General features: G+C 45.6%; 6 protein-coding genes across 7 annotated transcripts; 5 read left to right on the top strand and 1 right to left on the bottom strand.

Moving 5' to 3' along the window:
- Nucleotides 1-8,445: 8,445 nt before the first annotated feature.
- On the bottom strand, nucleotides 8,446-14,182 carry ADIG (adipogenin). The gene is made up of 4 exons (XM_063350112.1): nucleotides 13,059-14,182; nucleotides 10,985-11,286; nucleotides 10,252-10,347; nucleotides 8,446-9,734 (listed from the first exon to the last, which is right to left on the bottom strand). Exons 1-4 carry the CDS (start codon nucleotides 13,183-13,185, stop codon nucleotides 9,546-9,548), a joined length of 714 nt encoding a protein of 237 aa, XP_063206182.1. The 5' UTR covers nucleotides 13,186-14,182; the 3' UTR covers nucleotides 8,446-9,545.
- A 482-nt stretch (nucleotides 14,183-14,664) lies between these two features.
- Nucleotides 14,665-25,348, top strand: ACTR5 (actin related protein 5). Its single transcript, XM_063350111.1, has 9 exons — nucleotides 14,665-15,254; nucleotides 16,129-16,358; nucleotides 17,220-17,389; nucleotides 18,212-18,429; nucleotides 18,758-18,940; nucleotides 21,531-21,653; nucleotides 22,192-22,331; nucleotides 23,232-23,364; nucleotides 24,811-25,348. Exons 1-9 carry the CDS (start codon nucleotides 14,871-14,873, stop codon nucleotides 25,066-25,068), a joined length of 1,839 nt encoding a protein of 612 aa, XP_063206181.1. The 5' UTR covers nucleotides 14,665-14,870; the 3' UTR covers nucleotides 25,069-25,348.
- A 23,273-nt stretch (nucleotides 25,349-48,621) lies between these two features.
- PPP1R16B (protein phosphatase 1 regulatory subunit 16B) lies at nucleotides 48,622-115,504 on the top strand. The gene is made up of 11 exons (XM_063350052.1): nucleotides 48,622-48,731; nucleotides 67,704-68,106; nucleotides 98,702-98,772; nucleotides 100,843-100,988; nucleotides 103,083-103,186; nucleotides 103,512-103,636; nucleotides 105,885-106,010; nucleotides 106,367-106,442; nucleotides 107,742-107,871; nucleotides 108,610-108,778; nucleotides 109,338-115,504. Exons 2-11 carry the CDS (start codon nucleotides 67,860-67,862, stop codon nucleotides 109,857-109,859), a joined length of 1,716 nt encoding a protein of 571 aa, XP_063206122.1. The 5' UTR covers nucleotides 48,622-48,731; nucleotides 67,704-67,859; the 3' UTR covers nucleotides 109,860-115,504.
- Nucleotides 115,505-116,286: 782 nt separating this feature from the next.
- Nucleotides 116,287-122,793, top strand: LOC134522405 (protein FAM83D-B-like). Its single transcript, XM_063350063.1, has 4 exons — nucleotides 116,287-116,739; nucleotides 119,938-120,105; nucleotides 120,988-121,112; nucleotides 121,476-122,793. The coding sequence occupies exons 1-4, from the start codon at nucleotides 116,287-116,289 to the stop codon at nucleotides 122,425-122,427; spliced, it is 1,698 nt and encodes a 565-aa protein (XP_063206133.1). The 3' UTR covers nucleotides 122,428-122,793.
- Nucleotides 122,794-124,819: 2,026 nt separating this feature from the next.
- LOC134522597 (protein FAM83D-A-like) lies at nucleotides 124,820-131,093 on the top strand. The gene is made up of 4 exons (XM_063350368.1): nucleotides 124,820-125,333; nucleotides 127,601-127,768; nucleotides 128,375-128,499; nucleotides 128,750-131,093. The coding sequence occupies exons 1-4, from the start codon at nucleotides 124,881-124,883 to the stop codon at nucleotides 129,138-129,140; spliced, it is 1,137 nt and encodes a 378-aa protein (XP_063206438.1). The 5' UTR covers nucleotides 124,820-124,880; the 3' UTR covers nucleotides 129,141-131,093.
- Nucleotides 131,094-132,251: 1,158 nt separating this feature from the next.
- On the top strand, nucleotides 132,252-163,412 carry DHX35 (DEAH-box helicase 35). Of its 2 annotated transcripts, none has more exons than XM_063350325.1 (22): nucleotides 132,252-132,314; nucleotides 134,599-134,732; nucleotides 135,108-135,200; nucleotides 135,974-136,051; nucleotides 138,354-138,458; nucleotides 139,710-139,771; nucleotides 140,375-140,444; nucleotides 141,022-141,081; nucleotides 143,095-143,207; nucleotides 143,558-143,654; nucleotides 144,742-144,900; nucleotides 146,144-146,354; nucleotides 148,113-148,237; nucleotides 149,024-149,078; nucleotides 153,699-153,794; nucleotides 154,183-154,277; nucleotides 154,883-154,960; nucleotides 156,119-156,248; nucleotides 156,967-157,048; nucleotides 157,642-157,713; nucleotides 158,927-159,065; nucleotides 161,613-163,412. In XM_063350325.1, the coding sequence occupies exons 1-22, from the start codon at nucleotides 132,275-132,277 to the stop codon at nucleotides 161,655-161,657; spliced, it is 2,139 nt and encodes a 712-aa protein (XP_063206395.1). In that variant the 5' UTR covers nucleotides 132,252-132,274; the 3' UTR covers nucleotides 161,658-163,412. The 2 variants fall into 2 exon arrangements, with proteins under 2 accessions (XP_063206395.1, XP_063206396.1); XM_063350326.1 differs by having other exon boundaries at nucleotides 132,268-132,314; nucleotides 158,927-159,038.
- Nucleotides 163,413-270,383: the final 106,971 nt, after the last annotated feature.

The following is a 270,383-nucleotide window of genomic DNA, read 5'->3' as shown; positions in this document are numbered from 1 at the left end:
TATAGTTTTAAAAATCTCCCCAGAAGTTTTTACATTGGGTCAGATTAGCTGAAACTACTTCAGAGATTAAGCTAGAACCCACTCTGTGTTATTGAAGCTTGTCTTATTGAATGATTACAATAAAAACTAAATCCACTTACCTAAATGCTCCAAATTCAAGGTCCAGAGAAAAATACTTACCAAATAGATCCACGCACATTGTCCCTACACACATGGATACAGGGCATTTACTTGGGAACGAAATGCCACTGAGCTCATTTGTGGGTAGGACATCCATCAGCCTCTCAGCAAGGGAACAGAATGAACCACCCCCCCCTCAAAGGGAGCAGCATTTTTAGAGATCCTGATTGCTCAATCAATTATTTCCAAAATAAAGAGAAAATTTAATACAGCCTAGTAGCAGAAGTTCTTTTTTAGCTGTCAGGCAATAGTAAGTGCCATTTATTCCACTCCTAAGTAACAGTTGTGCTTGTACTCAAGAGTGCCATCATTCATCCTAACAGGCTTCTGTTCTACTTTGTCATCTCTTTAGCAGTAACAGGTCCATCAGGAGGAATCCAAACTCCTCTGTGTGTGCAGACATTACAAGTGGCCCATAATTTATATTTATGGGCATTTTCTTCATTTGTCCTGTGGACGAGAGCTGGGACAGAAACAGAACTGGGCTGCTGCTTTATAGGCTCAGAAGTTTAAAACAAACAAAAAAAAAGTCAGCTGTCACTATTTTTGCTATGCTGGCACCCTGCTCTGAAGTCACCACACAGAGCTTGTTTGTACTAGTTTCATCTATAAACGATGCAACAGCTGGAACAAAACTGGTTGAGATGCCGAACCTGATTGCACAACACAGCTCACAGCTCCTACAGAGCTATTAGTAAAGAGTTTGTTAACTCATTAGGAGAGGGCTTGTTTTTCCAAAATATTCATGACAAAGTTTAATTACCAGGAGTCTTTATGAAACCCAGAATCATCAGATTGCAGGCATGATCCAAGACTGAGGGGCCAACGCGGGGAATGGAAGAGCTTGCCACCAACATTTCCAAACTCCGTAGCACAGGATTTAAAGGAAGAGGAACACAGGGCAGGTGAGGTTAATGGTGCAAGATCATCTCAAAGGTCAGTCAGAGACTAGATCAGTGCCTATAAATCCCCACATGCTGTTTGCTTTTGTATAAAAATCCACTGCTCTAACTGCAGGGCCAAACAGGAGATCAGACATATGAAGTCTCGGGTATCAACATCAAGTGATGTTACAAAAGAGACTTTGGTTCTTCAGTTTGCAGCCAGTGTGCAAGTTCAGGGTAACACAGTGCTATTGCAAACGCAAAAAGAAGACATCACACAGATGATCCACAGAATAAGCACTGTCGAATCCAACAGGCTAAAGAAACAGAAATTCAATTCAGACTTGCAAGTGAGTTGAAAACTACAAAGATTTCATAAGAGACATACACATAAGCAGAGAAACTACAGCAACCATGCTTTACCTCACAGCTCTAGCAAGTCTGATGAACTCTTATAACCAAACTGACATTCAGGATGGTATATTTCAACCAGGCTGGTCTAAGCAACCAAGCATTTGTACAATGAACATTTTCTGACACAGGCATCACTGGACAGTGGCTGCTGACTTGACTCCTGCTCAGGTTTTGGCCAAACACACAGCTCACATAGATACAGCTCAGCCTGATCTATGCTGGGAGCAACACCACTGGGCTAGAGCAAGAGGGACACATATGCCAGATACAAAGGAGAGGAGGAGATAAGACCTGCTGTCCTTGCAGCTGTGCAAAAGCAACCGTTGGGCAGTTTCTGATAAGACTGAAACTCTTCAGAAGTAACTGGAACAACCCACAGGAATGGCAGAAACCACACGTCCATGATGGAAGGTGTAAGTACATCACCTTACCCAAAAAAGCTTTGAAGCTGACCCATCAGCATCCACACTGCTGAGGCTCCCAGGCTTCCCACTGTCATACTGGGACGCCTGCACATTACCCCAGCCCATTGAAAGGGCACTGAGACCTTGTTTGATTTTTACCCAATGAGCTCACGTAATAAAGTTAGATTCACAGGATACATCCTCCTGTGACTTTGAGAGGTCCAAATGAACCATGACACTTGACTCAGTACTATTGTCAGAAAAAGCACTTGTATAGGGTTAAATGATATTCATAGATCCCCAGCTAGCAACCAAGCAGCGGCTTCTTGACCTTTACAAAGACTAGTTTTTCTTTGCCATCTGCTTGGCTGTCAATGAGGTAATGCTAATCCATTACAGAACTCCACAGACCTCGCTATCAGAGTTCACAGGAACAACTTAAAGAAGCAATACCTTGGTCCTATTACAGATTTGCCCTCCAGTTCGGTTTTCTTCCAGATAACACATTGTTGCAGCTTCACAAAAAGCTATTCTCCAAAAAGCTTTTTCCACGATGCATGCTGGTATTTAATAAAACCTTGAATTCTCCCAACTGACCTGGCAGCTCTGTGCTTGCTCCAAACTCTTCCTGGCCTGGAAACATCCAGCAGCTTCACGCCTCCTTTACACTGGCCAAGAGAGCGTAGGAAGCACGAAGTGAATGAACTCTGAAACTTTTGGATTAGAGATATCGTTAGAAGGATTGCTCCCAGGAGGTATCCTTCCTCTCCCATTAGTCAAAGGAAATACCGCGTCTAAATACAGCTGTTACCTTTATCTACTTTTACCCTTCTTATGCACAAGCTGGAGTGAGTCCAGGATTCTGGAATACTTGACCAAAACAACCGTATCACAGATCAGCTGCAGGGATGTATATATTGCAGCCTCATGTCTACCTTCCGCTATGAGGCATGCAAGGATTTCCTTCCACTGTGTTATCCCTGCTGTTTTCAAACAGTAACATTGTCTGAGCTTTACCTTGACCGAGAAAAACAACTTTCATCAGCAAAGCTGTATTTATTTGTTGCCTAAAGAGGATATCCTTCCAGTTCCATTATATATTGGCCACCTGCTATGGACCTTGCAAGAGTCACAGGCTCCTGTTCACTCAAGAGCCTACATGCACCCTCAAGGCAAGAAACACTGCTTTCATTTCCAGCGTCGGTCACTTGGTTAGGGTTGGCAAGAGAAATGGGGGTTCAAGCACTGGCAGCATGCTCAATTATGCACATATGGAGATGCTGAGAAATCTGGGCTCCCAGGACTCCAGCATAACTGTTAATTTGGCAGCAGCAGTGAAAAAGTGTGAGTTCACAGCAGTTGAATGGCAACCACCATTAGCAAGACAGCCTCGCACAAACCAGCAGCACTACAAGAAAACCCTGCAAATGCCCCAGCACCCCACCAGGACGACTTCCCTTCCTCGTGCGTATGCTCTCCATGTCCACTACAGGCTAAGCCCAGTGAAGGTTCACCCAGAATTGAAGATTAAGGAAAAACACATCTGTCATGCCACCTCCTCCAGGAAACAGGCACTTAACTGACCTCAACTAATTAGCCTCAACTAATTCATAAATAAGACTCTTCAGAGAGGAGTGCAGAGTTACTTAGTTACAATGATGTCTCTCCCGTGCTTCATTAGGGGACCCAGGCAGGGATAACTGGGAAGTACAAAATGGTAACTTTTGCTCAGGAGCCTGCTGTCACTACTGCTGAACCATCAGCGTATAATGGTCCAGCAGGCTCTTGCCATTGCCCTCAGCACCTCCTTGGCAGTCCCTTCCCCTATACATGTAACAGTAACACGTGTCAGTACCAGCCTCCACTGCTGGCAAAGTCCATCATCCTAGAAGGGACCTTCCGAAAAGCGCAAAACAGGACAAAGGGTTAAGTACGTTTAGTGCCACAAAAACCAACAAACAGGACTTCACACACTAGAAGTGTGCTTGGGTCTCAGCCAAGCTGTTTACTGAAACACTAAGGTCTCAACTATACGTTGCATTCCGTATCCTTTCCTGTGTTCAGGCTCCACCATATGATGGCAGCATGGACATCTCCCAGACCATAAACCACAGTATTCAATTCAAGGAGCCAGGGACATTGCAAGTTATCACAGATGGACAAAGATTCATATTATATAAAAACTAAACAACTCCCAGACAACTAGTGAATTAACAATAGGCTTGCAAGAAAATCTGAGGGTCCCAAAACTTCTCCCTCTAAAAATTTGAAAGGACATGAAAGACAGACAAGAATATTGTTTATTTTAAAAGGTCCCCCAGTGGGTGTTGCCCTATTACTTTTTTCCTGTATGTTCCCTTCATACAGGCAAACACAGAGAATTTAGTGAGAAATACCCTGATTTTTACAAGACACCCGAATTTTGCAGACAGCTCAACAGTCCAGGCACTAGCAGCCTAGGGGCTGATGGAATAAGCTATGCAGATGGAAACAATTATTTAGGAGGGGAAGAACTCCTGCATGCATGGAGCAACATCTCACTAAAACTGAAGCCTCCCACCAACACATTCCAGACTCTTGGAGTAATCTACTTTGGGGAATATGCTTTAAGCTACATCAGCTTTTGTATTTCTTTCTCCAAACTTCTTTGCAATCACAAAGCATACTCCCCTGCAAACTGACCTAACGGTCTTACCAAACAGCAACAAATACCAGAAAGTATGATAAACATCTGAATCTAAAACCTAGTTAAAGATATAACTTTTCAAGCAACAGGTTCTGATTTCAGACAAGCTTTTCCACTACACAACACACCTGGAGGGACTTACCCACATGATTAACAATGCTGCAGCGAATGACTTCTACCTAAAGTCCGTGGCATAAAATAATGAATAAATCATACAGGCCACATTTGGTATGTAGAATATCAGATATAAGTGCCCTCAAAATCCCGTTCCTTAGAAAGGAACAGCATTACAGAAAGGAATATCACTAACTGATTAGAGATACCTAATTAAGGGTAGGCCTTTTAAGCCAGCTGCATAAAGACTATTTCATATAGTATGTTGCAGGAGAAAAATAACTCCAGCAGGTTTCAATTAAGACTCACTGCCATATGGATTTTACATCTGCAGCAGGAAGGCTCAAACACCATGTCACAACTAAGACATTTTTATGTCTCCAACTGAAAGCACTTCAACTGCTTGGAATAGAAGCATATGGGCCATAACATCCTCAATTAAGCAAACATTTTGCTGAACTGAGAGCCTAAAAGATATATGAACCTAGAATATACTGTATTCTTGGTCACACATTGTAGCCTCTAACTTTTAAAGGAAAAAAAAAACCCAAATTAAAACTAAGGGCATATAGCATGTAACCTTTAGTTCCCTCCCTACCCAGGCAAAGCAGAACCCAGTAAAAGTCACACAGGGATTTTTAACAAGGCACTAAAGGACAGGGGGTGCCGAAGGGCACTGTTTCCCAGAGCAGTTTACACACGCTATCACATGTACACTGGAAGGGCTCCTCAGGTCACCACCTCATCCACCCTCCTGCTTAAAGCAGTGTCAAAACAGAAGCCCGCCCAGGATGTTAATGGCTTTGGCCAGTTGGGTCTTGTGAAGGACTGAGATGCCACAACCTCTGTAGGCCCCCATTTCAACACTCTTCTGTACTCGCAGGGAGTGATATTTTTCCTTAAGGCAAGCTGGACACTGACCCGTTTCAACTCACAAAGCTTTGTTAAGTGACACACTTCTCCATCCAACTAATCAAAGATGCTATGAAGTGGAAAACATTTATGAGTTTTTACTCTCAGCATCAGAAACACCATCTCAAAACAACGTCTGGATTAAACCAAGAGCTACGCTGCTGCTGTTGCGCCCTCTTGGGGCACAAAGGACAATGAGCCAAATCTTGAGCGTTATTTTTCTACGTGCAGCTGGACCCAAGAACCCCAATTCCTCTTTACTAAAAACAGATGTCGGCCAAGTTAAATCATTCCACGACTCCTCCAGGAGAAGGATGTAAACAGCCACAGCTCACCCAGATGTTACCAAGAGAGGCCCCGCTTACAAGTTAGGAATCCCAACATGCTGCAAGACCTTATCCCAAAGTGCTTTGGACGTGTTTATCACTGAAATACATGTAAACACATTAGGTTACTTGAGTTTATACTAGATTAGAGTTTGGGTCTTTTATCAACTTCTTCCAGAGTTTTGAGCTCCGAGGAGAAAGAAACCAATATCTATGTTTTTTCAATGTACAATGCTTCCCAATGGAGTCTTAGTGTTTAACAAACCCCACCCCTGTAACATGCCTGCAAAGTAAATATTTTATAAATAAGAAGGAGGAAAAAAAGAGATTAAGTAATGTGCAAAAGGTCATAAAACATCTACAGTACAGTTTGGTATACAGAAATGCAGGCTTCCATCTCCCAGGAAGATTAACCTCAGTCAAAAGAAACTACCCATCTACGGCTGAGGGAAGAAACTTTCACTAATGCTGTGCTCCAAAGCGTTCAATCCAGATTTTTGTATCAAACTTTTTCAGCTAAGAAAACTACATACTTTCTGCAATATAGAAAGGCCCTGGAAAGAAGGCTGCTGATTGCATACAAGAAAAGATGCTTTGCCCCAGGTGAACAAGAGACTTTACAGGTGAATTAAATCCAAAAACTACAGAAAAGCCTTCATTTTTTAAAACGCATTTATTTGAAATCACTGTAAACAATCACATTGAAAGGAGCTCTACTACAATATATAAATCCGCTCAGCTACAACACATCAGCTCTAATGATCCTGCTGATGACCAGAAAATAGCTTTTGCACACAACAGCAAAGGGGAAATTAAAGCACAAATTCACTGATGCTAATCGAGTGCTTGCAGACTATGAAGCAGATGAGAGGTCACACTACATTCACACTGTGAACTCCAAATGATCAGCAAAGATAGGCATGCGGGCAGGCGTTGCAGCTAGATTCAGGGTAGGAAAGACTTTAACACAGGTGGACCGCGACACAAAGTCTACAGGGTTCAAACCAAGTCCCCACATCTGTAGGTCTGGGCCCCTTCTCCAGATGAGGTTCACACATCATCAGCCTCTTCCAAGAAGCACAGATCCACAGCAGAGCCAAAATGGCCTTTCCATACTACTTTTAGCCAAATCCCCACATAAAAGTTTTATTCTTACTACCCAAATATTTAGTTGTGCAGTATTTCTCATAGCTCAGGGACAGGAAAACCAGGTATAAGCCACTCCTGCCATCGGCATAGCTGTGGTACTGGGGAACTCCACAGGAACTAGTAATCCTCATAGTAGGTTTCTCAAGCAGGTTTTGCATGCTGGCACCAACCTCCCTCCTATTACAGTGGCGTTGCAAGCAACAGCCAGCCCAGCCAAGCTAACGCTATTCCGAGTGTATTTACACAGACTAAAAACTACCCAAAGCATATACTTTGGTATCACCAGGCTTTAAAACAACACCATGCAATACAAGAAACAGCAACATTCTACTAGAGCTTTAGAGAGTTTACCTAACTCACCTCAGTTCGTCTACATCTTGCAGTGATAATCACAGTAAAACTTTTTTTAACTTGAATTGTAGCAGTTTGGCAACTGCCTCAAGATAATAAGGTTTCTCAGAGAACTGAGGTTAACAAGAGTCCAATGTATTGAAGAAGCCTAAACAAGTGAAATCCCATAGAGACAGGAGGCATCCCCAGGGATTCAGCTGCAACATTAAGTCCTTCTTGCCAATATGGTTTTAAATGCGCATAGATTAGACGGAAAACAGAAAAACCTTGAGACTGCCAGAAAATATTCTTGCTAGCTCAGGGAAGATAGCTTTGAGGTGTCATTTGGGGCGGCTGTAGCTGAAACAATAACCCCATTCCCCAACAGAACAGGAGAAGCCAAATTCTGCAGGAAAACCAGCAATTTAGCACTGAATCACAGCATCTCAAGCAACAGAAACCCCACACCTCTGGGGCAGAGCCGGAGTCTCCCTACCAGTACCGAGCATCAGCCTACCTGGGCAGGTCAGCGCTGCAGACAATAGCGGCCGAGCCAGCGAAGAGAAAGAGCGGAGGAGAGCCGGGAGCTCTCCCGGCAGCCGGACCGCCCCGCACCGCCCCGGACACCGCACCCTTACACGGGCTCGCCGGCCCGAAGTCACCCCCGGGAGAGGCGCGGTGCCCCCGTCCCTCCGCAGCCCGCGGGGAGCCCCGCCGCCCGGCCAGGCACGGCACGGCCCCTGCGCCGGCTGCGGGAGAGGCGGGACCGGGGCGGACCCCACGCGGGAGCGCGGCCCCAGCTCGCCCCGCACCGCCCCCGCCGACAGCAGCGGCCGGAACCGGTCCCTCAGCATCCACCTTCACCACCGACACCGGGCATCCCTAAAGGAGACGTACCCCAGCACAGGTCACCTTCTGGGCAGAGGGGGACACAGAAAATTCCTCAGCAAACAGTCGTGTCTTTCCCCCCCCCCCCCCCCAAATAAAGGGCCTGCAAAAAAAGACACAGGCAAACAAGTTTTATTTACGAGCATACTGCTCTGGACAAATATTTGGACATGCGGGGTTCAGGGGACAGGGAGGGAAAGACAAGTAACCATCAACAAGGCATGCTTCATAATTAGCGCAGGTCAGTGTAAGTGTTACACTGTCTGCCCATGCAAGACTCTGGAGAGACACAGTTATTTCACACCAGGAGCAGAGACAAGCATTTTTCACAAGTGGCAATGTGCTCTTTGTGATGCAACTTCCTAATTCAGGGCTTCTCTAAAAAAAGAGAGTTTGTTGAACGTGTGCATCAACACACAGGAGCAAACAGCTGCTCTGTTCATAGCCTGACAACTGGATAAACCCTTCAGCCACAAAATTATGGCTCATCCCAGCCCCACCAACCTCCTTGTGGTCCCACCAACTGCTTAAATCAAGTTGTTGGCAAGTGCCTCTTTGGGCTGTAATCTAACTTTTTATCAGCCTGTCAGCTGTGCTGAAAAGCATATCCTGAACAGAAATGAAGGAAATGCATGCTCAGTATCTGCTAAGGGCTTAATTATTTCTTGTTAATTAGAGGTAGGGTTGTTTCATTTGTTAGTCCTGACTGTTGAAAATCTGTCTCTTTGAGAGCTCACAAGCTGGAGATCAGAGGAGTGCTAATTGCAGTCTGAGTAAAATAATCACTGGGCTGTACTGCATTTAAGCTCCAGTAAGAACTGCTACTGAGAGCTATTGGCCTTGATCTTATTTGAAATCAAAGATTAGTCGTGGTGAACAGAGTATCACTGGTGCCAGCACAGTGTTTGGTCCTTATAAAAAAAGGAAGTGATTCCTCTCTACAGTGGGAGGGGAGCAGGATACGCACCCAAGCACAGGACAAGAGTCTGGGTGCTGTCATCCATTTCATATTTAGCCAGTCAATACTGTTCAATCTGAAAGCAGCTTTTGTGACCCAGATGGAAACCTAGTCAAGACCAAGGTGACACTTTTCAGAGACTTAACCTCCCTATGCCATGCTACAGTAGCTCTCACTGGTGCTGACTGGGATTGCTGCTAATGGTGGTGGGACTACCTGCTTTATTTCCACCCTGAGGTGGTTCTCTGAGCTTCATCAATCTGTTCCAGTTCACTTATATCTCCTCCCCAAGACTGAAGCCTACAGCCTTCTGCTTTCCAGTCTCAGGGAGCCCAGGATTCTCACGACTTTTTCACCCAGCGAAACAAACAGCTGAGCCATGGAGATAATCAGAGAAGATGGCAGCAGTAGAATCCTCAGGACATTAGAGATCTGGAGCAACTGGCAGACAAAGTTCCAGGTGAGAGAAGAAAGCATGGTGCACAAGAGCTGGTGAAAAGGAAGAGGAGAGTTGTCAAGGCAATGACGTTTTCAGAAGAGGTTCAATTTTCAGTGGGATATAAATGTTGTAAGACCGTGAATCCTTGTTCCCTTCCTTCACCCACACAACACAACTAACAAGCCTTTCAGTATAAGTATTATGTCCTACAAGAGACAAGCTTAAACCCCAGTTCTTCAAACCACTCTGTTCACATCAATGCTTGTACATACAAAGAGCTCTAGGAGAAACAAATGGTACCCTAGATAAGGCCAAGCTCATTCTTAGCATTGTTTCTCTAGCCTTTGAACAACAACAATTAAAAAAAGTTACTATGCTGACTTAGTATTGCCTTGGTGGTGTTAACATTGTCAAAAATACTCTGACTGATTCCACACTAAAGCTCAGTTTCAGGGTGTGGTGGTCAAACAACTGCAACAATTTAAGATGATACCAGTCCTTAGCTATTCTAGCCTAACAAAGGTTACTGCTCCAGCAAAGCTGGTGGAAGCAAACGTGCACAAGTACCTCAGCTCCACAATTCAAAAATCCCAGCAGAGTGAGTAGAGAGGAGTGTGAATAGTAACAGTGGAGGCACAAACCAGCTTTCCCTCTGAGACCCTGCTGCAAAGGAACATACAGTCAAGGCACAGGGAAAGAGAAGACATACAAGACACTAATCTCTTCTGCTACCTCAAATATATCTTTCAGGATTTGAATAAAGCTTAAGAGGATTGGGATTGCTGTGTTTGCAAAGAGACTTCTGGCTTCAGCTCTTATCAAGCAAGGGAAATAAGTCTAGTTTTTAGTCACTTACTCCACTGTAAGAAATATGAAGCAGCTTTTAAAAATACGTATCAGCCATATATACCAGGAGTTTCTATATACAGTTGAGCTAAACTTCTTATCTCAGAGGAATAGGTAGTTTTCACTGTTTGAAATTCAATTCTCAAGGACTTTTTAAATACATATACATGTCTTTAAATATATATATACACACATACTTATACAGTACAGATATATGATAGTTATTCTGTACAATTTTGTGTTACTTTTACCTTATCTACAACAGGAGTCACTCCAAATAGGAAAGACAGAAAAAGATTCCTTGTTAGTCATTAACCAAGCAGAAACCCATCTTGCAGCTTTCTCTTACCCAAGAGGCAAGGAAATCAGGTAGAGGTGGGAAAAAAAAAAAAAGTCAGAGCTAAGACACAAAAGCAGTAGATAAGCAAAGAGGTGACCTGATCACGCTACTCACCATTACAATGTTGCAGAGATCAGTCTTCTCACCAGGAGAAGGTCTTATCTTCTGGCTCTGAGACCAGCTGTCTAAGATTGCAGCAAAAAGACTTTGCTTTTGGCTTTTTGGTTTTGAACTCAGATAAGCAGGTTTGGGCCTCAGTTTACCCAGAGATCCCCTGGATTGTGTCTCCTCTTGCATTTCTGTACTGGATCTACTAGTCTGGCTTTCTTCCTCTGTTAGTTCATCCTCAAATTTTGAGTCAGAATCAGGCTCATCAGAAGATTGTTTCTCTATTTCTTCTGCACTAGGCACCTGTGCTAGAAATAGGTTTAAAAAGAACACATAAAACACCTGTAATGTGAATTTTTCTTCCTAGCTACAAGCCTTACACATTCTATCTACGAGCTGAGCAAAGCTCTTCTGAATCTTTTTCAGCTGAACTAAAGGATTTCCAAGCCCAACTTATTGTAGAGGCAATTAAGAGGCCTGTACAAGTGTTTGATTTTAACCAATTAGCTCTTAATCAGCAACTATATTAAAGGAGGATCTGAAAGATACAATGCTTTTTACTTGTACAGCATAAAATAAGTGGGTATGACTGAATTAGGAAGATATTTAAAAGAATGCCTTTGTTTTACTCTCTTAAGAGTAGTTAAGAAGTACTTTAATGCTCCAGTCCTGCAAACACACAAATATGGAAAAAATTAGTAATGTGTGTAGTCATGTTTCTTAAAATGGAATTTAGACCAATTGTGTAAATCCTTGGAGGCCTGGTGCTAACAACAGTCACCTTAGGGCCAGAAATTGTGAAGGTGAATAGAGTACGTATAACCTGAGAATCTCATTCAAGGTGTTCTAGAGTTACTCTGTCCAGGCAAAAAGCTGATACTCAACCTAAGTGTAAATATATGGCACAGCTACTCTTTACCTATGCAAAATAGATGTTTTATTCTGTTCTTCAGGCAGCAGCAGTAAGTTATGCCTATGCTGCTCAGGGTAGCTTCTACTATTGTCACAGCCTCTTACAACCTGTGCTTTTAATTACTATGATCGATTACCCGCAAGAGTATACTTGAGCGTGTGGAGGGAAGATACTACTGCAGCAAGCAGAGCCTGTTATGAACATCAGCCTGTGCTAAGCCTGCAGAATGGGAGATGAAAGTAGAAAATACAGCGTGCACCCACATGCCGGACAGGAAAGGAGGGAGGAGTACAAGTCTCTGCTGTGGTGAGTATCTCCCGTTCCTCTGCTGTGTGTGGGTCCAAAGGAATCATCTCGTTGGTGTTACTCCTGTGGGATCTATTATAGGACTGGATACCACATTATTAAGGAACAGAGGGCACCAGATAAAAGCTTGCTGAAGTCAAATTTTGTTCTTATGTTCCTTCCTACAGCTGTTCTGCAAAGGCAGAATCACTGCTTTTGAATTTATGATTGATTCCTCAGCTGGGATTGCTTATGCAATCCGAACAAACTAGCAAGGCTTTATCCTCAGGAGCACATCAACAAGCCTATTACTAGCCTAAACCAAAGCCTGTTATTAGTTACTGACATGTTAGAAATAAGAATCAGTGATGGAAAGAGGAGAAAAATACACAAATAAATTAAAATGTATGTCCTGCTCACTTCAAAAATTTTCTATCAGCCTTAGCATTGATAAAAGACTCCCTTAACAGCTCCCCAGTAACACCCTCCCATCCCAAAAAAAGACATGTATGAGAACCATAATGCCAGAGTTTGAAAGTGTGCAAAATTAGAGTTAGGTTTGCTCTCTGAGGGATCTTTTATAGAAATTTACAAAAATTACTTGTCCTTTGCCTTCCTTAAATTAAATTACCTCTGAGAAAAAGGGGTAGGGTAAGGAAGAACAGCTGGCAGCAGCTCGTCTTATAAGCATTTTTTAACAGAATAGCATATTAATTTGAGTTTGATTTTCCGTATGCTACCAATAGTACTAAAAAAACCTTTAGTTTCCTTCTGTGACAGGTAGCATTAGCCTAAAAATAACTAGCCGAGTGCTTTAAAGATGAAGCTAATAGATAAAGCTTTTATGCAGGAGCATTTTATCTGATCAACTGTAGAACTTACCTTCATTAAGTAGAAGTTGTAGCCAGATAATGATTATGATCAACAGCATTACAAATGGCAAACAAAGCCAGAAGAAAAGAAGATGAAAGGTCAGATCATTTACCAAAGGAACGAGAGGGTACTTCATTGCTTGCTTCAGGTTACACTAAGTTTAGAACAGCTCGCCTGCTCTGCTTTACTAACTACCTTTTAATAACCCTCATTGCATCACTGTGTAAATCACAAGAAGACCGCTGATATACTCAGCATGGTTGGCAAAAAGGATAGCCCTGTGCTATGGAGGGAGGGAGTAATAAGGATTAAACATGGGATAAGAAGAAATGAGAAAACATCTGATTTGACTGTCCTTCCTTCAGTTGCTATTTAAAGGATAAATACAAGTTAGGAAGCTTTCAAGGCTTATGTTAAAGCAATAGTTAAAGGACGTTTTCAGATATAGGGGAGATAACCAAGAACTGGGTAGCCAAGTTTATGTTTGAGAAATCAATAAAACAGAATCAACCCTGCAGAAATGTGTAGAGGATGACTAGCTAAAAATTAGTTCTCCCAGGCTTTCTTATTTGACACAGAGCACAAATATCTCCCATATTAACATGGAATCTATTTTTAGCCTGCTGTCTATGTTTCTATTTATTAGTTAATCCATTAGGAAAATAAACCTTTGTATTTTCATTGCCTATCTGCCTTCCCTCCAAGAAAGGCAAGCTAGCATGTTTCATAGGATATGTGTCTATAAATGTATTACTTAATAGTAAAGGAGCTCAGTGGTGATCAAAGTAGGAACAGCTATGTGACTCTGGTAACTTGATATTCATCACACTGCGTTTCTCCTTCAATAAAATAAAACCATTATCTATCACTTACCACACAGGGGGTTGTTTAGCTACGGTAATTGTTTGTGTAGCTCTCAGCAAACCTTAGACAAGAGCAGCTATGTAAGTGCACATTATGAATGATTGCATGCATTTAACGTTCTCGCTTGTGTGCATGTGTTTGTTTTTATGTAGTAACAGCCCCTTGAAATGAGCCTTTTAATCCCAAGATCTAAATGAACTTTGCAAATTCTTATTAATTCACGTTAATAACAACCCTGCGTGATAAAAGAAAGCTATTATCCCTACTTTGTGCATTGGGTAAACAAGTGAGAAAAGTCATTAATGACCTGAGCTTCAAGGATGCTAAATATTTGCAGTCACCGTTTCCCACAGCGGGTTGGTGGCACTTCTGAAAACCAGGCTGTTGGTGGTTTGTCCACGAAGGTACCCACAGGAGTGATGGGAAGGAGCCGATCCCAGAAGTTGTGACCTCTTCAGTTTTCATGAAGTGTTTCCCTTAGTCATGTCACAGGGACCTCTCGGGGTCCATCCTGCCTCTCCCCAGAGCTGAGCTGGTGTCTGGGTTGGGCAGGCGGCCTGTCCTTCCCTCCACCGCCATGGTGGGATGGCTCCCACCTGCTGTGCCCGTCTCCCATCTGGCACATGCCCGTGGAAAAGGCCAGGACATCTCCACCGCGACTGGCACCTCTTTTCATCAGGGAGATGAGCATGCTGAGCGCTGCGGCAGCCTTGAGGAAGCAGCCGCTGTGTGGGGGACCCCCCAGGCTGGTCTGGCACAGGCCAGTGCCGCGGCGTTTCACTCCCACGTCGCTCACGGACACCGGGGGGGTCTCAAGGTTCGAGTTTAACTCACAGTGACAGAGGCCGCGGGTGTCCCTGCGTGAGAGGGGGGCTGGGGGAGGACAGGCCCCGCCGCGTCCCGGAACGTGTGTCGGTGCCCGCGTTGCCGACCGGAGGCGGCCGGGGCGGGCACAAAATGGCGGCAGCCTCACGGGTGTTCGCCTTCCGCGACGCGCGCTGGGCCCCCGACCCGGTGCTGGAGCCTGGCGCGGCCGTGCGGACGCCGCAGCCGGTGCCGCTGGTGATCGACAACGGCTCCTTCCAGACGCGGGCGGGCTGGGCGTCCCCCGACCCCGCCGTCCCCGCGGAGCCCCTGCTGCGGTTCCGCTCGCTGGCGGCGCGCAGCCGCGGGGCCCGCGGCGGGGCCGGCGCCGAAACCCAGGTGGGCAACGACCTGGGGAGCCCCGAGCCCCTGCGCTGGCTGCTCCGCTCGCCCTTCGACCGCAACGTGCCCGTCCAGCTGGAGCTGCAGGAGCTGCTCTTCGACCACGTCTTCCAGCGCCTCGGCGTTGCCTCGCAGGTACCGCCGGGCGGGGAGGTGGCGGGGGGACGCTGGGCCGGGGCCCTGAGGCCGCCGGTGAGACCAGGCCCGGCCCTGAGGGGGTCTTGGGTGGAGGGGGAGGTTATGCTGGGTGTGTGGTGGGAATGAGGGGTCCGGCATCGCCCCTGGTTGACCCCCGCCTCGCAGGAACTCATGGCCCAGGTGGACGGGCTCTGAGGAAGCTGCTGTAGTGACCCTGGCCTGGCCAGGTGCTCCCCATGGGTGTCTCTTGAACCCCGCTGTTCTCCTCATTTCTTCCTAGTTTTGTGGTGAAACGAAAGCGGGAGGACACAGCTGCAGGGCGAGAAGTTTGGACTGCAGCGTGTTGTCAGGCTGTGGCTGAGAACTAGTGCCCAGGATGGGTTTTTGAGAAAGTGCCATTTGAGACAGTGCCATTACTAGCAGTGCTCATTGTTCTGGATACCCAGTTGAGCGGAGGGTTCCTCCTCAGACCATGAAGCCTTTTACCTGAGTGACAGCACCGGTTTGAAAACTTTACCAAGCGCTGAACTAAACTTTCACCAGTTTTCACTTGCACTTCACCTCCTCATTGTATAGATTTTGGTTATTTAGATTTTTCATAGTTCGTATATGCTTTTAAAAATCCATTCTCCTTCACCCTTAGGAGTTTATTCTTTGTTTGAATTAACGTTGGGAGCCCAGTTGTAGACAAGACTTCTTTTTTACCCCCTTAAGCATTAGATATAATTTATCTTGCATGATGAATAGCTTGCACATAGAGTGCTTTCTCATTGCTGTTTTGGAGGAATTCTTGATGAAGGTCAAAAGAAGAAGTATCCCTGGATTTTCCCTTCATGCCTTTATTATTTTTCTTTTCTCTTATCTCTTACAGGGTTGTGTTGATCATCCAATTGTTTTGACAGAAGCGGTGTGCAATCCTCTTTATTCAAGACAAATGATGTCAGAGCTGCTTTTTGAGTGTTATCAAGTGCCAAAAGTGTCCTACGGCGTAGATAGCTTGTACAGTTTTTACCACAACAGAAGGCAGAACTGGCCCTGCAGTGGTTTGGTAATATCTTCGGGTTATCAGTGTACGCACATTTTGCCAGTCTTAGAAGGCAGGTGAGTTCTTGGCGTCTTAAGAACGGTGCAGCCTCTTTTTGTCAGGCATTGACATTTCAGTGATGCCAATACCAATTTCTCTAGCATTCAGTATTCCAGCTACTGCAGTATAAGCTCTTTCAGGTCTTAATTTATACTGATGAGTTAAAACTAGGTCTGTAGATTTTGCTAAGTTCTGTTGAATTTTGAATTGAAGAAGCAGTGCTGTCCTTATGCATATTTTTAGTTACTATTTATGTGTAGATCTGTACTTTCAAAAGTAGAAGGGGATATCTGCCCCAAGTAAGGTCAGGCATTAAAAGACGTATGTTAAGTTTTAAAGCAGGTGTAGGACAAAAGAACGTGCTCTGTGAGATTTCTCCAGTTCTTGAGGCTTTTGTCATACTGATTGTGCTGCATGTTGCTCTACTTTTTTATTTCTTTTCTTTTTTTAAAACCTTACTGCAGGAAATGGCTTTATTATATCTGGTAGATGCTTCAAATTTTGGAGGGTTACATCTGACCAACTGTGAAATGTTACAAAGGTTAAAGGAACTACTTTTAGCTCCACTAACCATCACTTCCCTTCTTAAAGTAGAACATTTCCTTGCTGTAGCCAAAATTATTATTTTATTTTTTTATATAGCAGAACAGAGCCTTTCAGAAAGTATCTGCAAAAAAACAAAGCAGTGATTATGCTTATTTATTGTCTGAGAAAAGCAGATGTGTTAGATTCTCTGATAACTGAATCTTGAAATGTGAGTATTCACCTGTCTACTTGACCATATCAGAAATTAAGTAATACTGGGGAAACTAGGCAGTCGGTTTTAGGCTGAACTTGTGGATCTCTCCAATCTCAGTTGTGTCTCTTTGCATTTTCAGGTTGGATGCTAAAAACTGCAAACGTATTAATCTTGGAGGGTGTCAAGCAGCTGTGTATCTCCAACGTCTCCTCCAGCTGAAATACCCCGGACATTTTGCTGCCATCACTCTCAGTCGCATGGAGGAAATACTACATGAGCATAGCTACATTGCAGAGGACTACATAGAAGGTAAAACCAGCTGCAATTTACTACTAGGTAGTATTCATCCAAACTTAGCTTTGTCCTCTCTATCCCTTGTCAAACTGGCTGGGATTCTGGCAGAAGTATTTTGCTTTCTTCATAGCTGTCTTTCTGGTAATCTACCTCATGGGAAATGCTTGACAACTGTTTTGAATTTAACATTGAGGTAGAAACAAAATTAAATCACACACACAAAAAAATTGTATCAGTTCAAATTTCTCTGTGAATAAAAAAATTGTATTATTTCAGAGGAAAAGAATTTAAAATGTGTTTATTAGTTACTTTATACTTCCCAGAAAATATTAAATTGGTTAGGATGATTTCTGTACCTGGCCATGTTTCTTACCTGCTTTAAGTTTTCTAAAATTGCAGAGGACACTTCTGATGACTTTTTGTGAATTAAAGAAGTTTTAAATTCCCATGATAAATGTCATCTTAAGTAGTGGCTGAAGAAAAGTGTTTTCTTAAATTTGTCACTCGTGAAAGAGCCTGCAGGAGTCCTTAGAAATATGTGAGAACTCTCCCTTACCTTGGGAAGAGAGAAGAGACATTAGTGTGCGCTTCCCACTTCTCAGTACTTTGTGCTTCCTGCGTGCTGAAGAGCAGAGCACTGAGACCCGTGTGCACGGAGTATGTGGCTGGAAGGTAGTGCTCTCAGTGGGTAGCTAAATATGGGGGCAGCTGCCAAGAGGTGGGCAGAAACTTGGTCTGTACTCTCTTCTAAGTCTGAACTTAGCGTGAAGTGCATACAACATACGAATCATTGTTTTCAGCCTGGCAAAACAGTTATTTTGCTTTCAAAACATGCAGAGCTACAGAAGTGGCGGTCCCCAGAGTACTACGAGAACAACATGCACAAGATGCAGTTGCCTTTTTCTAACAAGCTACTGGGAAGCACTCTGACATCAGAGGAAAAGCAGGAGAGGCGGCAGCAGCAGCTACGTCGACTTCAAGAACTCAATGCACGTCGTCGAGAAGAAAAGCTCCAGCTTGACCAAGAGAGGCTGGACAGGTTACTATACGTACAGGTAATCCAGGCAAAGTTTTCTGTGTGATCCTTTTGGAGCGAGGCTGGCTTTATCAGAAGGTCAGGTGTCACTGTGAAGAAGCTATGATCGTCCTGTGTGTTTTCTGATGGGAGCTTTTTAAGGTTACTTGCAAGATAAAAGGGAGAAATTAATGATACAGAAGACACGTCCAGGTTGTGGACAGTATTTTTGTGAAATATTTTGAATGCTGATGAAGCGTGTACATCAGGATATCTAGTAATGAAGGCAAAGTATCTGTACATGTACAGTTGACACATAGTTGATTACCCTGTACTGTTCATCACAGCTAACTCCAATCTGTCTGTAGGAACTTTTAGAAGACGGTCAAATGGATCAATTCCACAAAGCTTTGGTGGAGCTGAACATGGACTCTGCAGAAGAACTTCAGTCCTACATCAATAAATTGAGTCTGTCCGTTGAACAAACGAAGCAGAAAATCCTACAGGCAGAAGTCAATATTGAAGTAGATGTTGTGGACAGCAAGCCAGAGGTATAATGTTTTCACCAAGTTAATCCTCCTCTTATCTCTGAGAAAATTAAGTTTCTATGCTTGAAAATGTACCCCTTCAGACTTTTATTGATGAACTAAGCTTTTCCTTTAATACACTGCAACTCATTGGTAATTTGGTAACTGCTTCTCTCTTCCCAGCTTTCCTATGCAGCTGGGAGGTTTGATCTGAGGAGAAAGAGAGAGGTTTGATTTCATAGAGTATACCTGAAATCAGTAACCCTTATTGTGCTGCTCTGCACTGTGCTCTGGGACATATCTTACAGTTTGATTCCATATAGTTCTAAGCGTAATCTCTAGGCTTCCTGACAGTAGTTGAAGTATACAGTTATATGAAATCAGTAAGTTTCCTGAAAAGTTTCTTGCACATCTTTAAGAAGTTGGAGAACAAGAAAACAGCCCTAATGTGTCAGAGAAGTACCACTGAAGATGCTACTGCTTCCCTTTGTACTTACTCCTGCCAGAGTACGCCAGCCACTGTCCTTAAGGCTGACTTGCTTAGAGGGCTCTAATTGCAGCAGCTAACGTAATGATTTTGTTCATACTTTAAACCAACCTCTAACTTTGCTTTTGCATTAATTTTGGTGAAGTAACTGTTCCTGGTATGCTAAAGATAATATTTTTTTTCAGTGTTTGACAATTAAATGACATGGAGTTTTAAGTACTTAAATCTCAGGTGGTTTTAATCCTAAAACAACAGTCCTTAAATGCTTCCAGTATTGTATTAAAGGTATAGAAGATCCTATCAAGCTTTTTGTTAAAAACAGTATTTGTTTTCCTTTCTGTTCTTCCCTTTCAGGTGCAGAGAACTTTATGGTAAACAACTAACCCTTTGCCTTCATTTTGGCTATCTTTTTTTGGTGCAGTTAAGCAGTATGTTCTATTTTGTTTACTTAACAATGGAAGATTAATTGCTACACTTGGTTGTTAGAGTTTTCTTCAAGACAAGAAGCTTATTTGCCTGCTTTGCCAGACTAATACAGGCCCAGCACATAGCAGCTATTTTTAAGAGATGGTCTAAGTCCGTTTGTGCATTTATGTGTAGTTGCCTTTCAAGTCACATAAGATAGAGTTCTTTTAGTTATATCAGTCTTTGCTCAGGAAAAGGTAGAGAGAAAAACAGAAAATTGAAGCATAGAGGAGAGCGGGGGCAGATACAGGAGTTCTTGTGTCTTATGTGGAGCTTGAGATGTGGCCAAAACTAGCAGGTGAGCTGATATCTTCTAGGTGTTACATTTTGCCTGTTCTTACCAGCAAAGCTTGTGTAAGAATCAGAATGACTGCCTTAGAGTGAAATTGAGATAGATGATGGGCTTACCATTGTGGTAAAGAATCTTTCTGCCTTCTGGCAAAAGAAATTATTCTAGGAAAAGGTAATTGAAAGACTATCAGCTTCTTGTAACTTTGCTGAAGTTATGACTGTCCGTCATGGATCCCACACTTTGCCAGGTGGAGTCTCAGACCTTGGAATGAATCCACAAGCCTTTTTGTTTGGTCTGTGCTTTGTGAGAGTACCTACAATTATCACCGAATCCCATTTGTGAAGATAGGCCATCCCTCTGTGGCTGTGTAAGGGAGTTTAAAAGCTAATTATGTTGTCCCAGGGTCTGTGCCAAGTCTTCAGCTGCGTTCTGTGTTCCTTTCTGTTGCTGTTTGTTCTTTTTAGACATAAAAAGAAATGGATTTAACAAAGCATAAATGTTGGAGATAACTTAAGGTGACTATCATTTGTTTGCTGTAACAATGAACATTGCTTAAACTTCAGTATGAGTAATTGCTTGTGTTTTAAATGGATGTAAGCTAGATACTTAAGAATGTTTAAATGATTTAGCTTTATCTCATCCTGGTATTGCTTGCTAGACATTGCAACAAATCTTTCAAGTTTAAACTAACAAAACCAAACCTTTAGCAACAAAATCCCAAAGGTAACAATGGAAAGCAAAAATAAAGGAGAGAATTAAAAAGCTGCTCCTAGGATTTTGAGTGATGCTTTTTATTAGGAACGGGTTTTGGCAGCACCTTCACATCTGTATAAAATATAATGGCTTTTGGTATATCCCCTGTGCAAATGCTAGGCAGTTGAAACTGTGGCAGCTTTGTAGCCAGCAAATATTTGTTTTCCAGTCCCACACAAGCAAGGCAGGGAATTTATGGTAATTATAGAGCAGTTAGAAGTGCTGTGAGTGCACCAATTTTTAACTGATTTAAAAAGCTATTTTAAAAAGTTTTAGTATGTTGTTATATTTAGGACATGGGTGGCTAGGATCCTGGCAGTCAGACTGTTGACTAAGGCCTTTAATTTCTGAGCTGGCATTGCAATAAATTTATTGAAAGTGTTTGATTTTTATGCTTTGAGTGAATGTCTGTCTGAACTTCTGTTTTCTGAGTTGTTCACCATTTTGATTTTTGTCCTCAGTGCTGCAGAACAGCGTATTTTGTTTCAGGCGTGTTAAAGAGTTGAGATTTGAGGAAATCTGCATTGAATTTTCCAAATGTGTCACCAGAATTGAAGTCATGTATGTGCATAGCACATCTGAGCTAACCTACCATAATATACTTTCTCTGTTTCCAGACTCCTGATTTGGATCCGTTAGGCAGTGAACAGTCACTGGAGGATGTGGAAAGCATTAATGAGTTTGAACCTTTATTTGCTGAGGAACAGCCTGAAGCTGAGAAGCCTGTTGCTGCAGTGCAGGTTTGATTTCTATGTCTGCACCTTGTGTTAGAGGTTGCTGCCTCCCAATTGTCCAGCTAGTCTGCTAACATTTCTCCAAATGCAAACATTGTTTGCCTGCTCTTGGAAGAGATATTTAAACTATCTGAACACAACATCAAGCGAGAAGTCCTTGCAGTATTAGCTGATGATTTAGAACATGAATATACACGCTTGGCTCACTCTGCAGGCAGTGCCTGTTGTAGCAGTGCCACATTATTAGGGAAAAAAAGTCCTGCTCAATTTTTTTTGTGTGATCCATAGCCCAATATCACATCCCAGTGGACACACCTTTCAACTTGTGAGGTTGAGCCTTAGGATTGAGTGACACCAAACAGAGTAAAGTATAGGAAAAGTCCAGGTTCCTTGGCTTTTTGGAACTTATTACAGCAGGGCCCTTTCTTTGCGAGAGCATTACCATTGGGTTTTGTATAGAATTGTTTGGAAACTCTGCTTATTCTAGAATATTACTGTTCTTTAACACAATTTCCCACTGCTTCTCAATCTCATCTTTTTAAAGCCCGTGTTTAACCTGGCAGAGTACCACCAGCTTTTCCTTGGCACTGAAAGAATCAGGGCTCCAGAGATTGTCTTCCAGCCCTCCCTGATAGGAGAAGACCAGGCTGGTATAGCAGAAACCATGCAGTATGTCCTTGAGAGGTGAGTTTACAAAACTACTTGTCACTTTCTTAAATAAGCTAGTCTTGTTTTGATAGCAGCTTTTGCAATACTGGTTACTTAACAATAATATGAGAAAATATGTTTGAATAGTTCTTCTGGGTGGGGTTGAGCATTGCAGGTTAGACATGTCTTCCTATTATGAAAACCACATGTAACTGCTTAAGTCAGTGGTCTCCAAACTTTTTTGATCAATTAACCCATCAGTAAAAAATTTGTGGCCACACACCTCCAGTATATGTTTATTTATAAATTACATACAGATACTACTGAGCTAGTATATTATGTACATTTAAAACCATACACGAAAGTAGAAATTAAAAAATGTTGAGATAAAGGTGAAATAAATGCTATCATAACTTATTTATTAATGGTACAAAAAATACCTTCTTCCTGCACCCCGGTGGATTGTCCTGAACACGTTGCACTTCAGAGACTCCTGGTCCAACTTGTTATACAGGGAAACAACAAACCCTTGTAAATACTCATCCCTTGAAAGAATGAGCTGGCAGTCTCTGTTTTTGTAAGACCAACATCAGAGGTGACATTTTTAAGTTACGATGTAGGCATGCTTGCTGTGAACAACTATTTCCAGACAACTTAGCATTAACAAAATGTCACTCCTGAACTGTGTGAACATACGAGATTGCATTTTCTGAAATGTAAGAATTCCAACTCTATGGAGTTGTTGATTTGTGGGGTACAGTGCACAGAGTGCTTTAAGGATTTTCTTCTGCCACCCCCTGAATTTCCAGCAAACAAATGAGCACAGAGGGAAGTGAAGGAAGTTTCTCAGAGTGAATCCTGAAGACAAGGTATCACCTCAGTTCATAGGGAGAGATGTCCTTGAGAAAGACTGATGTTGGGTTTTGTTCCTTGTAGGTATCCAAAGGAGCAACAGGCTATTCTTGTGCAGAATGTTTTTCTCACTGGTGGAAATACAATGTACCCTGGACTGAAAGCCAGAGTTCAGAAGGAACTCCTTGAAATGAGGCCGTTCCAGTCGTCTTTTCAGGTACATGTATTGACATGATGGTTCCGTGAACAGTCTGTTCGTTGGTGTTCAAAAGGAATTCAGGTTGGGAGAGGTACAGAGTGGGTGTACTTAGAGCATGGGAATGGAGAGTGGTTTATGACAAGACACTGAAAACAGCTGTTTTGACCTGAGAGAAATGAAAGTTAAGCAAAGATACCATTGCTCCTTCTGAAGGCTTCAGGGAGAGTAGGGTATGCGCCTTGGAAAAGGAAAACTTGCTTCAGCTAAAGGACCATGCACACACAAGCACATTTGGCTGGAAATTTGCAGATTGATTTCTTAAGTTTGGGACAGTTACTATCTGGAACAAGTAACAGCTAGGAGTAGTTGCTGGGAAAATCTATGCTTACTTCAAAACTAAGTCACATGTTCAGATTGTTACATGTAATGACTGTCTGGGACAGCCGCAAAAGAGATTAATTTGAGTATCTTCCAAACCTGTGATCCCCTGCTACGTTTTTAGTAGCAGGCACAGTACAAGCTGGGCAAGTCCCAGAGTTTGCCATGCATTTTGTAAGGAGACTTGCAAGAGTCTCCCTGGCTGTTCTGAAACCACCTTGTCTTCTCAAATCTAATAACTTCTTGAATAGAAAATCGAGCTATAAACTGAGGAGAGGAAAAAAAAAAAAAAACCAAAACACAGTGCAAATATAATTTTGTGATTCCACAACCCTTGTTTTGTAAAGTTATTGTACATAGCTGTGAGCCAGGTGTGACTGACAGAAGCTTAGTTACAGCTGTATACTTGGTAGTTTTAGGAAGGATATTGCTTGCTAAGTTGTGTGTAACTTGTGTCTATAGGAAGAAAATGAGCATATTTTCCTCTCTTTCTAAGGTTGCTGCTTGTAACTGAATAAGAGCTTCTTTCTTTCCATTAAAATGCAGTCTGTAGTGTGGTCCTGTCAGGAATCTGTCACTTCATAGGTAGCACACGTGGGATTTACGTGGTGTCTAGTCTAGCAAGTCCATAGCTGAACCAGGAAAGTAATAGAAATAACTTAAAGGGAAGTATGAATCTACAGCAGTGGAAAGAGTACACGTGGTCCTTTCCCATATACAGCGATTTCTTAGCCTGCGGTATTGCTCCCTGCTACTTCAAGCAGGGAGGAAGTTTTGCTGGCGCACTTTATACTTGTTTTTCAGTACCACCAAACTCTTCTAGCTGTGAGGGCTGTTGGTTGTGAATGTGATACACCCGTGTGCTTTCTCAACCTGTAGAAACACAGCAGGCTTGTGGAAGAATTGATCTCAAGGTGAAAACACACTTCAAACCCATTCCTAGTATTACTTTTCCCCAGAGGCACTGAATAATCAGTTCAGACTCATGAAATTCAGTGGTTTGTGTCATATACTAGTGTAATCGGGGTAAAAAAGGCTTTTCTCTCCTGTGTTGAATCGACATCATTCTATTTTCCTTCCATCCAGGTTCACCTTGCTTCCAGTCCTGTTTTAGATGCCTGGTATGGGGCCAGGGATTGGGCAGTGGAATACATGACCCGCGAGGAAGGCTGGATAACCAGAAAAGACTATGAAGAAAAAGGAGGAGAATACCTCAAGGAACATTGTGCTTCAAATGTCTATGTTCCCATTCGCCTTCCAAAGCAGGCCCCACGGACAACGGAGGCATTAGCACCTAGCAGAGCACTGACATCCAGCACAGGCAATCCTTCTGAGCAGGCATAGCACCGCGCCTTTGTCATAGACCCTCGAATGGAGATAACGGTGCAGAGGAAAGAAGAGTTACTGGGTTGCAGTGTGAGCTGTGCATGGAGTGCAGGCCTCATCTAGCCTTGCTGGCAGCTCAGAGAGCGCTAAGCATCTCATCCAGTTACTTGAATGAGGAGGACGAGCCACGCTGGGGAGGCAGCTGGAATGGTCAGAGCACTTGCAGTGCTCGTGCATAGCCCAGGAGCGTGTGTGTCAGCAAGGAGGAACGCAACAGCAGCACATTCAGAGAAAAATACCATCTTATAAACTTTCATAGTAAGACTCAGGGGTTTTTGAAGAGTATATGATTTACATTTTTTTTATTTAATTAAAATGTACTGGTTATTGCATACTGCTGTTATTGCATGATCCAGAAGTTGGATCAAGGCTTGTATCAAGCGAGTCAGTCCAGCAGGCGTCCCCCTCGCTTGTCACAGCGAGCGTTTGTCGGGGCATGGATGCCTTGTGCTGCTGGAGGCAGGAGGCGCTCATCTGTGCCTTTCCTCCCGAGGCCTCCTGCACTCGCATCTTGTTTGATTTCCTTCCTGCTACACGCTTTCTGCTAAACCACCGCCGAATAAGCAGTGAGATTTCAGATGCTTTTTTATTTCATTTATGTCAGTAATATCGATGTCTTGGTTGAAACTGGAGACCTGGTCACATAAAGCACTGTCCAGCTCTAAAGACAGAACCCTCCATAAAGGGTAGTCTAGAAGGACTGCCAAATCTTGTGCAGTCCTTCAGTGGTTTAGCAAGAGCGGTGGCTGAGCAAGGCAGCTCTTGACTGATGTGACTTTTTTATCAAAAGTTGTTTTAGCAATAAAGCAAACTTTTTGCTTTACCACTAGCTTCTGTGTTTTGGTGATTTCACCTCTTTGATTGTACCTTGATGAAAAATGCAGGTTTGCAGCCAGGGCCCTGTCCTGCTGCGCAGCGTACTCTAGCTTGAATTTCACCGGGGATTCAGTTCTTGCACTGAGCAACTCGTTATTGCTTTCCCAAAAGAATAATCAATATTAAATGCTGAACTGAAACCGAAGCATACTCCATCAGTTTGGCAAGAGCTGTAAACCATTCGGCGAGACTATGAGGAAAATATTCAGACCATAACTGGTATAAAGCAGGTGAAGAGCTGGTGGCATGCTGTCCCCAGGGGCCACAAAGCCTCAAGATAAATTGTCATCTGGCAGATTCAAAAGGACATGAGGTGCCTGTTGGTTTTGAAGTGAGGAGTTTCTTGCCACAGGATGTGATACGCACATTTCTGGATTCAAAAAAGTATTACCCAGATCTATGATTTTAAAAAACCTGCTGTCAAACACGGAGGTCTCACCGGTGTGTAGGAGGTCCTGCAGTTGTGTGCTCCTTGGCGAGCGTATGAAGGAAGCGTTGTTACAGACCTCTCTTACACCGTTCCCGTGGCACCCAGCACTGGTCGCTCTCGGGTGGGATACAGCTCTTGGTGGACCTTTGGCACGGTCCTAACAGGCTGTTGGGCAGGGGGAGGAGGAGAAGGGAGCTTGCTGCCTTCAGGTAACCTCAGATTTGGACTATTGACCCTCTCCCTAGCTGCCTGGAGGTGTACTAATTTTCAGGACCATTAAGGCAATTCTATGGGTGGTAAAGAATGTGGAAAAACGTGCTGTGCTGAAACAGGCAAAGTTACACCCCAAAGAAGTGTCTTTTCTGATCTCAGTTTGTATCAGCGACCAGGAGTAGAGTATATGATGTGCCATTGCTATTTAACCCCTTTCTGATGTGTCTTTAGCTATAATGGCAGAGTGGGCACTCGAGATACAGAAATGCGTTCTGATACTTGGTGTTGGTTGCTAAATAGGTAAGTAGATAAGTTTTGCGCATAAAACTGTTCCAGAATGAACTCCTAAAAGGGTCTCTGTAGTGGTTGGTTATATTACTTTTAAATGTTTGGCCAAATTGTGCCAATCACTTCACTTGCATTAATTCGAAGCAGAGCTGCCTAATTCTGTACAGAGATGCCAGATCAGCTGCTTAAACAGTTTCAAGGAAGCATAATTTTATAATCTTCTAAATATTAGCTGTTAATTTGTTACTTTATCCCCACAATAGCTGTAGTAACTGATGAACTTGGACAACGTGATCACAGTCTCAGGCTGTTCTCAATGTGCTGGTGGGCATTCGGTTGCTTGGAGTAGCACCATGAAAAGTGTGAACATTGCAAAACAGGATTAATTTTACCCATTTAAATTCAGTTCCCCTGATACGATTTGCTGTGAGCATTAGTGCTGGCAGGAGTAAAATGGAAGGAGCGTGTGGTATTGAGGGCAGGAGGATGCAATGGTATTAATTCTGACAGTAGCGTTGGTTGGAGGCCTTGTGGAGCTCCACCATTGTGACACTTGTGGCAAGGTTTTCCTCATACCCATGTGCAGAATTAGTTGTTTTCCATATAATTGGCACAGGGCTCGTCAAACGCAGAAGGGGCTTGGACTGTGTCTTCTGTGTGTTGGCTTATGCCACCCGGGAGGGGAGCAGGCCGATAAGGCACCTGCTTGGCTCCTTTTTAATGGGACTTCTGGTTCTGTGAGGGGCAGTAGGAGGAATTGTTATGAGAAAACTGTTTATTGTGAGGGGAAAAAAAAAAAGTAAAAAAAAAAAAAAAAAAGATCATTCTGTGGACAGGAAACTTGAGCTGACACTGTGAGGGCCTTTGCCAAGTGATCGTAGGGCTGCTGTTGAGTGAGCTGCTGTGCAAGCAACCTCAAAACCTGGAGTGTGTTTATCCTGGCGGGTGTCCTGCGAGCTGACAGAGTGCAATTGCCAGTTCAGAGAGGGTCAAGTGGTTCCCATTTGCTCCTCAGTATATTAAGTTCAAAGCAACCTGTAACCTTATTATACAATTCAGTTATCACCTAATTCAGGTCAAAGAATACAAAAGTACGAGTTGCAATTTAACAGGCGTGGTGAGCTTGGTCTATTTAATCTAAAAGAGAGCTCAAACTGGGTTCCACCTTTCACAGGGTCCCTAAGACCTGCTCCGAGTGGAAACACCACGTCAGTGAGAAGCCCTGGAGACTAAACATAGACCACGTGTTTAATGTCCCAGATTTCCGTTAGAGCTGCATACGAGCCTTGCTTTCGGTCTTCAAGGCTTCTTATGTTTCCTGTGCCATAGCGACTTCAAACACTAGCCGTTCTTTGCTAAATCTCCGCTAGGACACCAAGATTAGAACTCTTTGCTCCAGTTATTAATCTCCGAAATACTTAATGTGCTGTGTAAGACAGCGTTTCAGAGGAAAGAGAAGATGCCCATGAACTGTCACTTGAAATTTAGGATTATCCCTCCAGAGACAGCCTGCAATGATCCTCCAGCAGCCAGTCATAAACCAGAAGTTTTGAAGCTTGTGTGGGATGAGCAGGGGAGGGGAGAATGCTGTAATGGATTTAACATTATCCCCACAGTCATATGGTGGGATTTCCACCCCGGTTTGATATGTCAGGCACAGAGCAGCTGCGCTGATTCCCCTTGCTCACTCCCACTGCTTTGTGCAGATAGCGAGCCGTTCCCTGAGCATCAGCTTCAACAAAACTTTGCAGTTTTAAACGGCTCAAACCCCTGGCATGGTTTGCCAAGAGTTCTTCAGGCTCCTTTCACTCCTTTTCAGATGCTCAGTTTCCTGTATTTAGTTGACAAACACCTTTTCCCCACCTTGTTCATCACACATCCCCAGCAAAGTGCCATAGTTTTGAGTTTGGGTGTTGAGGTTTTTTTAGTTGTATTCGTTTTTTTTTATATCCTTAGGGATCTTTTCTTCCTCTTTTTGAGCAGTGGGCTTGGTTTCCATTTCCTAATGCAGCAGAGACCGTGATGGGAGTCCTGCGCCGATAGTCAGGAGACCTGGAACCATTTTCGTGCCCGTTTACGCAGGACAAGCCATGGCTGTTTGCTCTGACCTCCGTTCTGTGCCTCAGCATCTGCAACGGTAAAGCCAACCCGAGAATGGTGCTGGCAGAGGGTGAGTAATGACTGTAGGAGACAGTAAGGGTGGTGGGAAGGCTGGAAAGGCGTTTGTGGGGAAGGAGCGGAGGTCAAGTAAAATCACAGAGCCCCAAAAGCCTCATAGCTGCTGTGGTGGCACATGGAGGTGCCACATGGGGCTGCTCTGTAGGCACTTTCCCGAGTTCCCTGATGCTGAGGAGGGGTGGGTGGCTGTTGGCTGCAGCTGAGGCTGATTTTCCTCCTCTTCTCTTTATCACCCTGTTTCTGCAGCTCTTCCTGGAGTGTCATCCATGCTCCTAAATGGCTCCGTATGCCCAGGAGGAAAACTGTCCCGTACGGGCATGGGAGGCTGGGGGCTCGCTACCTTGTCTGAGGCATGCTTGGTGGCGAGTTTGAGTCTGTGCAAACAGATTGTGGGTAGTCTTATCTTTCCGCTAAAGATTTTGATGTGGAGATTTTGTTCTGCAGGGTGTTACTGCTCTCTTCAAAGGAGAATACTAATAAAATAAGAAAAAAACGAGCCTGCCTTACTGACGCTTGTTTCTGCATTTGAACAGCCGCCCAACCGCGTCCCGGTAAGAAACAGTCCTGTTGGTCTGATCTTCCTCCTCTGCTTTGGGGGCTAGCAGGGACTTTAACAGGGCTCCTCTGCACAATTTTAGAAATAACTTCAGCTACTGCTAGAATAACCAGAAGTCCCCTGGGGGGGCACATGGGCCCTTGTTCCTTGGGGGTGACCTCCCCTGTCACCTCTCTCACCTTGAGCACCAGCTGTCTTGCAGCGTTTCGTCTGCTACACTTAGATAAATCCACCTGATCTAGAAGCCGTCAACTAATAAGCTGTCAGCACTCCAGAGGCAAAATGCCTTAAGAAGGTCCCAAACTGTTTTCTTAGACGTATCCACCATGACATGCCCCTGGGATTGCATCACGCGCATGAGGAGGGCTGTCACAAGGTAGATGCCATCTGCCAGCACTGAGTTTGAGATATTAGTAAGCTTCTTGCATAACATCTTGCATAGCTTGTTTAGTATTAGGAAAAGCACCTCTGGTTTTTGAATGTGGCAGGCTTGGGGGTTTTTTGTCATCTTTAAACTTATTTTTGTGTCCCTTGGGACCCATGCTCCCCTAGCATGATGCTCCTGGCTGGCTTTGCTTCTCAGCGCTGGGAAATGTATTTCAAATCCTGATCCTTAGATCAAAATTTTTTTTCTTCCACACAACAGCTTGGTTAAAATATACCCCACTCCTCCTCTCACCCCAGATTCCTGCCACATACCTGGCATTCCTTCATTCTTAATGAGATGAAGGAGTGGGGGATTTCGCCCTCCTGGAATTTTAGAGGAATACTAAGTGGATTTCTCATGAAAAGCCCCATTTAGGGTACAAATCTCCCCGAAAGATATTCCCTGCATGGCAAACCTTGCTTTTGCTGGTAATGGTGAACAGAGGTTTTAGTTCCTTGTTCAATAGCTACTTTCTGCCTGAGCCTTATTGTAAGTATTGCCGTTGATGGAGACCACGTTGGAGCAAGCTCCTGATGCTGTAGATGAAGTTTTACCAGTCGCTGCAGTGTGGACAAACTCTCTATATAGACAAGGCAACATAGAGGTTGTTAAGTCAAAATAGTTTTATTCCAGGCTCAGTCATTAATTTACCCTAGTAAACGTAAAGCTGAATTGGATCAAAGGTTCCTCCAGCCTGGTCCTGGCAGTGACCTCCAGGAGATGTCGAGAGAGGAGTATAAGAACCAGAGCAGCAGCATTGTGTGTGTAAAACAGGAAGAAGATTGTAAATAGTTAGAGCTGGCTCGTACTACGCGGCCAGGGAGACATGTGAACCCAGTGCTCCTGGAGTCTATCTTTACGTGGGATCCATCGCAGGACGCTGCCCTCTTGCATGCGTTGAAAGGACAGGTTAAGGTACCCAAACTGCAGAGCTCCGCAAGGACGTGGGTTTTGGAGTAGCGACACCAGGCTGGACTGTGAACACCCGCTTCGGAGGCGCTGTGCTGTGGATGTCCTGAGCCTGCAGCGAAGCTGCTGTGACAGCCCCAAGCCGTGCTCCAGCGGTGAAGGGCCGGGACAGGGCACTGTGTCTGGCCAGTGAGCCTGGCTCTACCTCCTGCTTTGGGAGAGGGCTTTACTGCAGCTCCACGGGCAGATACAAAGGCAGCGAGAGCCCTGGGTCCTGTCGTGCAGGGGCCTGGCTTGCTTTCATCCAGCTCCACGGTGGCAGAGGGCCATGGGCTGTTCTTGCTGCTACTGAGGAAACAATGGAGAGGAAAGCTTTGATTTCACCAGTGATGGACACCCTCCTGCTCAAGGGTGGTGCAGATGGAAGGAACTGGGGGCTGGAGGCTCATTTTTTTTGCTTTTATCCTTTGTTAACGGCTGGTGATTTCTTGTTGTAGGAACTGCTGTGACTTCTCTTTAGGTTTTGTTTATGCGCTGTGGCCGACATTGTTTGCAGCAGACCTTTGATATTCAGCCCTGAGAGCATCCTCTGGCCTGGGAATGGGAAGAGTTGAGCCTGGCTGCCCGCAGGCACCCTCCAGCCCGAGAAGAAGGTGGTGGCTCTGTGCAGCGATGGACCTCTCCATCACCTGGGGAAGACAACTGTGTTAGGTGGTGTTATGGACCGTCCCCAAGTTGATGACTCACGCCCAGCACCCCCCCTCCTTTGCCACGGCAGTGTCCCATGTCAGCATCAGACACGGCCGATAGCTCTTGCTGGGGCAGGAGCAGTTGATGGTGCTGCACTGCCAGCAGGTGGAGAAAATGCAAAGAAGAATCTGGCGTTTGTGGGAATTTGTTGTGTTTTTCTAAGAAGAGAAGAACTAGGAGGTTGCGGAGCTTTTGTACTGGGTTGAGGCTGGAGATCCAGGCCTGGAAGGGCCAGGAGATGCCCAACATGTGTGGTCTGGAGGAGCTTTGCTCAGACCTCCAGTCCACGGTGTCCTGGGGGTGTGATGGCCACTCCACCCACTCCTCTCATCAGGGTGAATTGCACCTGGAAGGGACAATTCCCTAGCTCCTGGGGGCTTGACTTCCCAGTGTTCTGTAAAACTTACACTTCCATACCTTTCACGGTAATTCCTCTTCACAGGAGGCTTTGCTTCTGTCCCTTGCATCCCAGATCCGTTTGTCTGGGTGTGGAACGAAAACATCTTTTCTAATGATGCAAAAATGGAGGAGATAATTAATATTTATGCTACCCCGAGCCCATCCTCTTGAACACATTTTAAAAATCCCAATAAATGCTGTTTTTTCACAACACAACACGTTCCCCAGGCACCAAAGACAATTCCCAGGAGCGGTAAAACCTTTGGGTGTGTTTACGCAACTCAAAATGCACTTTGTAATATTATGTCACCTTCAACCTACTCCGCTATTCTACATGCTGGGATCTGAAATACGTATAAGCGCTGGTTGTGCTGTGTGCCCTACGGAGAGATTGGGAACGAGTCGTTAGTGTCAAATTTAGCGAGCTATGGGTGGCAGTTTTTACAAGCAGTCGTCGTTTCAATCACAGGAGCCAGCAGTCACAAGCCATTGATTTTATCAGGTATCAAAGTACACCCTTACAATCTGGGAAGCCGGGATCAGCAAGAGGGGTTTTTATCTCGAGCTCCGGGCTTTATGGCGAAGGGTTAAGTAGACGGTCACTGTTTCAAGGAGAACTTTAACTTCCAAGTACCCCCCTGGCCCGGCAGCAGCAGGATTGGGCTGCACAGAGCCACACAGGAGGTGGAGCTGGTTCACGTGTGAATTTACCTCTTCTGCAAGAAGTGGATATTAAGAAAATGAATCAAAAAATACCCCCCCAAAACCCCACTGTTCTTATTTTGAACCCAAAATAGCAATTTGGTCTTTCCCACAGAAGGAAACCCCCCGTCCTGACTTGTTCTGAGCAGCTACACTGACAATTGTCCTATTTTTCTTCCTTCTAGAAGGGCGACGGAGCAGCTCCAGCTCCTGAATTGAAGGAAGTCTTTCCCTGAACTGCGGACAGAAATGCTCCAGGGTTTTCTGGCTCAGGAAATCAGTCCTCAAACCTGAGGCCAATCTCTTTGGAGCCACAGTCACCAGAAGTCCCCACCAGGCTGGTAGAAACCCAGCCAGTCAGTTCCTGCCAGAAGTGACAATTTCCTCTGCTCCAGCTTTGCAGAATTCAAAGGAATTGAAGTCCAAGGAATATTTTTCCTTCACAGGCTTTATCAGAAGATGCTCAACCAGGCTCCTCCTTCCCTTTTAAAGAAGTCACCATGGTTTAAATCTAGGCAAAAAAAAATATTAAAAAAATCTAGTTTTGTTTCATAGGCGTCCGAAGGACTTTCTTGAAATTAAAGCAAAAGTGTGTATATTTTGAAAGGGTTTTGCTGCTTCATGTTTCTACTTGAAAATAAAAAGGTTGTAGGTCTCTGTATGTGGCATCGGTTTCTTCCAAGACGTATAATTTAAACATTTTGAACTTTTCAGTGCAAGCCTTTAATGTCATAATTTCTTAATACCGATGCCACAACTGTTTAGACATATAAGTCATTTGATTATAGTTTTATGTTAAACAAGGAACCATAATTAATACGATCATGTTCAATTTCTTCCTTACCAAACATAAAGATAGAATAATTTCTCCAGAGAAAAAAAAAAAGTTTCCTCAAATGACTAAATGGAAAGATTTTTTAAATAATTTAGCTTGAAGTTTAAGATAGATAGGATCGAAGCAAGATATAAAATGCAAAATGCCTTGTTTGATGTGGAGGGAGAATCCTGGGGAGCCTCGTGTCGTGTCTGCAGCATCCCCCTTCCCCGGGTGCAGGGGGAGCAGCAGGATTTTCCCAAATCATCCCCTTTCCTCCTCCCAGCTCTGTTTCATGGAAAACACAGAATAAAACACCTTTGGTTGTCAGAGACATGCCAGAAGACATGCTCCGTTTTTCGCTACTCTCTCCCATTTTTGCCTAGGCTACATTTACTAGCCATTTGGGGAAGCAAAAACTTCGTAGAGATGTAGAAATGGCCCTGCTGTCATGCCCGGCCCCTCGGCGGATTCTTTTCAGAGCGTCTCAGAGCTGCTCCTCATGCACCACCTCGGCGAAGGCTTGTGAAAGGTGGGAGCTGGAGCGCAGGGAGACGTTCTCGCCCGCCCCCGGGTACCTGCACATCAGCGCCAAGCACGCCGGTGTGGCCATCTGAATCAGGGACGCTCTGGGAAGGTGCCTTGGTGCATCTTTACAGTTTGCTCTTGCAAAAGCCAGGGAGATCCTCAATGCCAGCCCCCCTGCCGCGGGTGAAGCAACTGCTGCAGCCCCCGCCACCGCCCGGCCCTGCGAAGCCCCCACGGGGTTCACAGTCCCAGCAATGGTACCCCGTCCCTTTATCTTCCCTTTATCTTCTGCACAGCACGTCCTCTGCCATCAAGTCCTCGAGCCGGGGAGCGTTTATCTTCTCCCAGTGGAAATTCATCACTAATGACTTCAGCAGGAGCAGAGTTATGCAGCTGGAACGTGCTTCATCTGCACCTTGATATGATGTGCCGTAGCTTTGCCTATTGCCGGTTCCCTTCCGAGCCCCGTAAATACATTTGTGCCTTTTCCCTCTGCGTAGCTGCGCGCTGACACCCACTTGTCCACCTCCCCGGAGGAAACGGCCACTATTACACTCGTGTTCGGCCCTCTGGAGGATACAGCCGGGCAGGGCGTCATCGAGAGGGTGTTGAAACAACTTGTGCTTTAGAATACGACCTTCAGATTATTTGCTTAAGGCTTCTGAATGCAGGGGGAGGAGAGCGTACTTCAAGCTATCTCTTTCTGCAGGGCTGAAAGAAGAAATCAGTGCTTCTTTCTGCCTGCAGTTGCTCCCCGAGCTGATTCTCCAGGAGGACTCTGGTTTTAAGTATCCCTCCCAGGTCTCTGCTGACATTATTAGCAGCAGTGCTCAATGAGGTGTACCGGGGAGGGAGGGAGAGGGACAAAGAGAGATGTTGACTGTTAGCGCTAGCAGGACAAAAGAAAATGAATGTTTGCTGAGCAGAAAGGATTTAAGACCCTAGCAGGGAAGGAAGGAGAAGGAAAAACTATAAGCCTCTAAAGAATGAACTATAGAAAATTTAACGATGCTTTTTTAGGGCTTGCCAAACAAGCAAAACGCATTATAACACTTTCACCTGCCAGCTCACAGGGATTTGGCTTTTCATTCTCGATTATACACTGGGCTTTGCAGCCCAGGTTTTAAGCGGGGCCTGAAGGTAAGTGGATCCAGGGGCCATTGTATTGTCGGGGAGAGGAATGTGGGTTTGTGCTCTCCATGGAGGTGGGAATTTGCAGCAGGTCAGGCCCGGGCTGCTGAGGGATTAGGTCAGTACGAGCTCTCAGCGCTGCCTTAAGGCAAATTGAATTTTTCACAGACAAGGGAAAGATGAAGATAAAAAAAAAACCAAACACCTCTGCAACTTAACTAATCACCTGCCACTAAATAAGGCAGTATGAGCTGTTCACCACCTCCACCTTGCTTTATAACATTACTGCGGTAATTACCTGGCACGATTGGAGCAGTTCTAATCCTCGCAGAATAAAAGTGATTCTGCCCAGCTGTGGCTTGGCAGATCTGGTGGCTCTGAGGGTTTGGTGATGGGGTCAGTTACTGGGTGAGGTGAGCTCAGCTCAGGGGGGGGTGGGTTTTAGCACAGGGAAAATGAGTCTGGGGGGTGTCCAGCTGAGCATCACAGCTTTATCTCACAGGGGGTTTATCCTTAATTGTGTGATTTCAGAAGTTCTGGCTCTGTTGGTGTGTTTTTGCTGATGGCTTCTGTTGGAGGGGTAGGAAGCAGGCTGTCTCATCTGAAATGGGTTCTGGCCCCCTCTGTCACTTACTGCTTTTCCTTCTGTGCTGGGGTAACCCCAGGGACGTCCTACCCCAGGTGCTCACCAAGGAGGGCTCTAACTCCTGTTGAACCCCTGGCTCAAATCCCTGATTGGCTTCAGCTTTGTGGGATGGTGGCTCTGGGTAGGTGGCTCTGGTCCCTGTCTTCTAGTGAGCAGAGCTGCTTGCAGAAACCCTGCAATGGCCACAGGCTCCTTCTGCTTTACTCGCTGGAGGCTCACTCTAGGTGGAAGACACGTGCTTTCAGACAGTAAACAACAGGAAAGAAAGCTGCAGACAGGTTGAAGCCAATGTTCTTGTAACTCTTGAATTAAGTGAGGGCTTAATGATGACTCTCAGACAGCGTTTCCTACTGTAGCTCCTCAGAAGAGCTCCCAAGAGATAGGGAGGGGAAGCACCTCACCAGGGATCACAGCATCAGAGCAACTGTTGCCCTGGCTCTCAGCTGGCTGAAAATAACATGTAGCATGGAGTCTCCTGTGAGGTGCTTTGCTGCTCCGAATGCTGTTGATCTTTGCCCCCAGATCTTCACCCCCAGAAACACTCTTGCCGCAGCTGCGTGGGGCCAGGCTGAGTGCTGGAGGTGGTTACGGTTAATAAAATGGAAGGAAAAAAAAGCCGGAGAGCTGCTGTAGCTTTGCTTTCTCCTCTTGCTTTGACAGATGTGTCACAGTGTGGCTAACAGCGTGGTGGCCCCATAGAGAATTAATGTCTCTATCACAAGAGTGTTGGGAGCGCTGCTGAATGCACTGGTGAAACCAGTGCCAAGGGCTCGGTGCCAGGCGGGGCTCGGAGGTCAGGGACCTGTCTGCTCGTGGTGGTGTGGGTATGTTAAAGCTCAGGCTTTAAAAGCAGAGTGTTCAGGTCGAACAAGTTGAGTCAGGTGTGCCAGCGACCTGGGCGCTTTCCTTTATGGTCCTGCCGGCTTTGCTGAGGACGCGCTGAGCCGCAGGCTGGCACTGGCCCTGCTGGCCACCGCTGCTGCAGGGAAGGGGCCGTCGTCTTGCATGGGTGCGCGTGAAGGGGGCACACAGTAGAGGACACAAATGAACTATTCAAGTCATTTTTCTGCTAGCGATGCCCTGTGTGCTGGATGCTGGGCTGATCTATGCTGGTGTGTCTGGTCATGGGAATTTTTGATGGCCCTCACAAATCTGATTTGATGGTTGTATCGACGCGTCGTGGAAGGCACCAGATGGTTGGATTTTAAGGAGGGGAAGTGGATGATTCCCTCAGTGGATAAGAAGTGGAAGGGTGTTGGCTGAGTTCTTGAGAGGTTTAGGCTGCTGAGGCTTGATTATGTTACGTGCAATGCACTCAGAGCCTTGAATAGGAGTTTTTTTGGTTATTTTTAAATTCACAGCACACAGAGGTTTCCTGTTGCACCCGGATGAGGTGGTCAGAGGGCAAATAAGTCTGTGAGCCTGGGGCCAACCAGGTACACCCCTCCAGTGTGTCTTCATCGGGGGTTTCTGCTGGTTCACTCTGTGTTCTTGCAGCCCCGCAGGCAGGGCAGGTCTCCTGAAATTACAGGAGACCTGTGCTTTCAAGAGCTCTTGGTTATCTCTAGATTGGGTCTCCCCCAGGCTGTAGTGCCACTTGCCGTAGATGTGTAAGAGCCAAAGGAAACCACACTAACTTCTCTCTCGCAATACTATTCCATGCCTCTGTCGAGCAGAGACAGAGAAAGCATCAGCTTTCCAGTAATAAGGAATTTATAGCAACCCATTAACTCCAGTTCCCGTCTTCAGAAATGAAACAAGAGCTGCCTGCGTGGATTAGTAAAACGAAGCAGGAGAGGATTTTTCTAGAGCCCTCCCTATGCCTTTTACTTGACAATCGCCCACCCCAACGCTGCAGTCCCTGTGCTCCCAGGGGAGCTCTGCGGCATCTCCCCAGCTTCGGGCTGGGCTCTGCCCGGCGCCTTCCAGGCCTTTGGCCACCTACTGAGGCATGACGCCACCACACCACCATGCCAGGAGGTGTGACCAAGCCAGTCTCAATATCTGTGCATTCATGACAGCTGCAAACTGTGACTTTCTGCTGGTTTGTTGTTTTTTTGGTTTTGTTTTTTTGTTTGTTTTTTTTTTTTAAGAAAGTCAAACCTGAAAGTTCTGTTACAGTCCGTGGGTATATGCATGTTTATATACATACACACACCTGACTGAGGAGTTAAAACCTACCACATACAGCAAAAAGCAAGACTTTTGCCCCTTGCCTCAGCAGAGTTGATATTTCAGGACTGGGCATTACTAGGGGATTTGTAAGTGCTCAGTCTGATAACGAGACAAGGCTTCTGTCGATATCCGTGGGACGAGACTTAAACCAATATTCATTGCTTTTTGGAAGCCTTTCTTCCCACTTTATTTCAGATTTAGGTATTTTTTTTTCCACTGCTTCATGGTCAGGGATAGAAATATCTCCCTGACACAAGGCACCAATATTTTAACATCAGACCGCTGTGGTCCAGGTGTCACAATTATTTCTTGGAGTGTGATATAAGGCACAGCCAAGAAAACGATTTTACTGCAAATACTCACCACAGCTGTGAGACTTACTGGGATATAAATCTGTATTTCTGGTGGCTTCTCTGATGCCTCCCTCTCTGTATGCCTCTAAAACACCGTCACCAAGAAAATTTAAGACCTTACCAAAGAAGCTTAGCTATGGTGTTTTGTGTTATATGTTATTTAGTGTCCTGAAATGCTGAGTAGGGGCTTCTGAGGAGGAGCTGGGTGGTTTAATCCACCACACCTGAAGGCTTCAGGGCTGTTTTTTGAGAGGCTTCATGCCAAGCTGGCAAACCTGGCTGTAGGGGTCCGTTGGCACAAGGCAGACCACCAGTCTCCCACTGCAAGTGCCCCTTGGGAATAGCTTGACACGGATGCCAAAGCATCTTATCAGACCGCGGAACACCTTGCCCACGGTGAGACAGCAGTCCCAAATCCTACTGAAGCTCTCACTAGAGGATCTGCAGAGTCGTGTTTCTCTGAGGTATGAAAATATTGTAAATCCTTAAGAAATTAAGACGGCTCAGATTAAGCATCACAAGTTCCCCCTTCTTTCCTTCTCCTCCAGAGTAATCCTTCTCAAAATCCCTGAGAAAACGAGTGGGTTTGGGGTAGGTAGCCAGGCTGGCAGAGCACTGGGGCAACCAGCTGCTGGTGTGAGCTGACCCCTTCCCTTCAGGAGGTGTTCAGTGCCGCAAGTCCCCAGTTCGAGTCCTGCCGGTAACCAGCACTGAGTCATCACACCATTAACTCCGCTGGGATTCTGCACTGAGAGTTCAAGACAAGGCTTATTTAAAAATTCAGGGCTTTATTCCTTTGCCCGTGGGTGGAATTAGAAAAAAAGAAATTAAATGCTAAGCAGTTATCAAAATTTAGAAGTGTCTCATGCGCTTTGTGATAACTTTATCCAATGTCCCTTTATATTTCTATAGTGCCCTCTTCCCTTCTACCTGTCTGTTTTCCTGGGCTCTCGAGCGGTGTGGTAGCTCTCTGTTTGTGTCCTTGCTAATGAGCCAACACCCCTAACGCTTTCAGACCGAAAGAGGTGTTTATGCTGCAGATGTTTATGTGATGTAAATGGTGTGAGTGTTCATGCATACAGTCACCTTCACAGCAGCTGGATAACTGCACGGTTCAACTCTGCTGTTATTAAACCAGCAGCAGGGAAGAGGAGACACGGGGCGTCTATTAAAAACTCAAAGCGAAGCCCTCTGGTCTGCCTGATCACACAGCAAATCTTCTAATCGGAACTAGGAAGTCACGGTTTTATTTCTTAGGAAACAGAGGAGTATGTGAACAAAACTCATCCGTGAAACAGCCATCATCTTGCTCTTTGCTCCTTTTTTTTTCTCAGTATTTATTTTTCCCGTATGTTCATCCTTGTGTCAAAACGTATTAGAAAGACGAACTCTGGAGAGTAATGTCCGTTATCAGCCCAGCTGGTACCACTGGGAACCAGATACTTAATAAGCCCTCAAGCGCTCAGAGTAGGAAACTTCCAATTAATATTGATTAGAAATAATTTTTCTCATTGTAAGTACTGTAGCACAGTCTACATTGTCATCAGCACTTTTCTTGTTAGAGCTGCCGTCTTGATTTTTGTTTACTCATTAGGATCTCAATGGAAAGATGGTCTTTCATTTATTCTATAACATTAACAAAGCCTCTTTACTGGAACACATATGAAAGCAATTAGAAAAATCTTGACCTGCGACAGATGCAGAGCCAGGCCTGGACTGACTGCCGCATGCACTGAGACAGGAGAAAACATTCATCCGCCTCACTCAAAGCTCAGTAAAAATGGGAAAAGTCTGGGATGCTGCAAAATAAAACCCAGGTTTGCGGCAGGAGTGACTTGTGAGTTCCCATAAGCGTTTATGCACAAGGTTTGTTCTGCGTATGTTCTCCTGCTCTGTTAAGTTGTCTTGATACATCATTAAACCAGGTCTCAGTAGCCTCAGGGGGGAAAACAGAAATCCCGGTGTTGCTTTTAGTGCTGTGCGAGTTGTGTAATACCGAATATACAATTAAGGCTAGATACCTTAACCTTGAGGCTGTGTTTCTAGTGTCGAGTAACTTTGGTAAAGGGCTGAGCTTCTGGTGCCTCCTGATGTGTCTGTTGGCGTTGCTTAGTTCTCGCTGTTCTTAATTGCTGATTATTTAAATGTTCATTTATGGGTTTAAAGAGCAAAGGCATTGTATCCTCGTTTGGAAACACTGTGTGTGTGCGCGACGGGCCGGACTCTGCTGCTGCTGAGAACATAACCCTGGTTATCCGAGTGCTGCTGCGACAAGTCTCTTGTGTCTGTAACATCACTATCAGGGCACCTGACCGGTAAAGCCACCCTTCTTATGGAGCAGAAAGTCCTAAACATGGAATATGCGCGTTTAACTCCCTATAACCCGGTTGCTGATTCTCACAGCTCTATGTCCCAGATGGAGCTTTCTTTGCCTGTAGCTGCTCGGACCCGGAGTCCAGTCCTGCTAAAGCTAATGGGAAGACTTTCATTAACTGTAGAAACTAGATCTGACCCTGAAAGATGGACAAAGGCTTCTAACACTCTTGCTGCTGCTGAGGCTTTTATGCCTTCAGCTATCAAATGTGTGCTCGGCTGAGCAGCATCATTAAAGATGCACGAGCTCTCAGGATCTCAGTTTCCCGGCGGGGCAGGCGCGTGTTGCCCAGGGCTCTGAGTGGCGGCTCTGGCATTAAAAGTCTCTTTGTGATCTTTTACTTCAAAGATAGTCGAGACCTGGTGAACTTGGAGCACCTCTGAAGTCAGGCCAGCCGGGTACAGCTCTCTGGTATGCTGATGGAAGGACTTACTCAGAGTCAAGGGAGGGTGATGCTGGCCATTGAGGGGCTGCTCTTTGGGCTGCTGGTCCAGGAAACCATCACCGTAATCACTCTCAGGACCCGAGTGAAAGCCCCAGAGCTGTGGGAACAGATGGAGAGAAACTCCCCGGGAATTCACTCCTCTGGAAAGCAGAAGGTGAATCTCCTCAGGCAGCAGAACCAGGGGACTGAGTTGGCTTCAAGACGTAACATGGCTCAAGGGTTACGTGCTGCAAGTGCCGGCCCAAGCCGAGGGCTTGGGGTTAGGATGCAGGAAACCTGTTTGCAGCTTCCCTGTTCCAAAGGGCTCTGAGGCCAAGTTTTTCCCTGATGATTGGATCCGTAACACATTAAACAGTTGCAGATCTAAACAGAAATGCCAGGCACACCCTGAAACACTTCAGTTTGTCAAATACCTGAATGCTGCAGAGGATTTTATGGCTAAACATTCTGTGCACTTAGTGTAAATCAGATTATTGTACCATATTTGCTTAAAGTGGGGAGAAAGCTCACAGATGATAACAAAGCACTGATGAGTTTCAAGTGCAGTGCACAGGAGATATTTGAATTAATTCCCAATCAAGGGGTGTCCAATAGAAAATGGAAGGCTGCTTAATGGGACCAGTATGTGATAGTTGGGTAGAAAACGTCAGGTTTCTCCTCTGGTAGTGCTCTGACCTTCCCTCTAACCACCACAATCCTCTGCAAAATTGATGTTTGCTTTCAAAATCAGTGTCGCTGTCTCTATTTATCACCAGACTTAATAAAGCTGCCATGTCCCTGTGACCTAGGGGTATATCTTTGGGTCTGGGCTATCTCCACAAATTTACTACTTTTAACAGACGAAAGAAGCCAGAGCTCGGAGAAACCTGTAGCACTTCAGGGGCTTCTTAGGCAGGTGTAGACCGCGTTTTGCTGATGAACCAAACTTGCCCACACGGGTCTGCGCTGGGTTTCTGTGCAAGTCTCTGCGTTCTGTAGGTGTAGCCCCCAGGCTGCAGAACAGGAGCGTGGCAGTTATTTTCCAAATTTCTGTCAGCTTTTTGAAATATAGGCGAAGGATCACCCCGGTTCCACAAGTGAATTATAGGCTGGATGATTTCTTCAGGGCCAGAAAGAGAGAAATTCAAGGACACCATCAGGAGTGATGGCTTTTTTCAGTCAAGGGAAGGGAGTGGAGAGGACTGCCAATAAAATAGCATTGTTTTATCTAAAAGCTAAAACATCCGTCAGTAAAATCCAGCGCCGAGGTGTTTTAGAGGAACACCTTGCTTTGCCTAATGGGATCTGTTCTTTCTTAAAGCCTTCCACACTGACCCTAGGGCTGTCCAGAAATGCCTGTTTTCAGGTGGCCGGAGTATCTTCCTTCTGATTGAAAGCCCTTTTGGAGGGCGTTTTTTGGGGTTCCCCTCCTCATGAGTTGCTGTCACGTTTAAACTCCCTAAGATAGCATCTATTGCTAATACGTTAGCCCGAGGAGCTTGTGCAGCACCAGAAGCCTGCCATGCTTTTATGCCTTGACTGTAGGTTGTGTCTAGCCCTTAAAACAGCTTCCCCTCAAAGCTTCTCACAGGCACAGAGATACCGGGTTAAATCAGCTTATTTCTGACCTTCAGAATTTCCAGCCAGATGCAGAGTTTGCACCTTGAGACAATCTTTCTAATTAATCTTCCCAACCTGCTGCGAAGAAGGTAAGTAACAGGCATTAACTGCGGTCTGAGGATTGGAGGAAAGAAACAAGATGCAGAGTTATGATAATGGAAAAGGTTTTCGGCCCCCAAAACCGTAGGCAGAAAGAAATGTTGTGCTGCCTGGGTGGTCTTCATCCAGAACCTGCTGGAGATGGCACCTACCCCACACATTTCTCTGCTGCGGCAGGAGGGAGGTCACCACGGGGGACATTAAGCATTAGAAAAGATGTAGGGATTAATTATGAGACTAAAGCCGCTGTTACTGAAGATCTGCTGCTTCTTTGGTGGGCTCTGCTCTGCTTGTTATTGCAGCGTCTGTGCAGAGTTGGGAGGAGGAAACCACCACCAAAGCAACCCCCCCAAAAGCAAGCCCCTGTAGGACTTCATGCCAAGCACCCAAGTGACCTTATGGGCACGCTCACCTGAGGCAAGGGCACTGGAAGTGCCTCTAACGAAAGCTCTCAGTACAGGCGCCAGTGACGAGGTGGGGCAAGAGGTGCCCGTTCCTCAAGGCGGAGGACGAGGAGGAGCGTGCCATTAATAACGGGAAGGCAGTTTCACGCTCAGTGCTGGGCGGGCGGCCAGCTCCTAACCACAGGGATTTTAACTCACAACCTTGCAAGCCATGGATCTTTGCCCACCAGCCTGTAATATTTCTTTCCTGTCACGGCATGAAATCTTCCATAGGTCGACCTGGTCCAGGCTGATCAAAGGGCTGGAGCACCTCTCCTATGAAGACAGGCTGAGAGAGCTGGGGTTCTTCAGCCTGGAGAAGAGAAGGCTCTGGGGAGACCTTATGGGGACCTTTGTGTACCTGAAGGGGGCCTTCAAAAAAGCTGGGGAGGGGCTGTTTGCAAGGGCATGTAGCGATAGGACGAGGGGCAATGGCTTTAAACTAGAGCAGGGCAAGTTTAGATTAGATATTGGGAAGAAGTTCATTACAATGAGGGTGGTGAGACACTGGCCCAAGTTGCCCAGAGAGGTGGTAGAGGCCCCATCCCTGGAGACATTCAAGGCCAGGCTGGATGAGGCTCTGAGCAACCTGATCTAGTTAAAGATGTCCCTGCTCACTGCAGGGGGTTGGACTAGGTGACTTTTAAAGGTCCCTTCCAACCCAGCACGTTCTGTGATTCTTTACGCGTGTGGAGAGGTTTGCTCTCCAAACCTGCTCCCGGCTTTTGCATCTGCAAATGGCTCTTCTTCTGGGGAAGTCCTGGGTGGTGACACTGCAGCGTTGCTGTGGGCCAGTGCTGCTGCCGGAGCTGGTACTGAACGCTTTGCTCGTAGAGAATTGGCCTTTGTGCCTACGGAAAAGAGGAGAAATTAGTGGCAGCTTTTAGTGAGGGCGAGTTGTACAAATATTGAGAGTTGATCAATTAATCTTATTTCTTCTTTTGGTATGTTTACAAGGTACAAACTGTCATTGGCACCATCCTGAGTCTTAATTTTTCTGTAGCGGTGAGGATACGCTTGGATAACTTGTTGGACTGCTGGGAATTTGTTGTGCCAGTTGACTGGCTCCTGCCCAGTTTGGCGTAGGCTTTCCTAGTGGAGATGGAGTACTGCTCCTCAAGGTCAGGGTGCCTTCTGCCAGCATTTGCAAATATGTTTTTTTACTGATTTGGTGCTCAAATATGAAAGATGAGTTACTTTTGACTTTTGCTGCAGCACTTTTTTGCTGCACTGTACCACACTGGAGCCAGATCTGTGCACCCTTTTGTTTTGCCTCCTGGTTTATTCTTTGTCTAATCTTTGATTTCCTCTCATGGCCTTCTCATGGCCTATCCCAGATCTAACCCTCCATCTCTTTTAGTCCCACGTTTCTGCTGCCACTTTCAGCTTTCCCTCAGTGTCCTCCTGTGCCCTCTTCTCTTACCAATTTCAGCACTTTCCAAGCCCTTGAATCTGTTGGTTTTTTGCTTGTTGTTTGTTTTTTACGGAGAACAACTAATGTCAAGGTTTTTGCTCATATATCTTTCTCTAAGATAGTGTTTCACCACTGGCAACCCCCGAGTTTGAGCATTGTTTCCTCTTCTTGTCCCTCGTTGCTTCCTTCTAGACACCCCACACCCTGCAGCTGAATCTCTCCTCCCCTGCCCCGCCATTCCCCTCGCGCCGCACCACTGACTTCCTCCCATTATCTCAGATTGAAGCCTCTTACCCTCACCATTAAGACTGCGAGATCGCCCACTTCCTTCTGTTTCCCCACCTCCATCTCTCCCACTCTCATCTCCTGCAGCCTCCCAGTGCTTTCCGTGCCTCCCCTGCCCAGTTGGCCTTACCTCCTGCACGGGGCAAGCCCCAGAGCTCGAAGCAGCCTGTGTTCACCGACTGTGACCAACTTCTGCCTTCACTTCTTGTCTCGTGGCTTCTTTCTTCTCCCCAGCCCTTTTTGGGCTGCCAGATGTTGCCCATGAGCATCGCCACACTGGAGAGTGGGTTGCTCCCCTGCTTTGCAGAGGCTCGGGCTCGTTTGCGGTGGGTGTAAGTATGGACATGGTCTACTTGCTTGCCATCAGCCTTGCTTCTTAGCGACAGCACCTCTTAGCTGGAGTGAAATACATCAGGTGACCTTTAAAGATCATGAAAATAAAACTCTGCCAGGGAACTAAAACTGTAGAGATGGAAGCGTAGATTGAAGAGGAGAGGGGGACGACGGGGCAGCACCTTCATCTCGTGCACGGAGCTGCTGGCACAGCTCCTCCTACGGCGCTCGGCTCCCGCTGCACCTACCTACGCTCAGCCGCTTTCTGCTTTGACAAGCTGTCACCACGCGAGCGTACGATGAAGCAGCAATCACAACCACACGCGCTCTCTGTGCCTGCAGAACAAGGACACGACTTTTGCTGTCCCCTCACTTCTACATTTTTTAACTCAGCGCAGCCCCAAGACCAGCAGATCCTTCTGTGCCTCTGAGTTAGGGGGTCTGCTCGGCGTCCTTCAGTCACTGCAGCTTTCTACTTCTCTTGTTAATCCAGAAAGCTCGGTTGGTTGCCAGCGTCTAGTGTGACCCCTGAGTGTGTTGCCCAGAGAGGTGGCGGATGCCCCATCCCTGGAAACATTCAAGGTCAGGTTGGACGGGGCTCTGAGCGACCCAATCTAGTTGAAGATGTCCCTGCTCATTGCAGGGGGGTTGGACTAGATGGGCTTTAAAGGTCCCTTCCCACCCAAAGTATTCTATGATTCTATAATGTATGTGTTATAAAAGCACGAGAGAAAAACCCTCCCCTTAGAGCCGGGTGAAATCTTTCCAGCAAACAGTGAACTTGCTAAAGAAAGGAATTTGAGGGACCAAAACTAGGTGTGAAATTGGATTGAACGCTGGATGAGATAGAGATGCTGGGAACTGGGTCTTTGAAAATGCTGGATGTTTTAGTAGTGCTTTTTAAGAAACCTCACTTTTGAAATAGCTGGTTGTTGGTTTGTGTTTTTTTTAAACTGAAATCTCTATAATATTTTTAAGTCGTACAAGAAAGAAAACTTGACGCACTGAATTTTGACTGCATAAGGAAACAAACAAATCGTATTTCTATTCTAGCTCCAAATCTTTGTATTGGCACCCGAACCAAGAGCTTTGATTTGCCGGCAGAGCGGAGGACGATGCAGATGCCCGCGGGCTCTCTCTGGCGTGCTCACCCCTCCCTCTGCCCTCAGGATCTCCAGCTACTCCATTCCTGGGCTCTGGGCACCGCAAGAGCCTGCTGACGTGGTAGCTGGCCTCGTATCTTCCCAATCACAATGCTCGTACCCAAATTTGAACAGAAAAGGAGCCTTTTTTTTTTTTTTTTTTTTGATCCTCTAACTGTTAAGATGCGTTTCGGCTCCTTACGCTGACTCACTGGTGTGGCACGGCGCCAGCATACGTATGTGACTCCCCCCGTCATTACCATACGTGCCTCCCAGAGCAGCTGTGCTTACAACACACTTTAAATAAACAGACAACTGAATTATGGACTTCAGAGACTGGTCCGAAGTTGCTCGGCTCTCCAGCGCCCTGGGCTAAGGCTCCGGCTGCCAGACTCGCTCCTTGGAAAACCTGCACGACCCAGGGCTGACGAGGTCTCTGGCTGGTGAGGATCTAAGTCTAGTCCCAGATCCATAATTAACCTTTAACGTGGCTAAAAATCTTCCCATTTCTCCCATCCTGTGCCTGCACCTCTGTGCATTCCACAAGGAAGACATGGATGTACTTTCTTCTCATCAGTTTTGTTTTCCAGATTTTTGCATGTACAAATGCAGTAATAAGGCAAGTTTGTACGGTTAAGGCATGTCTCCGTGTGTCACTGGGTGACTCTTAAAACATGGTTCTGCCATGTTGCAGCAGGAGTATTTGAAATCTGGGTAGAGCTCCCAGACGCTCATCAGGGCAAATTCCCACCTTAAACAGATCCTCACGCTCTGGATGATCCCTCACAATCAGGTACAGCTACAAAGATCCAGGTTTATTACCCATAAATACCAACCCGCACACTGCCCTGTTCAAAGGAGCGAGTCACATTTCAAACCCAAAGGCGTTGGTTGGGGTAGAACGTTTTGGTGAAACCCCACAGCTCGATGCTCAGAGCTGTCTCCTCGTTCATCTGTTAGATCTGGGTGGGGGCCATTTCCCAAGGAGAAACAGGGCCGACGGTGATTAATTCTCCAAACCTTCTGAAACCTATTTCACCTCGGAAAAGGTGACCCGTCCCAGACACAATATCTGACAGCAGCATGAGGCATCCTCTCTGCTCCGCTCCCAGACGGTGCAGGGGTGAGTGTGGGCTCCCGAGAGCCGCTCCCTGGCCCAGGCGGCTTCTTGGCTTCTCTCCCAGCTCCGGTGACTGGCTTTGACTCCAGGCAAAGACTCTTACCTTCCTCTCTTTATCCATAAAATGGGCATGAGGAATCCTTCAGGAATGGAAGTTGTTTTGGGCATCAATCACCCAGCTTTTAAAGCTTGCCATGTATGTTACTTTAGGGGTGGCTTTTAGTTTCTCCTAAAAAAAATGCTCTGGGACCCCGTCCCTAGCGTCGACTCACTGTGTGGCAAACAGGAACCTGCTGCCGGGCTGGGCTATTTACACCGCAAAGGAAAAAAAAAAAAAAGAAAATAAAGGCAAAACATTTTCTAACCCGGATATCCTCCCCAGACCTTCCAACTTCAGCACAGGCAGCAGCATCCCGCATCCCAACCAGCGGTCAGGACAAATCCTCCCGATGAGCAGGAAGGCCGCCACCTTCCACCAAAACTTGAAGACCTTCTTTTTTTTTTTTTTTTTTTTTTTCCTTAAATTAAAAAAAATAATAATAATAAAAAAAAGTATTCATTTTAATTACCCCCTTTCCCAGCCACATCCCGATCCCGATGCGGACAAACCCTCGTTTTTCCCAGGGTCCACCCTGCGCCGCGGGAGGGGGAGGACCCTCCGCGATGTCCCCCGGATGGGGGGCGCGGAGCGGGGGAGCATCCCCCGGGAGGGGGGGGCGCGGAGCGGCGGTTCCGCCGCTCCGCGCCCCCCCCCCCCCCGGGGGATGCTCCCCCGCTCCGCGCTTTTCCACCTGCCGGGAGAGGCCGGGCTGCGCCGCCCCGGCTCCGCGCCCCCCTCCGCGCTTCCGCGGCCGCGCCCCCTCCGCGGCTCCACCTCGGGGAGGAGCCGCAGCCGGAGCCGGAGCCGGAGGCGGGCGGGGACCGGGGTTTACGCGGCGCCGCTGCCGGCCGGGGCGGCGGGCCCCGGGTGCGCCTGTGCGGAGCCACCGCGGGTGAGTGCGGAGCCGGGTGCGGGGGGATGCAGCGGGCGGGGCGGTGGGGTTCGGCCTTCTCCTTCCCCCGGGGATCCCGGGTGTGTGTGTGTGTGTCCCCTCCGCGGGGCCGCGGATGTTCCGCGGGGTCTCCGCAGCCTCCGGGGCAGCGGCCGCAATCACGCCGCGGAGTTTGGGTAACTCCAAGCCCTGACCTGGGGCTGGCGAGAGACACCGAAATCAGGTAGCCCCGCTGCCTGCCTTCCCCTGGGTGGCATCTCGGGCACCCGGCGAGTCCCCCAGTAAATTTGGCTAATCTTATCTTGGGCGCGTTTGATGATGAGGATGCAATTAGCTCTGTAAGGCAGTTTTTACTCCGTTGATTGGCGTTGGTGTTTAAATACACGTTTGTACCCTGGGTCATCATGCAGAACCCAAGAGGATGAAGATGTGAACGTCTCGTGTGTGCTTGTGAGTGGCTTTTCCGTATTGCATTTAGAAGCGCTTTCCCTTTTGGCGTGATCGGGGTGGGGAAGAAATACACGGGAGGCAGCATAAATATAAGCAACCGTAATTCCTGAAATGGCATCAGGATTGCAAGGGCTGGTTTCTGTGGGAGATGAAGGTCTTTCTCGGAGAGAGTCTCCTTCAGTTTGCAGCCCAGGAGAACTTCAGCCCCAACTTCAGCCTCTTCTCCAGCTCCAGGGTCTGAGGTGTCTGTGCTGGTAGAGGTGCTTTCAGTTGACTCTGACGAGCCAACAAGTTCACGTTTATAGCTTAGTTATCGTGAAAAGATCTTTTCTGCACTGTGATAACTGCTGGAGGAGGAGGAGGAGGGTGCTTCAAGCTACAATGGAGCAGCAGAGAAAGTGGCTTCTCAAATTGCCAAGGAAAGCAGAGGGCTCACAAATCTTGGGCGGGGGGTGGGGGGGGAACCCTAATGGTTTGAGCCCTCCTGTGTTCCCTAAGAAACACTCGGGGAACCTCGGGAGAAGCGGCTGCCTGGGCTGCCCTCGCTGTCACCTTGACCCAGCCTTCCTTGCCCCGGGTGCCCTGAGCCCCGCCGTTACTGTTAACTGCTTTTTCACACATGGAAGGGCCAAGCGCTGTTAGGGCAGAAGGGGTTCTTCTGGCTGGGACTGAATGTAGTCTGGCGGGGCATCGCGTTCGTTGTGAAAGACGTAATGTATTAAACCCTGAATGTGAAGAATACTTTTTCATTTATGTTTTCCCCTTCCTTGTTTAATCTCTACGCTATGGGTTGGGCCAAAAACTGCCGATGGTATTGAAAATACTCTTATTACATTATTTATATGGGGTTTGCTTCATGTCCTGAGATCCCTCATGAGGTTTAAAAAAAAAAAAAAAGTGCTTATTTTCCTTCTGACTGGAAAACATAAGTGACTATTTAATAAGAAAAATAAGGTTTAAAGTGTTGAATTTCAGATATCTGTGGTGGATGTGATGAAATGCAGAGATACCGCGTCTTCTCTTTGCCATCAGGACCACGTGTCCGGGCTGCCCCTTTCTAACAATGTCTTCTTGTTGAGTCTGTCGTTGCAGGAAAAATGACTCTGTGTGAGCGTGCTGGTACCAATTGTACCGGCCCCTTGGTGCTTCTGCAGCCACTTTGTTGGAACCTTATTTTCCCTTGGTTTAATAATTTATAAAACGCCTGTTGCCTCTAGGCACATTTCATCCAGTAAGAAGAAAAACATCAACCAGTGTTTACTGGTTGTGGAGCCGGAGGTTGACAAATAATGAAGCTTTTGTAGATGAGGGGATGCCACACTTTTTATCTCATATAAACTCACAAAAACGCAGGGTTTGTGCTAAAAGTCTTCCCGGGGTGTTACTCCTTTCTTATCCCCATCCTTAAAAAGGTCTCTTGCCCGCTGGTGACAAGGTGGGTCTTCCCTGTGACCTTCCTTAAGCTGTTCTTGGGTCTGCTTCTCTTTTCTGCGTTTACCTCTGTCTGACTCGAGCTTGGCAGCTCTTGGGTATTTAATGGTCATAGAGAAAGATGGCACAATCAGGCCCTACATCTTCGCAGGCTGAGCTGCTTTGGCATGAAAGAGGTCAGTCTCTTTTGGGGCAATAAATTGCCCTCTCGAATCCTCTGCCAGATACTTATGAGCCACCATCATTAACTGCGCTTTGAATCACTCATTGAGCTGGAGGGGGCAAACTGGCCTCCAGTTCTTCTTGTCTCCTTTGAAACTGCTAAATGATGATTCAGTGACCTTAGTGGGCAAATCAGATCATCAGCTAATTGGCCCAAGAAGAAAAACTTGCTTGATATCAAACAAACTGATTGATGCTGGTCTTCATCCTGAAACCCTCCGCTGTCCCAGGTGATATCCCCAGTTTCAGATACTTACAGGGTTTTCTTGTGGCACTGGGAAGGGGGCATGGTAAGCTCTGTCTGTTAGCCATGCCTGTGTGTGGCATCCCATCCACCTTCAGCAGCTTTGGAAGGTATTGAGGAAAAAAAAAAAAAGGCATCAGAAACGTAACATTTCAAGCTTGTCTTCCCCTGTGGACAGCCCTCTCCTCCGCCTCTGAGGCGGGTGAAACTGTTCACTGGCATGAAATGTTTTTGGAGGACTTGGCTCTGCCGGGGATCCCAGAGCTGAGTTGAGGGAGGGGGTGAGAGCGTGACGCCGGGCCCCAGCTCATCACCTTGCCGTCCTCGTCCTTGCTTTGGCAAAGCCCTTTTCAGGAGCGATGTGCCTCTCCCCAGACGTGCCTGGCAGATTTGTGGCCTGACACTGGGAACGTGGGTCAGGATTAGCCCCGGCGTGGGCAAGGAAAGGTGCTGCATGGCTGGCCAGGGCCGGGGCAAGCGGGACGGTGCGCTCCGCCGGCGCTAATGGTCGGCCTGACCTCGCTGCTCGCTTGCTGGCTGAAACTAATTCAGGCTGGCGGCGTCTCTGCAAGGAGGGCTGTAATTGCAGGCAAGTGCTGGTGTAGAAGCATCCAGGCTCTGCACGTTCATCGCTCCTTGCTCTGGGAGCCACAGGAGCGAGCGGGGATGTGTGAAAGGGGTCAGCTGGTGGCTTTTTGCAAGGCTGTTAGTCGAGTGACACCACCTCCCAGCATGGCCTTGCCAGCTGGCTCATCCTTTAGGGAAGTTTAAAGAGGCTTATCGCAATCTTACTAGAAATCTGTCGTCTTCTATTAATCTACTTGTCTCTCCTCATCTCCTTTCCACGTGCTCCTTTGCTCATTCATCTCAGCTGCTGCCGGTTGACACCGGCTGTGCCGCTTGCCAAAGTGCTGCTGGTTGGGACACGGTCATCTGTAGGCTGTCATGTTTGCAGTCCAAGATGTTTTTTCTTAGTATGTCACAGAATCACAGAATGATGGGGGTTGGAAGGGACTCTGGAGATCATCTAGTCCAACCCCCCGCCAGAGCAGGGTCACCCAGAGCAGGTGGCACAGGAATGCGTCCAGGAGGGTTTGAGTGTCTCCAGGGATGGAGACTCCACCACCTCTCTGGGCAGCCTGTGCCAGGGCTCTGCCACCCTCAAAGGAAAGAAGTTCCTCCCCATGTTTAGGTGGAACTTCCTATGTTCGAGTTTGTGCCGTTACCTCTTGTCCTGTCACTGGGCACCACTGAAAAGAGCCTGGCCCCATCCTCCTGACACCCACCCTTTCAGTATTTATAAGCATTGATGAGATCCCCCCTCAGTCATCTTTTTTCCAGACTAAAAAAGACCCAAATCCCTCAGCCTTTCCTCCTAAGAGAGGTGTTCCAGTCCCCTAATCATCTTGGTAGCCCTTTGCTGTCCCCTCTCCAGCAGTTCCCTGTCCTTCTGGAACCGGGGAGCCCAGAACTGGACACAGTAAAATATATATATATAGATACTATATTTTTAATATTTTTTTTTGAAGGTGGATGGGCAGCAGAGCCTGGGTGCTTTGCTGGCGGGGGTGGAGGTGCAGGGGAGCCGTGGTACCTGGGAGCAATCGGGCTCCAGCTCCGAGTAAGCCAAAGCCCTCTCCCGCGCCAGGTCCTGCTCAGCGCGGAGCACAGCGTGCCTTGCAGCAGCGTAAGGGACTGCTAATTGCAAACGTTAATCACCAGCTGCCTGCACCTTCCCCTCCAAAATCAGGATGGTTCCCACGTCGGGGGGCTAGCGCTGTGCTTGGCGCCAGCAAACAGTGCGGACGAAAGGCAGCAGGAAAAAATGTCAAATTTTGGGAGGGAAGGGAGGTGAAGGGGGTGAACGCTGTGCAATAATTCTCACAACAAAGCAGGAAAGCATTCCTCGGTGGGAGCTGGTGGTGCTGGACCGCGTCTGAACTCGGTGGCACCCCTCGGCACCGCTGCTGGCTGGGGAAATGGCGCTCTGGGAGTAACGCGGTTCTTCCTGCTGGACGTTTTCCTTGCAGGTCTCACAGAAGCGTGTCGCTGCTGGGGTTAACAGCCACAGAGGCACCAAGGGAAAAAAAACGAATAGCTTGAGGAAGGCTAAGCCTTAATACCCATACAAAGCAAATAAATGGTGTATCATTTGATGTGGATCAGGTGAGCTGGGAAATCTCTGGCTCTAGAAGGCCGGGTAGGAAATGCAAAGCTTTTGACAAAGGTGGCGTGGCTGTCCCTGCTCCCAGAGCCAGCATCCCTGTGCCAGTACCGGTGCTGCCGGGAGCCGCCTGTCTGCCGCTCCCCTCGGCTTCCACAGGGATGTGCTTTCCCCTGCACAGCACCGTGTTTGCTATCCTTGAACGTTGCTAGCTGGCGGGGAAAGAGATCAGTGCGGGTTTTTTCCAGAATAGTCAGCTGACTTCATCCCATGGGAAAGTGGTTGAAAAGCAGGAGACAGGTGGGTTGGCATTCCTGCTTCGTAGCCTTCTCTAATTCCAGCAGGAGAAGGATAAACGGAGAAGTGCAGTTGCTGGGTCCTTTTCTATGTTTGCATTTGAAAGAGCGTGATAGGCTGTGATTAATGAGGCTAAATGGAAGCTTGATAAATGGTAAATTCAAGTGAACCTCAAACAAAAATGGCTTTATGAGAAGGCTTTTGCTTGCGTGCAAAGCGCGGGCTGTGGGTTTCATCTGGTGCTGTGTGGTTTGCGGGTGGCACGGGCTGTCCCCCTGCCCAGGTATGTCCCCATAGCTGCCGTGCAGCAGGTCCTGCCCCAGCCGTGTCCCAGCCGCCCCTCCTGCAGGCCCTCGGTTCTTTCCTGGTTTAGGTGAGTAGAATGTTTCCAAATTCTGGCTGTGGGATCTGCATCCCGGAGCCCTCCATGTCCCCATACCCAGGCCCTAATTAAGGATGCTCTAAAAGCAGCAGGCCAGCTACCATGGCCTTGCAGATCAGAACCATTGGCCTAATCTATTTTTAAAGTGAATTAAACTAGAAAAAGGTACTGCCACCCTAGAATAAGAAGCCACCTGGGGAGTTAACCCAGAATAGTTGTTCTGCTTTGAATTCGCACCCTATCTGCCTTCAAAATAACTTTCCTTTCCATATATGCAGGCACCGTAAGCACAGAATACAGGGCAGGACTTAAGCAAGATCATCCAACAGAGCTAGGAAAACATCGTATTTTTCCCAAGGTCTTCCCTGAATCACCTCCCGGCAAATCCACACACGCTTCTCAACTTAGACATCCTTTTCTGTAATAAATCCGCCTTGTTTCTTGCTCGATCCGCGGCAGAGATCTGCACTCCTTTCCCACCCCCATCCCTGTGGTTTGCTGTAGCACCCTGACCCCCAGCTGCCCGCAGCCCCCTCTGCTCTCCTCTATCCAGCTTTTGCGCTGGTCACACACCATGAAACCAGCATTCCGGGCGCTCACCTCCCCAGATTTCCACGGCAAGGTTGCCCAAAGATCTTGTTGTAGGCTGGATGGGACCTTATCACCTCTCTCAGCGTGAGCACTAGGTAAGAGGCAGCATCAGGTGCCTTTTTCTGAGCTGGGGCTGATAACCCGAGCTGGGCATAGGTGGCAGGCGTAAATTATTTGCAGCGGCCGACCTGGGCGCTGCTCTGGGGCCGCTCTCGTCTTGCCTTGGCTGGGAGGAGGAGTGGGGATATCTGCACGGTGTTTTGAGTTGTGCTGAGACACTCTGCTGTGACACCGCTCCTTCAGATTTGTCAAGCTCAAGTTAAATGTATATAATTTTAACATCTCATGATTCCTTGGGGGCTGACTCATGTTTTTTTGGCCTGAATGAATCATAGCTCTTGAACACCATTGCTAAATTCATTATGCAACAATTACAGGGTTGGAAATGCCACCCTAAGTGCACACAAACAAGCTGGCAGCAATTTTCCCCTCCTTTTCTCTTGCCCCGTGTTGCCAAGAGACCTCCCTTGGGAGTTTGCTCATTAGCTCTTGCCTCTGCCCTGGGGGTGAGGGGCTGCGCCTTGGGGCTTTGCCCTTGGGCTGGAAGGGGCAGGAGGTGCAGTTGGGTGTTTCTAGAAGAGCGGAGAGGGGACAGCCTAGGAGGGAAAGCTGGAGATGCGCAGTTTTGCTCATCAGTGCCAGTTGCCTTCGTTTTGCCCCAAGCGCTCCATGTGAGGTTATGATGTAGTCATGGCACCTCTAATGATCCGTATGGGAAAGCCCCAGGTATGAGGCGTTGCTCTACGGTGGCTCCGTGTGGCAATATTGGATGTTGTCAGCGTTCCACAGGCACAAATTCTGCTTGATTCCTTGCTCAGCAGCTCAAAGGCCAAATACGCATCGGAGGAGAAAGCCTGAGGAAGACGTGAGCCCCATGCTGGCTGTGAAGTCTCCAGTAATGGCCACCATCATTTTCTCTGCTTCGTGGTGCTAAGCTGAGATCTGGGGATTTGTGTAGGGCTTGGCTGTTTATTACTGAGGTCTTGAGCAAGGGTTCATCCGGTATGTGAAATTAAGAGGGGCTTTGTACTGGGTGGGCTTTGCTTGCAGACGTGCTTAACCCACCCAAGCAGCTGGTGGGAGCTGTGCTATAGATCTGCTGGCGGGATGCAGAAAGGACCATCTCCACCATCTGCAGGATCAGGTCAGATTTCTGGCTTTAACATGCCCCTGCGACCTGAATTCGACTTTCGCTACCAGAACACTGATTTTTCCGCCATCCAAATAAAACTGCTTCTCAGAACAAATATTCAGCTGAGGTACATCCGGAATGGCGGGGTGGGTACCTGTGCCTGGGAAGCCCTCCAGAAAGTCTCCCTTAAGAGCAGCCGTTCTTCCCAGCTGAGTTCTGGCCCTTAAATCTTGATGTCTTTGGGAAGAGTTTCTCCCCTGGGCAGGTCTGGCTGTTGGCATATCCAGGCATGCCTGCGCATGGAGACGGTGGAGAAGGATGGCTAAACCTTGTGCTCATGGATGGACGAGGTTCTCCTTGGTTCTACTTGGCTTGTGGCAGCAGGACTTGTAATCCCAGAAATGCAGGAACGAAGTCAGAACTAGACTGACGAGGAGGAGAGCAGAACCAGCAATTCTGGTACCATGTCATAGTCAATTTAAGGTGAAGTACCCAAAATCATATTTTTGAACTAAGAAGTGATAAATATTTGATGAAACTGAATGTCAGAGCAACTGTATTGTCAGAGCAGCAAGTCAAGCCAACGTACCATCTCTGACTGCGGCCAAGAGGAGATGCAGAAAACATGGAAAGTAGGGCATGTATGGTGACGTGCGGGTTGATAACTGCGCCTAAAAATAAGGTACTTTAGAAACATAAAATCTGCCTCGCAAGCAAGGCAGTGGCAAGCTGCTCTGAGTGCCTGATTTAAGACTGAAACTGGTGATGTTGGCACCGCAGAAAGCTGCGCTAACGTTTTGTTAGCGTTTAGCTAGCAAAACATTTTGCTTCAATCTGATGGTTTGCATCTAAGATAAGGCAAGTTACTCCAGAGCTGTGCTTGGGCAGAGGCGGGAGCGAGAGGCGGTGGTGGGGCTCTTGGTGGAGATGCTTTTCCTCAGCCAAGCCCCGCCGGCGGCAGCCTACTTCCCGTGCAGGATTTCTGCTGATCTGCGTTTTAAGGAGCCTTTGTCCTCTTGAAATATTATGGTTCAACTTTCTAGAGGATGCACTTAATAATATTCCTGCAGGCTTCAAGGGGAAACGGTCTTGATGGCCCTGCGGTAGCGGTGTCTGATCCTTGCTGCCGTTGTGGATGGGCTGGTAGCGGTACCCTGCAGAAACTGTTATGGTGCTGCCCGTCGGAGCGTTGCAGGGAAGCCTGACCCGCTGTGCTGGAGGTCTGACAGCATCAGATCAGCCTCAGGAGCCCCTTCTTGCGTGCCGGTGGCCGACCTCGCCCTGCAGAGGCTAGGTGGACAGCAGGATGAATTTTTTGGAGTGGAGGGGTGATGTGCGCGTGGTGTAGCAGTGGAATAAGTAAGGCATTGAGGAGTCCACCAAGGTATAAGGGTCATGCCTTAGACAATAAATCTAGGTGTTTGAGCGGTAGGGAACAAAACATCTTGCACTGTAGTGTGGATAATTCATTTTTCCTAAAGTCTCACCTTTTTACTCTTCCAGCAGAGCCCGTGGGCACCCCGCTGGTCCCCCCCCCAGCAGAGGCAGGTGGGCAACACCATCCTAAGTAGAAGTTCGGGCTCCCTGATGGATGCAGGATGGGTCAGAGGGCACCTTTTTGTGTTATTTTGTTAAGATCTTTTGAGGATTATTGAAATGGTTATAGAAGTGCTCGATAATGTCCATAAGCATTAGAGTTGAAAGCATTTTGTTAGCAATAATTAAACACAACTGCTATTTAAAAAAGAATAAATCAGATTGTTGGGAAGAGCATCCTCTCTTAAATCTCCCACAGAATCGATACTCCTCCTGTCGGGTGTGTAGCAGACACTTTCAAATCCTGTCGGTCGTATTCAAGCCCACCACAAAGCAGCGCTTCTTAGCAGTCTCCCAAAACCCCTCTTCGTGCCATGGCGAGCTGGTTGGCATGTTTGGCTCTGGCACCTGGGTGGCTGTGCCCAGCTGGTGGCATCTGTCCCATTGCCGGGGGCAAATGGCCTTGCTCCCGTGGTCTGGTAGTCTGGGGACCTCTCCTACCTTCTGCACAAGCTGATGTGTCCCGCTGGACCTGACCTTGGATCACTCTGTGCCGTGGTCTGGGTGTCCAGCTTGGAAGTAGTTGTTATCTCTCGATGTCAATGTTGGTATAGCAAACTCCAGCGTGGATGTGCAGAGACAAGTCTCCTCCTGCACACCAGCATCATCTCGCAGCCTGAACCCAGCATGTGTTGTCCCATCTGATTGTGGTTGTGGTGTCTTTGTTGGCTGCTGCTTTTGTCACCAAGGTACCATAAAGCTGCCAGAATCAAGCCTTTGCCTTGGAAAGAGAAGAGCAAGGCAGGACTCTCTTCTGGTGGCAAAGAAACCAGAAAAAAATTAAAAATAGAGGAACGTAGTCCCATCGGATGGTAACTCCCTGGGATGATGCTGTGTCCCCCAGTGCTGCACAGAGGCACAGCCACCGGGGGCTGCGTAGTTGTATGGGGGGGCACGTGGGATGCCCGCTCTCCCTGTCACCTCTGTGTGATGCACCTCTGGGAGAGCGGACATCCCTTGGGAAAGGTGCGTCCCGTCAATAGCTGAGAGCTCGCAAAAGCCCTGTCGCTGAAACATCCCATGTTGGCATGGCTCGAGGTGCCTAGGAGCTGCAAATGGAAAATCCAGGCACTTATCTAGCTTGTTGCTGTGCCAGAATAAGGCTGTTTCCAGGATTTTTATTTTTTTTTTTTTTCCATGGACCAAAACATGTGTAAGTGGCGTTAAACAATGGAAGGATTTCTGTTAAAAAGACTGGGCTGCAGGCGAATAGGGCTTAAATTTGTATCTTAAGGGAAGGGTGTGGGCTCTTGCAATGGTGTTTTTTGAGATTCTGTTGGAAATTAGCTTTGTTTTTTTTCCCATGTCTTTTTTTAAAGCCTGTTTGGGGGGGGAAAATTGCTGTCGTTTTTCAAATTGCAGATCTCCAAATAGTAGTTTAAAATGTCAGGAAGGGGGCTGCAGTTTTGGAAGACTCCACACATCTGTCTGTTGCAGGGCTGATAAAAAATGGAAGCTTTAACCAGAAAAACAAATAAAAAGAGGTAATATCACTGTCACAGATGGGTCGGGCTGCGTTCCCAGCAGGTGTCTGCATTGCAACCCACACTCCCATATAATGTGCTGTGGAAAAAATAAATGGAGAGCCGAATCGGAGACTTATGCCCTCAATTAATTTTTGTTCCACATAATCGGAGCTGCTGCACGCCTTTCCTTCAATATTTAACTGCCTGCCTCAGAAGATGGGGCCGCTCTCATGCGAGGGAAGTTGGGATTCGGTTCGTGTTTGCACAGAAATCCCGTTCTGATCTCTCTCTCTTTGCCTAAGGGCAGGAATCCTGCTGCTCCTCTGATGGTAGAGATAAATTTTGTTAGCAGATACTTTTCTTTGGGAGAGCAAAGGGGAGAGAGGGGAGTGGTATGTAATGAATTCTTGAAGGAATAAAATTTCCTTGTCTTCGAGCATCATCTTTCTCCAGAGTCCTGCGTGCTGCCCGGAGCCCGTGTCTGCGCTGTCTCGGGTGCAGCCCGTGGGGAGCAGAGGGGAGAGCTTTGCTTGGGGTTTGATGTTATACAGCCCTCATCTAAGGGGGGGGAAAAAAAAAAAAAAGAATCGGTACAATTAGTGCGTGCCCTCTGTGGATTTACGGGCTGTTGAATAGTTTTTTCTCTATTGCGCTAGGTTAAAAAGGGAACGGCTTGTTTTGGTGTGTAGTTTGAAATTGAGCCCCGAACTCCGTTTCTGATTTTCATTTATTTTTATTTTTTTTTAACTCAATTCAAAATCGCAGATGGATTTTTCAAGTTCAAACTGACCGAAACGTCCCTCTCCCTTCTCCGCGTGGCAGACTGCTGGCCAAGAGCCCGGGCTGTCTCTTTGCTGATTCACCCACCGCCCTGACAGCAGGAGGCAAACCCCAGGTTTCACCCTGGGAAAGCAAAAGTGGAGGGCTGAGCAGTTTCTGCAGCCCCAAGGCATCCTCAAAGGTGCACCCCGCGCCCAGTCCGGAGCTACCCCTCAAACTGGAGCTGGGCAAGGAGCCGGCTCTGCCCGTGGATGTGGAGGCAGAGCGGAGGGCGGCTGCTTCGCCTTGGGTGGGAATAAAAACGGAGAGGGGAGGGAAAACCCCGAACTTGTAGTGAACGTAAAAACTATCCACGTTAAAAGTTCTGGATTTGAAAATCTACCCAGCCATGGACGGTTTAATGCAGAAAAGTGGCAGCCTTGAGAGCTCTTTGTGGAGCAGGTGTAGAGCATTTGATCTACTGACCTTCGAGATGAAGGTTTTCTAAAAGGCCTCCAAGTCCTGCTGGGCTTCAGGAGCAGCTCTGCACCAGAACCACGGTGGGGCAAGGAGGCGCTGAGTTGGTTTAGCTTTAATGCTCTGGCTTCCTCCTAAATCACGCAGTAAGTGTGCTCGGGCTTGTGTCCTGCTAAAGCAAAGTCCTCTGCGGCCTTGGCCGTGTCCAAAGAACCCAAAGACCCAGCTATTGATAGGAGATTAATGGCCAGCGTATATACATCTGGGGACCACCATGGGATTTGTTCTGCTCGTCACTGAGGTGCTGCTGGAAAGAGCAGCATGTTTCCAAGCCCGCTGATGCGGGGGAGGACTGCTTGGCACAGAAGGTCTTTTTCTAAGGAAGCCCACGTTTGAAATATTGATAGGAAAAAGAATGTATGTTGTGCTGTGTTGAGTGTTTACTGGAAATATTTAGTGAAAATACTGAGGGGCTTTCCTCAAACGACTACCAATATTGTTAGGAGTGGAACAGTTGGGCGGAGAAAAGAATGAGGCACTTAGTTTTCTATTACCAGCATTGGCTCCAAAGAGATCTTTTTGACTTCTTATTTTGCTTTTTCTTCTTGCTCGTATTTCATTCCCACTGCTAGGAAGGAGCTCATTGAAGAGGGAGAGATTATCTGGAACTAGAGATAAAGAGGCCAAACCAAAATGTTTTTAATTCTCTGGGGAAGAATTTATCTTTAAATTTTGAGCTTTCCATTAAGCTAGAAAAATAACTTGCGTTGATGCACCTTCACCACCAAACTTAGCTTTGCATCAAGCAGCAATGCAGCTTCCTTTGCTGCTGATGGGTAAAACAGTATCTTCACTTTAAGAAGGTAATTGGGGCACAGATTAAGTTACTTACTTTGCATACAAGAAACCTGTGGGGAAGCCAAGAATCTCTCCCGAAACTCCCGATTTCTGATGAGATCTCTCACCCAGAAGACTTGTGTACCTGCTTCTCCTCACCAGCACTCCGGGGCAGGCTGTAGGAGTTGTGTTCCCTAAGGGGTCTTGGCTGAATGATGTCTTTTTTTTTTTTTGTCCTTTTTTTTTTTTTTTTTTTAAGTGATGTTTCCTGCCACTTTCTCCTTCATTCCTTCCGGAGGAACCATTCCTTTGGTAGCGCTGAGCATCTGCTGCTTAAAATGCTGCAGAAGGCCTGAGTGAGGAAAGGAGCTGTTTGCTTCTGAGATACCAGTGAAATTAAATCATGCAGCAACAATTTTCATAATTTTCACTCCTCCGTGTGGTTAACCCGCGGGTGCTGTGGGGCTCGCAGCTCAGTGCAGGGAGAATCACACGGTGCCTGCGAGAAGAATTTGCTACCAGCAGCAATAGCCAGGGCTGGCGGAGTAGCACCGAGGGACGAGTAGGGTTTCGCCGGTGCCTCGTGGCTGGAGCGCGGGACTAGAAATAATAATCCTGGAGTGCTGGTGTGGCTTTTGCAGGGAGTTTTCTGTGTGAAGTCAGGCAAGTGACCTTCTGTGTACATCTGTTCATCAGGGGATGCTCTTGACTTCTGGAGAAGGGTTTGTTGCGTATTATTTGGAAAGTACTGGCTTAGGTGTATGTCAAGCTGTTGTTTAACGGGCTGCGCTCAGGGCACGTGTGTCACCAGCGGCTGGTTTCTGCCTTCAGCTTTGCCACCAGCCCTGACATCCCGGAGGAGATGGTGGTCAGTGCCCACCTGCACCGCAGTCATGGCACAGAGATCCAGACCCGGGAGGTGGTACCACCTGTCTGGCAGGGTGTGAGATTAGAGAAATAAAAATTTCGGTTTCAGAAAAGAAAGGAAACCCTTCAGGAGGCTGGAAATAACTGCATTTTGAATTACTTACCAGCCTTTCCCTGCGGGCATTCTCTCCTCCTCCTCTGGGCTTTGTCAGAAACGTGACTGTCCTGTAGCATTGCAAGCGAAAACAAGTGTTTTGGGGCTGATGTTCTTTGGAAGGGCGGGAGTGTCCCTTGTGGTTTGAAGTCCCCTTCCCAGTTTGCGGTATGGTCGCTGTTGGTATCTGACCCTCTGTCTGTCTTCATTTGGAAGACCCGGTGGCCGAGTCCCCTGTCACAGTGTGTAAGGCTATAACAGTTTGGGTAGTTGGGTGGTAGGGCTTGATGCAGCGTCCTTGTTGACGACGCTCTAATGAAATGTTTTTCCAAAAGGCAGGAGGCAAGGGAAGCGGTTATAATAAGGAAAGAAACCCTGGTTCTAGGCTATGGTGGTCTTGGCACAAAAGACCCTCTTGTTTTGATGCACCCTATACTAATTAAAAAAAATAATCTTGCAACCCTACAAGCCCCAAGAGCTCTTGATCCAGCACAGGGCTCCCCATTCCCACCAGCAGGACAGAAGAGGGGTTTGGTGTCCCATCTTCCCGAAGGTACAGCAGGCTGCTGCAGGGAGCAGCCCGTCCAACGGCGGTGGGGTGGGGAGCGCTTGGCAGAGCCGGCGCCGTTACGTGCTTGGCGGTGACACGGTCTAGGAAATGACTTTGGGGAGGGTGGGAGGGGGACGCTGCTGCCCTTCTCACCCCTGCTCTGGGCTGCGGGGAGGGGGGGAATGGACCTCGGCTCTTCATGTATGGTCAGCCCCACGGCACATCCACACTTTGGGCAGCCCACTGTGCCCCTCACCTTGTTCTCCCTTGGGGACAGTTGGACTTCTGTGTCTGTCTGTCTTTCTCTGCTGCTCCTGCCTGTCCCTCAATCTGTCACCTCCTGCTCTGGGTGGCTTTCTGGCTGTCTCCGGGCAGCATTATGGCTGCTGGGCTCCCAGTGAGCTCTTCCCCTCATCAGGCAGCAAGCGATGAAGAGCTGCTCTGCTGCTTCCCCCAAACCTTGGGGAGATGCTGGCCAACAGCAGAAACAGCAATACAGAACATGCCTCTTGGGCCGCTTTGTATCACCCAGCAGTGATGATCCTGAGAGTGATGCCCGAAAGAGAAACTTGTGAATTCTTCATTAGTGCTCACTGCCAGAGGATGGGCTCAGTAAAAGGGCTGCGATGGGCCGGTCATCTTGTGTTTCGTGGGGCAGGAACAGCACAGGTTGGCCTTGGCCCTCGTAGGAAGCCAAAGGGGTAAATTCGGCGATTCCTCACCTTGCCGTGGTGCAGGAGTTGACACTAATGAAATAAATAAATGAATCGGGCAGCCACCTCCTCTGCGGGCTGTTTATGCGCTCAGATCCCTGCTATAGGCTTTCGCGCCTGGTTTCCAATTCCAGCTGAGACATTAGCATGGGGTGGGGAGGAGGGGGCTGTTTCTGTCCCTCTTCATGCCGCTGACTTGACTTTACGCTGCAAACGCAGATGCTTCACCTCCTCGGCTGGGCCCAATCCTGCAGGTGCCTCCCCGCAAGCAATCCGGTGAATGGGAACGATCCCCTTGACTTTGGAAGCGGCTGCTCACGTGCCTGGCTTTTGAATTTTTTACCTTTGCTTGAAAGAGGCATGAGTTAGTTCAGCAACCAGAGAATTCTATTTCATTTTAAAGTGTCGGGTTGCTCTTCCATGGTTTGTGTTTATTTCTTTATAAGTGGAATAAAACCGAAGTCAGTTGATGACACTTAAGTGAAGGGCTCTTGCAGGTGTTTGTGTTCTGCTTCGGTGTCACGCTGTGCTTTAAGTAGTGCCTTGGGGAGATGTGGCGGAGGATTTGCAGGTCTGAGCTCCAGCTTCATCGTCTGGCGGGGAGATGAGGGGGCTCTCCGGTATCTCCCAGCACTGTGACTATTTTAATGGATCCAGCTCCAACCTCAGCGATATTACAGCAAAGTGTCTCCAAGTGGAAGGCTTTGTAGGAAGGTGGAGAAGGGCAGCTCTGAGTGTGTGTTGGAACAAAAAAGTAAATGGACTCGATTTTCTCCTTTGCTGGGATGTAAATGTCAACCTCAAAATGTGAAATGAGAAGAAGTGTGTGTGTAGGAGACGCAGGACCCCTGCAGGCAGGGTTGGTGGTACGGGGCAGGCAGCTTGTTGCACCCGCTGACTCAGGAAACTCTCACTTCATAGAATCGCCACCTTTTCTTGTATTGCACGTGAGTAACCAGCACCCTGAAAGTCCTTTTGAGCTTAGTGAGGTGGATCTTGTGCTAAGGTGAGACAAAATGTACAGAAAATGCAAACTTATTTAAACACAACGATTGTGTTTGACAACACTCGCGTGCCCTTTGTAGGGGCTGGTCTTTGACACGGCTGGAGCGGGTCTTTGCCACGGCGCTGAGAGGATGGCAGCGGCACGGGCGCAGTACAATAGCGAGCATCCCAGTTTCCTTCTGGGCCCTGAAATAGTCGCCCGTTGTCCCCGCGGGGCCGGGGGCCGTGTGTGTCTGGCAGGATGTCCTCAGCATGGCGGCAGGCAGATCTGCTGAGCTCATGGAAACGCAGCTCGGTCGAACACGAGGAACGGCACTTTTTTTTTTTTTTTTTTTTTCTTTAAATAAAACAGAAACCAAAATGCGATGCCTTGCAAACCACAGACACCCACACAGCCAGCTTCTCTGTCGCTTTGCAGGTAAACAAATGCTGGGGCCTGGGACTGCGCTGTAGTTAGACTGGCCAGTTTGTGCAATGAGGAGTCAATGTGCCACTTCTTTGGTACCTGGAAGAAACTAGATCATTGGAAAACAGTCAGCCGGGGTGATGGAGCCAGAGTCTTTCTGAGGCTCTGGGGTCTGCGGAGGGTGCTAGGGGACTTGGAACTAAGTCTGGGAGAAGCTGAGCTGTGTCCCCTTCAGGAAGACCTCTCAGGGTGACCTCTCTGCTCCTTTAGAGGTTCATTTGCTGGTTGGTTTGAGGAGAGGCTGGTGTCTGGTACTTCCAGAAGATGTATCTTGGTGTTCCTTGCTCTCCCCTCCCCATTTCCTTCCCCTCTGTAGGCCGCTCGTATCTCCCTTTTGTTCTGTTGTGAGCTTCTGGAGGACCATGTGCATGCAGGAAAGCTGAAACACGAGCAAGCAGAGCAAGCCACGCTTCTCCTCTCCTTATAAATCAAATCCTGTTGCTCTTTCCAAGGTGCAGTCCTAATACCACCGAGAAAGCTTCCAGCTTTTTTTCAAGGAAACAGGGAAACACTGAAATAAGGTTTCTTTGCTTTAATAAGCCTGCAGAATGAGCTCCTCGCTTCTACTTCAGGTGTGTTTTGGAAAATATTTGTTCATCTTTCAGCGAACAATGGCAGAAGTGGCCTGGAAAAGCAGCGGGGTGGGAGTGCCGCGTGTGGTATGCCGAGAGGCATTTCCTGCCCTTATCTCCCCTCCGTCGGGGTATTGTGAACGGGGCTTCAGATCTGCAGCCGGTGTTACTGGAGCGGAGATCGCCAAAAAAGATACCTCCCCAGGAACGCCCGCGAGGGGAGCGGAGTTCACCAGAGGTGGCGAAGAGCTTTCCAGCCAAGTGCCTGCGCTTGGGAAATGCATCCGCCCCACGATAAAGCTTTCTGGGAAGCAGGCTGCGTTTACGCCGCTCTTGTCAGCAGGGTTTGTGGGGGCCGCGGTGAGTCCCAGCTGGTGGGGGCTGCGGGCAGGGGCCGGGGAGAGCTGCGCGGGGCTCTCGTGCCATGGAGGAGCTGTGGTGGCACTCTTCCCTCGCATCCCAGTGGCCGGCTAAACTCCTGAGTTGATGTCTTCCATCCTGGGCAAGTGTTTGAATGTCTAGGAAGTATGTCTCTTATGAAAAACTTTTGCAAGGATTTGGGTTAGTCTAATTTTGGAACTAAAGCATTTTTTTGCAATCTTAAGTTCTTATGGGATGGAAGAGGGGCTTTTATATTCAGGTCGCTCCTGAAACCCTCAAAATAAGCTTTGCAGGTTCTGCTGAAGCTGCCCTTGGCCTTCTGTTGGCCATTTACTGGATAAAGCGAGTGCCCGGGACCTGCCTGTGTGGTCTGGCTGAGTTTGTTTGTTTTCAGTTCTCAAACCAATTATCTCGCGGAGGAAATGGCGTGCCCCGCTGTCAGTCTGCCCAGATATTTATAGGTAAGGTCAAACCCCCATGGAAGGTCTCTAGCGATGTTTGGAAGGAATAGATGTCTCAGCCTTGCGCAATTCACGGGGACGTGGTGGATGTGCTGCATGGCATGGACGTCTCCCTGCAGCTCCTCTGAATAATCTTCCACGATTTGGGCTGTTCGCCCTCTGAGGAGGGACGAATGGTGGCTCTTCCTGGCTTGGGTGGATGGGGTAAGGTTTGGTACCCTCACCACCTCTCCCACCTAGGTCTAGCGCCCTTTCTTCTGCTGCTATTTTTCCCACAGATGCTTTGCATCCACTGCGTACAAGACCGTTGCTTCCTCTCTTTTGGAGCAGGAGAGTTGAGCAAGGCATGGCTTCAGCTGCCCTGTTGGGGCTTTCTCAGGTGCTTGTGAATACTTAAGCTCTCCATGGTCTCCCTTCCCCATCAACCTTTTTTTTATTTTTTTTTCCCTTCCCCTCTCCAAGCCAGCTGAACCGTGAGAGCTCTCATCTCCTGCGTGGTTATTTGCGGCTTACCTCCATTTGGCAGGCTCACCTTGCCATTCGATGTGCTTTGCACGGGTCTGTTTGCAAAGGACTCGTTCAATGTGCTCGTGACATTGGCTGTAGTTCAAATGTACCTTTCCCTGTCGGACCGCTCCTTAACTCTGCGACACATTTCCTCCTCCTGCGCAGCAGGTGATGGGGTTGCTGGCCATGGGTTGATTTCCCCCGGCCGATCGCCCTGCGGGTAGTGCTGCTCTCTGAGGTCTCTGATCGTCATGGTCATACCGAGAGTCCGGGGCTGTGATTTAACTGCTCTCACTGCTATGCTTGTGAAGCCCGTACAGCAAAACCAGAACGAGCTAGTGAGTGGTGGGTAAAAAAAAAAACCCAACCCAAAACGAAAAACACAACCTAAAGAGAGAAATGAACACAAAACCCCATGTCTTAGTAGTTGAGGCAGTTTAAGTGTTAGTAATACCTCCCTGGGAGCCATGTCCTATCCGTCTGTCCTTGGCTAGGGCTGGGGTGAGAAGGGACTTATGGATGAAGTAGAAGAGTGCAGATGATGCTCCTTGTGGGTAGAGCTCCTCTGGGAAAACCTGCCTGGCCTCGGGGTGCCAGATGGGTGGCCCCATGCATTTCCAGCCTCTGGGTTGTTTGTGCTGGGATGGCCTTGTCTGGTGTCCATGGCTTCCCTGGGCTCTGCCGCTGCAGTCTTGGTCCCCTCTGCCCTGTGCTTTGTTGCTCAGACCAAAATGCTTCAGGGAGGCAGCTGCTGGTGTGCATCAGTCCTGGCTGCGGTATTGGGGATGCCTGTAACGAGGGGTGATGGTTGCACTGGAAGGGACCAGCTGGAGGGGAGGATGTGTCTCCGTACTCAAATCTCCTGAGTCGTCTGAGGCATGATGTGAAATATTATGGAAGATCTTTGCTCCTTAAGACTTTCTTCTGCTCATAGGAGAGGGCTAACTTGAACTGTAGAGGTGAATGAATTGCACGCTAAAACTACTGCTTAGTCAAAAGGGTTTTGCTTGGCTCTTTGGAGTGGGTGGGGGGTAGAATCACAACAACGAACCAATTAAAGCACAATGAAGCGAGCTATCTTTTGAGATGGTAAGTATTGCCTGTCGCGTTTTCCAGTGGGCTGGTCTTAGTTGCTTGTCTGCACCAAATGATGAGACTCGATCCCTCACACTTTCCTCCGCTTTTCAGGTTTCCACCGTATTCTCATCAGGCACTGCAATGGGCCCTTCCCACCTCAGCCTCAAGATGCTGGTATAGCAGCAGGCGGCTGTGATCCAGAGGACCTGCGGTGGGACATCGTTTCCCACTGGGACATCCTTCATCCCCGCTATCTCAGCAGAAGCGATGGATGCCCACGTGGACCTCCTGACAGAGCTGCAGCTGCTGGATAAGGTGCCCACGCTGGAGAGGCTGCGGGCGGCCCAGAAGCGGAGGGCTCAGCAGCTGAAGAAATGGGCGCAGTACGAGAAGGAGATGCAGCACAAGAAGCGGAAGCACGAAAAGAAGAGAAATGCTGTTAACCGAAAGAAAGTGTCTTTTGAAGCCAGCGTTGCTCTGCTGGAGGCTTCTCTGAGGAACGACTTGGAGGAAGGTACGGCACTTGTATCTGGTGATTTCTTTGTCTGGCTATGTGTGAGGTCCGTAGTGCCGTGGTGTGCGGAGACATCCATGGACTGGACTACCCTTGACGTGATGTTGGTCTCCAGAGTGTTGCCATCTGTGATATAGCTATGGGGGTCCCAAAGCCCTGTGTGACACCAGCGTTACCTACATTGACCTCAGGAGTGGGCGCAGGAATGCCAGGATAGGGCAGGAGTTATGGCTGAGATCTGGGGAAAGGGAGGCAGCTTTCATCTTTTTCCTTTTCACACTTTCTACTTACAGAAGGCGTGAAACACTTCTTTGCCTTCTGGGTGTGCCTCTTTTAGTGGTTTTATAGAAGTCTGTTGCAGGGATTTACATGTCAGTGTAAATCTCTTCAGCTTCCCTGCTCGGGGGGATGGGTTGAGAGTTAGGTGGATGTATGAATTCTTTCCCTATTCAAAATACTGAAAAACGTGGCTTTGCTTAATGCATCCTATAGAAGAGAACTGCAAATTGTTCAGAAAGTGGTTTAATTGCACCATTTCAACGTGGATGAAAACGCTTTGCTTTTGCTTCAAAAACTGAAGGGAGCAAAAAAAAATAACGTCTAAAGTCAATCGCCATTAGCTTCAGCGCAGCACGGTGGGAAACCTGGGAGCTGTGGGGAGCCAGGGCTCTGGTAGTGGCTTGGAAATGGGGCAGCTGAGCTGAGCTTTGGAGCTTCCACCAGCGCTGCTGCTGGGCCGTGGGGGCTCCTCAGCCCTGCCAAAAGGACCCCAGAAGCGGCCTTCGCTACTCTCCCAAGTGAGAGAATTGGGCTTCTCTTCCTACAATGAACACTGGAATTCTCCTATGGTTTTCATGAATGACATGCAGAACACTTCCCTGCCAACGCAGTGATCCTTTTTTATAAGTTTTCTCTGGGAAGAGAGCTTGGGTCACCTATTTTCCCATTCCTGCCACTATAAGCAGCGGGCAGCCATTTGGTTTCCCACTGCTGAGGATATCTGTAAGAGATATAAATCCATCTGCTCCCCTCTTCTTAAATGCTTTGGGGTTTAGCGCCATCCTTGCCTGGTTTCCAGCCAACCCAATCACGCTGTACCACTACTCATAAAGTCCATGTCAAGATAGTGGGCTCAACCCTACTGTGAAATAAGGGCAAATTCTTAGCAGAGAAGTAAAAACATTTCTTGTAGGAGACCTGGAGCAGCCTTTGGGGTTGCCACTCTGCCAGGTAGTGAAACTGGTGTGATCTTCCTCGTCCCTTGGCATGGCAGAGACAAGAGGAGATGCTTAGAAAACCTGTCCTCTTGACTTGCATCTCCGCTGGTGAATGTTGCTCTGGTTTCCAGCATCCTTTACAAGAAGCAGTATATACTTGCCTGGTACGTGGGTGGAAGGCAAGAACCTCATCTTGTCTTGTGAGGAATCTTCCCAAAGTCATGTCCCGTTTTGAGAAGGCCTTTTGTGCACCGTAACTTGTCCTCATCTCCTACCAGTGCATGTTTTGCATCAGCGGTGCCTGCCTGGGCGGTGTGTTGGGAGCGTTTGCCAAGCCCTGCTGCGTGTCTGTGCTGTTGTGTGCGTTTGTAGCCTCTCTCCAGGAGAGCAGGCCTGTGATAATGCCCTGGAAACTGCAGGCTTTTACTTGTTTCTTCCTTACTTTAAAGGTTTAACAGTTGCTCGCAGCTCTTTGCTCCAGTGAACTGGTGTTTCTCTCTCTGGGCTGCTCTAGGAGAGCCCCAGCAGCGAAGGCAACTAGAGCCCTACTGTGAAATTGTGTCTGGCATTGCCTGAGATGACAGATTTATGACTTCTGTCGCCTCTGCCTGCGCTGGCAGATGCCTGGCAGGGTATGGCTTTGGGTTTCGTACCCAGCTGCCCACCTGTAAGTGACAGGTCGCTGTGTTGGGGTGAAAAACGAGTGTTTCATCGTTCTCCTCTTCGTGCAGCAGTGGTGCCTCTGCTCAGCGCTTGGTTTGGGGCGTGCGATGGGGCCAGTGGGTCTGCGAGAAGCCCAACCTCGTAATTCTGCTTTCTGCATCTTCTGGTTTTGGATTTGGGCCAGGGGGTTAGTTTGGAAGGAGAAAAACGGCTTCGTTGTCTGCCTTAAAAATGCTTTTTTATTTTGTGTGAGACGCACAAGTAGCAGAGGCGTTTTGCAAACACGGCACCGGGGGAGACGGTTGCGCACCCTGATGGCAGTGCGCAGGCAGGGCTGGTGTGTGCAGGCACCAGCGTTGATGTGCTGGTGTCAGAGCTCCTGCGGACCACGGTCTCGCACCGCATGTGGACACGGATACTTTGCCGTTGAGGGTGCAGGAGTCGAGCTTTCAGCTCACAGCTTCACTCTTTTCCTCCTATAAGGGAAAATCCGTCACTGCAGGTCTCCTTTGGTGCTGTAATCGCGTTGACCTCTTTCCGTAGGGGAGCCAGGTAGTGGGCTTTAACCATCGGTCAGATGCGATGCTGGTTACACCAAATGTGATCAAGGCATTGCCCTGCGCGGTGGAAAATCAGCCTCTCCACCCTCCGAAGAGGGCAGGGGCAGTATCCCCGGCGCCATAGGCGCTTCCCCTGCGTAGCTGGATTTTTCAGATGCATCGAGTGTTTAAATTAAATTTGTGGTCAATAATTTAAGTCCTAAAAATAGTGTGTGGGCAGATTCTGTCCCTGCTGTGCCCCCTCCGTGCTGTGGGACCAGAATAAAAGGGAGGGAGGAGGGGACAGAGTCAAACCCAGATGCCAAAGTGGGGAAATTCCTTATCGGGTGCCCTAGGCCAAAGTGAGGGAATTTGTGGGCTTTTGGAGGTGCCGGGTGATTATTTTGGTGTATGAATCATCTTTTGTTTCCATGTGGGAAGTGGAGGGGGAGGTGAAATATAAATGATGAAGGAGTTGAGAAGTTAGCGTGAGGAAGGTTAGGGAGCCGGGGGTGCAGCTGGCACGCGTCACCTCCGAGCGGGTGTGCCCTTTCCAGCCTTTGTCACTTTTCTGTACTTTTGTATTTATTTTTAACATTCTTCCTCCTGAGGTGGGAGAGGGGATGGTAGTAGGCGCTGTGCAATGAAATTGGCGGGGAAAAGAGAGCGGAGTTGGATAGCGAGTTGGCTTTTTGCCCGGGAGGGGTCCTCTAGTGTCACCCCCCTGACGGAGGTGGTGGGTCAAGCCCTGTGGGATGGAATCGGTGGGTTCAAAACCCTGCCCTGCCCTTCAGGGAGCAGCCCTGCGTCCCTGGGGACCTGGACGTGCTGGCTTCACTTGCCCGGGTGTAATTGAAAGAGCAGCGCTTGTTTTGCTCGGCTCCCGTGCGCCTGTGGGTATCTGCAGCACCTTCCCTCGTCCCCATGGATGGCCACCGGGCTGAGCCACCCCAGCTTCCCACCTAGCTTGTGACCTCTCTGGCTGTGCAAACATGATGGCCTGAGAGAAGAGGACTTCTTTCCCATGTAAGAAATCCAGGTTTGTCTATGGCCGAGTCCAGGGGTGGCTGGGTGTGTTGTCTCTCGGCGTGGTGGTGAAGCAGGACTGAAGGCAAGGGCTCCTGGGGAGCATCAGCCCTGGCGTGGGCAGGAGCTGCAGAGGGGTGACGGCTCCTGCCTGCTTGTTCCTCGCATCTTCTGCAACAGATCTGTCAAAATATCCCAGGTTTAACAAACAACCTGCTATTAAAAGCTCCTTTGGATCTCTGCTGACAGAACCAGGGTAGGGAGCGTGCCACAAACACGCTGGTGGCAGATGCGAGCAGACAGTCATGCTGGGGAGAAGTAGGTGATGGGCAATGATCCCAGACCGAGGGCAGCCGTCCCCCTGGGCTGCAGCGTGCTGGCTGGGACCTGTGGTTTGGAAAGCTGAAATATCTACAGAGGGTTCATGGGTGAGCTCCGAGGTGACAGCAGAGCGCTCCCAGTTGCCGTACTGGACCTCAGCAGAGCACCCCCACGGAGGCGCCGGGCAGGGCAGGCTGTGGAGGGGCATCACAGTCACCGGTTTGAGTGGAAATATGTTCAAGCTCCCACCCAGCTCTAGGCAGGATCTGCCGTGGTTGCAGGAGGACGGTGCAAAGGGGAGGACTTAGCGGTATGGGCAGAGGTGATGGTGAGCGGCCGTGTTGCGTACAACCTCCGGGCTGCTCTAACGGCTGCGAAGGAGAGCTGCTTTACAACGCAACAAAGCCATGCTTTATAAGCTACCGTACTGATTATAAATAAACTGTGAGGGCTGTTGAAGGTTGTGGCCCTTCGAGGCTGTCCTGCAAGGTGATGGACCGAAACAGTGGGGAGGAGGCTGGTACCGCCATTCCCAGGCAGCACCTCATCCCCGAAAGCATCCCCCGCTGCGGCAGGGCTGTCGTGTCCGAGTCTTTCTACATCGCTGAGCTCCTGTAAAAGCAGCCCCCGAGCGCGGGGAGAGGAGCTGGCGTTCTGTAAGTTGACAAAAGAGATCCCAGAGGTGGGTAAAGTGGCTGCCTCTACAGACGTGTGGCATTTGCTGCCTGGAAGTCCCTTTGCACACCCGGCCCGTTTGCAGGGGGAGCTCCCGCTTGAGTGGCAGAAGGTGCAGGTGTTTGCATTAGGTTGGGGGTAAGCTGTGTTCCCTTCGTCAAACCAATGGAGAAATAAAGCCCCCGAAGGACCGAGTCACCTTCCAGCAGCACTGGAGGTGCCCTGGTTTCTCCTGCTCTGGGATGGGAGTTGTCTCCCCGCAGGCACCGGCCATGGCTCCGGGAGAGCATCCCTGCAAAGTCCTTCAGCTCCCACCTTCTGGCACTTCATCCTGCAAGCAGAACTTTTGTCAGAGCCAGAGTGTTGCATAAAGCAGCGTTTCTGCAGCAGTTTAACCGTGCAGATCCGTACGGCTGGTGAGCCAGCAAGTGAATGAAGTCTTGGATTTGCTGACCTTGGACTTGGCATCCAGCGGAACGGTCCCCGTCAGCAGAGCAGCGGGCACAAGCTTGGGGCTCGTCGGGTCCAGTGCCGGTGTGGAGATTTCCCTGGGGAGGGTATAAGCATTGCACAGCTTATTTGTATACATACATCCCCCCGTTTCCCTTCATGCCGACCCTTAAATCTCCTGTAAGTGTTGGTAACGACGAGCGTGGCAGAACCCCCCCAGGAGCCGTCCCCAGGCAGCTCCCACCGCGCTCCCTTTGCACCTTTCTGGAATAAACCCAACCTTGTCATTTGCAAAGGCACTTTAAAAAGAGGCCCTAATTAGTGTCTATAAATTGCTTTCTTTAACCTTTCCAAGTTGATGTGATCTGTTCCCTTGTTACTAAAAACCTTTTATGAGGTGCCTTAATTTTCCACCCACATTATTAGTCTCCTGAAGCTTTTTACATGGGGCTCCTGTGTCCAAGTCTACGAGCGAGTGCATTTATCTGTCTGAGAGGATTTTTCTCCTGGGTGTTGTGCCCTTTGAAGGGCTCTAAAAAGAAAATATCTCTTTTATCACCAGCGGTCTGAGTGTATATCTGGGTATTTGGGGAATGACTCGAGTCAGAAATGAAAAGTTTCTGTTAAATAACAAAGGCGTTTCTTGAGTTTTGAACTCCATAGGTGTGGAAATGAAACCCGTCCTCTTCAGGAAGCTGCGTGTGGGAGCTCTTGGCAACCATGGATTTTGTTAATTTTGTTAATGGTGGTTGGTATGTCTTCCAAAAGCAGATTCACATATTTGGCCACGTTTAACTTGGCTTTTTCATGCAATCTGGATGCGATGCCAACGCGGGGTGGCTTGCATATGGCAGCTAACTAGATGGCATCTGGGAACACGAACAGTATTGAATATGCAACTGTCTCTGTTGTCATAACAAGTAAATAATCTTTTTTTTTTTTTTTTCCCCCCTCTTACTTCCTGAAATTGCAATCAAGTGGGAAAATTATTTCCATTTGCATAAGAGCTTGAAATGCCAACTTTTCTTTTTGGATGTTGATGCTGAAAGTCCATCTCAGGTTTTTACTGGGGTGAGGCCCTCCTCCCCCAAATCTGCAGGCAACCTAAACGTTTTGTTGCAAACCCTTTCTCGAAACAAAAAAGTTTGATCAGAAATACTTTTTTTAAAAAATTATTTTTTTAAATAACAAAATGAAGTATTTCCTTAACTTCAGATGAGGTTTATAAAATGTGACCCCAGCTTTGGTTTCAGTGGGTCAAGCCCCTTTGTAATCCCTTTCCGAAGGATCCCGGGGTGTCTGTTCTTGAGGCGCTGGCTGTTGCGTGCACTGAGCATCGCTGCTGGTTGTTTCCAGATGTGCGAGTTGAGAAACAGGCTCTTTCCATGCCTACAGACCAGAAATTCTGTGTCTCTTGAGTTTCTCGATTCACAGCAAGGCTCATCGCCCAAGCCATTGCTTGCAAGCAATGCTTTTCTTGACTAAAACAAGAACTGAAACCCCGCGCGCGAATGCGCTCTGACTGTCCTTGCTAGGAAACAGTGATGGAGGGATCCTGGCTGGAATTTTTTTTGATCAAAATTGGAACACACACCTCCACCCCCAGACCCGGCTGCCCGCCCCCGCCTCCATGGGCACATCTTTTGGCTCCCACCTTGTTTCGGCAGAGCGCGTGTTCTCGGCTCGCGTGATGGAAATGGGTTAATTTTGCACCGTTTCTGTTTCTCGCGTGTGCCAGATTCCACCATTTCCGATACCGCTGACAATATTTCTTATGTATCTTGTAGGAGCACTACAAGACAATGAGTAAACATTGGATTCAATCTACTCATCCCTTCAGTAAAGATGGTCTATTTGGGTTCAAGGTGTTTTAAATCAAACAGGGGTTGTCCAATGACTGTTGCCAATCCCAGATTTTGTTTCTTATGAGAAGTGGCTTAAATCGCTTAGTTGGCTTCTAAAATTTGTCCACAATGTGCTTTGGAGGAGAAACTCAGAACCAGTGTCTCCTTGGTTGCATGTACCCCTAAATGCAAACTGGGCGTTTCTCTGGTTCATTAGTATTGTTGCTGGTTGTTTCTCTAACACAACCGTGAGTAAGCAGTGCTCCCTTTCAAAAGGAGATCTGGGCGGTGGGGAGTGAAGGCTGAAGCTCTTAGGGCTGTGCATGCGAGGTGCAGCAGGTGGGATATGTAAGGTCACCATCTGCTCTGCAAAACCTGCCCGGCCAAATCACAGCAGGGAGGGCTCAGGATGCCACGGCCGCCTTCGCCGGGAGCGTCGGGGCTTTTGTCAGCTGAAGACAGATTATCGATGGGACCTTAATTCAACCAGGTGCCCAGAGATGTTCGTACGTACAACCAAGTGCTAAATCGCTGGTGTTTAACCTTTCCCTTCCCTGTCCTGGCTGTCGGCTTCCAATGACGTGGAGGTGGCCTTGGATGGCTGCTTATTTACTGATATCCACAGGCTGCCAAATGTCGAAGCCAGAACTTCCTGATCTGAGCCTGATACTTGCTGATATATCGGTGGCTTTTTCTAGCCAGTAACTTCCCAGCTTGGTTGTCCTTGTGATGTTCCCCAGGGGGTGATGACTGCCTGCCATCCGCCCAAGGGGGACCAAAGGATGGAAATGCAGCGATGGCCATGGATATGGGTCGGATGAAGCACTGCAAGCAGCACGTCTGGCTGCCTGCTCGATGGGATAACGGCATGGAAGGGCTGACGCTACAGCCCAGCCAGCTCCTCACCCCGGGGGGCTTTGGTACTTCAGGGCATGCTCTGAAGCGCAGAGATTGTAGGTTGTCAGGGGTTTTTTTTGGTGGTGGTTTTTTTGGTGTGGTTTTTTTTTTTTTGTGTGTGTGTGTGTATGGTTGGACTCAATGATCTCAAAGGTCCTTTCCAACCATGAAGATTCTATGATTCTGTGACATGGGGTTTCTTGCAAACAACGTGTTTCTCACCTGCCTGGCTGCCTTCCAGGTGTGTGCTGCTTCCTACGCTCCCATTAACTGCGTGCTTTGTCCCACTCCAATAACAAGGAACCAGAGGGCATAAATAGCAGCCCAGTGGGGGGCCTCTGGTATCTTCTCCGTAAGAAGCAGCAGCGACCCGGAGTGAAATGTCGTCTGTCTTCCCACCTTGGCTGTGACCACCGACAGAAGAGGCTCTGCCTCGCCGCGGTGCTGTGTTGTGATATCTAATCCAATTCTGCCAAAAGCACGTAAGACGTTATCTTGATCATGCTCCAGAGCTCTCTGGTACCTGGAGGTTTGCAGCATCGCCGTGTTTTCAAATGTATTTTGGGAAAAGAAAGAAAAACAAAAACAACCAAACATAAACCAATCCAAAAAACCCCTAAAACCTAAACCCCCCTCTTCTTTGCAAATGAATATTGGTGGGGAAATGAATATTTTTGGAGGTGAAGCCTTCTTGCAGGGCTAAACCTCACGTGGCTGCTTTGCCCCGATGCAGTTGAAAACGCAGTGGTTGAATGTAGTTTCCAGGCAGGAAGAACTTGGCTGCGGGGTCCGCTTTCTGCCCCTGATCCTGGTCAAGAAGAACTTGAAAGTGGATTAAATCTATTTTTTGTTTTTTTTTCCAGATTTAAATTCCTGCCTTTCTGGATTCGGGTCAGCTCAGCTGGTGTAGATTTCTTCCTCCTAGAATCATGGAAAATAGAGGTTGAGAGGGCCTCGGGAGGTCATGTAATCCACCTCCTGCCCCAAGGCAGGATCAACTGTATCTAAAATGCTTGCTAATGAGGTTGGAGTTAGGTGTCTTAGTGTATTTATAGGCATCTCCGCAACACGAAAGCAGATACCTGTGCGAGCGGCCCTGCTTCTTGTTCACTTCTCCATATTTTTCCCACTTGCTTATATTTATCCCCCCTTTATTTTGCTTTGCATGCCATCCTTACGTTTATTGACTGCGAGTTTTCCTACTTCCGTGAAGAGTGCTCTAATTCTTTCTTTAATAGCAGTTGCTATGGCAGCTGCTTCAGGCGGTGCCTTATAACCTCGTGCAGAGCTGCTTTTACATACACTTTCACTGCTTGTTTTTTCCTCTGGAGCCTGGCCAGATCTTTGAGAAACCTTATCACCCACTGCAAACGTCTTAACAAAAAATAAAATTAAAAAAAAAAAAAAAAATTAAAATCAGATTCTGGCACAGCTCTTAAAAACATCTCCTCAGCCTTGCCTACCCTCTAACCCGTCACCTAAATGATGCTAAATAGGCCAGGAAGCGAACTGTTTAATTCTGTCTGCTGATGCCTTTGTAATCAAGAGCCAAGATGCAATCAAGCACCCTGCGCTCCTTGTAATTCGGGGAACAAGAGCCCATGTGCAGCTCCTAGCGAGCGGATGCAGTTTCCACTGAGGCCCCTGCAATTTGCAACTGCTTATTGCCGAATTTGGCCTCCGGATTCCCCGGATAGCGTGAGGCAGACGGGCTGTAAATGTTACTCCTGTAGGAAACTGGCTGTCGTTGCTCGGTTGTGTTTCTCGTGCTCCGTATACATTTTAGAACAGTTTGCGGCATCTGTCGGTTTGGCCAAGGATGTCAAGCTAGATCTCAGTTCCCTTTTTCCTGGTGGTCTCCTCTGCCCTGCCTGGATTTGCTTTGAAGGTGGCACAATGGAGTGGTCCCTGCTTTGAGTGCAAGAGCACCAAGCTCTGAATTTGTGTAGCGAATTTTCAAATTCTCACTTCAATTGGTGTGCCTTTACCTGGGCTGACAAGAGAGAGCCTATTAATAAGGAAAAAACCCACCATAACCAGCCATCAAATGAGAAAAAACACTTTTTTTTTTTCCTCCTAAAGACTACTGCTGTAATGTTCACCTCTAAAAGGGAAGACTAGAGCAGGAATTAACCTGAAAGTCATTCTCGCACCATTCTCACTGGTTGCACCAGCCATGTTTTAACCCAGTTGGCAGCTCATGGTTTCCACAGTAGAGCAGCGTTATCTGCACACAGGTTGTATTTTGTCCTGGGTTACAGCTGCATCTGCCTGGAAACATCCACCCTTTTGAGTGGGTGGGGGAGATTCTGGCGCCTTCAAAGTTATTTCCACTCTGGTCTGATACAGAGCAGCAAAGGTTGGAGATCAAGTGCTGATCTTGCATGCTTCTGGTTGAAATGGTAAGGCTTGAACGTAGTGAGACATGATGGCTTGGTGTAGTCAAAGTCTTTCAAATTGGGGCCTACAGGAAGGATGGGGAGGGACTCTTTATTAGGGAGTGCTATGATAGGACACGGGGTAATGGCGTCAAACTGAAAGAGGGGAGATTTAGATTGGATATCAGGAAGAAATTCTTTATTGTGAGGGTGGTGAGCCCCTGGCCCAGGTTGCCCAGAGAAGCTGTGGCTGCTCCATCCCTGGAGGGGTTCAAGGCCAGGTTGGACGGGGCTTGGAGCAACCTGGTGTGGTGGGAGGTGTCCCTGCCCAGGGCAGGGGGTGGCACTGGATGGTCTTTAATGTCCCTTCCAACCCAAACCATTCTGTGATTCTGTAAGTTACCCAATCTGAAGGATCCCATGGGTAGAAAAGCATGTACTTAAATAAAAGGAAAATTTTACCAGCAGAATATTCTGGAATGAAAACATGAAGTCCTTGGACAGGGATGGAGCAGCTCTGTTGTGCTGAGGTTTCTGCAGGATATCTAAGGTCTGCCCAACGGCTTGGGGCAAGGAAGTCCATACCAGCTCTCAGTCTCTTGGAGCTGGAAAGGAGCAATGCCCCTGCAGTGAAGGACAGCCATTTCACTGCGTAAAGGACGTGGAGAGATGAGCACTTTCTGCATCTGACCACCAATGCTGAGTTCCATTCTCGTGTGCTGTCAGTGGAGACAGGTGAGATCCAAACTGGGGTGCTGTGATTAACCCTCTGGAGAGTCTGTCAGCTCTACAGAGACCAGGTTCTGACTTAGAAACCTGGGGCTGGACAACGTATGGCGCTCCTGCAGGGAGCGAGCTTCAACCTACTTAGGAGCTCAGACTCTTTCTGTGACTCTCGAACTTTTCAGACCTGGTTTATTTTTTCACGTCGGATCTTGTCAGTTTGTCTTTAATGAGCAAGGCCAGAGCAGGACTCCTCGGGAACTTAAATGGGACTCTTCTTTTAATTAAAATTTTGGTTTGGTAGCCTGAAATAGTAGGCATTAGAAAGAGCCAGAGCTCCAGTGAAGGAGGACAGTCCCCGTGGATCTGCAGCGACATCCTCCTGGTTTGTCAGGCAGTTGATCACAGGGTTTTCTTTCCTCCTAAAGCTGATGCTGTCAAAACAACGATGCGAGTCCTGAATGTGATATGAAGCTTCAGTCCAGACTGTAACCGGTCAACTTCCAACCTGCTGCTGGATGCTGTGCCAGAATCACAACGTATCTGGGTTGGTAGGTGACAGCGGACCATGGAGGGATGCTGGCAGTCCATTTTGCTTTTATTAGAAGGGCCAGTGAGTTTAAAATTTCATCTTAAAGGGCATCTAAGCAAGATTCCCTGTGTGCTTTCACAGGAAACTTATTCTACCATAACTTTAATCATGTGGTTGTGAAATAGCGATGAACAAGCTGCCGCTCTGCCCCCTGACCCAAATTATTCTCATCGGTGGCAATTTTCCGTCACTCCTCAGAGAAAAGAAAATTGTCATTTCAGGACTGGTCAGCATCGAATCTGTAGCAGGGGTTGAAGATTTGGGTCGTCATTGTGTTGTATCACTCAGTGCTCTGAGATTTCCCACGTGTTTAGTAACGGGGAATGTTTGCAGCGTTGATCTGTCCAGTTATCCTTAGGGGAACAAGACAACAGGGAATATTTCTTGTTTCGCTTACATTCAAAGACTTGTCTTCTAGCTGAAGGGCAATATTTGTTGACTGATTTCCTCCTGTGGAGTGGGACTGACAGCGAGAGGTGGAAGGAGCCGTGCCGGGAGCAAGGCAAGGGTGACGAGACAGAGGTCTGGCCATCTGGCTTTGCTTGATCCTCGTATCAGTCTCTTGGGTTTGAAAGCTTCCAGAAACATGTTGCTCATTCAGCCTTTCTAGACCAAGCTCTGACAGGAGCACATTCGGCTGCCATTAACTGGGGGCTTCTTGTGTATCCCTGAGGATTTTGGCACAGCTCTCTAAACACGTTTGGATATTTTAACTTCTACTGAAGTCAGTTTGGTTTGGTCACCCAATGCATTTGTGCTCCTTAAGAATACAGAGTCCATCTGAAAAATGCTCAGCTCCTTTCTGTTGGATGCTGGTGTAAAGACCACCCAGTTAAGGACTCCTACCCCACACTATTAGAATATACTGACACGGCATTTTGTCCCCCTTGGGGGTTGCCCCGATCAGCACCAGGAGTGCCCAGCAGCAGTGGGAGCATCATCTCATCTCTTTGCTGTGGGGAGCAGTGGTTCCCTCTGGCAGCCATTACCCAGTTGTGGAAACCAGCCCTGGTACCATGGGCTCCCCACCCTCCTCCTTCCCCTCCCAGAGGAAGGGGCTGTGGCTTTTCCAGCTGTGGAACAGGAAAGAAACGGGGGATCCTGTTTACCTACCCACTGAGCTGCTCACATCTATTTTAAAACTCCTCCTTACGACACGCTGTTTATTGCTGTGGCACCTTGTTTGCCAGCTCTCCTGTCTCTGCCGTGCCCGCTGGAAGCAGCTCCTCCATGGAGCATCGCCTGCGGAGGTCCTGGGATGTCACAGCTGGGATGCTGGAGAGGGTTTCAAAACCCAGCGGGCCGATTGGAGGGGGTGAGACATGAGGCACCAGCACTGGTTGCTGTGTAACTGGGAGAGAAAAATAACAGCTTTGTCACCCACAGGCCACGGCGTCTTGGGACTTGGGGGGCAAGAGATATTTATTCACACTGCAGAGGGAAAAGTTGGCCTTGCAGTTTTGCCCTGTCCCAAACAGTTTCTGTCTTACGTCCTAATAACATCCAACTTGCTATCAGCCCCTTGGGAGGTCTCAGACCTGTCTGACCTGTTCATGAGCATGGAGGTTTGATGAGACTCAGGCAAAGCCTTGGCTACGTTTATTCTCTCTCACTAAAATACGAGAGGACGTTAGGCACTGGCTGTTTTGTTGCAGAAACCCCTTTGCTCTTGTTGAGAGGTCTGAATTCTCCGCAGCTGCGGTAAAAGCCTGATGGATGGGAGGTCACCTTCCCGTGGTGGACAGGAGGTGGCTCTGAAGCAGGAGAAGCAGGAGTGTCTCCTGCACACAGGGCCTGGGAGTGCTCCGTGTGTTCCCGATGCTATGGGAGGGTCTCGCTTCTGCACGAGAGCGACTTGTCTCATCGTTAGAGCTCCGAGGGCTGTTAGCAAAGGGTTTGCTGGTGGAAATGCTTGTGGGGTGGGTGAAGGGAAGGCTGGAGGTCTTGCCAGAGCAGGATACCCACCACGCAGGAGTGGTGCAGCCTGCCCCTGGCACTGGGACAGCCTCCTGGAGCCATGAAAACCTCTTTAGATTTGGCACCATTGGCAGCGTACAGAGTGATAGTGTAAAATGCTGACTTGTGGGCTCAGGCATTTAACCTGAGCAAAAATGTCACGGGCCGGGGGAAAGCAAACGTGTACCTGTGCTTGTGCATCCACCTGGGATGCGCACAACTCCGGAAAACAGCGGGACTGGCAGGAGCGTGCAGGGAAACGGCCAGGGAAGCCTTCTCCAAGCTTTTGGCTCCATCGTCACCCCTGCGGAGCGAGTCGTTCCTGTGGGGTTGGGGAGGGTGGGTGTGCGAGGGGCTCTGTGGGGTGTCCCACCATGCCAGCCTGGCTGCGTCCTGCTCCAGAGGCACTTGCACCAGCTGGCCCCGTAGTCAATGAGAAGCCCCGTAGCCGTGCTGTGCGTGGCAGAGGGTTTTCAGGTAGTGGTTAACAAATGACCAGTGGAGCAGGAGTCCAGGCACCCAGCAAGTTGCCGAGTGGCCACATTTAATTAAAAGTAGCCCTTTGTAAGCGGTGGTGGCAGCTGTGCGTAACACAGAGCTAATCTCGCAGGGGGGAGGATTTGCTGGAGGAGGTGATGGCTCCCAGGTGCCCCGGGTGACGCAGGTACTGGGATCTGTGATCCATATTGGGATTCCCTTGGGAAGGCAGGCATGGTGCCCCTGGGGTGTGCGTGCATTGTGTTTCTGCAAGTCTCGGTGCTGCGAGCATCCCGGGGGGAGCACCCACATGCCCTGCCTTAGTCCCAGCGCCGGCTTGTGTCAGGGACCACGTAACCACAGCGGCGTGCATCCTCGGAGCGGGATGCCTGAGGACACACGATGCTCCATGAAGGAGCTCCTTCCAGATGGGCACAGCCAGTGATTGAACCAAGTCCCTCCAGCGTGGCCCTTCTGCTGGCTGAACCGGGCTGAGCCAAGAGCCTTGGTCTGGCAACGCGGCTTCGACCTGCCCGTAATGAGGACAAGCTACCGGTGCAGGGAGAACGGCACTGCCAACAGGCAATGAGCATCGCTTACTCTATTTAATTAAATTTTGGGGGGCTTTTTTTTATGGCCTCTTTTTTTTTTTTTTGTTTGGCAGCTGCTTAACGGGGAAAGTAAGCTGGGGGCAGGGAAGTGTCCTTATTTCAAAGGGTCTACCTGTAAATCTGGGCCAGATCCGCTGGTACACGCTGGCTGCTTTGTGCGACCCTGGTAAGGAAAGCAGCCATAAATGTCACTTGATAGCTGTTCCGCTTTGCTCGATGAATCTGGATCAGTGTCTCTCTCCTTCCTAATAGGGTTAGTTTTCTTTTGATCTACCCCTGTTAGGGGAAACGTAAACTGATTTAGCTGCTCCCAGCCATTTTCCATTTGCCTGATGGCTCTTTCCACAAGGCTGTCTCTGCTCTACCCTAATTACTGTTAAATTGTCTGATTCTGTAGCAGGTGACACTCTGGTATATAACTTCGTAAATCTTAGCCAATATTCACTGGGAATCTTTTGCCAGATGTTTTGTTTCATTTTTGGACAGATTAGTTTTAAATTGGCAAATGCACTAGATGTAAGGAGAAGACAATTGCTACTAGCTGTCAAAAAGAAAACACTAATTATCAATCATGTTTTATTGAGCCTCTGTTGAACTGATTTGCTGTAGAAAACATCATTTTCTTGTACTCTGTCTTCAGGAAATCGGATTTTTGTGGGTTCTGCTCTCCCAATAATGGTGATGTATGCTAGAGCGTGGAAGAGAGGAAAAACTAGCTCAGGGTTAAAATCTGTGACACCCTGGAATTTAAATCACCTGTTTCCAGGAGCACAAAACCATTATCCATGCTGGTGTTCCATAAAATCATTGCAGATGCGAGTTCCTCGTCGCTTCTGTGTGTAAACCCTGCCTGTGTGTGTGATTTACGGCCCTTTCCCGGCCGCCGCGGGGTTTAGCGACTGCAGCAGCGGCTTGTTTGTTTGCTCTGAACGGGCCCCGGTCTTGAAAAGGAGCCTGGTGTTACTGTGAGAGAAGATAAGAATAGTTGGGGGGGGAAATTTCCGTGTTCCTGCCCCGCGCCGGGGCTCGGCCGCGGCGCTTCCCGTGACGCAGAGCGGCAGCGAGGCACCCGCGTCCTCTGAAATCACCTGGGTTTCGCAGAGCTGCCGCTACGGTCGTTAAGTTAATTAGGTTTTTAGTGAGTTATCCTCCTCTGTGGCTGCACGCGATGTCTAAAATATCTCTCGCTGTGCTCCTGTTGTTCTTTACGGCGCTCGGCTGTCTGGAAAGGCAGGTGGAGGCGGAGGAGCATCTCCCAAAGGGCCTCCTGTAGCCCCTTCCTGACCCCAAACTGGCTTCGTTTCTCTCCTGCGATAAGTCGAGCAGGGGTCAGCAGTTTTTATCAAGCTGTTTTTCTCGTGAAAAGGGAAGCGTTATCTGTGAGGGGAGATACGGTACCCTGGGTGACGTGGACTGGTGGGAGCTGGTGCAGAAACGTGGCCAAATAGGACCTGTCAGTGGGTCTGCGTAGCCTGGCCCCTGTCTCTCGCTGCTGGGTTAGTCCTGGGGGATGGGCTTCCTCAGCAACAAATTCCTCCTTCATTCCAGCAAGAGTACTGGAAAGGAAGGGACTGCCCACCAGGAAGTCGAGGAAACCTTGTCATTCAAATCTAGTCCACTATCTGAAGAAACTCCTTGATTTAAATACTCTGGGGTGGAGGAAGGAGGGACCAGATGGTTGCAAAGCATCCCAAACCTGCTGGCAATGTGAGGAGCTCTTTATGAGAGCTCCTGCTTCTCCCACGGTTCCTTGAAGAAGCTCTTTCTAATGCTCTTGGGTTCTTACTGTGGATTAGAAATCCAAGGGAGGGTTTTCACGTCTTGCCCAGCTGCCCTGGGGCTCCTGTCTGTCTGAGCTGCCATCTGCCTGGGGCTCTCCTGACTGGTGCTGGGGTGGAGGAGGTGGCATTGCCTTACGTCTTGTCCCCTTGCCACGGTGACTCTTCAGATCACAGCTGCCGTGATTTGTTCCTCTCTGCCTGCAGCGGGGATGGCCTCGCCTGCACCTCGCCTGCGTGTGCTGAGCGTTCACCTCCGCTTTTATGGCAGTTTCATTTGGTAGACATCCCGGGTGCGTATGTTCTCCTTTTCAGTCTCTTCGATGCTGTTGGTGCATTCCAGGCACAAAACACCTCAAACCAATTTGGTTTGTTGGGGCTGTCTAGAGGAACAGTCCTCTCGGCGGAGAGAGGCTTCAGCAGTGAAGAGGTTAATACAGTCTGTCCTGAAAACTATCCGTGCCTCGTGCCAAGCCTGATTGTCATCTTGCTCCTTTTAGCCCCCGCAGTTGTTCTGTCCCCAGAGCACCGAACGTGGCCATTTGATCTGCGAGGGATGCGTGTTTGTTGGGAACCCGTCCCTTGCTTCCGTGCTCCCAGTGCCCTATTAGGTGGAAGAGGTCGTGCCAGAGCCTGCTGTTCCTTTTTGTGTTCTTCAACCAAAGGCACGTGGTGATGCATGGAGATCTTGGCCAGCAAAACACGCTCCGTCCCTTAGTAATAGGTTGCACAGATTATCCAACTTGTGCAACCAGGGCCCATTTTAACTTGCGTTTTGCTGGCGATCCCCTTCTTCCCAGGTGTGCTGGATGGAGGAAAGGCAATGGTCCTGTCGGAGTGTGGAGCCAAGCCAGAGGTTACGGCTCTAAGAGCTGGCAGCAGCAGGGCAGGAGAAGCGTGCAGCTTTCACACGCTGCCTTTTCAAAGGAGAACAGCTAGAATTTGGCTCAAGATTTGTAGGTCAGGTTTCCATTATACAACTGAACTGGTTGCAGCTGCTCATGTGAGATCCTGACCTCGTTGGATGCTCCTGGTCTGGTGGGCTCCTTTCCTCAGGAATTACTCTTTATGATGAGATGTAGAGAAATGAAGAGGATTTCTCTGTTGTAGCACTAACTGGGGTGGTAACGGAGGCTTGGAGTAGGATTGGCTTCAGTCTGGGAAATGTGGGAAACATCCCAGAAGCATTTGTTACAAACAGCTGCTTGGAAAGTAGTCAATTTTTTTAAGACTCTGTTTTTTTACAGACAAAGGTAGGACCAAAAACAGTTGAGGAGAGATCTTATAATTGACCACAGACCTAGTAGTGAGGATCAGATCTCCTGCATCTCCCAAAACATGTGCTCTTGGCACAAGTCGCACTGAGCTGTGGATCCCTGCCCATGTTTGAAGGACAGGACTGCTTGTCTGAGGAAGGTTGTACCCCTGGTTTAGTGAGTGAGAGTGTGACCCTCCCATTTCATTTCACGAGGGATAAAATGGTCCATGGCATCTCCAGGAACCAGAGCGCTTTGATTCCTGTCCTCGCAATGGTCTGTAAGGGCCTGGTCACCCGCTCCCGTCCTTGAAGGACTTGCTCTTGAAAAAGATGCTATGGACCTCTTCTGCTGGGTGTTGGTAAGCAGAAAAAGATGTATTCTTTCACCAAAGTTGCTCAGTTGTAGTCGGTGCTGGAGAACCTGAATTTTGTGTTTAGTAGCAGGAAAAAGCAGGGGAGGGCTGGATGCGGCCCAAGTGGTTGCATGGGGCTGCACGTCTTCCCGGTACCGTGCACGAGCCTCAACCCAGCTCCTGGTTCCCCGTGCTGTCACCGAGATCCACTTCTGCAACCTGTAATTAGTGCTGTCAGCAGAGCAGTGTAAGCAGCCACTTAAGCATTAATTACTTTAATGAACTTACTAAGGTGGGTTTAGCTACCAGAGCATTTTGTTGTTACTATAGATTTTAAAGTCAAAATATTGGAGGGTGGAATCGATGGGAGATGACGCAAAGCTCGAGCCTGGCTTTCCTCTTGTCTTAATGTTGCAAGTGTGGGGTTTTTTTAGCTCTTTTCTCCTCCATTGCACGGAAGCAGCCATAGCAGGAGGGCGCGAGGGGGCTCGTCTCTCCCCGACGGCAAATACGGAGGTGTAAGGGACGCAGTGAGCACAGGGCCACCTGCCATTCAAACCCAGACGATGGAAGTCGCCTTTCTTGGGTTGTGACAGCTAAAAGGCGGCCCGTGACGCTTGGGCTCTTGTAGTGTTAAATACGTAATGAAAAACTCCCTGCTGTGAGGGATCTGCTGGTGGGGGAGCACTCTTATAAGCGAACACGATGGAATAAAATGCTTCATTAACAAAACCAGGTTTAATACAGAAGTAAGCAGAGTTTTCACCATGGTGGAGAGGACGAATGGTCCTGCCCTTGCTAATGGCGAAACTTAATGGGGAATTTTAATGGCTGTTAATTATTTTGAAAACGGCAGTTTTCTTGGGAAATGCAATATACTTTGGCAAACTGAAGCTTTTCTCCACTGTTGCAGAAAGGAAAACTATAATTCCTCTGAGCTGACTCTTGCTGAAGAGGGTATGGGAGGCATTAGACTTGCAATACTGACGTGGAGACTTGGGCAGGGCCTTTCATCCCGGGACAAGAGACCTCTCAAAGGGATGAAGGGAGACAAGTGGGATATATTGCTCGCTCTCTGCTGTTGCCTGCAGCTCCTTGTTCCCAGCATCAAGGAGTTACGTCTTCAATGTTCAGAGATACTGCTCTGATAAATGGGATGCTTTAAACCCATGTAAGCCCTGTAGGAATTATGTTTTATTTTTTAATTTGGTGGTTTAAACTATGTATTTTGTTAGTATTAATAAGCTCAGCATGTAAATACAAAGCAAAATAAATTTAAAAAAAAAATATCACTGTACATGCTGAGACTAAAGTGCTCATCTCAGACGGAGGATGAAACATCAGTGACCTGCTCTGAAGCACCAGGGCAAAGCATGTTCTGCAGAATTTCAGTTCCACTTTACATTAAGTATTCACCAACGAGGCCAGAGACCCCTAGACTGCCCCCGAAGGCTGTTAGAGCAGTCTTGTAAGCGTTGGGAGTCTTGAGCTCCATCCCCGGTGTGAGCTGCGCCTCTGGGTTTGGAGGTTTGGACCCCAGACCTCCTGTGGGGAGCATCCCCGCTCCTCTGCCACGACGGACACCGCTCCTCTGCAGTTTGTCAAAGGGTTTTCTCTCTTTTCCCTCATCTGATCTGAACGGGTTTTCTGAATTCAAGTCATATTCTGTAGATGAAAGTGCTTTAAGCTGAGTGAGATAGCTTCTGAAAGCGAAGGAGCCACTCGCTGACAACGACCCCGTGTGCAGTTTCTTTCTTTATGGCATCCAAGCGCAGGAAGCTCGGTGGAGGAGAGCTGTCAGCAAAAGCCCTCTCGGTTTGTGTTGGCGTGGAGCGGGTGCTTTGGTGTCTGAGGATGTGGCAGGGATCGGTGAAGGCAAAAAGTTGGACCTTTCTTTTTTCTTTCTGAAAAGTCTAAATGTTCTCTCAAGCTGCTTCCCCAGCTCCCAGCAACCACAAAGCTATATTTGCATCGTTACTTATCTTCTACTACTTGAGGTGGTGGGAAGCAGAAATCACGTAGAACTTGTGGGAGAAGAAGTTTGAGAGAGTTGTCAACATCGTGTGATGGGGCAGGTGACATAAGTATTATGCGAGGTATATACAAAGTACTTGACAGTCAGGTTAGATCATCCCAGGTTGTATCATTGCGTGCCCACTTGTTTTGACCTAATTTAAAGTCTTTTGTGCAGTCTTTGAGGAGTCATGGAATGGGGTCTCAGACCTTCTTCAATGAAATGAAGAAATGTTAAGGAAATGAACTGTTTGACCACTATTCTTGATAATAATAAAAAAATATATATTTTTTTTTTTTTAACTTGGATGCTCAAGATAACGCATCTTAAATTTGGATTGCATGGCTAGCAACCTGCAGCAAGCTTATGCCGTGATCTTCATTGAGCAGGCCATCCTCAACTGGATCAGGCCCAGGGCCCACGAGGTGGACGGTCTCCAGCTTCAGCCCCTGGCTGGGGGGACTAGTGTCCTCTGCGCACAGCAGCCATCACACAGACTTCTTTATATACCTTCTGTCAGGCCTGTCTCATTGATTATAGGTATTACCGCAGCTGTGAAAAAACTACATTTCTGCCAAGCTCAGGTGCTAACTTCTGATTCAACTCTTAAACGGTTTCCATGCAGCGCTGAATACCTTTGATGCTCGGGGATAAACTCTCTTGACGTTTCTGCCAAGGCTTCGCTGGTTGCCGAGGGCTGGGAGAGCAGTCCCTGTGGCTCTCTAATCGGCTTGGTTGTGTTGAAAACAAATTTGCAGCATGGGGAGCTGGGGTGCACAGGTGTTTCTTGGAAATGCCCCCACTTGCTGTGTGGTGGTGGTACAAGGATCTAGGCTGGGTCCCACCAAGGGGCAGTGTCCCGCTGGCTGTGGGACTTGGTGGCCTGTGACAGCTGCTCGTTGCCTCTGCATCACGTGCCCGCATCGGGCTGGCACGAGGGTGGCGCTCGGCATTGGGGATTGCTTTGGGATTGGAGGTGTTTGACCTGGAGAGCAAACTGAATGCGCCTTTTGTTAATACAAAAGAGCAGTTCTTGACTGTGTGATTTGTCTGTGTGTGGTCGGTGCTGAGATGAAGAGTGAAAGTGGTTTGAAACTCTGGGGGAAAAGCAGGATTTGATCAGGGCTGAAAACTTGCAAACTTCTTGGGCTTGCAGGAGGGGAGGTATGAACGAGGTTGTCCCGGCTGGGTTCCTGGTGAAGATGAGGGATGGTTGTGAAATGTAGACTCGGTGACCAAATGTGCCTCGTTCTCCGTCTTGGTGATGGCATCGTTCCTCATGTGTAATTAAACGAAGCATGCTGCTGCACCACAAGCCCTTTGGATGACCTTGCTCCCCCACCTCTTGCAACTCACTCTCCTGGCCCAGCCCAGGTCCCCGATGTGGCCAGCAAACAGGTCCGAGCCGAGCGGTGGAGACCCTCCTGAGGGAGCGAAACCAGCCAAGAGCTGCTGCCGAGCCACAGCATCGGCTTCTCTTTTTAAAATACCCATGGATGCAATTACCTAACTCTGCCAAATGCAAGGTTCACCTCAGGGTCTGGGTGCCATCGAAGCTGTTAGTGTTGAGGACGCTTCATCTGCTTTGCCCAGTTCTTGGCTGAAGAACTGAGAGGACGGGGGAGAGGAATGGAGTTTTCTTGTGCTTAAAGGGCAGAGCTGGGTCCTGGGACTCAAGGGCACTGTCACAGCTGTGCCGTGGACTGTCACTGTGACCTTGGCAAAGAAACCTGAGCCTCCAGAGTCTTGGTCTAACTCGCGCTGAGATGTCACATCTGTGAAACGAGGCGAATTCTGATTGTAAAATCCTGGGAGACAGCCTGGAGCTTGCTCTGCTAACGGCGGTGGCGCTTTCGGGGATCTCTGGATGAAAGGCTCTCTTGAAATTCAAATCTCTGAATCGTGTAAAAATTGCTGCTGAATAATTACAGGTTGCAAAAACAGAAGGGCTGCTGAGGATCAGCCGGTGCTTCTTTGGTAAAGTTCAGGTTGCTGCTAGACTTGCCTGAAAGATTTCTTTCCGTAGCATTTGCTTTTTAAAAGGAAACCACAATCTCTTTTCATGTGACCAAAAAAAAACGCAAGGGGAGAACTTTCTGCCTGTGAGGACATTTCCCTTCCAGCACTGCTCAGCGTTTCCAGTAAGAAAGGGCGCTGGTGAGCTGGGGGGGTGATGTTTTAGCAGATTACACTTTAACTCCTGGCGTTCCACCTGCGGTTTCCCGTGCGGGAGATGGTGTGGGACACATCTGGGCTGGCGGTGACCTGGGGGCTGGCACCGGCTCCTGCCGCTGCCCCGTGGCACCAGGCTGGTTTTGAGAGGGCTGCATGGCAGAACGTGTCCCACCTTCTGCCTCACACAGGCGATCAGACCGTGGCTACGTGGCACCCTGTTTCAGGACTGCGGTGACCCGTGGGAGCAGAGCTGAGGATGTGGTTTGGTCCTGCATCTCTTAAAGATTTTCCTCCCCAACGTACTCATCCTAAACTAAAGGGAGATAAAATTGGAGGGGTGGGGGGGAAAACCCAAACATGCAGATCAAAGTCAGAGTGGATGCTGCTGAGGGTGGAGAAGGTACCGAAACACCCAGAGCAGTTGGAGCTTCTCTGAAGACCAGGACAAGGATAGAGATGCACAAAAGGGTCTCTGGAGTGGGGCAGGCTGAGGGGCAGAGAAGGGGAGAACTCCTGGGCTGCAGCCAGCAGGCTGTCACTGCGGGGAATGGTTTGGAATTCATTCAGGGCAGCTTGAAAAGCAGATAAATATTTCCCCACCCCTCCACCAAAACCTCTTTTCCGTTACTCTAAATAGAAAGTTTCCTGTTTTATAATTGAGACTCTTAAAAACATTCGTGTGGTTCAGGTCAACGTACAGCTGCTTAGCTGAGGCCATGGGACGTCTGAAACACGAGCTGGGGCAGAGGCTGTTGACTCTGGAACCTAATAACACTTTCAAATGGCAATATGAACTATTTCCTGCTATACAGAGCGTATTAGAGTATCCTCTTGCAAATACGGGCAGGCTGGCTCCGCGTGGAGCTTGGGGGGGTATCGCAATTCTGCTCCTCGGGCACTGGTCGCATATTATTATTGTGTTAATGCAAATGGGGAAGCTCTTCATGTACTCGGAGAGCTGCAAAAGTTTACCTCCTGACACCATTGCTCCTTTTTATCTGAACACTTCTTAAGCTGTAATTTCTATTAAAGCCAATTATTTTGGTTTTTTGCTGCATTTCCTTTTTGGTGCCCTGAAAGATTTATTTCCTAGCGGGCTTAATATAAACATCACAGGTGATGCCTGCTGCAAGTCTCAGTAGGTAGGTTTTGGTCCAGTACATCAAAAGTAGTTTTTGAACAGGTGTATAAGTGGGATCCTCTGTACTACTCAGATAAAAGGCTTTGATGTTGTGTTGTCTGAATGGATTTGCCTGTGTTGTCAGGACTTCCAAGAAGAGCTTTTTGTAGAAAGAAAGCTGGAAGTAGCCAGAGCACTAGGAGAACAGCAGGTCCTGGTCGAGGATTTACTGACTTTGTAGGTGCTCTTTGTCGACCTCTGCCTGAAGCATGAAGGGAAGCGAGTGGAGCGATAGGACGAGGGGGAACGGTTTTAAATTGAGAGAGGGGAGATTTACATTAGATATCAGGAAGAAATTCTTTCCTGTGAGGGTGGTGAGCCCCTGGCCCAGGTTGCCCAGAGAAGCTGTGGCTGCCCCATCCCTGGGGGTGTTCAAGGCCAGGTTGGACGGGGCTTGGAGCAACCTGGTCTGGTGGGAGGTGTCCCTGCCCAGGGTAGGGGGTTGGAACTAGATGGTCTTTAAGGTCCTTTCTAACCCAAACCATTCTACGATTCTCTGTGTTGCTCGCCTGCTTGCACCCACCCAACCCAACATTTCAGGTGCTAACTCAAGAGACGGGGGATGCAGGTTCCTATCGAACCGCTGCTGGAGGACGTGGCTGTCCCTCGTCTCTCGCTTCCCCTTGGTGTTCCCTGCTCAGGTTGCTGGATCCGACCGCAACGGGATGATTCCCTCTGCTTGTTGGCAGTGCCTTCTGCTGATCACCATCGCACCCTATAAGCCAGCACTGCTCTGCGCGTCGCTACGGCTTCTGAGTTGGGAAACTTGGCCTGGGTCTCCTCGGTCCATACCTCCACAAGTCAGGCTTAAATAATTATTTATTTTTTAGTACTCTTTAAATACCTAGTCCAAAATGCCTCTTAGAGAGAGAAGGGGCTCTTTGGCAGCCCAGGTGTCACTGTCGCAATGATAGCGGGGAATCCACTTTCCTGGCTCCCTGCCCACAGAAATCCTGCTGAAGGCAGCTGAGCCCGAAGGTTATATAAAACACTTATCCCTTTTAAAGCCCGTCATCTGTTTAAAAACCATACCCAAATGATTTAGTTATTTATTCCAATAACAGATTGAGGAATGGGAAACCAAGAAAGTAATCTCTGACTTTAGTTTTCCATTATGTATTTGGTATCTCCTGCGTGGACCAATTTCACTGTTAGTCTGAGTAGGAGGAGAGGATGAGGATGCATTTGAACATGATGCTACATCCTTAGGAAAGCTTTTCAGATGGCGGCATCCTCTAATTTTTATTTTCCCTATTGAAATGAGTTTGGCTTTGTTGCTGCTGCGCCCTTTGAGCGATGCTGGTTGCAGAGGGGTAACTTGCACACTGTTACTCATCTGAGTAATCCCCAGCGGATGGCAGCTGTTAAAGAAAGATGCTTTAGCATCGCTAGCGCTAAGTGGATTATTGGAGCCTGAAGTCCTATCGATGCAGACCAAGAGAACTGCGGGATGCAGGAGGGTTTGGGTGCCTGGCTGTGGCCCGTTCATCCAAGACGCAGCTGTAGGTGACTGTCCCCTTATAGTGTTCTTCTTGGCGCTCTGGTACTACAAAGATGGATCGGGGTCCAAGCATAAAGCAAAAATTGATTGAAATAGACACAAAGAGGGAGAAAAAAAGAATTGGACCCTGTGCATTAACTAAATGTGTGAGCTGTTGACAGCTCTCACTTGCTGTCAGAATAAAACCTGCGTATGAACTGGGCCCCAAGCTCTGCCGTGGGAAGCGTGCTCCCTGGGGCTAAGGAAGGGGATGCCCTCTTAAGCCAGAAGCATCAAAATCAGAAATAGGTTTTCCCGGAGAGAAGCAGCACCTGGGCTGAGTGTAGCTGCATGAAATGTCCCTGCCCCTGTGAATGTGGCACGAAGCGGATGGGGCTCTGCTGGCCTCTTCCCAAACTTCACAGGTTTTGTGGGTGTACGAGAAGGAATGTGTGTGCCCAGCCATAAAACTAGGTGGGAAGTGTCTTAGCGGGCTTTGAACCTTCCCGAGAAAGCTTGGCGATCAGTCATGATGGGATGTCTCAGTTGCTAGCTCAGCAGGCAAACTGGGCCATATTTATTTTTAGCTGTACTAAATGTCTGAAGCCGTCTGAGTTCGGGGGGGCGGGTGGGTTCTATGTGGTGTTTTTTTTGTCTTTCGAAAAGCTTTAAGGAGCTGCAGAGTTGATCAATGGACCAACATGGGCTATCAGTTGTGTGTTGCAGGAGGATAAGGCTGAGCAAGTTCATCCTGTCATTGCTCAGGGTTTAGATACGCTCTTAAATGTGACTAGTATAGTATGCTGTGTTAAGAAGCTGGATGCTTTGCCGGCAGAGCGCTCGTCGCTTCAATGCTGTTTTCCTGGCAACGTTTCTCCTGTGTAATAAATACCCCTGCAAAACCATAGCAGTAAAATGCAGCTTTGAAGGAGGTGAGCCCATCCGTCAGACCGAGCCTGGCAGGCTGGGGGTCGGTCCTTCTAGACCTTTGCCACCACACCTCAGTGGCACAGGCACCACCGGCATCTTGCTACAGGTAACGCTGGGAGGAGTTTCTTCTGCTCCACTGTGGTTTTGGCTCCAGCTACGGTTGGGTGGAAGTGACTTCTAGCAACGTGTAAAAGCGTGCATCTTAATCCAAGTGAAACTTCATTTTATTCAGTGAAATCAGGTGTAAACAGACAAGAATTATTCTACCACCGTGGAGACCTCAGTGCAATAATAGCTTCTAAAGGCAGCCTGAGAACCAGAAAGTGAACTAGAAGAGTTTAAATATTTTCAAAAGAAATCGTTGAGTGCAAAGGATCAAGATAAACCTGGATTTTTAAAAACTAATGGCCTGTGTGTGTCTGTAAACTCGGAGCACACAGGTAAGCCTGCCTGCCAGTACGGACAGTTTGCCAGTGTATATATTTTGGGAGGAATCGGGATCTCCTATCAGAAGGGTGTTTGGGGTCCCCCCGCCCCTGGTATCCGTATCAGTTTCAGTTGGCTTTTTCTCTCATGAGTTATTAATACATGAGGTATGCAAAAGCTGGGTATAGATGGGAGTGTAATAGTATCCAGAGTTTTATGGTGTAGCTTATTGACTTAGGGGGAACTGCCCTGACAAAGGCATTTTCTCCTCCGTGGAAAAGTCTTCATCTGGTTTAGGAACTTTTCTGGAAAAGCTGCTTCTAGCGTAAACTCAGTGGGAAGTAACATCGATGAAAAATAATAGCGCTGTAATATCTCTTCAGGTGAGAGAGACGATTACCCCACATTGAATTTTCCTTAGAGGGCCTTTGCAGTGTTGTGGGGTTTATTGTCGTTCCCCTGATTTATGGCTTTTGGGGAGAATAAGCGAGGTTGGACATGCTTGGGAGGAGAAGGAGCTCCTGAGAAGTGGGTTTGTTGTGTTCGGGGAGGAGAATCTGTCTGAGGCTGCCCTAGGACATGTGATGGAGGGTGACTTAAAACCTAGGATGTATTTTCACAGCTGCTGAGGGAGCTTTTTCCATTTAACACAGCACAGATGTGAATGATAAAATATAAATTGAAGATTAATGTACACCATCTTGGTGCGTGAGAGGTTCAATTATAGGCAGAGCAAGCAGAATAATGGAAAATACATTTGAGTGATTGTTCAGTTAATATAATTTGCAATGAATTATTCACAACAATTTGTTCACCCTGCTCTTATTGTAATCATTTTCATTCCTTCCTTTGGTATGCGTTTGAAACTGCTTCCCACAACTTGTGCTTGACAGGTAATAAAGTATATCCACGCATCCAGCCCCTTCTCCCCACCTGCCCCCCCCGCCTACGGGCGAAGGAGGACAGATTTTAAGGAGCTCAGCACTGGAGGCACGGAGCTCTCTTTAAGAAGGTAAGCATTAAAGAGGAGGCTGCCGCCTGCTGAACCTGCCAAAGTGACCCACAAAAGCCCGTTCTTTGGGCTCGGAGTGACCTGAGCTCGCAGAGGGGCTTGCAGAGGACCCATTTCCATGCTCTCCCTCGTGCTTATGGGGGGGATCTTCCTTTCACGAGGGGTCTGCTGAGGCTTGAGCTGACAGAAGGCGATCAGCTGGCGTCGGGTGGTTAATCTGTGTCCTTGTGAGCTGAAGCGTGCACTTTCCTACTTGTGCGGCATCATTCCTGCCTGGAGGTGGGAGGAGAAGGTGTTGCAGCGAGGCATGTGGCGCCGGCAGGCTTGAAGAGAAGCTCTTTACTTGCTCAGGTCCCTGTCCCTTATGTCACACGTTAAGCAGTGGAGCGGGTTGGTGGCAATGCCACAGCCCTGGAGCTGAAGGTTGTGCCGTTGTGTGTCGTCCCCCGCCGACCCTTTCCTATTCTTCAGGCACTGGCAAACCGACAAATGCACATTTCTCCTGAAGTTTGTCAGAAAGGAGGACTTGTTCTTCCCAGCCATGTGGGAGGGGCTGTTCCTGGGTAGCGGGCATGGGGAAGATCATAGAATCACAGAATGGTTTGGCTTAGGAGGGAGCTCAAAGATCATCTTGTCCAACCCCCTGCCCTGGGCAGGGACACCTCCCACCAGACCACGTTACTCGAAGCCCCGTCCAACCTGGCCTTGAACCCCTCCAGGGATGGGGCAGCCACAGCTTCTCTGGGCCACCTGGACCAGTGTCTCATCGCCCTCACAGGAAAGAATTTTTTCCTAATATCTAATCTAAATCTCCCCTCTTTCAGTTTAAAACCATTACCCCGTGTCCTATCATTACACTCCCTGATCAAGAGTCCTTCCCCAGCTTTCCCATAGGCCCCCTTTAGGTACCGGAAGGCTGTCCATGTCCAGGAGGATGTCCGCATCCTCCCTCCACATCCCTCTGCAGCTCTGCCCGCAGGGAGCCGGGGGTGATGAAGCTGCTCTTTGTCACCCTGTGCCCCGCTGCTGGGGGTGCTGGTAGGAATCGGGGCTGCGTTCTGCAATGAGCTTGGTGGGACACTGGGTAAATCCCCTCGTATGTAAGAGGAAACTGCAGTTCTTGGAGATTTCTGCCTAGCTGTTGGGATCTGTTGTCTGGAGCATGAGGAATCCCAAAGGCAACATCCCTCTGGCTTCAGAGAAAAGAGGCAGGACTCGTTGCTGCCCAGCCCTGCGCTCCCCTGCCGAACCCTGAGGTGCAAATTCAGCTTAGGACTGGTTGGAAAGGAGTTTGATGTCTTCTTCAATGTTTGCCTGGACTCATTGGTCCCACATCCCTATCTGGCTTCATTACCTGGCTTTTCTGTGCTCTTTTCTGGTGTCTTGTGATTGTTGGTCTTCAGCGTGTTGGGAGATACTGTGAAATGTTTTGAGGGCTGTGGTGAGCCGGTCCCGAGGGCAGAGGGGAGCCAAGGGGAGGTACGCTGTGCGCATGAGGGCTGCTGCAGGGGTTAGTGGAGAATTCAAAGCTGCTTTAGGGTGAGATAAGTCCTTCTCTGAATCTTAACCCTTCAAGGACTCTTACAAGCTCGGTCAAGCCACGATCGCAGAGCCTTCAATGCAAAATCCCCCATACTCCATAACAAGCTGGGATTTATGCTACTGCTTCTTCCCATGGAGGGCCAGCGCTTGTGAGGTTAATCTGCCAGCATCGACTTGTCCAAATCTCCATAATCAGGCAAAACATGATTATGGAGCTGCAAGTCATTAGGGCACAATGGCTCTTAAATGACTGAGATTGAATTAAAACCCTAATGGCAGAGCATCCAAAGTAAATAAGAGACAACCAGATCCGCTGGCGAATGACTCGCCTATCGCTCAGCTTGGATTAGGAGAGCAGGAGCTTGGGGCTGGCCAGAAACAGTAGAAGCGCGGTGATTAAATTGGATATACTGGCTGGGGCTCAGCGCTGTTATTACTGTCAAGCATGCAAGTGCCGGGGGTGTGAGCTGAGTGTAGGCGTGGGCTTCCTGCGCCGGCCTTTGAGCTGGAAAAAACTCCCCCTTTGGACTCGCCGCGGTGGGGGATGAGTTTTGGTCTTTGTTGTATTCTGCTTTTTTGTATCAGTTTCATCGGGGAGGTGTCAATGCCTTGAAATTATTTCCAGCAAATGTAAATTCCAGCATTCATTTTGGGTCAGGTGAAACAATCCTGTGCTAGAAAGTGTTCCATTTCACTTCTGTCTGGTTTTGCCTTCCTTTTTGATACCATCAGGCCAGTGGCTTCCAAACAAAATTTCGCTTTGGTTTCGATTTGCTTTTCTTGTGAGTGCATTTTCCAGATCTTTTGAATAACACTTCATAAATCAACATTGTTGTCGTCATGGACATGTTTTCCATGTTCTGCTTTGGATGCCAGAAGTGCTCTGTCCCCAGGGGCAGCCCTGATATGCCAGGGAAGCAGCTCCCTCCGGACAATGGGACAGCCATCCGTCGGGAGCAGAGCCCACAGGGTGCTTTGGGAGTGACCAGCCTTGCGGTCGTTTTGATTGCCAGCTCTGAAGATGGTTATTGCCCTTTTAGCTTTGTTATCGTTCCTTATTTTGCAGTTCTGGTTACGCTTAGTGGTTGCATCCTTGACAACAAATAAGATGGGACTTGAATATCTGTTGCTACCCTGGCCCCGGGGAGATGGTTATGAACCTCGGGCTTGTGCCTGCGCTGTCGGTGACATTTGAGGTGGGAAAAGCATGAGGTAGTGAAATCTCCGGAGAAAAAGCAGGGAATGAGCAAGTAAACAACAGAAGATGGGTATAGATCATCAAGATCTGTCAGCAGTGTTGAAGAGTTCCTGGTGTTGCTATTAATTTACTTCCTCTGCCAGCCTTATTGCCCCGTGCAAGATCTGCATCTCAGAGCAAACTTTATCTTTTACCTAGGGGCTTATGGCTTTTCATCCGTTTCAGAAATTTGCATTTTAATGGAATAAATCTTATCCTTTCTCTCCAAAGCAGTAATAAAAAAAAAAATAAAGCCTCTGGGAAGCTTTCTTCAAATACCCAACAGTTCATGTGAAGTGTCCAAAGCAATACTGGTGTATTTTTGATGCGCCGGCCCCCTGAATGTGTTTGACTTCTCATCCCAGATTGATAACTTCTTGAGGCAAGAGCTCATCCCCTGCACAGCGAGATCTCTCTTACGGTTTTACATCAGGACCCCAAAATCCCCGATTGCTGTTGCGCTCTCCTGGGCCGTGGCGTGCAGAGGTTGCACTCAGGTGTTGCAAAGCGCAGGATAAAAATGTGGATTGTTCCAGCACAGCCGAAAATGATAGCTCTAATAGCAAAGCCTTCTTTGGAAGGAAGTTGGGGGAAAATTGTATGCTGGTGCTCTCTGCTGGATAAAACCAAGAAGGCTTTTTCCTCGCCAGCACTGCGGTGACTGCGGGTTCACCCCAAGTGTTGGGCTCTTGGCCGTGGGGTCTCCTGCAGCTCTGCCCGCGCCGGGACACCCTGACGGTGCCAGTTGCCTTTGGCTTGAAGTGGCCAGGGCTAGCTGAGAGCAAGGGATGCGTTAGGATCGCTGATCTGACTCCTTTCCTCCTGTCTCCTTCCCTTACAGTGTGTTACTTGCTGAAGAGCAACATCAGCCCAGACCTGTGCAATGAGGATGGATTAACTGCACTGCATCAGGTGAGGCGGGGGAGGAGGTCACCGCTCCCTGCCGCCCCGCGTCTGCCCCCTGCTCTCAGCAGACCTGCCGGCAGAACGGAGAACGCTCTTGATATTTCATTTTGTTGCTCAGTTAAAGCTGTGAAACATCACCATGCTTTGCTGGCGATCCTGTTTCTTGGGGAGCAAACTGAGATCAGACCCTTCTCCGGTTGTATCCCAGACTTCGTCCAGTGATAATAAGAGCTGGGGCTGGGTTTTCTCCCACCCTTTAATCTTTGGGAACATCTCTCCCACCCTTTAATCTTTGCAGGGCTGGGCTGGAAATTCTTAAAGCGGATTAACTCAAATTTAGAGACTTTGGCAACACACGAGTTTTGAAACTGGTTTAAATTAATGATGCACAGGATGTTTGGAGAGCCTGCCGCTGCTCTCAGTGGGCTCAGGGACTTCTAAAAATCTGTATGAGATGGCAGCAGCCGATCACCGGTAAAATACAGACTTGCCGTAGGGGTGTGTAAGTCTGTGTCCCTCCTCAGAGCCTCTGCGCGAGTGCCACGAGGGTTTTTGTATTCTTCTTCCTAAGGCCCTCATCCCCCCCCTCCTCGTGAGCCCTGATTTTCAGTGGGAGAGCGTGAGGAGAGCCAGCCCGCAGAAGGCCCGCGGGACTCGCCCTGCCCGGCAGCTGCCGCCCCCGTGGCCACAACACAGTGGCACGCTTGTCACACTCGCTCTGCGGGCGGAATGGGGGCTCGTGGTGTTCTCCCCATTAGTCCCTGCTCTAAATGCTCCCGTTGACTTGGGATTTTGGATTCTTCTGCAAGTTCACCGGCTCTCTTCAAAGCTGGCTGGATTAAAAATTGAACAAGCTGGATTTGCTTAAAAATGCAAACTGGCTTCTAAAAGAATAAAAGGCCCCCACCGCCACCTCTCCAAAGAGCTGTTACTCTGCACATGGAGGAATCCTGGCAGCCTCGTTGCTTTCCCCACTAGCTGTTGAAGCCATGGAGAATCCCACCTTGGCCACTGAAGGATCACTTATTGTAAAAGTGCCTTTGGGAGCTGAGGTAGGATCTTTGAATCCATTAGAATTAATTCGAACCCCTGAGCAGAGAGAAGCTCCGAAGTGAACTCTCTTGCCCATTAGCTTCCAGTGAAGGATGCAGTTACACTTCTGTGATAGCTCGGCTTGTGACAGGCATGGTTTTAACCTCATTTCCATATACAAATAGTAAACAGAAATAGAAATACATAGAGGGCCCTTGTCACTCAGCTGCTAAACTGCTTTCTGTGGGCTGTAATTCAGCCCCATTACAAGCCCCTGCTGCAGTGCTGAGCTGCGAGTCTCCCACGTGGGTGTGCAGAAATGTGTAGATCACGAGCAGGCTTCTTGCACAAGAATGAATCTTATTTCAGTTCCTATATTCATGCCAAGAAGTGAACGCGAGGTGGATCAAAGAGTGAGTTCCACCTTCCCCAGAGGAAAGCAGTTGAGGCCATTCTTGCAGGCGGCCCCTGGGGCTGTGGTGTAAATGTGTGGAGGATGCAGATTTTCTTCAGGAAATGAAAGGTGCCCTGTCAAGTACCTCATAATTCTGAGAGTCCAACTTGCATCTCTTCAGATAACCGTAGTAGGTAGCGTGAGCTGCTGGGAAGACTTTTACAGAAGACTTTTACTCATCACATGCCAGCGTGTGGGATTTTTCCCTAAGAAAAGGGAATGTCAGCTTGTCAGCTCATCCCTTGGTATGTGGTTATACTGGTTACGTCGAATTTCTGCTATGTTTGCTCTTGAATATGAAAGACCCAGTAGAACAGGAGCTGTGCACATATTTGCTATTGTGCCCTACTGGTTCTGCCCCCAAACCAGAAGGCTCTATAAAACACCAGTGACCTTCAGTCTGTCCAGCGTAGGTGTTCCGCATGGTGCCCTTCTGACCTGCTTGTGCTCAATTTGGCGTTTAACTCTGTTGGAGATGCTTGTTGTCAAACACTGCAGGATAAAGTAGGTCTCCACATCCAAGTACAGCTGAGCAGGTATTACCTTCCTCAAAGTTAAAAAAATAAATGTCTGCATCCCTTCCTCACCAGTGCTGCATAGACAACTACGAAGAGATAGTCAAGCTTCTCCTCAACCATGGGGCCAATGTCAACGCGAAGGACAACGAGCTGTGGACTCCATTGCATGCAGCAGCTACCTGTGGTCATATCAACCTGGTGAAGATCCTCATCCAGCAGTAGGTGGCTTTTTGTCTCTCTCCCTTTCTGCAGATCTGATTCTACCCACAGCTTCTGTGGATGGAAACCGAGACTGCTTAGTACCTTGCAAGACAGCAGCGATGGTGATTATTCCCTGCTTTCAGGCTATTCATGGGATTCCCTCCTGCATGGGGGAAAAGGGGGGTGGAGGTTGAACCATGCTCGCTGGGTGGGTAGAAACAGGAGCAGCCAGCAGGATGCACCCTCACGCTCTTCAACACGACTTCAGGTCTTCTAGCCACAGCCAAAGAGACACTGATGTAGGAGGACAGTGGCATGTTTGTATAGCTCAAATGCTTGGGTGAACTTTGCGACCTGTCTTACTGGGTCTTAATTAGTAACTAGTTAGCTTCTTGTAATAAATTTGTTCCCCAGTGGTGTGACACAGGGTGCTTGCCCTGGACCTTCCACTTGCCTTTACCAAGGCCCTAAAGCTCAAGTCTTTCCTAGACTTGTCGGCAAGGAGGAGGAAGCCAGGATGTATTTTGAGCTGTACCATGTGCAGCATTTAATGAGCACCCGCTGTGAATCCTGCCTGGAGCAGATAGTCCTGACTCTGTATGGAGCCTTCATCTCCATCTCCCAGAGTGACGGTGTGGAGGGCAGAGTGTGCTTTGGGGGTGTTAACGTGCTGCCTTGCACAGCAGTGTCTGCTGCTTCTGCCTCAGGGAGGGAGACTTCTCCCTGTGTTGCTGTCATCTGGGAGACTAGCATTGAAAATCTGGCCCTTCTTCTTTGGCCAGACAATGAAGGAAGTGGAGTAGAGGATGCAAAGAATCGTCTCTTGGAGGACCTTCCCACTTGGGTTAGGAAATATTTGGATGGGGAGCATAAAAATGGAGCAAACATGTTGAACAATGTAGTGCATTCCTGACTTTTAATTGCAGATGAGGGAATGTCATGGGGATGGGTGGCAAGGTGAGGAACTGGAGTTTATGTCCCTAGTTGTCATAGACTGCCCCGTGTTGAGTAGCTGCCAGCAAATTTGGACACTAGTAACCTAATGTCACGGTCCCATGCTCAGAAACAGTCTTCCCCTGGACTTTTGAGGAATGGAGTGATTGTTTTTTTCCTACAATCAAAGTTGTCCTGTACAGGAGGGGTCACATCTGGTTAAACTGGTTAAGCACTGCCTTTGAAGGCAGCGTTACTGATGATGGGACCTGGAAACCTTGGAGACCATCAGAGGAAGTAGCCCACAAAAGCTGTCCAGTTTCTTGGGGTTTTTATTTTCTGATTAAACTAATGCTGATACTTTGCAAATGTGAATTTCAATGTAGTTTGCTCTGCTCAGGCAGAGGGAGAAAAAAAATAAAGAAAGAAACAGGAATCTAAATGCAAGTGGATACTGTCTGCTGTCCTTCCGTGGCTGGTAACTGTCAAGGTAGATCAGAATCCAGCGGAAACTGTTTAACAGCTGGCAAAAATGGCACAGTTCAGAAGGTGCTGGAAACTTTCTACTATGTGGGAACATGGGGACAGCAATCAACTTAGTTGGCAATTTTACTTCCAAATAATGACCTCCTGGAGGTCACTAAAGCACTTAGAGAAGTGCTATTGGACAATCAGAAAGGAAAAACTCACCACTTGACAGGATATTTTTTTTTATTACTATTTTTCGTCATTGTACCTTTGGCTAGAGAGAAGGCTCCCTCCGCCATTCAGCCGGTATCTTTCCCAGCTTTTCTGGTCCTTGCAAACTTTTTATTGAAGGACTGCCAGATGCCCGGATAACAAGAACCTGATAGTATCCAGAAATTCAGCAAATAAATAATTTCTATCACTGAGAAGCTGACAGTCTGTCCAGTGCCAGGATCAGGAGAGGACAGGAACGGTTCAGTGGCTCATGTGCCCCACAGCCCATGAAGGAGGCATAAGGTGCTGCCTTTTGTCCACTTCTGGAATTTATCTTCCCCATTCATAGCTCCATGGCTTTGCTTCAAATCTTCATGACATCTGGGCAACTATTAAACCGTACTTAGTTTTTGCTAAGCATTTCTCCCAGTGTTTGGCACCATCTGCTCTAAGATGTCTGAGGTCCTTTCTTGTGTAACTCGGCTTTCTCCTTGCAGTGGAGCTGACTTGTTGGCAGTAAATGCGGATGGCAACATGCCGTATGACCTCTGTGAAGATGAGCCAACTCTGGATGTCATTGAGACTTGCATGGCCTATCAAGGTAAGGAGACTGAGTTCACGTAAAATACAAAAATGGGTCAATCAATGGGTCAAAAAAAAAATTACCTTCTTTCTCAGCTCTTGATTTGCCTCTGGAGAAAAGCAGAGAGCTGCTGCCTGGCATAATTTCTTGGAACCTGACTCTGTCTAGTTTCTCTGATTCCTAAATAACGATGAGGGTGAAGGACAGCTCTCAGTCCCCTCAGCTACATGGCCTCTGAAAAGGATGTGAGGTCATATCAGCCAGGAATCAAGCCTAATTTTGCTCAACCAGTGGAGACAAAGACCCTTTCCAACTCTTCTCTCTATAACTGGAATTTTAACAGGAATTACACAGGAAAGGATCAATGAGATGCGAGCTGCTCCAGAGCAGGTCATGATCTGTGACATTCATGACATACTTGCAACTGGACAAGACCTGAACAGGACCGATGCCCAAGGTGCTACGCTGGTGAGTGAAACTGCTGCAGCTTCGCTTTTGCCTTCCTTCCGCCCGTGGGTTACGAAACCTGCCCTGTGGCAGGAGTTATACAAAATCAACACATATAAATCACTGAGAGGAGCGAGGAAGCTATTTTGATCTTTTTCCCTGTTTCATTTTATTGTCACGTAGGAACAGGCTGTGTCCATGAGTACAGCTGACACGACTTCGTGTCCAACCCTGCGCTTTTTGAAGCGAATCCCTTGTTCATGTGAGCTCCGATGGTTGTCCAGCAGCTTAGGTCCTGCAGCAAGGCTGCTGAACTCCTGGGTTCTGTCTGACAGGGGCTGGTACCAAAGAAAGGTGCAAGAAATCCCGTGATGAAGAGTTGCAGAACATAGCACTTGTGCTGACCTCCGAGGAAATGGGACTGAAAGACCTCCCAGTAATGTTTTGCTTCTCACTAGTCCTGTAGCGGACTAGCGAGACTTCTCCTCTTCTAGAAGAGGACTTCTCCTCTTCACAGTTGAAATAGGATGAGCTCTGAGTGGAGTTCATACCTTCAGAGTGGTGCATAGGTCAATATTTTGCTCAGAGATGCAGCAGCAGACCACAATTATGAAAATCTTCAGAGACATGGAGTATTGTGGGGGACTAACCTGACTCCCACGGAGGAGACGTGCGAGTTCTCTGGTTTTCATGGGAGCGTGATCTGGTGTTGGGCACCCTGGAGACTTTCTGCCTCCTCCTCTCTCTGCTTTGCATGGCATCTGGCTCAGGCAGAGTCAACGGAGGATGTTTATTCACGTAGGATGGCATCTGCCCCTGGGCAAAGGAGAGCACCAGCACAAATGTACAGCACACAGCAAGGCGGCATCTGATTGACTGGACAGAGACCGAGAAGGCTGAACAATCCTAGTCCTGTTCCCTTCTTCTTCATCTGCAAACCTGTGTCTTAAACCCTCGCTTACAGCAGTCCCGAGTGACGTTCAGCAGTGCTGTCATACGTGTTGGGGACTTTCATACAACCTTGATCATTTGGTGCCGGGGTCCAGACGTAACTGATATCCAGGCCACTTGGTGTCATCTGTTTGATGGCCAGACCATGGCAGTGCATTCACATTTCTTTATCTAAATTGTCACCCATAGCATATACCAGAAGCGTAAGGGGAGGGCAGGCTACCTGCAAGATAAACTTGGATGAGTGAAGCTTTTATTGCAGCTTATTTTTTTAACATGTTTTTCCCTTTAACAAGGATTATAGACATAAATTTAAGCAACCCTCTTGACTTTTTATATCACCCCCAAGTGATTCCTTGTTAATTCATATGGCCACTAGAGGGTATGGCCCAGTGCCATAAAATTTAGGTAGAAATTAATTGAATTGCCAGAAAGCACCAGAATTTATTTCCAGATAAGGGTTTAACTTTGTGTGGTGGAATCCACGTGGAAATTTTTGAAAAGAAGCTTTAATTCTTCTCTTCACAATTGAACTCTTTACTCTACTCTTTAACTCTTCACAGTTGAAACAGGATGATCTCTGAGTGGAGCTCATACCTTCAGAGCGGTGCGTAGGTCAGTGTTTTGCTCAGAGACGCAGCAGCAGATCACAATTATGAAAATCTTCAGAGATATGGAGTGTTGTGGGGGACTAAGGGAGACTATTATTGATGCTTCCAAAGTGATGGCCATAGTTGGAAGCCACTATCTGAAGAATCAGATTCCCTTAACTAAAATTAGCCAAGGATTAAAATGTTTTTGATTTTCAAATGGTGAAAATAATTATAGCGTGAGTGAAAGTGCACTTGCATGAAGGGAATCCTGACTAAAGCAGGCTGAAATTTTGATCCAAAAAATCGCATCCACAGCATTTAAGTGGGGAAGAGGGGACATTCTTCTGGCATGAGGAATGCAGAGTTTTCAGTGGATGATGTTCTCCATTGCAGGCTCGCGTTTTGATGGTGCTGTTTCCCTACAGAGTGGGAGCCACTTGAAAGCCCTTGATTTAAAATGTGAAAACATTATTTTTCTAACCCATATATGTAAGTTATTTTAAGAACCGTTAAGCAGTTTCCTCTCCAAACAGAATTATATGCAGATAATATTGAGTTTTAGTAACAGCAACAACCTGCTTTTGACCTCATGGCATCTGCCAAGCGTGAAAAGGGCTGCCCGTCTGCATCTAGGCTCAGATAGCCAAGAAATTCCACTGAAACTTGATGTATAAAAGCATTCGTGGTCCTTGCAGGTGGCTCATGCTCTGTTCCTTGTCTCCTAGCTGCATATAGCTGCAGCCAATGGTTATCTGCATGCAGCTGAAGTCCTTCTTGACCAGGGGGCAAGCCTGGATGTTAAGGACTGGGACGGCTGGGAACCTCTTCATGCTGCTGCTTTCTGGGGACAGGTAATGATTTTGTTGCAAATGTCATGTATGAGGGGGGCATTTCTTTCTGCCTGGACGAGTTGTGAAGTACTCTGCAAATGGAAGAAACCTGTGCTAGGGCTGGACTCACTGGATGGTGTCAGGTGAGGTCCTGGGGCCTCCAAAAAGAAGCTGTTGCTGAGAAAGTTTGGGGAGAGTGTGTCTGTGCAGTTGAATGGTAGGAACTTCGTTTAACATCACACGTGTACCAGAATGATTTGAGGCAAGTTAAGCATGTGTGCCATTGCTTCTTATCTTACTCTAGCTTTTCAGCTTTGAGGAGGAAAGCAATTGCCTAAAATACCTCTATCAACTTGGCTTTGTTTCCCTTTCTTTAGATGCAGATGGCTGAGTTGCTTGTGTCCCATGGGGCTAGTTTGAGTGCCAGGACATCTTTGGATGAGATGCCAATAGGTGAGTTTACTAAGCTTAAAAAAAAAAAAAAAGAAAAAAAAAAAGAAAAAGAGATCGCTGAGAAAAGCTTCTCCCCCTGAGTGTGCTGGAGTCTTCACATGGAGCTTTCAGAAGCATTAACTTCAAACTGAAGGAGGGTAGATTTAGATTGGATGTTAGGAAGAAATTCTTTCCTGTGAGGCTGAGGCTGGTGAGGCACTGGAACAGGTTTCCCAGAGAAGCTGTGGCTGCCCCATCCCTGGAGGGGTTCAAGGCCAGGTTGGACGGGGCTTGGAGCAGCCTGGTCTGGTGGGAGGTGTCCCTGCCCAGGGCAGGGGGGGTGGAACTGAATGATCTTTAAGGTCCCTTCCAACCTAAACCATTCTATGATTCTATGATTTTCATTTTTCAGGTGTCTTTAGAATCAAAGTTGCAGTTACTTTAACTGGGACTAAAGTTTTAAAATGCCTACTTTGTTCTGAAAACACTTCTTCCTGCTCATAAAAACAAGGGAGAAGGAATTTCTCAAGCACCAAGTCTTTCTCCCGTGTGTTTCCACTCATGTACCTGTACCTGTGCTTGGGAGTCTCCCTGCTCTCACGCTATAGTCTTGGACCTGAGCAGCTGTTGAGTGCAGCCCTACGACTCGGGTGTCTTACTTGGCTTTGATGCAATGAAGTGTGATAAACGATAAGGGATTGGAAGGGAAAGAGAAAGCACACACAAATCTTGGAACAGATTGGAAGGACAAATGCCAAAGTGCTAACGTCTGACCATGCAGAGTATAACCTTGTGCCACGTTTTGGCAAAAGGTTTTCTGAGCCTTAATTGAAAAATCTGTGCATCGTCTTTTTGAAACTTCTTGTCTTCTACACTCATCTGCTTTGCTTTTGTCTATACTCTTTTTCGTTTTGGAGGCTTAAGTGAAATGCTGTATTCGGGGGAACTGCAGTCTGGTAATTTTAGACATTTGTTTTCCTCCCATCTTGAAGCATTGATACAGTGGTCACTATATCTCTCACCCTTTCATGGGTAAAGGCACAGCATGCTCCAGATGGGACAAAGCCCAGCCGAACAGCTGGATCGTCAGAAAGTTGAGCCCCCGTCACAATCAGCAGCTCTTGTTTATGTGTCCAAACCATTCTGCCTCCCCTGATTTGTTTGGAAATTAATGTGCCTAAGCATATTCTGCTTAAATTTCCCTTCTCTTCCTGCTAGCATTTGTAGTTGTGTATACGAGGAAGGCGCAGTTAGTAACGTGGTGTTAATGGTACCGCATTTGAACCGTCTGATTAATGGCTTGGTTTGTGTGTGCCACAGATCTGTGTGAAGAGGAGGAATTCAAAGTATTACTTCTAGAGTTGAAACACAAACACGATGTGATCATGAAGTCTCAGCTGAGGCATAAATCCTCCCTGAGTCGAAGGACCTCCAGCACTGGCAGCCGGGGGTGAGTGCGTTGTCCCCTGCAGGTCACCGGTGCGTTAGGGTGGTCGCTCAGGTGTGGCTGCAGAGCACCCTGTGGTCGGCAGGTGGAGGACAACCCACCTGTCCTTTCTGAACGAACTCTGAAAGGCAGAAGCTGGCTTTTGGTTGCTGAAGGCAGAGCTCCTTTGAAGGGTGGTTCTTTCGTAGCAAGAGGTGGTGTTTCTTGGGAGGAAGATGGCTTTGTGGTTAAGAACTGCTCTGAGCAGAGGGCCAAGTGGTGAGAATTTACCCTGTTAAACCACTGACACCGGTGTCGGAGAATCGGTGCTTCAAATGGGTTTACTTGAGCTTCTCAATAACATGTCTCGTGGCCAAGATACTGTGCTGAGACACAGTTTGCACAGGTCTCTTTATAGGATGTTTACTAGATGCCAAAGCAGCAGACCACAAAACTCCATAAACAGCCCGTGGGCCCTTTCCCTCTACATTTACTCTGCTGGTTGCAGAGCAGATCCATTTGGTGACCTGTATGAGATCTAACCCAGATTTGCAATACTACTTTAAAACTCCTTAAAATTCCTCCCGCCTTTAATATCCGCACTAGTGCCTTTGCTTTGCGTGGGTGCCAGGAAGCTAAATTCACGTTCCATTCCAGTGGGAGAGGCTGTGAAGCGCGAGGAGGAGGTGAGAACAGCTACAGGGTAAGAGGAAATGTCATGTCCTGCTCACAGCCTTGATGTCCCTTGTCCCTGACCCGCAGGAAGGTGGTGAGGAGGGCCAGCCTTTCGGACCGAACAAACCTGTACAGAAAGGAGTGCGAGAAAGAAGCCATCGTCTGGCAGCAGCTGGGAGCATCAGAAGAAGGAAGAAACTCGGGTCTCATTGGAGAAATGGGGGAGACTCGTTCTGACCAGGAGAACACAGACCCCGTAAGGAATCTCTTCTGTATTGTGGGAAGTCACCAAGGAGGGCTGGTAGCGCAGGTTCAATAGCAATGGCTGCCCTGGGATGGAAGGTGGCTGAAAAATTTGTAAACCTCATCCATCAGATGTAAGCCGAATTCTCATTTGGTATAAACTGGGATATCCCACTCACGTGGAAAGCCTGGTTTGGATTTACAGCTGCGTAGTTTTGAGATATGGCTAACAAACTGCTAATCACAAAAGAACTGTAATCTTGTTTTGCAGGGTTTTTTGTTTTTAATTCAGTTATTGTCATGCATTATTAATAAGCTTATCTATCTATTTTTATTTTTTTTTTAAAGTGAGTCCTTCTGAGTTAATGTTACGTGTTTCTGGATGCGAACCAGGTCCTGGTTGGGGCTCACAGCATTGTAGGGCCCTCTTAGTGGGTGAACTCAATGTTTGCGCTGCAGTACCTGTCTGGTGGAAGGGCTGAGTGTGAGCAGGCTTAGGAAGTTGTCACAGGGATGAACTGTGTTGTGAGGGGCAGGGGAAGATGCTCTTCTTTCATGTCTTCTTGTTACAGAATTCAGTGCTGGAGAACTCTTCCCTCCTTCCGGAGCTGGCAAACAAAAGCACCCAGTGTGACTCTGAAATCCCCCTCCAGAATGGACTCATGGCGTCTGCCAGCACTTACCAGTACACCTTTTCCAATGGGGACGTTTGGAGTATGCACGCTGACCCTGAGAGTAATCCAGGCCACATGCTGCCCTACGGCAACCCTGGGCTCCCTGAGACGCAGCAGTTCTGGGGTGCCTACAAGGAGCACAACCATCAAACGCTCTCCGAACTGAAGCGGCAGCGGGCTGCGGCCAAACTCCTCAACCACCCTTTCCTCAGCACCCACTTCGGCAGTGGCGTGGGAGGAGTTGCCGAGAACGGGGGGGAGGCCAAGTCGCACCTAATCGGCCCCAGGACTTCTCCCTACAGCACCAATGGGACCTCAGTGTATTACACAGTGTCCAGTGGTGATCCACCCCTCTTGAAATTCAAAGCCCCCATGGAGGAAATGGAAGAGAAGGTGCACGGGTGCTGCAGAATTTCCTAGTCTCATCTGTTTCTCACCCCAGAGGAAACGAGACGCGGGTGGGCTGGTTGGATCTATTGCAGCGGCCAGGTTGTTTGCATTCCAAAGGGAGAATTTGGTTATGGACATCCTGACTGCAGCGGCCTTGTTCATCTTGAATTGTATTCTACCTTTACCCTGCCAATTACTTCCATTGCAGCTCAATGAGTAATGCAGGTGGAGCAAGGCTCTTAGGAGAGGAAAGGATGCGCATCAGGATGATGTAAAAAAAAAAAAAAAAAAAGGGTCACCCTCATCATGCTCCCTGGGGAAGAAGGTATGGTGCACTGCCTCCTCGTCCTTGGGAAGTCATGAGATGCCTTGGAAAGGAGAAATGATCTGAATTAAAATCTTTGCATCTGAGCCTCTTGCTGTAAGCCACCAAGCTTCTGGAAGGTGACAGTTCAGACCTGAATTTTCACTCTTGGCTGATGGATATATCCTGGAGGGGAGGTCAACCCCCACACGGGGTTTGCAAGAGCGGACAGAGCTGTATTCCGTACAGCTGGATCCAGCACGTACAGGGGCCGAGCAACAAGCAAGCGGAGGTGCCGCGCTTGCTTTAGGGAGTTTGCAAGGTGTGTGACGGCTCACCATCAACAACTGTGCGCTGGCTGGGTCCTGTTCTGCTCCTGTAAACGCATTGCCGCAGACTGCCATCGGGTTTAAAGCAGAACCTCTCCTGGAACAGGCTTCACTCAATAGGCTTTAAAACTGATGTTGCAATAAGGGGCCCTGGCAATAGAATTTTACTGCAATAAAATACTGACAAAGGTCTATATTGGGATAAGTAATTTAAAAAACTTATTTGTACTATTTAGACTCTTAATTTGTTAAAACTAAAAAGACTTTTACTGATCTTACTTTCCTATTGATTCTGTTTGTTTACTCTGTACGCACAACACAGACCCTAGGGGCAGCATGCTTTGTGTGCTGATGGTTCTGGATTTCCAGAACCACAGTGCTGGGGCGGGATGAGGAGGAAAGGCTTGCCGACACTCATCTAGAAACATCGGGGCAGCGTTTCTAATCTCCCTAGATGTTACGACACTTGCGTTAACCTGCAGTCTTTGGCTGATGAATAACTGTTAAACCATTGCTTTGGTAGCTGAACATTGCAGCACAACAGATTTTTTTTTTTTTGGTCTGTTTTTCCAGCTCCCACGCTGAAGTCAGCAGTAGTTAGTAGCCATCAGAAGAAGGCTTAAATGCCTCTGTGTATAAGGGAGTTGCCTAGCACCATAGCAAAGCCTCTCTGCTGTAGAGTGAGTGATTGGCACACCAACAGCGGAATTTTTGTGTAATTCATGTTAGCTCTGAGAGACTACCTGAGAAACACTAGCACGGGGTAGCCGGGGGGTTTGGCACCGGCTCTTCAGTGAGTTAAGGCTTGGCATACCTGGGGAGGTGAAAGGAGAGCACCCCGTGGGAGACCGCGCTGAGGAACCGGCTGCAGTCAAGTTAATAAGTTGTATCTGTAGAAGTAACTAAATCTTCAACCCTTTTTTCTGCACAGAGGGGCTATCACACACATAACTATTTGCCTGCATGAATATGTGTCTTCTCGGGCAGTTTAAGTTCCCCACTCTGAAAACGTAAGCCTGTTGGGGTCTCTGTAAGCCATCAGTGGATTATCCAGCTCACATAGTTGTGCTTCAGCCAAGCAATAGCAAATGCAGCTTCCAGCCACCTTCCTTTTACCTGGCAGCTGTTAGACGTCACACACACACTCGCCCTGCGGGAATCCTCACAGCCTTTCCTTTTTTTTGAGGCTATAAAAAGTTGACTCAGGCTGCCAGTGACCGTTAAGTGCTACCCTCCACTCCCCATCAAATCTAGCCCATCGCTGGGGTTGGGTGTTCCATGATCCAGGGCTCTGGGCTCCTCGGGGCAGCAGGGGTGGCCGTGTGTCACCACCACAACCATGCCGTGCAGGAAATGCTTTTGGACCTGTGAGGTTATTACCAGGCTGGCATTTTACTCTTTTGAACTCTAAAGATACAATTCTCTTCCCTTACCAGTTTTAGGAACAAATTAGAAAATGGTAGCAGTTGATCCGATTGTTTTTTTAAAACCTCAGTTCAGTTAAAGGCAGGGGGTTCTTTGTTTTGAAACATTCAGAGAAGTTGGGCTTCCTCCACTATTGAAACGCGCATGCTAAATATAAGACTAGAAAATACTTCTTGTGCTTGACTTAACCTTAAGGGATTTTAAAAGTCATTCCCTAGTAGAAAGAAGATGATGATTTGGTAGCGGGACAGACTTTACCCCATCTGTGTGTGGTTAACAGTGGGTCTTCTGATTACCTCGAGAAAATTCTTCTGGGATAAGACCAAGTGTGGCCTGGGTATTCCTGAACGGGGGCAGATGATCTTTCAGATGCCTGTTTTCCCTCCACTTCCATCCTAATGAGAATTCTGGACTCTATAACGAATTCTGGTGCCGGTATCCACTAGGTTGTAAGTGGTGCAAAACTGGGATGCAGCTGATGACTTCCCACCCCGGGAAGGAGCCATGGGACTCTTTTCCTTCTCAGACCAATTTTGTGCTATTGAGCATATTGAATCCTTCCGAACTCGGAGCAAATGAAAAGGGGGCCACCGAATGCAGTAGTGTTAAGTGGTGTGAGGCTTGCTTTCACTGGGAGTTGTTAACACGTTAAAACTGCAGGAAGCCAGTCCATTTAAGACAAACAGCTTTTTGGTATTTCACTCTGTTTATACATGAGAGTCCAGGAACTCCTAACTCTAGATGTGATCTTCAGCAAGCCAACAATTGATTTACACTCAGGCAAAAGATATTACAAGATATTACATCCCACTAATTGGACTTCGCATTGTAATTGTAAAATTGGCTGTAATACAGCTCTTCTGGCTTTATCGCTAAGCTAACGTGCTCACTGAAGCCTAGTGGTGTCTGATCAAATCTAATCAATTCTTGTGCAGACCAGAGAGTCGCTAATTGATAAATCTTCCAGGGTACGTTTCACAGTCACGCGAAGTATCCGCAGTCATGCAAAGTACTTATCTACCGCTGGCCTTGGGCTGAAGTTCCATCAGAGTGGGGCTTGTGAAGGCTGTTGGAAGAGTGACTTAAAACGGATTCATGCTTATGTGTTGGTGACATTCTGGGTGTAACGGTCACTGCCTGTGGGGCACTGGGAAATGCACTCAGGGAAGGAGCTGGCAGTTTATGCTGCATGCAGAGTTGTTGGTTGTAGGTCTGGGATGAGCAATTCTGTAACCGGGATATTTAACCTTCTAATAAGCTGTTTTGTAGAGATAAACAGGCTTTTGGGGGATTAATAAACACACAGATGCTCTTCTATGTGCATTGTAGGAGCCCGCCTCTAGGAATGGGGCTTTTTATTATAAAATTTAGCAACGTTACAACAATAGTGGGGTTTTATATCTCTGTATTTTAAAGGCCATCCCAGTGGGAAGCTCTGAGGTACGCAGCAGAAGGCACTTGGCTATTCCATTGGATCTTAATATTACTAAAAAACTGTAGAAACTAGAAATCATGTTGTGATTGGCATATCTAGCACTTGGCTTGTTAGAGGAAGATTTGGGTGTTGGTTTTTTTATGCTATATTCTGTGGTTTTAGGCTCGATCAACATCTAAGTACAGATTCAAGGTCAGATTAGAGTCCCGCTTCTGTTAGCAGTAAGCCAAAGATTGTAGTTGTTCATGCAGACTACGCAAAGATTTGGGAATGTGGATGTATTGACGGGTCTATTGTAGGCAGAGCTGCACGTGAGAACAATCCTTCTGCCTGCAAAATCTTCCTCTATGCCGAACTCATACTGTTTCTAGCAAACTAACTGGCTGATGAGAGCAGCTTTACTTTCCACGTGGACAGACTTTTTTTAGGGGAAAAGAAGTTGTCTCTCAATAAGTGTCTCTGCTTTACTGAGCTCAACCAAGAAAGTCCCAGCGCTGAAATGTTAGATAAGGGGTTAAGTACCATTGCTGGGATCTGTTTGATGTCAGACCTGGGTCTGTATTTCACGTACCAAGCGATGCGATTTAAACCCACTTAGTCTCACTTAGTGGTGTTCCAACATCTTAAAACCCTCCCAATTTTGGGAAGAACTGACTCTAGCTGATGTGATTCTGTACCATCTTGCAGGTGTGGATGAAGGACCACATGGATGAGGTACTCCTGGTAGGGAAGGAGAAGAGCATGGCAGGGCAATAGCAATAATGAATCAGTGCAATACTCGGTGGAGGCGGGGAATTCTCGAGTTTATTGACCAGGGTCTTATTTCATAGGGTTGAAGGCACTTGCAAGCTCACAAACGGCATTACAACTTCTCTTTGGTGTCCTTTAGTTTTAATCTTGGAGCTCTGTTTACTCAAATCTTCTCTGCTGAAACTAAATCAGCAATACTATGAAATAGGAATATGTTAACCGAGGAAGCAATAGCACTGGTCTCCAGTGAGCCATAGATGAACTGCTGTCCATCAGCTGGAAGGTGTTCTCCCAACGTCTGGATATTTCTGTGCCTTATCATACTCGTGAAAGGTAACTCGGTAACTACTTGGAAGGTTTGTGGTAACTATACAGTGCTGTTCTTTAGCTCGGAGACTATTTTGCAAGGGGGTAACAGTTCAGAGCATACCAGATTTCGAAGTTTCTATTTGCTCTTGCAGTTTCTCTCACGATCGCCGTTTCTCTCCGCCTAAATACACAGAAGGGAAATGCGCGGAGTGTTCATTCTAATTTAACAAATCACATTGACTTACTTTGTTATAGCAGTTCTCTACAGGGAGAGTCCAGAACATGTTTGTAGCAGGGAGGTCTAGCCTCTTGCTACAGAACACGGCTAGTATTTACATTTTTGTTTTGTTTTGCCTGTGGCTGTAGAACAGAACTTCTTGTCCCTGGTTGTTCTTCAGCTTTATTCTGCTGTTTTCACATTGGCCAAACTGGTAATGGAATTCTCAGTCCCTCCACGCAATTTGAATACCTCTGGGTTCTTCAGGCAACATCTCCCACAGCACAATTACGACCTAGAATATTTGGCAGTATTGCAACTGCGGAAGCTGTAGTAGGGGAGACTCTGCTCAAGATACTTATTCCCAAGCCTACAGCAATGCAATTATCTCCACCCGCAGCTGGAGGGGAGATACAGGTTTTTAAACAGCATGGATACAGTCTTAGTATTGCCACCTCTGCATCTTCAGCCTCTGGATTGCAATGCGAGAAGGGACTGCAGGAGTGTCGGTGACCCTGCTCCAGCCCGGGGTGACTGCTGCGTGTACAGGGTATTAACAAACGATGGCAAGCCTTCTGCAATAATTCCTAATTCCATCGATCAATAGTAAATGACGTACAAATAAAAATCAATGAGATGTATTTTATGTGAAAAAAAAAGATAATAATGTAAGAACTGTATATTGTATTAGCAGCTTTGTGTATAAAATGGCATTTTGGCAATCAGAGTCTAATATATTTAAAACTTTTTTTTAAAAAAGGATATTTGATATTGTACGGAATTGACTTTATTGCTACTATAAGTATGAAAAGATGGTTTCTTAACATGTTGAAGCAATGCATAAAATCTTAAATTGTATGTAAAACTCATGCCAAAAGGGTATGTCTGACAGTATTAGCACCTGACTCAGTGTCTTTAATAGAGATTGAATTTTTTAATTTAAAAATTATATTAAATTTCTTTTAATAATACAAAAAATGCCACTGAGTTTTATTTAATCGGGTTACATTGGGAACTGCCTCATTATCTGTCTCTGCCTCCCCTACATCCATCAAATACAGCCAGGAATTGTCTGAAAGAGTAAATCTAGCTGGTCAGTAGGTGCAACTCGTTATTTTTCAGCAGGTAGCAGGAATTCGTGATGGGGACAAGCGCGAAGGCCAAAACCCTGACTGCCCTTACCGGATTCTGTCATGTCCGAGGCATTATGCCCGGCATTCGTTAACGGGCTTCGTTAAGAGGGTTCTTCTCGGGAGGGTGATTCGGGCCAAGGCGAAGCACCCTCACCCTCGCAGGGACAGCGGGACACGAAGGGGGACGGGAACAGCCAGGGGCGGGGCCTCACGGGGCAGGTCTGTGTCAGGCCTTGAAGAGGAGGGGGTTCGGCCCGGCTGCGTGAAACGGCGCCTCAGCCAGGGCCTGAGGGAAGCGGGCCGGGGCGAGCGGCCTCCGGGCCCGGGCACTAACGGGAGTGCGCCGTTCCCCCGGCCCCGACACAGCGGTGATCCGCCGCTTCCCCGCCTCGGGCCCCCGCGGCTGCAGCGGGGCCGGGCCGCCTCGGCCGCAGCCAACCGGGGCGCGGGGCGGGACGCGGCTCCGCCACTGGCGGCGGTGGCGCGGGGCTGTTTGGATTCAAAGCCGCTATAAAGGCGGCGGCGAGTGCGGCCGCTCCGGCGCTCCTGCTCGCCATGGCCAACCCGTCGCAGTGCCTGGAGGAGGGCGGCGGGCGCTGGCCGCCGCGGCCGCCCGGGCCGTACAGCGAGGCGCAGCGGCTGGCGCTGGAGGAGCTGGTGGCGGGCGGCCCCGAGGCGCTGCGGGCCTTCCTGCGGCGGGAGCGGCTGCCGCCCTTCCTCTCGGAGCCCGAGGTGCAGGCCATCGCGCGGGGCGCGCTGCCGCCCGCCGCGGGCCCGGAGCCGGCGGGCGAGGCCTCGCTCGGCGCCTCCCTCGACGCCTCCTCGCTCACCTACTTCCCCGAGCGCTCGGACCTGGAGCCGCCGGCGCTGGAGCTGGGCTGGCCGGGCTTCGCCAGCGGCGCCTTCCGCGGGCTGACGCGGGTGGAGGCCCACTTCCAGCCCGGCTGCGGGGAGACCATCTACGGCTGCAAGGAGGCGGTGCGGCGCCAGATCCGCTCCGCGCGGCAGGTGAGTGGGCGCCGGTGAGAGGCTGGGGGTCCCGGGGCCCTTCTGCAGTGGGTCTGCAGACCCCAGCAAAAAATCATCAGTGCTCTCCATGACCATCTCCTTCATCTGGCACTAGGCAAGGCCGAGCGGCTTTAAAACACCTGTCGAGCAAAGAGAGTCTCGTTAGGAGGAGGGGTGGTAAATGCCCAAGGAGGGGTACTCACCCTGACAGGGGGCATCTGTGTGCTGCACCCCTGAGTGAAATCTCGCCTTCCGAGTTGTGGTGCTCCAAAGGTCGTGGGTCAAGAGTTCCCCGTCCCCCAGCGCTGCCTGCAAAACTGATGTTGCTGTTCGTGGCCAAACCACCCACTGGTTTCATAGAACAGTTTAGGTTGGAAGGGACCTTAAAAAGGCCATCCAGTTCCACCCCCCTGCCATAGGCAGGGACACCTCCCACCAGACCAGGTTGCTCAAAGCCCCGTCCAGCCTGGCCTTGAACCCCTCCAGGGATGGGGCAGCCAGAGCTTCTCCGGGCAACCTGGGCCAGGGGCTCACCACACTCACAGTAAAGAATTTCTTCCTGATATCTCATCTAAATCTCCCTTCTTTCAGTTTAAAACTGTTCCCCCTTGTTCTATGGCTCCATTCCCTGCTAAAAAGTCCCTCCTCATCTCTCCTGTAGCCCCTTTAGGGACTGGAAGGGGCTATAAGTTCTCCCCGGAGCTTTCTCTTCAAGCTGTTTTCAGCTGATCTTGCTCTTATTCAAAGCAGAAGGCTTCCCGTTCCAGGTTCCTTACTGATGTGCTCTGCAAGGCAGATTCGCAGAAACCTCCTACTGTCCTTTGAAGGATATGACACAAAAAAAGGCCTCTTGTAAAAGAAGGCTATCTACAGAGATAACCCTATGATTCTGTCTCCCTTCTTCATCTCATTAATTGCCCCTAAGTAATGTGCAGACCTGCTTTTAGCAGGACTTCCTTCCTACAGGACTGGATGGTTTTGATCTGTGCAGAGTATGGCTTAAAAATCATGCGGGCGTAGTAACTTCTAACTGTTCTCTGTAACTCATTATGTTACCTGAGTTTATAGCCTCCAACTGTAATCCCTAGAAAGGAACCACCCTTCTTGTTAGCTGCCATTCAATTGGCTTAGCTAAAATTTAAATGTATAGCTTCCTCTTCGGGAGGCCAGGTGAAGCAACCCCTGGATCTGTGTGTAACGTGCTCGCACATGGCACACCCTGAATCAGCCACTGAGCTTAGTCCCTGCCCGCTTCCAAAAGCAGAAGCACAGGGCGTGTGTGAGGATGACATGGTCTATGGGCTTCTTGCCAGAAACGGTCCCAGAGGAAGCTCTGTTCTCAAAGGCTCCTTGTCAGGTAGATGAGGCCAGTCTGGTGGCTCAGGTAAACTCCATGAAAACATCTGTTTCTCAAAAGAGCTGTGTGCGTTTGTAATGTTCTTGCTTGTAGCATCCTGCCAAAAGTCTTCCCTTGCACCAAGCTGAGAGCCAGGCAAGCTGGTCCTGCGCTGCTGTGTATGTGCCCAATCCAGGGAGTGTTTTTGTGGACATGGAATGGACAGAAATTTTGACACCCTGTAATTTACTGAGTATCAGATCCTGTGTGATATTGCTCAGTCGTGTCTGAGTTCTTCGGGTTAATACGAGGAACAAGAGAACTTCAGGTGCGGTGTAGTTTCTTCTCAGCTCGCTGCAATGCATTTAGCTTGAGTGGCTAAAGGAGACACTGTTGCTATCTTGCCTCTGCGGTCCTGAATGGATGAGCGTAGAGAAAACGGTTCTCTCTCTCTCTCTCTCTCCTCTAAACATAATTGTACTTTTGCTCATTTTGAGTAAAAGTGTATTTCTTTTTCAGCTGCTAATGCTGGGATTAGAACTCAAATGTGCTGCTAATTGAGTAGTCATTTGAAGGCACTGGTGTTTTCGAGGGGTTTAGTGTGAATTGTTCTGTTTTCAGGGGTTATCTTCTTACTCATCTGGTCTTTTCAAAACTATCTTATTTTTCACTATCTTCCTTTGACACATAGACAAGTGGTTGGATGGAGAAGAGCACAGGAAACAGGAGGCACTAGCATAAACTAACTTTATATAGAAATACCAATGTGCCTGTGTGTGTTACAGTATATAAGAACTCACCCTTAGGGAGCAGAGCAGAGGTGGGAATGCAGAGCTTAGCCTGTTCTTGTGGGAAATGTTTCTTCTGAGTACAGGCAATGCCACACACAGAGCGGCTGTTGCATGTGTATAAGCCTTGGGTGTGTTGCAGCAGTGTGTGGATGCCTCATGTGTCTGATAAGGGCAGGTGCCAGGTACCCACATTGGTTCTATAATCGTTGTCCTCGATACTGGTCTAATAGAAACAGAATAGAAAAGTAAGTCGTGAAGCCAAATCCTTTATGCCTTTGTGTTCCCACACAGATGTGCATTCCTGGTTTTGAAGGGTGAGAATTCTAGCACCGCAACAGTGTGCCGTGCGGCTCTGAATTAGCTGGAGAGATTGTAAATGGAGGACTGTTGTCTTCAGTCCACTGAGAGAAAATCTTACAATTTTAGGATTTGTCTTTTGTAAAGAACTGTTGAGTTGAGTGAGTGGAAGGATTTCTTGTGAAGGTATGGGATGGAAACTTGGAATATATCTATTAAGATTCTAGAAATAGTATATTCAGTTTTTATGTTGTCACAGAACTAGTTTATCTCTTGGTCACTTACGTATGGACAGCATTGCCTCCCTACCACACAAAGAGAAATCAGTCGGGGTTTGTGAGGTGCTTATCTGTGACAGTGAGGAGGCCGTTCAAGCTAATTCTCTGGCCCGCAGTTGGTAGGTGTAGCAGATATGCCCCACTGGAAGCACAGGAGTGAAGATAGCTTGTCTGGATTCCTGATTCTGCTGTGATAGCTTCCTCGATGTTACCAAAAGGCCATTTTACGGCAGACTATGTAGGGAAGTCAGCAGCAGACATGAGGGAAAGACATCTTCAGGCTTATGCTTTCCATTCCAGGGCACAGTGAATTTACAGAAACATTGTGAGAATATAGAAATCTTCTCCAACTTGCCAGGGCCTATGCAGCAGGACAACGAAATGTGCCTCTGGCCTTGATGACAGCAGCAGGAGAAATGGCTGGGGCAGGCAGTGATCTGGCCTTGTGTAAAATAAAACCCTTGAACAAATGTTGTCACTTTTTTCTTTTTTGCAGGTGATTGCCCTTGTGATGGATTGCTTCACAGATATTGATATCTTTGGTGACCTTCAGGATGCATATAACAATCGCAGAGTCCCTGTCTATATCCTCCTTGACCAGGACTTTCTACCCCATTTCTTGGAAATGTGCAAGAACTTAGGAGTTTGTCCAGAGCAGGAAAGTGTAAGTACAAAATATGGGTGGGTGTAGTTTGTGTTATTTTTTAGGGTGTGGTTTATAGTTACAGATACCAAAGATACCCTTCTCTAAAACATCAGACTCTTGAAAGCCTAAAGCATGGAGTCTGCTTGGTAACTGATATAAAAGGGGGTTTTCTGAAATGTTTCTTGGCTCCTGAAGAACAAGGCTCAATATCATGTGGTTTCAGTACAGTTTCTAATCCAACACGTGAAACTGCTCACACACTCAGCAAAAACCATGCAGAAAAGGCACATCTACTCCTACCCTGTGCTACCTGTGTGTAGGAGCTACGGCCATGATATGCAACAACCTGGTGTGCTGGGTGGAGTGCGCACTGAGCCCTATCCTGAGAAAGCAATTTTCAAGCATTTTGCAAGATCTAAGTAGCTTTATTCTTTGGCTCAAGGAACTGCTTGCTAAGGAAAACAGAAACACAGGAAGCCCAAGGGTGGTATAGCTTTGGTAACATCTCATTTCTTCTCTAAGGTATAGTTGTTTCCTTTTAAAAGATTTGGATGATGTGACTCGGGTGGTTTACTTAATTCCTCTGAATATAAGCTGACATGACTGTCATGTCATTGGACAGGCTTATGTTCACCCTAGTAAGAGTTTCTCTGGATGGGGAGCACTCCTCACTTTATGGGCAGTAATTAATTGGAATGAGCTGTTCTCTCCAGCTTGACTCTCCTAATGTAACAGAAAATAAGCACCGTGTAACTAATAAGACTCACACACAGCCAATGTAAGGAAGTTCAGTTCATTCCCATCTTCTGCAGTGCGTGTAGCTGCTTTTAAGTAGAATTGCTAAGCAAAACTTCTTGGAAGTTAACTTCAATCTAATGTTACTTTTTCCTTCTGAAACAGATGATGAGAGTTCGAACTCTCACTGGGAACACATACTACATGAGGTCGGGTGCCAAAATTGTTGGGAAAGTCCATGAGAAGTTCATGTTAATTGATGGCATTAGAGTGACAACAGGCTCCTACAGGCAAGTATTGGGGTCTGCTGGTGCCTGATGAAGCTATGGAAAGGGGGAGTTTCTGCAAGAAGGATGTATTAACTTTGCTTTGTGCCTGGTATTAATACATGCCAATGGCAAGTGGACTAGCTGAGTCCAAGTGTGACTAATACAGAACTGGAAGCAGCTTTGGCAAACTGGTTTATACAACTTGTTGCTGGCAAAGCACTTGGCCATGGTTAAATAGAGTTCTTCCTGAAGAAGAGAGTGAATTGTCTGGCGACTTTATACCTTCCTTATGCCCAGCACTTCTAAGCTGAGTCTTGCTGTCTGTAGCCGTATGTGTTGAAACACACTGGAGATTAACTCTGAATCTTGGTTTGTTTTCAACAGTTTCACGTGGTCCGACGGGAAGCTGAACAGCAGTAACTTGCTGCTATTGTCAGGTCAAGTGGTTGAACAGTTTGACCTCCAGTTCAGGATTCTTTATGCCCAGTCGATGCCCATCAGCCCGAAGTGGCCACCCAGCTGCAGGAACAGCGGGATATTTGATCACCTGGCAAGCAGAATAGAGTCCCCTAAAGAATATACTGTGGAAGGCAACTTGAGAGCAGAATTTGCCAGATTGTCTAGTACTCCAAAGAAATTGTTGAAAGAACTAGATCAGGCTGAGGATTCTCCTGCAGGAAAGCTTTGTAACCTGGGGCATTCTTTCCTCTGTGAAGAGGAGTGGCTCCGCGATCAAGAGGCCATAGTGGAACGGAAAAGTGCATCGACTCAAACTGGCCCATGGGATGAGAAGGCTGTAGTGACCGTGTGTAATGCTGCCACACAGACCAGTGCTGGAACGGCAGAAACTGGCACTCAGACTTCTGTCGCTGCTAGAATGACGGGCACTCAGACTTCAGTTTTGCTGAAGACTGCAGTGACGCAGACAAGGGAAGGTGAGTACACAGAAACACCCCTGCTCCACAGAAAGTTGTCAAAAGAAGGACCTCCTCTGCTTGGAAAGGCTGTATCAAGTTCTAGTCTGCGATCACTGTCTTCATCATCGTCCCAGTGCTCCCTTAGCTCTACCGGCTCACTGTCTTCTCTCCGGTCCTTTGAATATTCCACCCGTCACAGGGCAGAATATTTCCAAAAACTGCATAAAGAGAGGCAATTCCACTACTCCACTATCAGGTCGAAGCTTAGCCACATGGTGGATATCCTGTCCCGCAGGGGACGCGTGCCTGAAAACTACATGACCCAATACACCGGACGATGCAACCTAAAACAGAGGCGTGACATCAGTGCCAGCCTGCGCAGCCTCCGGGACGTGTCGCTCTTTTCCCTGAATAAATGATGACTGCACTGAACACAGAGCACAAAAGCTCCGGTCTCAAACTGCAATCACTTTCTACCTGCCGATTTTTTTTTTTTTTTTTTTCACTTCCTCCCAGCACTTTTACTTTTTTAATACATGTGTACATCACTCTCCAGCACTTTGTTTTGTACTATGGAATTTAAGAAATAAAAAAGGAGGGCTTTACTTATACTGTAACTACTCGCATATTCTTCATATATGTGTTAGTGGTGAAGGTTCATTTTAATTCTGGATGTTTAACCTGAAACGTGAACTTGGTACTGCTTTCTAGGATTGCTAATGCTCTGGCTTTAATTTATGTAACCTTGGAAAAATCTGAGTTAGACTGATCTTGCTCAGAGTGGCTTTGGAGATTTAGCTCACATCAAGGTATACTCTTTTTTTTATTATTTTTAGTATTGGCTTTTATTTCTATTTTATCTTTGGCATGAGGGGAGACAATTTTTATAAAGAGCCATGAAGCGAGTTTTATTCCAAGTGTGACTTCAGCAATATATACGTTACTCTTCCACTAAAGTTGTGAAGGGTCTGTTGGAGCAGTTGGAGGTTCTTGTCTTCAGCTGTATCCTTGTTTAAGCCTTCCGAAATGGACTGAGCTAACTACCCCTTCAGTCCGATTAGCCTCTCGTGCCATTGTGTAGAGAGAGATATATATAAAGTGCGTGTGGTATACGTATCCTCAGAAGAGCATGTTTTTAAAACCAAAACCAGGAAGTAGCAACTTAACACTCCAAGATAGCTGTACCCATTTTAGGTACAGCCCTGATGTAAATGTTTCTAGTATTTGGAACTAAAAGCTAGATATGTTGGACCTGTAAGAATGTTGATGGGAACGTATTACTGAATTGCTGGGGTTTTGTGCGTGAGATGTGATACCTGGAGTTCAGTGTCTTGCTGCTGCATACCTGTTGTACTTCTCTTTTGGGATGACTTCAAAGAACTTTGTCTCTAGTGCAACTTGTGAAACAGAACTAAGACTTTTAGTCTAAGCACTGTAAGAGGAGCTTCCAGTTCCGGCTTGGTCTAGGAATGTCTGAACCATCCTGCTTCCGTCAAGAGACCTGTAAACACCTTCCTCCTCTGGAGCCAACTTGGAGGTGAGACAATCACGGAGAGCACATGACAAAGCTCCTGCTCAAAAGTAAACTGACAAATGCACTACAAAATGTTATGGGTTATGTTTAAATATTATGGGTTATGTTGGCTAATATTGTTGTACAAGTAAGTGTAAGAGTGGAAAAAAACCAACATGTTTTTCTCTTTAGCCTGTCCTGTCTGAAATATTCTGTGTTTCCTGCTCTGTTTATCCACTACTAGGTTTGAGGAGCTGAAGTGCCACTCTAGTCTTTGAAAATACTCTGCTCTCAATATTAAATGGACCTTAGGTTAAGTTGGTTATTTGTTAGCAGCGTTCTGTGCGTGTGTCTGTACTTGTTGGATCGCCTACCTGAGCAGTGTGTGGCTTCTCTCTCTCAGCTCTGACCTGCACTGTTATTCTTTACACCTGCATCCCAGCCCCTTAGTAACCAGCCAGACTGGATTCATTTTCTTATTTATGAGGCACATGTGTCCAGTAGATGGCACATTTCAGCTGTTGTCTTGAATAATGCTGTAAACAGTGATTGAATGAGTTTCTTTCCTGTTGCAGAGTAAAAACTTCATTCTACTAACTTTGACGTTTCTGTCTCTGAAATCTATGTGGGCAAAGAGACTTTCATTGCTCTGCTTTCAGAGCAGCCGCTCCCTGCAGCTGTAAAGCCGGGGCACAAAGAGGTGCATGTGGGGGGAAAAAAATCTCTGTCTGCACTTGTTTAAAAAGATAAGAGACTCTTGCATGGTCCCTGGAGCTGGAACACTGGGAGAGAAGCAAGTCACAGAGAGGCAGCCAAGGTAAACCTTCAAGGCCAATCTTGAGTGGTATTTTTAAGAGCCCGTGTTCCGCCGTGCTTGGGTGTATGTAAAATCAGCTTGTTTGCTTTATGTGCTTTTTATCTTTATTACACTGTGCAGCTGCGTTGGTGCTCTCACAGGAACAAGAACCACTTTACAAATAAACTCCTTTCGCCACGGGGGTTTTCACCTGGTCGTCGCTGAGCTTTGTTTCCTCTTTGTTTTCCATCCGAACTGGGGTGACTAACGCAGCGCTCGCCCTGTGGCCGGTGCCCTCCCGCTGCCCCGGGCGAGCGGCGCCGCCTGGGACGGAGCCCTTCGCCCTCTCACTTTCGGAGCAGCCGTTTGACCCAGGGCAGCGCTTCATTAACTCGGGGTTCGCTTCTCCTGCGGCTGCTCCCCGAAGCGGGGGGGACGCCAGCCGGCTCCGCAACCCGTGGGCGCCGCCGCTCCGCCGCGCCCCCCCGGGGCCGGGCGGGAGGCGGGGCCGAACCGCTATAAAGGCGGCGGCGAGTGCGGCCGCTCCGCCGCTCCCGCTCGCCATGGCCAACCCGTCGCAGTGCCTGGAGGAGGGCGGCGGGCGCTGGCCGCCGCGGCCGCCCGGGCCGTACAGCGAGGCGCAGCGGCTGGCGCTGGAGGAGCTGGTGGCGGGCGGCCCCGAGGCGCTGCGGGCCTTCCTGCGGCGGGAGCGGCTGCCGCCCTTCCTCTCGGAGCCCGAGGTGCAGGCCATCGCGCGGGGCGCGCTGCCGCCCGCCGCGGGCCCGGAGCCGGCGGGCGAGGCCTCGCTCGGCGCCTCCCTCGACGCCTCCTCGCTCACCTACTTCCCCGAGCGCTCGGACCTGGAGCCGCCGGCGCTGGAGCTGGGCTGGCCGGGCTTCGCCAGCGGCGCCTTCCGCGGGCTGACGCGGGTGGAGGCCCACTTCCAGCCCGGCTGCGGGGAGACCATCTACGGCTGCAAGGAGGCGGTGCGGCGCCAGATCCGCTCCGCGCGGCAGGTGGGTCCCGCTCCCGCACGGTCCCCGGCGCCCGCCCCGGCCTCCCCCACCTCGTTCGCTTCTAAATCAGCTTTTACTTTACTATGCTCTTCCGGCGTTGCTTTGTTCCTTCCCCCCCATCTTTTGCGTTTATCTTTTTTTAGGTTCATTATTTTCGAACTTTTTTCCCCTCCTGTATTGATGAAAATTGAATCTAGCCACCCCATCCTTCCCCCCTTCTTTTACTTCAAAATCAACACCTGATTTTATTTACTATGCTCTTTCAGCGTTGCATCTTCCCCCCTTCTTTTGTGTTTATCTTTTCAACAGGTTCGTTATTTTTGAGCTTTTTTCCCCCCCATATTGATGAAAACTGAGTCCAGCCACCCCATCCTTTCCCTCTTCCTTTACTTCTATAAAAACTCCCGATTTTACTCACTATGCTGTTTTGTTATTGCATTATTCCCCCCCATTTTGTATATATCTTTTTATCAGGTTCATTATTTTCAAGCTTTCCCCCCTATATTGGTGAAAACTGAATCCACCCACCCCATCCTTCCTCTCTTCTCTTACTTCTGTATAAACTCCCGATTTTATGTACTATGCTATTTCGTTATTGCCTTATCCCCCCCCCCTTTATTTTGTATTTGTCTTTTTAACAATTCCATTCTTTTCAATCATTTTTCACCTCACATTGGTGAAACCCGAGCCTGTGCTATCGGGGCCTCTCTGAGTTCACTCAAGGAATTGGCACCTGTGGGCGGTGTGTCCCAAACACGCCTGTTTCTAGCTCTTTTAAGTGGTCGTTGCTTCCACTCGGCATGGTGGGTACACAGCAAACTTGGGGATCAGCCCATGGGACGGATTGGCGAGGGCAGTCGCTGGCTCAAGGGAGGTTTTACTCAAGGAGCCTGGGTGAATAATCAGGTCTTTGCTTGAAGTATCATAAGAATCTGAATTAAAAGTTGAAGACGAACCTCATTTTTGTCTTAAATACGGAGGTGAAGTGTAAAGAGCAGTTGGACACAGGTGAACCTTTTTTTTACTGTTTCTTCTCATATTTGAAAAGTCTGAAAGACTCTGGAAAACTAAGTTCTGTAAATAAGCTCACCTTATTTTTCAGGCAGTGCTTTTGAGGAAAAGACGTCAGTTCTTAGGGGGGAAAAAACCAACCCTCTTGCCTAGGAATCAGCAACCAAATTTGTCTAATACAGAACCAGATCCCCTGTTTTTGCCATATCTGAGGGTGAGGAAGAAACTTGAAGGAACACGTTTATTTTTCCACTGTACTGGTTCTTTGCAGATGTTCTCAGCGCCCTCAAACATCTCCACAATCAACTCTGTGCTCCAGTGACACCGAAAGTTACTGGTGTAGCTGAAGAAGACTGACAGCAAAATGTCTTTCTTTTCCTCATGCAAAATAGTTGCTTTATCAGCTCTCTTTGGGTGTTTGGAGAGGTGTCAAGTCTCCCTCTGCCTTCGTAGGTCTTGGCACCACTCTAGAGGTGGGCGGAAAGGACAAAATGCTCAGATTTCTGTAAATCTTTTTCTTGAAGGTGAATTTTTGTTGTAAAAAAGGGAAGGGTTTAGTACAACCTTAATTAAAAACTGAGTAATGCGCTACTGAACAGATGCGGGAGCTATCGCTGCTGCTAATTAGTGATGAACTCTGATTTTTAAATAGAGAAAAGCTGTCTTTCCACAATAGGCTTTCAGGCTAGGTTGGTCACACCTAATCAACCATAAAAGATACAGATCCTGGCAAAAGAAGCTTCAATGTCTGCTGCTGAAATTACAGTAAAAACAAAACTCTACAATGAAATAATAAAAATCTTAAATGATGTTATCTGCTATAAATCAGTCAAGTGACAACAAGATTGAGGCAAATAATCTTTAACAACATTTTCTGTCCATAAATTCAATTTTTTTCTCTATTTAACTATACAGGCACATGAATAAGTGATCATAGTGAAGGAGCGAGGTATATTGTGTCTCCTGTACCTCAGTGTACCGCACTCGGTAATCACCTTTACCAAAATACCATTCTCTTCACAGAACTTTATTCTGATCAGAGTTATTTTTCCCTTTCTCTTATATCTGTTAAATATTTTGGCAGTCCTGTGAACAACATACTGTGTCACAGAAGGCTGCACCACGTTCCATAACCATCAGGAAAAAAATGAGCGGGGGGGATATTTAATTTGAAAATCAAATTCCTCATGTGCCGTCTCTCTTGCTGTGGGATGCTGTGGAAACAGCCTAATGATTTCTCCTGAAACTTGTTGCAGATGATTGCCCTGGTGATGGATTCCTTCACAGATACTGATATCTTCAAAGACCTCTTGGAAGCTTGTAGCCAGCGGCAAGTTAAAGCGTATATTCTTCTAGATCAGTCTTCGTTTTCCCACTTTCTGAAAATGTGCAAGGATCTGGGAGTTGACCTCGAACAGGAAAAGGTGAGCCTTGTCATATTTATAGGGATAGAGAGTTGATCCTCTTAGGACTGAAATCTTTGAGCTATCAAAAGACAGAACTATTATGCCTGCTGCGGCAATTTAAAATGGGGTTTATGTAGCTCTAGCTCTTTCTTGGAAGATTTAACCATTCTCGCATAAGAAGGCAATTAACAGAAAAACTGAAATCTTTAGAAGCGGATGTTACAGTTGCTTTCTGAGCGCAAATACTAATTGAATATTCAAGGAATGCAGGAGGAATGTCCAGTTCCCAAAGCATGACTGGAGTTGCTCAGGCTCGCTGAGGCTTTGAAGGCTGATGGAGAAGCAGGTTCTCAGGAATCTGTGGAGTTCAGGTCCCTCCAAGATGTGGTGACAGGAGTTTTTACAGTCACATTTTGCTCGATCAGTTTGTGGATCTGCTCCTTAATGCCACCTCTTTGCCTACTAAAACAAGACAAAAATTATCATTTGGTTCCTAGAAGGCGAATCTTGTGCCACTCCACAGCAGCCTTTGCTAGTTCATCAGTGATCGTTATTGTGTGTTACTACTTTAAATGCAATTGTTGAACTTTGAAATCCTCATAACGCTTGCCGTATCTTTAACAGTTGATAAGAGTTCGAACTCTCACTGGGAACACATACTACACGAGGTCGGGTGCCAAAATTGTTGGAAAAGTCCGTGAAAAGTTCATGTTAATCGATGGCATTAGAGTGACAACAGGCTCCTACAGGCAAGTGCCAATTTCCTTCTGGTGCTTTACATGATTTCTTTACATGGGAAGGAAAAGTGTAGCCCACGCTGCAAAACTGCTTTCCTTGTCACAGTTTACTTGTGAAGTTTGTCCTAAAAATAGCATGCTGCTCATCGTTTGGGTTATAAGAATGATTCAACTAAATGTGATGAAAGGGAATTTTCAGTTAATGCTTTGTTTACTATTTGTCTTGAATTAACTCAGAATTTTCTCATTCTTCCTTTGCTAGTTTTACGTGGACAGATGGGAAGCTGAACAGCAGTAACATTTTGATCCTGTCAGGCCCTGCAGTTGCACACTTTGACCTGGAATTTCGGATTCTTTATGCACGGTCAAAGCCTATCAACCTCAAAGAGTTACCCAGCTTCCAGAAGAGCAAGGTGTTGGACCAGCTGCTCAGGATAACAGTGTCGTCCAGAGACTTGACCAGAGAAAACTTCCTGAGAATGGAGTTTTTGTATCTTAGAGCATTTGTAGGAAATCTGAAAAGGAAGCGAAGCTGGCTGCATACCTCGAGGGAGGCAGTCTACGTGTCGAGTAACGCGCTGCATGCCTCTCCTCCACTGACTAAGAGGAATGGCTCTCTGGTTATGAGGCCACACTGGATCATAGAGAGATGAATTGCATGTTCGCTCGGAGGCGAGCAGCAGAACCTCAGGAGCCATGTCCAGCCGTCCTTGCCCAGTACTGCCTTACAGCATGTTTGTGAGAGAACAAACCTCGAACTGAGAGGAATCGATACTGGAATTGTGGTTTCATTTGAAGACCACTATAATGCAGATCAACAGACACAGTTATGGTATTGTCTTAGCTCAGATGTGTTTTAAAAAAAAACCAGCTCTTAACACCTGGGAAGCCATTATTGACTTCTAGTATTCTGTCAGATTTTCATTTTTCAACCTATTCTTACGTATTTCAAGCTGATGGGTTAGCAGTGTCTTAGCTCAGTAACTCAAGTCTCATTTTTTAAGGAATCTATGTATAGAAAAATAATATTCCTTAAAGGTCTTCCAGAGATGAATAGCAGGACTGCTGCATGGCTCTGAAATCAGTCTAAGCTTAGTCTTGTGTTGCACAAACTCTCCACAAACTGTTTCACGACACACAACTGAAGTGGAGTAGCCATAATCTAGAAACTAGTAGATCAGTACTGGGCTACTAGTCCTCAAATGTTACACTTTCTTTGCACAAAGCTGTGCTGCTGGGCAGAATGAGCTAAAGAGTCAGGCAAACAAGGCTTTTGCAATGATTGAATTTCAAATGACCTTTTTTTATAGTTACAGGAATACTTGGACTGTTGGACATCATGCAATAAATGCATGCAAGGGATAGTATTCCTAAGAACCTACTATGTTTGTAGTAAAGACAAATGAGACCATTTTGTTGGCATTACTATATATACTTTTTGGTTTCCTTATGGTTGCTTCTGCTGTCCGATCTTAGGGGAGAAGTTGAGCAGATCTGAAATCTGTGAAGCTGCTGCTGCTTCTCAAAAGCCTTAGTTCTGCCAAACGTGCAATAACACAAAAGTCAGAAATAGAACCATTTCTTTTTAAGGTTTCATGCAAGCTTGATTTAAAAAAAAAATAAATACATCCATTATTGGAGAAGACCAAATAAACCCAAATGAATGAACTATCCTCCCAAACAGCTGTATATCGAGGCGCTGAAGTCCCAGCAGCTGGCCAGTGCAGAAACTCTTGTTAGTCCAACCACAGCAGCTGTGGCAAAAGTGCACCGTTTCTCAAAATGTTGTTGAGGCTCTTGCTACTGCAGAAAACTCGGGTGTGTGCTTGTGTGAGTGAGTGTCTTGTGCGTTCTGGCCTTCAAAGGGGAAGGTTAAAACTTAGCTGAGGAATTTCATATGGGTCTCTGCCACACGTCAGCAGGACAGCATTACATTGGACATGCAGAGCTTACAGAAATGGTCTTTGCGGGCAATGCAATAATGTACCGATTTGGATATAACTAGTCTGCACCCTTTTCTTTCCTGTGCTTGCAATCATGGAAATGTAATAATTGCGACTCTCCTAACCTGTAAATGTTCAATAGTTTATAGTTCAGTAGTCTTAACTTTTATCCAGATGTAAAGAAGTTTGAAACATGAATTTTTATTCTTAACTATAGTTCCCATAAGCACAAAAAACCCTCAGTGTTGTACTCTATGCAAAATATTGATTGTGCAATCTTATTTTCACAATTATTTTCTGTATATGTTTTCTCAAATACAAAATTTTAACTTTGTTATTTATCTCATTGCTTTAATAGGCAACTCTTTCCATGTACCATTAGCTAGCAGGGCTTTTTCTCACCAGTTGCTAATGTATTGATGATACGAAATACTGTGGGTAAGAGTTGTTTATTTTTGATAGAGTGGACTTAATCTGGAAAGCACGTTGAAATAAATCGCTAAATTTTTAAGAATGTCTTTAATTATAACTGAATAACCTCTTTTAGATGTGGTTACCTAGAGACTTAGCTTAACGAGTGACCATGGAGGTACAGCGGTGTGGAGTCTGTGCGAATCACCATGTGGCTAGCGTGTCAAGTTACTAATGAAGAATGAGAATGATTAATAAGAATATAAAATGTGATTAGATCTTTTTCCATAAGCATGAATTTCTTTGCTTTTTATTTTTTTTTACTCCAGCCTATACTTAACTAATTAAAATTCTTCATTAAATGTGATTCAATAATACCTTTAATGGGCTGTAATGAGCCTGTGGTAGGGTGCCGTTGTATCTATTAACTATTACTGTACTTGTTTTCTTTCTAGTCCTGCAGCTGCCTGGTGTGAAGTGCAACACCTGTGGTGCACATAGGTGGAGGTATCCTTCATGTGGAGAAGGGACGCCATTAGCTTTACTTAATTAGTGAGACAAGGACTTTCTGGAGGTGATCTTTCAACCCCATTGAATCCCAGGTTCTCCCTAATGTTATACACTTCATTTTAGTAACAGGAGTAGTATCTGGAGGGCTGTGTTACATGTATTTCACTCTTTCTTTTGGCTTGGAGGCAAAGGGTGGGTTTCAGTCTCACTTAAAGACGATCAGCTGGGCTTCCTCAGCAGCGTCGCTTCTGTGTGTCTGAGTAACAATGTGGATGAACTGGGAGCCATTTTTGCTGTTAAAATAACGAAATGTCCAAAGCTTCAGCACTTAAAATCATAGAATCGGCTAGGTTGGAAGGGACCTATAAGATCATCAAGGCCAACCACTACCCAAACACTGTCAAGTCCCCCACTAAACCATGTCCCTCAGCACCATGTCTACCCGTCTTTTAAATACCTCCAGGAATGGTGATTCCACTGCTTCCCTGGGCAGCCTGTTCCAGTGTTTGACAACCCTTTCAGTGAAGAATTTTTTTGTAATATCTGATCTAAATCTCCCCTGGCACAACTTGAGGCCGTTTCCTCTTGTCCCGTTGCTTTTTCCTTGGGAGAAGAGACCGACCCCCCCTGGCTACCCCCTCCTTTCAGGGAGCTGTAGAGAGCGAGAAGGTCTCCCCTCAGCCTCCTTCTCTCTAGGCTGAACACCCCCAGCTCCCTCAGCCGCCCCTCATGAGGCTTGTGCTCCAGACCGCTCAGCCTCTTCCTTGCCCTTCTCCGGACTCGGTGCTTCCCTCCACCAGCTCCGCCGCCGGTGACAGACGGAGCCCTTCGCCAGGGAAGCGGGCCCGGCACCGGTCACCGTGGCAACGGGCGGCGCGTCACGTGGGCCCTGCCGCCCCTTCCGCTTGCCCTCTCACCCCAAGATGGCGGCGCCCGTGGGACCGGTGAAGTTTTGGAAGCCGGGTGAGGGGGAGCGGTGGTCCCGGGAGGTTGGGGGCGTGTGAGGGGGCTGCTTCCTGAGCTGTCCGCGGCGAGGGCCGGAGCGATCGCCGCGGCGGTGCCGTCGGCAGCCGTCGACTGTTGGGGGTTGCGCGGAGTTTAGGCGCCGAGGGGCAGTGGGGAAAGGCGGCCTGGCGGGGGGCGAGGTCTCTGACTCCAGCCGGGCGCTGCCCGGTACCGGGGGCGGCAGAGGAGGGGACGGAGCCCGCTCTCAGCCAGCTGGGGTGGATGGTTGGCCGAGTGGGGGTGCTGCCCTTCGGGGGGATGGAGAAGCGTGCAGGGGAACCCCAAGAAGTCTACGAAAGGGCGGTGAGAAGTCCAGCCCCTGAGAGGGAACAGCCCCAGGTGCCAGACAGCGGGGAGAGCTGCTCAATGGGGAAGAATCTTGGGCTCCTGTGGGCTGTGAGCGTGAGCCGTTGATGAGCCTGGGCAGCAGCAGAAGGTCACCCACATCCCGGGCTGCATGAGGAGGAGCATTGTTGTGAGGCTGAGGGAGATGATCCTTTCCCTCAGCACTAGGAAGGCCATATTGGGGTGCTGTGGGGACTCCCTAGTGCCAGAAGGATGTGGACTTCCTGCAGGAGGTCCACAAAGTGAAGGGATACAAAGACGGTTGAGAGATTGGAGCACGCGACATGCAAGGGGAGGCTGAGAGAGCTGGGACTGTGCAGCCTGGAGGAGTCTCAGGGGGATGTTTTTGATGTGCATAAATACCCAACATGGGGGTATGAAGAAGATGGAGCCAGGCTCTTCTTAGTAGTGCCTACTGACAGTACAAGAGGCAATGGGCATGAGCTGAAATGTGAGACGGTCAGCTTAAACATGAGAAAAACCTTTTCTACTCTGGCTGTGATCGGGTTCTGGAACAAGCCATCAGGCATGTTGTGGCGTCTCCAACCCGACTGAACGAGGACCTGAGCAGCCCACTGTAAGTGACCCTGTGGTAGGCAAGATGTTGGACTAGAAGGTGTCCAGAAGTCTCTCCCAGCCTCCACTGTGCTGTGACTCTGTGATTTTTTCCCTCAGGAGTTGTGCAGTGGGTACCTTCCCATTCATTTATCCCAAAGGGGAGCTTGGTGGGTCTGAGTTTGGCAATTTTTTTTTTTAAATTGGTCACTGCATTGTGTTGTACTATGCTTTGCAAAGCTATTCCAGGGTCAAGATTAGTTTAGCAAACAGCTTCTTAATAATTTGAATATTATAGTAATGTGTGTGCCTATACAATATGTATGTATATAGCAATATGTTGACAGTAGTGTATTAAAAAAACAAACACAGAAAATGCTGTGAAAGAAAAGCAGTGGGTGATGAGAAGCAATATCTATTAGCTTCATTGATTTGTCAAGATCCAGATATTCAAGTTCTGGTTCTTAATATCCCCATCAGTCCTGGGGAGTGAATAGTTATTGGAATTGTTGCTAATCACTCTTAAAATTGGATCAATTTGCTGTAAAACTTGCTTGGCAGCTTTGAATAGGGACTAACTGTTTTTAAACTGTGGAAAAACTGGGAAAAGCCCAAACAAGCAAATCCTACAAAACAGGGGAATCGTTCTCTTTGCTCTCAGACTTTCCCAGTTGAATCTGCAGCTGGAAATGACATATTGTGTTATTGAGATGAGGTTTTGTTTCTAGTTCACTTGCATGATTCAGCGTTTTCAGTTGTCAATTGTTTTATGGTAACCTGCAGCAGAAATAAATCAAGTTTTAGCTATTGACATAAATTCAGATCTGAAGTGAGAGGCATATCTTATAAGCACGCAAGGTTGAATATTTGTACAGATTGATGTTAGTCCAGGGAAATTCTGTTACATGTCTGGCTGGCTGGCTTAAAATCCATGGAAATAATTCTGTGAAGGATATTGAAGATATATCTGAACTGTTGCACAGAAAAAGAAGGAAGTTCCTAAGATCTTGCTATATATTTTTCCTAAGTGCTTTTTTTCCTCCTTTATCTTATTTTAAAAATTCAAATACTTATTCGCATTAGTTGGGTGGGGTTTTTTTGTTTGTTTGTTTTGGTTTTGTTTTTTTTTTTTTAACCAGCAGGAGACATATATTTAATTTGAAAGAATTTCTGCATGTTTACTGTTAGTTAATATTTCGATTATTTTCATAGAAAAGTTAGTCTTTTGATATATGCTGCTACCCATGATTACTCCTTGTAAGGAACATATTTACTTTAGTTGTATTGTGATACACTAGGCAAAAGTGTATTCTTCTACTTAAAATTAACCTATGTCATCTAGGCACAGAAGGTCCTGGTGTCAGTGTCTCAGAGGAGAGACAGAGTCCCGCTGAGAGTAGTGGCATAACCGTCGTCTATAATCCTTATGCTTCCCTTTCTATTGAACAACAAAGACAAAAGCTGCCTGTTTTTAAGGTACAGAAGTCCTTTTTGTTGTATTAAATCTGTTGTGTGATGTCTGGCGCTTATGTCTTTTTTTGAAAGAGCAGTATAGAATCACTTTACGACATAAAATTATAATTTTATGGCCTTGTTCTCTTTATTCGTTGGAATTGATTGTCCTGTTTGACAACTGTTACTGACAGTTTTACAGGCTTTGTAGATTTATCTCATTTGTTATATGTTGTACATGTCACTTAAAGATTTTAAGGAATCATTAGCTTTTGGCAGTAAGATCTGTCTAAAGTGAATTTACTGTGTCTGTTAGATATGTAAATATTGTCATTTAAATTATTTTCCTATTTTTGTACACATCTGTTTTTGATACTTAAATGTTGTCTTCTCTTTCAGCTAAGAAATCACATACTTTATCTAGTGGAGAATTATCAAACTCTGGTGATTGTTGGGGAAACAGGTTGTGGGAAATCAACGCAGATTCCGCAAGTAAGTGTCTGTTTAACTTGGTAAAATGAGGGGATTTTACATGAAACATTAAACCAGCAGCACAGAACTGCACTGTGAGAATGGAATTCACCTATGCTCGTGTGTATGACCAAAAGGAGACAAATATAAGGTTTCATATTAGATAGCAGGAGCTGGTGTATCTGTATATAAAATCTTCTTCTGTTACAGGAAAAGACCATACACAACAAATGGGTTTATGCTGGTACAAATAGTAGTCACTGTGCTGTATTAGCTGTTTATTGCTCTATCAGAATCATGTTTAAAATTTTGTTGAGAATATGTTTTTAAGAAGGAAAAAAGGTATGCTTTTCATACAAGCTTTCCTCTTGGAAATTTTTAGAATATTGTATATTTTTGTGGTTTTGTAAAATTGTATCTTTTTTGACAGGAATGAAATAGGTCTGAGAATGTTTCAAAGTTAGTTCCTGATTTTAACTTAAATTGCAAACTAGTGAAGACTGTCATCTGCTTCAGTGTGAGAGCTGAATTTGTGCTGCTTAGCTTTGTTTCTTAAAGGGGTTATAAACTAAAGGAAAGAAGAGAAAAAAATGTAGTAGTTCACAAATGCTTGAGACTCAAAGAACTTCTCTTAGATGCTTTCTGAAATCTTACGTGCTTAGAAAGCAGGTATTGTACTATATTAGTTTTAATGGTGAGAATAATGCACAAAATCTCTAAGTAACTGAGAACTGACACCTTGCTGTAATCGCAGCATGACCAATTAATTTCTTATCCTCTGTATTTGTTTGCAGTACCTAGCAGAAGCTGGCTGGACAGCCGAAGGAAGAGTTGTTGGAGTGACACAGCCTCGTCGGGTTGCTGCTGTTTCAGTGAGTTTTTCTGTGTCCAATTTTTCCTGGTTTGTTGTCATTATAACCTCCAGTTTATTAGCAGGTTTTGCTGAATAGCGGGAATCACAACTGCATGAGCTCCTGAATGACGTTTCTGCTTATCTTCCTCAGAGAATTGCTGGTACTATATGCTGAATTCAACCTGATTAGTAGTTCTTGCCAAAGATTCCAAGTCCAGAAGTGCAGATGTAGAAGCTTTGAAATAAAATTGCATGGTATCAGCAGAGCCGAGTATGGAAATTAGGGCTGTGCAGGGTTGAGCTATGATTGACTTTGGACTGCAGCAGTGCTTGTGTGACCCTTAACGTCTTTCACAAAGCAAAAGTAGGGATGTAAATCTGTGTATAATAAAATAGCCAGTGGAAGAAAGTGGAGGTTGTGTACTTCTTTCTAGCAATTCACATCTATTTTTCTTGAATCTCTTTTTTCAGTGTGTTTTGGTTTTTTGTTTTGGTTTGGTTTTTTTTGTTGTTGTTGTTAATGTTGTTGTGTGTGGTTTTGTTTGTGTTTTCCCCTTGTAAGAGCATCAGGGAAAAGAAGAAACAATTTTGTTGTGAGAAATCTTTTCATATACGTAGTATGTCTAGGAGAGCATAACGTCAGCTAGATGTACTATGAGAGGAAGGAGGAGGGATGCTGAGGGCAAAAACTTGTACTCTCTGGTAACAGCCTGCACAGAAAGCATCTAGTGCTCCTTCTCTTCATAACTGCTGCCGAATGCTGACTTGGTGGGCTGAAGGTTCTGCTGCAGCATTCTTTTTGTACAGAAAACTGAGGTGCCATTTTGGAACCTTCATTTTGCCTGTTCTTTATAATGTATTAAACTGTACCTGCAACAAATAAGCCCCTGGTAAAAATGAAGTAGACGGAACAGCTGTACAACTTTCTGTTTCATCTCGTCCAGTATTCTTTGACCAGCTCTGACATGGTTAAGGGGACAGTTTCTAGCAGCAATTTGCATCTTGTGCTTTAGGCAGCCTGCCTGCAGTGTCCTCCCGTTTCTCCTTCATAGGACATCCAGCGGACAGTGCACAGTTCTACAGGAGATTGTGTGTATACTGCAATGATTTCTCATGACAAACTTACTTCTTTTTTCCCTTTCATGTCTTAACACATCATTTTTAAGCCTAAAATTAAAAGATTGTTCAAGTAGGGCTTAGTGTATAGATAAAGCAGAATTTTTCTTCGAGGATGTTGTTGCAAACTGCCTGGACTGTATGACAGTTGCAGGGAGATTAGAGATATAGTGGGTGATTTATTGCTTTGCCTTGAACTGAAAGTCATCTTTTATTTTAATAGGTGTGCTTATCTGCTTTCCTATCTAGAGTATGGGGGTTGTCAGAAGTAAAGATAGGTAGTTGCAGAGGCATAAGGCACAGTTTCGAAATTCCTGAACTTCTGGTTGCATTACCCTAAATGCTTGGGCTGAAAGTGATGGAGTGATAAAATTTCAAGTGAAATCAGGAATTCGCTGCCTGTTGGTGTGGTTTAGAATGTCACTCAAATGACTGAAAGTAGCTTACTCTTGAAATTCTACTGGGACTAATGTATGTATTGTGGGGTTTTATTGTATCTTTAGCTATTAAATTTCTTTGTAGGTTGCTGAAACCATGGCCTGATAATACCTAATATTCTGTAGAATAAGTCTGAATAACTCATGACTTTTAGCTAAAGGGGTTCTTGGCTTAAAACTGACCCAGGATACTACTGTTCCAAAAACTGTTGCTTCTTTAATTGTTCTGCTTGTTCTCTGTTTTATGCATAGAGGATTCTGTATTATGAAAAGTACAATAGCATCTTTATTTAAAAAACAAAACAAAACAACACAACAAACCTGAGTAAGTTCAGGGACAGATCAGTTTATCTGATAACTCTTTTCTGCATGCCATATACCTGCCTTCATTCCCTTTTTGCATGCCAACTGTGTTCTTAAATTTCTGGTACGCGGTCCTTCCCCAGCGTTGTGACTGGTTGAGTGCCTGCCTTTGTAGGTCTGTTAAGACTTCTTATCGCGGAAAGGTACCTCTGTAGCTTTCATGAGTAGAAGCTGTGTGAAACAAATATATTAAGTTACACTAAAACATTTTAAAAGTATTTACTTATATGTTCAGTTTGTGCTGTTATGTTGAACAGAATTTTGTGTTTGAACAAGAACAAATCATTCTTTTGGAAGCACTAGCTCTGTTCCTGTTTTGATGCTAATTCTCTGTGGGCAAAATAATGATACGATGACGAAGTGTGCTGTGAGCTGTCTCTTATTTACAAGAATCTCTTTTCTCAGGTTGCAGGCCGAGTTGCTGATGAAAGAGGTGCAGTGTTGGGTCATGAAGTTGGATATTGTATTCGGTTTGATGATTGCACGGATCCACAGGCTACCAGAATTAAGGTGAAATATGAACAGTAGATGGTTACTCTGAAAGGGTTAGCTGAAACTCTTCAAGTACTTTTGCAAAATTAATGAGAATCTTGTGCTGCCAGTGAAAAGAATAGATAGCATTTCAGTTTTCCGGGTGGGTACTCCAAAAGTGTGCTGTGGCTATGCAAACCTTAATAAGATGAGTACGTGTTCTATTCTGCTAGTCTGGCAGCCACCATTTTAAAACTAAAGGAAATTTTCAAGGTAGTTATGGACAGATATTGGTACCGTGCTGGTGTGACCTGATACGTCACTCTGTCATAGTGAAAAGCTGCAGTGAATCACAGCTAAAGTATCCTCACCATCCTAAAAATAGTTTTTGATAAAAAGCACAGATAAAACATAAGATGAGTAGGCTAACTGAGAGTAATTTGATGTGGATTAAATAGCAAGCTTTGCAGCTGTTCTTCAGTGATGTGAGCAATATTAATGTTGCTTGTGTTGTGTACAGAGGAGAGTTTGCTCTAGTTATGCTGGAATAGCAATGGTGATGAATGAGACAATTTACTCTTTCTTTTTTTTTTTTTTCTGAGGCTGGTAGCCCTTTTAAAGTGAAATAAATCGACATGTTTGTACATTAAATGCAGCTGAAATAATCTTTTTTTTTAAGTGGGATGCTGAATCATTTGTTGTAAACTTGAAGGTTTTTACTTTGCACGACAGGGATTGCCCAGTTCAAGGCCACAGTCCCAGGTCAAACAGCTGTTTAAAGGCTACATAAAGCTGTTGGGTTTCCACTGGTTAGTAGGAAGAAAGTATATAAATTAAAATGTCACGTTTTGTTGAAATGTTAAGGTTTGTATTCTGGTCAGAAGTGTGTGACAGATATTAAGTAGCCTACTTTGAGAGGGTCAAGTCTGGATTGACACATAGGATGTTACTGATAGAGCAAATTTAGCCATGTTACAGACAAGAGTGAAGAAACTTCTATCGCCATGTTCCAGTGCTGCCAATGTGTTCTTTTTTTTCAGTACAAAAATAACTAATTTTAAAAAATTCATTACTGATTAAAAAACAATCACTCTGCTTATCTCTGGCTTAGCACTCAGAAATACATACTTGGCTTCCATAGCTGAAAATCGATCAATTTAATAGATCATTAGAAAACTAAAGGCAAGGAAAAATTCAGGCAAAAACTTAGAAAATCATCGTGAAAAACACTTCAAGACTACCTGATAGGTTTTTGGGGTTTTTTATGTATTTCTTTACTTTCACTTTTAGTTTCTAACTGATGGTATGCTGGTGAGGGAGATGATGGCTGATCCTTTATTAACAAGATACAGGTAAGGAAATATGAAATTAATGCTTACTGAAGTGTAATTTGCATATTTATGGTTTGGGTTTTTTTAGACAGAGATCTGGTTGTTATAAATTAAATACCAAAAGATCCAAAAATTATTTTAGGAGATTGACTTCTTTATGTTGTAAAAAATGTTAGAAAATCAGATGATCATTGCAATCCCAAACCCATTAGGATTTGGTGCTGTGGTTTTGGAACAAAAGCTAAATAGGCCTCATGGAGTCTGAATCATTTCATCTACTAGTTTTAAATTTGCTTTCTCTTTTCTGATGCTAATCAAAGAAAAAAAAAAAATCAACAGCGAACGCAGTCTATTCTGGTATCCAGAAAACCTGTGCAGTACAGTAAAGACAGACCTTTTTTCTCCCACCCCTTTCCAAAAGCTATGTATGTACCACCTGGTGTTATCTACATTCTTCTCCCTACTTCATCGCTGCGCTTCTTTTTAACTTCCACAGTTTTTTAAGGGGATATAAACAGTCCAGCAGCAGATTTAAAATAATGATATTTCTAGAAGACAAGAAGACTCTGATTCTAGTGTCAATCAAACCATTTCTGAAATCTTCTCTTTCTGCTTTAATCACAGTGTCCTCATGCTGGATGAAGCCCATGAAAGGACTCTTTATACAGATATTGCCATTGGCTTGCTAAAAAAGGTTATTTATTTATTTTTAATGTTCTCTGTAGCTGTTTTCATTTTCCTCCCTGTGGTTAAACTTCTGATCCTGATTAGTGAACCTATTTGAGAGAGGGTGATTTGATTTCTCATTTATCCTCCAGCCTGTTGTACATCTCCAACTATTTACTTTAGTTATCTGACACTTGGGATTCTCCATTTCCTCCCCCGATGCTGAAATTTCTCCTTAGATGTTATAAGCAAAAAGGTAGTCTTATTCTGCTGATGATGATCATGTGAAGTGATCTGATGGAGGGTTGTTGTTGACTTTCAACCTACGATACCTCTGACTCCCACCAGAAATTAAGAGTAAGCTATAGTGATTACAGACTGAATGCCCTTAAAATGAATATATAAAATGCCAAACAGTCATCAGGTTGTTACGATGTTATGGGCTATTATGAGGTGATATGGGTGCCTCAGTTCATCAGCTGTCTTATAGTACTGAAGTATTTTTAAAGAGAAGTTACTGGTAATCTGGATGCTCTAAAACTTGGTTCTAGCCTTTTATATCAGAAAATGATTTTTACTCTGGATGTTCTTGGTCTCTGTCCTAGGTTCAAAAGAAGCGTGGGGATCTTCGACTGATTGTGGCTTCAGCCACCTTGGATGCAGAGGTAAAGCTCACAGATTTGGTTTGAAATGAAGTGACCTTAAGTGGCAGCTCTGCTTCTATTTATATACAGCTTATCCTCTCTGCTGCTTGCTTCTTATGAAGCAGTACTGCTCTTTGGTGAAAAAGAGAGGAAGGATTGCAGGAAAAGAATCTGCTGTAGTTAAATTGCTGTGTTTGGCTTTCATTTTGTATTAGAAAACTCTTTTGGAAGTGAATTTAAATATGAATCTGCTTTGCATATATTTATGCCTTTTTTCCCCTTGTTGGTAGTGTATAAAAAGATGTTCTCTTGGCTTCCTCTAGTCTAGTAAGAGACATTGGTTTAGCTCTGTTTTGCTGATAGCAATAATTTAAGACAGCCACAGACCAGTAAAAATAAGTGATAAATGAGTAGATTTCATTTCAGTGAGATCTTACTAGTTCCCTGATTGACTTGTGGCCTGTGGAAACTTATGTAACGTACTAAACACATCATTAATTTAATTTTGAGTAGGAACAGAAGAAATGCTGTCTTAGATCAGGGCAGTGTTTGATCCAGCCCGGTGGTCTGTCTGTAGCAGCAGCAGCAATAGGAGATGCTGTTTGGGGAGAGCATATGAGCCTGTCCACCTGCTGTGGCTCCATTCTCTTTGAGCTGTTGCAGCATCTGCAAAGGTTGTAATAGAGATATTAGACAGTACATTCCTGCTGTTTCCTTCTAGTATGTGTTTACGGACCTGCTGCTTGTTAATTTATCTCTGAATCTGCTTGGTGAAGCTGTAAGTCTCCAGGACATCATGTGAGAGCAATTTTCAGAAGTTTGCCACCTGCTATATAATGAAGTACTTTTATTTAATTTCTTTTAAACCTGCTAATTTCATCAAGGACCTCTAGAAGTGTGGGATTTGTTTGTTGTTTTGTTTTTTTTTTTTTAATCAAACAAACAAAACCAGTTTTACATTGACTTTATCTGTCATCTCTGATTCTGTAACTCAACCTTCTGCTCCCCAAGCAGAGCCCCAGCTTTTTCAGTCTCTCCTCAGAAGGCAGCAGCTCCATCTCCTTTATCATGTTTGTTGCTTTTCTCTGTACTTTTCCTAACTCCACTGTGTCCTTCGTGAGATGTGGTGGTGAGAGCTTGCACGTAGCACTGAAGATGTAGGTGTACTGAGATTTCCTTCGATGGCAAATATAATATGCCATAAATCTTGATAGTATGCTGTGCTTTGGTAGTACTTCCACTACTATGTATTCTGTACGTTACATTAGATAACATTACAATACTTTGCCTTTGCAAAATTTTAACTGCCAAAAATCAGATGTTTCAAATAGTTTATAGTTAATGTAAAAGTAAGTTAATAGGAGGAAAATGATTAGTATGACAATATAAACATTTGTTTAAATACAGAAAGTTTATGGTATCTCTATAATGGTTGTAAAAGTTGATATAGATTATTTGGGTTCTTAATGTTCATTCTTTTGCTATTATGTATTTAAAATATGTCATGGCACTAAATCTAAATTTATGAAGGTGTCTCGCAACACATAAATAACTTACATAAATCAGCCTAACTCTGCTTTTACAAAGTGGGGTTTTGGTGTTCAGTAAGAGCTGTAAAATTTACTTACTCATCCAAAAATGAATGACAGTATGGAAGCCCTACATGAAACTTTTAGGACCAATCATTTCTAAGTTATTCTTAGCTTTGAGTTTGCTACTGTTATAGATCCAATAAAAAGTTTATATATCTGCTTTTTCTAACTGTGTCAGCTGATCTAATTCATTTTATTACTTCTTTTCAATCTTTGCTTCTCAAAGTAACGAACATGCAAGACAGTGCATTTGTGCTAAATGCCTGAACTACAGACAGAATAGAAGGGAACAAAATCAAACTTTAAAAGTTTTAAATTGGAACTGCCAAATGTGTGAGGAAAACATCCAAGTTGTAGTAATTTAACTTCTTCATGTCTTTAGGTTTCTCCCTCAATTCTTTGAAGTGTCAAAGTGAAAGTCTTTGTTTTTATTTTATTGTAGAAATTCAAGGATTTCTTTAATCAGAACGATACTGGTGACCCCAGCAAAGATACCAGTGTGATCCTTACTGTCGAGGGCAGAACGTTTCCCGTGGACATCTTTTACATCCAGAGGTGTGTTCACGGTTGATCTCGTCGGTGGTGATTAGGAGAGTGTGCAACTGTGGTATCATTTTGTCTAAGTTGGAGCTTAGAAATTCCCAGACCAATGGTAAGGAGGTGTAGCATTCAATTTGGGAAACATTTGGATATTGCTTATAGCGGCAGACATGTTTTTAAGCTTACTGTAGCGTAAAGGAAACAAATTTATTGCTGAAGGCTGATTCGCAAGGATACATCATGAACTAAATGTGGTATGGCCAATAAATAGTGTCCAAAAGCTAGCTCTCTGTTTGTTCCTTATGGAAGTGAGGTGCCTATATCTATTTTGCTGCTAATATCTCTGCTGTTTTCTCTCCTCATAGTCCTGTTCCAGACTATATAAAATCAACTGTGGAAACTGCAATGAAAATTCACCAGATGGAGAATGATGGTGATATACTGGCATTTTTAACTGGCCAGGTATAGACATAAGCTTTTTTTTTTGCTTTACAGTGCTGTATTGAGGGTTTGCAAAGCTGCCTCAGTCTCATTCTTTCCTTAGCCATGTTTACTTTAATCTCATTAAAGATGACAAATATTTCTGCATTGATGGGAGCAGAAGTAGGCCAGTCTGAAAGACTTAGAAAATGTAATTATGGTCTGGATTTATCGAAGCTAGTGATGGATGATAGTTTTTCTCATTTAATGCTGTATGCTTTCGTCCTTGTTAACAAGTGGAACAGTATGTCGTTTTTTGGTGCTAGTCACACCTATGAAGTTGACAGTGAGTCATCATTAATAGTTAAGGCAAAAGGAATTTACATTTGTTAGGCTTAACATCTGAAGTCTTTGACAGAAAAACAAATTGCCATGAGATAAAAATTTACTACTCTCTTCTGCTCTATTTATGCCTGTCAGCTGACTTCGCAGCCGAGAAGAGTAAATGGGAGGTAGCTTGTAATTTTTCCAGTGAGGAGCTACCTTGAAGAGCTTCAATAACATATTGCATATTTTCAGAATAAATTCTTCATCCCCATTATTGATTTCACTTTGAAAGAGCTTATTGGGTATCTGACAAGGCAAAGTCTGAACGTTTTGTTGTCTGTGTTTTTTAAGAATGAGGTGCCACAGTTATCTCTGAGATTAAATGTGAAGTTGAGCAATAACTGTTAATACTGTTACTGTGTCATTCCCAATCAAGACCCACAGCATTCTACACAGTCAAAATAGATTGGCCTCCCATTTTGCTCTCACAAGTTGAGATACATGGGAAAATAAGCCTGCTTCCTCCTGAACTTTGTTCAGTCATTCCCTTGTGATTTTTCTCATGTATTTGTGACATTGTCTCAAATAACAATGAACATAAATATTTGCATATATATTTATTATGAATAACAATTTGTGTAAGAATATTACAGAGTTGAGGGAGCTAGTAAAAGGTCCTGGAGTTCGAACGACTAAAAATATATTGGGGTTATTTTGGTGCATTTTTTATATATAGGTGGCAGCTATGTGATATTGAAGTGGAACCTCTCTCATTCTGTCCCTTCTCTTGCTCTGTCTCTAGGAGGAGGTGGAGACTGTTGTTTCTATGCTTATAGAACAGGCTCGAGCCCTTTCTCGCACTGGAATGAAAAAGCACCTCCGTGTTCTTCCCATGTATGCTGGGCTGCCTTCTCCTGAGCAGATGAAAGTGTTTGAGAGAGTTTCTCACAGTGTCAGGAAGGTAAGGCAGTTGCGTACGTCTCAGTTTCTACCACCAATTTCTCAATTTCTACCACCCAGAAGGAGTTCACATCATGAGACTATTGCAGACGATTACCGAGGGAGACTTTCTGCATCTCCTAACACTGCCTGTCTGTTTTCAGACTGTGAACCAAGAACTTCCCTTTTCATCTTTGATCAGTCCTAGACATTTAGGTTCAAACCCTCTTGTCTTTCTCATCAGCTTCTCAATTTAAGAGTCTTTGTACAACCTTGTATTTGTTTGTGTCCAGTTGCAGTTTCTTATACTCTGAAGTCCTCTACTTTTACCTGGTTTCATTTCTTTTTGTGGTCTAAGTGCCTATGGCTGTTTTCTACCAGTAAAGAAAAAATTAGTGACAGAGTGGGTAGTGCTGTATTTTCACCTAAGAAATGAGTTAAAACTTGCTTTGTTTAATAGAAAAAAAAGCTTTGTTTTGACTTCTGCAAGTCTTGTTCAGATATTTAATGTCACAGAGCTACCTAATAGGTCATGATTAGTGCTTTCTGCTTAGGCAGAGCCTGTGTTGCAGCTGAGATAGATAAGCTGACAGAATTACACAGGGGTGACTTTTTATAATTCTTGTGTCTGCTGGAGTCTAGCAAGTAAAATTGTTCATCTGGTGTTGGAGAATGTTGAGTATAAATACTTCTTTTCTCTCCAGGATATGACATTAGTCAATTAACTTCCAAGATTTACTTTTTTAATTTCAGGTGAAATAAGGATGAAATTTCCCTCTGTCATCTGGGAACAATTATTTTTTAATATTTTAGGACATGTATATCTCTTCAGGAATACTGAACATGGAGTGCTTAATCAGCTCTGTTCCTCTGCTATCCTCTGCTCCATTCCAGTGTTACAAGTAACAGCTCAATATAACTGAGAAGCAGAAAGAAAATATTTTTAGTTCGCTACATGAAAACATTTGATTTACAGTCAGTTAATGTTTTTCTCGGCAAACACTGCCAAGTTCGTCTACTTTTATGAAGAGAGAATAAATTTGAATAAGAAAGTGATTGTGAAACTGTAAAAACTGGGCTTATTTCAAGCTGACAAGCTCTTTCTGCTGCATGTACTTTGTACTCTAGAGTGTGTTTACTGGAACTGTCACATCTGACGTCTCTCAAGTGGCATTTATTGGAGTCTTGGTGCACTGATGCTAGGGCTTGATAGTGTATTTGGGATTGGGGCGTTCACACCATCCTCTTTGTGCCTGTATCTGTAGGTGATAGTAGCCACCAACATTGCTGAGACCTCCATCACAATTCACGGCATTGCGTTCGTAATTGATTGTGGTTTTGTGAAGCTTCGGGCCTATAACCCCAAAACAGCCATCGAATGCCTTGTGGTGGTACCAGTATCTAAAGCTTCTGCTAATCAGAGGGCAGGGCGTGCAGGACGGAACCGCTCTGGAAAATGTTACAGACTCTATACAGGTCAGTAAGTTGATGTGTGAGGCAGGTGAACTTGCTGGTGTGACTTGCATTTTGTTTTATGGTGCTTTTAGTATTAGATAAAGAAGAACAAAACTGTATTTTTTTTCTCTCAGTGAGAGATAGAAATTTGCCTTCATTACTCCTCTGGCTGATTTAGAAATACACTGTTCATATGTGCTAAGTGTTGGACACTGGATGCTTTTATGAAACAGAAACACAAACTGAGCAGGGTAAGTGCTCCGAGATTGTTAGCAATTGCAAACCTTTAATGTTAATGCAGCTCTGGTGAGTCTACTAGGAGGTTTATCTTTTGATGATCTTGGTTTCCGAGCAGTTGCTTCAATTTATAATACCATCTATGATGCTCTCTTCTGTGACTAAAGTCTCCTTTAGACTGTGCATCTAACAAAGGGCTCCAGAAATCCTTTAGATAACTGAGGGAAAACTTCTTTGTGTCTCCTTTTTCATAGGAATAGTTGCCAACCCCAAATGCTTCTCTTGAATCAATCACCCTGGCACTGTACAAAAATTACTGTTACAAATAAATCTGTTGGCCACGTAGCAGCGTTCAGAAAGCCGCAGTCCAGCTGCCTCTGTTCTCAGCTGCTTAATGAGAAAAGGCATTGCAGTTGAGCGCTGCCATTGCTTATGTGCCTCAGGTTCCCTCTAGTTTTACTGGAGCTTTGAGACTTAGAGAGAGCAAGCGTAATCTTTTAAAATGTGTGTGTGCTTGCCAGCAGTTGCCACATTAAACAAAGACATGATTTATTCTCTGAATTTGTGCGTCCAATAAGAATCAGGAGAGAATGTCTGCTGCATAATATACCAAGCTTACATAGCTTTTTAAGTATTTTACTGGAGAAACACAACTACACTGAAGTTATTTTTGTGTGCTCAAGAGCTGACCTAACGAGTGCTTTAAGAAACATTTTAAAGGAGAGAAAAGAAAAAAGAAAAGAAAAGAAGAAACTGCACTGAGTGGACAAAAGTAGAGAAAACATAAACTATCTTTGTCTTAAGGAAGGTCTGAGATAGACCAGAGATACAGAAGAGGGTTCTGTCTAGAAATTAAAACAATTCAGATGAAAAGAATGCATTTTTTATCTTGATTTGGAGTTTTAGATCAACATGATCAACATAGGGATGAGTGTGCCTTTTTCTTTGCTGCAGAAGAGTTGGTTAAAGGAAGGTGCAGGGATTTTGACCTTATATGAAGTGTTTTTCGAGACTTAAACTTTATAACAAATGTGCTTTTAAAAAGGCATTGTTAAATAATTTTTTTTTTGATTCTTGGTCTTTAGTTTAAATACGCTTTTGAAACCTCCTTTTGTTTGAGTATTTACTAAAAATAGTGTTCTTATACTGAAAGCATGCTGGTTTTGAACTTTTCCATGTCCCTTCCTTAAAAATGCTTTTTTTGTAGTATTGCACCCTGCCTTTTATGTTCTGATAAAAATATTAAACAGAAGACAAAGCATTTCCAGATTTCCGTGAAGAACTTATAACGTTTCAAATTGAAATATAGGTGGATCAACTACAGAATCAGCAGTGTAGCCAAAACCATTGAATTTTCTGTTTAAAGTATCTTAAAATACAGTAATTGGAGAAAGATCATCTTTGAGTTTGAGTTCTTTTAACATCTGTTACATATTCATACTTGATAATTTTAAGTTGAAATGGGTATGATTTTATCATGTTGATTGCACAGAGTGGGAGTTGAAACTCGGTCCCAAATGGCTTTGTTTTCTTCCACAACAGAGGAGGACTTTGAGAAGCTGCCGAAGTCCACTGTTCCTGAGATGCAGCGCAGTAACCTTGCTCCTGTCATCTTGCAGCTGAAGGCTTTGGGAATCGACAACGTGCTCAGGTTCCCCTTTCTTTCGGTGAGTCCTAGGCTGGAAAGTCTGTCATCTTTCTTTGGTGTGAAGAAAGATCACTAGATGACTTGTTGAGAACCCAGAGAACCATTAACCAGTAACCATTCCCCTGTTAATTTGGAAAGCATACCTTATTGCCCACTATCGGGCAGCATAGTATGTTTTTGGGAATCAACTAGTGCAAGTCATTTGTGTGACAACTGAGAAATCGCTGTTTGTATTCCACAGTTTGCTGTTTTAAGTGTTGAGAAGTCAAGAAAGGCCTAGAAAGACAAACTCTTGAGATTCTGCGAAACTGTAACTGTAGTCCATTTGCAATGAATTTATGAAGAAAAGGGGGGAAAAAAAATTCTACAGAACTAAACCTATGCTTGTCTGTCATCTTAAAAAGAGCAGCACCAATTTTTAGATTTGCTTTCTGTAAAGTTTCTAGCTACTCTTGTATTGATGTGAAAAACCAATATGGTACCGTTAGAAGTGAAAGTTAAGTAATTGTTCTGCTCACCGCTGGCATTGCTGTTGGACAAAGCAGGTATGCCTTTTTCAGCTGGGATCGTGAGAGCATCGTAGTGACGGTGCTGAACTATTGAGGTGGTTTTGACTCGCAGCACCGGTGGTCACTGGAAGGGTGACAGGAGGAGTCTGAGAGCTCTTCCTTCGTTTTGCATAAGTAGAAAGGTGGGTAGTTAGAACTTAAGCATTTTGCAGAAGAGGAAGGTCTAAGAATTTTTGTGAAAACTTATGTATTCTATGATGATGACTTTAAAAAATACTCATTTTTTTTCTCCACAGCCACCTCCTGCACAGTCAATGGTGCAAGCTTTAGAACTGCTGTATGCTTTAGGAGGTGAGAATATTATGCTTTGCTTTATTTATAGCTATGTTACAGGAGTCATGAAAAAAAATTGCTAATTTGGATTTTGTGATTGGGTGGAAGTTAATCAGATTTTCATTTGAGAACTGAGAAAGAGAAAATGCAGCCTTGACTGGTGGAAGCTTTTTGTTGGTGTGTACCAACAGTCTCCTCTGAACTTCCTTTCTTTTCCTCTGGTTATTTCAGACATGTGAGCATGCAAAAGGTGGCAATAACTTTCTGGGAGGGACTAGAAATCTATTGCATAGAGTGTAAACTAGAATTTAACTGTTTAGATTGGGGAAACGCATATTTTGCAAGGAAATACACAGAAAATAGCTGCACCTTCATGGGAGGAACGACCCTTTGTCCTTGCTAGATCAGCGCTCTGAGCTGATGAGGTTGTCAACGTGATTCTCTCAGGCAGATCCTCTGTTTGGGTTTCTTTAGTCCTTACAGCGTGGTATGAAGATACAAATGGAGTTTGGACACTAATTAGACCAGGACATGACTTAGACACTAAATTTACCTGCGTCCAATTAGCTAGGCTGTTAGACACTTAAGCTCTTAGTGCAGTGATCTTTCATTTTGTGTTACTGTGCTAGTGATGGAAACATGTACCACTTGCAAGTATAAACAAAAAAAAGTTGAAAGTAAAGTTTTGACATCTCTTTAAAGATCAGGCTGATCGTAATAACCTAGAATTTTAGCAAGCTTAATGTAATTGCTACTTTGTTTATTCCTTGGTCAGATTTTAAAAAGCATAGTTGTATCTATTTTAACTTTTTCTGTTAGCATGTTACATTCATTATCTGATCTTGCCCTGTGTGCAGGAACTCTGTCTAAACATTGTAAGTAAAATCTGGTGCTTGAATTTGTGAGAGGCCAGTCACAGGAGGCTGGAATTAAACCCGCTAGTGCGCTTCCCAATAGCTTAGCAAAGCAACTGTGTTAGTTTTCAGACCTTATCATTGATGCGATTTTGAAGGTATGATTGACAAAAGTTATTAAGAGCTAATAGAGTTATAATTTTAAAAATGAGTTCTAGTCCGTGTCTCTGCTCTGACCATAATATGGCTAACAGACTGCACCTTGAATTTACTGCTGTTGGTCCTGCAGCTGAGACAAAGTTCAAACCTGCAGCGAGTCAGACTGCTCTGATTTTATTAGCTGTGACTATATGATGCAACCACTAAAAACCCCCTGATCGTTCCTAAAGGGAACACACTTCCTCCTGGATGGATTGGAACTCTGTTTCTCACGCTCGGTGTCTGTGTGTCCCTGCACAGCCTGCCTGCTTTTCATGCTTTTAAATGCACAGGAGCTTGTTTGCATCAGCTCCTCGCAAAGAGAGTTTGCTCTGGTTTTAGTATTGAACTTTCTGGTTATGGACAAACGAACAGATACACACAAACTTCTATTGAAAAGAAGAGAAAGCTAACAGACCCTGAGAGCATAATTGAAAGTACTTTTCCACTCTTTAGCTACTTAGTAGAATTTTTTTTTTTATTAAGTTCTCTGAATTACTAATCACAGCTTGTTCTTAAATGCTGTAGAGTCTGAACCAACGCTCATAGTCAGATGGTTTAGTTTCAGGTAGTTGTGTGAGGAGCAGAGAGTAGAATGTGATGACCCTTATGGGTTCCTTCCAACTTGAGCTATTCTGTGATTCTAAATGTGTCCGGTTTGGGTTTATTCATTGTGCCGCTGTTGAATACCTATAACATTCAAATCACACTTCAGTAATATTTTTATACATAGTTTTCAATTCCTTTTTCTTGTGGTGAGTGGAATGTATGCTGTCTAATTTTGTTTATAGGAAGAACTGTTATGTTGTTGGGGTTTTTGACAGCTATTTAATCTTTTTCAATGCAACAAACTTAAACAAAACAGAAACTTGACACAAGAACAAGTAATCAAAACAAAACTTTGTTTGACTTCGACTCAGTGTTTGTGGTTAACTCAAAGTTAACAATATTTGCTCCATAATGTAAACATGAGGAAAAGGGTAGTGTAAAGGAGATCGTGTAAGTTCTGGAAGCTTCCAGAGGTTTGTGGCTGTTTTTTACATCTCTTACAAATGCTGTGTTGTAACTTGTGGCTCTCTTTTTATTCTCCTGGAGCTGTAACTCCCTTCCTGACCGTGATTTTGCTCTCTGCTGATTCAGTTCCATCTTGCAAAGGAGGGTTTCACTTAAGGCACTTGGTTCTTGGCAACCATTTCCAGCTTGGAACAAGGACCTTCGCAGTGGCTCAGATGTTGCAAGGATGAATTCACAGCCAAAACCACCTTAGGGAAATGGAGAGGAAAGGTCAATAAACTCACTGATTAGCTGGTTGATGTTTTGGCAAAAGAGTTTTGCTCATGGTAGCTTCACAGAGAAGTACAGAGCTGTTTCTCTCTTGGCTGCCCAGCTTTTGTAGCAAAGCAGAGAAGTGCTGATGTTGGTGTTTAAGATGGAAAGGAAAGTGTGTGCATGTGTGTGATATACGGATTTGCTTTCAGCTTTTGCTGAAGTTTAAGGGTTTAGGTGGTTTATTATGGAGATTTTGTATAAGTTGCAGAGGTGAAGCTGCCCAAGTGTTTGCGGGTGCAGTCAGGATGAAATTTCTCTTGTGCAAGTATGAACACGTATTTCATCATTTGCATCGTAATAGCATGCAAATGTGCAGTTTAGGGTCAGGACCCTACGGTGCCAGTGCGGTGCCAACAGAGAAACTTGTGCAGAGCAGACGCTCTTAAGGTCGAGATAGTTCTGTTGAATAAACACATCACTGTTTTTAGACTGATTATTTTTACAGCGATGCAAACTGATTAAATCAGGAGTATCTCTTCTCAGCCTTCTCCTTTGATGCCCCTTTGAAAGTCTGAGTTGTCAGTTGAAGTTTAGTGTTTTTAAGCATAATTTAGGAGATAAATAAGCAGGTAAAAAGTGGCTTTATTTTTTAGCTTTATTTCAGATCCAAGATTTTGTTGAAGGCTTGTTTGTAAGTTGTTTCCTCTCAGAAACAGCCACTCTACTGAAGTTTAAAATAGAGTACTTTAATCCCCCAGCCTGTCCCATGCTAGTGGTTGTTACTTGAAACAGGTCTTGAATAATCTCTCCTGAGCATGTTCAATAAAAATCTTTGCAGTACCTTTTTCTAAAATATCCAATTTCCTGTATATATATATGGATACAGTGGTTGCTTTCAAGATTATGTCAAGGAAACTTCTACCTATTCCAAACCAGTATCCATTGCAGGCCTTTTGTGTATATTCAGGTTTACTGCTACAAAGACATCTGTGCACAAGCTATATGTATCTATGCAAAATTGCATTGAGATTTGTAGGATTCAGCAGAAGCCAAAGGATTTCAGCTTGATGCACCCGTAGAAAGTTAAAAAGATGGTGATTTCTCCTTTTTCCTACTTAGGAATGCAGTTAACTTAAACTTCTCAGATTGCACTGGTCAAATGAAAGCTATCATACCTCAATTTTTGCAGTTTCTATGACTTTGTGTTTTAATGTCACTTCATTATTTCACATAAGCCTCCTTTTATACCTGTTTCTGAGGAAAATATTATGACATTATGTGACATTCCGATTAGGTTTTGTTGAACAGCGTAGGGGTGTGGTGAATGAATTACTATATTGTCATAATAAGTGAGATGATAGCATATCAAATAATAAAGGAAAGTAAACACTTGATAGAGGTATCTGTGGTTTTAGATATGCTGACATGAGTTATAGGAGATCTCGTTCCTTGACTTGATTTGTGGTTTTGCCTTTCTCTGTGAAACACAGCTGAAGTACAACTGTGGGTTTTTGCCACCGCAAAGTCTGTCAAATAATATGTTTATATAAAGCGTGGGCCACAGTTGTGCTTCCTTAGTCCACTCTGCTGTGGTTATTTATGCAATCTACAGTGCCCCAGAGTCCTATCTTGGGTTCTTGTTCGTCCCTCCTTGTGTAGCTTTTCTCTTGTGCTTGGCCTCCTTGCTGTACGTCCTACAACTTGGCTTACTTGCAGTTTTCTTTGCTATTTCAGTTCTCACTCTTTGCTGCCTTTCTTACCGAGCTCCCTTCTTCTTACTCTTTCCTATGTCTGTATTCTTTTTTTTTTTTTTATTATTCTATTTCCTATGTCTTCTTGCAAGGGGAATGCTTTTCGTTTTTGATGATTCCCTGAAATTTCAGCATAGAGCTCTGGATTAGAACGTGATCCAGTGGTTTGCCTGGGTAAACCTTGCTGCAGGTGTTTGACTGTAGGAAGCCGTACAACTGAAATAGCACATGTGCAGTGTGGCTCAGTGAGAACTGGGGATCGAAAAGCAAGCTGCTGTGCCTCCCTCCTGTACCATCTCCAGTAAAAAGGTTGGAACATGGCTGACAGTTTAGTTATTGATGCATGAGGCATCAACTGTAGAGAATCTTCATCAGCTGTACATCTCTAGTTTAGATTGTATTAAATTATTTTTGTCCGTGACCTAAGCAGATGTGCTCAGAAAAATGACACCCTACCTATATATTTTAGCTCGTAATTCTGCTCTTCAGTGCACATTAAATTCTTAAAGAAGACTTTCTGTGCTGCTTTTGCCTGTATCATAGCTACATTTATTAATATGCTGCAGGTTTGGATATGCACTGCCGTTTAACAGAGCCTCTTGGAATGAGAATAGCAGAGTTTCCTTTGAATCCTATGTTTGCAAAGATGCTTCTGGAATCAGGTAGGAGGAAAAAAATCAGATTTTCTTCATAGTCTTTTGATGAGACGGCCTCTTGTAATTGTAGTGTAGCATTAGGCATTTGCTAAACTTGAAACAAAACTGTAAGCTTCATCTTGGTGTGGTGTTTAGTGAAAAGAATTGGTTAGGCTCATGGACCTCTCAAATAATAAGTGTTAACACATTTAACATGTTAACAAGTCTAACACATTTGTCTTTTAATTTTTCCATTAAAAATATTCATTGTTATACTAAAAAAACCGAGGCGTTTAGGTGTTTTGGTTTTATATACTACAAAAATATATTCTGCTGCTTTTCCTTTTTATTCTATATGGGGGTAAGTTGAATGGAAGAGGATTTCCTTGACTGAATTTCTCCCCTTACTCCTCAGGAAATTTTGGCTGCTCGCAGGAGATTTTGACAATTGCTGCCATGATGCAGATTCAAAACATTTTTGTGATCCCTCCAAATCAAAAAACTCAGGCTGTAAGTTCAGTCGTGTCTCATTTTCTTTTTGTTAGTTCCACATTTCTGGATTTCTGCCAAGTATGTTATTCATACCCATTACAGACTGCAAGTTTGTATGAAAATCAAGGAAGGTCTTCAACTGTACCTGTTGGGTATAAGTAAAAGAAGAAACCGAGTAACGGTGGGAACCTTTTAACACTTTACTAGTGTTAAAAGCCCCCTTCTAAGGGCCAGAAACACAACAGGTTATAAACCGGTACTGGTCAGCATAAGGGTTTGACAAAAAAACAAACCTCCCCAAACACCGCTTCCTTTGAAGACGAACAAAAAAGAAAGTATTAGGATGTAGCAAATTCTTAATAGGTAGCAGGAGCCTAATTTTAATGCATCCCTCTCTTGGATTTTGGAGGTTCATTTTCATTTCATTTTTCTAATTTCAGTTTTAGAAGTGCTCCTGAATATAGGTGGGCTAGGGGAATATTGCTGTTGTCTAGAGAAACTGTCCTATATGGTAAGAATTTTAATAGTCACCAGGAAATATGGAAAAGATGGGAACTGAGTGTATTAGACATGATTTTTGCAAAAATCAGTCTGCCTGTAAAAATATATTTCTTCTTCTCCAGGCCAGGCAACACAGAAAGTTTGCTGTGGAAGAAGGTGATCATCTCACGATGCTTAATGTTTATGAAGCCTTTGTCAAAGTAAGTCAGTTCAAATGTGTGTGGATTTGCAGGAGTGGGAAACACTTGGGGTCCTCTGTTCTGATTCCATAAGCTCTGGATATAGTATCCTCAAAGCTGAGGACTTACCAAGTCTGTTAAGTGATAATTCTGCTTTAAAAGATATTCTGGTCATGTTTTGCCACAGATCTTCTGTAGTTCTTCTGAACAGGGAATAGAAAGAATTTGGTTTGGGTACAGCATGGAAGTCTTATGGGTAGACAACTGTATTTTCAAGGAGACTGGGATTTTTGAAAGGGCCTAGGCATCCAAATTCTAAATGAAATTCATATTCTCTCATCTTTTCTTTAGGTGTATCTGAATTGTACTGTTTATAAACTGCATCTAAATCTAGTGATCTTTTTTGTTTGTTTTTTTCTTTAATTGCCTCATTGATCATCATATCCTCTTTTTCATTGACCTTTAACACCAATCCTAATATTTCTCTATAAGCTGAGGTTTTACTTAACAGTTTTGAAGTGCTATCCCTTTTTAGGAGAAGTATATTTTGCTGGTATAAAGCACTTCTGTAATAATGTATTTGCAACAGTGTTGAGTTGAAGCAGTATAACCACTCAGGTGTTTAAATACGACTTCCCTCTCCCCAGCCCAAAGCAATCAGACAGGCACCAACTAAAATTTTGCCCTTTAAATTTTGTATCTGCATAATTCTCTTAGAAACTGCCAAATGCAGAGGCTCTTGGACTAAGTGCTGGCTTCTGGAGAAAGAGTTCTTTGCGTAGAGAAGACCAGTGAAAACAGTGTACAGAAAAGGTTTCTTACATTTTGAGATTGAAAACAGACTAGTTTATGATATGACGCATTTGTGTGTGAGAATGGAACGACTGGTGCTATTCTCTTTCACCACATATGAAGAAATAAAGCACATCTGTTTGAAAATACCCCATAGCATTTGTTTTACTGTCGTTTAGGAGTTGTTTGAAACATGTTTTGTAGTTATTGGTGCTATGTACCTTTGTTAATTGCTATGTAAATAGGTGATTTTCAGGGAAAGCCACAGTAAATATGTTGTAGGAGACATAAGAAAAACAGAACAAGGCTATGTGATCCAAAAGAGATTGGGTTTTGTTTTGCTGATGGTATCTCATTGTAATTTTTTCTATTCTTCTCACTGTGCAGCACAGCAAGAGCTCTCAGTGGTGTCAGGAACACTTTCTGAACTACAAAGGGCTTGTAAGAGCTTCTGTTGTAAGGGAGCAGCTGAAAAAGCTTCTCGTCCGCTTTAAAGTGCCAAAGAAGTCCAGTGAAGGTGAAAAAAAATTTTTTTTTTCCCCTGTTGTCCAAAACATATTGAAGGTAGTCTCCAAATGGTCAGTTTGCTTCCTGCTTTTCTTGTAGCCTTTGAAGTATTTTCTCCCTGTCCTAAAAATAATGTCAATTGAAACCAGATTTCTTTTCCTAGAAATAACTGCAGATGAGCGTTTTAGCCCATTTTTATAATTAACATTTAGTCCAGTCTTCATTAGTTAAGTTTCACAGCAAGAGATTATACCACTGATAATATATTTAATGGACAGATTTACCAAAAGAGTCATAAATAGATCACCCTGTTCCCTCTTGACTTTTCAAAAAGCAGTTTTTCTAGTATGGCCAAAATTACGTACAGTCATTGGGATCCGATTTCCGGCAGTGCTGTGTGCTCATGGATGCCATGACTAGTTCTCAGCACTTGTCTCTAACTGCTCTGAAAAATCAGACTTCGTTGCGTAGCTGTCACACAAGGTTGCTCTAAGGACTGTGAAACCATCTGCCTGGAGAAACTAGTGGCAACACTAGTTTTTTACGTATTAATTTTGATTTGCTGTGAAATTGAAGTCAAAAGAGATTGCAGGGTTTGTCTGCCTTCAAGCCTTTGCCATCAAAGCCTGATGCAGTGTGAAAAGTTGTTTGAGATGATTAAGTAGTACTTTAGGGATTTTTGCCATTTCATTCACTCACTTTACATAAGAAAAATATCTCTTCTTCAGGTGATCCAGATCCTGTTTTGAGATGTATAGTTTCTGGATTCTTTGCTAATGCAGCTAAATTTCACTCCACTGGAGCTTACAGGTAAATATAAATATATAAATATAAATAAATATATATGTGTGTGTGTGTATATATGTAGCTTCATTACAACTGTTCCTTAGTTTAGAAGCTTCTTTAACTGGATACATCTAAGTGTAATCAACAAATGCTTCTTTAGACACTTGCCATAAGAAGCACATAGTGGTTGTTTTACTAAATATTTGAAGTTATGTGTCTTCAAACTGCTTCAACGTTTCTCTCTCCTTTTTGGCAAATACAAATACTTAGAGTTATTGATAGTGGGAAGCTGTTACTAATAGTGATTAGCTTGTGTTAATAGAAGCAAGTACAGTGCTCTGTTGTAGCACTCCCAGCGCACTGCACAAAAGCCTGAGACACTACTTTTCCGTTTAATGTAGGTAGAACTATTTTAGGACATTAAATTATCATTTCTTCTTTTGTCCAAGATTTAAGCCTGGTTTCATCTGAAAGCCTGTTCATTAAATGCAAATGTTTTTAATTTGCTCCAGCTCTTTCATTGTTGCCTTTTATTAAGTGTTCTTACTGGGGATGAAAGGAACCGAATGTTAAGCAATAAATAGATGCACGGTCTGAAATAGTATCTTGCTTTCAAGGACTATCCGTGATGACCATGAACTTCATATCCACCCCACTTCAGTGTTGTATGCAGAGAAACCTCCGCGCTGGTAAGTTAAGCTGCTTTCACTGGCTTTGGGATCTTTACAAGACATTCTCAGCATCCAGACATTTTCATGAACGACTTTTCTCCATCAGTGGAGGAATAAATGTAGAAGGTCATGGTTCCCACAGAGAGAATTCGATTGGTATTTCCTTTGCAACTTTTTGTAGGCAATATCCAAATAAATCAGGGAAATAGAGTGATGTTTAACTGTCAAAAAACTTGCAAAAGTTGGAAAGCAGGGTAAGGTGACCCTTTTTCAATAGGCATCGTATCTTGCACTGCAAATTGCTCCTGTGAATAGATAGAAATAGGATTAATTTGCTTTTATTAAGCCTGTTAAGTAAATGTGCTGTCAAATAGGTGCTGCAATAATTGCAAATGGCTTGCTAGGAGTCAAAATGTATATGTCAAATGCAGGATGCAAAAAGCTTGAGAGAAGTTATGGTTGTCTGGCAGATTGGGGAAAGAAGTGCTTGTACTTTGCTTCTGAGACCAAAATACCAATTAGTGAGAGACCACAAACCTTGTGGGTTTGCAGCTGTACTGTATATAGAAGGCAGATAACGACTTAAGGTTTTGGTGACTAACCCTTCAGTGCGTGGGTTTGCGCTTCCTTGGTAAAAATGTCTTTCCCTACTGAAGGGTGACTTCAGAAATAGGTTGCCCGTGGTGGCAGCAGGGATTGAGTCCACATGGCTGGCTGTTTCTAAATCTCTTACCGGGAGGTGTTCTGGTGGTAGTTAAAGCCGATTTCTTTCTCTAATCCTTATCTTCCTTGTCTGCAGACAGGCACCAGGGATAGTCATGCTGTGATTTGTGCCCCGCTTATTATGGGTCCAGGATTTTGGTGCTTTTGGCATCCTTCCTCATGATATTGCAAGCCAACTAATATTTTCTCTTTCAAAGCATCTGTTCTGAGTCCTCCTTGGCCCCATTATAAGAAATATTCTTTCTTTTATATCTTGCATCCATGTGTCCTGGTAGTATGTGAAGGTGGTTTTAATGGCAGTCTAAAGGTTGTCTTAATGTAGGGTACTCTGAATAACCAGAGGAAAAGAGGTGAGAGGCTGCATTATAACTTAGACTCTCTTGTCGCTCTGTAAATACTACCTCTGGCAGCACGTATGTGAAACTGTCTAAAGATGCCGTTAATCATCTCTTTCCCTCATTGCTTTGTAGTAATTTTTTTTTATTTTTTTTTTATTCCTTTCTCCTAGGGTAGTCTACAATGAAGTCATACAGACTGCTAAATACTACATGAGAGATGTGACTGCCGTTGAATCTGCTTGGCTCTTGGAACTGGCACCTCATTTTTACCAGCAAGGAACGGTACGGAATCGGCATAAAGCCCAAACGGTACCATTGCTGTATTAGCAGCTCTTGTATCTGAACTCTTTAAGTGTTCATGTTTTGTTGTTGTCTATGTAATGGTACAAAAATTAATTTGGTTTTTTTCATTGTAGTGGTTAGCATAAAGAAAGAGGATAATGAATTTGATGCATGCAAGCTTTTTCCCTATTATCCAGCCAACAGACTTGATCTCAAAGTTACAAATTAGTGTATCACTCTGGTAAATGAAGTCTTCAGCCATTTTACACTTAAATATAGGCACTTGGTAGCAATTTTCTGAACAGCAGTATAGCTAGGCAATGTTCATATTTTGCACAAAAATAATTTTAGAGGAGTCTTTGTATGCTTTGCAAATGTTTGTGCAAATCATGAGCCTTTTTTTTGAGCATTAATTGTTTACTGTGAAAAAGCGAGCTCTGATCTGTTCAAACTTGAAATGGCAAGGAACAGATGCTATTTGTGCAAACCTTTATTGCAAATTCCGTTGTGTGTGATATACATACATTTTCTTTATAAGTATCTTTTAATAGTTGTCACCATCCTTTATCAACTCAGTCTTATGTGAATCCATCAATCTAGACTTTACTCACTGGTCATTCTGAGAACTGGATTAGTATTTAATATTATCTAAATGTTAGTTATGCTGGAGCTGTTGATACCACATTGCATGTAAATACTGTACAGGCAAGATTGCCCGGTTGATCTTGCATGTGAATTTCCCATGGGAGATTAATAACTACTGAGGTTTATATCCTAAATTAGTGAAGTATTTTTAAAATACTAACTGAAAAAACACATTTGCATATCAGACTCATGCAAAATAAGAGATCTGTTCGTGCAGATGAGCAGCCATGTTGCAAAAATGACTGTTTCTGATTTATAGATCTGCTAAGCTATTTGGCTTTTCTGAGAATCTGATGTCTGTTTTCTTTCACTTTCTGGGGTTTTTGGAAAAAAGAAAAGCAGAGTGTGGTGCATGGACCACACCACATAAGGACATACCTCTGTGGTTACAGTGCACAGCACTGCTGGTGTCTGTCCATGTAATTGACTTGAGAGGGTTGGGGTTTTTTTAACGTTGAGCTTGGATACTTCATCTCAGTTATCCAGACACTTACCATCTGTAAATGCACTTACTAAGTAGCTGAATATCTTCTGCCTTTTTTGCTGTAACGCATTTGACAAAGGCAGTGATGACCCCTGAGTCTTTAGCTAGTGTTAGACATTCTGCAAGCATGGTGTAAAAAGGAGATGAGCCAACGTTCCAGTTGTATCAAACCTGCTCCTGGAATAATTAGTCCTTTTGACTCACATATTTACATGTTGTAACATCCCCTACACAACCTAACATCCCATTATGGGATGACCTCTCCACAGGCTCAGTTTTGGGGGTGAGGTTTTCCTTTAGGTAGGTGGTGTTGGGGAATGTGACTCAATGACTGGTTCAGGCAAAACTTGAGTTGCTGTTCGTAACTGAAGAAAGTTTGTCTTGAATAGCACTGCCTGCCTGACTGAGTGGTTTTCACGGTAGTACTACTACTGTTGTAGATATTCCATTAAATTACATCAGAACCTAATTTTTACCATTGCCATCATTTTGATTGGGTAGAACTCAGTTTGCAGCATGACCTAAGCGTTGCTTTCATCCTAAAATAAATGGAAGCTCTGGAGGATAGTGCTGGTTTTGAGGAAAATTATCTTTTCCAGTTTGGGCAGTTATCCTTATCAACCAAAAGGCTTGGGTGTCTTTATAAAGTCTTTAAAAATTAGAATTATTCCTGTTGTGTACAGCTTTGAGTTACACATGTAAATTTTGAATAAGCAAGACATTGCAAGACCCACAAATTTATGCTGATTTACAGACATTCAAACCCTTTTTCTGCTGAAGGATACATCTTTGTGCTAATAAGAGATTCTGAAATACGAGAATTTTTATTCCTGTATCAAATTAAAAACAAATTACAACTGAATAGGACTCTGTGTTAAAAGACTTTTTTTTTTCTTTTTTTTTTTTTTTACAGCTCGATCATGGTCTTAGTCAATTATGTCTCCTTCCGAATTTTGCAGAAATTCCTTTGTGCTTTCATTCCACATTTTTATAGGCCTTTTTTTTTAAGCACACAGACGTTCAAAGGTCTAATGCAACCGTAGCTGCAGTCTTAAAACGTTAGTTAAAATCTTGTACTTCTTGTAGGTACTCCTGGTGTTTATGCACGTGTTGTTGGGAGCACATGTCCCTTTCTGTGCATTTTTACAAGCTGGCACTTTGCTCCCAGTGGGAAATTGTTCCTATGCTTGCAGTTAGTACTGAAGTACTAGAAGATGATATTTTATACCAAGCCAGAATATCATCTTTCGGATACATGTGGGTTTTTTTATTTCATAGGTTTATTTTAGCTATATCAGTAACAAGCAGAGCTTGGGAAGGGTGGTCTTTGATATTTGTCTAAGAATTTATTTAATTTGGGATTGAAGACTGAAAGCATTTTAGTTGAACACTTTTCTAATTGTGTATATCCTAAGCAATTTTTCTTTTCTTTTCTTTTCTTGCAGCATCTTTCCTTGAAAGCAAAAAGGGCTAAAGTAGATGACCACTGATTTGACATGACCTAAGTCTTGTGACATCAGGTGCAGAACCTACCAGTGATTTCAAGCTGGCTACAGTCCATTCAGCAGTCAGTTCATTAGCAATTTGATGTTACATCAACTTAAATGTTTAAATGCCTGCCAGGATCTGTAGGGGTTTATGCATGACCAGTACACTGTAAACCTATGTAGAGCTTGCATTGTGGATATTTTATTCTTTGCCTACTTGACTACTGTTGTTAATCCGGGCATGTTGCTCCTTTTAAATAGGTAGAAAAACAATTTAAAAAATAAGAGGACATAAAGGACCACAAAAAACCGAAACCTTCAAGAAGGAAACTGATTTCCTGGAGTGGTACGGCTGCCTTATGAGAGTGGGGAATAGGGTACCCTGCCTCCTATTACCTAGAGCACTGTGACTACTACCGGCCAAACTGAGACTGACTCCTGCCAGCAGGAGCTCAGGGCAATGAGCTGGCCCTTGAAATGCAAGGGGCTGCCATGGAAACATTGATTTCATGTTGGACCATCCCGAACTGGTGCAGCTTGTGCTCCCAAGCAGTGAAAGTCTCCGGCCTGAGGTCGAGCTGCCCCTGGCTCCCTGTGCTGTAACAGCCCTTCTGTAGGCAGCACTGCATTCAGATGTCTTGTTTCCATACATCAGAGTTGCTGTTTAGGGAGGGGGAGGAAGAGTAGCTCAGTATTTTTAAGAAGGATTAATTTTTTTGCTCAATCAGGGGACTATAAACATATGTTCACAAACAATCAAATCCACAGATGGGACTTGACTTTGCTTTTTTTTTTTTTTTTTTCCAAACAAGAGAAAAAGTGTTAGCCTCTCAATGTTTGGAAATACCAGAAATCTTCAGCAGGGGTATATCATGGAACACTGGGTTTTAGCCTCTGTCATTCAGCTAAGATGAAAATGTTCTGTACTTTCCTAGAAGGAACACAATCCTATATATTTCTTTTATTAAGAATCTGTTCTTTGCTGCTTGGGACTCTTCTTCATGTGCGACTGTACGAGAAGGATGCTCTGAACAGTTGCTGCTTTAATTGGGACTCCATGGCTACTTTTCAGTAAGGAACGATATACCTTTTTGTGTTTTATCAAGATAGGTTGGACACATGTATTTATTTTTTTTCAACCCTTTTGATATTTATTTTAGAAACACATTGTTTGAAAATCTTATTTTTGTACGGCAACTGATTTGATGAATATGGTGTTGGCATGTTAACTATAATTTTATTTTCTTTTTTTAGAAAGAAAAGTATGTAAATAGGCAAAAATTTCTACATAGAACAAATGCCTTCCTTGTCACAGGACTGCCTTGAAAACTTTCTTGAAAGCTTCTTTACCTTCTCCCTTCCAAACACCTGCAGAGAGAACGTGTTCCGGCGCGTGCAATGTGTGGTCTGTTCAGTGTCTGCGTACTGACTGCCAGCACAAAAAGATGTACCAGTCCCCATGTATGGCACCAGCAGCATGACAAACCCTGCCACCTTCCTCCTTGTTTTCCCTGGGAACCTCACCTTTGTATTACTCTCTTGTATTACTCTCTCCTAGAATGGAAGCTCTTTGGGGCAGGGGCTGTCTCCTCGCCAGAGCTGAGCGTGTTGGTGGTACTTAATAATAAGATTCAATTTGTGGCATTTTTTTTTTCTCTTAAAGGATTGGAGAAAGAGCTGAATATGAAGACTTGTGAAATATTCGTGTCTCTCTGTCCTCTGGAAATATTCTTAAGAAAAATAAAACCATTGAATCAAGGGAGCTTGAGAATGCATCACTTCTGCTGGGTAACGGGTGATTTCCCGGCGTACTGGGTGGTTGGACTGTGCTGGTCTCAATTGTGATGGGCTGTCAGTGGGTGGCCACTTCATTTGCCGGTTCTGAGAACGGCGGGTGTTTCTGTGGAACTCTCTCCTCCAGATGTACTTGTACCTGGCTGTACAGCTGCAAAAGTTTGTCTTGGAATGATTGTTAAGAACCCAGCAACCTGAAAGCTTTGTAACACGCTGCAAGCAATTGTACTTTTCTAAGAATGAGCACAATAGGTCTTTGTAAAAAAAACAGAAATTGAGACTTATTTTTTAGGTAGTTTTACAAACTATTGAGGTATTTCCAGAGGTGCAGAACAGGCAGACTTTATACTAGGGATGCAAGCTAAGAATAAGTGGGTTTAGTATCCAGATTAAGGTTACCTTTAGAGAGAAAGCGCTGCTTACATCTGAAATGTGGACCCTTTGAAGGTGTTTGAAGACAGAGACTCAAAACTTGAAAGACCTGAAAATCTCTTTACTTTGCAAAATTTTGGCCTACAGCTCTCTGCTAGATTTGTACATAGCATTGTGCTTTAAATAACTTTGGTTAAGGAGATGGGCAGCTGTGCCTTGTTGTTGGCTCTTTGCTGCATAAACAGTCTGTGTGCTGTTTTGGCAGGGTTGGAGTCATTTGAAGGTGTTTGTAAAGGAGTTTACGAAACAGTGTAAGGATTTTAAACGTGACTTTTAGAGAACGAGGTTAAAATAGTTGGCTCTTGAATTAAAACGTTGCTTGAAATAGAAGTCATGCCACCACTGGCAAGGAGATAGATTATTTTTTTTTTTTTAAATTAATTTACAATCCATTAATGTCAAATTACTGGAGGTGGGGGAGGGATGGGTAAAGAACCTATACTCCTGAGGTCCACCAGAAAGTGAGAAAGTGCTCTCAGTGTTTCTACTCGTGACTTTAGTATTGTCAGTTATAGAATAAGATGAAGCTAACTTGGAAAAAAAATTCAGCCAAGACAATATTAATTGAAATATGTTTCTTATCTTGTAGATCAAAAGTGATAAACTGATGGAAAATTGTCACAACTCTTCCTGGTTAATTTGAAGAAAGAGACCAGTCATTAAAAGAATAAAATTTAAAAAGGGAAATAAATAAGGGAGAGGTAACTGCCATTTCTTCTCAGTGCTTTATGATAAAAGTGCCTGTGTAACAGGATATATAATTGAGCCATGCACACAGCGATGTTCTCTAAAGGCACATCAAGGTAACGTGATGTAGCTTATTTTTAAGCAGAGTTAATTCTATATATGTGTTACAATAAGCACATTACAGACAGGCATCAGGAAGAAGTGGAAAGTCAGGTTGCATGTGTCTTTAAACAAAACCAAAAAAAAAGTAATTTATCAGAATCAGATATCTGTGTGACTCTTTCTAGATCTGGTGGTTCAGATCGTTTCTGGCTCCTGGGCAAGTGCAAACAGGGAATAGTTTCCTGTTGCAGCAAATGGAAAAACAGGACAGAGCTGCTCACACGGGGAGAGCTCTGGAGCAGCGTTTCTGCAGGAGGGACGGCAGGGCTGTAAGACACTGGAAACATTTCAGTAATTCCAGCCACATTCTGCAAAGACATTTCTGATTATGGGGGAGGGCTGAGCTTCTCTGATTCTGTTGGGAGCCTTGTTCCGAGAGAAGGAGGGTGGGAAAAGAGCAGAGAAGCAGGGAGTTATCAGCAGGGAGTGCGCAGGGTTTCTCCATCACTGGTTCACAGGGTGACTCACGGCAGCGCTTGCCTCGTTTGCTCCCCATCGCTGCTGAGCGGGTGGTTACTGGGCTGCTGGCTTGGCTGCTGGGAAACTAAACTTCCAGAAGCCGATTGGGAGTTAATTAGCTGAGCCAGTATTGCTGTGCTTGTCCCCTTTGTGTGACTTTTGCGATGAATCCCCTGACTGGCAGCCCTGGAGTGGAGATCCAGGCTGCGTGTTGGAGAGGTGGGCAGCGGCTGATGCAGGAGCGCAGGCACCAGGACTCTGGTTCCCCTGGCCGTGCCGGGGGTGAAAACCACCAAGACAATACACCATCTCTGGGTTTGAAAGGTGATTCTGTTCTGAAATGTAGCTGTCAAAATAATTCCTTATGTTTCAGCTGCTTTCTTCACCAAGGAAAATCAGCTGTATCTGTGTTTTCCACTGGCCCTTCAGAACCCCCTCGTTTGGGAGCATCAGTGTGCACCGGTGACTGTTGTCACCCTGTCACTCTGGTAAGTGTCACTTACTAGACTAGTTAATCACTTTTGAACAATTCCGTTGAAGGCAACTTGGAACCAGGGTTTAATACTGTAATTTCATAATTATGCTATTCCCTACCAAGTGGACATACTATCAACTATCGGCAGAGACAGCGAACAACACGACTTGGCATTTAGAGTAAGTTCCTCTGCTGGGACCTGCAACAAACAAGTTGTAAGATGAACATAAGTGGCATATGGGAAAACTGTCCTTAAATCCGGTTTCTGATCTGTTCTTAGGCTTGCAGAGCTTTTTTCCTTGAGAGCTTGGACAGTATTTTTCTTCTGTTAATTAATAACTGTATCTTTCTCTGTAAGCTTTCTCAGAGATGTGCTTCTTTGGTTTCAAACTGACTGCATTTTGAGAAAGGTGCCAGTAGATGGCAGCCATCAGTTTCAAGTACTAGTATCTTAAGAAACAAATAATTAGCCAATTCTTAAAAGTTTTACTTATTCTTCAATTTTAACATTAAATTAGTTTAGTGATAAGTGGGATGAGGAAGGGTAAAGGGAAAAGCTATTGGTGGCTGTGGGATAAAGTCAGTATTTGAAGTGTAGAGATTAGTGAAAAAGCCTGGAGTGCTTTGTGCCCCACTGGTTTAAAAACAAACAAGATGCCCCCAAAACCAAAAAATCCCAACCAATAAACTCAATAGTGGTTTTCTCAGTTACACACCGACTCATAAAAAGGCACCTTCACCGTCAGCCGTAGCTGGAGGTGTGGCCAGGTGTGCTGGGTGGGGGGTGTTAACACTGCAAGGGGACTGACGGTGTTTGTTACGGGCTTTTAGACTTGGCTTCTCCAGGTCACCAGCCAGAGTTGAAATTAAAAGATGTCTTTTTCACTTTTTTTTGTAACTACTTCTGGCTACAGCTCGTAGTTTTTCAATATACGAAATTTTGCAGCCTTCTTGGCTAATAGAAATATTTTCATAATAACAAAATGAAGAGTTAATAGAGTCTTTCCAGTCCAAAATTCCTGCACGTGGGCTCTCTGCATCCACAGAGTTCCTCCTGTGGAATCAAAGCCTGAGGCTGGAGCAACGGGCCCCGCTGACCGAAGGTGTTCCCTGGGGGGTTACCGAAGCGTCAGTCCAAGGCTGCAGGTCATCTTGGTTACTTAGACCTTTCTCCTTTCCCCACACGGGTGTTCTTTTCATCTCCCAGTTTGTGACTAAGTAAGTTAGGTGTGCTGAAATGCTCTCCTAGTGTTCAGTTAGTGAAGCTGTCTTGGTTGAAAGCTATCGTTAACGGTGATTTTCCTCTGTGAAATACTGATAAACTGGCCAAGTGCCTCCTTCCAGCAAAACTTTGTAAAACTGAAAACCTTGGAGGGAAGCCACCCAAGCACTGGGGCCAGTTCTGCTTACAGATGTACACGGGGAGCTCTGGAGACCTGAACAAGGCTCAGAGCGGCACAAGGACCAGAAGTCCGTGGCCCATATTCTGAAAATATCAGTCTGGGTCCAAAATGGGGCCAGCACAGCTGAGCATGTGAAGGGACACCATCTGGGACAGGGAACACACCGCATTTCGTTCTGGAAGCATCTGCTGCTGGCTCTGCTCAGGTGGGGCGAAGGCTTGGAGGTGCCCTGGGGTGGCAGCCCCGAGGGGAGCATTTCCGTGGTGGCAGGTGGATCCAGTCCACCCTCCCGCTTGGCTTTTATCCCCTCCCCAGTTTGTCCATGCTTCAGAGCAGCAGCTGTCATATCCACCGTAAAGAAAATTCTGATCCCTGTTGGATTCTAGCCAGTATTGTAATAAACAAAATTAACAGTTTAAGGCAAAAAAAATGCCATTCTTTTCATGGCAGCACGGTAGATGTGATTTCTCTTGGAAGATGCAAAAACGGCTGTCTGCTCCCTTCCAAAATTGTCTTTTGCGGGGCTGCAGTTTTGCGAGGCTGGGAGAGACAAAGGTTATATTTAGCTGCGTTGTCAATTATGAGAGATCCAAAAATTTCCTGGAAAAGCTTGCCTTTTCCTCTTCTCTAGAATAATAATAACAATTTAAAATCAACATATATAAAAATATGTATATTTTTATATACAAATAAAAAAATAATTAATTTGTCTTTCAATTTTATCTTCATTCTCCTTAGCAGTTCCCGGAGTAGAGAGCAGCACAAGGAGCATCCCACGAGGAAGCCCAGTTGCCATTTATGGTGTAGGCGCAGGAGATGGTCGCAGCTGAGATCTCAGCCTTGCTGTCTCTGTGGTGGCTCCCAGGCTCCGGGTTGCCCCCTGTCCTCTCCCCCTCTCCAGCTGGGTGCTGCAGGGAGAGGCAGGAAGGGCTTGGATGGAAGAGCTTTGCAGGTGGAAGAAGTCAGAGGAGGATGTTCCCTATCCTTGGAGTGAGTGTTGGACATGGAGTTTCCCATCACCTCTCACAGATGCTCTGCAGCTGGAAGCAGACACGGGTCTTGCTTTGCTTGTGCAACAGTCCCTTCAGGGTCAGCGGGTCTCAGACCTGACCAGGGGACCACCCAACCACTTCACTGTAGACTTTCCATCCCGTGCTACTTCGCTGGGCTAAGTCGAAACTTACAGGAGAAAGAGCGGCACAGAGAACAAAAAACTCACAACGGCTTTTGGCTCCCTGCAGGACAGGAAAGAGGTCGCTTCTTGCAGATGCCTGTTGGCAGAAAGATAATCCTGTCAGACAGGGGGTGTTTTGATGCCACAAATGTCTTTCGTGAGTTCCTTAACACCTGCTGTTTTTCTTTTTTGGTACCGGCTGAGATACCAGGGTTTCGTAAGCGACCCCTGAGCCGTGGGAGAGCCCTGCTGAGGCGAGAGCAGGGAGGGAGCCCTTTCAGGTGAGTTACAACCTGAAAGAGCCGGGCTCATGTTCAGTCCTGCTACCGAGGGCAGGATCTGTTCATAAGGCAGAGTTAATCCTTCCTATTCTTTCCCTTGCCTGGTAACGTTTTGGGAGGCCAAAGACTGTTTCCAGGTGTGTGGTCCTGCACATGGGTGTTCAGTGTCTGGGACAACAGGGCACAGACCTTCAGGCGCTGCAGGGATGGGAACCTGTTGGGGCTTTGGAGAGTGGAGAAGCAAGAGATGCGCTTTATCTAGAAACATAAAAAAATCAGCAAAATGTGCCCAAAAGGTGCTTGTCACTGAAGGGAATGCCCTTCTGCCTTCTGTCATCTCCCAGCAGCTGTGAGCAGTGTGGTGAGTCCCGCACACCGAGGTCCAGCCTGGCTCCGCTGCCCCACGGGCACAGGGGGGGCGAGGGCTCGCGTGAGGCATTGACCGCAGCAGCCGTGTAAGTACAGGCTGAGGACTATGAAATACCGATGGCCATTAGGAGCTGTCAGACTCTCAGGACACCGAAAAGGGCTCTTGCAGCTCCCCGGGGGGTTGCTGGGCATCCCAGCACACCGGAGGGGTCAGAGCTGCATCAGAGCTGAGTGAGGTGCAGGGGAGGGCTCTGTCTTGCTCAAAATCGCTTTGATTTTTTGGAAATTGCAGCAGGTGCTGATTTAACCCTTTGCACTGCAGGAAGAGGCATGATGAGACAGATCAATGGGAGAAGCCTGGAAGTGTCTTGTTTTAGCTGGAGATGCAGAAAGCGATTCCTCCCGCGGCTGCGTGTGGGGGACCTGCTGCGCTGGGGCACTTCCAGAGGTGGTCATTCCTGGCTCTGTTACAAAATCCCTTCACTGCCTGCACGCTAGGGCATCAAGCTGGGGTTTGGACACATAATCTGGCTTATGGGGCTCACCACAGAGCCATGGAGCCAGTTATTAAAACTGGTGTATGTGCTGCTTGTTTGCAGCGGTGCACATCTCTCTCGCCGTGGTGACTGCAAACAGGCTGCCGTTCCCCCTCCGTTTGGCTCAGGGTGCCCCATGGCCATGGGGAAGCTGTAGGGTGTTCGTGGCCCTGAGCCTTGAGAGCACAGACGAGTTGGATGATTTTCCGTGCAGCTGTAGAGACTCAAGTTACGTTCTGGTTCTCATCCTGTCAATAAGACATCTATGGAAAAGCTACTTTTTGGTAAATTCTTTATATGACAAATTGCAGCACTCAAGCCTCTCGGGAACCCTGGGGACGTCACTGTTCAAAATGTCCCCACTGGTGCTGTTTTGTGAGCAGGATTTGTGGCACTTGAGCACGTGTGTGATGCACGCTGTGCAGATTATCGTGTGGGTAGATGTGTGTGTCTTTAGTGTTATTCATCTTTGCACCGTTCCCTTTAAGCACCATTTGGAGGCCTCCTGAGGATGTGCTGTACCACATGGCAGACTTAGGAAGATGCGGGAGGAGGTCCAAGCGGAAAACACTCATCATTAAATGAAGAACTAAGGGAGCAATGGTCAGAGGAGGGCTGCAGATACACGGGTGGTAAGAACAGCTGTTGCTCTGGCTCTGCACTATGTCCTCCTGCAGTTCTCCATCTGAAAGCTTTCTATAGATGCCTCTTAATTCCTGTCCCTTTGTCACCAGGTCCTTTTTAGTCTATTTAAGGGTTATCTTGTCAGCTTGAGAAGTGGAATACAGAGGGAAGATCTATTGTAGGAGGAGATCCCAGGGACTAGGAAAGCTCAAATACATGGGGAGCCGCTACTCAGTTCTTAGTCGTTTGAGTGAAGTTCCCATTAGGGTTTGGAAGCTTTCCAGGAGCCCTTGTACCGAAGCAAGCAATAATTTCTGGCAAGACAGGTATTTTAGGCTTTACCAGAATTCCTGCATCAGGTGCAGTGAGAGAAGAGTTGAGCTTGAGCCTAAGAGCGGGCAAAGCCACGTTGATGGCACCCACGGAGCCACGGAGCAGGGACACCATGGGTGCCTGTCACCATCACAGGTCTTCTCGAGGCGGGTCCTCCAGGGAGAAACACCTTCAAGGAGTCCAGGGGGACAATGGACTGCTTTGGGGTGGGCTAGTTTTGTGTATTTTTACCAAAGTGAGAGGATAAGCATTGTGTACAAGTTCCAGAATTTTATTCTGGAATGAGTTTTTCGTTGGAGACAGGAAGAACTGGCACGTCTGAATTTTGATGTTGACGTTGTCTCTCACTGGGTAAATCTACTTGTAGTTCACTTTACCAAAGTGTAAACATGGGTGAAATTTTATCTCCTATGGCAGTACGAGACCGTAACATCTGTCAGATACATTGACACCCACAAATGTGATACTTTCTGGAAGGCAAAAATGGTTTTGGCAAGTGGGTTTGTGTGCGTGGAGTTTTCTGGCCAAAGCTAGATGAAACATTTTGAGCGAAAACTCTTCCTTCTAAAACTGGAATTAGCAGATTGCTGACATCCGATATTTCTCAGTGCTGACTGATCTTTAAATGCTATGCTTGATTTGAGCTGCACTTTTTTCCTCGCTTCAATTTATCTTTTAGATTTTGGGGTTTATTTATATCACTTGTCTCCCTTTAATTCACCCTTTGCGGTCACTGGAGGAAAAGTAGTAGAGAAAGTGAATCTTCCATCTCTCCCTTTTCCCATCATAGTCAAGTGGCAGAGAGCAGTTTGCCATGCCTCTCTCCTCCATGTGCTTTTCCACTGCAGAAAGATGCAGAGTTATTCCCCCTCCCTTTCTATTAAGAAAAAAAAAAGCAATCAAAGCAGGGTAAAACTTCAAAGCATGGATAAAATTTTAGAATCTTGCTTAGAAAAAAGATCAAAACCTTTTTAATGAAAAGTTTCCTGGAAAAAAAAAATAAAAAATCAGGTTATGGCCCCCTCAGCCATTTGGGCTTCATCTCTCCAAACTATGTGCTGCTCATCCTTGCAGCCCCCCAACCCACTTTGCTTTAACAATGAAAGTGCAGTTCTTGAGGCTTCCAACAGTTCTTGTTTCTTCTGTGTGCCTGCGTTGTTTTGGCTGAAGCGTTGGCGTGACGCAATCGAGGTGGGAAGTGTTGAGAAAGCTCCTGCTGTCAGCAGGTTGCTGTTAAAATCTTGGTGCTTACGTGATGCTGAATAGGCAATATGGAACTCCTAAGTGGAGCAACACGTGGCAAATACGTAATGAAAAAACGGCAAGTGGATCAAAATTAATGATTATAAGGAGCGGCTTTTCTAGCCAGCTTCTTGTCTGAGCAGCAAATATGGTTCAGTGGTTTGGGTGCTCTTTTAACATCTTTGAAGATTAAATCCCTCCATCACTGTAGTGTAAACTTGCATTAGTTATTTACAGCGACATGCATGAAAGGGCTCTGGGCGTGAGTCAGGGAGCTGCGAGGTCTAACTTCTGGACGTCTGGCTCCTGCAGTGGACACCACAGCCTTGTGTAGGTGTCTGATCTTCTATGCAATGCACAGGGACTGCTGGTGCCAAAGGATAAGGTTCCTGGCATTCAGTTTGCTTAGCGGGAAACCCACCCGAGGTAGCCAGGGAAAGGGGAGTTTGAGGTGGTAGTCCCGGTGGGAGCTCTGCTCTTTGGGTTACTGTGAAAACTCTCCTGAACAGAGTTTCTAAAAGCTTCCCTGTGAGGTGGTGTAGACATACGCGAACCAGTTCCAAAACTGGAAACCCAGAACTCAGATGCCAGTGGGATGCTGATGGCCAAGCGTGATACAGCTGTGCAGGAGCTACATGCCCTTCTGAGGGAGATGGACACAGTTATACCATTTCGTTAACCTTTGCTAATGAGTGTGCAAAGAGCTGTAGGGATGTTGAGTTCTTGCTTTACCTCCTGGGACCTCCGCACGCCACTCTGCTGCAAAACAGTCAAAATTATAACTATAGGATGAGATAAGCGGTAAATTCCTACTCTGTGTGATGGCTCAGGGTTTGATGCGTTCACTTAGAAGACTATGGTGGGTCTTCAAAGCCCTCTTCAGTCAAAGGTGGTAACCTCATCACCTCCAGGAGTGAGTCTGAGGGTGAAAAGGGGGACACGCTGCACCCTCTGAATACAGCTGGGCTACCTCTCATAAAAGGTGACCAGCATGGCATGGGTCTGGCGGAAGGAGTGTGGCTGCAGCTCTGCAAGCAGCTCCCCGGCGAGCAGAGAGACCCGAATCCTTCTGCAAGTCCTGTTTGTGTATTCGGTGTGAGAGGGACATCGGGCAAAACACCTCACCAGGGCTTTGGGACATGGCAGTAGCTGGGACCATACAGTTACTGCGACGAGAGAGCCCATCCCCATGAGCTGGGCAATGCCACCGCGCTTGTCCGGACCTGAGGCCGGGGGAGTCCGGCGCAGGTTAATGGTGAAGGCTGGGGAGTCTGCAATGCTGACAGCAGGGACAGCCGGGCTCGGAGGCACTCGAGTAACAAATTGAATGGTGAATATCTTAAGATGACTCTGGTTTATTGTCCAGATCAGGTCAGCGGAAAAAATATTGGGAGACTGAACAAAGAGACAGGCTGCTTTAGCAGATAAATGGACTGATCATTTCGTATTGAAGAACAATCTCTAAAACATAGTTTACTGCGCAGCTGAGGGCTGAAGCATTTGCTGATGCCAAGAGCTCCTTCTTTGACCCTAGGCACGCGTGGAATTAAATGGCGCGGTGTTTTTTGATGGTTAAACTCCCCGAAGAAGACACTCCATTTGTTACCAGGGCTCTGATGAAGTAAAGTGTGGTTTATATGTACAAGGCCGGCCTTCAACTCATCTCAGAATGAATGGAGAGGTAAAATTGAATTTTACACTCCTGCTGCTATGATTAATGTGCGGGTTCCCCGTTCCGGCGGCCGGCCGCAGGAGGGCAATGCAGGCTTGCTCTGCGGGTGCCGCGCCGGAGCCTGCCTCTGCTTATGCACAGGGATGCCAAAGAGAGGGGAGTCTGCATAAATGAATAGCTGGTGTAAGAATAAACCTGTTAGAGCAATAAATTCCCTGCGTATCTGTCTCAGCACAGCCCTCCGATATGAGGCCTCACCTGACAAAGGAATAAACTTGTTAGATGAATAAAAGAGCACACATACATTAAATCAGAGAGTCTAATGCCGGGAGACTGAGAGAGGGCTGTGCAGCGCTGGCCGTGCGACGTCCGCGCTGCACCGTGAATGGGAAAACGGGTAAAGCGGCTTGAGGGAAATGCTCAGTGCTCGGCAGGGATGTGCAGGGCTGGAGAGCTTCTGGTGGCACTTCAACCCTGTGGCTCCATCCTCCAGGATGACTTGGAGGAAGGCACAGTAAAACTTAGGGGCTTTGAAAGCTTCGCACAGGCAGGAGAGGACAAGCTGCCCAGCAGCCCTGGGAATGTGTCTTGTCCTCATCCACGTCAGGAGCAAAGGAGTGGGTGAGACCTGTTCCTAAATTTATGTGGGACTGAGTGGCTCCAGGAGAAGCAAGTTGGGAGGCCAGGCTCTACGAAGCATCCTTGTGCTGAGGAGAGGTGCTCTCTGCAGAATTTGCCCTTACACTCTCCTTCCGCTCCCTGGGATTTTGGTTTTGCTGCTGGGCAGAGAGGGTTCTTGGCCTTTGATTCCTTTCCCACTGGTCCTGGTGGGAAACAATCTTCTGTGGAACCCCTCCATTTTAAAAATTGTTCCCTGTCCCTCCTGCATGTTTGGTGTTCTGGGGGACATCCTGCTGCTTCATCTGCAGTGTGGTGATCACCTCCTTCACCTCAACCCCCAGCTTCCCTAGTCAGAGTTCAGCTGGATGGTCTACAAATAAATCCTCCCTTCTGGTTTATCCCCAGGCGTGGGGGATGATCCAGCCCCACTCACTAGTCAGTGCACCGTCTTCCTTTTGCAGCATTCCAACCAGTTTGAAGTCCCTTCACCCTACACAGCACTGTTTGCCCAAAGGAATGCTCAAACAGCAGCATTAACGCTCACAGGGCAAAACGCAATGGGAAGTCGGAGAGAATTGGTTCACTCTGACTCCCGGGGTAGGGGGAATTTCCTAGAACAAGCAGGACCTGAGGCCTGATGAAGGGAGGATTTGGTGAGTTTTTTCCTGAGAAGATTTTGTATTTTTTTATATATCCCCCCACCGTGGTGTTATCTGTTAGCTGTAAGAACCAATCTTCTGAATGCTTACAAATGACCTGCAGCACTTGCCATGGTTAGATGGAGAACAGACCCTGTAGTTTATAGCTGCAAGACTAAAACTGCATCAGCTTAGTGTAGGTAGGAAGACATTCAACTGCTAAAGGGTGAGGTGTTTATTGAAAATTAACATTTAAAAAGGTATAAATGAGGAAAATGTTGGGCTAAGTACTGCAGAGGACTATTCCCAGGTTAATGCAGGTAATGGAGTGGTTTCCCGAAAATTCACTCTACTATTTGCCTAAAAATGGAGCAGTTCAAGCCAATGGCGTACAGCAAAAGTAGAACAAGGTAAGCAATTGCCTTTCACCATCTCTGCATCCCTGAGCTCAGGACTTCTGAAGGCTAAAGATCAGGGTTTGCAACAGGAAAACAATATGGAAACCTGTTAGATCTGGTCTGCTGAAATCGGTGGACTCCCACCTATGTGGCTCTAACAGGACTGAAAATAAAACTGTGTAAATCATTGGGTTTTCTTAATTTTTTTCTTTTGATAAACTGAAATTTTAAATGTCAAGTATCAGGTGACACTTCTATTTACTTTGTATTTTTGTGTTGCAATGCAAAATCAGAAATACTGTTTTGGACCCCACTCAATTTTTTATTCCGGATACATTATTTTGTTTTGCTCTTAGTTAATTCTAAATGTAGGTACATCTGTAAAATTATGTCACCAGAGAACACTTCTCAGTGTCAACAGTATTCTGCCCTTACCAACTGCTGGGGGAAGTCCATGGGGTAGAGAGGCCAAGGCTCTGGAAATGGGGCTGGTTGGAGGAGCAGCTGTGTCTGTACCTGGGAGTATTTCTCAGATGCTGAGCATGGAATGAGCTGATTCTCCCCGGGCAGCACCTTGTTAGTCTTCAAACCAGCTTCCTACTGCCAGTGGCTGGAAAAGCTTCTTCATCCTCCGTCCAGGTACAGTCTGGTTAAACACCCTGTGCCTTGAGGAGGGCTGTGCTTTACAGAGTTCCCCAAAAACACCTTTGGTCTTTAAGTTGATCTCATTTTAGAGGGACATTTGGAAGCTGTTGACAGCTCTGTTTATTTTTTCCATGCCACATCAAAATCATTTTGTTTGGCTTTCTGAGCTAATGAGACGGGAAGAAAAGTTTTACTCTTGGTGAGGAATGTAGGCTTCTGCTTGTGTGCCTTTTTTTGCTCAACTAGTGGGTAGGTGTGTGACTCCAGGAGACAGAGTTTGCATAGAGGTATCTTTTGAAAAGGTTTTCATGTCAGGAAAAATCCATAAAGAAACCATGTCTTCTTTCTTACTAGTGTAAAGCCTGCGGTGCTCATTTCTCTGCTCTTCCACCCAGCCCAGGGATGAGATGTCTGCTCCATTCCTGGCCCTTTCCACTGGCCAAGGCATCTGTATCGGGTAAGACTGAGCTACAACTAGCAGTATTAAAACCATCACTCCATTATAAATGGAGCCTTTGGTGGCCGTTGGTCACTTCTTAAGTATCAAGAGGTGCCAAGTGTGACAAGCCGCTTCCCGAAGCCTACGACAGACTGTCCCTTGCCCCAAATCCAGGCTGGGCTGACAGGCACGGCGTCAGTGGAGGGCTGAGGGTCCCTCTTACCTGGCCGCATCGCTCCCAGATCCGTAGTAAATCTGAACCCATCCACCCTGGGTAGGGTGGTACGGCCAGGGGGGCAGGGGGCTTCTGAACATCTCCTTCGATTTAGCTCCACTCATCCTGGCGAGGAGCTGCGGGTGCGGCGGGCGCCTGGCTGACAAACAATAAATGGCTGAAGGATAACAATGAGTCAGGTGAAAAAAAGGAAATTGTTTTTTTGACAATCTGCTGTTGGGGGAAAGGGGAGGGGGAGGAGGCGCAAAAGGCCCTGTAAGAATGAGGAGCCTGGGAGAAAGGGGATAAGTTAACATTAAATGGGCATGTGGTGACAGGGGGGGAAATGGTGGGACAGCTGGAAATGCAGCAGGAGGCTGGAGAAAATCAATACGAGATAAGCGTTCCAGGGGTAGTGCTGTTCATCAGGTGACAAAGTTAAAGGCAGCAAGACACTAAAAGTGAGAAAATATCACTGACCCCCTGCAGTATTGATCAAACAGCTGAGACATTCAAGGCCAAAGTCACTAATAAAGTGAGACGTATCAGCAAGAAGCCCATGAGAGCAGATGAGTTGGCTTCCGAAGGTCTTAAAAATAAAAATAAAATGTATCTGCAAAAGTTCTTGTTAACCATCTTCTTTGTCTTGTTAAGCGCAAAGGGCACAAAGCAGCTTTGCGGAGAGGCACGGCCGGGGAACCAAGATGCATGACGGTTTGCTGTGTTATTAAAAGGGGGTTTGAAAACAGAGTGGGTTTTGTCGTGGGGAGAAAAGAGGAGCTGGTAATGCTGGGGAGGGCCAGCAATCCTGCAACGTGCTGCCAGCACCTCTGGGGGGGCTGGCCTAGCTCTGCTCAGAAACCTCAGACTGGAGTCGTGCCCCAAAATTCGGGCTGCAAAACTAAATGGGTGCTCCTGTCTTACCCTGTCTGTCTGAACTCCTGCAGTGACACACGTCTGCTGGCGATGTCCCACAAAGCTGGAGCCTTAAATCATTTTACATAGGGAAGATGGGGCTATGGGTATTGCTTGGTTTCCTCTGATTACACACGGTTGAGCGATGCGGGTAACGGCAGGTCTCTCACAGGACACAGATATTTCAAATGGGACCAATAATTCAATTAACAGATGTTTATTCCCATTTGCCTGAAATTGTGCCTGGAGGATTTGTTGCCCTCCTTTCTTTTGCTTTTTGAAATAGGTTCAGGGCAGCTTGGGGTGTTGGTGTGACCACAACCCTCAGCTATCCTTGACCACCTCCTGTACCAAAACTTGCCCTGGAGCTGGAGGAGACCACGCTCGTGGCACTGCTGTGCATCAGGACCGGCCCTGCTGCTGGGGAGCTGGGGCTCGCAGAAGGTCTGTGGGGCAGGGAACAAGCCTGGCCTGGGGTGAAGACCCCTGTTCCAACTCCCAGTGTCTTCAAAATGACTATTTATGGGGAGTGTACAGTGTGAAAAGAGGGAGGAAAGTAGTTGCAAAGAGAGTAAATGTGTTTTAATAGTGTTGTCTGGAAAAGGTAACAGTAGAGAGAGGAATAAGGCTGTGTGGTAGGCTATGGTGGAAAAGAGAGTAACTCCATTTTTGGCTCTTGATGCATACATGTAAAACTCCTCCTAAAATACTCCTCTTCTCTTAGAATTAAAAGGATCAGGAGAGTCTTTTCACCTCCTCTGTTTTCGAATGAGGAAAAAACCCAATAGAAACAGCGTGGGGGGAAACAATGCAGGATGCAAGTGAAGTGCTTGAAATGAGTTTAGACAAAGGTCCAGCTAGTTCCTTGCAGGCACGTGGATTTTAAGTGAATAATTCATGGATATGTTCATCTGTACTGTGAAAAGGCAGCAAATTAGAATAACTCCTTCTGTTTAATATTTGTATCTTCTAGCAAAATCTTTGTTGTTTCACATATATTAGAAGTTAGTGTGAGGCAGGAACTAAATGATCTGCTTGACTTCTTTGTTGCTAAAATGCCCTTTTTATTCCAGTTCTTTGTGTGTCTAGGAACAGGAGTGTCCCAGAATTAGCCAGAAATAGCAGTGAGGGTCTGTTTAGGCCATTTTGTTGAGCTATTTTATAATGATCCTAGCACTTGCACCATTATCTGTTTACGCGAACTGTTGTCTTCATGCACTTTATTTTACCTGCCTTTACTGTGGTTGTTAAGATCCTGAATACTGGGAAAGCAGAGTCGCATGGGACTCGTTCTTTTGGCTCAGAAAGAAAAGGAAAAAACCCACCCTTTCACTAGTTTTTGTGAAAGATAGCTTCCACTGGCTCCTGTCTTTCCTCTGGCTTTCGCCCACCTCCCTTGTGGAGTAATGAAGGAAAGGAAGATGAAATAAATACTAATTTACTAAGTGAAGGTATACATGAGATCCCTGTTGTAATGATGAGGTAGTGTCCTAAAATCACACATACCGTGCATAGTTTTAGCACAGGAACTGCCAGGTCCTTCTGAGGAGGTTTTCAGGGAGAAAGAGAAGAGGCCACAAAGGAAGCTGACAGAGGAGAAGGGAATTTATGTAGCTCAGCTATAGCGAAGAAAGGTTAAAGTAATTGCTGGCTTCAGTTTCTATATGACAGTAGAAACAGCTGCACCTTAAATTCATATCTGAAGACCCTAAAACCAGAAGACAGTGTTTGTTGTGATGGATAGGCTTACCATTGGAAATGTATTGCAAATTTCAACCGGGACATTGACTATTTTATATGCAGCAAGGACCGATCAGCGAGCAAAGACAGATTAATGTAATTAAATCAATATGCGATTGCTAAGCCTCGTAATAAAACCTTAAATAAAAACTTTGGGGAGAAAACTTGATTACCTTTGCAGAGTATGAGATGGAACAACTGTTTGTTCAGGAAATACTTATTCAACAGTTTAAAAGATGTTTGACGACTCCTTCCTCTCCTCATTTCCCCATCCCGTCACATGATAGAAAAACTGTTAACTGGTACTTCAGAGGCTTTTTTCCCTTTTTCTGTTAGCTCTTCCAGCATTGAAGGTTTGAACACGTGGCGGCAAAAGGAGGAAACCCCACTGCAACCCTTTGCACCTCTGTCCCTTCAAGAAAGGTGCAATTGTGCCTCTCTCAGTGGTATTTCCAGACCTGTTGTTTCAACCAGATTTCATTACCTAAACTAGGAGAGATGATCAAGATTTTTAAAGCTCAGTGATCTTGGGTGTGCGGCTGCTGGGTGCACAAGTGTTTCTTGCAGACTCTGTTGGGTTTTATACCGTGTTGGGCCTGTTGGGTTTTGTGCTTTTCCTTCCTAGGAAATTGTCAGCTGAGATGCTTGGGGAGATGGGAAAAATTATGAAGGAGATGGAAGATCTGCCAAGCTCGCCCTGCGGCAGTGCACGTGCGGGAAGGTGCGTGCTGCTGGCCTTCAAAGAGCATCGCTCCTCTGCAACAGGCTTTTTCCAAAAAGGTCTGAGCCTGGTTTGTTGTCAACTTTGCTGGCAGGATCACAGAGGGTGTTTGTTATGTCTGCTCTTAAAAGAAAGAGGCTTTCCTTTCATTTCAAAGCATCCACATCTTTGCGCAGCTGGGTTCTTGCTGTCAGAAGACTGTTTACAGTTATAAGGACTCAGAGCCTTCCCTGACTGGTGATCTCTCTTATCTGTCTCCTGTGACATAACCAAATGTTTTAGACTTTCAGCAAGGTCACCTTGCTGGACCTGTGTCACTGGACGCATGAGTAATCCTGCAGGTCTCCCACTGCTGCAAGGACCATGGCCATCAAACCCTCTCCAGCTTTCTCCCTTCCAGTTCATCAGTGTTCCTATAACTTCTGACTTTTTACACGAGGCACGCCAGTTTGCCTACAGGTATTGAAAAGTGCAGGTGAGAGTGGGGATGTTGCATGCACCCTCTGGACCTGAAGTCCATCCCCTGCCCATAACTGCTTATTCCATCCCCGTCCCCCTCCGGGAAGCAAAGCTGAGCCACCACCTCATTTACTGCTAACGAGGGGGCTTTCCCAGTGCTCCCTCATCAGAAATGCCGGTTCCTCCTGACTCAAACTGATGGGGTGTGAGGACCTGGGCAGCGCCTCATGCCTCGGCGAGGCCAGCCTGAGCAGGGGGATAACGGATGATGTGCCAGCACCGGAGCGCCTGTGAGCACCGTTAGACCAGCGCTCGTCCCGCCTGTTGGTATGGTAACGGCCCGTTATTTAGTGGAAGGCGCCATCCATAGCGCCGTCCGGCTATTTGTACTTGTCTAATTATTATTACTCTTTGCATTTTCTTCCAGTGGATGAGTAATGGAAGAGGGTTAGAGGGAAGGGAAGGTGCAGGGGGAAGAGAGCAGTGATTTGTGGGATAGGTATCTCATCTCAGAGAGGAGGACATTTATCTTGCTGAGCATCCCCGGGCAGCCCCAGCTGCCTGTGCATGGTGTTCACACGTGGATGGCTGTGTGGGTGCCAGCCCACAGTGACTGACAGGGGTTGGGTGGGGACCATGGTGTTATTTAAGGTTGTTTTGATCTGTAAGCACCAGTTATTCATGTTTTGATTTCTAAATATTCACCAACAAGCCAGTTGTTTTGACAGCAAGCCATCTCCCGAAGAGATGTAAAAAAGGCTTCTTAGATCTTGGTCCAAGCTGTTGTGCTCATCCTTGATAACTAAAACCTCCCACTTTGCATAAGAGTTAGCTTAATGAATTAAACTAGATTAAACAGTCCCTTTCTCTGCCTAGAGCTGAAGACAATTCTAGATTTCTCAGGGCAGAAATCTTTACGCAAATTGGGACAGCGGACGTAGCTTTATAACAAGCCTTCCTTCGGTGGAGCGTGTCAGTGACTGCAGTAATGCACAGTTGCCCCTTGGGTCACCATGGTTTTTGTTAGGATATTTCATGGGCTCGTCTAGGCTGGGTGCAATGATGAGTGGGAAATAGAGCCCTGATGCATCTTTGTATTTGTGTGTGTGCGTACCCATTTACCTGCCTCCTGCTAATCTTGCTTGTTTGTTATCTATTGACCTAAAAGTTCCCTGAACAGTGCTGCTGACCTCCCAGAGGGATCCCCTCTGTGTTTTTCTGCAATCTAATTTGGAGTCAGTTATCCTGTTTCAGGGGAGTGCAAAGTGTTTTGGTCTCCTGGAGATTTACAGGGGTGGGGAGAGAACAGAATGTTTCTGAGGGTGGAGAACGGGGTATTAATTCCTGAGAGATGCATAGATGAGAAATGTGGATGCGTCCAAATGGAAGATATAGTCCAGTATCAGCTCGACTCAGCTTTTGTTAATTGAGCATTTTTATTTGTGTTTCGCACAGATCGTCTGTGATGTCTTTAAACACTGCTCACTTGAAGGAGTAGTCTAAATCACCATATCGATAGGTGGGTTGGATTTCTTTGGTGGCAGCCATGTGGCAAAGAGCAGCTTGTACCTTCTGCAGTAGAGCTTGCGTTTGGTGTAAGAAACCTTCCCCTTGTTTTGGGTGATACCTAAACATCAAGAACCTAAAAAGCTCAACAACATGTTGTCTGGCTCTTGCTGTTTCACAGGTGTGAGTTACACGTGGAATATTTATAGATGCCATGAAAGAATTCTATGGAATATTTATGGACGCAATGCACGAACTTTATCAAGGGTCACTTTTATTCCATGGAGCATATGCTTTTATGCAGCTATGCAGAGAGCTCTAGGCTGATTTTTTGCATTGATTTTGTTTTTCTATCTATTTTTTTGCCAACTGATTCAAAAGAGGAGGTTTCTTGAAGTCTGCACAAGCTCATATCATGCCCTAACTTGTGATTATAGAGAATTTCATGCTTATATTGCTCTCTGTGGCTGTGGGGGATCTTTGGGCTGTTCCAATAGCAGAGGCTTCCACTGTTGATGCAGAGCCATGTTCAGCAAGGTGAGGCCTTTGCAAGACTATGAAACACTTCTTACTCTGCTCCAGAGAGGGCAGAGGGTAAAACCAGCAGCTGATGTGTTACCTTTCAGCATGCTCTTGGTTTTGATGAAAAAGCATCTCCTTTTAGCAAATAAACAGTTGTATGAGAAGGAAGATGCTGGGCCTGGACCGAAAATAGAGTGGTTTCCTATGCAGGGCTAACACCAGCTTTCTGTTTGTCCTGATGGTGTTTCACGTAGTCACTTTGGGGGATGTTTGGAAACTAATACAGCCAAAATGCAATGTGACCAAATACAGGCTTTCCAGAGTGAAAACAAAACCCCTCAAAGAGCTTTTCCTGCCTCCTCTCTCTTCTGGAGGTGTGCACTGTATTCCCTGTAATGACCTGATCCCTCGGGACCTTCAGTCCAGCCCAGGGAACGCCACCGAGGCACTGTGCTGGGAATTGCTGGGGCGGGGATGGCTCTTTGTCTTTTGACAGAATAGTCCAAAATTACTGAAATTCATCCTGAGTAGGCACCAGACCAGGATTTCTTTCCCTTGAGCAGTCTGTTCTCTTAACTGCTAATGGCCTTGTAAACCAAAACTGTCCTTCCTTTTGGGGAGAGGAAGAGTTTTGAAGCTCCAGAACAGTACAGGTATATAGTAATCTCTCAATCGGATCTCGCAATCAGAATTCAATGTGCTTGACCACAAGCCCTGCTCGTGCTTGACCATAAGCCCTGCTCGTGCTTGACCATAAGCCCTGCTCGTGCTTGAATGTTTCTCGGTAAAAGAATTAGAAGATGTTTGTTGGCTGAATTTCCATGGGGTTTTGGCTCATGGCTGAGCATCCCTGTCCTCCCCATGCCCTGGTGCACAGGCAGGGCCTGATTCAGAGAATGCCAGGGCCATGTTTAATCTGCCCCTTCAGTTCTGTGGCCCGGGAAGGGAAGAAACAAAAGACTTCAGCTATAGAAGGCCCCGGCACAAGCCAATCTGAGGGCACGGGGTGGTAACAGCCAATTATGATGGTATTATAAAAGATGGCATTACAGCACTGAAAGTATTGATTGAACCTTTAGCCATTGCAGACACTGAAAGAGAGAGAAAGAATGAGTGCGAGATCAATATATGCATCTTTAGACCTATTTATCTCTGGGTGATTTTTCCATTCCCCTTCCTGTTCGATATGGCATAATTTACCTTCATAAAGTGTTCAGCGTCAGGGGTCCATTATCAGAGTAATCAGTTTTGATTAGTAGAGAAAGGGTACAAAATTGTTTAGCCTCTAGATAGAACTGTGAAGAGTGAGTAAACTATGCTTGACAGCACCTAATGCAGTTAGAATGTAGACTTAATTTGATTCCAATTCTTTATGGCTTTCCGTGATTTCAAGCATCTATTGGTTTGTTAGAAAAATATAATAGGAAATGGGCCGTGGCAGGTGGGAGGGGAGAGGGAGGAGAGAGATAATTTAAGTTTGCAGGATGCAATTTTCCTCAATATAAACATTCTAATGCAATTTGATGCCCATTGTGTTTTGGTGCGCCAGGCGGGAGCTTTTATTTTGCAGATTTATTTTTAGCACTTTGAGTATAGACAGGGGGTAACCCCAGCCGGATGGTAGGCTGTTTATTCCCAATGCCACGAGCTGAGCTTCAGAAATCCTGACGCGCAGTACGGAGCTGGGAGTCGAGGCGCTTGTCTTTCCTTCCCACTCTCTCCCTTGTACTGCACTAGCATCCTCCTAACTTGTTTTTGCTCTTTTTAAAATGGAGTGGAGAATCATGTAAAATCCATTAATGGTGGCAGAGCTCTTGGAGATCCCCTAGTGAAGTAAGCGTCCTCCCTTGAAATCAATCATTAATCAGGATGTGATTAATGCTACCGGGTATACCATCAGTGTAAAAGAAAAGGCAATTAAGATTTTACTAGGCAATGACTTCACTCTGCTCCGATTCTCAGAACAACTAGCAGAACAGCAGTATGGTACGCTGCAAAGTATTAGCTGATTTCCCAAACTTCTGTAATTAGTTGGTTTGAACCCTCAGCCCCATCTTGGTTAGGCCTAAGGCGGCCGCTTCACAAGTAACGTATCTGTCTGCCTCTCCCAGCTGGAGACAGAGGTTGGTTGGTTAACAACATGAGTTAGTTTTTTCCATCTCTGATTTAGCTTAACGACATTTGGGGAAGGATCGTGAATCCGCAGCCTGCCTTGCTGCTTTTGAACCAGGGATACTGATGTTGCAACCTAGATTAACTCCCCCACAGGCTGGAGCATCGTTACTTAAGGACTTTGCTCAAGCACCAGATGTGCCTTGGCGTTTAAGTTTGGAAAATGAACAAGTATCACCGGTAATTAAATGGAATCCATGTAGAAGAAGGGACCACTATACAGCACTGCAGATTTGGGACTGTGGAGGTGGGAGGTTTGTATTCTTTTGAGAAGCCCAAGGCAAGAGAGTAGCCTTTACGGGCACATCTTTGGTACGCTGAGATAAAAGACTTTACCCTGCATTTATCCACGATAAATTCTGTAGGAACACCTCTTATCTCCTGCTTGTTTTGTTGCTCTGTCTTTAGTAGACAAATTTAAGTGGCATACCGTTTAAATGCAGGAAGAGATGAGATGAGAGAAGAAAAGCCTCTGTCCTTGTGCAACGTGTTTCTTCATCTCCCTCATTTTAAAGCCCTGTAGGGCTCCCCTTTCCCCTGCTCCGCAACCGCGGGAGGTGGATGGCATCTCGGCTACCCTGTTCTGCGCTCCCTCGTCCTCTCGGCCCGGACCCTCCAGTCTTTCATGGTTTTTTTTCCTCAAAGTACCAAAGAGCATGCTGCAAGGAGAGCCCTCTCCTTCCACAGCCGGGTGTACAAGGTGACAGGGGAGGGACAAAAGCTGTGTATGACTTTTTCAGCTTACTGAGGCAGTTTGGGGGGATAAAGGATTTAGGATTGACCAAAAAAATCCAAACCCAACCCAAAATTCTTGGCCAAACTGGGCAGAAGAACAGTTTACTTTTTATTTTAAATCCACACCATCTAAAGTCAACTTAAAAATATCTTCTGATTTTGCATGAAAATATTGTGTTCTGCAAATGTCAAGATGAAACTTTGTCCCCTCCCCTGCCCTGAATATATTGGTAGAATTTTGTTTGAAACAATTAAGACAAAACAATATGAATTCACAAAACCACTTTGATTAACCTGAATCTGTATTTATTTAAAAAAAAAAAAAAAGGGGAGGGAGGGTAAGGGGGAGAGAAAAAAAACCAAAAAAAACCCCAACAAAACAAAACAAAAGAAGAAGGTTTGGTTCCTTTTCTTGTGTTTGCTTCTGTGTTACCCCATTCCCCCCGCGCTGTGCCCTGGCTGCTGGTCTCACACCGCTCCTCTCGGTTTTGCCCTTTCATCTGGAGTTGCTTCTACAAGAGGTAACTCGAGTGGGCTCTGTAGCTCCCGGCACCTCCCGCAACTCACCTTTCTCACTACTATTTCTCCAACTTTGTTCAAACAGAGCAGGAGAGGGTCCCGAGGTGGTGGAGCAGAGCATCCCCCGCATCCCCCGCTGTGGTGGGAAGCGATGCGCCGGGGCGTTATCGGTCATGTCAGGGTCGGAGATTAGTCCTATTGCACGTGCCAACGGGGAAATCCACACTTTATTAGAAGTGTTCCAACCCCCGCCGCCCCCTGCTCTCCTCTTACAGTAAACTGACACGAGGATTTAATTTCAGGCTTGCGTTTGATGAGTGATCAATTAGGGAGAGAGGCGAGCGGCCGAGGGAGCAGCGCGGGGCAGCGGGCAGGTCACCGCCGACACGCCGGCGGCGAGGGGCGCAGCGAGGCACACGGCGGCGTGTCAGGTCATCTGCAGCTGTAAAACTTTATGTGAATGTAAAATTGACGATAAAGCCTGAGTGTGCCAACTCACACCGTATTTAACTGAAGCTGCTAAGCCCTGCTCAGATACCCATCTCTTTCTAAATCCCCCCCTCCCTTTTTTTCCCCTCTGTCTGCCTCTCTTTTTGTCTTCCAAGAGAAGCTGAGTAGTTAGAGGAAACCCAGACAGATTCCTTGAAGTCGGCCATTAAAGTCCCACAAGGGACCAGCCTGGATCTTGCATCCTCAAAGCCGATTCGAGCTGCTGGAGCTGGCACCACGTTGGCACACGGCTTTTGGTATCGCATCCGTCTCTGCCCGTCGCTGTGAGGGTTACTTGCTGCGGGTGAATTGATCAATAACCTTTTACACGGCATTTTTTTTTTTTTGAGCTTTATCTATAAAATTAGAGCTGGGCAACTCAATTTGTGTAATAAGATCTCTAATCACAGCTCCTTTATTATTTGGTGACCAGGGCTTTTAATACCTTTTAATGCTTTGGAACGGAGGCGGCGTTGCCTGCTCTTGTGCTTTTACTGAATCTTGAGATATTTGGTCTCGTGTTTATAGTCCCAGCTCCTGGAGGCAAATGGCTGCAGGAGAATCTTGGCTTTTGTTTTAAAGCGTTTCTAGTAATTGTGGTTTGAGAGAATGGCTTTAAAATGTGATCTGGCTCCACTGTAAAGACTCAGGAACTAGAAGGCAAATAAAAACTTAAGTTAAAAAAAACACAACCCCTATTATTTTTTGAGCTACTTGTGCCTTTTTTTTTTTTTTTGTGGGGTTGGACAACTTATACTCGCAATACCTATCTCCATATCTAAATCTACCTGTGTGGAGATGTTCACTTGTACTTTTATCATTTGGAAACTCAGGTCTAAGTGAGGAATTGGCAAACAGCTACCATCAACTACAACAAAAATATCTGCAACTGCTCGCCTCCTCCTGTGTCGCTTCACTTGCTGCAAACCCAACACAAGCCAAAGCAGCGGAACGCTGGGCTGTGCAAAAATGGCTTTTCCTGGTGAATTTATTTCCACTTTGAAAAGCTGGAAGTGGCCGTAGGAACTTCTGCACCTGGAATCGAGGAAAGGCACTTCAGGCTCTGAAGGGACGGACAAGAGGTGGTGTGACACTGGGTGGTTTGGATGATTGTGGTGCTTTATCTATCAAAAAAGGGGGGGAGGATGACTGTCATTATCTGAAAAGTCTTAACTGACTCTGTGTTTGGGTTGGTTTTGTTTGTTTTTTTTTTTTTTTTAAAGGCATGCCAATGGTATAAAATTATTTTTATTTCTGTATATTTTTTTTTTTTTGGTCAAGCCAACATGTTACACTTCATACAGATAATCAGAGTGAGCTGATGATTTGCTGTGTGTCAGAGTAGCCTGCTGGACTGTAAACGCTCGTGAAGAAAATGGAATTGGTACAACTAACTGTTCACAGAAACTTCTCTGGGAACTTCTTTTGTACACAGAAATGCCGTTGTCCTCGTCCGCTCTGAGAAAGCTGCAGTGCCTGGATCCCCGAGCATCACCGCTGCTCTCCGACCACCTCAGGAGTCCGAGCTGTCTGTGCATCCCAGTCGTCTCTTCAAAACGGTACGTTGAAAGCAGTTTTTCATCTCTAAAGTACAGGTTTTGATTTCTGATGAGAAACAGGCTGGATTTGCTGAAATGGGACGTTTCACACCACCTTTTATCTGTCTGTTGGCCACCGACCATGTAAATGGGAGGGGAGAGTTTTGCACTGGACGTCAGCTCCCTTGTTGCCAATCTCTGTTAGAAAATTCAGCCTGTGTGTGGATGGGCCAGAAGTACTAAAAAAAAAGAATCATAATGAATAAGAAGGATTTCTGGGACTGTTTTTTTGGTTCTCAGCCCAGCAGAACTCTTAAACACATGTGCAGTCTTAAGGAAGTGTGTAACATCTAATGTGAATTTGTTTCAGCTGTGTTCACGCCTTTTTGTCAAGTACTTCCCATGAAAATTTGGACTATAAAAACCTGCTGGTATGAAAGATTTTTTTCCTATAAAGTTTAAAGTTGTGTGCAGCAGTATTCCATATCCCAAACTAATAGTTTGCATGTGCGAATCAAAGTATTAAGTTCACGGTTTTTGACCAAAGCCAGTGTTTATTATGTGCCACAACCAGTGTGTCGCTTACCTGTTTAATCACAAAGTCGCTTCGTATGTTGTGGGATTATGATCTGTAGAGCAGCGAGACTTGCCGCTGGAAAGAATTAAATTAATGAAGTAGTTTGTGTGTGACAAATGATTAGCTGATCAAAATATATCACTTACTTTTTGAGCAAAATTAGGTGACGGCAGGTGGGACAGCTTGCTTGTCTCGATGTTCTAATGCACGTGTTCCTGTTCTTTTAGGAAATTAATCTCCAGTCTAAAATTTCATAGATTTCCTTTCTTTAGACTGGGATAGCTCAGATTTCTGGACATTAAAGAAATTTCAAACAAAGTCTAAGAAAATGGATCCTGTTTAATATTTGAAGGTCATCAGCTGTACTGGGGAAGAGTCACCACATCTTCTGTCAGCAGTTACCAGGCTTTAAGCAGACACATATATCTGAGGCTACATGATTTAAAGGGGTAACATTTTTCAGTAGTTAAAAGGCACCAGCTGAGTAAATAACCCCAGACCATCAAGTACGAGTTCTCCTGCTTCCCAAAGTTCATTAGTGATAACGAGACTCTTGGCATTTGGATAATAAATCCATGCTCTAAGGGCTGTTGTAAGCAGGTTGAGGAACTCGGATGGTGACATTAATGGTGCGACTACAATAACATTTGAAGAGAAACTTCTTGGAGGGGAGAGGAGGGAGGAGAAAGGGCAGCCAAGTGCAAGAGCACGGGGGGAGAACTTCATCATTGCAGCCCTCCACGCAGAGTGCGTCCACCACCTACTCGCCGTGCGCTGCTTTTACGTTCTGTGTCGGTTCTTTGAGATAGCGCTGTGGAGAGTGTATATGAGATAGTAGGAGATAAGAAATGGGTATGTTACTGCCTGGACTGGTTTGTCTGGACACATCAGTTACAGCCATCCAGTTCCATGGGCCGAGCGGGTTCCGCGCTGTCGGAGGAGCCCCGGTAGCTGAGAGTGGACGTAAGCACCCAGTTCTTCCACCTTCACCCATCCCACTGCGGTGACTTGCTTTGCGGTGAGCTCGCCGCGGGCACGTTCGGGTTGTCTGACTACATCCCAAATCCCACTGCAGCGCAAAAGTACTTCTTGAAAAAATCTGTGCAGGGAAATGCTAAAACCCCCAGGAAAACAGTTGTAGGCCTGTGGTATTCTGGACCGCACTGAGTCAGGGGCTGCTTGTGATTTTTGGCAACGAAACTCCTTTTCCTTGTTATATTGTTAATTACCAACCCCACCCTCAGGTACAGAAACTGTGTGTGTCTACTCGCCCTTCCCGGGCTCCTCCGCAGGCCTGTGTTCGCTCTACATTTAAAGCCAGCTCTCCCGATTTCACTGAGAATTCTGAAAATGCCTTTAGACTTTAATTTTTATTGCTCTAGAGAGCAAGTTACATGCTAGCACAGACCAACTTATTTTTAGCCATTAGAAATAGTGAATTTACCTCTAAAATGCTCCAGAATCAAGATGCTTATCTCAGGAAAATGTTAATTGCTTGAATGCCTCTCTTGTACAAGCAGCTTTACTGGGATTCAGCTGTAATTTAGCAACTGTATTTTTAAAAAAAAAAAAAATAATTCTCAACCCAAAATCAAAACCATCTTAGCATCTTTATGGGAAAAAGCAACATGTTGTGTGACTAGATCTCTCCTTTGCTTAGAAATAGTCATAAAATTGTTCCTGTATGTCTGCTAGGTGGATAATGATTTTGCTTTAATAGGATTTAAAATTTAGAAGTGCCAGAAGCTTGGTTTACTAGTAGATGCTTTTAAATGCTTTGAGGAATTGCTGTGGAGTGTTTGCAGAGTACCTGGGAGGACACCAGCTCCACCCAGACACATTTTCTGTGTAACATTCAACTTTTTGACTCTTGCCTTCTGTGTATTGCAGCTGAAATAATTAATTTTAAAATCTGGCTCTTTCCCTCCCCAGATTTTAGTCCAAGTGTAAATTAGCAATGTGGGTGGCAGTTAATACACAAACTTTGCGTAGTTCCAGTAATACCATTGGCCTTTTTCCCCAGTTTATAAGTTACTTTTGGCAAAAACAGCCCATGTCAAATGTGAACTGCTCTCTGATCAGGTTACAGCCTAGGAAGGAGCCTGAGTTAAGTTTTTCTCTCGTAGGACTGTGGTGGAAAATAGAATCAAAATTAGCAGATAAATGAATAAAATCTCAAGGACAATAACTGAATAAACACGTCTGGTAAGCAATTTTCTAAGAGGAAAATCTGGCGTCTCTCACTTAAAGAGATACAGTGAGGAGGAAGGCATGGGTGGAGTCCCTACCTGCTGAGACTGAGCAAACAGAGAGGTAGAAGCTGGTTTGCAATGTCAAACGCCAGGTTCTTGGTGTAAGCAATCGAAAACTCCGCACATCAGAATGTATTTTCTCAAGCTGGTCTGACTGATCCACCTCTCTGCTGCTCTGACCTCCATGGAGTTCGCTGCGATGCTCTGCTGCAATGGTGACGGTACGGACCCGAGCTGAAACCACAGCGCTGACGAGACCAGGCGAGCGGGTGCAGCAGCTTTTCAGTTGATGAGGTCCCGGGAGATGCACTCCTTCCCCTGTCCTCAGTGTTTTAAAATGGAAATTGGAATAATATTAAAAAAACATGCAATACTGTTGAAACTTCAAGGATAATGTGTGTGCAGGGCCTTTTCCAAAGACAGTGCTCTTTTAAGCCAATTACCATATTTCCTTAGGTTGTGATCCCGCATTTGCGGTTGTCCCCAGAGCGTCACCCTTAAGTCAGCCCAGGTGCAGCTGGTCCAGCATCTCTTGCCTGTCACAGGAGCTCTCAGCAGGTTCTGCTGGGGCCCGGCAGGACTTGCGGTATTATGGGCCAGGAGCAAATGGCAGGATGTGCCCTATATTTTTGGGGGACTGAGGAGAGCAAGGGGGGCTCATAAAAAGAAATATATTTAATAGCACAGGACGAACCAACAAATTGAAATTGCCCTGAAATCCAATTCTGGGGTTTTATAATCCGCAGAAACTTATTAACTTCAGAGACCTGTGCAAGCTGGGGAAAAAAGTAAGCTTTTCATTCCATCCCCAAAACACAGAGAATTTAGAGCATTTTTATGGTGCATTTTAGGACAATGACCTGGGCAATGTGTTTAGCTGCTTCACTTGCCTCATAAAACCCAGTTTATACAGTCCTGGAATCAATCCTGTTCTGTTTTGGGCTTTCCGGAGCAGGGACTGCCAGTGGAAGCGCTTTATGATATAGAGCTAATGTGTCACAGGGACACAGACCAGAACTGTTGCGTTCACCTCCGTGCTCAGCAGGAAGCAGATATTTAGGCATAAATAACCCTTGCTGGGGGACAGGGAGACCCTCTCTCTGCAGTCCAAGGTTTGAGGGCACTTGTCTGTCCGCCGGGACCTCATCTTTTGAGCTTATTTACACTAGGTAGCATAACTCGAGCAAGGGAGACATCCCAAAATACCCAAAAAAGGGGAATTCAAAGTCGTCGTGCCCTGTACAGTTGGCTCCATTGTGCCAGGGATTGCCGCTTTCTGGTGTTGAATTTTCTCTAGCAGTGTTTGAATTTTACCGTGTACCTATTCCACCCCCCGCCCCAAAAAAAAAAAAAATCATTTGGAAATACCAAATGCACCTTTTCATTGCTTTATAGTTGCAACAGTTTCAGTTGCATAACTTTGTTTTTCAGGGAATAACCTCTCTCCCCCGTTTCCAGATCCAGTCTGTGTTGTAACTTTGTTTTCCAGCTCCCTGTGCCAAGAGTGCATCTGGAGCAAAAAGGGCTAGACTGTCCGCAGGCTGAAGGATGGGAAGACGTGGAATATCACACACTTGGAGGTCAGCAAAATCCATGTTTCCTCAAGCCAGATCCCTCACTCACTGCTTGAGTCTCTATTCTGGACCTTTGGTTTCTTTGAAGGCTGGTTTGTTTTCTCGTGAGCTCCTGGAGAAGCCTAAGGAGGAAAGCATCCGGGACATGGAAGTGCAGGGTTTGACTTCAAGAAAAAAAGAAAACGGGTTTGGGAGAGTTAACTCTTTTTCACCCACCCAAATAGACCGATTTCTGGATTAACATTTGAATGCCTACTAATTTTAGTCAAAGGGGTCTGCTTGTCGTTAATATTTCTGCAGCTTTTGCAAATATTTAGCTCTACAGTGAGCAACAATTACAGGCAAATATTTTTGCTATTTCTCTTTGCACTGATACAGCAACTTGCATTGCGGCCACAGCTGTCCCTCCCTCCAGCCACAACGTGCACGTTGCTACCCTGCCACAGCGGAGGCAAAGGAGGAAAATCAGAATTCAAGCCCTGTCTGAAAAGTAAAAGGGACAAATTAGTTTCTTGTCACTGCGCTGCAATAAATACATTGTCATTTTTATACCCCAGTGAATCATATTCTCCATTTCCCCCGTAACTATTATACAGTCTGCTGGCAGTACATCATTTTTTGGTAATTTTATTTTCACCAATTGTTTTATGAAATTTTTGAGTTTTATGGACACTAAAACAAATCTAGCCTGCGAGTATTATAGCCCTTTAAATCACCGGCAGGAAATCTCAAGGTTCCTCCAGACTGTGAGAGAAGGAAGCTTTAGGAAAGAAAGATTGCTCCTAGCTTATAAACTGAGCAAAAACCCAGAGATAAGTTTGTAAAAGGGACATACATCATCACTGGCGAAAACCAGGACGTAAAACAACATCTCTCCGCTCAGCTCCCTTAAGAATAAAAATGGATTTTTATTTAGCAGAAACACTAAAGTGGTTGGGGAAAGGAACACACAAGCTTTTCCATGCTTTCTTAACCATAACAATCCTTATTTCCTACGGAGCCACGGCGTCAGGCACAGCCTTGGCTAAATTGCAGTCAGTTGTAGTCCCAAACCAGTGGGAACCTGGCAGAAACCCCTAATTCTAACCTGAATGCACGCACCACTTGGCTGAATTTGGTCTTGACGATGCTGAGGAAGTGGTGGCACCTGGGCATAGGGGAAAGGGATTGGCCAAGTTCTTGCCTCTTGTCCGTAACCTTTGCTAAATGCTTTCCATCGCTAATCCTTCTGGACTGGTTTTTGAGAAGGTTCTACCTCTTGCACAAAATTTCAGACAGCAAAGGGGAGGCAGAGACCTGCAGGGCCACCCTGCTTGCAGGCGGCTTGCGGTGAGCCCCCAGCCCTCGGAAGGCAGGTGGAGACCGAGGGAAGCTGCGGTGGTCCGGCCTCTACCTGACATCAGCTGGTGTCTCTGGCCTTACAAAACAAGGTACTCGGCTTTTGCTTTCTGAGGACCAGAGGGTTATGGTTTCCAAAACTTAAATAAAAACTGAGTCATAAAATCATCTAGGTCGAAAGGGACCTTTAAGACCATCGGGTCCGACCATCAACCTAACACTGCCGAAACCACCGCTAACACATGTCCCCCAGCACCACGTCTGCCCGGCTTTTAAATACCTCCAGGGATGGTGATTCCACCACTTCTCTGGAGCTTATTCCCATGTTTGATAACCCTTTCAGTGAAGAAATTTTTCCTAATAGCCAGTCTAAACTTAATTAATTAATTATTTCTTTGTAAGTAAGGTCTTTGTTCTCGATAGATTGCTTGATGCACTTCGCGTATCTCTGAATATAAGAAAGTAAATGTAGATGAGATGGTCTTGCTTAGGTAGAAATGTTAAAAAAGAACTTCCTCAACTGTAAATCCAACAGGTGCAGATGGGCTAACTCTCATCCCGGTTCTGACGTGGACTTTGCAGTCTTGAATGAGCTACTCTTTTTTTCCTTTTGCCTTTTTTTGTTCGCCTCTTAATAGTTTTAAAGAATATGAAGATATTTAGATCAAAGATTTATTTTGTGAATTGGATGAAACATTGTTTTTAGACCAAATTGAATTGCTTTTGTTTCTGAGAATTTTTTTTTTACAAGATAATGGAAATAAGAAATTTGAAAAATAATATAAAAATGGCTGCTCCGCCTCAGACCTGAGGTCCACTGTGGCCAGAAGCAGAACACTATAACTGCATATGCATATAATATTTCTCTCAGTATATCCTTCCAGCAATCTGTTATGTAGGAACTTGTGAGCCAAAGGGAACACATTTGTTAATGGTCCTTGATGGATTTTTCCTCTGTGAATTTATTGAGTTGAACATGTGTACGCTCATGACTTCCACAGTATAATGTGGGAACCACTTCCACTCTGTAATACGTTGTGTGATGGGGGGAAAAAAAAAAAGCCTCCATTTTTCTACTTTTAGACTCTCTGGTTAGCTCTCATTTCATCTGCTGTCTCATTTCTTGCTTTGCAAGAAGTTGTGAACTGTCACTGCCCCTTTCCCTGCCCAGTGATGCCCTTAAGCTTAAAGGTTCCTACACTCGTCTTACCTGGCCATGCCTTTCTTAATCGCAGAAGCCCAAGTTGACTTTTAATTTTTGGACAAAAAAACCTTCCTGAAGGCGTGCTGGGTGCTGCTCCCAGTGCGGGGTTGGGTTTATGCACCACGGATTTGGGAGGCTGTAACAGTAACCGTCGTGTGTTGGCTGAAAATCAAGAGTAAGCCGAGGTCTGCTTCAACCCTTTCCGTTAAAAGTCCTAAAGAAATGAAAGCGCTAAAGACACTTCCCCAAATAATGGTGTTTTGGTTGCAAAATGAAACTTTCTGAAAAAAAAAGTACCAGCTAAAATTCTTTATTTGTTAAGTTAATGTTCCCAGACTGTGACCTTCAGACTGTATATTCTGAATAAATCAGTAAAAAACAAGCATAGGGCTAGTTTTCAAGCTCTATTTTTGTATTACCTGAAAAAAAAAAAAAGACCTATAGGTTTGAAAGCAAACTGGCACTGACTATTTGCAGTCCTAGTTTTAGGAGCTGCCGCGCATTTTGTCTGCTCAGAGCAGGGCAGCGCTGCTCCGTGTCTCAGACACGTCGCCGTTTGGGTGTTTCAGGGGAAGATGTCTTTAACAACACGAGGATCACCCCCTGCCTGCAGGGACAGTGATTTTTCTCCTGACTCCAACACGAGAGCATCTGCCATCCTGAGGATTTATAACTGGTTTCTGTTCTAATAGTAGCTAAACACATGATAGAGGTGAAGCACTTTTTAATTTGAATGGTTGTGAAGAAAAGCTGGGGGGGGAACAAGGTGCAATTGAGTGAGGGGTGAGTAGATGTGCTCAGCATGTCTTGATCCCTTCAGGAGTGCTTGTTTGAAAACAGGGCATGGTTGGACGACAGGCGTGAAATTTGAGGTGTAGCTGTTTTGGGCCGAAAGGTTTTACATCAGTATGACTTGTCCTCTGAAGGGAAGGGAGTTAACTCCAGCCATCCAACGCAACTTCATGTCACGGGGCTGTAGCCACGCCAGGAGCATCACACGCTCTGCTGAGAGAATGTTCCGTGGGGTTTGGTTTGCAGCTTCCCTGCTGTCTGCGCCGACCTTTGGAGAAGGGGCGTGCTCTGACGGACCAGCTGCAAGGGAATTGCGAGGAAAGATTTTGCAAGAAGAAAGTGGCCGTGAAAGAGCGGCTTGCAGCTCTTGGGAGAGAAACCCGCGGTGGCAGCTGGTGTAGCTCTTTGCAAAAAGTACAGTTCTTATTTTTTTTATTTTTACTCTCTAGCTAAATCTTTTCTTTTTTTTTTTCCCCCTTTTTATTTTTTTCTTCTGTGCTGTTTAATCTCAACTCAGAGCCCCAGCGCTGGTGCAGCGTTACAACAGTTTTGTCATGTTGGCTGTCACCGTGCTGACAGCCCCGTGACAGCTGGCAGATGTACAGATGATGGATGTTTTCTCCCTTGTGCAAGGACGATGGGATAAAAGTGCAAACAAACCAGGTAATAGATGGGAAAAGCAGAGCACCGTTGATAAGGCCTGGTCCTCACTCTGTGATGTATGGGAAAGCAAGCTGTGGGCAATTTGTTTCAGAGAAATGAGGGACTCTTTGTAGAGAGGGCCACAAGGAAAAGAAGAAAAAAAAAAAAACAGAGAAAATGAAGAAATAATAATAATAGCAGGGGGAAAATACCCAAAGCTTGTCTTTGTTGTGGCAACACCAGCTCGTTGTTATGGCAATAGGAAAATCTCATTCCAAGAACAGGCTCTGGGGTCCTGACATACAACGGGGACCCCAGGAGGAGGTGTCTGGGCTGGGAACACTGGGTTTCTCTTTGCTTGCTCCTGCTACTGCACTCATCTCTCCGCTGGCTTGCCAATAGCATCTCCTGTTATTTATGGTATCTAGGCGCTGTCTGAAGGAGCTAACAAATGGCTACGCTGAGTACAGGCAGGCAGATAAACTTTTCAAGTGGCTCACTTAAACTGGAAAGTTGAGAAGTTCATACACACGTCCGGGTTCACGTGACAAAGCTGTGCGGCCGCGGGCTGGAGTCAGCTCTGGAGGCTCTGACTTCAAGGCGAGCCCTCCCCATGGGCGCCTTGTCCCCCAGCTCCTGCCTCCATGGCTGGAAGGAGGAAGGTCATAGAATCATAGAATGGTTTGGGTTGGAAGGGAACTTAAAGACCATCCACTCCCACCCCCTGCCCTGGGCAGGGACAACTCCCACCAGCCCAGGTTGCTCCAAGCCCCGTCCAACCTGGCCTTGAACCCCTCCAGGGATGGGGCAGCCACAGCTTCTCTGGGCAACCTGGGCCAGGGGCTCACCACCCTCACAGCAAAGAATTTCTTCCTGATATTTAATCTAAATCCCCCCTCTTTCAGTTTGAAGTCATTACCCCTCATCCTATCACTAGGTGCCCTTGTAAAAAGTCCCTTTCCAGCTTTTCTGTAGCCCCTTTAGGGACTGGAATGGGTTATAAGGTCTCCCTGGAGTCTTCTCCAGGCTGAACACCCCCAACTCTCTCAGCCCGTCCTCACAGCAGAGGGGCTCCACATAGAAGATGCTGCAAATGGGGCACTGGTGGCACTGGTGCAGGTGGTCTTGAGCCGACGGTGACGCTCGCCTTGTCCCTGAGAGCAGCAAGCTGTAGGCTGGGCCAAAGCGAGTGGTGCCGCCACAGCCCGACACATGGATCCGACCAGCGGAGACGGTCAGACATCCCCCAGCAAGTGCGCAAGGCAGGGAGGAGGACGCCCGTGTTACAGCCTCTGCCGTGTTGCTCTTTAGACGAGACTGAGCACTGAGAGGCCCTTTAAAACGCAAGGAATGTTTTCCAGGGCTCCCATACGGACCCTGAATATTAATACCTCGGTGCCGTTACTGCTAACGCGGATGTACGTGCCCTCACGCACCCACTTACCGGCGTGTACATTTTCAGGACGCCGTCATCTCCCCTCGCTTCCCTTCCACCTTCAGTTCTGTCACTGTCAGGGGCTTATTTAGGCCCATAATAGTGATAATTTATTGCAGCACACTTCCTACTGTGAGTAAATAAGTCTGTCTCCCTTAAACTCCCTGGGCAATTAGAAGAATGAAAGACTGTGCCACGTATTAGCATTTATTTTCTCCCAGCATTTACACAAGGCCATTTTCTTGCTGACAAATTGTGGGGCAAATTGTTCTCGAGAAAGTCTGTCAGACGAAAAGGTGTTATGATTAAACTGTTCGCGTAAATTTGGGTGACAATAAATCCTTTTATTGCATTAACTGGATTTATTTGCTTGCAACTACCATTAAGGATTCAAAGCAACAATAATAAACAGGTTGATTTTGCACCTGCTTAAGGGTAATTAATATGCACTCTAAAAATAGAGTGTGCGTTTTAAAAAAAAAAATAATCCATTTTGTGATCTAGGGTCTGCTGACCAGGAAATGGATGTAGAATTAGCCGTATGTGCACGTTAGCATTGCATTAACAAAAATCCTAAACCGCGGCGATGATGCAGGGTCCCTCCTGGATCAGTTCCAGCTTGGAGGGGATTTACAGGGAAGGTTCTGCCGTTAGTGGGCTGCTCGTGGAAAGGTTTTATGCGCTCCAAGCAAAGAAAATATCTTTTTGTTTCAGTAGGAGTCTAGCCCCAGTTATCCCTATTGCTAGCTTGGATAGAAGGAAAGGGCAATATTAGTTTACCTATGTCTAAAAAAAAAACAATTAAAAAATGGAAGAGAAGCAAATACATTGAAAAATGCTTGGGAAGGTTACAAGAATAGAAAATCCTGTATGTCATAAAGATCAAAAAAATTTGTGTTGCTTTGGGCAAGGAAAAGCACTGGATATTATGAACATATAAGGATAAGATAAAGCTAAACCAGAACTATCATGATTAAAAATGTGCAAGTTGGTCACGTATTCAGGTGGGAAATTAGAGAAAGGTAAATCTGTGGGATATCTTTTCCAGAAAGGGTTTTGGGGAAGAGACCACAGGAATCCACAGAAGGCCCTTGATAGCCTACAGAAGGGACTGTAGGATGGGACAAGTGATGTCACCTTCTGGATATCCACCATGTTCCCATCGCCGTGGGAACTGAGTGAAGAATCATCAATGAATAAGTGTCTTCTGCTGCCCATCATTTTGATCTCCCACTTTTAGCATCGAATGAGACTCTTCCTCCCTGCCCTCAGCCTCCTCTACAGACAGGTGGAGAAAATTAGTCATGATTAGTTGAAATAGCTAACAGCAATATAGCTCTAGATATTAAGATTGTGATTGCTAGTAGAAAGAGGAGCCTGGCAGTGTATTCTGGTACTTCTGCTGGTATTGAAAACATCTGAGATGCTTCCTTGATAGATCTTGCTTCATCCTCCAAGTTGAACTGTTTGCAGGGTGGGGAAGGGCTCGTGCTGGGGGCTGCAGTGGCCGCGGCGGGGGGATGTGTGTTTGCTGGTGACGGTGGGGTGGTTTTGCCCATCGGAGTGCCTCTGATGTATTATGCCGCTGTTTCCTCCTTCTTCCCTTTGCAGCACTCGATAGTTTGCGGGATTTTGGCTGTGTGAGAGCTCGTTACGCTTGTTGAGGGTGTGGGTGAGTGTTTTGTGGCCTGGGGAGGGGGAGCAGCTGCTCTGCGGCCCCTTCTGGACGGGGCTCAGGCTGGCGGTTGTGTGCCTTTGCAGCCTACCCACATTAACATCACCACCCCTTCCGCCCCACACTCCTTTTTGTTCTCCAACTATTGTGGTTCTGAGGAAAATCTTCAAAATGAGAACCCTCCTTAACTGAAGACATGAAAATTCAGCTTGTGCTTCTGCTGTTGCATCTCGGTGTCTACGTGGAGTCGTTTCTTCCCTGGTGGGTTAACTTGAATGCGCAGGTGCTGTAAGTTTTTGCCAGTGCTTTTGTGACCCAAGTTCATTCTACTGTTCCCTGGTTTGCCGGCGGTGAGCCGGTAAGACAATGTAAATAACTTTGTGTGTATTGAACCAGCCATTTTGGAGGAGGGTTGTGGGTGTTTTTTTATTCTTGCAGTAGAAATATTCCCAGCAGAGGGATGCGAGGGGTGTCAGTGAATTCCAGACACCGTGGCTTGCGTGTTAGTTGCTGTGCTACAACCAGCTGCGTCTTATCACGGTGTTTTTCTGGCTCACAGGGCCATAGTGTGTTACAAGTGGAATTGTTTTTCTGCAATGTTTTTGATATTTTTTCCACATCTTTAATATTCTTCCACACTTGCTAAATAAGAGGGACAGTATGTGCTGCCACACTAACGACTTACAAACACGTGCCATTGGCTTTAAATTATGCATTTTGGGGAGTGATTTGCTGGAGCAGCCGGTATGCAGAGAAGGGCTGAGATGATTTCACAGCCGCTTTCCAAAGCAGAGAAGCGGCTTTTCATCTGCGTTGGGCTTAGACATTGTGTTTAAGGTGCCCCCCTCCACAGAGAGCAGAGTTTGCACTAGCGTTAGTGAACCTCAGTCCCAGCCCCGCTGCCGTCACCTACAGAGGTGTCAGGGTGGGAGAAGGAGAAGACCTTGGCTACTAATTCCCAAGTTGCCTACAGCTCTCTCTGCTTTATTTGTCCCAGCTGTTGGATCGCTCGCTGCCTCCTTTGACAGCCTCTCCCACGTCCAGAGCTAGTCAGAAATATTTCAGTCAGAACTATTTTGGGGAAAAGGCTGATAATTTGTAACATGGGGTTTTTTTCCAGGCATGTATCCGTTTGAGTAATGCCTTCAGTCGCAAGGTTTCTTAGATACAGGGTTGCATTGAATTCGGTTTCTGCACTTCACAACGCCCGGGGGGCAGGAGCTGTGGCTATTTCAGGGGCTCGGGTGGGCCGAGGGCAGGCTGCGTTCAGAGTCCCGCCGTCGGAGGCTGCTGACCATTCTGGGGGCAGTGGCACTGATTTCTACTTCTCTCAGAATTTTATGGTTAAGTAGTTCATGATTTAAAATCCTGAGCTTGTTTACTGCAGCAGTGGTAGAGCTGAGACGCGGGGGAAGCCTCTCTGGACTGTGCCCGTCGAGCAGCAGCAGCTCCTTCCCTCCTTGTGCTCTGCTTGTGACGTGTTGCTTTCTCTTTGTTTTTAAAGAAAGGCAGAGGAAGGACTTTCTTCTTTTAGCCTTTAACATTTGCACAGGGCAAGTGCACACGTTTCTACACGGTTTTACTCCTATCACTGACTTGTCGTGTAAAATTGTTGCATGTTAATTAATTTGGCACAGGAGTTTTCTAACAGGGATGCGTGGAGCAAAGTGGCTCCTGTCGCAGTTTGACAAGGTTATCGGGGGGTGATGCTGTAAATATTTTTCATCCATTAGCGGATTATAAAACCAGTGCATGACGCCGCTGCTTGGCGTCGAGGGGGATGGAGAGCAGGAGCCTGGCTGTTAACGGAAGAGGTAAGGTGCCATCACTCATCTGGCTGATCTGGGAGACAGGGCTCATAGTGACAACTGACTTGTGCACGAACATGTGTTTGTATTAAAACTAACTATTCGGATCAAAAAAAGCAGCAGATCTATTTGGATTTTCCATATACGCCTTTTTCTTATTTTCTTTTTCTGTTTCTGATTTTCATTCTCTCTTCCCGACAGTTTCCCTTAAGTTTTTATTTACCCTAGCTCCATAAAACCAGCACAAAATATTCGAAGCATCAGTGCTTGGTCCATGTGCTCCCTTCCCTCCTCCCACGCAGCCTGACCTGCCTGTCGAGACCAAAAAGGACTTTTTTTTACTGTACAGGGCCTCATTCTGCATTGACCCTCATCATTATTGTGATAAAAAAAGATTAATAATATAAATCGTAAACTATTTACTATCGTGTTAAATATAGACCGCTGTAATTCTGTGCAGTTATTCTGTGCTTTTCCTACAGAAAGCAGGATTCAACTTCTTTATGTGTAAAATGATACTGAACTGTAACCACCTTGTAATATTGCTACATTATTCTATATCTATAGTCCTAAACATCACAGCTTTTGTCAATTTTACTGGGTAAGTTTCATTCTTACCATAAAAAAAACACAGTAATTTTTGATAGGGGTAGGTGATGGCAGAAGAAAATGACTAATAAAACAGTTCTGATGGACTTGTCTGCATAAGCCTGGGCCCGAGTCTCCCTTGCCTCTCTTCTGAAGGACATTAAATTCTCCTTCTCTCTGTACTCTCAGTAATCTTTCCATTGTCTTCAGTTGCTCAGAGATGGTGGCAACCAGGGGCTTTCTGGGTGCACTCTAATTGGGGTGCACTTTGGCTCAGGAAGGCATTTCTGAAGGAAATCCCTTGGCTGTCTCCACTTACTGCATTTTGGTTTGCTTTCACGTCTTGGTGTCTGACCTAAAGTCCTTTAAACCCAAGTGAAATGGAAAATGCTCTTCAGGCATGTGACTGCAGCCACTAAGGGACATTTAGGCCATGGGACCAGGCTGGGACTAATCTGGAGCAAAATACCCTGGAGCTGTGGTTAGTGGGGACTCCTCTTCTCTTGGTCAGCATTCCCTGGCAATGCAGATGCGTCCCTTTGCGATGGTCCTGAGTTCAGACCTGGACAGGAGACCCGATGGGGCCACCCAGTTGACTTTGGGAGTTGCTCGTGCCCTGATTTGGGGCGTTTTTGGGTTGCAGGCCCCCATTCCGAAGGATGTTTTTAAACAGAAGATGTTTATAGCTTCTCTGCGGGCTGGTTTGGAGCGCGCGAGCACTCGCTGGCAAGCAGCTTGCTCAGCAGACAGACATGTGCGCGGTGTTACAGCAGCCTACAGCCATCGAACACGCAGGCACGTCCCCAGCCTTTTGAGACTTTTTGCAAGGTCTGGCTTACCCCTTTGTGGCCCACGTAAAAGCCTGGAGATCGTTGTTTCTCTTCCGCTTCCCTCCCCTTCCTCAGCCCACTGCCATACGGACGGGCGCTCCCCTTCCAAACGGCAGCGATCTATGGATGCTCGGAGCCCCCGCTACATTAATGGCCAAGAGCCTGCAGTAACGAGGCCTGAGTTCGGTGGAACTTCTGTCCATTTAATTAAGAAATGCTACTCATACAGAACTGAATGCGCTAACCTAATTTACTGCCGTGTCTGTCTGTCCGTCCAGCCTTTTGTCTCTCTCTGCATCCTATACGATGCCGTCGTATCTTATTACTAGGTGGATGCTTGCTTGGCTGAGCCGAGATCAAAAAGTAATTTTTCTTTTTGCAACAGCCGATTAGAAATTCATTTATTTTCACATTAGACATTTGACCAATATCTCCCTCCCCCCAACGAACCGATCCCCCCCAACTTCAGCAATTTAGCTCCGTTTGTATAGTCTGCATAATGGAAGACAGTGAGCCTGTTAGAAAAATGTGGCCCAGGGCAAAAATTAAATGCAGAATCATGTATCAGAAATGAGATGTATTTACTATTGTTTTTGAAAATTAATGGTGCATTTTTAGTTTTTATAATGTAATTTAATGATGCAATTCATCTAATAAAAAAACACATTTTAACTCAGTCATACAGACCTACTGGGGCAGGACAAAATGTACCTTTCAGATGTAAGATTTTTAAAAAACGCTTCGGGCTCCTTTTTTTGAATGCAAAAAAGAAACTCTTTGCGTGCTTTGGCTAACAGCTGGGGTATCAGCAGGAGCCCAATAAAAAGGACATTTTTCTTTCTAAATATTGGTGTTTGTGCAGCATACAATAATATTATAAATGCAGCAGTGGGTTTGAAGTACAATGCTGCAGCTGATTATAGAATGCCATATGGTGCTGGCATGTTAAACTGATACAGATTGAACACGGACTGTAGCTTTAAATGCCGCGGACCGGCGATTGCGCTGAACTAGAATAAATATACTACACAGTGTCAATATACGGAGCTGTCATGTTCGGCAGCAAACAGCAAACTCTGTCAAAATAGTATGAACCGATTGAAGAAAAACCCACAAAAGTCAGCAGTGAGCACGTGCTCCTTCCCAAGAGCGGCTCTCGGTGGGTCTGGGGTTGGGGGAAAGTCCTTTCCCACTTTTTCAGAGCATTATTTGACTTTAGGAACTCAGGAACAAGGGCTGGGAGGAGCCCGGACGCCCCGGCAGTGTGTTTTACCCGCTGCTGACAGATTGCAAAGCACAGATTGTGCTCTGGTTCTGGTGTAGGGAAATGTCTGTTACTCCATTTTTTTTGTGTTTAGAACACTAAAACCCTCTTTATCTTTGCATCATGATTTTCATCTGCTTTGCAAAGTTCTTGTATCACACGTGCTCTTGGAAAGTGAACACAGGCAGATTTGCCGCAGGTTTGAAATGCAAAGTGTTCAAAGTGCAGTTCTGTAACAGGGACAAGACGAGCCGAAGGGGAGCTCCCTGCTCCCCCGCCGCTGGCTCCTCTGGGATTTGGGTGATGCTGAAAATGGACGTTTCCAGGACACAAAATGGTGATGTTTTGCCTTCAGCTCGGAGCTGGAGGTGAGGGGAATGCTGAGGCGAGAGCGTGGGGCTGCCTTTTTTAATAGGAACGGAGGCTTATGGCTGACTTCCACTGATCGTGATAATTCCCACTTACTTGTTTTTTAAAGGTGCTCCTGGGAAATATACTCAGGTTTGATTTCCAGCTTTAAAATATGCCCTCATCTGCTTTTGCAAAACCTTTTACAGACAAGACTTGAAGTTGTAGCTAAACATATAGTATCTAATACTGTTTTAAGCTTAACTTCCTTCCTATGGATATTAAAAATGTACATTTACCAGGAAGAGTTGAACTAACTACATCGAAACAACCAATTTGACAGTGGAGCAGCTTTTGGTACCAAGCTGGGGAGGAGGAGAACTCTATTCATTTGTGGGTGAATTAAACATCCATTTTTCTTTGTTTCCTGCCTCCGGTGCATGATTTCCCAGAGGGCGGGAGGGGATGGCTCCCGTGACAGGTAAAAGGGGAGCTCTCTCATAAACTCTGGCACCGTGCTCCTTGAGGGATGCCCTTGGCTATTTATACGAGGCTTAGTAAAAGGAAACGTGAACCAGTTTGGGTGCAACAAGGACCCCACTGTTCAAGTTCCTGGTCATTTTGGAGGCACACAGGTAAAATACTCAGGTTGGGTCGCTGTTTGGGCAGGTTTCATTGAATCCCAGGATTAGCCGCCTTTTCCCTTCCCCTCCTGGCCCATCTCTGTTCCCATGTGTTATTCAGCCTGAGCTTCGGACCCAGTGGATGGATTTGGAACCATCCCAGTGCACCCGCTCTCCCCAGCCGGCCGTGAGCAGAGGGTCTCTGTGCTGTTCTTATCCTTTCCACTTTCCAGACATAAGATGCAACCGTGGCGGGAAGAGCGCGGCAGGAGCAAAGCACCAAGCCAACGATCAAACCGTCCCCGAGGTTTCTGGTGGCTTATCGCATGCTGAGACCCCACGTACAGTCCAGGCTCGTGAGCAAAACGCGAGGATCGCGGTGCCTTTTCAGCCCTGGGGCTGTGCTTGAGCAGTGGCAGAGGTGAAAAGGTTCGACCTTGTGCATGGTTTTCCTGTGCCCCATAATTTAAACAACATAGAGAAATGTGCCCAGGTTACGAATGTAGTATTTTTTTATTTTTTTTATTTTTTTTTTAACTGGAGCTAGCTAGGTAACTTTATGACCATCGTCATGTTTATAGTGCGATGCACCGGAGCGGGGTCGATCCCGGCACTGGATTTACAGCCGGACAGGGAGGTCCCTGGCTCCCGCAGCTCCGGTGTCCTGTGCTGTCTGGTGGCTCTATAGCACTCGGGCTTCGCTCTGCCTCCTCGACCGTAGGTACCAGCTGCGACTGGGACTAACCCAGTCTCGGCTGGCTGGTAGCAGAGCTTAGGCTTTGAAGGCCTTACGTGTGCTGTGGATTTATAACTTTTTTTTTTTGGTCACCTGTATTGGATTTAAAATCTAGTGAGATAGAAGTCTGATTTGAAGTGACAAATCCTATATAGGGCTTGATATTGGGAAGCTGGTGGTGCTTATGAACTTAAGCTGGGAGTAACGCTTGTGTTTTACAACTGTGAACCATCCCTGACTGAAGGTAAAGTAAAATATTTGCTGTAAGGAATATCTTGCGTTGATCTATTCAATAAAGAGGTAGATCACTGCTAGGCTCCGACCTCTAGACGTATTTTACATTGTGAAAGAAACTAAAAGGAGTTTATTGAGTGCTAGATTTTTTGCTTTGCTATGGCTTGGTGTAGGGTTTAGCAAATAAAAGTACTCAGGACAGAAATCCGACAGAGAGCAGGCTGGAGTCAGAGGAATGTTACACAGCGAGCGAGTTCTCGCATGGGGAGGCAGAGGTGGGTTATAAAATAAACACATTTCTTACAGCTGAAGAATTAATTGACTTTCAACACGGTGAGTGGAAGAGTCGAGACAGGATAAAAAGTTTTTTAAAAATTAAGGTAGTTTGCCGGAGGCCTCGTTATTTGGTGTGGGCTGTGTATCGATAAATTGGCACTGGATTTCCAAAAAAGCATCACATAATTTTTCAATGAGAAATCCAAGCGCCTGGGAGCTGATGTTATGGTGTGAATTACACCGCAGAGTGGTTGTCAGCTGTCCCTGTCAGCACTTTTGCAGATGCCATAATGCGCAGTAAATGCTGTGGCTGCAGCTATTTAGGATTACTGTGGCGGTGGTTCTAGGGGAGGCACCACAAATTAACGGCTAAAGAAACACGTCCCTTTTTCTGGTGCTGCCCTGTCCCTAACCAATGCGTCATGGGCTGCAAGCCACCACTACGGTACCTGTGGCTATTTCTTCCCACCTTTTAAAATTAAGCATGTGGGTCCTTTTCCACTTTTGCAGGCTGACCAGAAGGAGAGTAGTGTTCGGGCTGACTCTCCTGTTAGCGTGATAATACTAGCACAAAGGATGGTGAAAATATAACCCTTCTTGAGGTTACGACTGCCATCTAACTACACGCAGCCTGCTCCACAGACCCCACCTGAGATCAGGACTCAGTGTTATCAAGAACTGCCAGAGATAGTGCCCCTGCCAGACAAACGGTATGGTTTAAATCAGCAGGGCAAAAGAAAACAAGTGTTTACTTTAGTTTTCAGATCAGGAACTGAGACGCAGGAAGACTGAAGGACTTGCCCTATGGATCTCTCGCAGGGCTGTTTCCCAGTGACTCATGGAGATGTTTCTTGCTGTACCAAATAGCACCAATAGCTGGGTGGGAATCCCCGGGTGGGAATCCCCAGCTGGGATCCAGGATAAATAACCTGGACTCCCTGGACACCTGACAACCTTTAATTCAATAAGTGACCCTGCTATTAAAATGTTAATTATGGGTAGTATCTTTTGCTAAAATATGGAAAAGCTGTCAAAGCACAGCTTTCCTCCTCCTGGAATGACCCTTTCCAGATGTTGTACAGACCAGGCAGAGTGACTATGGCCTTAAAAAGGGGGTTGCCCCATGACGCACCATGAGTGGGATGTCAGTGCTGCATGTAGTGTTCTGAGGCTACTGGCAACCACCGATGGGTCCCATCCTGCCCCTCTAGGACCCTTGGTCGGTGAGTGAGCTGATCTTGTGCCAACAGGTTTGGCTGTGCACACCTTCTGCTTCCTCCTATGTGTTATTTCACGAGAGAAAATAAACCAGCTGAGCAACTGATTCATCTTCAGGGGGACCTGTGGTCGCCCTGCCACAACCCGGGTTGGCGAGAGTGTGATGTCTTACCCTGTGCTGCTTACAAATGCCTTTCATTCACAGTTCTGAAATCATTTGTGAATGGGATCAATCTCATAGTTTGTAGTGAACTGGGCTGCTATGGCTGTTTCAATACTACAGAGAAATTCTCTATCCAGGAGATATCTTTTACCAGGAAATATGGAAATGGGTAGCAAACAAATCTAGGAGTCCTTTGCGACTGGTTTGCAGCCCAGATGAACTGGTCACAGTGGGCATCCGTGCACTGGTTTCTGAAAACTCTCCTTTCTTGCAGTTGGCTGGGGAACTAGACTCTCAATCCCATGCTCCGTGTCCGGTCATCCTGGCTCCAAGCTCTTTCCCAGCTCCTTCCCCTGCATCCCTGCCCAGCGTGGCTCTCCCCTGTGTCTCCCAGAGCGTGCTGGGCACCTGCCTGGCCCTGGGGGGGAGGTTTGCATTGCGAGGTGCTCTGCTGGCACCCCTGGGCTTCCTGCCCTCGAGGTGTTTTTGCAAGCTGTACAGGCTACTTTATCCTTGTGTTACTATTTTTTAATTTTATTTTTTTTTAACTGTCCTTCTCGTTAAACTGTGTCCAAGTGAGCAAAGGCGGCTGGCTGAGAGCCGGAACCCACCGGGGCCCGCTCCGCCTGGAGTCACCGCGTTGCCGGCCCCCGGGCACCCCTTGCAGCTTCTCCTCCGCCCTGCAGGTGGCACTGTCCGACCGCTCCGCGGCCGCCCACCTGCGGCACCGCGCCGCCCCGGGGCTGAAGGCGGGCGGCGCTCGGCCTCCCCCCGCGCCCGGGCCGGGGCCAGGGCAACATCCTGCCTCCCCCGCGGGGCGCCCGGTTCCTGGGTGGGTTTGGGACGGTCAGGGACCCGCGGGGGAAGCAGGAGCCCAGCGCCCTCCCGAGCGGCGCCAGCGTGCTGTGGAAGGGGCAGTCGCGTAGGGGCGACCCTCAGCAGCGCGGTAAACGCCTAGCACCCGTGTAGGCAGAGGGTAATACCTTTACCCCGAGGGAATTTAACAGCTTTATCTGGGTGGATGGCCAGAGTTTTTGCGCGGTTGCTCATCCGTTGAAGCTGCAGCGCTGGAGAAAAGCAGCTCCGGGGACTCTGGGTGGTGATGCTGGTTTGAGAAGCTGGTGCGTGGAGCACAAGGCTGAGAGGGGGTACTGGTTTTATATACCCTTCTGGTTAGGTTTTTGTTATATGTAACTTGATGTTTTGCTTGTTCACGAGCCTGCATTAGAGGCACTGTGCTAGCCCTGGAGTCACTCTTGCCTTACCAAGGCGTGGGAAGAACATCTTGTCTTTTCTGGGCTTAAATACTTGTAGATCCACACCAGTGGTCTGCCACGTCCGCTGCAGTCTTCCTCTGCTCGGGGAACAGTGCTCAGCTCATTGCTGGGAGACACTCGGTTCTGTTTTCCCTTTTCTCTGCATGTAGCCGTGCTTCACTCCTGAAATCACAGTGCCCCTTTAAAGCCAATGATGTGGGAAATTGCCTCTCCTTCACCTTCTCCCTCCGGACCTGGCCTGCGGCGTTACTGCAGCCCCCGGGAGAGGGCAGTTATTCAAGGCTGAATTTAGCTGTAACCTAGATAAGGAGGTATTTGCCTTTTCTTACCGGGCTGCGGACGCCCTGGCCAGCAATGAGCTGCCCTCTCAGCCGACACACGCTCGTGCATCCCCCAGCTCAGGGAGCCCTATGCCACCCTGTTGGCACTCGCTGCTTGGGGTAAAACAAAACCAGCTGCAAACATCAGCACAGCATCAAGCACAGCTGGTTTGCCCCGTGTTTAAGCGAGGCGGCAGCGAGCATTGGCGGCACAATGTGTAGTACATGTGTGCCGCATGCGCACGTTCACACGGCGATGTCTTTGTAAAAAGCGCCAGAAACAGGCGCCCCTGGATCTGGCTGAAATTCATTTGGCTTTTGATTTCCTTGCAGGCTCGCCTTGGGGATGAGGTGTTAAGAGCTTTGAACTTCTCCAGGTTGGAGGCTTTGGGTCTTCGTTCGTGGCTCGTCTCACTTGGTGCAGAGGCTGCGCCATGCGCCCCGCTTCGACTGCGTCGGCGTGAATAGCTCCCATATGGCCACACGGAGCAAAGCAGTGACTTCTGGCTGGATTCATCTATGCAAAGACAGAATGATCTCCTGGTAGACCTATTGCTATTTCTGTCTCGTTGCCAGGCATTTCATGCTTCAGCTTTCATCAGATCAATCTTCTTCCTTTGAAAGAAAAGTAGCAGGTTAACCTGTGTGCGAGGGAAATGGAAAACACTCCTCTGCCTCTCCCCAATGTGCTGTGCAGGTGTAGAGGGGCTGAGAAAAAGTGATAAAAGCAATTAGTCATCTGTGGAATTGAAGGAGAAATACTATCCAGCTCAGAGGTTTGCCCGGGTTCACTGTAAGCCCATTAAGATCGGCTCAGTCGTTGGATGGAGGCTTTCAAAGGGTGGGCAGGCAACTGAATGTAGGTACTGGGTTGATTTTACAGGCTTCTGCTGTTTTCTAGAGCCTCATGTCTCCTTTGTGGGCTCCTCATCCCCAGACTCCCTGCTTCAAGGAGGCGAAGTTAGGTAAGGAGGGGTAGAGAAATGAGGATTGACCTTTTGCCTGTGGGAATTAGCTGGGTCTCTCGACTTTGGAGAGGGAAGAAGTTCAGCAGGGGCTCTGGAAGAAGGACCAAACCCAGAAAGTGGGTCCCCCCGAGCTGTTTTCCCCACGGGGTTTTGCCCATTCCTGTCCATAGCTCTGGTTCGTGAGCCCAAAGCCCCACCTGCCCGTAGGTCTCAGTTTCTCTCCACTGACCGCTCACTGCTCTGAAACTCCCCGTGGAATAGAGCAGCTCAAAGACAACGGAGGCACCAGATAAATCACTCCTCCCCGCTTCCCCCCCAACCCAAATGGCTAAAGTGTCTTTATTATTTACAAAAAAGCAACAACCACGCGCACACAAAAAAAAGCCGTAGCGAGAGAGACAGACACAAAGCAAAGGAAAAGGAGAGGTTTAGGCAGCAAGCCACAAATAAGCACCATCAATCATAGCGCAGTCAAAAATGTACATGTGTTGGTACCTGCTAGTTATTGGCAGTACTCAAGAAGTCTCCCGAGTACAATTTTCAGGGCTCCTTAGATAAATAAATAAATAAATAAAATTCCATGTTCCTCTGAAAAACTGCTTGTCAGCACTGGAATGGCAGGTGCATTAACTCCCTAAGAACCAGATTATGCCCTGCATGGCAAAAAAATGCAAACACAGAGAAATAAGATGTCAGTCAACTCCTGTATCCTCTCTAGGCTTGGTTTTTTTTTTATGGGAAGTATTTTGAAATATAAATACAGCCTGTTGTATAAATGAGTCTAGGAAAAAAGTGAGGTGAATATATACATGGTTTAGTTATCCTGTCTTTTTCCCTTAGATCTATACTACGCTTTCCCTTTTCTTGGCATTACTTTTATTCTCCTTAATTGTGGGCTTCAAGTTGCTGGCAATGTGGCCTTGGCCGCTCTGTGGAGGTCTTCTAACACCTCTGGAGCTGCACCCCATCCTTCTGCTCCTCCCTGCTCCTTTTCATACGTTATTTACTTTTTAATCCAGGAGAGTGACATTAGTCCCAGTGGAAGTCCTGAAGGAGCGAAGTTCTGTCCCAGGATGAATAAAGGTTGCGCGACCCAGTGCCAGAAGACAAATGGATTTGGGGAAATGGCCATTAGCCTTTCCCTGAACTTGACAATGTGTTTCCTAAGATTCCTGTCACATCTAGGAAGACGACGATTATTTTTAGCTGTGGGGGAGCCAGCTGTTCCTAGGCTGACCTCCAGCCCTCCCAAGGACAGCAGAGACGTTCCTGCTTCTGCTCAGCCCTCCGCGGGATGGAGGTGAGGAGGGAATGAACTGCCAACCTCTTCTCATCTATACGTGCTGCTCACCGCCAGTCCTTGGGCATGGTTCCTTTCTCTCCAGCACCTTAATCTTACCCAGTAGACCCACATAGAAGATCTGTCTGACTCTCAGGGTCTCATTCTTGGTTTTAGCAAAACTAGCGCAAGTAACAAAGTAGAGTTAGTAGTTAGGGGAGAGGTTTCACTGCTGAGTGATTCCTTGTGGTTCATTACTACCCTTCCTTCCTTAGTTTCTCTGTGGTCAGTCCCCCGTTTAGCTCAATTCAAATGACCTGGGCTCCATCCAGGCCTGCTGCAGTCCCAGAGTGGGAATTAGCCACGGAGGAGGGCTGGCTTTGCGTGGCTTGCCCGATGACAGCGAGCCTGGGTGGCAACCGGGCCAGTTTCAAACGGGTCACCTGGAGACAGCACACTTTGCCTCGTTGCAAATCCATAGAGCCATTTGCTTCCCCAAGCAAAATGGGTATTTTGATAAGATGCGCAGTGCATTATAGGTCTGGTGCTGCCCGTTTTGTCACATAATGGAGATGTTCCTCCAAGAACTCGCTCCCCCCTCCCCCGGCTTGATTTTAGATTAATGAGGCTCAAAGATTTATGAGCCTCCCAAAAATACGTCTTCAGGGATGCCCCTTGATTGGGCAGAACACGGAGTGGAAATCTGAATTTTGAGCATGGTTTCCTGCGGGAAACGGATCAATAGCCTCCTGAGGAAGATCCCGTTTCAGAGTGGCGGAAACAACAATTAAGTTGGGATTTATCTGTAACTGATTCAGGATTAACAAAAACAGTAATAATCATGTTGCAAAAGTCTACGGGAGCAGACTGATCTGCTTTACCTGTGTCTGAGTAAAGGCTAAGCAGAATCTTGCATCTCCAAAGGCAGCAAAATCTGCACGTCCCAATATCGAACCAGCCCCATTTTATGACAGAGGGAAGCTTTTCTCCGTCCAATAAGCGAGTTGTGCCTTTTTAATTTCTATTTACCTTTTGTCATCCCTCTCTTTTCCCCATAGCACCTACAACTTCACCCTTGAGCTCCTCGTGGGCAGCAGATCAGGCAGAGGAGCGAGCGGAGCCGGCGAGAACGGCCGGTTCAGAAACTCTCCGGCATCCCGCTGGCGAAGGTCGTAAAATGGTAAAAAACAACAGTAGAAAATAACTGCGGGGCCCGGGATGCAGGAGGCCTGGCCCAAATGGCCCGTTTCTTTCGGGATGAAGGAAGACGCTTGTGGGGAGAGAACTCAATCGCGCCTAACGACTGCAAACTGGTTTCAATTGGGAGCTGTGTGGCCTCTCTGCTCTGGGCTGTGCCCTTCTCCAGCCCAGCGACTTTCTCTTCCAGACCACAGGTTTATTTAATTTAGGTCCTACTGTTGGCAATGGTTTTGCAATGGGCTGTGGGTTAGGAAAAAGGAGAGAATTTTTTCCTTAAGCAAAAAAGGAGATGACATTGCACAGCAAAATAGAGCAAAAAATAGTTTGTTGGCTGTTTTTCTTCTCTGCCTTGCTTCTACTTGTGATGCCAGCAAAAGAAATTGCATTTTAGGGCGATTTAATAACAAAATTACTTTTATTTTTAATTCTCTTCCCTTCCTCAGAACAGAAAATCCACAAGATGGAGCTCTGGGGCTTTCCACTGGAGCCAGGCTTGATTCACGGTAAAAAGCCATTTGGAGACCTTGAAATTATGTTTTTTATTAATTTTTCACTCAGTTTAATTTTTACATTCATTTAAAAATGGTAAACGTTATAGATGTTATAATTGTAAAATGTAATTTATTGCCGCGAGTCGAAGGTATTTACTTTTCCTTTTTAAGCTTGGAACTTTTATTTTTACGATTGTATCAGGGGAATGTTTTCTAATCTTCTGGGAGGCTGGTGTCTCAGAGACGGTGTTAGACCATATCATTCTTCTAAATGACACCCTGACTATGTTGAGGAAGCCCTCAAACCTCCCCAGCTCTATATGCAAATATCAAGCGCTGGCCTTCCTGCGCGTGTAAGGGAATAGATGATGTTTTGAAGTGCTCCTCTTCCCTTGTAATCAATGAACACTTAGCTGGGAAAATTTAAACCAGTGCAGCGAATTAGAAGAAGTGGATTCTTCAATTAAAATAAAAGCATTTTAGACACTAAATTATAGAGAAATTATAAAGAAATGAAAGAATTCCATATTACGCTGTGCAAAATAATAGCTTTTCTTCTTTCTCTCTCTCCTTTTTCTCTCCATCCTGCTTTCTTTTTCTTTTTCTCTTCAAAGGGGGTGAGCTCTCTTCTGCAACGTGTCTTTTCCAAGTGAACCGGTGCTAAGGATGTCAGATCTTTTCAGCTCTGACTGCTGTTATGACAGGGCTTGAGTGTTTAATTATGGTTGTATCGCATAGACGGGGTGATTCTTTTGACTCGCCGGAGTTTGGTTGTAATAGCTGTGCACACACGCAGCTTCAGGTGACAAGAAATTAATTTTTTTTAATATATATTTACACATTCCAGCTCACACGCAGAGAGGACAATGAGATTCTGGTAGCTGATGGTCTCCCGGAATATTGTTAATTACTTCACTGACACAAGCAACCATTCTCTAAAAGGTTTATGAAACATTTCTGGGCTGGTGCGTGCAGTATCAGTCACCGAAAATGTGCTTTCCTCCTTTATGGAAGGTAACATTTTTATTAGAAATCTGAACCACTTGACAGGGGCTTCCAGAGAAATTAGTCTCCGGTGTAACACAGGGAGCGGCCGAGGAGCACCGTAGTAAACTTTCTGTTAAAAAGCGCCGTGAACTTTATGGGGAGTTGCATTTGCTCGTGTGGAAGATAAATTTGGCCCAAGGTGGAGCTGACCGCCTTCTGAATAATTCATTAAGAGAATTTATTCCCTTCCTATTTGCAAACTGTCCGTGCAGTCTGGTTTTTGTGTGTGTTCCTCTCTATTCATTACGTGCTGGGTACTTCGTGACTAATCCTTTTTCTGCGAATTTTTGACCCGTTCCTCCAGTCTGACTGAGGGATGCATCACCCCGTGGTGCTTTTCTGTCCTGACAAGACAGATGCAACGTGGATTTTTGTCTTCTCAATCCAGATTCCCCAAACTGGTGATTCCTACAAATATTCGTGCCAGGAGACTCCTGTGCTAAAAGTCGACACAAATAGCAAAAAGAAAGAGGGAGAGCACTGCTCGTTTCGCTTTGATTCGCTAACTCAAGGAAATAGTGGATTTATTTTTTTTACTGGGCACTTAGTTTTGGGCATTATTTCTTTTTATAAGCCATATAGCTGTCTGAAAGGGCTTGGAAACACAGCAAATTCCTTTTTTTTTTTTTTTTTCTTTTCTTTTTTAAAATGTTAGGAAAAGAACAATTTGAAGGTCTGTCTGTGCTTTGGGTCGTTAATAGAGATAATTGTCAGAAGTGGACAAGGCTATAGCTTCCTGAATGGTGACCAAAAAAACCCGACGTGTCACTTTCTTCAAACCTTTTCAGTTCCTGCGTAAAAAAATCACTACTCCTTAAGTAGAACTGAACTGCTCTTACACCCTCCTCGCTGCGACTGATTTATAAAAAGCAGCCGTGTGGCGAGATGCGCGGAGTGAAGCAGGGGCAGCTCCTGAACTGCCCAGAGCATCTTCAGTGGTACCCAGCTCCCTCTCTTAAACAGCTTCACTTTAAGACCGTGAGTGGCCGTCTGACTTACAAGCATCCATGATTCCACTTTCACCCATAGGATTAGAGCTTCTTTCTCTCTCTCCTCGTCCCTGTGGGGCCTCAGGAGCTCGTTCCCCGGAGTGATGTTCCCCAGCTGCTGCTGCTGGTGGTTTTCCTGCATCTGCTGCTGATGGTTCCCGGTGGGTGCAAGGCTGACACCACCAAAACAAATAACTCTTCAGTCCTTGAAAAGTGGCAGAAACCCCAGCGCGACTCAGCCGAGCCCTTAGGATGGGAATAACAGACGCTTTGCAACTTCTTTTTTTTTTTTTTTTTTTTTTAAAAAAAAAAAAAAAAAAAAGAATGACAGCAGGGACAGGAAACTGATGGATGTCTTAATATATTTATTTCTGGCATTTTGATCAAGTGCCGTGCTGATGGGAAGGGATATGTTTGCAATTAAAGCCAATGAGTTAACTGTAATAACTGTAATCATTTTCTTCCCCCCCATCTTTTAAAAGAAAACATGCGTTTAAAAGGAATCGAAAAGGAAAAAGAACTTTGGAATTTTCAGTAGTACAGAATTGCTTTTGGAAAGGAAAATCTGACAAACTGAGAACAGCTATTTTGCAAGTAGCCATAAGGAAATAAGGAAATTAAGATATCCCTCCTCTCTTCTTCTTCTCCCAGTACATCAAACAATTTGATTAAAAAGAAAAGACTTCAGAATTATTAAAACCCTGTAAAAGAAATCCTACTAAATGTAATAATTATAATGTAGGATTTTTAATCTGCTCTTAGGAACAGTTATCTCTTCTTCGTACTTAACAATTCAAACTTCTCACTTACCGGGGTTTCACAACATACATTACAATATTTTGACAATGAATTTGTTACTCCTTTTCAAGAAGTAAGAGAATTATTAATTATACCCTTATTCAAAAGTCTTAGCAGAGCTTTAAGTTAACATTTCCTAACAGGCATTTAATTCTGATTTAATAAGACAATTACTGCATTATAAACAAATACCGATTGATTATTAAACACATTTATTTTGGATTAACAGCATTTCCATAGATACGATAGCCATTAAACATCAATGAAAAGACTTTCATTAATAAACTGATTTATTTACCATGGCATAAGTGTCCTGTTCAATCTAAATTAAATATCTATTTGGGATCCTCAGCCTGTAGTGTTACCAAAGGCAACTTCATGTTTGAACGCGGCACAGAAAGCATTTCTGGTTCCGATTTGCAAGATGCAATCTCAAAAATAATCAATCCATATAAAAAAGACTTTGGTTACTGCTAGATAACTAATTATACAGCCACAGCCTTTATGCATGTCTATATGAGATATTCTTTGTTATTCCCTTTCTTCTGAACTTTGATGCTATTTAAAAATAAATTTAATTACCCAGTGGTTATTTACACTGCATTTATTTCTTCCATCTAGAATTCTTTTCAAATTTAAAACCTGAAGGTCACTATCATTTTAGAGGAGTTTATTATTCATGGATATTGCAAAATTTCCAGGGAGAAAAATGGCTTTATTTTCAAATTGGAATGCAAGAAAAGAATTGTAAAATTGGCTGCACTGGGCCTGATCCTGCAGTACATCATGGGAGCTGTTTTGCTAAATAAAACCTGCAGGATTGAGTCTAATATTGTTCTTCATTAATAACAGTGACTTACAAACTACTATTTTAAAAAAGTGTGTGTGTGTGTGTGATGCATATTTATGAAAAGATGACAGGATATCTCTCTTTTTTCTAAGGGTTTTCCCACATGGTTTTATGGGCCTTATCTGGTGAATTCGCGTGAGTAAAATCACCCGCGAGGACAAGAGTTCCCGGGGACGTGCTTTGTGTCTGGTTTTCTTTGTTTCGTTTGTTAAAGGCCAGATGTTCCATGCAGCTGCAGACCTACTTAACCTAATAAACCAATTTAAAGTAGCTTATATTTGTTACGCTGCTGATTTTTATTTTTTTTGAGAAGATGTTTTTTAAGCAGGTTTAAAAGGTTTTTCTCGGTTGCAATAACCCAGTTAGATGGGGGTTATTCTTCCTAATTCATTCCTAAAGGATGACCTTAGGAAGAGAGGCAGGTTTTGCTACGCAGGCATCCCCGACCAAGGCTGGTGAGGCCAGGACCCTGCTACCACCTTTAGTTTCAGGTGTTTTGAAGAAAGATGGGAGAAGCTGGGGATTTCTCTGCTTTAGGAGATGCTTAGTTTGGCTCCTGCAGGTTAGAAGTCTCCTCCGCGGTGAAGGGACAAGGGGAATTTAAGGTTTTGAAGGGCAGCAGAGGAGTGGGTTCGTCCTGCTGCTTTCTTTCTCCCTTGTTCAGGGCAGAACAGCGAGAAACATCGCTGAAAGATAAAATGAGAGCAGGGAAGGAAACGCTGCGGCGATGGAGCGCGGCTGCCTCGTAAAGCCGGGCTCAGCAAAGGGCAGGCGAGGTGGTGGTGGCAGAGGATGTGGAGGCAGACAAAGGGTACTCTTAGTCCCGCTTTACAAGGGGCAGATTTCTCGCTCTCTGGGTCAGGACGAAACGCTCTGCGAATGCAGAATGCCTGGTTTGTGGATCTGGCGGAGCAAGCGGGCGTCTGGGGACAAGTGGGCATCAGCAATGGCGCGTTTCAGCTGTCCCTGCTGCAGCAGTCGTCTTGTCTCGGGGTGCGCACGGCTCCACGTTGAGCCCCCATCACTTGCAGGGATGTCAGCACAGGGCAGCCTTAACTGGGCGATCTGGAGATCTCTGTCCCAGCTGGGTGAAAACGCACAAGGAGATATTCTTCCTCTGAAGCAGCCAAGGTGGCCGGGACTGGAAAAGTAGCAGAGGTTAAATGAGCTGTGTTAGGAATTTTGTACTGCGGCTTTTTGTTTCTTGAGGTCGCATATAAACTTGGTGATTCCTATCTCTGGTCTCCTTCCCCTCCAGCTCTGAAAAAGTTACTCTGCAAAAAACTCTGGTCAGGAGATGCGCGTTCCCCTGGCCTGCATCGGGGCTGGGGGCAGCAGGTGATGAAAGACGTGGACAGATCGTTTAGCATTTAGCAAGAATGCAATAAAGCATGGGAGTGAGCGGGGGTTACTCCTCTATTTGTGCTTGTGCAAAGGACGTGGCAAAGGTGGTGACAACTTTGCCCAACAGCAGAAAGTGGAGCCGAGTTCCTGATTTAATTATTTCTTCGCCCTTCCCCTGGATGTTTTTGGTTTTTTGCATCAATTTTTGCTGAATGTCTTTGGATCAAACTGCAGTATTTGTAACGGTGCTTTTCATGTGATTTCCCAGGAGGACTGCCTTGAGACCCCAGGACTTGTCGCCGTTCTGACCTCCATCAGATTTGGCCTACAGGCGCAGGCTAGGCACACCGCTGTGTCCACTAGGTGGGATGTCTCCTCCCATGGCTGTCCACTGCCAGGTCTCCTCTTCCCCCAGTACTGACAGAGCTTGTTAAGATCTCCTTTAGACTGAGAGAGAGGTGAAGGACGGAAGTGAGAATGAGTTACGCGCAAAGCTCCCCTCCTCCTTCTCCGAAGACACTGAAGATGCATCGTACGTGGAGCTCCGTGCGCCATTTGTCTCTGCTTTCACTTAAGACTTAATTAAATCAAATGATCAACTTACCATGAGGAACTGGCCAAAAAGTTGTTGATCCTATTTGGATAAATTGCTGTGGATGGTGTGAGGTCTGGAGCCAAAGGCAGAGATTTTCCCTTGCATGGAAAAGCTGGAATTAGCCCGAAATACCTTCCTTGTTTTAGCGTTCCGGCTCTGCAGTGTCTTTTCTGCGGGCTGTGTGAGGATGTTACCGACAGGGGTCTCGTGCTGATACCGCCGTCTGACGGCTCTGCTTTTCGTAGGGCGGCTCAATTTCTTTCCCACACATTTCCCGTATCTTCTGTATTATTGCTTTTAAATCGCTCTTCCCTTAATTGGTTCAGGAGAAAGGGCTCATTCCTTTTCCTCAAACTTGTCTTTTTTTCCCGCATAGTATTTAGGAAAAAAATTGCCGAGTATGTAAACTAGAGGATCGTTAGAGGTTGCAGGGTTTTTTTGTTGCTGGTTTGTTGTTTTGGGTTTTGTTTTTTTTTTTTTAAAGACTAGATTCAGCAAAATATTGTTTTCTCCCAGGCTCTGGGTCTCTATTTAGGTGATTTTGAGCTCTGCTATTTATTTATATATTTATTCCTTAGCTAGGCCCACAGTCAAGGAGAAGGGGAACGCGGGGTTATTAATCTTTCCTGTCATCCGTTCACAGATGTGAAGTTCACACCGCAGCAAATGTGAAGTCAGCAGTACGGCACCCACAAGGTGGAAACTTCAAGCAAAACAGGCAGCGAGGGACAGAGGTGGGAGAAGGAGAACAGGAGGGGAAGGGGGGGGGGAAAAGGGGGAAGAGGGGGAAAAAAAAAAGGACAAGGGAGGGATGAATGACAAAAGGGAGAGGAGAAAGATGGACGAACACGGGAAATGGAAAAAGAAATGAGATGGAGGGAAAAGGGTAAAGAGGAAAGGCAGATAAGAGAGAAGAAAATCTGAGGAAAGAGTAGGGGAGAAATGAGAGATACGGAGACGGAATATTTCAGATAGGGTGTTAATGTAGCTGGGCCTGTCTGGGTGCTTGGATATCCCGAAGATGTAAAGGGTAATCACTCTCTCAGCATGGAAATGCTATTGATATGTTAATATAATTTTCTTTTTCATCTGAAAGCAATGAAGTTTTCAAACTGGCTGATTAACTGGGTCTGCCTGGTCCTGTGTACGTACATGTATTCACAAACACACGTCATATATAAATATTTATACTCTATACACAATAGTGTCTGAAAATTCCCATAAAACAGCAGCCAGCATTAACAGTCCTGTTAGCATTGATGTGACATTGGACAGCCTTGTTTTGTGCTGATAACACCTACTGCAATATCAATCCTAATAGAGCTTTTTGGGAACTCAAAACATAAACAGGCAACATTAGTAGAAACGTTGAGTACGTTGTATTAGAAACAAGCCCATGATAATGCAATATGAGGGGTCTCAGATCACGTCTGGCTACAGGTCATATAATATGGTCAGTCTTCTTTACAATTATGTACTTTATCTTATAGGGTATTTAAAAATGAGTAATTTCTCTATTGTTTTGTAAGGCTTAGCTCCTAATATATACTTACATATTCACACCCCCTGCAAATTACTTGTTCAGTCATCGTTTTAGTTAATTTGCAGCGACGGCCATATAGAGAAATAACTCAGTAAATAAGTGAAATGATCACTTTGGTCAGCTCACAAGAGGGAGCGACACGATCACCCCAGCTGCGGTCCCGGATTGCAGAGCCAGCCTGTTCACTCCTCCTCTGGTTGTCTCCGAAATTCTGCAAGTTCGTCAGTAATTTTAAACCACAATTTGGGGGCTGGGGGGGCTCCAAAGCCAACCGCGAAGTCTCTGTGGGGCTGGGGAAAAGATGAAAAGGGGCAGGTTGAGAAGCCTCAGCTTCTCTGTAAAAGTCAGCAAAAGTAACCTGGCACTTTCAGCTTGGGCTTTTTTCTCTTTGAGAAGATTTAAGAGCTCGTCTTGCTTATGCTGGCCAGAGAGCTGTATCTCTCTGAAGTCTAAAGCTAAAATCTAACCCTGAAAGTACTTCCAGACTATTGACCTCTTGTTTGCAGGGTAGGGAAAAACATGCAGTATAGTTTACAAAAATCTCACTGTGTTCACCTGGGAAACTTCTGTAATACTTCCGTAAAACTTCTCTGAAAGGGTCATTTTTTTCACAGTTAAACAGGCCCCATCCCGCATTCAGATCCTCACAGAATAACTTGCATATAAGCCTTGCATTTTGTTGGTTTATCTGATAACCTGCTAGATGCACTTGTTTACTGGTCTTTTGGTGTTCAGAAGATTTCTGCTGGCTTTTGTGAGTCACTGTGTATCTGTCACAGTCTCTTTGCATAGCGCATCTGGGATCAGTAGCTTCGGGACTTACATGTTTCTGCTTTGTTCTTGTATCAGTTCATAATGTTAGCATGCTTGGGTAAATCGAGGAAATAGCGACGTAATTTATACCGTATGTTCGTATTTACTGTACCACCGGATCCGCTCTACCAGGTGGCTGTGCCTTTCTCGTGCTGAGCTCACGCTGACGATCAGAGCCCCGCAACCGGACTTTTCCTTTGCTTTATGTAAAATGAGCAAGGATGGGAACTCCACCCGTGGGACTGCATAGGAGAGACCCTCTTTTAACGTCTATTAAAAATCTCCTGTGTCACCAAAACACTGCTTATTCGGAACTGAAGAACGTCAGCTCTCTGCTAGCAGGGTTCTTACAAAACGGGAATTTGTTATTCCTGCTTAAAGGTACGTGCTCAGAGTGGATGTATTCAGTAACGCTGGTTGTGAATGGGCCAGAAATAAGCCAGGAGATTTGGGGGTAAATCAGTGGAATTAATTTGACTTCAGTTATTTTGGTTTCATTTACAGAAGCTGGGAAGTTGGCCCTTTTCGCTTGAATACTGAGTTTCAGCAAATTAATTCAGAAGCCACCACAACCCAGAACACTTCATCTCCTACTCTTCCCAGCCTAATTCTCAAATTCCTGATTGAATGCCACTTTCTTGTGAATTTCTGGCTTTGGTCTCTTGTACGTATATGTGATGAAATTGTTTTTTCTTTTTTCTAAGCAGGGAAAAAGTAGAAATGAGACAAACTTCCCCTCCCTTCTGCAAAGGTTCGAGATAGAAAGGGATAAAAAAAAAGAATAAAATAAAAATATAGCTGTATTTTTTCCTCCCTTTGGAAGGACCTCCCACTGACTATATCATTATCCGTCTCATGTAGGATATTGGATTCAGGATCTATAGCAGTGAGCTACGTTAGTATTGAATCTCATTTGATTTAATAAACCTCCCTTCTCCTGTGCCTGCTCAGACTTTCCAGTCTTTTTCAGGCATTAGTAGCTCCCCCAGAATTTCGTCCGCAGAGGGATACATAACGCACCGCCCTCTTTATACGGCAACATGGGGACCTTCATCCTCCTTTGGAAATGCAGGTTCTTGTTTTGAAAACACAGCCCCTTCCTCTTTCCCTCCCTTTAGGCGTACATGGCGTGTGGCCCCCTCTGTACGTACGCTGTTTGCTTGTTATTCTCTATAGTTGGACCCATTTACAGTGAATTTGGTCATAATGAAATATTTATATTGAGCCGACCGAAGATCTGGAATTATTTTATGTTTCTCCAGTGCATGAAGTATAGTTTTGGAGCTAATCTGAAGATTTTAGGGGAGGGAAGAGAAGAGGGAATAAGATTCAATTGAAAGTAAAAAGCAGCATAAAAAAGTTTTGTCAATGGACATTTTCAACGTATTAGAAAAAGGAGGATATACAGAGTAAAATTTCAAATCGTGCAAAATTAACTACGTAGCAAAATCTATGCTTCAGGAAGAGAGTGCTTTTGGAACCTGTCTTTAATTTTCAAATGGGAGTGCTTTTGCTGGATGTGATGGGGCTTGGCGTGTCTCTTGGCATGTGTATGGATATGCAAGCTCTGTGTCTATGGGCTCTAATTTCCCTAGAAGAATTTAAGTAAACCTTTCTCAAGCCAATAGGAGTTAACTGTAGAGTAAGAAACTGTGCTCTATGTCTATATTAAACTTGGAAAAAATGAAATGCTGTTCTCTGCTCTAATGTGTCAGGCGAAGCTGGCTTCAGAGAATGTGCAGAGGCAAGATTTCATTTTGAGAACTGGAAAAGGCTGAGCTTGATTACAGGCAGGCAAACTGGCAATCCTTTTTAGCTTGTTTTAAGCATGTACTGTGTGTTGATTGAAAGAGATTAAGTTTCCACAAGTTTCGTTAAAATAGGGTGGCCAGTGTTAAAGGATTCTAGCTACAGAAAACAACTGTATTAATGAGTACGATGCCTTATTAGACTCCAGAGAATCCACAAGAGCAATTTAAAAGGAATCTATTTACCAAAATCTAATTAGAGCCTTATAAGAGGAGGGAATCCAAAGATGCGATGTTGTTCTGTAAGGTATGATAACTTGTGGAACAACTTGCTTTGAAGATAGGATGCTGTGGCCTTGCAAGTCAAAGTCCTGTACGTCCTTACTGGATATTTACACCAAGTGGGATTCTAAAATCTACCTGTTTCTTTTGCAGGTTACGCACTCAGAATTAGCGGTGAAAGCACAGACCCCAGTGATTTCCAACATACTTTTTTAGACCACTGTTATACTGGAAGTGTCTCTGGGACAAGAGGGCCAAATCCCTGCACTAAATACAGTGATAGCATTTGGGATGCCTCTCATCGGTCCTTTTGCCTTCATGAAGGGTGTGTGTTTGTCAATCTCCTACAGCATCATCCAACAATGCCAGGCCAACGGGAAAGGTGAGAACTGTTGCTTTGAATTGTAAAATCACCGTATCCATAATGCATGAAAGGACCTATGCCATAGCACAGGGTTTCAGTCCTCCTGCAGCTCGGGAAAATTGGACAACTTCATAGTCTTTTATGAAAATATAATGTATCTTTGCTGTCTTTTGACTAGTAAATTATGAATTTGAAAGTGACAAATATTAGCAACCTGCCTTTATTGCTAACAAAACTGGGCAGGAGAGAAAAGGAGTCTGCAGAGCCTTTGACAGAATGTTTAATAACTTTTGTGATTAGTTTCCCAGAGGTGATGTGTATAATATGTATTTTCCCTCCTTCATTTTATCATATGCTGGAGACTGTTGTTGTGTCTCTGCATTCCTGAACTTCTTCCTCAGTCAAAGGTTAGAGTGATTTGAGCAACCACGGTCAAAGAGAAGTTGTGAAGCCTTCTGCTTCCTTCAATGTCAAAAATGCACTGCTTTAGCTTGGCCCAATGGTACGAAAATGGGCTGTAGCCCTATGGTAAACAAACAGTGAGGTATTAAAAGTCGGCAGTACTGGAGCAGCTGAGATGAAACCGTGACAATCATTTTGCAGAAGGATGAAGACTAACCACAAAAAATGCAAAAATAGACACCATCCCAAGTGTATTCTGCTGGAAGAAAATTCATTTTCATTGTGGGTCCCTTCCTGTTGCGGAAACTTAAAATTTTGGATGGCTTTGGTATGGTGGTTTGATGGTTCACAAATTTGTATATAAAAATTGACCATTAGATAAAATTTCAAGAGGTAACATTCTTAACTTTGATTAAAAAATCAGTATTTTAGACTTGGCAACTAGGGCATACCTTTTGTTGATGTGAAGGAAGAACAGAGGATGGGGAAAGGCATAGGTGCCCCTCAGGAGAGGTATAGCCTGGGAAGTGCAGAGTCAGGGAGCTTTTCAAGGATGTAGTTCAAGAATTGAGTGCTGACAGGCTAAAGTAGCAAGATACGTTTAGGAAGATTTTTCAAGTAAGAAGGAGCACATCTTCCAAATGAAAACACCAGAGATAGGATGAAGGCTGAGTTCCCAGTGAACTATGAGAAATGGTCCCACACCTTCTAGACTGGGAGGGAGGATCACATCTGTTCCCTTGCATGTGTTTTTGTAAGTGCAGAAAGGACTGCTCAGACTGGTTTAATTTCAAGTGAACAACGTTTGGATGAAAGCTGGTACCAGCAACAGGGCAAGGATGTAGTTCAAACCACCAGGAACCATTTCTCCTGTAAGGCCAAAGCACTGGAGACCCAACCATAAAGACTAGCCATGTTGTGGAGAAATGATGGAGAAGTTTTCATCCTTTCGCCAAGCTATCAGCTATAGAACACAAAGGCAATTTCACCAAGTGTTCCAAGAGTGAGCCTTGTTGCATTGGTGAATACCTCTGTTGAAGTAGTACACATTTGCTGCTGTTCCTTGGGTGCCTTCCAGGTAGAAGTTGCACCCAAAGTTGACCTCTCTCTCTGAAGGCATGGTCAGTTCCTTGGGACAAAGCTCAGGCTACAGCCAGACAAATGCGCTGAAACTTAGTATGAGCTTTTGCCGCATGGAGTTTAGGATAGGCTGTCTCTAACTTTACTTCTCTTCAATACAGAAAGCTATTTAGACCCTGGCTGTTGCCTTGAGCGTAATCTTTAACATTTGTAGAGCCATCTCAAGCACGCCGATGTGTGCACTCTCCCTGCTCCTCTTCAGCTTGCTCTCTCTTTGCTCTCATCTTACTTTCTCTCCAGGCCTGGCTTCGCAGTGCACTTCACAGCACCTTCAGGTGAGAAAATATATTCTAGTTTCCATCACCAAGTGTTTCTTTTCCTTCAAACTAGACTTCACCAGCTTTTCTCCTAATCTTTTGTTTCTCATCCTTTGATTTTTTTGGTTTCATTCAATGGTCAATGAGATGAGGGGAACATTGTGTTATTCCAAATGTCTTCTGTTTTCAGGTAGAAGGATGGTACTATTTTTCTTCTTGGCAATTTCTTGATAACCTCATATTCGGTGTTATCAGAAAGCAAATTATTAGCTTCACCATCTCAAAAATGAGAACAGGTCACAGAATAGATCATAGAAAGTAATCTGAACAGTTATTTGTTGGTGGCTGTAGAAAGCCCAAGAAGGAAATTACCAAGTTTGGAGATGCGCTAAGTATGCAAAGTAAGACTCAAAGACCCACAAGTCTCTTTTTTTTTTTTTTTTTTTTTCTTTTGTACAAATGTGCTTACATCATTAAAAGTCACCGGAACTCAGGATACTCAGTTCTTAAATCAGCTTGAAAATAGGCTTAGTGACTCAAACTGCAAGGGCTCTTCTGAAAAGTTTACTTTGAGGGAACTTCCTCCTGGGATTTTCCCCTAGCGAGCAGCCCCCAAAACTTCTCTTAAGTTAAGGGTGAGGAATCTCCAAAAATCGCAGAAGTTCATTGGCAACACAGTTTGGAGCTAGTTATACAATATAAATAGCTTTTCCTCTGTGAAATATTTGGTATTTTAAAAATTAAGACAGTGTTATTTACTCTCTTCCCCTGCCCACCCCCCCATGGCTGGTGTTGCTTATGTGCTGTTGGCAGATGGGATGTGGATCATTTTAATTAGATTTTATTGGACTGTTATACGGCCCATAATTGTGATCATTACTCATTTTCACTGTGGTTCAGACAGATCCTCTATTTAGACATGATGATATTTTGATGAGACAAGTCCCATGTAACTTGTTATGTTAGGGGCCAGTAGCCAAAGCAGAGAATTAGGTGTTTTCACAGCATAAAAATTGGAGTAGATTAATAAAGGACGTAATGGTCAATTTGTGTTTCTAATTGTGCCCAGATTGTGGATGCTATGGGCAGAATGTCTCTTTGGGCTGCTGGGTCCTGCTGAAAGCTGCATGAAACAAAGAGCCCTTGCGGCAGAAGCCCAGGTAGCAAGACATGGCACGGAGAGGGAGCGATGCCCGTTTCACCTGCGGGGAGAGGGGCAAACCCCATGTCGGTGTCACCGAGTGACCTTTTGCCGAAGCTGTTCTGCTTATATTCACACCAGTTCTATGTTTGGTCCCATATGGGCTTATTCCCCTTTTCTGTTGGGTTTTTTTGCATGGCTTTTCTTGTCAATCACTGCAAGGAGAGTAGGACTGGAAGCTACGTCTGAACTGGGAATGGATCTGTTGTTGTAACTTCTCTACAACTGGGGGCAACTTTTCTTTGGCTGATGGCCCTCTGCTGCTTTTTGAGCAGCTGTGCTCAGGCACTGGGATGTTCCCTTTAGTTCTTACACGCCATCTCTTTGGGAGGCTGAGGGGTCCTGCTGTGTAACGTGATGGTGTTCTGGCAAAGCCTTTTGCAGGAGCTGTGTCCTATTGTCAGGCAGAACCATCTTCTCACCTGTACTCCATGGTCTCCTCAGTGTTTAGTGATCTGTCTTAGCTTTTTACTCTTGACTTTCCAGAACCACAACTTGCATTCGGATGTAATACTTGTAGAGTACAGATCTAGCTCTTCCTTTGTGTCCTGAGAAACACTGGTTTGTAGGAAAGTCAAGCACGACTGCCAGGAGTCATGGTTCAAGGAAACTGTCAAAAATATTTGGAAGAACGATTTAGATTTTGAGGTCGTGTCCCCCCCCCCCATTTTGTAAATAAAGTTGCCTTTGGCTAACTCTTAAAAAAATACGTTTCTCTTTTAAAAAATAACTTCTGATCCCAACTACACTGCATGTCAGATGCCAAGGTTGTTGGAGAACTGAAAATGTTGGGGCTCAGAGGCTTTGGGGTGCAAACACTAGCAGTTGCTTGTGCAGGAATGTTATCTAAAATGCACCCGTCTCTATCCCAGTAATGAATCAGTAAATTTACTTTAATATAAAGATCAACTGCAGCTAAGGAGATGGGATGGTACAAATAGTTCCAGGCTCCTGTAACAGAGTGGGGGATGTTCCAGAGCCATCTCCACACCAGAGACGGTGGGGGACAGCGTTTGACTTAGTCCGCTTATGTTCTTCTGGACACACACCTTTAAAGGATTAAACTTTTAAAAGGATTCTGTTAAGGTGACTACTTAAAATTCTAATGGAATCTAATGTACATCTCAAATCGGGTTTTAGCAAGGATCAACTCTGATTCCACTTTGCATATGCAAATGAGGCCTGTTATCCCTCCAGCTGCCCAGTTTGTGAGCATCAGCCATCTTCGAGGCTGCCTACAAATCAGTTTGCTCTGCGCAAACTGGAAAGGAGCCGAGCTGCAAAGTAGAGGACAATGCCACCTAAATCCACCCCTCTGGTCCATGGCTGGAGCTTTTTTTGGCCATCCTCATCCTTTATTTAAAACAAAACAAATGAAAACCCAATCCAAATATTTTAGCATTTCTGTGCGGAGGCACAAGCTGTATTTCTCCTTTGCTCACCCAAACAGACCCCCTGAGATCTAGATGCTACTTCTGCTTAGGGCTGTTCTAGATTCCTCCCGTGTTACTGCTTTTGCGCTCTGCTAAAAACTAGGGCCTAATTTAGAGCTGGGTAACCGACCTTCACTTCTTGCTTCATTATCTCCTTCCACTCTCTTCTACCTGGAATTTTTGTCTAGATGCAACATACAATATATTATCACCTCTGCAGAAAAATAAATATGATAATCTCAACACATCCCTTCTCTACTTTTACCTTCACTGTCTTTTTCTTCTTTTAAATCATGGATGTAACACAGCAGGGTATTATAACAAATGGACAGACAAAACTAACTAACTTACAGATCACTTCATTGGCCATTATGCTCTTGCTTATGCTCAACGATGCTCTCACAGCTGAAAAGTATAAATTAGTCCAAGTGAAATGCTCCTTGTCAAGAATCAGTTACAAACTCATCCTCATTTTTCTGTTTAGTAAAAAAAAAATCATCTAATTTATAAAAATGCACTCATTTTTTGGAAAGTGTTTTTTTGTCAGTTGTTTTTTTCTGGGAATTGGACCAGCTCACCTTGAAATTGTTTTTCTCTTTTGGCTAGCGTTAATGGACTCCAAATCTGTGTTGCTCCATGGGACGAGAGAACCTTTCCTAACAAGAGAAGAATAATCACTGAATTCTGGTATGAATTTTCACACAAAGAATGTGTACTAAAATGGATGAAACATCATGCTTCGTTTTCTCATGCTGATTTTTCAAGTGAATAATTGCAAGCCATGATTAATGTCACCCCAGAAATCTGGCATGCTTATTTGTGAACATATTAATGAGTCTGGTTTTACTATTATTCAACCAACTCTAATGCCTTAGTGTAAGCCTTATCTTTCCCAGCTTCTCTATCCTTATAGACTACTTTTTTTCATTGGCTTTACAGTCTAAATTTTAAGGACAGTAGACTGGCTTTTCAATATTTTAAGAGTCCCCTGTGTGCTGACGGCATTATAGAAATCACAGATACTGCTTTCCTCGTGCTATTTAAACTTGTCTCCTTCTCACTAAGCCCCACTGTGAGGGACGCTGTGGACACACGGGATAAGCAAAACTATTGTACCATGAGTATTAGGTGTATCTTTTTTTTTTTATTTGGCTGCTGGTTGTGTTCTTGACTAAATGGGTCAGATAAAGAACATCACCTGGATGGAAACCACTGGATGGATAATTCATGCAAGTTTTCGCTGCAAGCAAACTAGGAAGCCTTTCCAAGTCGCATGTCTTAAGGGGAGAAAAGTGGATTGGTTTTGCCTGGTTCAAGCTAAGTCATGGCCTAGAACTCAAGGGATTTAAGGTTAAAATTCATATGTTGCCACAATTCAGTATGCTCTACAGCACAACATACACAAGGCCAACACCTCTTAATTTAAGATCATTAAAGAAGGGTTTTAAGGTAAAATGTGACCTTCTGTTTCTGGCAAGGTGAGAGTTTTGGTTTATGAAAGCTGTTTCATCAGCGGTTAGTCCTGCCATCTCCCAGGGAAATGGTTAAGATGGAAAGAACTGAGATTAACTCTTGCATTACACTGGACAAAGACTTAGGGAACCTCTTGATATTGAGCGGGTGATGCAGTGGATAAAATTTCATGTTGCTAAATGCAAAGGAAAGGAAACGTGGAAAATCAATCCTAACTTTGGCCCAACTCAGTAATGGGTTTTGAGCAAGATACTACTACTTGGGAAAGAGATCTGGGAGTCTTTTCCATAGAACTGTCTCACTTATCAACTCACTGTAGGTATCTGTGGTGTGCCCAGTCTGAATAGTCTGTGAAGGGTTTGTTCTGCTATCTCAATTGCATGTTTAGAACAGCAAGAGTTCAACAAAGGGCAGGAAAGGCGATTAAATGCATGATACAATTAGTCGCTGTATAGAGATGTTAACTTTGGATTCTCCTGCTTGGAAAAGGAAACCTGCTGTGTTAGAGGTGCATAAAAGCCTGAGCTGCGAGGAGAAAGTACATAGGGAATAGTTGATCACTGTGTTTCTCAGAAGATAAAATAAGGACTGTCAAAATCATTTATCAGGTCACAGATTTAATATAAATAAAAGAAGTTACTCTTTCATACGATACATATACTGTGGAGCTACTTGCGATGGGATATGTGAAGTTTACCTAGGTTCAAACAGCCTAATCCATGGAAAAAATATAATCTGATACTGAATATATTGTTATATATTTTGAATTGCTAAATCTACTTGACTTGTTCCTGCATTTTCTTTTTCCCAAGCAGGCTGCTGTTGGAGGAGGGTTAGAGGAGCAGCTAGGCTTTGAACCTGCCCCTGTTCTGTCATTACGTTGTAATGATTTCAGGAGGGATGTGAAAAGGATCCCAAAGGCCTGACATCTAAATTAATTCCCCTTCAGGGCACCAAAAAGGGGTCAAAGAAGCAGTTAACTTGGAGGCTAACACTTTCAGGCCTGTACTGGCTGTCACCTGGATGAATTTGTTTCAGCAAAGCCCTGCTGAAGTCCCTGAGAAATACTCCCATGCAAGTTGCTGCAAAATCTGAGTTTATTTCCTTGGATAGGAACGAGATGAGGAGTGTAACATTAGGATGGCAGAAAGGCGGGGAAGGACGAGGGGAAAATCAGCAAAAAGAAAAGTCCAGCTTTGCCTACTGAGGGCGAATCAGATAAAGAAATGTCTGGCGATGTTCACAATAATTCAGACATTATCCCAGACCTTAATTACTGGCATAGGCAACTGTGGGCCTGGTAGGAGGGAGGTGGATGGTGTCTGTGCACTCCATCTGCTGCCTGCAGAGACGGGAACGTTCCAGGCCAGGTGTTGCTGAGCATTGCTCTTGTCTAGCAGTAAGATAAGTTTAATTAAAGGGCTAATTATTCCCACTCTGGAACGGACCTATCATTGTACTTGCAGTCGCATTCTAACTCTTTTCTTCTGGTGTTCATGCTTTAAACATTTATCTTCCATTGTCACGTTACTGACTTGTTTTGCTTAAGTGAGGATAAGTCTTTGGTGCGTGTGAAAATTGGAAACAAAGGGAATTGGCTAGACTTGAGTCTAGGTGATACTTCATTGTAATGGCGTTTGTCAGCACAAAAAGGCATTTCATGCTGGCTTTCTAACTTTCTTACGAAATAGGTATTTTGCAGATGCGGTAACTAAGGGCTCGGATCAGTGGGGAATTGGACCCAGATGTTTGTTCTGCTGCAACTATTAAGAGCATCAGGCGAAACTTCTCTTTCAGTTAAACCAGTAAACCCACTCCTGATTTCCAAAGAGTTGCTGGATTACTTCAGAATAACAGACCGTGGGATTATGTCTATTGAAGTTTTATCCCTTTATGCATTTAGTTTGAAAGCTATGGTGTAACCCCATGCTTGCTTTCTCTGGCTTTGTGGACTACAGAGAGCTCTGAATCTTCTCATCACTAATGGCAGACAGTCTTCTAGCTCTAAGTATTAGAAACGTGCTCTTCAAGATGTGATCTTACCTTTCTTTTGACCTTTTTTGACCTTACTTAAATACACTCTACTTAGGTAAAACTTTAGTTTTGAGCCACACCTTTCTCCTCAAGTTCCTGAAATTCACTGTCCTTTCATAGACCAAAGGCTGATGCCCTGTTTTTACAGGGTCCATAGAATGGAGGGATATGGATCGTCTCATTGTCAGGCAGTAGAGAGCTATTTGTTGGGAGCAAGAGTACTTCAAGGAAGACCTATCTTTAAAAACAAGCATCTTAATTATATCTTCATTCTACTGTTTTCCATAATACAGCAAGGACCTTGGGGTCTGCCCATGGCAGGGGGGCTGCTACTAGATGATCTTCAAGGTCCCTTCCAACACAAACTATTCTATGATATGCCCTGATAGGCCGGGAAGGGAAAGGGAATGCTTCTCTGCCTAGTTTTGTGACTATGAGATTTTAAACATGGGTGACCATTTCCTGCAGGGAAAGACCTTTATTTCACATCATTTCAGACCTTTTGTTGGTTAAAGCTTTGAGTCGGGTCAAACTGATATGTGAGATTTTCCCCTGCTCCTCTTGTGGCCAAACTTCAAAAGACATATTACTCGTACAACTTCAGCATTCAAGGCTTGCATTAATTACCCACTAATGGCTTCATATTTTTGCAGGAAGCACTTTATATTTCACTCATGGAGCCAGGAGAACTATCGCTGGGATGGAGAAGGATATCCACATAGTGTTTGTAACTTTAATATAATCTCTGAATATTCCATGATTCTGTAATGTCTGTCATGCTGGGCTTGAGCCCTGTTGCTGATGAACTGCCTGGGGCACTGTGTAGCAAATGCATTCTTTCACAGGCTAAAACAAAGCAGAGAAAACCATATAATGAATTCCAGTCGTGTAACATTATGGGCTAAGGAGAAGTGCCACTCCTTTACTAGGATAGTTGTAAGAAGGCATTTTTGAAACCACACAGCTTAAGTGATAGCAGCCACCAGCCAAAACCCAAACGTGTCTGTGTATGAAACAGGCACATGTGGAATAGATGCTAAAGCTTTGGAGTGTTTTGTAAAACACATTCGTAGAAACACCGTGAAACCTGAGAGACAGCAGTGCAAAATACATTGTGAAAATAACGTCAAGACAACCTAAAGAGAGATTTTTGGGCTGAGTGCTCGTCAGAAAGGCGATGGCAGTTTCTAGAAAAATCCTTTCTCACAATTTATGCCATGGAGGGAAGAATGGCGCTTTTTATGTCCTTTGTAAACAAACAGGATCTGCTCATTGGCTCCACCTTCTGTTATTTTCCCTTTTACACTAGAAAAAACATGCAAGTACCAAAATTTTTTGTCTAACTGTTGAGGACAAAAAGGGATAATAATAATCTACGATCTCTTGAAGCCTATGCAAGCTACATAGGATTTATTGTACTTTGATAGGGAATAATTAGGCTCTGAGAACTCCTACTGAAGCCTTCAACATAAACATGTCTAACTGGCATCCCACAAGTATGATTGAAAGATGGGGAGGGGGAACCCCCCCAAAACCACAATTAAAAATTTTCATTCCACAGGGAGACCTGAAAATGTAAAACAGTGGCAGCGGAACTCAGACTTGGCAACGTTTCTCTAAGGGGATGTTCATTTGTTTTAACTTAAATTTTGAAAATAGTGTTTCAGCAGGAGTATGTATTACAGCAGTGTTGTGAACCCAAAGAAAAGGTACATGATGTTCTTGTCAAAATCAACATGGGAAGGAAAGAACAACTATTTAGGGACTTCTCAGAGAAGCTGGATGTAGTTGAATTTATGGGGTCAGATGGAATTCACCCGAAGGTGATGAAAAGGTCAGCCAATCTGACTGGGAGGCTGCTGTCTATGAAACATCGCGGTCACCTGGGGCAGGTCCCCGATGACTGTAAGAAGGCTGATGTTACTCCAGCCTGCTAGAAAGGCAATGAGCAGGACACAGGCTATGGTTAGCCCAGTCCGTCAGTCTACAGGTGATAGAGCATGTCTTCTTGCAACCTATTTTCAAACATGGGCTTGAAAGGACAAGATGACAATCAGAAAAATCAGCATGAGTTTATGAAGGGCAAATCATACTTGAGCAACACGACTGCCTTTGATCAAGAAATAACTGCTTGTATGTCTATAGCATGGGACAAAGAGTGTTTGTGGAACCACAGCCATGGCTGACCTGGCCTAGTGCCGGCAATAGTCCCTCTCCGAGCAGGAGGTAGGATCTGAGACCTCCAGAGGGCCCTTCCACCTGTTGTTTCTATGATTTTGTGGGCTGCAGTGAATCAGGTGCTGGACTGAAGCATATGAAGAGCTGTCAAAACATGTGTATACACATTTTTATAAGAAGAGAGGCTATCCCCTAACATTCAGAGCATGGATCTACTTTCTCTAATTGAATGTGGTCAGAGACAGAGTTTATAATCAGGAAAGGCGCCTGGTCTGTAATTGGTCAGTAATGTCCAAATCTGGGGAAGTGAGCAAAGTGTTTATATTTCCAATGACTTAAAATAATTAAATCTTCAAGCAGTTTTCAAAACTTCAAACAGCATTCAGCCACAGTAGTGCAGATCTCAAAAAAAGATCCCTCTGATTTTGATTTTACTAGTCCTGTGTGGCTTGGGCAGGCTGGGTTTGGAGCCTGCCTTCCCTTGTGCGGAGCGGCCGGGCCAGGTCTGAATGTGGCCGCGTGTTGCCTCAACATGTTTTGCTCGCAGTGGATGGCAGAAGCCATGCGTTACTTTTCTGGCATCGTCTGATTATGAGAGTTTGAAGCTGGGAGGTCCAGATCCTACACTGAAGCTTTCAGACTGTAATTCAGGAAGGATTGATGCATCCAGCTGGCTACAGAGTGGACCAGTTCTGCAATACGCCTGGACAGCCCTCAGTTTGACTTTTTCAGGATATCTAAGAAACTTGTAGAGTAGCACGAATTTTACAGCATTCATGAAAGCCAAGTACCTTGTACCAGCTTCAGGGACTGAGGAGCTGTTTAAACCAGCTTTTTGCTACCAAAGGCTCCTTCTGTGTTATTCTTAAAATGCTTCTCCAGGTGGGACAGCTTTTCTGAAGCAGTAAGATGTATACCTAAGTGTGAACTGCACAGCAAATGTGACTGGAAAGCCCTTTAAAAGCAGCCCCTGGCACTGAGTAAACACTGCCCTGATCAGTTCGTCAGATCCCGCACGTGGAAGCCCTTTGTGTTCACTATTCATGAGCGCAGTATGGCGTGAGGATCCGCGAGCTTTACGGACAATGAATTCTGAACTGCCTCAGAGAGAGTATTTGCTATAGAAACCTGAGTCCAAAAGCTGAATGCACCCAGTTGGGGAAAGCACACACAGAAATAGTCTCTAATTTCTGGCTGCAGATTATACAGGCAGAGAGCTTGTTTACCTAATCTGAATATTTGACCTTTATACTTTTTGGAAATGGTGGTTTTTTCCTCTTAATTATGTGGAAGGAACACTTCCTTTCTGATGGACTTCTCTATAAATAGCTACTCACATCCCAGAACCTCACACTGAAGCCTTCAGCAAAGTCAGCATCCCTAGGACTTTTTAAGCCTGAGATAGGAACCACATGGAGTTTAATCATTAATCACCAGTCTTTAATTAACAGCTCTGGGCTTTGAACAAAAGGCTCTTACTGCAAGGCTGCTGAGGGGCCCTGAACCCTTCAGTGTGCTTTCATTCGCGGGACTCGGTGGCATTCCAAAGGGGGCTGGTGGAGCAGCCTTCTCCGCGTGGGAAGGGTCACGCTTCCCAGGAAGAGCAGATGTTTGTGGCCTGATCTCCATTTTCCCAACTGTCCCGTTGGCTGGCTGCAGGCTTGAGTGTCTCAATGCGGGGATGCTGCCAGCTCCCCGAGGTGGGCAAAGAAGTAGAGCGTCTCCAGAGCCCTGTTGTCTCCATCAGGTGAGGTGGGTTTTAACTGGAGGAAGGAGGAAAGTTGCTCCAGGCTTGGAAAATTTTATAGGTGAGTGTTCAAAATTGAGCACTCAGGAGAGAAAGAAAACATTGCTATAAAAGTTGACTCAGCCAATATTTTTCTGCATTCCTGCTGCTGTGATTGAAGATATTTGTTTTTAATATAGGTTTCTCCCATTTGTAGTCTGGCATTCCTGTAGTAAAAACTAAAGGGCAGATCCTCAGCTGATATAAATTGGCTCCAGTGAAGTTAATGGAGCCGTGCTGGTTTGTACCAGCTGAGGGATCTGGCTCATGCTGCCGTGTTCGATACCCCCATTATATTGCCATGATTACAATCCTAATTCAGTAAAATGGCTTCGCAGCATAATAAAACCAACCCAGAGAATGGAAGATGAAAGGGCTTCCTCTCCAACCGACCTGGTATTTTTCAACAAAATGTTTTCCTTTATTTTCTCTTTTGTCAGAAAACGCTCTCAAACAAAACTTTTTATAGCCAACGTACCCGCTCCGACAAAACTTTCCCTGGGAAAGGCTGCTTGGCTTCAGCGTCCTGCCTGTCTGTGCGCAGAAAACGCGTATGGCCATGGGTCAGGGCATGTCGAGGCTCGTGCAAGAAAACGAATTGGATCTTTAAAGGACAGGGGTGATGCTGCAGAGCGGTTAAAGCCCTGAGGTAACGTGGACTTCTGAAAAACAGGAGTTATCATACTACTGGGTAGAGCATTGATCACTTTACTCCTGCTCTGCCCCGTCTAGTTTTTCTTGATCTGTCTGCGCTGGGAGAAAGAGCCCGTGGAGTTGTGTAAAGCTGTATCCTTCCCTGTCGCGGGGCTGAATGACACATTCGTGGTTTTCCTCCTTGTGACCAGCTCTTCAGCAAGAAGACGCTGGGTTTGAGGAGCGGGGAAGCGTGATAACCTGTGCTGCCTTATTGCTTGGAGCTGTTGAGCACCGAAGGGAATAAAAAGACACAAAGACCCTAAATAAAGGCAGATGGGTGCATAGCTAGATCCCTGGGATGAAATACTCTGCCACAGTGCTGCTGAACTGCACGCAGGTTTTTCTGTGCCAGGAGGGATTTTTACAGGGACATTGCTAAATGGAGGCAGTAAATTTAACTTTAAAGGACCATGAATTGAAGCTTTTGGCTAAGAGCTGAAATGCTGTTACTCTTTACTGAGCCCTTTTAACTTCACTTGGAACAGGATAGTATATTTTACATCTAAGGCCCTTGGAAGTTGAAGGCCCTGCCTGTGGCAGGTCTCATTCAGCTCCCCGGGAGCTGGGGCCTTGTGGAGCAGCGGTCCAACGCTGCGGTGGACCTTTCAAGGTGAATATGAACCAGCCCAGCTTTTCTGGGTAAAGGTGAAATACGAAAAGATTACCAAAAAATACCAAAAAATTGCAAAAAGATAACCAGTGGGTTAAGGAGAGCTGTGGGTTACACTTTTCCCAACTGTGAGAAGTGCTGTGCCGTTGCAAAATTAAATATGAGGACAATTTTAAGTGCCAGAAAAGATAAAGGGACACACACATGTGTTTCAAAGGCAGAAAAAACAATGCCCAATATCCCGAATTAGCAGGGTTCAGTTGAATGCTGCTTCCAGACCTGAGCTGGTCCCCTAGCAGCAGTCATATGAATGCTGATTCAAAGAAGTAGTTTAATCTATTTATGCCCTCTGCTTCTTTTAAGGGAAAACATTTGTTTTGCATTAAACTCTGTTCAGAAGCAGCAAAACTTTTCTTGCTAATATCTAGTAACGAGCTCACTGCAACTGCTTCTAAAATGTGTCCCCAGTGTTTGAATTATTCCTGAGACTGGGATATTCGGTGTGTGGATGACAGACTGCAAGTCCCTAGTAAAGGTGCAATTTGGCTGCCTTTGGCATCCATGTTCTTGCCTTCCAGGTCTTAATGAAAAATCAGAAATTCTTGCATTCGGCAGAGGCTGACAGTGGAAGCCGTCCTCGCTGTCTGCTCACAGGCAAGGCTCTTGGATGGACAGAGGACTGTTTCTCTCATCACGAGTGTTGCGTGGTTGTAGTCTGAGTGTCTGGGCAGTGGGAGGCTCTGGTTACCTGAAGGGACCAGGAGTCTTGCAGTAGCAGATGGTATTTAAAAGAAGGTTTTGAAAGAAGGACCCAAGCTGGTAGGCTGAGGGGACACAAGGAAGCACACAGGTCTTACTTTTGGGGTAGATATGCCCATTTCTTGCATTAATTAGAGAACAGGATGATCGATCTGGAAACCTTTGCAGAACCCAAGTGTCTCTGCTTCCGTGGCCAGACATTTGTGGCCAAGCACCTACCTGGAGCCCAAAAAGCCTCAGTGCTCCTGGGCACTAGTGCCCCGTTCCTGAGAAGAGGAGGCAGAGCCTACCACCACAGCTGGAGCGGTGGGTGAAGAAAGTGGTTGCTAGATGTAATCAGGCAAAGAAAAGCTTTGGAGCATATGGACCCCAATGTGTGGTCCAAGTACAACAGCTTGGTGAGTGTCCTGCAGGGAGACTTTTACTAGCGCTGCAACAACAATTCATCATTGCCTGAAGGTTTGATGGGTCTGGTACTCCTCGTCTTAATTGACCTCGGCTGGAGACCTGTGTTTCGGTCCAGCTTAGTCACAAAGGACTTGGTCTGCGCTTGGGCCTTAAAGAGGGTATTTGTCAGAAAATCACATGATTAATGGAACTGAGTGATCTCTGTTCGAGAGTGTCCAGGAACTGAATTAACAGAACAGGGATTTTGGCAGGTGTGAAGCGCTGGCAAAGCCGAGCCCCAGGTCTGCGCAGGCAGAGCCCCCCTGGCCTCGGCGGGGCGCAGCCACCGGCTGGGTAGGGGCGGCTTTGGGGGGCCGGGGAGGAGGAGATCGGCTGGCGAAACTGGGGGCACAAAAGTCTGGGCTTACGTTTGGATAAAAACCCTGTATGCAGATTATTAACCCTTCACACAGCAGCGCTAAAATCAGGATTGCCCCCAGCCCTCTGGCAGAAAGGGCAAAAGTAACCAGGAGGCTAACCGGAGTTCGTATCCCCACGTAAACGGTGATGGAGGGTGAGGAGTAAACGAACAAACATACAGAAATCACCCAATGCTTTCTTCCTTGCCTGCTTTTTTCCCACTCTTATTTCTTTTTCCCTCCATGTCAACACCAAACAAGACAGGACTAAAATTAATGGGGAAAGCAGCAATTAGCAAATTAGGTTAGCGGCGTGTTGCAGTGTGCCATGGCTGCCAGGTGTGAGGGGCTCTGGCAGTATATTTATTAATGGCTGTCAGAAAAGTGACACTTTGATGAATGAAGCTGGGTAATCGGCACCCTCCGACAGCGAGCACTGAGAGGCCTCAACATGCTAAACTGCAAAATCAAACCTTTTTTAACACCCATACAAAAATACAACAACAAAAATCACTGCAAGAGGAGCATGTTTTTCCATCAGGAATTGGAGTTCACATTCTCCTCTAAATACCTTCCCCCTCCCTGTAACTTGCCGGGGAGGAGTTGTCAGGTTTGAAGGTGTTTCCTTTCCTTGGAATATGGGACTCAAGAATTTATAAATGCAGGCACCTTAAAACCTTATGGCCTGCTCTGCTGGTTTGGGTATATCCCATTAGCTCACACCTTCTGGGCTTTGCCCTTTAAACATAATGGCATTAATAATCCATAAACCGAGTTTGTGAACCAACCCCTGTATAAGATATTAGTGTCTCTTGACTGATGGTCAGCAATTGCTCTGCTCCTAATTAACGGCACTGACACGTGCTGTCCAGGAGCCCATGTTGCACATAGGAACAGGTGAAATGATAGAATGATTTGGGTTGGAAGGGATCTTAAAGATCATAGAATTATAGAATGGTTTGGGTTGGAAGGGACCTTAAAGACCATCCAGTTCCAACTCCCTGCCCTGGGCAGGGACACCTCCCACCAGACCAGGTTCCTCAAAGCCCCGTCCAACAAATGTAAGAATTAACAAGGTAAAACCCCTCTGACATAAAGTTTCACTGGTGGTGGTGTGGCATCCTGATGTTTTCACTCTTGATAATTTCAGCTTTAAGTCCTTTCTGATGAATATGTTGTTACTGTCGGAAATCAATTAGGCTAGTGATTGTTTAGGAGCATCACTATATGATACATCGGGTGCATGGCAGGGTGTGGATCCATGGGGGAAATGTTGATGCTGCAGGTGGCTGTGTCAGTTCACCAGACCCTGAACCCTTGGCCAAGGGTTTAGGGGAAGTTTTCTTTTTAATTTATTTTTTTTTTTGTTCATTAAAAAGTTCCTGAGGAGATTAATCTAGCTGCTGGGAGAGCATCTGGATAAAAGATTGCTCTGCAAAACGCTGGGGTACATGGAATTTTTTCCCAGGTTTTCAGAGTTTGTGTTGTGCACTGGAGGTAGGGTTCGTGCAGCGCTTCAATAGCTCAGCACGGAGCTGCTCAAATCCCCCAATTCCGTGGAGAAATTGAATACGTTTTTATAAAATCCTAGTTCTGGTTTTGGCCAGCTAAAAGGACTGTGTAAGTTTTGATTAAAAACATGAAAATAGATGTAAATCATATCCCAGGCATTCATCTGGTCTTCTAGTTTGAAACGAAGCTGAAGGATCTTTCTGGAATTATCCGTCAGGATCTGTGGGCTTGTTAAATTTGGATTGGCACTTGAAGCAAATCTGAAATTGTTCTCTTATGCTTTAATAATTGTATTTAGTTTCCTAATTTGGCTGGTAAGTTTATCAGAAGATAATTGAACTTTTAAAAGCATAATCTGACCAGATGGTAGGAAATACTTTAAAATAAACTTTCTTTCTGAGACTTCGCTCTGTTGTCGCTCGCTCTCTCACAAAAACAGTCCGTCTGCACAGCTCTGATCTGCAGAGGTGCACGTTCCTTAAACCAAACAACTCCTGAATGAAACCAGGTTATTCCCTCTTATTCCAGAAGTCAACAGATCTCTGCCAAGAAAAACCAGCGGAGCCACCGAGTGCAGCCAGCTACTTGTGTCGGGTCCTGCCCCAGAGCTCTGCTCCCCTGCCCGTCCCAGCCTGTTCCTGAGTGCCCGACTCCATCTGGGCCCTTGCTCCTCTTCCTGGCTCTGCTCTCCCTGTGAGGACGACGGTGTCTGTGCCCAGGGCAGGGGAGTTGGAACTAGATGATCTTTAAGGCCCCTTCCAACCCAAACCATTCTGTGATTCTCTGATTCTATGACGATGCTTTCGGGGCTCGGCAAGCCAAAGCTTGCCCATGGGTCGTGCTTTCAGGTAAAGATGGATCTGGTTTAAGTAAGGTATTGCTCTGAGTTGTTCTAAAAGCAAATAAAAGGATAAAAAGATATAGTTTATATATTAATCCAGGGAACAGGAGGAACTGTTCTCAAGTTGCTTTTGTTTCTTAATGCAACTTTTATTGTTGTCGCTGAAGGACGCAAGAGGGTCTTGTTTGCTTGTAGAGAACAGCACAACCAGAATCAGACTTGTTGCTTGTTTTTTATCGACTCTCCCAGCCAGCAGCACGCACAGCAGGAACTCGGGGCTCGGCAGGCGTGCAGCCGGCTTCGTGAGCTGCTCGCTGGCTATCTGCTCTCGGGCGCTCTTTCTTGTTTCTCCTCTTTGCAGGCAGACGTAGCCCATGCTGGAGCAGCACCTCGCCAACTCCATCCACTGGGTATCTCATATTCCAAGCTGGTTCACGCAGTCTGTTGTTTCAGGTGATAGTTTCAATGAAGTGAGTGCGTTTTCCGGTTTCAGTGAGATTTAACCGGACTGCTAAAGCTCTTGTAAGTGGTTCCGGAGTTTTGGGATAAGTGCAGTTCTCCAGTTTCACCAGTGGTGTGTAGAAGTTCATTGCAGACCAGTAAATCCAGGTTTTTCAAGTCCTTCATCAGCACATAAACTACCAGGCTGTTTTTCCCACCCCACCACTCACCCTAGCCAGTTTCTTTCCAGTTTTAAAGAGGCTTTACTGCTCTTTGTGTTCTCCATTATATGAATTTGCAAAGTCTTCTATCACTATGGAAGCACGCACCGAACATTCTTCCCACTTATTTTGGTGCTTAGAGTTTACATCTACTTCCTATTGACTTGCACAGGAGTCAGCAAGGGGAAGACCTCTAACTTTGCTCTTAGTCTCTATCGTGGCGGGGAAGGCTCCCAGCTCCAGTCATCGATCACACTGCACTGATAGCAGCTCAAACAGTAAGCAAAGATAAATGAGTTGTCCAGGCTGAGCTTGTCTTGGCTTTACAAGCGGAAATACTGCTTGAAGTTCCCTCTGGGAGTCAGCCAGGTGTGACGGGATGGTACCTTCACCCATTGCTTGCTGTCGCTCCAGAAACAGTCCGTTAGCATCAGCATTGCTCCTGCTCCTCGCTGGCCATCCCGGCCTGCATGAGGATGAGTATTTGTTCATGACAGTGTGCTTGGTATCCACCTGCCCAAGCTGTTTGCTGTTTTCTTGTCGCTGTCAGCTTGGCAGTACTGTCATTTTCCAGGTACATGGCGTGTAATTAATGAGAATGTAATTTCCAGGTTGTTTTCAAAGACTAGATTGAGAGTCTGAGAAATTATTTCAGTCAATGCCTTAGGAATTTTTTTTTATTATTTTTTTTTTTAAATTAAGAAAAGTATCATCTTGGTTGCCTGGTTTGGGGATACATCGGGAGGAAAATTGCTGTGCTTATATTGTTAAGGACAGCCAGACTCGACCTTTTAGTAAAGACACAGAATTCAGGTTCACATGCCATGCCTTGGGTGCACCAGGCAGGGACGGCTGGCTCTTTCCCAAATTCTGGTGGCACTGGCAGTGCCAGCCTCCTCCCTGTGTGCTGTAAGGAGGATGATCTCCTTGCGATGGTCTCAAGAGGCGGTGGTTGGTTGTGCTGCAGGTCAGATTCTGCCCTGCAGAGCTACAGGGGTAGCAGGATGCGCTGTGACTTGGCCTAGAGTCCTCCTGGTGCTCCTGGCTGCCCCTCGGGGCTGGCTGGGCTGGGCAGAGGTGTTGGCCGGGATATATGTATTTTATTATACCTGCTACTTCTCTCACAGGAGTAATAAGTCTGCTTTATGGGAGACCCCGAGTGACTCCATAAGGAGCACAGAGATTGGTTTTAGCCACCTTTGCTCCCCAGGACATTGCGGTCCCAAACGCTGGATCAGAGCACCCAGGCACAGCCTCCGATGATGCACGGCGTGCATCCTAAGAACTGGCCTTTGTGCCCATTTAGGGATAATCTCTGCCCTTATCCTCCTGAGAAAATACCCCCAAGTGTCTCCACTGAGCCTTATATTGCTGTATACTTAATTTTACTTTGTTTGCAAAAGGGAGCAACCTGATCTAGTGGGAGGTGTCCCTGCCCAGGGCAGAGGGGTTGGAACTAGATGGTCTTTAAGGTCCCTTCCAACCCGAACCATTCTATGGTTCTATGAAGGGGAAGACTCTCAGGGAGCAAATACCTCTCTGCCTCCTTTTTGCCTCAGTTGTCAGAAGCGATATTAGCCTTTCTGCACTGATCATTCCCCCAGGCTCTACAGCAATGCTACTTTGCGCTAAGGGTCCCTATAGAGCTCACATCTGATGGGCTGGCCAAGGGGACGGGTGGCTTTTCTTCACGATGGAGGCATGGTCCACGTTTCTAGGCTGCCACTTTCATCAGGGAGCATGTCTCCACATACTGGATGGGTTTATGTTTTGATTTTGGGGTGGTTTTTTAGGGGAGAGGGTGAATGTTTGAAATCAATGAAGTTACTATTTGCTTGTGTGGATTTTCTGAGCATTGCAAATGTTTTATTCCCAATAACCTGCAGGCGCCTCTTGGGCGGGTGAGATGAGCGCAAAGCTTAGCATGTGCATGTGTACGTGTCTCCTGTGATATACGGAGCTTTGGCGCTGCAGCTGCCATTAGTGTTAATGGGCTAAAACCCTTCCCATCAAGCTGAGAATATACTCCCACTAATTGTGTACCAGCCATCCCCTGGGACCTTTGTACAAATGATGCATCCGAGGAGACGTGCTTTCAGTGGTACGATGCCTTGGGATAAATAAATAAGGGGCTAAAGTTAGACGCCGGTTTGGGAAGGCTGATTCAGTGGCAGCATTATAAGACTGGGAAATCAGATAACAGTGATGCCAACCTTTATCCTCTTGGTCCTGGCCTAGTCCACTGCTGCACGGTACCATCTTCTGAGCCATACATCACCACTCAGCCTCACCTTGATGATGTATGATGCCCATAGATCCTTATAGCGGGAGTGCACTCTGATGTATTGCGCCAATACATCATGGACAGGGTTCACCCGGGTGATGTATTAGTGCCCTGAGAATGTATTACTCAAACGCTGGTATTGTTCAGGGATAAAGCCAAGCCAAGGAGTGGATTCAATTTAATTACAGTGCAAATGATAGCCCGGCGCCAGGAGCACTTTGGTGCTGAGATGTTGGCACCCTGTGGAAATATGAGCTGTGGCTCTGGTGCCATTGAGTCACATCGCAGTGTACCATGAGAAGAGGTGCCATATTTTAAAGGAATGGTCATTTTTCAGAGAAATATAGGAGGACAATTTTGAAAACTCTGTAGAGAGCTGTAGTACTCTCTACAGAGTCCTGTAGTACTGCAGGAAGCTCCTGAGCAGGCAGCAGTGCACACAGGTCCCTTCTGCCACTTGGGAGCCGTGACCTCTCAGGGTGTCACCAAGAAGGAGGCTCAGTGTTCTGACAAGTGTGAAGCAAGGGGATTTTTTTTTTTGGGTCACCTGTGACAGTAAAAATTGCTGGACCCCTCTAAGCCACCCAAAGTGCACACCGGCAAAATGTTGTCTTCCCCACCCAGGAGATGGGCTTTGAATCCGACCTCGCATGCACATGTTTTTATTGTTATTGGTAGGATGTTTTGATAACAAATTTGAAGAGGTGATTCTGTAGTTCCCTTGGGCTTAGTTACACAGCGGTCATCCAAAACCTGAGGAGAAAATACTTAGACCATTAGACAAGGGACCCTTGACTGTCATTGGTGGGAGACTGCCAAGTGATATAGTCCAATGATTTGTAAAGAATCCAGAGATGAGAAAGTAATTCCTGTGACAATCTACATTGTCTCTGGTCAGCTCTCCCTTCCTCTTTGCTTCTCTTTTTCACATCTCTTTCTGCTGCTCGGTATTGAAACAAAAACATAGATCCACTTTACTTTAAAATCAACTTTACTTCCAAATAAGCCCCTGCAAGGTTGTCTTATTGTCAGGGATTTTTTTGATAGGGAAAAGCTTTGCATGTATGTTATCTGATTGTCAAAGGACGGTATGCCTTAAACCATCTCCTTTTTGTACATCCTTGTTGGTAATGGGAAGTCCTCTGGGAACGCACAGACACTTGAGATTTAAGGTTAAATTTCAGAAATGATTGGGTGAGCGCATCACATCTATTATGTTCTTCTGAAAGCTCACAATATGTTAGTTTAACTGCAGCAAGACAGGAAAATGCCTTCTTTTTTGAGACTTCCACTAAAGTCAAGAGGAGCTCTATGTAGTCGGGGTTTGACCCAGTCTCTTCCAGAAGAATTTCTGGCTAGCAGAGGTATTTGATTATTCCTTTAGAGAAATGTTTGCATTGAGCCAGGGGTAGCAAGGTGGCAGCAATACTTGGCTCATGTTCAGTGGTTTATATCTATAAACCCAGGCATTTTCCAAACAAGGTAAATAAAGTTTGCAGATGAGAAATTTGCTGCACAAACAGATGAAGTGACTTGTGCAAGGTCACGTAGCAAGCGGGTGGCAGAGCTTGGAAGAGAAGCCAGTGGGCCTGACTCACTCCTCCTCTGACATCCCTGTCAGTATTTCACTTCTGTTATTATCTTGACTTATTTGCTCCATTGTTTCAAATCAGATCTACTCCTACCTTCCTATTGTTCATGGCTCTAAGGCTGTAATTTTTGGTTTTCCTATAATGGAGAGGAAAATGTGTCTTTTTTATTTTTTCTTTTTTTTTTTTTTTTTTTTTCCCATCAGTTTTCCTGTCGAGACCTCAGAAATGCTGATTGTTCTTTATTTTTGGGTGCAGAATGAGGAAGGCTCAGTCTGATAGACAGGCACACGGATGCTCCGAAGAAAATGACCTCTTTGCACAGCGCTACAAAGCTCCCTCTCCTGCTCCTTGACTCCTCTACCCCATCACAGCCACGCCAGCAAGCGCAACACCGCAGACACTCTTCTGTTTGGTTGTTGCTTAAAATGCAAAAGAGAGGCAGTGTGGCTTGGGACAGCGGGTATTTACACTGCCTGTTGCAGATCCTAGGCTTGCTGTCTTCGGAGAAGAGCATGCAGCGCTCCTCAGTATGTTCCTTCAGGGTGTCCTTCTCCATATTACAGGAAACCCCTTGGTGTCCCCATCCGTGCATGACCTTAGCAGCTGTTTGTCCCTTCTGTGCTGCTGTGTTGCCTCCTCCTGTGACTGGTTCATCGCCATGCTACCCCTCAGTGGAGTCTGTGGTTCATAGCGATCCTTATCATCTTGTGATAACTGTTGCAAAGCTCCTATAAATAGAATTTCCTCCTGACCAAGTCTTCTTGCTAGCTCAGCTGTTTTATTTTTAACAGAAAGGCATGTTGATGCTAAGCAGAAATATTTTTTTTTTTTAAATCACTCTATTAAACATAAAAAGATGCTGTGTCTGAGTAAAAAGGAAAGGTGCCCCTTAGATATTTTTAAAGCTTCCAAAAATAGTCTCAAGTCTGTGACAAAGCTTATTGAGCAGGAATAGTTGTGGACAGCAATACTATGATGGAAAGGATCATGTCTGCTCGTGCTTCTGGCTGGGATCATCAAGAAGGGAGAGCGGTTGAACAAAGACCTCTAAAAGGAATTATCTGAGGGTTGCTCTTTAGAAGGCTGGATAGCAGCACTGCCCAAATAGTTTTGCTGGTGATCGCATACGTGTTTTCCCTTCTGGGCTTGTAACTGCCCCTGAGGTTGGGAGCCTGTTTCTTGAATGGAGTCGTCGCTGGAGACCTGCAGCCCCACTGCGAGAGCCACTGCTGTGCAGTCGTGGGGTAATGAGAAAAGGCAGCAAGTTCCCCGTCTGGTATTTTTCACTGTAAAGAGAGAAGGAGGAGGATTGTTAATTTTGCCTTGTATGCACAACTGATATTGGACTTGGAAAAAAGGAAAACTTGGTTATTGTTTCTGCTGCTAGACCCCTGCACCCTCTGGGTTGGAGCACAACCATATATGCAGTTGATTCAGCCTCCAGAGCAACTGAGGAGGCAGAAAATTTGAGGGGGAGAGAAGCAGATGGGGGTGGGACTCTCCAAGGAGATATGTTTTACAAGGTTCCCAACACTTTTTCTTTCCCCCCCCATAGCGGGGGCTTTTGTCTCCTTACTCTTGGCAAATGCCAAGTCAAGTGTTTGTGTGTTCACGCCTAGTGAGAGGGGAAACGTCTCTAGAGAACTTCTGAAAATTATAAAAGATAAACTGATTATTATTAAAATTGCAAAGTAGTCAATTGGTGACTGCTGAACAGCTTATATGGAGAAGGAAAGACAGCCTTATAAAACAGAGGAGATCTATTGTCTGCAGTTAGAAAAAAATATTAGCTTGTTCCAATCCCAAAGTGACTGATTAGCTGTGCTAAACCAGCCTGCATTTGTGTTCAAGTTCAATGCTTAGCGCAGGTGAATTTCTGGCCAGGTGAATGCGGGGTTTTTCAGAGGGACGTAGCCAGTTTTACTCTCCCATGTGGCAGAGCACGAGAGGTTGGTTTCTCTTGGACTTTATCAGTTCTCTTAGCAGACAAGGGATTGGGCTGTACATTAAGATTTGAGGTTCTGTTCCCATTTCTCCTGTAAATATCCTGCATGCCCTCAAGAAAAGTGATTTATTGTTTTCAGCCTTGATTCCTCACCTGTAATATTGGGACAAACACTTCCTTTGTGCCCCACTTATTTATACAGGCATCTCTTTCACGATGGATGCTCTTCCTATCTGTTTGATACTGTGCTTGGTGCAATGAGGTCTTGTTCCTTCCTTGGCGCTCTAGAGAGCAGTTTATATTGCAGCAATCCTGATAACTATCATTAAAATAAAATTACTGGAGACAGACCTAACCTGCCTGAGATGCTGGTGCTATAGATAGAATTTGAATGTAGAGCTCGCCTGGGTTTGGTGGCTGTCCTCTGCCCATAGCTGTCAACATGCACCACCGACTGTCAGGATGAATGATGGATTAACAAACGTGTAATGATTTAGTCCCTCTCCAGGAACAAGCAATACTGCCTGAGTGACATGCATTCCACTACGCAGAGAAGAAGGATGTGTGACATTGTCTCACTCAGTAGCATAGGATCTGGCAACTGGAGAGAGCAATGTTTTTTCACCCATTACAATGTGCATATATATATATATATATGTTGTGGGCCCTAGAAAATGCACACCAGAGACATGAGATTCTGATTTAATTTGGTTTGGTTTTTTATTTGTTTTTTTTTTTTTTTAATCCAAGGGTATGATTTGGCAGCAGAATGTGAAACTTCCAAGCTGAAAGGCTTCGTGCTCTGTTTTTTTTCCAGATGATGTTAGTGAGGGACCGGCTGGGTTCATTGGATTCCACAAGGTACTTTTGTTTATGGATGAAGCCATGCAAATGGGGATCAAAGGCTGTGTATAGCTGCTGTAGAGCACACCGGGGCTGCGAGAGGTCGGGCACCAGAGATTAATTTCTTGGCTGGTTAGAGCCAAGGTTTAATAGCAGACTTGGAAAGGACAGTGATTGAGTTCACTGCTAGCAGAACCTATAGTTCGGGTCAAGTAAAAGGAAGGAGCTAAGGGGCTCTGTGTGTTGGTTGCAGGAGAAAGTCTAATGGCTTAACAACATGTGGCCACAACAAGACGTATGGCCGTCGCTGCCGCCGCTGAGCTCCATGCTGCAGCGCTGGGGCAGGGGGGAGCAGGAGGAGATGCGCCCCTCGCCTCTGGTACATCACCTCCAGCAACCCAGGCGTTCCTGGGGCTAGGCTAATGCTCGCGGCCAGGCAAAGCAAACACACAAAGGAAGCCTTGTTCATTCGGAAAGTGAGGAAGAAAAAAAGGAAAACAGTGTTTTCTATATAGGGAAAATGGTGTATTTGAAGTGCAACGGGGGCCGTATTTTCTTCTTAGTTTTTTGAATTGCATACTTCAACAAACCCATTTAGAAACCAGATTTCCCAGGATTGGGGCTAGACGACCTATTTTGGCTAAATTAAGAACTGATTTTGAAGCTGAGGTTAAACTGTATTCTGACTTTAACTGTACTCCATCTTTTCATGCTACTATTCCATTACCCTTCAGTTTCTAAGTTTTCAGTTCTTTTTTTTTTTTTTTACAGTTCTGTCCTTTATTTATGTAACCTATTTAATTGTATCCAACTACACTGTGATTTCCCCCTCCCTGCTTTCAAATATGCTTTTGCATTTTTTTTTCTTTTACAGGACGTATAACGAAGATCTGGACAGGGGAATTTGCTTTGAGCTTTCATATTTTATTTTGAATTAGGCTCTGTGTTGTTATAAATAAGTAACATCTTAAGGTAAAGAATTTTTCAAATAATTTTAGACTGTTATCTTTTTGGTGGAGGGAGTCAACAAAGAGACTTAGTGGAAAGACTTAGTGCAGGTGGTGCCTGCCAGCTTGGTGCTACGGACCTCAGACCAAAATCTGCAGGAAGAAAATTTGTCTATTGTTGGTGATTTGTCCTGGCATTCCCAGGGAACAGGAAAACTGGGATAGTATCACAGGCAGGACATGACCATGATACACGCAATGCTATCAGAGTATGTATATCTCAGCTATGCAGAAAGCATCACGTTTGACCCCATGTTAGAAATTCCTCATTCTATGGCTCTGAGTCAAGCGTTCACTGGATTTCCTATTCAAACACTTTCCCAACTGGTCCTGCCTTAAATTCTCTTTCTTAGACGTCTCCTGGATCTTGCGAAGTTTTGATCTTTTTCACCACAGTCTGCTTTTTTTCTCAGGAAGGCAACAGAAGCTGCACCAAATGTGAACTGAGTGACATGGATTTGCTGATTAGGCACAGATGGGATTCCTCTCCCCAAGTGCTCTTATGTTGTCTCCATCCATTAAACTTGCTACGAAAGCTATTGACACGACTCTGCAGTCTCTCCTGTTATTCTACTCTTCTTAGAAGTAAATGCTTGTTGGGTCACAATGAACGACCCGATCATGTAGTGATTAGGATCCTCATCAGAGATTTGGACTTCTGCTTCAAATCAATTGCAGAGAGGTCTCTCTTGTCTTGTGTAGCTGCTGAGATGAATCCATGGTGACTTGCAGATCTCTTAAGACATTCTTCTGAAAGGTTTCTGGTTTTGCCATCACATAAAGTGAGAAAAACACAGGTTTTTGTTTTGTTTTGTTTTTTTAAATTTGTTTGAAGGTTGTTTTCTTATTCAGTTCAAATTAGCAAGACAGAGGGAGCTTGGATGTTTGTTCGGCAGCCATTAATAGAATGTTAAGGTTTCCCTTTCATGGAAAGAAATTTTGAAGAAGACTTTTAATCTTGTCAATCAAAGTTTGACTCAGTCTCTAGGTCTGAGCCTGAACCGGAGCAGTGGAAGGGGCAGATTGCCCCAGGTTTGTCCACTGCAGACCTTGTTCCTCCTCCTCAGAGCATCCTGCAGTAGCTGCTACCAAAGGCAGCACAGCAGAGTCGATGGAGCCAGGTCTGCTCTGTGCAAGATCTGATTTTGGTGGTTTTCAATATGACATGTCATCTTTAATTTTTTTTTTTCCTTTTCTCTTCCTCTAGAACCTGTATGTTTCAGCTGGGTTTCTCTAACAGAGGTGCCAATGTGCTTTTTCACCAGAACTGTGTGAAACACCCGAGTTCATATGGACTGAAGAAAAACTGTCTCAGAGACAGAGGTACGCAACTTCTCTGCTTTGCTGACTATATGCCAGACAGGAAATCTTGGAGCCTTCACTTCTTGTTCACCTTGTCTAGGCATCGCCAAGTCATTTGTACTTTTTACTCTGCATTTTCTTTCGGTTTGGTTTGTTTGTCTTTGGTGGCTGTTTTTTGGTTTTGTTTGTTTGTTTGTTTGTTGTTCTTATGGGGAAAAACTACACAATGGAGATGAAAGATTCTGCACACTCCACTCTGCAGATGCTGACAGTCCCTGACCTGACCTCCCTCCAAAATAACCCCCAGCCTGTGCCACTTGCCTGCTGTTTAAACACTGCATCCCTCTGTAGGATAATGCAGTTATGATGGTATTTAAGAAAGTCATATCATATTAGAAAGGGAATTCAATATATCCGTAACTTTACCAATACGAATGCAGAGAACGGCACTGCTGTGGGAAGTCAAAGCCCTGCCTGTGAGCGGCCCTGAATTTACTGAAAGATGGAGATAAGCAACTTTCTGATTGTGCTGCTGTACGACCCCCTTCTCAAACCAAAATCAACCCAGTTTTATCAGTCTTTTAGTCACATCTCGGTTAGGCTTCTATTTAATCTGAAAGTTTAGTGCAGGATAACCCAAGCAGGATAGCATAATACCTGGTAGAAATGATGCTTTTTAAAAGACATAGCTGGCTCTCCTGGCCCTGCGGATTGCCCTGCACGTTCTCCCTCTGCTTGCATCACCCGCTTTTGTGAGCAGGACTCACAAAAGTTTGGGATTTAGCCCCTCTGTCAAAGTTTTTAGCCACATGAGCAGATGCATTAAGGTGCTTTCCTGCAAATTCTCCTCTAATTGCTCCAAGTGCTGTGGCCATCAAGCAGAAATCCGGTTGGTAAACTCTGCAGCTTGTGGACAACTTTTCTTGCCAACCATGCATTACGAAGGGCTAATTGTAAAAGTGGTGCACCTGCTGGCTCCCTTGGTGGCTGGAACCAACAGGAAAAAAAATAGTAATTTATTAATGATCGAGTCACAAATAGTAATGAAAACAATAGGAGCATCTGAAGGAAGCGCTGCCGGGGGCAGAGGTGCAGGTGCTCTGTGCCCTGAACAGGCTTGTCGGCATTTTTATAAAGCTACTTTACAGCCCTTATCAATTTCCTACTGCTTTCTGTGTACCCCCTGCCCCTTTGCAAATGTTTTGCCTGCACAACAGGCTCAGCATTTCTTGTTGTAGGTGATAAAATAGCTGTCACCCTGTGGAGGGAGGAAAGAGGCAAAAAATAAAAATGTTAGGTCCAAAGAAACAAAGCAGAGGAGCGCATTTCAGAGCAAACAAACGAGTGCTAATGGAGCCGCTGAGTCGGCACAGGGAGCGCGATGATGTGATCTTAGCTGAGGAACGCTAAAAGATTTGGGGTAACAAGTGCTGGAGGGCAAGAGAGACTCATTCCTGAGGCTGCGGCAGCACTTTGTGCGTAGCCTTGGGTTTCAAAGGCGACTGGCACATGTACACGCCTCAGCCAACACCATCCACAAGGAGCTTTGGATCTAGTGGGTGTCTGAAAATCTCAGCCATAATTTAAATAACTACATTACTTTGGCAAGCCCAAGACTTCTTTTTCTGAAGTAGGCAGAGCAGAATGCAGTGCCGATTTTGGCAACCTCCTTGTACCATTTGAGTGCTTAAGTAGTCATCGGACATGGTCATGCTGTCTCTCAAAATACCGTGGCTCTTGGGATACTGGGATAATACAACTGACATGCATAAATGAATGTAGCATCTTTGAGAAAAGAGTATGATGAACTAAGGAATTCATGTTCTTGTAGCCAGCTTTCACCATGGTGCACAGCAGTACAGGGCCTGTGAGACGTGGCCGCTGATCACAAGTTACAGAAGGACCAGAAAGACAAACAGGTCATGGCACGCTCTCGTCATGCCCAGGAGCAAGGTCAGAGATAATGATGTGATGTGTGTGTGCAGTCTTAATGTTTGCCTTTCCTCTGTTTTCACCATCACACATGGCTTTAACATATTACTTTCCCCTGATAGAAAGCATTCACGGAATCACAGAATGACTGGGTTGGAAGGGACCTCTGGAGATCATCTAGACCCACCCCCTGCCAGAGCAGGGTCACCCAGAGCAGGTGGCACGGGAACGCGTCCAGGAGGGTTTTGAATGTCTCTAGAGACAGAGACTCCACCACCTCTCTGGGCAGCCTGTGCCAGGGCTCTGCCACCCTCAGGGTGAAGAAGTTCCTCCCCATGTTTAGGTGGAACTTCCTATGCTCAAGTTTGTGCCCGTTACCTCTTGTCCTGTCGCTGGGCACCACTGAAAAGAGCCTGGCCCCATCCTCCTGACACCCACCCTTTGAGTATTTATAAGCATTGATGAGATCCCCCTCAGACTGACATCAGCTCAATGTGCTTTGTTCTGTGAGGGGTGGGTAATGTCTGCAGTGTTCGACAGGGCTACATCCATTAGTATTACAACTTAATTCGGCTTGCAACGAAGGAAAGGTGCACTAAGTGGAAAATTCTTACACTGCCATGGTTTAAGTGCTCATACATGGACATTTACCATGGCTTAGCTAGGATTTGGAAACTTTTTAGACTGTGGGAACTTGCCTGTGTGTCTGAGCCCATAAACTGTTAACTGAAGTCTGCAGGTCTAAAAACTATCAGTTCTCAAAATGTCGCAGGTGTAGATGTCTCAGAAAAAAGGAGTCAAACCGAAAAGTCAGCCTGGGTCTGTACCAAATCTGTATGGGCCCCATGTCCTGCATTTTCTTGCAGGGTTTAGTAAGGCAGCGAACACACCACCGGTCATCCTGAGCAGCTGCAGGTGCCTAGCCAGTGAGCGTGACGTGCCAGCGCTTTCTGACATTTCACTGACTATTCTGCATTCAAGGGAGCAAAAGAGATGCTCTGTCTTTAACTTGGTTTTAGTGGCGGGAGGGTAAAAACACCGAATACCTGTAAGAGAGAAAACAACGTGTCTCTCCGACAATGGGCTAGATGCAATTCTTCCCATAGCTGAGTTGCTCTGCCTGAGCGGTGTTACATCCAACCACCATAGTGCTCTGCCTCAAATGCGGACTTGCTTTGCCTCCTTTTTTTGTTGTTATTATCGTTGCTGTTCCTTTGTTCAGGACCTATTACTTCTTTCAAGTACTAAAAAAAAAAATGCTCTTTTTTTTTCCTTTTTTCTTCTCTTCTCTCATTGCCTCCTTCCTCCCTCACCCCCAAAATTAACCTTCAGACAAATGCCAGCAATTTATAAGACTGACTTAGAAGCACACAGTTATTTGCCTTAGGGACAAAGCTTCACCTTGTAAAGTTTTTTTTCCTTAGGAACTAGGAATCTTCCTGGTAAAGATACCTGAAATCCTCGTGTGTATTTCAAGAACCATGCCTGATCCTGCGAAAGCAGCACTAAGGATGAAGAGTTGGCGATGCTAATTATTGCCCAGTGATTTGAGGGAGGACCTGCATGAAGCGTGGCAGCGTTAACACGACCATGATGGCATGCGGCATGATACATGAGGAAAGGTGAAGGCAAAGCTCATATATCCCCATAACATTGAATCTCTAATAACTTACAAACAGTCACCATTTGCTGTCTGCAAAATTAACCTCTCGTCTCCCCCAGCCTGCGGATTGGGTGCATAGATATAGGATTTTAAGCTTCTCTATTGAAAAATGTCCCTGCAAAGCTGTCCATCAGGACTCCTGCTGCTTTCCAGAGAGTATTATTAATAAAGTTCTCCATAGCAGAAATGGGACCCCTTTAGAGCTCAGATAAGGTATTTTCCCTGTTAACCAGCTGGGCTGTTTGGCTCTGGACAAATGCAGTGATGAATGGCGGGTCAAGGATGGAGCAGGCTGATTTCTCTCCAAGCTTGACCTTGTCTCTGGTCTGACATCTGAAATGACAGATGCATTAAAAAGTTATTTATTTAGGGGAGCTGCAGTGCATCGTACCCTTTGCAAGGTAGCACCTAGTTTTTGCAAGGGTGTTAGAATAAAGGCTGCCTGAGCCATCCCCTCGCAGACAATCCTGGGCGTTTGTCAGGGAACGGGAGATGCTCCGTGAACTGAAAGGCAAAAAAATAAGCGAGGTCCATGCACAGTGGCCAGCTGCTCCCAAGCAAATAACCTGCATATCTGCAAATCACTCGCCTGTGGGACAGCATTAACTAACTATGAAAATGCACCTGAAGGTTTCTGGGCTGTTAAAGGCCCAATGTTCTGGATAAAATGCAGCATTGAGGATTAAATGACTTCTGCTGTTCAGCTTCTTATAGCATCAGTGCACTCGGGAGACTTTTTCTTTTTTGTGACTTCGGAATTCTTTGTTGCACTGTGGCCAACTTTAGTCTTCGCTATAGCTGAAACTAAAGGAACAATTTTTCTTTTTGTCTTTGTGTTGTGGGACACATGGGTGGAGAGGTGGCTGAGCTGCATCCCATGAGAAGTCACACTTCTTTTTTGGGAAATCAATTATTGCTGAATGGTGAGAGACCTCAGCCTAAATCTACAGAAAAATACATGCATAACCCCTCATGCTTCTACATTCATCTGCATAACCTTTTGCTGCAAGTAGGAAATCTGGGGGTTTTGTTGTCTTGGTTTGTTTTTTTTTCAAACCAGACCTTTATTTAGAAAAGTAACCTTCCCTATATGCATATCTGCTGGTGTGCGGCAAAATGGGGATGTTATACCCTCCTGACAAGAGCTATGGTATGGATTAACTTGTGGAGCAAGGTTCACGAAAGGGGCCAGGTGCGTGATTCTGCATCCTTTGGGAGTACTGCGAGAGCTAAGATTAGGGAGCACCATAGGAAAATCGAAGAGCTGCCACTGAGAAACACCATAAGTCTGTTGACCTCAACAGAATTACAGCAATTGATACCAGCTCTGAATATACCCCTTCTTTCTTTGCCATCTCACCTCCTCCTCCAAATAAAACCCCTTTGAAAAAACTGCAGTAGAAATTGCAAAATATATGCAAAAGCCTATTTTGCATGCTGGGACTGTTGGAAGAGCTGGATGTTGGTGGCCATCCAACTCACATCAACTTCAGTACCAGACTGCGGACATATTCAAGTGACTTCACAAGTTCTTTCTATGACTGTCCAATTCAAATCGATGTGTGCATTAAATCTGCAGCATCTTTACAGTATTTCATATGCTTCTTACTTCCAGGATTCTAGTGGCTGGGTCTAGTACGTGGATGAAGCTTGCCTGAAGGCAGCATCTGCAAGGTTTTTCCAGCAGAAAAATGAACGACCTGGTATAATGAATGATTTTGTGTAATATCAAAGAAAAAGAGTATCAGCTGTGCGCTTCATATACAGTATTGATTGCAAGTACACTTGTTAATTTGCGAGATACAGGAAATCCCAGCCAAGGTTAGGAGGGCTTGACAACACTGCTCCCTAATGTAGCTGTGACTCCTATTGCCTTCAGGGAGGTTTGGGTCAGGTTGAAAGCAGCCAAAATTCAAACCTGAATTACTTGGCTATGGAAGCATGGTGTCCCAGACTCTCCTTCTTCTCCTGGTGTAATATGAGTGTGCTGAACAGCAGAAAAGTGCTCAGAGCTAGCAATATCAGTATTTCTTGACTTAACGCGCATGGCCTCAGGTGGTGACGGCTCGCTCTCAGTTCAGCAAGGAAAAATGGAGATGTCCTGTTCCTGTTCTGCTTCTGTTTAAAGGTTTGATCTTTACAGTTTGGGGTGTTTTTGGGGAATGTTGAGTGCACAATAGACCTGGGCTGTGCTCTCAACTTAGCCCAGCAAAGGTGGGAGCTGGGGCAGGGGGAGGGGAGGCAGAAGGCATGTTTTCCACAATGGCCTGTTTAAAACATTACAAGCAACCTCTCTTCCATCATGCATCCTGGTTTAAAACTATTGCCCTGGGGCATAAAAATCAACTCCTAACAACTTCCAGTGGGACCACTATTCCATCAACGTTCCCATCAAATGTTGACTCTATGATTAATATTCACCCTCCTTCTTCGTTAATCATCAGTCTTCATTCATTTTTTTGTAACTTCCCGCTGACAGGGGTAGTGTTCGTAGAGCAGCTGGTAGGGAAAACAGAAAGAGCTGAACTGCTGTACACAAGCTGCGAAGGGAAAAAGCCACCTCGGAGCACTGTGTCAGCTCAAAATGATTCCTAAAGATGCAATTTTTTTTCCTAGTCCGAGAAGCGGTGGGGCTGAATTTTTGATTGTCTTTGTGAGATGGGACCTTACAACGACCCATGATTGTTATTGTACTGTTTTACCTTGGGTGCCATAGCACCCAGTAATTTAGAGCAGGAACTAGAGTAATGAACAACTGCCAGAATTTGGGTCAGCAAATTAAGTCTGTATGTGATGCTAAAATAGAGTCTTTCAATTAACACTGGCACTGTAATTTGTGAATTGGAAGTCCACTCCCAGTTTTGCCACTGACTTCCTGAACGACCTTGCACATGAGACAGACCTCTTCCTCCCTGCCCAACCCATAAATCGAGAAGTTACTGCTTTTTCCCTTGTTCTGTCTCTCGGAGCAGCTGAGACTGTCCGTCCTGCAGAGAAGGAACTCCCTGCCTGTTGTACATGAAACTGTACAGACGTATGAGTGCAGTAAGCACCAGGGTAGATATGCGTTCCTAAAATAGATGTTGCACGTTAATCTACTTTCTAGAAAGCATTATGGCAATTTTTGTGATCCCTCTCAACTCTGGTAACTTCATAAAGAGATCTGGAGGCTGCGTTCCCCAGGCTTAGACTTTATCCTCTGACATGCTTTGTGATGCGCTTTGATTTGTTTGATAGAAATGCTGAATAAGCTGCCTTACCGTTGTGATCATGGTAATCTAAGCAATAAAGAAGCATCAAAAAGATAAATATTTGAGTTATAAAATCTAGAGCTCAGTTTGGTCTTCTCAGACACATCAGAAATTCTGTATGAATCAACATTTAGGACAATGAATTGGACATTAAGTCAACAAAGTCAAAATTCACAGGACAATCTTGCTGCTGAGAGGAAGATTTGTTTGTTATGCCTTTTTTTTTTCCTAGTGAGTTGATGGTACATGTGTAAACAGCTCCCTCAGTGTAGGTTTGCAGGATGCACAACTGATGGCCATCGCACATCAGCGGGATGGTGACGGCTGACAGGACTTTGCTGGGAGTCTGTCTTCTGCTTCTCCGGGGGAGAAGGACTTTCTTTAATCTCAGTTTTTCTTTATCGTTTCCTTTCTGGGATGATTTTATTGCACTGGTGTTTTCTGCTTCTTTCCCATATACAGCACAGTTCTCAGGAGGGTACCACGCGCAGGCTCAGGAGCTGTGCTGGAGGACCCTGCCTTTTTAGAGCATGTTTCCCTTCTGACTTCAGGCACGTAAGGATATTCCTCGGTTTGAGTAATAAATTTATTCAACATCCACACTAAAAAAAAAAAATCTTGCCCTGTGTAGCTGCAGTATTCATTGACTGGCAGTAATAGCGATGGTCTGTGTACTTCCAAATATAGCAGCATCTAATGCAACTTTTCTGGGGGGAAAAAAAAATAAAAACCACACGAATGTTACTGTCTCCTTGTAGAGAACAATATTGCCTTGAGTGCAGAGCTTGTACTTGTTTGCTTGTCTTTGGCTAACGTTTTTAGGATAAATCTTTATCATTAAAGACAAAGATTACGAGAAATAACTTGGTCAGTGTAAATTGCATCTTATGCAACACAGATAAAGAAATAATCAAACAAGGTGGAGGTCTGGTGGCATTTGAGACAACACGATAGATACAAGAAAGGTCAATAAATAGGTAGGAAAATGACAGACTTGCAGCGCAGGGCTGAGTAAGCGGCCACTGTAGCTTTTGCTGCTCTGGTCAAACTGAAAAAACACTTTGCTGCAGAAAGAATTTAAAAATGCAGATCCTAACAAATTTTGCATTTAAAACATTTTAAATTAGAATTTTTTTAAGCTGCAATAAAAATGTTTGCATTTCTATGAGGCAAAGTTATGCTAAATCTCCATTAATATCTTTTTCCCTTGCTCTTCTAGGGAGAATTCTGCAAAAGAGCAGAAGTCACTACTGTAAGCATTTAAAAGCTTTCTCTCTTCATGTTCCCAACATTTTCCCCTACAACTTACACAATGTTGTGCAGGTATTACTTCATTTTTCTCTCTCCCTTTATTTTCCAATCTCTTGTTTCACCGATATCTTTTAAAAACTTCCTCTATATTTTGAAACATCATTTGCCATTAAGAGAAATGGAGCATTAAAAAAACCCTGAAACATTTGGATATCATTCTGCGTGGGGGGGGGGAAAAAAGGGGCAATAGCCAGGATGGTATTACAGCATTCACTTCATCATATTTGATGAAGTGAAAGAAAAGATACGAACCACATTCAGCATTCACAAAAAGGATTTAAAATTGGTGGCAGAAACTTTACGTTATTAATTGAAAGCATTGCACAGGAGACATTTTGGGTTTGGATTCTTTGTTTATGAAAATAGGGGGGTTGTATCTTGTATTATTCCTCCTTCTTAAGCAATTCCAGCTGAAACGTCAGCAGCAGAAGATCTTTCTCTGACAGCTTTTGCTTTTTTGTTAGTTTTCCGTCTTGCTAGTTCCTGGTTTCAAATCTAAAACAATTTATCTGACATCAGAGAGAGACTAATTTTTTACTATTTTTTATTTACTGATTCAGGAGATGGAGTAAAAGGATATACTGTTGGCAGTAATCTCACGCACAGACTGATTACACACCAGCTCGGTATCTAATTCATATACTCCTTTCTTACTAAATTAGCGTGAACAACCGCAGAAGCCCGCTAGGAATGTGCAAGGGACTACATGTAAGTATCCTCATTTTTTACACAAACTTGGACCCGTATTTTGAAAGTGTTTTCCAAAATGTAGATTGCTAAGGGGGTGGAGGTTTAACAGCTCCAGTGCGGATCAGGTACCTCTAACATAGATGGAAGAGATACAAAAGGTTCGTCCCATTGTTTTAGAAGAAGAAAAAAATCACAAGGAAATTTGAACAATCCAGCATCAGTGTCCTCAGTACCAACTGAGTGTTTCTTTTTATTCTTTAAGGGATGTTTTGGGTTAGAACGATTTTGTCTTTGCATCCCAAGAATTGCAAGCTGCCTGGGGATTAGCTTCCTAAACCTGCATCCCTCTTCATCCAGGGAAGCTACTCCTGTCCTAGCGTGTCACTAACCCACTGTACCACCCCGACGAGACCCTTTTTCTTTCTCTCATCTTTGCCTCAGTTTCCCCACGTAGAAAACCATTAGGGCTCTATCTCTGCTATGCAAAGTGATTAAAGCTTAAATGAGGAAAGATTTCAAGGTGTGGATGCATCCTTCTTATAGCAATAATACACCTTTTGTCCTACAGGAATAGCGCAGTGCCATTTTAAATGGCCGTTAGCTCCTTCATCTTTCAGAGATCCTTATCACGTTTTTGCTTTCAGAAAGCTGTTGGAACAGCAGTAGGGAGGCAACTCCACTCACTTGTGTGCGGGGTCCAATAACATATAAAATAGGGCATTATCCCTTTAATTAACTACAATTGTAGATCACATTTAATATTATTTTTCGGACAGGAAATAATAGTGGGAGCCTAGAGGGAAATTTTATTTGATTGCCCTCCTCCATTACCCCCAAGATTGCTTGCTGTAGCATTAACAGCGTGAGTAGGAAAGGTCTCCAAAGCACAGCTTCCCGGCTCGCTCGATACAAGACTGCAGCAGCCACTGCTAAAATAAAACAAACACCGGCCATTCCTCGCCATGCAATGGGAAGAGCTGCCACCAGCTGAAGAGGACAGTTAAGCTCCATTATAGACAAGTGTTTGGACCTTTGAGACTGCCCTCGCCTGGGCCTATTCACTGGTCCTTCCTTGGGGACGAAGAAGGACTGGAAGTGGGGCATCAACACGCACCTGCTGCCATGCGTGGTGGTGCGGTGGTGGCACGGCTGCTTGGTTGGTGACCCCCAGCACACTGGGGGTTCCCGAGGAGGTAAGGCACTGGCTACAGGGTTAGCAGGGAGGAAACGTGTTCAAGTGACTAAAGATGATAAGGGAATTAGTAATGATTTCTGTTGTGTGTTTATTTTTTGAGCACTGGGCTGTTCCCCACTAGACTACTTAAGGAGGAAAACAAAATTACGCTGTAAATACTTCCCTATCACCAAGAACTGTGAATACAGAAAACAACACATCAATGCTCATCAGCAAGGGCAAGACCTTTATGTCAATGTTCATTTGCGGAACAAATGTGCTGCGGTATCCTCCCCGGGGTTGTAAATATCCCCATTGTGCTCCTGCAGGAAGGGCTGTTGCCCGAGGTGGCTGGGCAGCCTTAATGGGAAACCTGGATTTGTGTAAATAGAGCAACCCGTTCCTTCCTCCACGCCAATCACACTTCTTCAGAAAATCCAAATACCGTCTAAGTATCATCACAGGAGAGGCAACAAGGCTGATCACCTGGCTCTTTTCACGGTGCTCCTTTTATCCATGTGTGTGAGCAGGAGGAAGAGAGTACTTACCGCTGCTGAAGATGTGCCTCACGGTTCTGTGGAAGAACTGGGGCTGTAGAGAAGCCAAAGGGCAACAAACCCACCCAAGCTCACCTCTGCAACTGCAGGCCCCGAGCACACCAGCAGCTCCCATGTAGCACGCTGGGGGATGAACCGGCAGCGTATCGGCCATGTGTGCGCTGGCCGATGGTGGAGCACGGTGGAGTTGGCTTTCCAGAGGAGCGAGGTACCCCTGAGTAAATGCCACACAGCTCGGAGTCAGCACATGCGGCTTGCAGTCACTGTGGCAAACTTGTGGTTCTCCTCCACGTCTCTGTGGGCAGATCATAAGGTACTTATTTTATTTTCCTGCTAAGCTGCTTTAACCCAGGTTGCTGTGGGACTGTGAAGCTCTCGCATTTATCAGCATTAAATAAGAAGCGATAAGCTCTTGGCTGCACCGTGAAGAGCTTTCCTTTCCTGGGTAGTAAATCTGCAGCAACGCTCTCTTACAGTTTTATTGAGGGTTATCAAGTGTTTATTCAAAAGGCATTTCCGTGCATTCAACATTCTTCTAATTGGGCAGTGAGTGGTAATGTTCTCTCCGGACATTATTGCCGTGGTAAAATTTGCTCTGTTTAGTCAATAGACTGTCCTCGTTGCTAATTTGCTGGGTGGAGAGAGGAAGTAGGACCGTACTGGCATATGGTTTCTACTAAATGGAGTTTGAACTGTGTCACTTTTAGAATCAGCTTCCTCAGAACGCTGGGAACGTGTCCCGTGCTGTCTCAGAAAGCACTGTAAGACAAGAATATCTATATAGAGACAAATCTTCTCCTTTGAAGAACTCCTAGGGTGCGTCTGCACAATATGCAAGGAGCCACGCTGCTGCCCGCGTGGTGTGGATGAATTTCAGCCCAGACCTCTCGTCCCCAAGTAACAAGTGCTGCAGAGGAGCCCGTTGCTGAAGCGGGCTCCTGCTGGCCCCATGCAGTGTGAGCGTCCTCCATTGCCGTGGTGGGATGAGTGGTTAAAGAATGGTCTTCATAGTCTGGACTCAAAAGAGGAACTGTTGATTAACAGGGTGGCACACAAAAGAGGAACTGTTGATTAACAGGGTGGTTTAGAATGAAATCCCTTTCAAGGGACATCTGGAAACCTGGAATGGGCACCGGGAAGGAACTGTGTGTAGTGGGGGTGAGGTGGGCTTGGTTTATTCTGAGAAAATAAGTTAATTTTGCATTTGGTCTGCCTCTTTTTTTAGCTACTGCTCCTTGGGATGAAGAAGTCAGAAACGAGGTGGTCAAAAAAAAGGGATGGAAAAGGAGTCACCCAAACTTGCCATGTAACAGCAAATTATTTTGGACACAGTAAAAGCAGGCTCACGTTTTGGTGAGGTGTGACCTATGTGTGGCTGTGCCCCTGTTCACGTCGCCTGGGCTCACGCATCTCTCCTGCTGCCAAAGCCTTCCTCCGGCACAGGGTGAGCTCCTGCTCCCTCCTCGGAGGGAGGCAGGGGAGGAGGAGGAGGGGTGGCTCAGCCATGCTGATCCAATCTGCACCTGGACAGCTGGTACTTCGTGCAGCGCCTTCATTTTAAAGCCATCCATCATGCTCGGGGGATCACATCCAGGCCCTGAATTGCAGAACTGGCACCTTGGGAAGTGTTCAGCTATGAAAACTGACTTGGCAGGACAGCTTTGCCATGTGAAAAAAAAATGCTTAGACTTTCTTATTTTTAAAAGGCAAGGTAAATGGAAGCGGCTGAATTGACTCGCAGGCATTTTCAGTGGATATATGGCTCTCCTGTGCCCTGCTGTTGGATGGATGTGGGCAAGTCCAACCGCGGTGAAGAGATTTGGTGCAGATGGGAATGGGAAGAGTGTTACACCTGTAAAATATCATGTCTTTAGAGTTGGCCTCCTGTGTCATGTTCAAGTTCAGTCTCCCAGCGATGTGTGTGTGTCTCCATGGCAGAATGGATCGGTGAACAGAAATGCAGGCTCTTAGGTCAGAACTGCAAACTTTGGGGCTGAGGTTCTGATCATGATGGGATGCTAAAGTGCTCTCGGATGAGAAGTTTGGGCTGCTCTGATGTAGGACACAACAGGTCTAACTTCTAAGTTGTCCGAACATAGACATTCAGGATCTGTACTGCCATTCAGGTGAGGACGTCTTTTTGAGGTACCAGCTGACCTCAGCTTGATGATCTGGAAGTGAAATGAAATTATCCCAAGGAACACTTGATGCATTTTCCTTGGTTTTATTCCTGGTACGTTGGGTTGCATTGGTTTAGTAATTTGCAGGAGGAGTGGATTGCATAGATACAATAGGAGGCTTAATTAGTGTGCAAAGTGCTTTGAGATCTTCGATGAAAGGTGAAACAGATGCAGAAAGTTATCTTTCGTCCTCCTCAGAGGCTGTATTCCAGTAATGGATGAAGTGACCCCTAAAATATAATATTAATTCTGCAAAGCACTTGGGAGTTCTTCTGAATCAAAGGTGCTATGCAAATATATTCTCACTTTCCTTTACCAGTCCCTTGGAGCCAGCCAGTCCACCATTAGTGGCGATTCTCATTTAATCAGAATTCAGCCTTCAAATTTTCTGCAAGTCCATAGATAAATAAAGCAGCAGCCGTAGTTGATCATTTATTTATAAATCTATTTATAATCTATGTTTTGCATATTAATCAAAACCACTCCATGTGGCAATTCCTGATTAAGAACTATTTTTTTGTCTCGTCTCTCTTGCCCCTAGATAATATGCAAAGAATTAGATTAGAAATACTTTTTATAAATAAATTATGATAAACTCCTGCTTTATTTATATACTCAGACAAAGGTGCCACTCTTTCAAACACTGGATTTCTTCCTCCTTCTCTTCATACTTCCATGTCCCTGCCATGTGGTAAGCTACATCGGTTATGGCACTGAGAGTGGCCCTTTAAATGGGAAATCTTTGATTTTTAGCTGGAAAAATGCCACTTCCCACCTCAGGTGAGACAGCCCGAGGCCTGACCCAAGGCAGCATCGTCAGAATGAGTTGAGGTACTGCTTGTGCACACAAAAGCTAAAGGGTAAAAATTACATAAATTCAGGAAACACCTTGCAAAGTTTGCAGAGTACCATGGGCAGGGAGGAGAAGCGTTAGGAACAAGGGAACAGGGAAAAGCAGCTCTGAAAAAGCCAAAGCTCTCTGAACCTCCACCTGTAGAAAATGCAAATTGTTTTGCTGAGGTTGGTTGGATGAGGAGGATAGCTGCCGAAGGCAGTAGGTAAGGTCTCCATGATGGGAAGCCCTGCAACTGGGCTGCTCCCGTGTCGCACAACTGAGATTTTGGGCTGTACTGAGAAATGCTAACGGCATGCACTGCCCTGAGCATCGGCGGTAAAAGGGCTCTGAGCCAGAGGGTGAGGACCTATACGTTTGTGAGTTAATGTATTGCGTGCTGTATTCCTCCCTCGCCTACTGTGACACCTGACCGTTGAGTCCGTGGGGCTGCGCTTTACACCCCCATTGCCTGGGCACCTTGGGTCTCCTCCCAGGTCCAGCCCCAGCATCTGTGGCCTCCTCCTCTCTTGGGGAGAGGGCTGCCTGGGGACACAGCTGCTCAGGTGGCACGTTTTCGGAAGCTGCCTCACACCCTTCAGGAGCAAGTATCCATTGAGATCAGTGTGTAGCTACACTTTTTGAGTCTAGCTAAACAAAGCCTTGATATTGTGGAGTTAATTGTATCAGCAAAATAGTCATCATCTGTAAATGTGTTTCTAGTGGCTCCTGTGTATGGTCTGATATTGTCTATGTATTGGAAAAATAGCGAACTAGAGTATGTTATTGTTCAATATAATTAAACACTGATAGTATCACATGTGCTGCATATTTGAATTGGCCATAGTGAGACTACTCAAATGTTTAAATAGTTTTAATTTAATCTAGGCGTTTGGGTTATGTGCATATTACCTGTTGTGGAAGCATTTTAGATCGTTATGGAATACAAACGCAGCGTTGCAACCAGTTGGCAAGAATTGAGAGAAATTATCAGATAGCATTAGGTCCTGGAGTCATGTGTATTGGTGGTTCAGATCATGTTTCTAGTCTTACGGGCTGAACGGAAAAGGTTTAAAATAAAACGTAAATACATTCTGAGGACAGGAAGAAAAAGAAACAAAGGGAAAAAAATCCCCGAATTTCTTAGGTCATGATGGAGGAGGTCAGGAATTAGGGTACGACGAGGGCTGGGAGACTTGGCTTCGCCTCCCATTCCTGCCACGTACTTTCTGTGTGACTTTGAACACGCCAGTTTTCTTTGTCTCTGTAAAGTGGGAATAATAACAACTTCCTATGTTGTGGCAACGTAAGAAAACTAAATATTGCAGCCACAACTGTAGTTATTTAAGAGAAAGTTTTGCATACAAAAGGATGATTCCGAAGGTCTTTACCGTGCACCTGAGATCTTTTCATTCAGCAATGAAATGCAGCAGCTTCTGGGATGGGACATGGCACACCCCAGAATTAGAACTGTCATGCTATAGAATAAACATTTCCCACAGTTTCTGGAGAGTTCGTGTTACGGCAGCTTGCCTGAAGACACCAACTAAAGGAATTCTATGTGCATGCTTGAAGAAATTGAACTTGTAAACACATAGTTTGGAGTTGAGTATTTTATTTCTGTTTTGTTGCTCTGTTTTGTACAGGTACCTATTCAGAAGTGGAGGCAATACTCTATCACCTGGTCAGAATTCAACAGATCTCTAACACAGAGCAACAAATGTTTACCGAGGGCCATTCTTCAACCAATTCAGAATGCATATGTGCAAAACACCGTACAAGAATAATGTTGAGGAGCAAGTTTAGGCTAAGAATGTTGTTGGGAATTATTTGTTCAGCCGACCGCTGAACTTTAATTTAAACAAGGGCTGACTTAGAAGAGCAGTGAGATACCGCAGTTTGGGCTTTCCACTCATTAGTGCCCTGTTCCTCCGGCTCCCGGCCTTACACCGTCCTACCCGTAGCACTGCGGTGTTAGCCCTTGAATACCTGATGTTGCGTAGGGCACAGCAGACAGGGCCAGGAATGCGTGCCCTGCCGTGCCTTATCTTGCTTAATGAATACTGTTCCCTCAATAACTTTATTGCCTTCTGTGTGTTCCAGGATCCTTAATTATTTTCTGCTTGGCAGACAGGATCCTTTTATTTTTTTTTGTTAAGCATTACCAGATTCCCCAAACATCACTATCTGCAGGGAGAATGTCATAATAATGGAACCACAAACAAGCTATATGAAAAAGAAGACAAAAGGGACAAATTTAAAGTCAGCTCTTCTCTCACCATCAAAAAGAAAGAACTGGAGGCTCCACTGTATTTTCCGGTTACCTTTAGAAGAAGGACATGAGACATCGCCACGTGTGCCAGCTGCGTACACAAAGCCTGTGGGCAGCGACAAATGGCCAAACCTGGGGGCTAAAAAGACCTGGTGCAAGATTAAACTGCTTGGTTATAATTACGGCCTTTGGCAGAAAGATTTCTGTTGAATTATCCCCTCTTTGTGAGGATTGTAGGCTCTCCCTTGCTCTGCCTGTGCCGTTATAAATGACTTGAACTCAGTTCTGTTCTTCTGTGTTCTAATTTCTTTCGTATTTGCAGTTGCATATTAAGTCAATGCCTGTGATCCCAATATCACAACCTGTGCTTTTTTTTCTTTTACTTTTCAGTAACATCAAGACAAAGTGCGTCTTGGTATTCATTGGGCTTCCCCCCACACCCGGCCTTCACTTCCACTCGTATTAAAGACTGTGTTATTTTTTTTTAAAAAGTAAGTTTTTCCCTCTTTCTTAGTTACTAATACAAGGTTGAAAACATGATTGATTGTGTCCCAATAGGATCAGAATGCAAAGGCAAATTCATGCTGTGAAACATAAGTTTGATCGCTCATCTGTAGACTTAGTCTCCCACGGTCTCTGAATACTTGTGTATTCAAACTGATTTTCTCCACCTCTTCTATTGACTATCCAAAAATGACTTTTCTATTCTCTCTTCTGAAACTCAAAATATCATAAAAAAGCAACTTTATACTGGCTATTAATACATTGGGTTTAGGTAAGGGTCAGGGTTTAGAGATTTTACTCCAAGGGTTTTCTCTCTACAAACTTGGTACAAAAACCTAGGAGAGCAATTTTTCCTTCAAAACTAGCTTTATTTCCTGAACTTTTATCAGACAGAGAGGTGTCATTCTTTGTTGTCCTGGCATTTTAGATTGACTATGTAGCTAAGGCAGAACACAGGTGGACGTTACTATGTGAGCGATTGCTTGAGATGATTCTAACTTTCACAAAATAGGAATTATGTTTTTCCCAACTAAAGACCCATCTCCTTGTATACTGTACTTAACATTGACTAAATACAGCCAGGATCCCTGAACTGAAGTTTGTGGGTGGAACGTAAAGACTTGGAGACTAAACCAGTTTCAATACTTGCACCATGCTAGTTAACAGCCCTACTGCTGTGGCTCTCCACTCCTGGGCTTTTATCCACCAACCGGTCTGCCCTCCTAAACTATCTTTTCTATTTTTAGCTTCTGTGGAGGAAGAAGAGAGACTTGGAAATGGTGTGTGATCTAAGAATCCTGTTTAGGTACTTCCTGAAGGGTTTTAAGGAGTGCAAAAAAACCCCAAACAAAAAACTCCTAGTAACTGCCTCAGAAACGGTCACCTGAAGGTACCGCAGAACAGGCAAGAACACTGAAAGTGGTGGGAAACAGAAGGAAAGAGAACAAGATGTGCCCTTGTGAGAGCACACAGTGACTTAACTCTGGAACATGTGAGTCTTTCATTGAATTAGTATGTTGTGATTGCAGGGGGACTTGCCTCTGAAGTGATGATGATTTATTGCTGTGCTTCATTTCATAATTGGCAAATGGAGAAAACCAGGTGCTGGGCCAGGGAGGGAGGAAAATTCCTGTTCATCAGGACACCTCTGACCTTCACAGTAAAAGAGAAGAGGCCTCATCCTGTGCTGCCTTCTGCAGAAGTCATGTGCTGGATTCGAGCAACACTCCAGAGGCTGCAGAGACATGTGGAGAGGCAGCCTTCCCTCAGCCGCCCGGGGAGACCAAGGTCCCTGACTTGTCCTCTGCTGTCCTGGAGTGACCCGTCCTGCGTGGAGGCTGTGCTCCCGGCATATAGATCCTATACTGTGTCTGTGTGGGAACAAAATACTGGAAATACCTACAGTCCTTTTGAAAGATCTTCTCTGAAATACTGCAGGGTTAAAAATCTGGCCTCAGGGAAGTGACCCAACAGTTTGGGGACCTGTCTTGGTGCTATGTGGTTAGAGCTTCAACAGGAAGGCAGGTTTGTGTGCCCACTGGCAGCAACTGTTGGCCTACTGGAAGCAAGGCAGAAGTGGAAAGGATGCAGCTGGAGCACCTCTCCTGTGAAGACAGGCTGGGAGAGTTGGGGTTGCTCAGCCTGGAGAAGAGAAGTCTCGGGGGAGACCTTAGAGCCCCTTCCAGTATCTGAAGGGGGCCTACAAGAAAGCCGGAGAGGGACTTCTTACAAGGTCATGTAGTGGTAGGATGAGGGATAATGGCTTCAAAACAGAAGAGAGTAGATAGATTTAGGTTAGATATAAGGGAGAAATTTTTCACTCTGAGGGTGGTGAGCCCCTGGCCCAGGTTGCCCAGAGAAGCTGTGGCTGCCCCATCCCTGGAGGGGTTCAAGGCCAGGCTGGACGGGGCTTGGAGCAACCTGGGCTGGTGGGAGGTGTCCCTGCCCAGGGCAGGGGGTTGGGACTAGATGAGCTTTAAGGTCCCTTCCAACCCAAACCATTCTATGATTTTCCTTTCTATCAGCCTTGTAGCTAAGCCCACCGCTGCGTAAAACTGTTAGTGATTCTGCATTTAAGCAAAGATAAGGTGTGCAAATGGTGACTGGAATTTCAGCTGCTTGTTATGGTCTCTACCGTTTTTTGTCCTGTTGTTGTTGTGCTGTTGCACAGGACTGAGCAGTGTGGAGGAAATTGCCCCAAACGCTGCTTTTTGGGTGTAAAGGGAAACCTGGAAGATCGGTGTCTGGTAACACGGGTGTACGAGATGACAGCTGAGATGACCCCCAGCAGTGACTATCTCAGGGGTCTTTGAAGAAGTGTCAGCTCTTCTCGTATGTCACAACTGACTAGGATGCAGTTTTCAGCTGTCACCTGAATCAAGTCGGAATGAGCCCATTTTGATAGAAATGACATGCCTAATTTCGAATCTACCCATACTGCAACAGAGATCTGAGAAAATGGATGATGGCAAGACATATTTTGGGGAAAAATCCCATCAATTTAAATATTTTCCTACAGCATTAACCTTTCCATTACTTCTGAAGGAAACAAAAAAAAAGGAAGGACCTGTTCAGCCTAGAGCAAAGTCAGCCTGGGCCGAATTCACAGCCACTCGGCCATGCTTCTCTCTGAGGCTCAGAAGGTGCTGTGAAGTGTTGTAGAAGGCCGAGGGGCCGTGATTTTTGCATCATTTTTGGCAGGCCGCCCCTTGGACACAGAGGGAAACTCAACTGAAAGCTAGTACAGGTGTGTGTGGGGGTTTAAGCTATGGTCACAGATCCTTGCAGTGAAAAAGGAAAGCAATCCAACAAGCTGCCTGCTGTTTACTGCCAACTGCTCCTGATTACTTCAGCTAATTTCAGGCCTGGAAACATTGTTGACAATGTGATTTCTGAAACACGGGAAGTGTTATTTGGTCGTGCAATGTGTACCATATCTGTGTCAGGAGTTTCGCTGCTGTCACTTGCAGCAACTTTCACCGCTCTATCATCATCTCCCATCTCCCAGAACTAATTACCTTAAACTGATGAAAGTAGATTTTTAAAAGTAAGATGCTTTCAGTTATTTGCTTTTCAGGTGGTTTATGAAGTTGTTTTAGCATGCTCTGTTGAGCTGTAGGCTAACCTACATCATGAACAGAGCTGTAGTAAGGCATTTTGGAGGCTCACGCCAATGGAGGGAAGGATTAAGCAGGCAACAAAATGTGTGGCCCACGTTGTCCCTGACTCGCTCTGTTTCACACAACTCTCTGCTGTCTTTGCATCCCTCTTCCATCTGCTCCCCACGACCTGCTGAGAGCCACATCCCTCTGCTCTCTGCTCCCCCCAGCTGCCACGGCACCCCTTGCTCATCCCCTTCCCATATGTATTTATCTATATATGTGTTGTGGTTTTTTTCCCCCTGCTTGGAATAATGTCAGTCTGCATCTGTGCTTGTCTTTCACAGCTAAATGGAATAATACGACAGAGCATCTCGATTATAAAGCTAAAATTCATAAAATAGGCTCTGGCCTTACTTTAGTATCTCTTAGCGTAGCATTTCCAGAAGTCTAACGAGTGCTGTAGTTCCTAAGCCCTGGTGCAGGACTGAGAACTTGGAGGATCTCTCTAATACGGAGGTGAACAAAGCGCTTGAATTTTAGAGTATTCAACATGATGACTGCAGTTTTGGGGCGGGGACAGACAGACACCCAAATGCTAGCATTTAATTTCAGAAAAAAGAATCGTAAGTGCAGTAATTTTGGTAGGAGGCTTGTTAGCAAGTACATACACCATTTTGCATGAATACTCAGCATATGCTTCTTGCTGGGGCAATCCGTAGGTGGAGCTGACAGTGTTGCTCACTAAAACAAGTTCTGTAGCACCTGGAGCTTCCTTGCTGCAGAACTTGTTTGTTTGGGTTTCTTGTTATCACCTTCTGAAGAAAAGTTATGGAATATAAAGTGAAGAAGCTTGTGCACCACGATCAATTTTGTTTCAGTGATTTATTTCTTGTTAAAATGATTCAGAATTGTTCTTTGCTTTCACTTGAGTTTGAATACTAGGAAAAAGCATCCTTTCTTCCTCCTCACTTAGTTGAAATTATTATGTTTTATTAAGAACCTTAAAACTGTTTTGATTTAATACTGAGATAGTTAAAATTCCTAATTACAGTTTTATGAAAGAGGAAACTAAAACATAGATAGGCTTAGTGCGTTTATTA

Source organism: Chroicocephalus ridibundus, chromosome 12 (assembly GCF_963924245.1).
Source record: "Chroicocephalus ridibundus chromosome 12, bChrRid1.1, whole genome shotgun sequence".
NCBI classification, from domain to species: domain Eukaryota; kingdom Metazoa; phylum Chordata; class Aves; order Charadriiformes; family Laridae; genus Chroicocephalus; species Chroicocephalus ridibundus.
Note: the sequence above shows the minus strand (reverse complement) of the source record. Positions and strands in the feature narration are given on the sequence as shown.

Bases quoted from the DNA above. Each gene is read 5' to 3' on its own strand.
- ADIG (XM_063350112.1), bottom strand. From the start codon at position 13,185: ATGAAGTACCCTCTCGTTCCTTTGGTAAATGATCTGACCTTTCATCTT. The intron at 11,287-13,058 runs GTAAGTTCTACA...ACCTATTTCTAG, and splicing joins ACAACTTCTACTTAATGAAG to CACAGGTGCCTAGTGCAGAA. The intron at 9,735-10,251 runs GTACTTGTGCAC...CCTTTTCACCAG, and splicing joins TTTTGAATTGTGGAGCTGAG to CTCTTGTGCACCATGCTTTC.
- ACTR5 (XM_063350111.1), top strand. From the start codon at position 14,871: ATGGCGGCAGCCTCACGGGTGTTCGCCTTCCGCGACGCGCGCTGGGCC. The intron at 15,255-16,128 runs GTACCGCCGGGC...TATCTCTTACAG, and splicing joins GCCTCGGCGTTGCCTCGCAG to GGTTGTGTTGATCATCCAAT. The intron at 16,359-17,219 runs GTGAGTTCTTGG...TTGCATTTTCAG, and splicing joins TTGCCAGTCTTAGAAGGCAG to GTTGGATGCTAAAAACTGCA.
- PPP1R16B (XM_063350052.1), top strand. From the start codon at position 67,860: ATGGATGCCCACGTGGACCTCCTGACAGAGCTGCAGCTGCTGGATAAG. The intron at 98,773-100,842 runs GTGAGGCGGGGG...CTTCCTCACCAG, and splicing joins GATTAACTGCACTGCATCAG to TGCTGCATAGACAACTACGA. The intron at 103,637-105,884 runs GTGAGTGAAACT...CTTGTCTCCTAG, and splicing joins ATGCCCAAGGTGCTACGCTG to CTGCATATAGCTGCAGCCAA.
- LOC134522405 (XM_063350063.1), top strand. From the start codon at position 116,287: ATGGCCAACCCGTCGCAGTGCCTGGAGGAGGGCGGCGGGCGCTGGCCG. The intron at 116,740-119,937 runs GTGAGTGGGCGC...TCTTTTTTGCAG, and splicing joins AGATCCGCTCCGCGCGGCAG to GTGATTGCCCTTGTGATGGA. The intron at 121,113-121,475 runs GCAAGTATTGGG...TGTTTTCAACAG, and splicing joins GTGACAACAGGCTCCTACAG to TTTCACGTGGTCCGACGGGA.
- LOC134522597 (XM_063350368.1), top strand. From the start codon at position 124,881: ATGGCCAACCCGTCGCAGTGCCTGGAGGAGGGCGGCGGGCGCTGGCCG. The intron at 127,769-128,374 runs GTGAGCCTTGTC...TATCTTTAACAG, and splicing joins TTGACCTCGAACAGGAAAAG to TTGATAAGAGTTCGAACTCT. The intron at 128,500-128,749 runs GCAAGTGCCAAT...TTCCTTTGCTAG, and splicing joins GTGACAACAGGCTCCTACAG to TTTTACGTGGACAGATGGGA.
- DHX35 (XM_063350325.1), top strand. From the start codon at position 132,275: ATGGCGGCGCCCGTGGGACCGGTGAAGTTTTGGAAGCCGG. The intron at 140,445-141,021 runs GTTATTTATTTA...TCTCTGTCCTAG, and splicing joins CCATTGGCTTGCTAAAAAAG to GTTCAAAAGAAGCGTGGGGA. The intron at 153,795-154,182 runs GTAGGAGGAAAA...CTTACTCCTCAG, and splicing joins AAAGATGCTTCTGGAATCAG to GAAATTTTGGCTGCTCGCAG.